Here is a 243,624-nt window from a genome sequence, read left to right as displayed (position 1 = left end):
GGCCCTTGCACCACGTCCAATGGGTTGGAGCTGGTATGGAGATGCCCAAAATCAAAGCAGGTGTATTCCTACTGGGGACAGTCAATTCATCCTGAGTTGCCCTACTCATTATCTTTGATTTCCCTTGTCCTGTCTTTAAAACCCACTCACTCTTCTTCCAGCCATGGCTGATGGCCATGTGCCTCCTTTTGCTCCGCACCAGCCTCTCCTTCACTTCTGGTCTTTGCATGGACTCTCTCATTGCTTCCTGGAGGAGGAACAGCATCTTCTGGTGACATCAGATGACCGCTCTGGGGCAAAGCTTCCAAATCATGCACTTCCACCAGGGACACATTTGCTCCCATGGAGGACAGCACCTTAATGGGCTCCATAGCCCCAAGCAACAAGGACCCCAGTTGCGAGTCTTGCATTTAAAAGAAAAAAAGTAGCTGTCTCTATGGCAGTAGCCATGTGAAGAGCTGTTTTTCCACCCCATCCCCTCCTTTCTGCCAAACACCCAGCCTCAAGGCAAGAGACACCAACCCCTGTGTCCCCAAGACAATGAAGACACACAGTTGAGCAGGGTGGTGGCTCTTTCAGCAACATAAACTGGATTTTATAATCTTTGTCAGCTGTTACAATGGAGACCAGTCATTAAGAAATGGGGACATGGTGCCTTGTGTGTGGGCTCCAGTGGTGCCATGTTGTTCATGCATGTGTTGAAATGCAGCAATCCCTGCTGGTACCTGCTTTCTGAAGATGAATAGGGACTGTTGGCCAACACCAACCCTTCCAACACACACACACATTGCCAAACCCTTTCTAAAAATCTGCAATTGTGCTGGTGATGCATCCCTTACAGTCCACTTCACCCTTTTTGGAGTGGCTTTCTCCAAACCCCTATAGCTTGCAAACCAGATGACCCCCGAGGAGATTTTGTTCTGGTGAAGGTGTGATGAGCCAGCTGGGCAGAGACTTTCTTACACAGCAGCTCAGGCTTGCGACTGTGCACCCCGCTGCCACACGGCCCCTCTCCTCCTCCTCCTCATCCTCACATCTTGTTCCACAGCCACAGGTTGTTGTGCAATGAGCTGGTGGCAGCCACAGCACTTAACTGCATGGAAAATAGCAGAAGGAAAGTATCGGGTGTATTTTTAGCTTATTTTCCTGCAATTTAGTAGTGGGAAGAGAAAAAAAAATAAAAATGAAGTTGTTCCATGAGACTTAATGAAGTCTGGTTTCCTACGGATTTGTGCACTACAGCCCCTAAATCCCCCCTCTTCCATGTCCTCCCAGGCATCCTGCCTGACTGCAGTAATTCCCATCTCTCTCCAGGTCTCCCACCCATCTGGCAGAACGGGTGGCAAAACACACCAGGCTTGGCCAAGGGGCCAGCCCCTGCAAGTGCTGATGGCCTGAGCACTAGACACAACACTGCACTGTAAGTGGCTTTTAAGGCATCCTTTGCAGCTCTCACCCCTGTTCAGGCACTGATTTTTGCATTGTTTGTAGGACATTAATATTTGTGATACTGCTAGTCCTGTCAAAAGTCTGCCAGATGGACCAGGAAGCTCTCAAGGGGTGGCTGACCAACAGACGGCACCATCCCATCCACCCTATACACTAAACCAAACAGGCTAAAAGGAGCTTTTTTGGACCCTGATTCTAAATTTTCAGTGTCTGTGGAGGTTTGCAAAGCAAGGACTGAGAGCCCCTTGCTGAGGATGTGTAAATGCAGTCTTTCCCCACAAAGCCAAAGGTGCCTGCAGGCATCTGCACCTTCCGGGGCCTGGCAGAGCAGGTAGGCAAGGCGAGGCGTAGGACATGGCTCCAGCTGCATGTACTGAGTGGTTCGGGACTTGGCTAACCCAGTGGGCAGACGGGCTAATGCTAAACGTGTGTGAAGACGTACCCAAGTTCAAAGGCTGGGAGTGTTTCATCCATTACCAAAAGATGACATCAACTGGACCAAAACTATAAACAAACACTCCACTTTGCCAGAGCCACGGATTACTAACAGCTCCGTTTAATAGTCAGTTAAATTATCATCTGGAGTTTTACATAGTGTTACAATGATTTTTTTTTGTTGCTGTTCTTTAAAACCTTTTTTTTTTTTAAGTAATCCAGAAGGGTTTTGTGTTTCTTGCCACATGGCTATCTCACCCTAAAGCACCCTACTTTCAATCTACAGTAGTAAAACGTCACATTAGAGTTTTAATAGAACATCAAGGAACATGAATTGTAGCCATCTTTGTAAAGAAAAGGACCAAACCATCTTTATATGTTAAATAACTCCACCACAAGTAAAAGGTAGTAATGCTATTACAGGGGTACGGGTGTAGCAAAGAAAAGATAACGACCCAGAGGTTCATCTCAGGTGAATGATCGCTCATTAATTCAGAAATAAAACAAGAAGAGAGGGCAGGGGGGAGAGGGAAGTTGCAGAAATGGACAGTGTCTTGTCCAGCTTTCGTGTGGTTGGCAGCATGGGAAGAACCAGGTGTCCAAGAGAGAAAATGCTGTGCAGACTCAACAGTAGGACCCTGCAGCAGATGTGGACGGTGTCAGCTCTGCAGGGAAGGGCACACCTTGGGGCTCACCCGTTGCTGTTTGGGGTGAGCAAACCCCATACAACACATCTCACTAAGGCCAGGTCTGCAGTTCAGGTGCAACCAGCCTCTCCGGTCTGGGCCCCCATGGCAGGCTGCTGGTGTTTGTCTGAGATGGGCTCAGGTGTTAATTGAGGGATTTTGGCAAGAAAATCCAAGTTTAGGCAAAATTCTGAGTAGCAAACCCTGAACAAGGAAACCAAGAAGGAAGCCTTCACAAAGCCAGGGCCATCGTGAAAATGGCCCTGCAGACATGCCACACCAGCAGGACCTGCCAGCACAGTGGGTGCAGCAATGCCGTGGCGGTCAACCAAGCGGAGCACAGCCCCACCAGCAGACTGCACGGTCCGTCAGGGGATGGGGATGCTGAGTCCATTCAACTGTGTAAGGGTGCTGCCAAAAGACCTTGGACGGGTAACATTCCCCTTGCCCTCCGGGTGGTCCATCCCCCAGCCCATGGGGAAGCTGGGGCCAAGAGAGTGAGTCCGGCTCAGCCAGCTGATGATGCTGCAGGGTTTTGACTGACCACACAAGGGCTTTGAAATGTGAGCACAGAAGCAGAAAAGAAATATTTGCAGAGCCCCAGTGCAAATCTTGAGGCCGGACAAAAAAGTAACCTAGGCAGGTGTGAACACATGGGGTGTCCGGGGTTTTCCTGGCAGCGTTGCAGCAAGTGGTTGGCAGACTGCACCGCTCCCGTCCCTGCTGGTGCACCTAGTAAGCAATAAAAGAGAGGAGTCTGCTACCCAAAGGAAAACAGTCTGCGTTTCATATAAAGGCCACGTAAGCGGTATTACTTGGCAAGCAACCAACTTGCGTCTGGGCCAGAGCAGCCTTCGTTCAAGCATCCCTCCGAGGCATTGAGCGGAGGTGCCCTTTGCCCATCCCTGGATGGCTGCCTGGCTGGAAGTTAGAAGTTTTCTCAACATCCTCTGGGAAAAGCAAGAGGATAAACCAAAGTGTCTTGGCCAGGACTGCCTGTGACTGAAAGGAAAAGGAGCCACGGCTCAGTACAGATCACTTGCCCACATCTACCTCCGCATGGAGACAGGGCTGGTCTTGCTCTGAGCCCCAAGCCCTTGGCAGCATCAGGCACATCAAAATATAAGGAGAAACATATGAGAAAAAGCCCAAAGGATCCAGTTAGACTTCCTTCTTGCAATGAGCAGGCGTTTGCCTGATGACCCCTGGTAGACACATTCATTACAGAAACAGCGTGGGGATGCCCAGGTAACACTGACTGCTGGCGGCTGCTCCCAGCAGCTCCCCGGTCCAGGCCAGCTGCCCCTGAAGGAGAGCTCTGCCCATGAGAAGGGAAGAGCAAAGCACTGTGTCATCCAGCAGGAAGATACTGAACTGCTGTTGAGCAAATACTGTATTGCAGCGCTGTCGGCTGTGACTGGCTGCAGACCACAGACCACGCTTCCTTCTCAGCCCCATGCAAATATTTGAGCCATGTCCTTGGCAGGTAGAAGGAGGAATGAGGCAGAAAATCGTAAAAGATGGGCTGAAGATTGCTCCTGCCAAGACTGAAAAATGAAAAGGAACTTTCTCTCTGAAGAGGTATCATAAAAATCCCACTGTAGGGCTCCTGGCTTGTCCAGATCAAAGGTGCACAGCTAACAAGTCCAGAGATGTCTCCTCTGAAAACCAGGCTGGAAGCTAAAATGAAGCTGTTTGCTGCCTCCAACACTGTCAGTGGTAACAGAGTTTTGGAGAACAGTTTGCTCTGAACCAAGCCCAGTGTCCCAGGACAACCCCAGTTCTCTGGTTTAAAAAAATAGTCACGGGTGAGAGCTGCAGATGTGAGTCTGAACATGGGCAAGAAACACCCCCAGAATCCTGCCCACCACACCATGCCACTGAGCCCTTCAGGACCATCCTGCACTGCCACGTCGGGTATGCTACACCCCACTTCCCTCGCCATGCCGAGCCTGGGCTATGCCATGGCTACAGGGTGGCCGGTGCAGAAGGCAGCCTTGTCTGTGCCATCTGGGTACTGCTCTCTTGGCTGGGGCTCTCCTGAGCAGTAGTCTGACATTGCTTCAAGTCTTTATTATGGTGGTTAAAAAAATAATAATGGAAGGGATTTTTAAGTTGACTTCCTAGGAATGTGGTTCCACAAGAAGAAAACTCATGATGTCCGGCTGACCACTGGCCCTGAGGCCAAGCTGCCTTTGCTCTGGAGGACTCTGCATCTTGGAGCAGACATGGGCTTTGACCATGACAGAAGAACCTGAGGAGATGGGCTCACCAATGCCCCTCTCTCCTCGCCCCAGCTGGTGACACCATGCCAGCCCTGCCCTGCAATGGCACAATCACTTGGCAAGGTCTCATCCAATTCTCATGATTTACAATTGCAAAAAAAAAAAAAAAATCCCAACCCTCTTGGCCATCCAGTGGCTGTTTTGTTCAGCCATAACCATTAGCATCTCAACCTGACCTGCATGCCCTGCCTCCATTTTCCCAACCCTGAATCACCTGTTCTCCTGTCCTGGCTGTGTCACTGTGTTTCTCTCATGACTGGTGTCCCCCACCCTTGGGGATGGCCCCCACAGCCAAGGCAGGGATGGGGCAGGAGGAGAGGGCTGTGCCCTCCCAACCTGCCCTATCCACTGATGCTGAGGAACCTCTTGGCAAAATGAATAAAACAAAACCAAGAAAACTGGGTCCCACAAGACTTCTAACTAGAAAGGCTTTTGGCCAAGTTGAAGAAGAAACTAATACTGAGTCAGTCCAGCACAGAGCAGCCGGTTTCACTCCCCGGTCCAAATTTTTGCCTCCAGAAACATCAGTGACACCCTCCCCCCACCATGGGTCCATGTATAAAACCCTCATAAACGCCTGTGGGAAGGCCAACATGAGAGTGGACACCTGCAACCCTCAGTAGTCCTTGTCACCATAGTCATTGTAAAGGACACTCAGCGTCTGCTCCTCGCACGTCTTCTTGAGGTCCTGGCTGAGCTCCGACCAGTTGAGCCCATAGGGCTTGATCTCACTGTAGCGGCAGGCGAGGTATTTGAGGGACGAGCGCTGGAGGCTGATCTTGGGCTCTTGCAGGAGGCCATTGCACCAGCTGCTGAGGTCTCCCAGCTGTGAGAGGATGAGGCCAGCCTTCCTGCAGTGAGTGAGGGCACGGAGAGATGCCGGGGAGGACGGACAGCAAGGGGGCAATGGGGGTGATTGAGACACCATGGAGGGGATGGCAGGAAGGGCAGGAGGAGCATATGAGGAGAGAAAAGCAAAGATGGTTAAGAACACCACAGGGAGCTCCTGAAGGGAGAAGAGATAATGCAAGAGTTGGGCAGCATGGAGAGCAGCTGAGTGGAGCCCTATGGTGCCAGGATGAGGGGCGTTGGCAGGGTTGGGGGGACACAGCAGCCTCATGGCAGCACTACAAGCCTAAATGCATGCAAGACCAGCGCCTACCTGGGACAGGGATGCCCATGCCACCACAGCAGTGCTGGACCTGCTGCACTGGTCTTGGGACTCAGCTTACACTTCCCTGCCCTGTCCCCCCTTCATCTTCCACCCCATATCGTCCCCACAACAAGGCCAGGTTTGCTGAGGGTTTAGTGAGGGGACAGCCACAGGTGTAGCTGTGAAACCCCCAGCACTCCTTGGGAGGGACATCATCAACAACTCAGATGGCATCACTACGCACTGCTGCAGCTACTGGACCCCAAATATAACAGGATGGAAAGTAGGAGCCAAAAGCACTGCAGGCACTGGGGAGAAATGCTAAAAAGCGTCAGGCATGGCACGTGTGGCCAGCCCAGGGCAGCGTCACCACATGTGTCCGCTCCATGAAGTGCATGTGTTGCATATTTGGGAACTGTGCTGGTCACATTCGGGAACTGTGCTTGGTGTACAGCTCCTCCAGTGACATGTCAGGAAGGACAGGGAAAAGGCAAGCATGCTGGGAGCATCAATCCCTTACCATCACGTAGCTGAGGGGAATGTGATGGAGAAGAAATGCACAGTATTGGGAGCCAGCATGCTGGGACACCACTGAGCATGAAGGAGATTCAGGGAAAAAAAACACTTAAAATATGCCTGGCTTGTGGGCGTTTGCATGGAAGGATGAAGGTGAGACAAAAATTACAATCCTCATAAGATGCAATATCACAAGATATAAGTACAATGAATGACACTCCTGGTACATGACTTGTAATGTTTAGTAACAGTGTAGGAAATGTGTCCCACAGGACAGCGTGCAAACTAGAAAGAATATACTGAGGCATGCAACACAGGTTTGATCCAAAGAGCTCTGAGAAAGCAGGGGATGTGGTGGAGCTCCCCAGTTCTTTGCATGTGCGTTTTGCACTTTCCCATTGCAGAGAGCAAAACAAGGAAGAGCAGGTCATGGCAGTAGCGCTTTGTAAAGAGCCGCAACCCAACCAAGCAAGCCAGGAGAGAAGGTTGGGTGACAGAGGGAGAGGAGGTCCAAGAGGAATCCATCTTCAGAAGAAGACGGACATGCAGCACCCCCAGGACAACATAGCCTTGGTGTGGGCTTGTTCTGGTAGTGAGAAAGTGCTAAATTACAAACTCCTCATGTTGGATGAGATATTGGAAGAGCGCAGAGGATCCTAGCCAAATATGACCAAATTGTGCTCTCTTCTTTTCATGTTTTTCCTCTTAAAATTGTACTCTTAATGCTTTTATCAAGAAAAACAGGTTGCTCAGACAAAACACATTACGTTCATTTTAAACTTGTCTAGCACTTTGGGTGATCTCCAGGGAATCTGGCAAATGTGGAGGTAATGGATTCAAATGAAGTGTCTTGAAGGTAAGTATCGCATGTGCTTGGAAACCCAACAAAAGTTTAAGTGCCTCAAGAGCTCAGATAAGTTCCCTATCCAGCTTCAAGGGCAGTTGGTGGGTTAGTATAGATAGGGAAGAGAAGATACATCCCCTTGGTAGCTTTAACTTGGCATCTGTTCAGCACAGAACAGGCAGCAGATGCACAAACTGTGATGCTAGGGGGAAAAAAAAAAACCCTCTCTTTGTCACATTCTTACTTGGATAAGCAGAGGTTGTGTGTGGAGCACAGGGCTGTGTTGTGGCTGGTTTGACAGCTCAAGGGTACATGTACCAACCATTGGAGGAACATCCACAACCCCTCCACACCTTCCTCCAGGCCAGGTAGACGATGGGAGGGCTGCTTAGAGAGGAATTCATTTACCCCAGGACTAGCCAGAGCCTTGACTTTCCTGCAGAGGAAACCCTCAAGAGCCATCACAAAGGTGGCTGCAGCTCCGGATTGATCACGTTCCAGAGGTCTGGACAGAACGCAGTCCATTAAATACAGTAAAATTACTGTGAACTGTATGTGTTTTGTGTGTGTGCTTCTTTTTTAATGACCAAATGTTTAAAGAAATTACTGGAAAATGTTTAAAGAAATCACTAGGGAAAATTGTATTTTGTCAGTTCTGTGGACAGTGCTTTCTTTAAAGGGGGGAGCTTTTAGGATGTACTTCTGAAGAGTTGGGCTTACAAAAGTGCAGTTTGTGCCACTCTGTGAAATGGAAAAACAAATTGGAGAAACAAACTTCTCACCCTAATTCCTTGCAACAAGTTCTTGTACCACAGGCTGTCCAAAGAAACCCAGGGCATGGGGGCAGGTCTGGACCCACTGAAAAGTTCAGCTCTGCAGCCACGTGACACCTGCAGCCCCAGGGCTCACATCCAGAGCACAGCAGAAAGGTGAAGGTGCTTAGCATGGTGCTGACTCTGGAGATAGCCATCCAATGCTGGCCAGGTCTTCCAGCTGTGAGAAGGCAGCCGACCTCTCACTTGTCATGGTCCCTACCTCTAGACATCCAGGCAAGGCGTTGTGACTGACTCTCTTCCTCCAGCATCACAGGTACCCTAACAGGAACGTTGAGTATGATCCCACAGATTTTGGCCCAAAGCCCACAGACACCATCAGACTTCACTAGGCCTTGCATCAAATTCTACTTTGACTTACTACTTGCTAGAAAATTACTCGCCTTTCCCTGCATTTCCTCTCCTCGTGCAAAGTCCAGGGCTCTCTGCGGCTCTTCTCGGATTGGGAGGGAGCGACTCGCTTTCGTAACCCCAGACAAGTTATCTGCACACACCCTCGCTTCCTTTGGTCCAGCAGCCAGCGTCACCAAGAAGGGAGGTGAGCACACCCCAAGCAAGCAGAGCCAGAAGGAAGCATGGCCACGTGGAGGAGGAGGGACATGGTAGAGTCAGTCGCGTGGGTCCACATCCAGGACTTCAAAGGAGCATCAGCAACAGTCAAACAAACACTCTGTCTGCTGGCTAAATAATGTCATCTGCAAGTGATTTGTCCTGTCACCACCAGTCTGGATGCTTCGCCCTCGCAGACGATCAAACAGGAGGTCTGCTTTCCAAGATTTGTCATCACCAGAACCCATTGCAGCTGCCTAAATGTCTCTTTCCAAGTAGCACAAGCTGCAAACACTTCATCAGCAACTTGCGTCATCCTATCCTAAGCGCTCCAGCATTTCCAGAGGGTGGAATTAACCCTCTGGCTCATAGATTCACACAGCAAATGGTAACATTTGGGCAATTCAGTGGCATGTCTGGCTGCTCCATGCCATTGCACCTCTGCCACGTGGGGCTCAAGGAGGCAGCTTCCACCCCATGTTCTGGCTGGTCCTTGGTCTCCTCACTGAGGCAGGAGCAGTGACGGCAATGCTCAGCCTCAGTGATGGCAGTGGCTGTGTGATGACTCCAGTCTGTCACATATGAAATTTTATGTACTCCTCATGCAACCCATCACAGCATGTCAGATGTTCTGTGCAAACCAGGGCTGGATTTCACATCTGGAGACAGAGAAGCATCACCACAGCTGGACTCGAGATGAAGGTGAGACATTAGTCCAAGCCTCCTGATCCCACTCAGTGTCATGGGAATGAAGCAACCCTGGGCAGAGGAGCTGGTGGGAGCCTCAGCCTTAACGAGACTCCACACGCCGGGATGTCACTACTGAACTTTGAGACTGTGCCTCAAAGTGCTCATATTTCTTAGAACATAAATGGGAAAAAAGGAAAGAGGAGAGACCCCAGCTTTGTCCCAGGGAGTAGGGGAACTCTTAGGAGTTTCCCACCAAAGCTGGACTAGGAGACGTGCCTAAGACTCTAAGTGCAAGACAATGACCATCTATTTGTTGAGTCTTTCTGACCACCTAACAGAGATTTGGAGGTCAGAGAAGGTATGCAGTGGATCTCCAGTCCTCTGCTAGAAATCCACAAGTGATAACCTGGAGAAGCAGGGCTGGAAGACAGCTAGAACTGTGAGAACAGCAGGAGGAGTTGTGTGACAGGGGGTAGGTGAAGGCCATGCATTTCATAGATAGAAGCTGGTGCTGACGTACATTTGAAGTAATCCTGATTTCCGGATGGGCTCAAGGTTCCAGTTCTTTGGAGGCCAGATGCTATGAAACGCCACTGCAGCCCACACAATATCCCATCCCAGCTTGCTAAACTGACTGGAAACATCCACGTTACTGGGAAACCACGCAGACAAAAGCAGATGTTGAGGACATGGGAAAAAGGGAACATCTGACTGCCTCTGCAAGCCCAGGGCACAAGGCACCCCATCCCCTGGCAGCTAGAGGGGCTGCAGTGACCTGGAGGAGCCCAGGGAGAGGACATAGTGCTCACTCAGGCACGAAGGGACTGTTTCATTCAGGAAGACCTCAGGGCAACCTCCTCCAAAACCTGCCATGGCAGCTTAGCACTGCCTGGGCACCAAAAACACTCGTGTCCCTGAAATCACCCTACATGACCGCAGTGATGGATCAAAAGGGAGGAAACACATGCAATTCTGACCCAATGTCAATCCACTGCCTGCTCTGGACCGCAAGTGACAGTGAGTTCAACACACAGAGATGCATTCAACTCAAGCCAAAGCCCGGGAAAAGGAGGAAAGCCAAGTCTGATCTTTGCATGGCCCAGCACATGTATGTGTGTTTGCACGAACACTTTATCCAGCAGCTTCCACAACTGAGCTCTTCTGTGTCACCTTCTCTAGCAGGCTTGAAGGTACGGCCACCTCCTTGCACCTTCTTCCCTCCATCAATGCATAGGGCCCTTCTCTAGAAACACACTCAGACCACACTCCCTCCCCTTCTCACCCACAACAACATCCATTCCTTAAAGGTGCATTATTTTTCCAAGACTTTTTGCCTTTTGGTTTGTGGAACCAGCTACTGAGGGAGAAAGAGAATTCCATCCCCTTCCCACACTGCATAGCATGAACGGACTAGGCAAAACTCCAGAGACAGTACAGGGCTTGTGAGATGGACAAGGATGATGTGTAGATAATGGTCTAACCATCTTCCACCTTATCCTATGTTTATGGTCCTTCAAGGGAGATGTCTGGACCCCAAACATATGCACAGCATCCAGCAAAACAGGAACCCCACTATGAGACTCTTAAGTCCTATCATCAAACAAATTCATGAAACTTGCCAGAGAGCCACCTTCCTGGTGACCAACAAGGGATAAGCCTGTTGGTGGGCAGGCCTGCCTGCCTAGCCAACCCAGATCCTGAGCCTACCTGGGCCCCAGTTCATCTTCACAGCGCCAGGTGAACTCCCCAAAGCTCTCATAGTGCTGGTTGTAGTGGTAAAGGACTCGGTGTAGGCTGGGGGAACCCAGGTCCAGCAGAGTGTTGTAGGCTGTTTGCTGCTCCTTGCCGCTGGTGTAGCCATTGAAGAGGTTGTAGATCTTATCTGCTATTTCTGGGCAGAAGGACAGGGTGTATTCAGTGGGGTGCAAGGAAAGGCATGAACAAAGCCCACCAGGCTAAAGTTCAACTCTAGGGAAAACAAGACCAAAGCCAAGATTTGTCCCCTGGGTTATGATTTACATCATATCAAGACAAAGTCCCAATGGAGAAGCAACAGAGTAGATGGCATTCCTTGGACTCAGTCCGGGTTAGGTTCCCCTGGTTTGGTCCAGGAAAAGAGACATGGTGTCATCAGGTACTGTTAGTGAAATACCATTTATTTATGAGAAGGTCCACAGTTGGGGTTTCCTGAGCACAGCCACCACCTAAACCACCAGTTGATTTCTGGGGAGGACAGGGAGGTCTTCTTGGTTATTTTGGTATGTCCTGAATGCCTGCCCCTCCACCCATCTTCCCACCCATCTTCCCACCCCTCCACCAGCACAGAGTGCCTCTGTGTTTGTTTGAGGAGAGGATGTGTGCCTCTTGCCACCCTCCACACCAGCCCTCAACACCACGTGGCAGTACCTGGGCCAGCATGGGTGAAGGAAATGCTACAGTCAGGTCACAAGATGTGTGTGGGGACGTGCTAGAATGGGGAACCCTGTTGCTTGTCCCAAGCATCACAGTCCAGCAGATCCCTCCATCTCACCTTGAGCTTTCACATCATCTACCACAGGACAGGGGGTCTTGACCGTCACATCACTGGACCTGGACCGTCTTCCTGTGTTATCAACTCCCCAGAGCGTGAACCTGGCCGAGAAGGAAAAAGGTGAAGCTCTAGACTCCCAAGACCTCATGCAAACACAGGCAGCATCAGAGAGGAGCACCACGGTCAGGGTGATAGCACTGCCATGGGCACGGCACAGGGGAGGCAACTCACATATAGGTGGTGTCAGGCTCCAGACAGCGAACGATGAGGGAAATGGTGGAGGAGAGTCTGTCGGGCACTTGGGCTGGCATGGCGCAGGGTGACTTGGCACCAGAGATGATGTCATCTACGAAGCTCAGCACCGTCTCTAGGGAGAGAGGGGAGGATGCGCCATGGGTGACGACAGGTGTCCCCAGGGCTGTGGAGAGCCGCTCAGGTCTGTGCCCACTACCACACTGCCTGGTGCCAAGGGGGACCAAGGCTCATGCATGAGGTTGGTGCAGAGATAGACCCATTTCTTTTCCAGCAAGGCTCATTACCATGGCATGGAGCTGCCACTTCTGCAGCATGGTGGGCAGAAGAGGGGCTGCTTTCTCTTCCACAGGATACTGGATGTGTTGCAGCACCCCCTTGCAAAGAGGGAGACAGAGGCTCTCCTCCAACATCTCCATCCCACCCTCCCCAGAGAGAACCAGTGGAGTCCCCACTCACCTGTCTCCACCTTGGAGTGGTCCATTCTATCAGTGACTTTCTCTTGACGGAGGAGGTAGTCGACGATCTGCACCCCGATGGGGGGCTCCGAATGCCCCCACTCCAGCACCACCAGTGTGCTGCTGGGCTCGTGAACGGTGGAGAGCCGCAGGCTGGGGGGCAATTCCGGCCGGTCAGCGTCTCAGGAGGGCAAGGTCTGCCCACCACCCACCCAGGCTCACCCTCACCCGTATCTATCACCATCTTTCTGCTCCTCTGTGCCTTAAAAAGACAGCAAAACCACCAAGCTGAGGCACATGATATGGGGGAGATGCTGAGGAAAACCTCTCTAGCCAGTCCCCATAGCTGGTGCAAAAGGCAGCATGAGTGTGTTTGCTAGTGCCACTCACTGCTGTGCAGACCACACGCAAATGCACCAGAAATTAGTTGGTTTCTGCAAGGTAGTTTGTAGGGACTGTTTTTGCATTACTCTATCACAGCAAAAGGGCTGCAAAGTCACCCATGGGAGAGAGCAACCTCAGGAGAGAAGCGACTACCCCTCTCCTACCCCTCCTGGCTCTAGGCATGCTGGTCCAAGGGGCTCCTTCCCTGGGGTTGCTCTACCAGGATGGATCCAACACCAGCTCCCCAGTCCTCAGCTGAATGTAGAAAAGACACTGCATCTCTGCTCTCTCTGCCTGGTTTCCAGGTCCCCCATCCACTTGCAAACCTGTCCCATAAAACCACCCCAGTCCCTCCACTTCCTGCCACGACACCATTGGTCATTGTCACCTCCTCCCAGACCCATCACACCAAGAGGCCAGGATGGGCATGCATGGAGACCTACATGGGGTGTGGGAGAGGTGCACAGGTGGGCAGCCCGTCAGCCCCAAAGGCACTCGAGTCGCAGCGGCACCAGTCCTCGATGACATCCCCACTACCTGAGCACCACAGTGAGCTCATGGTGGCCTCCTGCAAGAGCTGAGAGAGAGGAGAAGGGGTTGAACACTAGGCAGGTGAACTTCCATCCTGTCAGCACTCAAGTCAGTGTTCACCTTTGGTAGGTTCAGCATGGTCCATCCACCCTGGAGAGCAGGGCCAGCCAATGAGCAAGGGCTGCCATGGCTTGACATGATGTTACCAGGGCAAGCTGCCTGCGAAGACCACCCCAATGCTGTCCTTCCAGCCCCCATGCCCACCCCACCATCCCCAGCCAGTGGCTTCTCACCCGCTGGGTCTGGTTGTTGGTGACCAGCTCATAGATGGGGGCTGCTTTGGTGACCTCCAGCAGGATGGGCTCGGCTGGCACATCAGGACTGGAGGCGACATGGCAGAGCGGGCAGGAGGACGGGCAGCGTCCACGGCTCTGGCACTCCATCCGCACACCAGCTGCCATGCGCTTGGTGCCTGACTCGGAGAGGCTGGCGATGTACTCGGGGAAGGTGAGCACCTTGGGGTCCCGCTCACGCTCCTCTGACTCATCTGAGGGGGAGTTGCCTGGGGAAGGGAGAAAAGAGGGGCACCAGGATGGGCTTCAAGCCATCGATAAGAGGATGCAAGGGGCCTAGAGCCCTACCTTCCACCCAAGAGAGAGGCAGTGCTGCCCAGAGACCCTGCTCTGTACCCTCAAGAGCTCCCCATTTGTTCTGTAGGGATGAAGTGTTTACTGGTCTTCAGAGGAGAAATCAGGAATGAGAAGTCCACCCTGGTCTCTGGCATCACAGGTCCTTTTGTATCCCCATGCCTCAGCTTCCCCAGCCCCAGCCCTTCGCCTGGCACTGGGACAGCCTACCCTTGCAGCAGGTCCCCACGAGAGGGAGCCTCCTTCATGTGGCTGGAGACTCATGAAGGACCTGCCTAGGCACCTTCATCCTACACTGACACTCTGTCAAAACCCCCTGCCAAATCACTCCGCTGCATAAGCCCTCTTGGCCCAACAGCAGATTTCTTTGCTCGAGTCCCTTGGTTCCCAAGAGCCCCCATCAAAGCTGATGTGACAAAGCATGTTGGAGACCAGAGAGGATGAGTGTCAGACCAGGGTGCAACAGCAATGATTCTCACTCAGTGCACCACCACCATCACCACCACCCCACCCTGCAAAGGTCTGCAGCCAGCAGCACCAAAGAGCTCAGAATGAGCAGGGAAGACTTGCTGGTTCCTCACAATGCCCAGAAAGCTCCCAAGATGGCTACAAAGCCACCAAGCCCCTCTCCAGCCCCTCCACCCCTCCTGCACTCAGTCCCCACACAGGGGAAGGGACATGGGCAGTAGTTCCCTTTCAGGAGCTGGCTCAAACCTTGCTCTTCCTGTCTCAGGGCACAATGGAGGTGGGTAAAGTTGCAGTGGGGCAAGGAAATAGGGTCTCTTCCTCAGGACTTAGCTTACAAAGCAACATCACAAAGCAAAAGAAAATGGTGAGATGGAGGCAGATATGTTCATCAGGACTGCAGACCCCCAGCCAGACAGTGACGAGGCTGAAGGCTCATTTACCCTCTGCCCTGTGCACACAGGGAAATATCTGCAGGTCGTACCATGTCAACCCTGCAACCCAACAGGCTTGGAAAAAGATTTGCAGCAGGAAAGCATTGCCACGGGCTACCTTTTTCCCAGCTCTATGCAAAGAAACCTGATGCTGGGTGACACCATGTCCTCACCACCCAGGGCAGCGAGCCAGACCCTGCACTTGATGAGCTTTTCTCCAGCTGTCCCATAGCAGGAAGTATTTTGACACAAGGAGAAAAATCCTGGCGCAGCAGTCAAGAAGGTAGGATCTGGCTGTCACTGAGGTGCTCTGGCTAGCATCACCCCACTGCTGCAAGTCTTGCCATGCAGAGGAATGGTGCTTTTCACCCAAAAGCCCTACTGAAGGATGTCCCTGCCTCTGCACCAAAGAAAGAGGGTCCCAGAGGGACCACTGATGATGGTCAAGGTGGGGCTGGTGGGGTCGGAGGAAGCTGAAGAATGCTCAGGCAAAGCCTGGCCCCTGGGGCAGGCTCAGGGCATTGCCAGCAGTGGCTTAGTGCGGGCTGGTTGCTGCAGGGAACCGTTGGAGAGCACGTCCATGGCTCAACAGGAAGATTTTCCCATTACAAGGGTTTGCTGAGAAATGGGCCAGTGCTAGCCTATCCTCAAGACTCCTGCAAAGAAAACAAGGCTGTTAAACAAAACCCGGGATACAAGAGCATTGCTTCGCTCCCCCAGCGAGCTGGAAATGGATCGCTTTGGGCTGGCTGTGAATTGCAGCTTAGCAGGCGCTGAGGGAAAGCAGAGGAGCCAAGGAATGATTTGTCTCTTGCAATTTCTCAATCGATATCCAGCTCCTGACGTTTGCAAACAAAACGCAAAGGAGGGAAAGTGGCAGGTGCCAGAGCGAAACCGAAATGTGATATTGTGGGTGGAAAGAGACTGCCAGACCTGAAAAGCCTCCAAGCAGGAAAATCAAAGAGGAGGAAATTACAGCAGAAAAAAAAAAAAGTACTTGCAATCAAAAGATGCTACATCTGGAGACAGCCCACAGCAAAACAGCAACGGGTCTGTACTGTCGCAGGTGGGCTTGGGAAGAAGTCCAGGCTCCAGGAGGTCTGAGCCCGCAGGATCCAGACTCAGGCTCACAGAGAAGCCTTTCCCACACAAGAGTCCTGGAGAGAAAACAAATGTCTTCACAGCCGAAGCACAGCAAGAGCAGCACCGTAGGCTGGTGCCAACACTGAGAATTATGAAGCTTCATGATGGAAACGATGCGGCAGTGAGCTCCAAGCTCATGCTGCCCATGCCCAGGAGCTTCTGGGCAGGGGGCAGCAAACCAAGGTCACCTAAAAAGCAGCAGCTTCACTCGGCATCTCCCATGTCCAGGCTTGGGAGCTGGTTCTGGCTTGTCCCCCCAGCCTGGGCGGTGCAACCCAGTGTCCCCAGCACAGGCAGCAAAACGCCTGTGGGCAGCTTTGCAAAGGCCAGTACAAGAGATGCTGTGGTTCTGGTGACAGCTAGAAGCAGGCAGGCGTTAGGCTGCCTCTGCTTTTGGAAATCTTGCATCCAAACCATTGCCTCTCTGAAAAGCGCCTTTCACTAGGGATCTGTCACAACTCGCTGCAGTGAGAGCACTGGAGGGGATGCAGCAGTGCTGGATGCCCTCTGCACCATGGTGAACCTCCCAGTTCATAACTGGTTTGGAGATATTAAAACACAGCACTGACATCCCGGAAGAAGGAAACACATTAGAAGGAGAAAAGTCTGGCCGCGGGATGCAAGTGGAAGAGAGCAGATATGGCAGAGACAAAAGGAAGGAAGGAACAGGATTAAAGACAAATAACAGTTAAGTCCAGAATCAGGCAGGATGGCTTGGTGGGATTAGTGCATTCATCTTTCATCTCCCTGGGGATGTGGGTATTTATCTTTGTTTCTGGCCCGGACTAATGCCTGCTGCCATGCATGGGAGTCCTTCAGCTGGCTTCAAAGGGTGTGAGAGTGAGGTGTAAATAAGAGGATGAGATGGGATGCAGCCCTGACATGGGCTGTGCCCTTTCCCGGCTATGCAGAAAGCAAACTCAGCTTCCCGCTCCCATAGGGTGGCAGTGGGGACCCTTCCTAGGGACGAGCGGGGCTCCTACCTTTGCTGATGTCCTCATACTCCAGCCAGAGCTGCCGCTGGACCTGCCTGTTGGGATACCAGATGGAGCAGGACTCCTCAAAGCCGTACACTGCCTCCTGGATGTAGTGGTTGCCAAACTGGTCCAGCAGCGCCACAAAATCTCCACGGGAGGTGGCCCCATCCAGAGAGTGGAGTGCGTTGCTGAAGGCTGGGGAGGAGATGGGAGGAGACACTCGGATCCCAGAAGACCCCAAGCCCTTAGCACCTCCCTACATGCTTCCGATGGGCAACCAACCTCTGAGCCCATCACCTGCCAGAAGAAGGCGGTGTGTCCTCTCACCACCCCTTTTTTCCTTCCTCCCCCCTGTCCCACATACTTACACTGAGAGATGGTCAGCTGGTTGAGCCGGACGTGGTACATGACAGACTGCACCTTCCAGTGCTGCAAGAGGGGGTACCCGGACACCTCACTGAAGTTCACCATCCCTGCCAGAGAAAGGACAGGGGGGCTCAGTGCTGCTGCCCAGGGATGCCTCACCATGGGGGTGGCTGCAGCCCCTTGTGCCGTGCCTGGGGCAACACAGCCAGTGGGGTGGGAAGAAGCCGGGAGAAAGGACTGTGCACACACCATGTCCACCCAGGGAGACATCAAGGCGTTCAGAGCTGCAGGTCAGCTGCTCCCTAGCAATTAAAATCATGGCTTTGAAGGGAAACACATGGGCTCGTTTTATCCTGCCATCCGGGGCTCTGCGTCGGAAGATAATGAGCCTCCTGCATCCCCTCCTGCTTCCTTCCCGGCGTCCGCTCCCAAGACATACCCAGGTGTGCTAATTATCTCACTAATGAGAGTTGTGCTTTTTAATGAGCTGTTTGCAGGCCTGGGAACGGTCACCGTCATGCCACGTGTGCCCAAGTGTGGCCAGACAAGAGGCTTTGGGTCCCCTTTGGCCAGGACTGAGCAGAGCAGGACACATGTGTATGGGGGAAAATTGCACACCTGTCAATGCTCATGCTCCCTTGGGACATTATGGCAACGCTGGGGCTGAGCAGGACCTGAAGTTTCTCCTTCTCCAGGAAAACACATCCTGTTCTCCAGCCATTGAACTGCGTGTTATGGGAGACAGAAATTCATGGAGACCAGGGCTGGGCAGCCACTTCATCCTGCCCAAGGTACAAGCCATGGCACATGGCAGCTCAGCTTCCATGAGCAGAGGGACAGAGAGGCCACCGAGCCTTGGACAAAGCCCCAGAAAGGGAATTGAAGGGTGCTCATGTATTTGATTTTGGGGAGTGGAGCATCCCTCGGTTTGCCGCAGCAGGATGCTGGGACACAGCCACCTGCTCCCTCGCAGCACTGCTGCCGTACAGCCAACACGGCACGCCTCCGCTCGGCAGCGAAGCGACAAACGCTGCTGCTAAACAGCCACACAGCAGGAGTTCAGGAGGATAACAACGGGCATCCCCCCCGCCCCATAACAAGAAATGAAGGCAAGAGGATAAGGAGGATAAGATCCTTTGCCTTCCAGTGCCTCTCCCTTCAGTGCTGGCTGCTACCAACAGCTTCAAAGCCTTGCTCTTCCCTTCAAAGTGTTTATGCAAAAAACTGCCCTTCCTTACTCAGCAGCTCTGCCTCTCGTGTATTCACAGTAATATCCAGATCTGCTTACTGACAAGCAGAGAAGATTTTACTTCTTTTCCTTTTTTTTTTTTTTTTTTCTTAATCAGCCACAGAGAGCCAGTAGAGCAGTGGGAAATGAACAGGATAATTTACTGGCTTCTGCCTCCCTGGCATGATTGCCAGCAGAGTCTCAGCCCCACCGACCTCGTCATGATGCTGAGGCTGTGATGGTGCCACCTCCACTACATCCATGTAACTGTGTCAATGCAGCAGGGAGGACAGCAGAGCCCCCCTGGGAGGCAGGTGTCCTCCAACACCTCCAGGTAGGGTTGAGCATCCCCACAGTTGCAGGGGTGACCCACTGACATGGCTCCCCAAGGGGAGCTCACCCCTGCCAGCACCCTCTTCCCTGCCTGCATCTGCCTGCACACACACCTACATTGCCAGGCACCCCATCGGGGCAGCCAGCACCCATCGGACCCTGCGTGCAGTCCACAGGTGCTCCTCAAAACCCTCCTGGGACCTCTGGCAAACAGGGAGAATTCATAAGTCCTGTATGAGCCCACCCTGCAGAGACCTTCCAAAACACCTTATTATCCACATCCCTGATTTAGTAGCTGCCCAGTGTCCTCAGCCATTTCAGCCAACAGCAACAAGCACTGAGAAAACAAAGGCTATTTAGGGGTGCTGGCAACTTGGTGGAAGAAAGGTAAATCCTTGAAGGTTGTCTAGGAATCCATGATAACCCTGTCACTCATGGCCCACGATGATCTGGCAGGACAAACCAAAATATTTTGGTTTGGCTGCAGCAGGTTTTGAATGCTTCACTATGCCAGCAAAGGGTTTCTGATTTGGAAATCAAATGAAAGGTGTTTGGAACCCTTTTTTGCCTTGAATAAAAAAAAAAATCCTTTTTGCAAATATCTCAAATATCCAATGGATGCTTGAGGTTTTACACCACATAACTAATTTATAGCCTCTCCCTCTCCTTCATTTTTAATGCCTTCCTCTTACCGCTGCTGCTACTGCTGCAGGTGAGTACGGGATGCTAAAGCCAGATTAGACATATCCCATGGTAGCTATATCCTCTGGGAGGTGTAGGTGCTGAAGCCAGGTATGCTGGAAGCTGCCCCACTGGGAGAAGTGCCGTACAGCCAGACACACTCACCGGTGAGGAACTCCGGGTCAGGCGTGGGGTCAGAGAGCTCCTCTTGGCACTGGTTCTCCAGAGGCACCGTGGCCACCACCAGCCCATCCGGCAGCTGCTGCTCCAGTCCCCGGGCAAAGTTGTTCTGCCTGAAATTTAATTGCAGAGAGGAGAGCAGGGCTGGAGGACAGGGGAACTGCCTAGGATCATCCCCACCAGCTGGTGATCCATCCCAAAAAGCCACCCAGCACCAAGCCTTTCCTTTGGGCATGGGTTACAACAATGTCTACTCTCAATGGAAAGCTTCGGATGCACCCTCCCCACCAGCCTGCAAATCTTGGCCAGATATGGATGGATCAGGCAGTCTGCTAAGGTCCAGCCCCAGGCTGCTTCCAATGCCACCTTCTTGGAGAGGACAGCAAGGTCTCACCCTGCTGGGGTCACGTCCCCACATCCCCAACTCACCTGAATGTCCCTTTGAGCACCTGCCCTGTGGCGACCTCCTTGGAGTGGTTGTTGTAACCATAGAAGATCTCTCCAAAGAGCGTCTGGTTCATGGGCAGCTCACGGGGCTCGCCACAGTCCCCCGCCTCAGGGCACGACTCCGAGATGAGCTGGCATGACCGCCCGTCCGTGCCCAGCTTGTAGTCCTCGATGCACCTGGGAAGCCAGCACAGGGTCCACCATCAGCTGCAGTGCCCACTGCACCAGGGGCCAGCAGGCCACCTCAGAAGGGACACCAGGAATGGAGGAGACCTCCCTCTCAAGCCAGCCAACCCTACGAGCTGAGGGTGGCAGTGGCAAGGTACAGAAGTACCTCGGGAGCGTCCCTGTGGCCATGGCGCTGATGGGGCACTCACCCACAGAACATGAGGATGTTGTAGAGCAGGGGCTCCTCAGGCAGGGGGACCATCTGCTGCAGGCACAGCTGCTCACAGCCCCCATTGAAGCCATCTGAGCAGTCCACACCAACGTGACGGTCGTAGCAGCCCGTGCCATCCTTCATGGGGCTCAGTCCCGATGGGCACTGGTGGGGGGGAAAGAGGTGAAGACCCCAGGGTAGAAATCTGGCCCAGGGGCGTGAGCTAAAGGGGAGGGCTCCAGTGCTGCTTTCCATTGGAAATTACAGCCTGAGTGATGCTTGAAGGCTGCGGGACAGATGGTGGCAACACCACCCATGGCTGCAGATATTCCTCCTGCCTCCTCTGCCTCCAGGGAGTGCAGCCCCTGGGGTGCGAGCCCCCCAAGCCATCCCTCCCCCCCAAAGTAACGGGCTGGGCTCAACCCTGCTCTGGTAGGTGCAGGGTGGCACGCTGCTCCAGGGACCACCAAAGCAATACTGCCCTTTCTAAACCCACTGGCTGCCCCATGCTCACAGCCTCCCCACCCTGGTGGCAACACAGCAGGATGGCCCAGCGCCACAAACCCCTCTGTTTTAGGGCACACATTTTCTCTGCACAGCAAAGCAGCTGCTGTGGTGACAGGGTACATGTGTGAGTGATGTGGGACCTCCTGCAGAGCCAGCAAGCAGACAGGCTCTCACTCCCTCGTGTGTGTGTGCAGCAAGGGCAGGGATGGAGGAGATGCCAGCCCAAAAACATCTCTTCCGCTCCAAAACCAACCCCAAAATATCCATTCTGAAGGGATGGGAAGGGAGAAAGGGTGCAGTAGTTCCCCATGCACCCTCCCCTTCTTTGCTCAGACCGAAGGAGATTTGCAGGTCCCTGGAGGGCACACTCACCACGCAGCCTGTTGAGTCCAGCTTGCGGTCTGAGATGCAGCGGAAGTTCTTGCTGCAGCCCCCATTGTCCCGGGAACAGTCACGGACGGGGCCAAAGGAGTCAAGGAGGACTTCCAGGCTGTCGAAGGAGGAGGAGGTCATCAGCTCTTCCCTGCGAGGAGGAGGAGGAGATGTGTCACTGCTCCAATGAGACGTTGTAAATGCGTGCGTGACCACGGCTGCCGTGTGGGTTTTTCTGGAGCTCAGGTTTCCCTTGGGCTGTCAGTGAACTAAACGGCAGCCAAGCTTTTAGAGCGTTGCAGGAGCTACTGAGATGATGAGAGCTACCTCTGAAGGCTCAGCTTTGCAGGCACTAAAGAGAGGCAGGTTAATGGAGGTACTAATCTCCACCTGCAAAATGTGGGGTAGGGGTCCCAGCTCTCATCACCCCCACACACTCTGAGTTGGTCCTCTCGTTCCAGGGACGCACCACCAGTTTGTGTGATGAAATGCCTCCTAAGCACCCTTGCCCCACCATTGCACCTACCTGACCTCCACTGCGTCCTCCATCACCGTCATGTCGGTCTTGCACTTGGCTGAGGGGTTGATGGCCAGCTCAGCTGGTGGGATGACGAAGCTCTTGCTCAATGGCAGCCACATGCCTTCTCCCAGGGTGTAGGTGAACCTGTCAGGGAGAGCAGCAAAGGCTTGCATGGAGGGAAACGCTGAGTCCAGAGGGCTACCTCTACCCAAAACCAAGCCCTTGAACCTCCCCTGTGCCCTGCAGGGATGCCGGCCAAGCAAAGGCAGATGGGCAGGGTAAAGTGGGGTGGCTCCTCCGAATGCACCTGAATAAACCCAAAAAAGCACATGTAATTTAGGTAATTTTTTTTAAAAAAGGCACTTCCCTTTTCAGTAGAAAACCTCCTTCAGAGCCTAAACCTAACTCTCAACATAAATGAAGAGGAGGAACTGGCTGCTGGGCATCCAGCATCCCATACGGCAGCTGTAGTAGAACCTTCCTAGCCATGCTCACGTGTCCCCAGGAGGTGGCACAGGACAGCCATGCTCAGCCCTGCCAGCTGGGGTACCAGCCTGCCCATATGCCCTGAGGCATATTTTTAAGCCCCAAAATGTGCTGACCAGATTGCCTTTACCGCTTACCGAAAAATCTTGTCAGATGGCTGCTCGCCCAGCACCAAGTCAAAGCCGCGCTGGAAGATGGTGTATGGCCAAGGCCTGGAAGAGAAATCCAGGAACATCACACCGGCATTGTGCCCCCACTGCCACTCACAGCCCAAAATGCTTCACCTTCTTAGCCTCCAGCTCTCATGCAGAGGGGTCCTGGGTTGACACAGCTCAAACCAAGCCAGGACAAGGTGATGAAACAGCCCCACATCCAAGGTCCCAATTTTGGGGTTCCTACATCAGATCCTCCCCCTAGCCCCAACCTGCCAACGGGTCAGTGGTGTATCGCATCCATTATGTTGGGGTACAGTGCACTTTAGTCTCTCCTCCCGCATCTGTGAGCCTCATGCTTCTGCACGCTTGCGTACGTACCATCTGGCCGGCTTCTGTTTTAGGGATTTGTGTCACAGCCATCGAATTGCAAAACAAAACCCAAAACCCTCTCTCTCCAAGGCTTTTGTAAGGGAGCACGTCAGGTCTGGGGCTGCAGCTTCATGATCTGCCTTGGGATTCACTGTTTCAGGGGGCGAGCTGAGGAAGTCTCAGCCCCCATGGGACTTTGCAAAGGAGTCTGGAAGACAAGCTGGAAGCTTGGAGGCAAGCAGGAGGCTGGAGAGCTGATGCCCCCATCTCCTTCATCCCTGCTGCCCTGGATAGCACAGGGTGATGTGCAACCATGATTCAGTGGCCAGTGCCCTTCAGTGGGACACTCGCAACCACACCACTTTGGGACACACATCCCCAGCAGCACAGTACCACTGGCAGAGCATCACTTGCAGAGCGAGGCTGACAAGGCAGAGGAGGGGAGGCACGGAGACCCAACTGCAGTGGGTTTTGAATCAGGCAACGCGAATCCCACTCCCAAAACCTAAAGCTCCAAATCCCCCTTGCAAGAGCTGGGGAGAGAAAGAGATTTTCCATCCCATCGCATTGCTGCTGTTAAAATTCAGGGTGAGAGTATCAGGTGCCGCCAACAAGCCTGGGGATTTTCTCCAGAGGCAATTACAGCTCTCCTGCACAAGCAGTTTAATTTCTAATCTGAAGTTATTTCAGCAAGGACAAAAAAATAATAAATAAAAACCCTGATTGCAGGATTACAGCACGCTGTCTCATTTCCTTGCTGGGATACAATGCCATTTTCCCACCCGGTTGGCTGGGAGCAGGGGATTACATTCAGCCCGCAGATCGGATTGCCCTGAATGAGGTCAGCTTCGGCCGGAAGGCGATGTGCTCCTTGCATCTCGCCAAAGCCTTGAATGCTTCGCGCCTCCGCCTTCCAGTGCTCCCGCAGATGGGCTTTATTCTTGCTTCTCAGGAGCACGCCCGCAGGGAACAAAAGCAGAGGCAAGGTATTGTTCCCCATCGACTCAGGTGGAAAAGCGGTTATGAAGAGCCATTCTTGGCTTGCAGTGGAGCTCAGCGCCAGGGCAGAGACTGCAGAGGCGCGGTGGCTGCCGGACCTCTGCCAGACAGCACATCTGGCAGCCCGTGGATGCCAACATGTCCAGAACGTGCAGCCAGTGGGCTTGGACCTGCCTGGGAAATGGAAATCAGCACCCAGGCCATGTTGTGTCACCTAGGGTGCAATTTCCAACTGTGGCTAAAATTCATGTGATGATGGCTCTGTGCTGAGGAAGAGGCATCTCCCCAGCCTGTTCCACTTTGCCTCTACTTGGGGTCAAAAAAGGCCCATTGAAAGGAATGTTCAGCCTTTAGCTACATGTCTACATGGCAGGGGACAACCTGCCATGCACCAATGAGTCTGCAAGGACATGGTAAAGGTACCATGCAGATAAGCGCTGAGACAGTCCCCACACAAGACCTCCAGCTCAGCAAGAGACACACTTCCTTCTCCAAGGAAGCTCTCCAGGAGCTCAGTGCTGACATTTCCACCCATGCACCCTTGCTGACTCGTGCGTTCTGCTGCAGAGGATGGGGCAAGATCTCCTCCCCAGGCACAATCCACCTTCTTCATTGCTGCCTTTTGCCCCCTCTGCCTCTGCTATCGTTTCATCCCCTCCTCCTTCTCCCGTGCATGCAAGCATGTGCCCACGTAGCTGTCTCCCTCCCTGCTTTCTGTGATAACTGGAGACACCTCGCTGCTCTGGCTTTTGTTGCTCTTGGCAGGTATTTTGGTTGCATGGTCTTCAGAGCTCACAAAGGAAAGGGGAACTGATCAGAAGCAGCTCTGTGCCTGATCAGATTGGATTAAATGGGAGAGAAATGACAGCTCTCAGCTCCCTGCAAGCCTTGGCACCCAGGTAGGCATCTGAAACAACAAAACAGGATCACCAGGGCAGCTGAGAACCTGCAAACTCCCCACACTCAGTCAGCAAGTTCTCACAGTCAAAGCACTGCCAGTGCATCCCCGGGACAATCTTCAGGTCTCTTTGCTTTTTCCAGCTGGACCATCAGCTAAACTTTGCTCCAGAATTGGTCTTGAGTGGAAGTTCCTGAAATACCTGCTAAGCCCTCCAGACCTGGTGCTGGTGCTGATGCTCTGACCAACCTCAACAGGACCACAGCCATGCTTGAATTGCAGCCCCAAGGGGACGAGGTCAGACTGACTTCCAGCATTGAGAACTGCTCCTGCTGGTGTTCGCTCCCTGCAAAGCTCTCCTAGACAAGATGGGTGGGATGAATCAAAGCCCAGTGCCTGCGGAATGTGACCACAATGAGCTAACCTGGAGCAGCTGGTTTGAGGGGACCTGGCAGAGAGGTTGGAGGGTCTTTAGAGAAGGCACTGAGAAGTCGCTGCACATGCGCATGGCTGAAATGCCCCTGGAGGAGGTGGTCGGCTGTTATGCACTGAAATGGGTGACTTCACCTCTGGTTCCCTGACCCCTGTGCTCTTGGGGGTTTCCACCCAGCGAGTGGCATGAGGATAGCCATGCCGAACCCCATTATGGCACCAAAGCACCAGCTCCAAGTCTGCTGGGAGCAAGTGGTGAGGACAAAGGTGCTCACCATATCCCTTCACTGCCAGCTCAGGAATTCAAGCCCACGGTGAACAGCCTAGAAGCACCCCCACAGCACCTGCACCCCTCTGGCAGCCCCAGGACCCACTCCCCACGATGACCAAAATGGGGACCCATGATGACCCAACACCACCCTGATGGGGAGTGAGCAGAGACCAGATGTGACACGAGCACCAAGCTGCCAACTTCTCCCACCGGTGATGCCCATCCCGGCTCCTCCTCGACTTTGCTTTGCTTCGCAATGGCTTTGCTCAGGCTTCAGCTGCCGATGCTTCTCCTCTTCCCACCTCCCCACCCCCTGCCATCCCTTCCAAGCAGCTCTTTATTAAAAATGCTAATGCAGGCACTTTCTCCCTGGGCTGCCCGTAAATCTGCAAGGAGAATGGGGCGGGAGGAGGAGGCGGATGGGTGGTTTGGTGAAAGGATCTGAAAGAAAGAGGAGCTTTTTATCTGGCCGTCCTTCAAGCTCGCAAAGCCGAGGCACACAGCAGGGGATGGAGAGAGGCAGAGGGGGAAAAAAAAGATAGAGAAAGGGGTGGAAAAAAATGAGAAAAAGAGTAAAAAATACTTTAAGCAGGAAAAGTGTCACTTCAGCATGTCCCCAGCTCCTCTGTGGGGTGGGGAGTGGATGGTGCATGGGGATGGGATAAGAAGCACAGCCAGGGAGGGGGATAACTGTGTGCAGGAGAGAAGAGGCACCACAGGGAGGGGAGGTGGGTGCACAGGGCACAGGCTGTTGCTCTAATTTGGGTCCCGTGTTAGAAAAAACGGTTGCAAGGCTGTGGGGTGGAGAAAAGGGTAAATTGCCCTGCGTGGGAGGGGGGTTGAGGTGGCCCCTGCCTGCCAACTGCTAGAAGAGGATGAGAGTGCCCAGCCAGACGCATTCGCCAAATTGCCTTTAACTGGCCTAAAACCTCCCCATGCCGGGGTGAAGCCCATTACAAGTCAAAAGGGCACATTGATAAAGACCCTTTAAATGCAGACCATCTTAAATCTCATTGGGGTGTCCGAAAACGGTACCCAGGCAAGAACAGCATGTGGGGACGGGAAAGCCACAGGCCATTGCGTGGCTGAGATGAAGAGGTACAAATGCGAGCAGGTTACAGTTTATTAACTAAAGGCAGAATGAGCTTATCTGACTTTTGGTCGAGTCATACCACGAAGTACCCGCAGGAATGTGGTTTGATGAGCAACGATGAGGCAGGGTTGGTTGAATTGCTGGAAACTGCATCCTACCCAGGAAATGTTAGAGTAAGAGCCGAAAAGCAGCTAATTAGCAATCCATATCAAAGTGGGAAGACAGACTGTGAACACACAAACAGCACCAGCCAGATTTGTTTAAAACAGCTGAAGAGCAGCACAAAAAAAAGCAGCTGATCAAATGTATCTGCTACCCATGATCAAAAAGAATTTTCTTTTTTAAAAACTGATGAAGATTTAGGGACCGGATGCGTTGGTAAAAGATGTACCACAGAGGCACGGATCTCAGCATGGTACCCAAAATACACACAACACACAAAGCCTCACTGCCATCGCCAATAAAGTTCAAAGATGAGCTCGCCCTCCTGAGCAAAATTAGATGCTGCTGAATGAACAGACACCAAGTCAACCTGTAATCACTGTAAATAAAAACAAACCAATGCCAAGCCTATCTAAACCAAAGGGCTGAAATGAGTTTTCAGATAAAAACACCACCCTAGGAAAACAAAGGTCATAGCCAGGCCACGTTGATCCCAAGAGCATTGAGGCATTTGGCAGAGTCCCCAGGTCCTGCTTTGCTGACTTGCCCTGTGCTAAGAGATGATGCTGCCTTCTCCGGGGACTGACTTGCCGCCTGGTTTGTGCTACCCACAGCTGCAGCACATCGCTCCAATATTGGAGGAGTTAGGAGCATATTAGACAAACAATGGTCAGAAACAATTCAGGCACAGTTGATCTCGCCTTGGGATCAGGGGAGAGAGTAGAGGATTTGAAGACATCTCTTTCAGGTGAATCTGTGGGCAACCTTGTTAGGCTAGAGCTGGGAGCGAGCTGATGAGTTCAACCAAAAGACAACTTGGCCTGGCAGCAAAACCTCCACCCCAAAAAAATGTAAATACCAGGTTAAAGTTACGAGTTATTCAGTTAAACAGGCTCTGACAAGATGGTTCTGCTGGACCAAAGAGAGTTCATCACAGTCATGGCCACGTGGAGGCCAAGGGTTTGCAGGGGACACCTTGGACAGGAAGAAGAGACCTCCACCACCACAAGCCCTTGCAGGCAGAGCTGCACCAAGCAGCACCTGAACATCAGGAACAGATCACAGCACAGAAAAAAAAATCCTCATTAAATATCAAGCTGGCCTTGGCATCACAATCCTTAGTGTGGACACGCTTTCAAGAGCCCCTATAAATAGTGGAAGCCGCAGGCAGGGATGGTTAAGTGTGGTTAAGTGTGGTTTCAGCTGCTACGATTTTTTGAAACAAAAATCTGACAAGTTCAAGGAAGAAACACAAAATTACCCCGGTTTCAAACAGCTCAAGAGAGGAGTTCTTAAAGGGTGGTGCTGAAAAAGCCCCAACACTGCAATGTCGGAGCTTTCTCGAGAGCCCAGAGAAGGGCAGAAGGACTTTGATGGCCCCACCATGATCTAGGGCTATGTTGCACCTTGGGGAAAAAGAGATCTGCTGGGTTTCTCTGCCCCAAACAGAAAAGTATGTTGGAAATGCTGTGTATAATTTGTTATAGGCAACTTTGGTATATAAGAAGAGACCCGAGACAACATGTATCCTGGTCAGGTATGAACAGTGTTGCAGGAGGAAAGGCAAAGGCTCAAGCATGAGCTCCCATGGGGTCATCCGGATGGAGCTGGGTCTGAAAAGGGGCCCCAAGTCCCCTGGAGGAACGGAGTGGGTCCAGAGCACCTTTCAGTTTGGCATTGCTGACACAAAACTCGAGTCCGGAGCTGCAAACAGGTCCAGAGGGCTGCAGGAATGGATTTGTCCTTCTTGCCCTTGACTTCTCTCCTGGTTGTTACCTCCTATATTTTTTCCCAATTCACCTGAAAGTAGCTTTTTCTCCACTTTCCTTTTAGACAATGGAGCAGCTAGATCTGGAAAAAGTTAAAGAGTAATATTCATGGGAGGAAAAGTGTGAAGCTGCAGTCCCATGCCCAGGAGCAAAGGAAAAGTAGAGGGGAAGGAAACAAATGCTTCCCCACCTGTGCTTATCCATTTTTACCACCTGCCTCCATGGACAAAGCCTTCTTTTTGCAAGGTGGTGGGTCCAGCACACTGCTGGTAGCTCTGACCGAGGCACAGGCTGGAACCAAAGTCATGCATGGTCATGGGTGGCCATGGGCTCTTTCCAACCCCCTGTGAGACACTCCTAAACCCAACACATCCCAAAATGGGAAAGTCCCTGGCCGAGCGAATACTCCCTCCCATGCCCCAGTCCCCATCACTCAATGCTTCTTATTAGATGGGCACAGAGGAGCTGGGGACATCCCTGTCGGACACTTGTCCCCTGGGGAGAACAGGGCAGGGAGCTGTATTTCTGCCTGTATTTTCCCACCCCAGCAGTGGTACCCCACAGTGGTCTGGGGACCCGGACCACACCACTCAGCACATCCCCAGCATGAGGCCACCTGTCTCATGAGCATCGCCCTGTCCCCAGCCTGGCTCAAGGCACCCACAACAACGGCCGCCCTTGTCTCCCACAGCCAGTGCTCCGCACTGGATTTAACTGCTACATTGCTTTTAAAATGAGAAACCACAAAGAGCGGGTTGGAGACAAAGCAGCGGTGCTCTCCCCAGGCCCCAGTTCAAAGGGACACAGCCAGGGCTGGCCAGCACTGGCAGCCTCCTGCGGCTGCCATCCTCCAGCACAGCAGCACGGTGGGGGTGCCGCCAAGCCCAGCCTTTGATGATTTTCTCTTCCTGCTGTGAAGACTAATGACTTCAGAGAGAGCGTCCTGGCACGCACGGGGCTGCCTGCCGCAGATCCGGCTGTGGCACAGTGAGACGAGGGCAGGAAAAAAGAGATGCCAGTGCATGTGGGGCTTCTGGTTTTAGGGGTGTCTTGGCTTTCTGCACACTACCTCCAGCCATTCCTGGAAGTTCCCATCTGCACGTCAGAGACCCATGAGTGTTAAGGACCAGATGGAGTATCCCCCAAGGGTCACAGAGAGATGGGAACATTTGGGATACCCCACCAAATTGCTGCCAAAACATCAGAAAGATTTCCCTTTGCACTTCCAGGGGTGTAAAGCTGTGGAGCAGAGGGCAACTGATCTGTTCCCTCAGGCCATGGCATCAAAGCTTCTAATTTGCCCAATTTTCAACGGGGTGTCCCCATCCCGCAGATTCCCTCCTCCGCTGGGGACCACAGCCCAACCCTCTGATGTCTCACACACCCAAACCAAAAGCCCTATGAGGTGCAGGATGCCAAGGAGAGTGCCCGCAAGGGGAAGAGGAGCAGCCTCAATCTTCTCCAGGCTGTGTTTACTCTGAAACCTAGCAATGGTCTCTTCTACATCATCTCTGATTATTTCAAAGAATAGAAAACCTCACTTCCCACAGACCTGCTGCAGAGCCCAGCCATGTGCTGACCTTACAATTCACCAAGATGCCTCTAACTCTTTCACCCAAGAGGATTTGCCACATCCCTACTACGCTGCTGTTGAAGCCCAGCAGCTCGTGCAAGGACAGTCCAAGCTTGGGCATGGTGTGACAGGCACACTCACCCCTGGTTTGTTCCCCACTCATTCCGGATGCAGAGGTGCTTATGCACAGGGTCCTTCATGTAACCTTCGTAGCAGAGACACTCACCTATGGAGAGAGGAGGGGACATGAGGGACATGGAAGGGCAAGGCTTTCCAGGTACTTCCCTGCCGAACCCAGCCTGCAGCCACCCCGGGCACCCAGCAACTCCATTCTCACACGTGGATCAAGGCGAGAAAGCATCTTCCCACCAAACTTGGGTTGAGCAGGCAGAGGTGAGCTCCCAACCCACCCCAACTGCCTGACCACCTACCAGTCTCAGGGTCGCACTGATGCTCGCAGGGGTCAAGGAGGCGCCGGGCGCAGAGGTCCAGGGCCCAGGGCCCGCTGGAGTTTTGCTGGGAGAAGAGGACGACCTGCGCCGGGTTCAGCCAGTCACTGGCATCCAGCTGGCTCCCCTCCAGCAGGATGAACCGGCTCCCTGCCACCGAGAGGGCAGTCAGTGGTGATGACCTACTGCTGTCCCTTCCATCCCATGATGGTCCCCTGCATTCCATAATGGACTTCTACATCCTGTGATGGTCCCCTCCATCTTGTGATGATCCCGTCCATCCTCTCCATCCCAAGACAGTGGCCTTTGCCCCACAACAGCCCCCTCTGTTCCATAATGAATCCCTCTGTCCTGTGCTCATCCCATCTGCCCTATGATGGCCTCCTCCAACCCATGCCTGTCTCCTCTATCCCATGACAGCTCCCTCCATCCTGTGCCTGTCCCCTCCATCCCACAATGACCACCTCCATCCCATACCCATCCCCTCCAACCCATGCCTGTCCCCTCCATCCCACAATGGTCTTCTCGGTCCTGTGTCCATCCCCTCCATCCTGCACCCATCTCCTGTGTCCCGCACTGGCTGTGCATCTGTCCTCTCCATCATTCCCTCCTCCCCTCCATTACAGCTTACAGAATGGGGCAGTAGGGGGTGAGTAAAACTGTGAGGTGCTCACCGTCAGCGATGAGGTGCTCAGGGACATGGAGGGTGATCTTGACGACAAGGGGGCAGCTCATGTGGGATGAGCACACCAGGCTGATGACACAGCTCGTCACGCTGATGAGGGTCAGCGTGGTCTTGTTCACAGGACTCCGGGGGGACCCCACTGCAAAATGTGAAATCACAGTCAAACCTGAGACCTGGGAGACTCAGAAAGACCTTGGGGTGCAGCCAGGGGATCTTGGGGTGCAGAGACCCTGCCCAGCCCCCTGGAAATCCAGCATCAATCCAGTCAAGCAGAGTCACTTTGGATTTTCAAAAGCATAAAGCAGCCTTTGTCACAGGACACTCCCTCTCAGCTACTGCAGCTGGGGTCTCCCCAAGCCCCCGCAGCCTGGGCTCTCCCCCACCCCTGCACTGCATCATGCCAAGACCTTTGCAGCAGCAGGACTTTAAAGCAGAGCAGAGATATATTGAGGAGAAGAAAAGTAAATGCAATATCCCTTTTTTTCCCCTCCTCCTTCTTCTTGGCACTTCTCTCAGGTTAATTTTGTCATAACAACAGCCTCCTGGATGTCTTTGAAAAAGCACCAGAGAGCCCTAACTGCCCAGCACATGCAGGTCTTTGGCTTTTAATCTCTCAGCTGAAGAAGCTGAGCAGAAAAAGCTGGCTGGGGGCTGAGCTATCCCCTGCAGAGACAAAGCCTGAACCAGCCTCCCAGTACCCAGCACGGGCACTGGGAGTGAAGGACATGGCTCCCAGTTCCACCACTACCGAAAAAACAAGGCACCATCTAGCAAACAAGGCTCAGCAAGGGAAAACAGACACAAACTCTCCTCCATGGAGGAGAAAACCTCCCAAAGGGATGGTACAGGGCAGTGGAGTGAGGCTCCTGCCTGGGGACCAAGCCTGTCCCCATCCTCTGCTGCACATACAGCTCGTACGTGCACCAGAGCTCACGGGCCAGCCTTTGAAGCGTGTTACTCATTAATACACACCAGAGCCTGGCAGAAGCCTCCAGCAAAAAATCAGAATACATTTCATCCTCTGCTGAGAAACTCCACCGGAGAGCAGTGGCAGCCTGCTGCGAGAGCAGGGACCGGTGCCTGCCTACGGCAGCCCAGATCACCCCTGGGTTTCCATCTTTTGTAAATGGAAAGTCTCCGAACCCGGAGAGGCGACAGCAAACAAGGCAAGAGGGGTCACGGCTTGTCACCCACCTCTGCAGCCACACCCACCTCGGCTGCGCCTCCGGCTCCGTGACGGGTCCGTGTAGAAGGTCAGCTGGGGATCAGTGTCTGCCTCCGTCCCCGAGTCCCCCTCAGGGTTTAGAAACGCTGAGCCGGCTGCAGGGGACATCAAGTGTGGTCACAGCAGGGCTGGCACCATGCCACCCCAAGCTGCCACATCCTACATCACCCCTTCAGGGCAAGCCTTGCCTTGAAGACCAGGAGCCCTGTCTGCCGGGTGCAGCAGGGACAGCATCTTTTCCCCTTCCCATCACACAGATTCGTGCCCCTGCCATGGCTCCCATTACCTTGCAACTTTTCCCCATATCCGTGCCAGTATCATATAATATTTACTGTGGCTAACACCCTCTGCATCTTTGCAACCAACCAACCCAACATCATTTGCATCCTTGAAGACACCAATTTTTCTGCTTCCCCCCATCCAAACCCTCCTTTCCACGTTTCTTGCCCAATGTTGGCCCTGTTTCTCCATCCCAGAAGAGGGTGAGTTGCTGGATCATGGGTGGGTGAAAGCCCAGAGCACACCATCCACCCCAGGGACCCCCCTACCTCGCGCTTTGTTGTTGATGCGCTTGCGCTGGCTGCTGGAGGTGTGGGACAGCAGCGTGGCCTGCTGGTGGTTTGAGTCCACGGGGCTGGTGGCAATGATGTTGTCCTTGTACTTGTTCATCAGGGACAGCTTGGCGTTATCGCTCCCTGAGTGGGAAGAATTTAAGGCAAAATCTTTCAGGGATAAAGATTTAAAAAAAGGAGGGAGGTGAGAAAGAGAGAGATTTTTCCTTGGATCCATCTCCAGCATCTGCATGAGGCAACCAGGATGCCATGGCCAATGGGCCCAGCTGCCCTCAGTGCACTCTCATGAGCTCCTCAAAGCCTGATGGGGACCGGCACTTCCACCAAGCTAGCCAAAAGCTGAGATTTAACATTCAGCTTCTCAGGGTACTTCTGCATATCCACGTCTCTAAAGAAAACCCCTGGAGAGCTTTAGAAACCACACCATGGTCTTCCCAAACCATGTCTCAGTTGAGAATGCTCCAGTTGGATGGCTCAGCTGGTAATAAGGCCAACAAGCATGTGTGTTACAAGCCTCAGAGAATCCCTGCTGGTGATCAGAAGACAGTGTTAACTCTGAATCATACTGATGACAAGTATAATTTTGCTACTAAAAACCTCAGCTGAAGAAGACATGAGAAATCCTGTGATACAGAAGGGAATTTTGTGGGTCACCTTGGGGTAGCTTGAAGGGGACACCATTCTGGCTCTCCATCAGGCCACAGGAACCCTTCCCCTCAGAGCTCCACTCTGCATTGTCCTAGCCACGTTCCACTCAGCAGGGACTGCTCTCAACTGGATGCAAGGTCTCCCAGCAATGGAAGCACTTTCAGAGTGCCACCAACATCTCACATGCAACAAAAGCCCAGAGAAACAGGGAAAATGCTCAAGGGAAAACTTGTGTATGGAACAATGGAGAGAAGACGGGTTGGAAAGGACCCAGCTCAGCCCATGCCCCCTGTCCCATCCCCACCTGGCGTGAGGTCCATGCTGGCCTTCTCATTGCAGCCCTGCAGCGAGTCCAGGGTGCGGGTGACCTGGCTGGCGAAGTCTTCCCCACCGTTCATGCACTCGCGCTGGAGATGGTGCCGCAGGTCGGTGATGTCATACTCGTAGCCATCCAAGATGGGGGTCTCACGGATGCTGAGTGTCCCGCTGGAGTTGTGCCCCTGTACACGGGCATTGCGCAGGCTCTCCCGCCCGTGGCCCCCGATCAGCACCGAGGGGATGTAGTGGATCTCGTTGGCCGCCTCGGCGCTGGCACTCTTCTGGGGCTGCGGCACGCGGCGCCGCTTGCACCACCGCCGGCGGGTGTAGAGGATCATCACCAGGCAGAGGATGGAGAGCAACAGGGCGATCATCCCTCCCTGAAGGCACAAACACGAGCAGGGCTCAGCTGGGGACCAGGGCCAGCCACTCCCTGCCCAGGGATGCAGACACCCCAGGGATGCTCTGGAGTGGCCAAAGCAAAGGCAATGGTGAGAGGAGCCCGGTCACACCGACAAGAAGGTGCTGGCCCAGAGAGTGCCCAGCATTGGCCGAGCGCTCCCCCTGAAGCCTGCCTTGAGCTGGACCAGCTTTGAAGTCACTACCGAGGCATGAAAAAGCAGCATTTAAAGCAGAGCGTGTTTTGTTTCGCTCTCCTGTAACATGTCTTTGAAAGCAGAGATCAGATTTATTCCAGGCAAATGCTCCTACGGGCAACTATTTCTGACCCATTTCCAACCAGTTTCAGTGCTGTCACTCTCAATCTTGGGAGATTTTCCCAGGGCATCCTGCAGAAATTGCAGCACAGATTAAAGGAGATCAAGGCTCAAGACAGCCAGATGACTGAAGTGTTGTTTGAGGAATGCCTGGGGGGAAAAGACTGAATAAGCTCCTGTTCTGCAGGGATGGACCCCCGAAACTGCACCCAGCCCTGTCACCTCACCACCATCCCCAAGGCCAGCCTTCTGCAGAGACATCGTCACTGCACACAGATAGAGGCGGCAAGATGAAAGCCCAAGCTGGCCCTTTACACCCGGTCCGCCAATAATTTTTTTTAAATTATATTATTATTATTATTTTTATTTTTATTTTTAAAAAGCATGCAGAGCCAGCTAACAGCTTCATGTCCACCCACGGGTCTGGTCCTCCTCCTCTCTTCTACGTAATAGGTGATCTTGATAAAATAAAATAATAGTAATAATCTGCTCCATTAGGATAAAACATTAAGGGAATTATTAAATGAAAAGCGGGAGAGGCAGCTGGAAAAGGATCTTTAATGGTCATTACGGTTTAACACTCTTTCATTCCCAGGATAATGGAGCTGCAGTGCACCCTCCCAGTCTCCTTCCAAACTTTCTTTAAAAAAAAGAAAGAAAAAACAAAGAAACTTCAGTGATTAAGGACACAAGCAGTCCAGGATAGGAGGAGGGGCTGGCTGGCACACGGCATCTCTTTGGCCAGGAGCCTGCGTCTGGGAGGACGGGAAATCTCTCGCTGGGGCTGAAAATTGGCACTGGATTCATGCCTGGCCATGATCGTACTGAGTTTTTTAGTGGTAAAAATCAGGGCCCAGTTCTCTAACATGTTCAAATCCTTTTGAGATCCATAAATAAGTGGGGACTATCCCCATCCCCACCAGAGATGGGCTCCCATGTCATGGCTTTCCATCGCCCTGGGGAAGGGTCCATCTGCAGGTGAGGCAACAAGCAGGTGGGAGTAATAGCCGGGGCATTGCCGGCTTTCCTTTGCTGCCTTCCATACACACATTAAATCCCCCAAACACCAGGGAGCTCTGCCATACGCCTGTGCGGGTAAACAAGGGAGACCAAGTGGGAGCTCGAGTCAGGTGGACGCCTTTGTTTAGGACTGCAGCTATGGGTTCTCAAAAAAGACCTAATTGAAACTGAATTTCTTCTGCCCTGATAGTATGAGAGGTCAAACTATCCCTGGGGGAAAGTAGCCTGTGGCCACTTGAGATTTGAGGGGCTCCGAAGGGAGGATGAAAGCCAGCACTGGAGTCCCCTCCACTCACTGCTTGTTGGAGGGAGTCAGAGCACCACCTCAGACCCCCAGTTCCTCTTCACAGGAGCACAGAAACCCCGTTCTGCCTTCACCCCCCTGACCCGGCACTCGTACAATGGCTGCGAGAGGAGCCCTGTGCTGGACGGGCGCAGGAGGGCTTCTCACACGGTCCACGTGCGGACCGCTGTCACGATGGATACAGCCCCTCACTTACACTTCTTCTCTTGGCAACCACAGGGGAAAGAAAGAAATTCAGCCTTGAAAACTCCACGTGATCCCGACTCTTGGCACAAAAGCAAACGTCTATTTGTCAGGGTGTAAGGATGCCACTGGAGTGGAGCTGGGAGTGATGGGGAAGAAGGGGGGGAGGGAGGATTCAGTCTGTATTTACACATTTTGATATGAGAGCAATGAGTTGCAGACATCAGCTTGATAATAAGCCTTCTTTCAGGTACTCCTGTTTCGATCTTGGGATTCAGCGGTACCCAAAAAGACCAAGATCACAGTGGCAGAGCAGGGCCAGCCTCTCCCTCTCAGGAGCAGCTGGGAACAGACAATAAAAAAAAGATAACGGTGCAAAATGTTTGTGGGGGTGGCTTTGCCAGTGATTATTTTTTTTCCTCGAGACTAATCAAGCACAAATGATGGAGGAGAAACCTGGCCTGGGGCTGCAATCTGGAAGAACTATTGTCACTCTCATTAGGGTAGGCACCATTAAACAGCCTGTTTGCAGCCTCGGCAACACATTGTCTCTGGCTAATTATCTTCCAGGGGCACAAAAATTGTCGGATTCTTCAAATTTTTTCCAACGTAACAAAAAAACCCCTAACCAACAAATCACAGGTCCATGTCCAACACACAGATCTCTGTCTTGCCCTCCTCTCTCTGCCATCAAAACCTCATCCCTGCATACTGGGAGGGAGGAGGAGAGCTGTGCAGCCTCTGTGCATGGGATGCTCTTGCTTCCTGCACACTGTGAAACCGCGGCCACGGGGCTGCCACGCTGATAAAAGTGGCGGTGACAGTGCCCAGTGGCACCGTGACACCCACCACGCGCCAGAGCAGCGGGCGCCGGGCACCATCCATTGGGCAAAGGGCTCCTGACAAAGTTAATGTGAATTAGCCTCGGGTTAAGGGGGTTGAGAGCTTCAAAGCCCAGCAGCACCCCGGGGATAAAGGTACCCCTGCAAACATATTTGCAAAGCGATGCAAACTAAGGGAGAGGTTTAAAGCAGCCCGATGTTAAAGCATCCCGCATGCAGCATCGTTCGGAGAGGTGCCCGGAGCATCTTAACCAGCCCCTGAAGGTGGGCTCAGTTCCTCCTCTTAGGGCAGCTGAAGCCAGATGGGGAAAAACATGGCTTTTCAAAAGCCCCTATATATTCTACAGGCTTCTGGACACCTAAAGGGGGGACTGCCTTCCCATCACATACCATGACGGAGATATGAAGGATCCTCAGCTCCTCCTCTGCCGACTCGGTCTGGGGCTCGTCTGTGGGGTCAAAGCCGGGCAGATTGGGGGCCCCATCTTGGTGGTGGATGTGGAAGAGCAACGTGCCATTCTCCAGCCACTGCTGCCGCCAGCGCACCAGTGGGATGTCATCCGTGTTGCCTGAGATCTCTGCAAAAGCAAAGCCAGTCACATGGGAAGGTCACATGGAGGAGGGGAGTGATGGGTGACATTCGCCTCTTCCCAGAAAATGAGTGGAGGGACCAAGGGACACACACACCAGGCTCCCCGTGGTCACCTCCTGCCAGCACCAGAGCTGTCCCTACACAACCCACAGATCCTGTAGGCTGTCCCTACACAGCCTGAAAGGTTAAAGAGGAGTAAAATCATATTTCTGGGCAAAATACAGATGTGAGCCCCTCCAAAAATCCAGGTGTCATGCAGGGACAGACAGCATCTCCAGACCAGAGCCAGGGAGCCAGGCAGCATCCTTCCGGCCCTAATTTGGACGGGCTTCACCCACATGCTTCATGTTAAACACAGCTCCAGCCATGGGGAGCAGAGGACACAGGACAATGTCTCAGTGGCACTAATGAGGTCACTGGGACCACATCACAAATTATTGCAGATTTCCCATCCTTTCTGAATGGAGAAATGTGCGCATGACTGCGATCGCACCTGCGGCTTTGGCTCTGACTGAGGTGCATTCAGAGGTTTTCAGTCTTCAACCATTTTTTACAGCTCCCCACACAGGACTCAGCCCTGAGATCTGCAGACATACCTGCACCTTCTGCCCAAACACCCTGACTTTCCCTAAGTACCTTTAACCTCAGGGTTTGGGAGCAGGGGGACAGATGGACAGAGCTGGGCTGAGGAATGACAGCAGCAGAGGACACCCAAGAAGGAGGAGCAGCTGAGGATGGGGACACGACATGTGCTGCAATACACTAAATGCCAAATCAAACCAAATTCACCTGGCTGACTCCAAAATTTCAGGGACATAAAAGGGAGGGTGGCACCGGCACATCCCTAGGAGAGGTGGGCACTGTTTTAACCACCACCTCCATCTCAGACCAGATCACCTTGATCTCAGCCATCACCTAGAGCCTGCCATTCGCCTGTTAGTTATTTTTCCTGAAAACATAGGCTTTAATTGCATTTGTGAGAATGACCATTACAAACATGATGAGCTTCCCAGCGAGAGGCAGCTTTCCCTCCTGTCTCTGCCCCACGGGAAGGGTCCAGCCAGACCCGTCCACTTCATCCCATTTGTAGCCGTGCATTTTGATGGCAGTGGGAAAGAGCCCAGCTCGCTTTGCAAATTGTCATCTTTATTTTGCTTGTTTCATGCTGCCTTCAAATGAAAACTGGAATTCAATTACAGTGCCGAAAAACAACATTTTAAATTCACTGTTAATTAATTTCATTAGGCTGCCTTAAGTGAGCTAGCTACCGGGGGGGGGGGTGGGGGGGAATCTGCATCAGGAACTAGGTTCATCCTCCCAAACTGATTTGATTAATCAAAAGAAACATTAGCCGCAGTGAGCGAATTGGCAGATTGTTTCTGCTCAGCACGGGCCATATTTCTGGTAGTAATCAGTGCGCTTCGAGTGTCCCAAGCAGAGAGATGCTGAGATCTCCTCAATGCCACCGGGAAGCAAAACCTAAAGGAGTTAAAGCATCGAGGAAGCCAGAAGCACTTTTGAAATTCCCTCTAACTGCTGAGCTGCGTTTAGGAACACAGATCCCCTTTGAAAAGCCAGTCCTGGGAGCCGGGAGGGTTTGAAAAAGCAGATCTCCTCCTCTCCCACCTGGTCTTTATTCATGGGCTGAAAGGGGAAAACAGGCTTTCCTGCTTCCCCAACTCCCCACAGCTTCTCGACTTCAAATGAACAGGCTCAAATGGAAGAAAATATTCTCCCCGCACCTGCCTGCTAACGTGAAATTAGGAGTAATTAAGGCAAGAGCTTTTATGCACAACAGGAACTCAACGTACTGACATTTGGAAAAATGTAAATACCATCATTTGCTCCATTGTAAAGAGTGAAAATAATAGATACTAAGTATATGACATTGTGACATTTAGAAAGCTGGAGTTAAAGATGTTTTCCCCCTGATCTGACATATCATTGAAAAAGCAGCACCCTTCAGCTCATTAATATTTGAGGAGGACTCCTTGATGGAAGTTATTTAAATGATTAATAGATTATAGTAAATTTAAGCCTTGAAATAGGTTGTCATAATTTCAAATTTATTTAAACAGGCTTATTTTTAAAAAGAAAAATGTATTTCAATAAAAAATGGATTCTTGTTTTAAAAGAGCACAATCCAGCCACAGAGCCCGAGCACATTATCCTCTCCTACCAGGCATCACGAGACAACCCTGCGGCTGCATCACACACAAGTCAGAAGTGCTAGAAACAGAGGAAAACACCCCATAAATCAACTGCCATCACCCCAAACCATCAGGCTACAACCCCTCCATCACACCACAGGACAAGGCTGCTCCACCATCTCTGCTCCTGTCCTGGGCAGAGGTTCTTGAGGAAGCACCTGGATGAGTGAGCTTCAACTTTGGACCTCCTCCTCCTCTCCTCAAAGGTCTTAGCAACACACCAGCTGCCCCTGTCCCACTCCATTTCTACTTGAAAAAATTATACATATAAATGCTTTCCTGTGTCTGTGAAGTTCTCCTGGAGTTTGGTTCAAGCAAGACCAAGACAAAGACCAAGATCAAGACCAAGACCAAGCTCCCTCCCTAACACAGCATCTCTTTGCTCTCCTCTCCCAGTCCAATGCATTCCACTTTTATCTTTGTCTTGCTCTCCAAGCAGACATCTCGTCACCTGATGGGACATGCTACAGTGACCCACGGAGCCAACTGGGGCCATTTATCTGGATGCCATAGGGGCTCAGCTCTGCCATAGGGCTGGCAGGTGCCAACCCTGCAGGCCAGCTCATACCACAGGGCCAGGAAACCCTAGAGGAGTTGGCAAAGTGGGCAGAAAGCCAAAAAAAAAAAAAAAAGGTAGGGGGAAAGGATAATTTCAAGTTCAAAGTTTGAAAAATATTGATGATAGGCCTGGTCCCTGCATGGCTTTCATTAAGGACTTGGATATGAAGCCATTAGCACTAGTATTAACTTCTTGCACCTCTGTTAAAAAATAGCCTGCCTGAGTCAGGGGTTAATAACAGTAGGAGACCACTAATTAGGCTGTGCCGCGTTCACCTGGTATCAAATGTGGCACAGGTCCTTTATATCTACAGAAGCAGCAGCCTCCAAAGATCCCGGCTGATGCTTTCAACATAACGGCCGTGGCTGCTCCCCTCCCAGACCATCTGCGAGGGAAGGGAAGGAGGAAGGAAAGGTTGTAGAGAAGCACACTGAGGAGAGGACAAAAGTCTAGATGAAGTTGCTGGAGGTGGGTGGATTTATACCCGCGTCTTTATTGATCATCCCAAACAACCTCATCTCCTTAGGGACAGACATCCCATCCAAAGCAAACCCAGTCCTTCTGGAGGCAACACTTCTGCATCTCCCAATTCTGGGAGGCAACGCCCCCGTCGCAGACCACTTCTGCACCTGAGCTGGGGCAACCTCGAAACTGTGGCCCCCAAGCCCAATGCCAGCACAGACCCATTCCTGCACCCTCATCCTCCTGCCGAGACCTGGCACTGTGGCCCACAAAAAGAGCAACTCTCCTTAAAAACACACACCAGCATCTTGATGGAAAAAAAATACGGCAAAACAATTTTCCTTTCCATTTGGAAGCATTAATAGATTCCTCCGATTAGTCAAATGAACTCTGCCATAATGCCAGTCTCTGCAGACTCATTTCATTCAGCAGAGCGCAGGTTTTGACTTGGACTTATATTTCCTCGTTAACATTTAAACCTGGCTTATTTTCCATCCGGAATCTGACTGTGTTTTTATTTAAGTTTCCCATTAGCTAAGGCTTTTGCTCCGTGTGTAAACATCACACATCCTTTAAAGAGCTCTGATTCAGCTAAAGCGAGCCCTGGCCTTGCACTCCTCCGAGGGTCTCCAATGTCTGAAGTAACTCAGGAGACCTTCGCACCACGAGCCACTCACACTCTCTGTTGGGACCTCAGGCCTTGATTCCTATCAATTCAGATGTCAAAACGCATATCCTGACATTTAACTCGTTTTTACTTCCAAGATTTTAGTGACACATCTTTCATGGGATAATATTAATGTTTTAATGAGCCCGTTTTAAAAAATCACATTAATCACTGACTATCCATATTTTATTTGCATTTTTTCTCCTGCCTTCAATCTCAGGTAGGAAAATCAGCTCATTCTGTAGGTCATTCTGCCTTTTCAAGACAATCCAACTTTTCTATACCAGCAAACACAAACTTCATTTTATCTATTAGGAACCTGTTTCATGGGAGAGGGCACCTTGGGCAAAATTTCCAAAAGATCCGTAGACATGGGAGAAGCTAAAGGCTCAAGGAGAAGGCACCCGCTGTATCTGGAGCTACTCTCTGGCTAGGTCAGAAACATCACCCCATCACAACATCTGCACGTGGAGCTGGTACACGTGAAGCCATTAGCTGTCATAGTAAAGGTGCCTTTGTTTTTAGCAAGGTCATCAAGGACTTATATTTCAAAGCTGTAGCCATGCTTTACCCTTGAACTGGGATTTTTGTCCCGAATATGCCACAGCCCTAATTCATCCCTTTCTTTAACAACAAAACCCTCCATCACTCTGGGAATGACATTGTGCCGCACGGCCGTTTCCAGAGTGAAGGACACTGATTCATCATTAATGGGTCTGAGTCGACTGGGTTTGCTCTGCAGCTGCTGACCTTACAACGCGACGTGCCCCATTGCCTGGCTCTTCCCCGCAGACCCAAGGACGTGCCCAACTGCACCTGTGCGCCATCCCCTCTGAGGTTATTTTTCCACCGCGTTTGTCAATTTTGACCTAAAGCTGGGAAAAACAATGAGCAGACTGGGATATTCGCTGGTGTTTGATTTTCACTCCTGCTTTGTTAGTTTGGTCCCATCTGCTGTAACTGTGAACTACAGAGGAGATGTGGGAAGAGAGACAAATCCACCTCCTGGACCAACACTCGGGAGACATGGTCGTGTAAAAAAAACCCCAAAGCCCCACACCATGACAGTGAGCAAAAGCAAAATAAAGAGAATATGTGACTACAAGATGCAGGGTTGATATATAAACCCCAGAAAGGACTGCATCTGTAGTTGATATTCCAGCCTGAAATGCCATCACATCACCTCTTCCAGAGGGAAACCCAGGTCTCCACAGAAAGAGCCCAAATGATGGAGAAGCCCCCAGTCAGCCACGGAAAATTACTGCCCTGGCTAAATTGCCTCCCAGCAAATCGGTGAGATGGAAAGCACGAAACCCTCGGCGCAGATGGTACTCACCTACAAGCAGCGGAGGAGGACACCTGCTGAACCCCACCAACACAACAGCTATCGCTCAGAAAGGGTGAGCAACTGAAGAAGAAAAACTTGGCAGAGGAGACCCCAATCTCTTGAAAAAGTTCTTGTGCATCATGGAAATTACAGACCAGTAAATTCTACTTCTGCCCTGGACTGTTAGAGGAACCAGTAGGTGTGTGGGTAAATATGGGTCACCCAACACTGTAAGCCAGTAGATAAGGGTGATCCAGTTTGATGGACTCATTTCAAAGAGTTCTTGTCAAAATCCACCCTCAAAGTTTCCCAAAGTGCCAAAGTGGGGTTGGGATAAGAGGGAAAATCCTCTTGAAGCCCACCAGGCGTGGGAGGAGTAAGAGGTTAGTTTTCACAATGAAAGGAGGTTACCAAGAAGCCCCACAGAGATCATTGTCAGGACCTTGGCTGTTCATAAACGCTCTGGAAGAGGAGGCGAATGACAAAGTTGGTCACCAACGCTAAATTTAGTCTCCTCAAAGCTAAAGATGCGAAGTGCTGGAGGAAAGTGGGCAAGGAAGTGGGCAGGTGAAATTCAGCTTTGGTGAAAGCAAGCTGATCTTGAATCCTGCAAGCAGTATTCAGGTCAGCCATCTCGTAACGGAGGAGGCAAAGCTTGGAAGGTTCGGAGGAGGGGTACAAAGATGAGATGTTGCAAACGGCTTTGTGGAGAGAAGAAACCAACTGCGTTAGGACTCCTCAGCAAGGAAAACAAACAACAGAGCAGGGACATGATAAAAGCCTATAAAATCATGAAGCCAATGGAGCAGTGGGAAAGGCAATGATTATTCACTATTTCTCGCTTTGCAAGAATTAGGCTTGTAAAAACTAACAAAAGGCTCTCTTTCATCCACCATAAAGTATGAAAGCACTGAGAAAGGAACTGAATTCAGGGAAAATAGAGCCACCAGCAGCTATCGAGCCAGACAGCCCAGAGGCAAATCCCAACTCAAGAAATCCCTGCAGCACAGACCTCAGCAGTAGGGAAAGGACCACACTATATATGCTGCGTTTTTAACAATTTTTTCCCCAATTATCAGCTACTTGCCATGGCTGGAGATGCCAAGGGACCACAAACCCACTGCCCCCAATGCTGCATAGTTTCTTGGGGATGGAGGGTGGCTGCAAAGCCAGCTAGGTGCTATCCAGGCCACCCCTGAAGGATGCCACCCGCACCCACGTGTCCCTTCAGGAGCGTCTGAGAACCTCTGCTCCTCCAGACACTGCCTTGCTGGGGGAAGGAGACCCCAAGGCAGCTCCATCCCCTTGAGGTAGCCTCTCAATGCCCAGCCGGCAACTCCCCCTCTCCCCACTCCAACCCTCCATGCCGTCAGACCCTACAGACCCAAGACACCTGCCAAGATTACCTTCAGCTTTCCAAGCCAGCCAGCCATTTTCACAGGGAGGCAAAGGGCTATTTATATCCATCGTGGGCTGGCAGGGAAGGTAATGGCCGGCCACTGCAGCCCATCTGCCAGGCACTTAGTAAGACATTGGAGCATATCGTACAGGAGAGGTCAGGCAACGGCAGTGGTGGGACAGGTGGGGGAGGCGGGGGGATGCATTACAGCGATGACATGGACTTCACTTCAAGGGTAAACTTCAGCTCACTCCTGCAGACTAATTTGTTTAAGTGCTCGTTGCGCTGAGGCCAAGAGGTCGGGAAAATTAGATGTTATTTTGGTGTTCTCAAGCTCGGCACAGGAAACGAGCATGGCTGCTTGTTCCTCATCTCCTGGGGGGAGAGCCAGGATCTGCCAGTCTTCTGGGACATGGGAGGGATGAGGTGGTCCTCCCAGGGAGTGAAACAGGATCAAAATAACCCTGTCCACTCTCCTGCCAACAGCAGGGCCAAGACTTTTTCCAAGAGGTGGTCTTCCTCTTCCTCACACCTCCCCTGGAGGAACAGATGCTGGGTTTGGGGGCAGGACAAATCCTCACCAGTGGCCCCATACTGCAATGGAGAGGGCAGGCATAGGCTACTGCCGACTGCAGCCCAATGTCATAAACTCTTTGGTTCTTAGGAGTCCTCGCATGATTTCAAGCTCCATTTTCAAGTTTGTGGAGAGGCTTTGAAATAATGGGGAGAAGGAGAAAAAAAAGAAGGATGAAAGATGTAGAAGGGGAAAAAGTTAACTGTGCATCTTGAATTTATCACTTGTGGAAGAAGAGCTTGTCAAGAGGGCCAGAGACCAGCCAGTGCACGGTGATCAATGGGAGGACTTTTGGGTCTAGTCAAGCTTGTTTCAGATTTACAGGAACTGAATAGAGGCATAAATCTGTCGCCGCCTGACAAAAATGGAGGTAATTAAATCTGCAGGTGTATATAATTGTCATATTGATGATCTATATAAATCAGCGGAGCCAGCAGAGGCACAAAGCACCACGTTGAGCACGGAGCCTCCCTATGAGGAGCTGTTTGCCCACCTGCCTGGCCAGGGGACAGCGCTGGTGGGCACAGGACACAGCCCTGCAGACACCCCTCTCACCTGCACAGACTTGTCCATCACCGCAGCCACCACGACCCTCTCCTTCTCCAGATTGCACCCATGGGCAGCAAAAGCAGCAGGACCCCCCACCACTTTCAGTGGATGCAATTACCTGTGGCATCATCCTGGCTACTGCAAAATCTCCCGTGATATCAGGAGGATGAAGACGGGACCCCAGGTGTCGATATGCCTGACCAGGGATGCTGCGGGGGGCTCTTTGCAGCCACTTTGAAGCCCCAAGCCTGGGTGCAAGTGGGGCTCTGACTTGATCTTGTAGCAACTTTTTTTTTTTTTCATTTATTTTAACCTTTGTTATTTTGGGAACTTTGAAGACTAAGCTGCTCCAAGGCAGCTGCCTATGTAGGAAGGACATAAAGTGCAGAGCTGGGATTTGAAAGAGGGGGAGAAATAGGGAGGGAAAGAAACGGCGCTTCACAGCTGAGATCTACGACAGCTCCTTCACCATTTTGCCCAAATCCAAACAAACTCACCCTGGGAGGCACTCGGGGTTATTTTATCAGCAGCTACAGGAAATCTGGATGCAAAGCAAACACAGTGTCTTCCATTTATTTAACACCGCGACCCAGAGAAACCTCAAAGACCTTTGCAGACCTGCATCCCTTCTCCCACCGCTCAGTGGGACACCCCTCAGTCCCCAGGGTGGCTGCAGAGCATCCTTCCCAGCCACCGCAGCTCAGTCCCACTCCTGCTGCGTGTGTCAGCACCACAGGGACACATTTCTTTCCGCCATGCCGGGAGGGACAGGAACACAAAGGAAAGCTTACCCATCATCTTTGCCAGCCAAGCCCCCTCGCATGTGCCCACGGGCCAACCTCTCTTCCCAGGTCGAGTGTTACATACGTGCAGCAATTGGATAATTAAAAATTAAGCAAGAGCTTCTGCATTGCAGTCCAAATTATGTAACGCCGCTCTTCGGTTTCAGCACCCATCAGCTTTAATGCGATCACACGGCAGCACGGCCCTGCCTGTATTTACCTGCCTGGCTTTTCAGGCAGCGCTTGTACCATTGGTAGGGAAAAGGAAACTCCAATGTCATAACCACAAGCAGAAAGTTCCTGTGAGCTTTCATGGGAAAAAAAAAAAGGAGGAAAATCTGAATTTCTTAGTCCAGTGCTGAAATCTGAGATGGCCAGAAAAAAGGAGATGGAGCCAGGATGCTCCAGCCCAGCCAAGTGCCGAGGGTCCCCCCAGCCAGGACAGCACCCCTGTGATCATGACCGGGGGGTTTCCGAGTGAGGGGCTGCTGCTTCTTGCTCCTCCTGTGTCAAAGGGAAGCAGCATCCCGTTTTAGCAAATAAGCAGCATTTCTGTAAGCAAACAAAATTAAATCGAGGCAAGGAGTGAGCTGCATTCTTGGTATCTCAAAGAGCCCTGCCGGACTCTGAACACCAGGTAACTGCAAACTCCTGCATTTACAGCCACATCTTTGCTTTAACCCCACGGGCTCTGGCTGTTGCTGAGACCGGGGCTTGGTGAGCCAGCCTGACACCTTCTCCCTTCCTTGGCCAGAAACCCACGGAACACACAGCCATGGCCCCTGCAGTGCTATTCCCAGGACATGGATGCTGCCACCAGGTGTGAAATCAGCCATGAATTCCTGTGGCTATTAGCTCCAAAGGCCACTTCACTGGGCTCTGTGCATGGCGGCTTCAAGAAGCCACCAGGTATGGGGCGGCTCTCACCCATGGCGAGTGGCTCTGCCAGTACCCTCCATCACCACTCCTAACACCCCTTGGCTTTCATGTGGTCCCTCCAGTTATTTTCTACCACCTGCCATCGTGCCTCTCCTTGCCCCTCACGGTCCTTCCTTTCCTGTCCTCCCTCCATCACCCTGATGCTCTCCCGCTGCTGGCACGGCTGTGTTTCACACACATGCCGTCTTTCTTCCCACGGCACGTGAAAAGCTCTTTTTCCCCAGTGCTGAGCTTTAATTACAAGGAGGCCGGATCCAACCCAGGCTGACCACACCATCACCAACCCACAGGGAGATGTGCACCACATCCATCCCAGGAACCTCTGCATCCCTCACTCAGCCCTCAGCCCCAGCGCCTGTGGATACCCCTTCACCCCAATTTGTGCTGGCTGGCATGGGGGGACTGCAGGAGGATGCTTGGGGTGGGCAGGTTGAGGTTCAGTCCTCCAGCTGTTAGCCAGCCATGTGCCTTACTTGACAAGTAAGAAAAGGGGAAAACATGATAATAAAAAGCTGTGGAAGCCAGCCCAGGTCCAAGGTTGACTAAGCAGGCTCGAAGCATGCGATGTGCTCCCCTCCCCATCTCACAGGCGTTTCCACCACCCATGGAGGGGGCTGCGCTATTTCTCCTGCCCACCAGGTCTGAGCATGCCAGGAACGCCACGCACCCGGGAAGAGAGCAGCTCCTGCTGAAAAGCTAATAAAATTGGTTTGATTTTTCCCTGGAAGGATGTTTCAGGCACTGTCTTGCTTGCAGACGCTCAGACACGCATCCCAGCCTGGCTAAAGCTGAGCCTTAGCATGAGCTGGGATGAGACCCCTGCAGCTCTCATCTCACTGGTCTGCAGAGACGTTTCTAATGCCCCCCAAATTCCTGTGCCACATGTGTCATGTCTGCAAAGACAAACTCCCTGGTTTATCCCTTTAGCCAGCAGCTCCACAGCAGTGTGACAGCTCTCGAGTCCCATTGCTGCTCCTCTCCAGAGCTCTTCCTGAAGTGGCAAAAGCCAGAACCCAGCCGTTTCTGGCTGAGCAATACAGGAAATGTTGGGGAGATGCAGCTCTGGGATGGGAAAACAGCTCCGCACCAGCACGACCACCACCAGGAAAGCAGCACCAAGAGGAGCTTGGGGCCAGCCTGGGGCAGTGGCAGGCACAGCAGGCTCTCTGGTCCAAATCTGACATTTCCAGAAAATTTCCCAGCAGCTGTGGACACTGGGGACATCATTAGGGGAGAGGACAGGCTGAGAGCACCGCAGCAATTTAAAGTCTGTGCTGAGCCGGACTTAGCCCCCCTGGGACCCTGCAGCCATGGCTGCAAAGTAGACCCTGACAAGAAAATTCGGGAGCACGATGTCTCCTCTCCCAGGCATCTCCCCTCGCCCACCGAAGCCTATCTCTGCAGAAGCCTCCCTGCCACGACGCTGCCCTTCTCGGCAGGAGAAAGGGCACTACCTCCTGATGCCACACACGTAAAGACAAATCACCCCGACCTGCGCTGAGCTGCCCGTCCCCAGGCCAGAGCTGTGCCCTGTAGTTGTTTCTCATATCCTCACTCCTCTCTCAGTGCCCCTAACCCTTCGCTCGCACCAACTCCCCGCCCCCAAACCCTCCACCTAGGGAGCTAGGAAAGGGGATTTTTAAGCCTTAAACCACCTCTTCTAAAAAACCACCCTGATTCTTCCTCCATGGTGGAGAAAACCCATTACGGGAGGGCATTTGGTGGCTGCAGGGCAGCAGCACTGGGAAGTACTGGGAGCCCACGGGCCCAGGCAACTGGTTCCCAGCACCGTGCCCTCCCTCTCTTGCTCCCCTTGGGATGCTCAAATTAATTGCCATGTCTCCTGGAGCTTTTAGCTGGAACAAATAAAAGAAAAAGGGGGGGTGCCAAAACCCATAATAAGGTCTACAGTTCCTCTGAGCTACAAGGGCTGCTTTAAATTTCGGGTTTTTTTCTTTTTTTTTTTTTTTTATTTGAAGGAGGTTTCCATGGTAACTGTCTCCCATCACACAAGAGCCTGTCCCCAGGATATTTCGGGGTTGCTAATATCTGCTTTCCCAGGCAGCCACTCTGTTGTGACGGTGACATCGCGGCCGGGTTTTTTGGCAGGGGAGGAGGGTAGAGGTGCAGGAGAGAGGAACAGGAGGTGCTTCCTCAAAAACCAAGGTCAAGGTCCTGCCTGTACCCAGTTTCCCCTGCTCATCAGGCAGACCTCCATCCCAAGAGGCTCCAGCAGCCAGGCAATGGCTTTGCTTGGACCGCGGACCCAATTTGGGGAGCGCTCCCGGGTAAACACAGCCCTTGCTAGGACAAGCAGAAGTGCTGTGTCCCAGCAAGGGCATGGGCAAGGTCTCCTTAACATCTCCTGTCGCCGTCTCCAATCCTTCTCCAACTTCTTTCCTCCACCAGGTTAGTTTTCAGCTGGATCAGCTCCCCACGAAAGCAAAGCCAGATCTCTGCATCCTCCATAGCTGCTTGCTCTGCTATGCTCGTTAGTCATCCTAATTACTGAAATGCCTCAGAGCCAGCCAGGAAAGGGATGGTGCCTCCTCTTGCATCAGGGTTGCAGACCCCAAACTTCTGTGACCAATGTGCCACCACCAGCTAGAGGGTCCCTCAAGGATCCTTTACACCTCCTTCAATTATAAATGGTGAAAAAAGCCCCTTCCCAGCCCCTGCCCATTCCCCAGCAGATCTCAGGCTCTGCAGACAGGACACGGCAGAGGAGCCAGGCTCAGACCCCTGCCTGAGCCCATCACCAGCAAACGAGGCCCCGTAACAAAGCAAAGCATGGGGTCAGTTTAGACCATATCCCAGACCAGACCACAAAGAGCCCAGCACCAGTGCCGCGGGGTGAGCATCCATCCCGAGCATCCCCCAGCTGCAGGGCAGCAAAATGGGATCAGAAATACCAACACGGCACACGGGAGCAGAGGATGCTCTCCTCCAGGCACTTTCTCAGCGTTAAGCTGTAGCGGGGCAGCCAGAACCTGACAATCAAAAATCTTCCCTTATCTAGACAAATCCCCCAGCCTCCAGAGCACTGCTGCTTGGGGTGAGCCGCTGGCCACAGCCAGGCTAGCTGCAGAGAAGCCAGAGCTTGGCAATTTGCAAGTAAAAAGACAACCAGTCTTAAATGACAGAGCCATCACCATCCAGAAGCTGCCTTAATCCCACCAGGCAAAAATGCCTTCATTTGAAGGGCCGCTCTGCAGCAAGACTCCAAGAGAGATGATTTCAGAGCCTCCATTTAGCTGGCTAAGCAACCATTAAAAAAAAAATTTAAATAAATAAAATAAAATAAAAAAAATAAAATAAAATAAAATAAAATAAAATAAAATAAAATAAAATAAAATAAAATAAAATAAAATAAAATAAAATAAAATAAAATAAAATAAAATAAAATAAAATAAAATAAAAATAAAATAGTAGAAAATGGGATGTGGCCCAGGAGCAAATGGGCATGGGGAGAGAAGGGCAGAGGTGAGATAGCAGCATCAGGGAGGCATGCAGCTGCCTGAGGGTCCCCTCCACCGCTGGGACTAGAGCCAGTTGCAGGGGGTAAAACATGCGTGCAGAGCTTTGGGGGTCTCTGAGGAGTGTCCGTGCACTGGGACAGGTCTCAGGGTGGAAATGGGAGTGAGCCTGAGCATCTCTGCCAGGATGCGGTCTGAGAAATTAAGGCTGGGAGTGATTAAAAGGAGCTGGGAGCATCACTCGGTACGTCCAGCCAAAGCAGGGGGCCAGGTCCCCTGCAGCCCCCTCGGCTGAACGTCAGTCCCCTGCCTGCCCTGCCAGGCACTGCCAGACCCTGGTACCCACCACTGAAACGCCAAGCAGCCCCACGGCCTGCTCCCCCCGTCGCTTTCTGGGTCAGTGAGATCCCCTCCCAGCCCCGCTGCCGCTGGAGCCAGCTGGATGCGCAGTTGCTGTGGCAACGGGTTCCCAGAGACGAAATCCCTATTTCTTATTTTTTTTTTCCCTTGGTTAAGAAAAAATATACAGAGGCCCTCTACATCCGCCGTGGCATTGAAACCTCCGATCCCAGTAAGAGAGAGGATTGACAATGGGCACAGCATGGGGACAAGGTGTCCTGAGCTTCAGTCACGCCTGGTTTGGCCATGGGGAACCCTGTGCTCCTCTCAGGGATGCTGCCCACCTTCCTGCAGCATTTTCCACCCCAGCTGCTGGGTTTTAAGGACTGCCCCTGCTCGTAGCTGAGGCGGGTGCTGGGCTCCACCTCCCGGAGGAGGGTGTGTGACCAGGCATGGGGGTGCCCTCAGTGCTTCCCTGGCTCTGAGCAGGTCACCTTGTCCATTCTGGCCCCATCCTTCAGCTGGAAAAGGGTGTGGAGAGGTCAGGTTTACATTGCATGGCCAAGAGCAAGGGCAGGAGCAGGGTCCCACCAGCGGTTTGCACCCAAGCCCTGTTAGATGAGCCTGTCCTGTCCCACCAGTTGCTCCAGGACAGGTCCAGGGCAGGATATATCCCCTCGACAGGTCCCCCTCTGCTTTGCTGAAAGCTCTGCAAGCCCCCAGACCTTGGCGGCACCCTTTGGGGCATGCTGGCCTCTGCTGCCAGCACCCAAGAGGACACCTCCAGTGAGAAAAGCAACCACCAGAGCATCAGAGGGGGAAGGAGATGCAGCAGCACTGAGGTCTTAGCAATGGGCTGGGTTTGATGAAGAAAAAAGGGGGAGGCAAGTGATGAGGAGGGAAGCATCTCACAGCACAGACTGGGCAGCTGGCAGTGCTCTGGGTGCTACGGACAACGTCCCACCACCAGCACCAACCACTCCAGGAGAGCATAGGAAGAAGAAGGCACCCCTGGATTTGTGGGAAGTGTAAACCCCAAAGGATCCATCTCAAATTCACCCCACGGTGATGGGAAGTGGGGTTAGGATCCCGGCCAGGCGATCAGCTGCTGGCAGCAGAAGGGATTTAAGCGCAACCCACTGCCAGGGTGGGTTTTGCCAGCAGGCAGGAGGGCTGCCGAGATGGAGTGTTTTGGGGTCCCTTCCCCACCGCAGGTCGTGGCATGGGTGCGTTGGGACCCCCCTCGGCGAAGCACCTGGCTGCCCTCCAAGCCGCCCAGCGGGGAGATGTCGGCAGCCGCCCCCTCGGCCGGGCACGCGGGAGCATAGATCATACCACCAGGTTTCAGTGCATGCGACAGTGTCCAGGATCAAAGCCAAGTTCAATTAATGGCTCACAATCTTATTAGAGAAATTATTTCAGGATCTTGAGTAAAAGTCCGATATATCCACTCCATTCCATTAGTCAGGCTCATTTAGTAATTCAATCAATCTAAGCAAGGCAATTGAGCTCCTCTGGTATAATTTAACTCAGTTATTCTCTAGGTACTTAAGAATTTCTTAATATTTGCTCCATTATTTTGCCATTACACCTATTTCCAGGTGCAAGGTTCGCACTGGAACGATGCTGTGGGTCCCACGGTGGGACCAGCCCCACTGCAGCCCTCTGCCATGCCTCAGCTTCATGGGCTGGGGACACGTGACAGGGAAGGGGAGCTCCAGTAGTGATATGGGGTGCCCTTGACTCCCTTGGAAATGAAGTTGAGCTGGGGACTAGTATTGCCACACCCTGAGCCCCCCTTTCCCACCACAGACAGCTGGGACCAAAGACCTGTCCTTTGGGACCCACCACCAGCGCCCAGACCTGGGTGAGAGAAGCAGGGCCAAGCAACCCCCAACCAAAACCCAGTGGGATGCTCTTCCCATTTGACATGGAAGTGGGGAAAAAAAAGGTATAAGACAACCCTGCAGCCTCTTGGCTCCTGCTTCCCTCCTTCAGGGCCATTTAGGAGCCGGGAGTGAGGGTAGGTGGCAGGGGGACCACCTCTCGCAGTCTGCAGCGGCGGGCAGACATGCAGGACGTGGATGAGAGCCGACGGGTGTCACATCTCACCACTTTCCCACAGAGCCTGGAAGAAGAGCTGGGGTGGGCAGGTGTGCCGGCAGCCCGTCATCCCGATTAGTGGCAGCCTGCACCCCCACGGCAGTCTGTCTCACATCCCCATGACCCTCCATGCCATCCCGTTATTAACCCAGGGAAGTCATGGTCAGAGCATCCACCAGCACAGCCAAGAGCTTAGCTGAGATTTTAAAAAAAAAAAATTATTAGATATTTCGGGGAGATATTCAAGAGCAGTTAAATATGCCCAACTCATCGGTGCCTTTGAAAAATCTCACCCCTCTAAAAAATTAGAATTGATTTTGTATTTAAAAAGGAATCTATTTAATTTAAAAGTAAGATAATTTGAAATCATGACAGCTTGTATTAAGACCGGAGTTTATGATAATCTATTAAAGTCATTGAAGTTAAGAACCTTCTCCCATCCTCTGCTGCCAAGGCTCCCATGAGGACGATGGGGAGCGGGGGAAGTTGGGGGGTGAGAGGCTGTGCTGCCCCCGTTTTAAGGCACAGCAGCTGGGCTGGAAACCAGCGAGGCAGAAAAAACTCCTTCAGCTCCTCCACACTCAGAGCAAAAAAAAAAAAACAGGACATGACAATCCATCCAGTATTTTAAGATCTTGAATTATCCAGCGTCCCGAAAGCACGGGTTAGACCCATCAGCTCTGCTTTCTCATTCCCTGAGTCCATTTTATGCACAAAACTGCATTTCAAGACTTCACTTCTCAAATATCTAGTGCGTTACTTGGGCGAAGGAGTCAAAGATGCCATCTTTCGCGCGTTTTTTAATTGCATCTCAAATCTCCGCCAAGCCTGAGGGGCCGTGGGAAGCCAGGATGCTAATAAATACCCTGCTCACCGGTTTGTAACCTGTGAAGGATGGGGCCCAAAAAAATTAGCAACCCACAGGAGTGTGAATCCAGTTAATGACATATCAAATGCGGCTGGATGCTGCAAACCAAGCAGCGAGGAAGAAGGGGGTGTGAAGGTTAGCGGACAGGGAATATTGAGCTGCTAATTAGCATTTCTTAATGGACAGTGACCAGCAACACTCGGCCTCTCTTCAGGAAAAAATACAACTAATGCAACAAACACAAAATGAGATGAAAGGCGACCATCTCAAATGGAGGTTTCCTTGATTTAAAGCAGGATGAAACCGGGTGATTTTAAATGCAGGCAGCCTGGCGCGCACCAGCGAGCAGCCCCATCCCTGCTCCCACGCCCTGGCTGCTTCCCGAAAATTCAGGAGGTGGGAAAAAACCCTGCAGCAAAACGGGGGGATGGTGCCGGAGTCCCTTTGAGGACATGCATATAACACACAGTCGTGTGGGTTTTTATGGGTACGAGCACAAAAGGCGATGCACGTGGGGACTGCGTGCGCCGAGCTGCTCCTGAGCAAACACGGGCAGCGACGCAGCACATGCACGAGAAGGTGGCCGGCGCAATTAAAACATGCTCTGTTCGTTAGTGAAGGGAGCTACGAAGAAGCTGAAAGCCCTGTCCAAGTGCCTCCCCTCGCCATAAACCAGGGGTAATAATCCCAAAAACTACCCCTCTGCTTTCAGAGGAACGTGGGAGCAGCCTCGGGGTTCCCAGGTTTGGGAGGGCTGAGCACCGACACACTTGACTCATCCAGGTCTGGCACTGGGATGGCCACAAGGGGGGATGAGACCCAAAAAATGGTGTATGCAGAGCAGGCAACAAGCAATGCCTCACCCTCTCAGGTAAAGATAAATATAAAGCTAAAGCCATGGGGCAGCAGGTCAAGGCAAGCCAAAGCAAGTGTGTCCCCCAGCCCCCTGGCTGAGCCCCCTGCAGCTCACCACCACCCGCAGCGGGGAGAAGCAAACACATGAGGGGATGGATGCCAGTCCCCACACATGACTTTCCCACTGTCCCCTGCAGACCCTGAGGTCAGGCAGGCAGCCCCGGCCCCCATTGTCTCCCCTGGCACAGGCGAACCCAGCAAAGTTTGGTTTAGGGGGGTCCATCAACAACCCTGCCACACCACCCACCAGCAGCAAGGGGATGCCCACAGCCTCCGCACTCATCATGAAGTGGATTATGTTACCAGAGCATCTCGTCAGGGTTGGGGAGTGATAGCCGTTTTTGGGGTGCCCAGTTCAACACATACCCCTGGCACCCTATTTTTATCAACATACGTGGTGCTCCAAAGACCTCAGTGCATCTACAGCTGGGGGAGAAACCTTGACCCATGTGTCCATCGGTGGGTTGCCCGGCTCGGCCACCACGCAGGGAGGTGTCACCAAGGCAGGGGAAACTGCACACACCGCTTTCCACAAACGCTTGCCATGCTTGAAAAGCACTTGAGTTATTTAGGGGGGTTTTGAGGAGGACAGACAGGGCTGGAGGGGGATGACACCCAGATACCCTTCAGCTCCCCAATCCTGTCCCATTCCTGGCTGCTCCTCTCACCCCTTCCTCTGCCTCAGCCACCTCCCCGCATGCTCCCATCATCTTCATGGGGAAACTGAGGCATGGAGAACCTCGTGTGAGCTGCTTGAGAGCCCATGTGGCAGAGCCAAGGAGCCAGGAGCGCCCGTAGAGCACCGCCTGCCCTTCACAGTGCTCAAAGCCCACACCCAGGCTCTCCCCAGCCCACAGGCAGCACCCTGAGGTCCAGTCCAAGCCCCCACCAGCCAGTGGGGCAGCTCCCCTCCCCTCAGGAACCCCTTCCCTGGACACAAGCCCTGGATCCGAAAACCAGCAAGAAGAGAAGGAGCAGTCACCCAGCTCCAGCTCTCACCCCAGTAGCGATACCCTGAACCAGACCTGGCTCAGAGGCACAGAGGTGGGTGTGAGGATTATCCACTGCTCAAACACTTTATTGTCCATTCAAACGCAACAAGGTGGGTGCAATTAATGGGTCTGGGGTCTGCCAGGGATGGTGCAACCAGCACTGTGTGAAGCCAGGTTCCTAGAAGGATGCTCAAACACACCCTCCAGACCATGCACGAGGGCTTGTGGAATCACAAACAGCCGCTGACACCGGTTCCACACATTGACTCGACAAAGCCACATCCCCACCGAGTGAGCAGCGCCAGCAGTGACACTCTCTGCCCCACGCGTTTCTTGGGCTGGGGGCTCTCCAGCTCCAGAGGATGCAGCCACTGAGTTTTACCAAGTCAGGGTCTTGCAAGACCTCTATGCACTTTTGGCCTTCTGGCATGCAAAAGCAGTGCCCAGGCTCACAGTAGTCATCATACCACCACCCACACACAGCAGAGCAGCACAACAATAATAATACCCACACATGGCAAAGTGGCCGTGCCACCTTCAAAGCAAGCCCTTCTCTCCTGGGGGGGAGGGAGGGAGCTGTAACATGGCATTTCCCAGGGGTCACCAAGACAAAACCCTGGCAAATGGGGCCTGTGAGGTGCCCCCTCCTGCCAGCCCAGCCGCAGCATCCCAGGTGGGAAGACTTCTACTGGGACCACCTCTGTGTCTCCAAAGCCCAAACCCCTGCGTGCTGAGGGGCTGCACTGCCCTGTGCACCCACAGGTTCTCGTGGGACTGACGTCCTGGGCAGCGATGCTCAGGAGAGCCCAGTCACCACTGGGACATCGGGGTGCACCAACACGGGGCCAGCCATCCCTGTATCTGTGTGGTGGCGGTCAGCAGAAGGAGGTGAAAGCAAACCCCTCCTGGTATCACCAGTGCAAACCCTGGGTGCAGTGGGGCTGTCAGGGTGGGTGGCTGCTCTCCTGTATTGCACCTCGCGGATTTGAAAAATCCCTGGGGAAATCCCCGCAATACCAGCCGGGGCCATGCCTGGGGCCCCCTGCCTGAGCAGCACCACGCATCCCCACCCAGATCACCCAGATGCTCCCTGCTGGCAGCACCCCAGGCCCCTGGGCCCATCGGGGTCTGGTTCCCTGGGAACAGGCCCAAAGGGGGCAGGGGACAAGCTCCCGTGTCGCCTTTGGGGTGTCAAGGTGGCGCGGGGCTGGCGGCCATGCCTGCGCGTCCCCCTGCATCTGCCGCGCTGCCGCCCCGTTGCCACAGCAACGCTCTCCGGCCTCCGCCGCAGCATCCCGCAGCACAGGGCTTGGACCGGGGGACCCGGGGGCAGCACAGCCCGCTGCCCCCTCCCTGCGTGGTCCCCTGGCCTCGAGCAAACCATCCCTGGGTGTCCCCGCATACCCCCCCCCGCCTCCACCCCACCATGGCATCAACAGCCCCCGCCTGCCTCTGTCTTTCTCACGGGAGAAGGGGGATGCCCACGCAGCAGCGAGCGTTGCCCTGAGCCCACGCAGCACCTGGGACCGGGGGCTTTTTTGCACACAGAGAGGTCTGGGGGCCATGGAGGTGATGAAGCGCTGGGGAGAAAACCCAGGTTGAGGTCACCACTCTGCCCTTGCACAAGGGTGGCACAGAGGGGCAATGCCACGCAAAGCAATGCGCTGGTGCCTCATTTTTGGACCAACATCCAGACATGGGTGGCATTTTAAAAACTTCACAGGGTACCCAAGGTGCTGCGGGAGCAGCGATGGACGGGCAAGGCTTGCAGGAGGCGTGTGTGGCCACCATGGGGCAGTTAGGAAAGCGACGGTGGCCCCTGCCCAGGGCGGGGGGTTACGTGCAGGTCAGAAACTGGCATTCTGCACAAATACCACTAAAAATTAAAAATGTCAGCGACTTGCTCCAGGTGGCGCAGAGGGAAGTGTGTCCCTGTGCACAAGTGGTAAAGGCCTTGCTCTGATCCCAGCATGAACAAGGGAGAATATCATTGTCTTTTGGGGGGATGAAGACTGAAGAAGCCCATCAGATTTGGGCAGATGAGCCTCACGCAGTGGGGGAAGCACAGAGGCCTGTCTAGAGCAGGTAGGAACCACCTGGAGCAGGCCAAAGCCTAAAACCTGGGGGCAGGTGAACTGGAAACGGCACACACAGGTGCGATGGGAAACGCTGGGTGCTGAAGTATTTTTCCACCAGGCTGCGGGAAAGGTGACTCCGCTCGGGGTCAGACAAAGCAGAACCCCCCCACCTCCAGCCAGGCACGCTGGAAGCAGACTGCGGGCCTCCCGCCAGCGCAAACCGCCGGTGGCCGCGCACCGAGCTGGAGACAAGCCCCGCGATGCCAGCCCGGGGATGCACCGAGCGCCCCGGGCCTGCAGCATCTCCACGGACAGCCAGCCCGGCGCTGCGGCCGGGGCCGCGGTGCTGCAGCGGCGTCAACCGGCCCCGGGGGCAGAGAAGCCGCAGGGTCCCCGCACGCCGATGCCGCAGGGAGGAGCCCCGCAGCCGGGGATGCTCGGGGCCCGCCGCCGGGAGGGGAGAGGAGGGGAGGGGAGGAGACCCGCCGCGTCCCGGCGCTGCCCGCAGGCCCGCCCGGAGCCTCACCCAGCACGAAGTAAGGCAGCTCCGTGTTCTCCAGGTCATCCACCACCACCATCTCGCCGGGGAAATCGTTGCGCACGGAGAAGAGCAGCTTGGGCTCGGCGGCCGAGGGGCCGTGCATGATGCTGAGGTCGTTCTCCCGCAGGAAGGGCAGCGCCGACACCGTGATGCTCTTCAGCTTACACTCCAGCTCCTTGGCCGCCGCCTCCGCCGCCGCCGCCGCCGCCGCCGCCGCCTCGGCGGGGCCGCTGCCCGCTGCCAGGCAGCAACCGGCGAGCAGGGCGCACAGCCCGGCCAAAGCCATCTTGGAGCCCCGCGCCGCGCTCCCAGCGCCGGCCGGGCGGGCGGCGGCGGCGGCGGCGAGGGGCGGGGACCGGGGCCCGGCGCCTCCCCGTGCGGCGCGGAGCGGCTCGGCGCGGCTCGGCTCGGCACCGGGAGGATCGGCACGGCACGGCTCGGCACCGGGAGGATCGGTTTTCCCGGCCCCGCGCCCCCCCGCCCCGCCAATTTTTTCCCGCAACCCTGGAAAACCGGGAGGGCTGCGGAGCGGTGCCGGTGCTGCCTGGCCCGGCCCGGCTGCCTTTGCCTCCTTCCGCACTGAGAACAGCTTACAGGTACCCTCGCAGGAGAAGTCACGGACCTCCAAAATCCCAGGAGGAGTGATGGATCCTAAAATCCCAGAACTCACAGCCTTCCAGAATCCCAGACCTCCAAAATCCCAGAAGTCACAGACCCTGAAGCCCCAGGAGAAGTCACAGGCCCCCCCAAACCCCAGTAGAAATCAAGAACCTCCAAAATCGCAGATCTCCAAAAGCCCAGACCTCCAAAATCCCAGAAGTCACAGACCCCGAAGCCCCAGGAGAAGGCACAGGCCCCCCCCAAACCCCAGGAGAAATCAAGAACCTCCAAAATCGCAGATCTCCAAAATCCCAGGAGAAGTTACGAACCTCCAAAATCCCACACCTCCAAAATCCCAGCAGAAGTCATGAACTCCAAAGTACCAGAAGAAATCACAGACCTCCAAAATCCTAGGAGAAGTCATGGACCCCAGAGTCCCACGAGAAGTCACAGACCTCGAGTCCCAGACATCCAAAATCCCAGGAGAAGTCATGGACCCCAAAATGCCAGAAGTCACAGACCTCCAAAATCTCAGAAGACACAGACCTCCAAAGCCCCCCAAGCCTGGGTATTTGGAAAAAAAAAAAAAAAAAAAATATATATATATATATACTGGAAGCATAACGGCCAATCCCAAACCCGCTGGTTCATTTTGCAGCGGATGTTTTTTATTGTCACTCCCTTTAAGTGAGCTCGAAGCAGCACTGAGGGCCTGCCCGACTGCCAAACCTTCCTGCAGACACCTGCGGTCCTGCCGCCAGAACATCCCAGCGGTAGATGTTCTCCTCTCCCAGTGTGGGGTGAAAGGCCCAGGCCCACCCCAGCAGGGACACACGGCCACAGCCACGCCGGTTTGGTTTCCCCCTTGGAGGCTCCTGCCAGCTGACACCCGTGGAGCAGAGGGGTGCCCCGAAAGCGGAGCTCCCACCCCACCAGCTCCGCGCTGGCTCCTTGTGTGGGGCATGGCTCCATCCCGCCTGGCGCCTCCAAAGAAAACCACAAGCAGCAGATACCCATTACTTTAAAAAAATCTTGCAATTTTTTTTTTTTTTTTCAGAGCTTTTCTCCTCACCTTGCAGCAGCTGCGGGGATTTCCCCAAATTTCTCCTCCACTGGTGCCATCTGTGAAGCTTAACACGCCCCAGCGTGGGCATTGCGAGGGGGCGACGCCGTGCCCCAAACACACCGAGTGGAAGAGTCACAGCGGGTGCTTTTCCCCAGGCCTGTTTCTGATTTATAACCTCGCAGTAACCCGCTACATTTTGGGGAGGAAAAGCCATGCTCACCAGAAATTACCCATTTTCACCGCCAGTCTCATGAACAGTCAGAGCTGAGCAGTAAAAGTGTAGCGGCGAGAGGGTTTTCAGAAGTCAGCTAGCTGGGGAGGTGTTTCAGCAGCACCGTCCCCTGTTGGCACCGGTTGGCCAGCAGAAACTATTAAAAAATCAGGAAAAATAAGCAGCGGTGCTCTGTAGGATGGGGCGTGGCCCTCCTTTTGGGGGGCACAGGGAAACCCCTGTGGAGGGACCCCGCCAGACCCCTTCGCTGTTCTTCTTTCACCAGGGGACATAAATTCGTTAAAAAAAGGTTTTTTTTCCTGAAAAAAAAAGGTGCAACTGCATTATTCCAAAGGTGTCACCAAGAAGGTCCTCTCAAGCTCCTGTTTGGAAAACAGGGTGCATCCCCGAGAGGGATACCCCGCTAACGCCCAGCACCACACCGAGAGGGGCAAAAAGGGGCTTGGTAGGAGGCGTGAATAATACATACAGATAAATAAAATATTTAAGAAGAAAACAGTAGAAAATGGTAAATCCAGCGTCACTGGTGGCACCCTCCTGCCGGTAACGCCCCACCCGTGACACCCTGACCCTCGGTGAGGGTTTACTGGTGTTGGCGGTGTAATTGGGCACGACCCAGATTCCTTCACGGCCCGGAGGGAGCCGGTGCCGCCGCACCCCAGCGCGCCACGGGGGGCCTCGAGGCGGCGACCCCCCGCCCCAGGCGCCGTGGGGGGACCTACGTGTCCCTCCCGCGGGGATGGGCGGCTCTGGGGGCCAGGGAGGGGGGAGGCCGGCGGGGCTCGGAGGCCCCCGCGGCTGTGCGGGCCGGGCAGCGGGCGGAGCGCCCACGGGCCGCGACCCCCGCGCCGTCCACGCGTGTCCCCCGCCGCGCCGCGCCGCGCCGCCCCGCCCTCAGCGCGGCACCGCCAATGGGAAGGCGCGAGGAGGCCGGCGGCGCCTTTGATTGGCTGGCGCCCCTGCATATATTATCGCGCGGCGGCGGCGGCGCCCGCGGAGCGCGGCGGGTCCCGGCGCGGAGCCGGCGGCGGGGGGAGCCCGATCGCGATCCCGGTCGCGGCGGCGGGCGCGGGATGGTGGCGGGGCCGCCGGGGGCCGCCTGCCCGCCCGGCGATGGGGCGGGGCGGGGCGGCCCGGAGGCGGCGGCGGGGCCGGGCCCGGGGCCGCTGAGGCGGAGCGGAGCGGGACGGGACGGCACGGAGAGGCGGCCGGTGCCCCGCCGGCGCTGAGCGGGAGCCTGGGGTGAGTCTTGCTGCGGGATCGGGGATTGTGGGGGGGAGGTGAGCCGGCGTGGTGACCCCGCCGGTGGGTGGGATGGCGGGCGGGGAGGGGAAGGAGCGGCGCGGGGGGAGCCGCGGCCCCGCACGGCGCTGATCCCCGGTACCGCCGTGCGCGACGGGGGAGACGCGGCTCGGCCGCCGCCGGCTCGCTCGGTGACCTTGGCCAAGTTGCCTCCCCGCTCCGGGCTGGCTTCGGTGAGGACGGGGGTGGAGGAAGGCAACGGGCCGCTCCCGGGCGGGATCCCCCCCCGGTGCCTGGTGCGGGGGCCCGGCAGGTCCGGGGGGCTGCGAGCGGCCCGCTGGCACCGGGTGCTGGCAGGCTGTCGGGGCGAACAAGGTGCCCGGGAGGCGGGAAACCTGCTGCTGCTTGTGCAGGGTGCCCCGCTCCGAGGGAGATGCTGCGGGGAGCTGCCCCGGGACCGCGGGGACGGGGGGAGGGAGGTACCCCCCGAAATGCCGCGACACGGACTTGGGCACGTAGAAATCAGGAGGAGGGGGCCCCCGGTGCTACCGGCTCTCCCGTGGGAGCAGCGGCCCGAGGCGAGGAGCGGGTGACCTGTGGGATGGTGTTTGCCCACCCCCAGCGCTGCGTGGGGTGACAGCAGCCCCCGGCAGCTCCGGGAGAACGGGGCGGGGGGGGACTGTGTGTCCCCGGCTGCGAGGCTCAATTCCCTTCACCGAAGACACTTTTTTTTTTTTTTTTTCAGTAGGAAACCAAACTCTGGTTCTTTAAAGTACCGAGCTCGAGAGCATCAGCTCTCAGCACAGGGATGTCCACCCCGGCCTGCCCCTCCTCGGGGGGGGGCCCGCTCGCCGCCGCCCCCCAGGCTGCCTCGGGGCAGGGCTGGCGGGTCCCGGGGCCGGGGGTGGTGGGGGGGGCCGGGGCGCTGCGGGGCCGGGGGGACCCGCCGGCAGATGTCAGTGTCCCCCCTTCTGTCAGCAGCCAGGAGGGTCCCTACGAGCCCCAGGGATGTTGCGAGGAGGCCCCTGCACTTTTTTTCCCACGCGGAGCTGTTTTTGGTGGGGGGATTCTGTGACAGTTGAGAGACCTGGGGAGCAGCAGGGTGCTGGGAAGGGGGGTGGCCCCACTCTGACACCCCACATCTCCTCCCTCTCTCTGCCCAGCACCAGCCACCCACCGCCTTCTTTACCCTGTGCTGCTAACACCGAGCTGCCGCCGCGCATCGCTGCCCACCCGTGACACTTGTCACCTGTGCGAAGGCAAGGGGGGGGGTGGGAGGAGCGGTCCTCGCCTTGCACTGCCCCCAGCTCCTGCATGAGGCCGGTACTCGGCTTGCGGGGTCCATGGGGGGGGGGAAGGAGCCATCCTCTCCGGGGAGGGGGCTGCAGGATGCTCTTCCCCGGCCCCAGAGCCCCGTCTGCAGGGATGTTTCAGGCTGAGAGCTCAGCACAAAGCGGGGGGAGGCTGGTGGTGTTGCTGCTGCTGCCGTCGTCACCGCGGTGGGGGGAGTTGTATTTCACACATTGCTCTTTTAAGAGGCTTTCTGCCTGTGGGTGTGAAAGTCTCGGGTGGGCAAAGCCAGAGGGCAGAACACATGGTGCTGGTGCGACACGCTGCACGCAGCTGCTGTCTCCCCTGATGACAGCCCAGGCTTCATCTCATTTGATGTCTTATGCAAATCCTTAGCTCCCCGAGTCCTGGGATTTTCTGCTATTTTCTCTTACTCTCATCTTCAAGTGTCTTGCTCTTAAGGATGTGAAGAAAAGCTAATAAAAGGAGCCCGATTCATCAAGTCTTGCAGGTTTTTAAACCCGTCTCATGAGCTGGGGGGGGGGCGAAGGCAGTGACTTAAAGTCACCTAGAAATAGTGACTGAACAGCTACAGGGGGTGGTTTGCCAGAGCCTAGCGAGAATTGGTTCACAGCCACCACTGTGATCTTTAGCATCGCTGCTGGGACAGGGATGGCAGGCTCCGAGGTGACTGTCCCCACGCTCACTGCCTGGAGCCGCGTCTCCGCAGGCCGGGTGCCAGGCGGCTGACAGCACCCTGCCGTGCCCACTTTGCCAGCGATTACCGTGCTGCTGTCGCTCCGGCGGTGCCTGGCTCGCTCTCTTAATTACCCTGGCAAATCAATGAGGCCCTGGCGCTTCCTTGGGAGCGTGCGGATGCGAGCCCGGCGGCTGCAGCTCGTTGAAAGCCATGACAGGGCCGGGGGGGCAGAGGAGGCAGCGGCGCAGGCAGGGCTGGGCACGAGGGAGTTGGGTCCCACGGAGCCCCGAGCGAGGTTGGTGGCTCTGGAGCAAGGGGATGAGAATCCTGCAGGATTGAGTCCTTTGGGATTGTCTGTCCTGGGGGGTGCAAGCGGCAGAGCAAGAGGTGCCCTGGGTGCCTGCGTGAATTCACATAAGCAGGGCTCAGCTGAGTCAAGCCACTTCAGAAACTAAACTGCACTTAGCCTCTGCCCAGACTCTTTTAAGTGGCCTTAATTCAATATAGCTTTCCCGCGTTTAATGAGAAGGTGACTCAGTCACTAAGTTTGACGTTCATTCCCACTAAAAGGTATCTGCAGGGAGATTGAGACCCATCCCCATCGCTCCCTGCTCCTGCATGGATACACCTTTGCTCCTGCCATGCCCCAGGGACCAGCCCCCATGGCTGGGCATGTCCCACAGCTCTGCCACCAGCGGGTATCGCTCTGCCTGCTACAGACATCGGGTGCTGCTTTTGCTCCAGGCTTCGGCTCAGCCTTTACAGGGGGTAATGCCTGAGTTTCATGCTTCCCCACGGCACGAAGCAAATACCACCGCAGCCTCTCCCCAGCACATGCTTCCCAGTTTATGTATCTCTAGATCCGCTCCTCAGCATGAAAGGGCAGAAATCAATGTTAATGTCCCTGACAATTAGCTAACGTCTTAATTATCGAACTCGGCCTGATTAGTGGTGGAGCGCGTGGCTCTGGAGACGCCGTCGGCATGGAAGCAAGCAGGACCTCGGCATAACTTGGCAGGATGTTCCTGTTGTCACTGTCGGCTCCAAGGGCAGGAGAAAAAGGCTTTTGCAGCTCACCCAAGCTGCCTGCTGGGGACTCAAGCATCTCTGTCCACACCTTACACCATCCTGCCTCGGTCTCTTGAGCCATTTTGGATGAAGACACCCACCACAGAAGCACTCCTGTTGCCATCTCAAGGGTGGGAGGGCACCTCTAGAAATTGCAATAAGCTAATTTTAAGATGCGGCTTGTGACAAGTGACGGTCTGGGCAGTGCATCGGCCCTCACTGGAGGGACACCGGGGCTTTCTGCTGCAGGCAATGGGGACACAGAGGGCTGCAACAAGATCAGGAAAACTTGGCCAGAAAGGAGGTTGTGGTCCTAGGAAAGTTTGCCAAGAATATTTGCATTGGCACTCTTCTTCCTTCGCTTTAAGGTTTTTATAGAGAGAGGAGGGGAAAAAAAATTAACAAGCTGGAAGTTTTCCAACTTTTGTGATGCAAAACCCTAAATCAAAAAAAAAAAAAAAGAGTAGTCAGATGCTTCTCATCAAATCTTCATTCTTTTGGATCAAGGAAAAGTGATTAGAAAGTTATTTCCAGCTCTAGTAGTAAGGTCAAGGGGGTTACTCGTTTCCAAAGAATGCTGGTGTGAGCAGACAGAGGTGCACCCTGATAAGCATTGCCCCCAACCCTGCAGAGCAGCAGCAGCAGCCCCTCGGCAAGACCAGAGGCCCCCCCACGCATCTGTGGGACTGTACGGAGCTATAGCAATTTCTGCATGAACTTATTTTATATAACCCCGATCGATACGAGCAAATAAATTAGCCCAGCTAACGATGGTGCGGGAAAGCTGCTCCTCAGGGATAAGCTTGCTGTGTAGCTCAGCGCAGCCCCCGTTGCTGGCTCTCCTGCCCGCGGTGGCTTGCCTGCTCCTGCCTGACTTGGGGCTTCAAGTTTCTGTTGGCAAGGATGCTAGTGTGCGTCAGCGCCCGTCCCCAAGCAAGAGCCCGCCTTGGAGGTGCCAGCACTCACGGTGTAAATAAGAGGCAGGTGTGAATAAGAGCTCATTTAGCAAGGTTGGAAACTTTGCTGCTTTAAAGGATTCTGCATGCCAGGAGGGGACTTTTGCTGGATTTGCACCAGCCAAGCGCTGGAAATACCCAATTCTGACTATTTTTATTGTTCTGTAGTAAAACATGAGGTGACAAGGAAACGTCTCACGTTCAGCCATGAATCTTGGAATAAGCTCCCTGGAGAAGGCAGCAGAGCAAGCTGAAATGGTTTAGCTGATCTGGGGACTGCAGCCCTAGGGAAGAGGTGGCCCAAGGTGGCTCCATCCCCAATATCTGTCCCCACAAGGGTGGCCCAGAAGAAGTTTGCTGCCTTGAGCTGTGGTGCTGGGCGGGGAGGTGGGAGAGGAGGTTTGGAGGGGAAGGACAGCATGGGGAGCCCCTCTTGGGGAAGGCACGTGGGGGTGTCCCCTGTGGTGGTGGCAGCAAGGGGCTGGTCAGTGCTGGTGGAAAGCTGTTGGCACCCAGGATGGTTTGGTGGAAGAGACAGTGCTCTGCCTGATCCCCCCCCCCCCCAAAAATCCCCTCCTCTGAATCAAAGGAAGGATGCTTCCACATCCTCCTGATTTACACCAGGAAAGCCTCAGGGAGGGAAGCTCAGTGACTGGTGCAAGACCACCTGTACCAGTCTGTGGTGGTGTGAAGTGGCGATGGATGAGGCCAGTTTCCCAGAGCGCTCATAGAAAAGCATCCCCTTGGCTGTACAGACCCGGGTAGAGAAAGAGGGGAGAGGGGGCCAGCCAGGGAGCAACCCAGCCCCACTTCGGCTGGAGGTGGTCAGGAGCCACCTAAAAGCCACAGATGATGACAGGGGACAAGGAGATCGGCCGTGCCAAGCCTGTTTGTGGTGCAAGTGGCCGGCTACCTAGTGTGCCAGCTACTTAAGCAAGGTGTTTTTCTGGCACAGCCATATTTAATGCTACAAGCAGTGTGTTTCCATGAGCAGGGTTTAGAAAGATGCTGTTCAAGGATCTTTCACCTCAGCTTCTCAGCTGAGAGCCGGAGTGCTGCTTTCCTCCCTGCTATAGGGGAGAGGGACCCTCCTGGGCACAGCAGCTTGTCCCAGCTCCCTGGGTCACCCCATACAGGGCAGCAGCAGGACCCACAGCTGCAGGGCAGTGGCGGGCAGAGAGGGTTTAGTCCCTTTGGTCCCCAGGCCACCTCAATTTTAATTGCATCTGCAGGTATTCCTGGGGAGGAGAGCAAGGTACTTGCCTGTTTCAGGCAGCTGCTGCATCCTGGCTGCCTGCTTTCCCCTGGTCCAGCTTTGGTTGCAGGCAGGAAAGCAGGCAGGGAGGATTTCAGAGCAGCCAAAGTGCCTCAGCTGCTCAGCCATCACCCACACGTGGCAGTGCATGAGCAGCTCCGTGAGCAGCCGACATCGGGTCCTGCCACGTTTTGGCGGGGACAGATGTCCCCCCCAACACTCGAGGTGCAGAGTGAGGACACCAGCCTGACATTGGGGGCTCCCCTGCCCACCCCGATGTGGGGGCCTGTTCGTTTGGGCCAGGATTTGGCCACATCGTGGCCACGGGGGACTCCACATGCCAGGAACAGGAGGCAATGACCGGTGTGTTATGTGGCTGCCTGCAAGGTTGGGAGAAACCAGGGTAATACACGGAATGATAGTGCGAGGGGGGACAGAAAAAACCCTGCCTGCTGCTCCTGCCCGCCCCTGCCCGCCCTGCTGCCCCGGCACTCCCAATCTGGTGATGTGAAAATCTCAGCTTTTGTTTAAAATTAACAGGGCCCCAGCCTCACGGGCTGAGTGAGAAGCTGAGAAAGTGTAATCAAAGTGCACCCTTAAGGGTTTAAAAATAGAAGAGAGGGAGGAAAAAAAATTTGAAAAAATAATAATACATGTTACAGCACGATGATTCATCTGGCAAATCCCCGTTTGGGAGAACGTGGGGCTGGTGTGTGCTCAGCAGGGGCGAGCGTTTGGGCTCCAGGCCCCCACCAGCCACCCTCCTGGAATAAAAATCACCTCCCCTGGAAGCACTGCAGTGATGGGTTCCCTATTTTTAGGCAAACAGCAGGACACCTCACCTCACCCTGGCTCTGCCAGACCTTGCAGCTCCCCTTCACTTGCAAATTCAGGCTCTGGCCCCAGGACCGCTGCTCCCAGCAAAGCTCCATCTTCACTCCCCCAGGTACTGCCACACTGGGCTATGAGAGCAGAAAGGTCTTGGCTTGAGATAAACACCAATTGCATTCAAAACACCACCACAATCATCCCAGCCAGCCTTGGGGTGGACCTCCATCCATCCGTCCATCCATCTGTCCATCCATCATCTCAGCCACCGGCAGGATGCAATGTCAAGTCTAACATTAACCACACACAGCTCAACCCATACTTAGAGAAGCTATTTTTTTCCAGTTCCCTATGCTTATTAATTTTTAGCCCCCCTAAAATAAGCTGCACATGCTTATGATGGCATCCCCAAAGTGCAGGGTGCAGAGGCAGGCCACTGTCCCCACCGCACGGGCACCCCGTAGCAGCAAGCTTGGCTCACCGAGCTGATGCACTGCAGAGAAAAACATAAAGAAAAAGCCAGAAATTTCTCAAACAGGCACTAGCCAGGTTTTCATTTCAGCAGCAGCCAGCACCCCTGACCCTGTAAACTCTCCTGTGGCACAACCGGTCCATGCCCGATGCGTGGCTCTCCCCAGAGCACAGCTTTCCCTTCAGCAGCATCCCCAAAGCAAACCTGACCTTCCCTTAGCTCGTGGTTGCACCTGGTTCATATCCATGTCGACCTGACCCCCTCTGGCACCTCGCCCCGTGCCGCCAGCCTCACAGGCTCCCCGCTTCGCGCGGTGCCGTTGCAGGGCAGGACTGTCCCGGAGGATCGCCACGGGGTGAGAGAATGAAGAAGCCGGTCGGGCGGCAGCAGGATGGGGTGGCAGGACCTCCCGCGTGCTGACGGGCCCCCGCCGATGCTCCCATGGCCACTGGCCCTCCTGGCCCTGAGCGCGTGCTGCCGCTGGGGGGTGGCCGGCGCGGCGGGCAGCACGGTGCCCCAGCAGCATGCTGCCCCCGCAACCCCTTCGTCCTCCTCCTCATCCTCCTCTTCCTCTGGCCGGGCACCCCTCGACTGGCTCCTCACCGACCGCGGACCCTTTTACCGAGCCCAGGAGTACGTGGACTTCATGGAGCGCTACCGGCAGGGTTTCACCACCAGGTACAGGATCTACAGGTGAGAGGCTGTGGGCGCCCCGGGAGGGAGCTGTGGTGTGGGGGGCTGCGGGGGGCACGGCAGAGTGGAGAGGGACCCGCTTTAATCCGCATGAGTGGACCTCCGCCTGTGGGAGGAGGCTGCCCATCATGAGAGACAGTGAGCAGGGGTATGTGAGATGCTTCTTTCCCAGGGAGTATAACAGCAGTTCCCCAAGATGGGCTGGGATGGGCTCCAGGCAGGATTTGCCCCGAGCCAGGAGTGATTTTGTGTGCAGGTTGAGATGGGGTCAGCCCTGATGGTCAGAGGCGTGGAGGGATGCTTCTTTGAGGGATGCTCCTTTTATCCTTTTGCCACACACAGAGACATCTCCGTGCTGAATTACTGACCCTGCCTGGACTGCCAGCCATCTGGGGCTGGGATGCTGCTGGGGCTCGCAAAAAGCCACCCTGACTGACCCCTGGCATGTCCCTACTGCTGTCACCCCATAGATTGCAGCAGTGGGATGCTACATGTGTGGGGACCAATGCTGGAGGGGGCTTCTTGCCAGTAGAGAACCAGATTTGGCAGCAGTAGGGTCCAGTGACCCCAGCAAAGGGCCACCCCATGACAGCCAGTGTGGGAAACCCACTCCACAGCCTCCCAGCAATAATTGGGGCTGTCACCTCCTGCTAATGAGCCCTTTCCCCTTCCTTCCATCACTGGCGCCAAGCCCTGGGGGTTCCAGCAGCAGAGCAAAGCCCGGCCACTGCCTCCCTGGGGGAGGTGACGTAGGTGCCGGGATGGCAGCCTTGTTACGCAGCCTGGCACCCCCAGAGAGCTCCTCTCCCCCCTCGCCCCTTTCCTACGCACTGACGCTGCCATGCCAAGGGACTTGCATCCTCCAGGGATGCTGCTGGTGACGGTGGTGGGATGGGAAGGAGCAGCCGGAGGGACAGCGGTTGGCTCCGGGTTTGCTTTGCCTGTGGGATGGGATACGGGGGGAACGGGTGCAGGGGCTCCTGGCCCCCTGGCCCCACGTGCCCCAACACCCAGGGAGTGTGAGTGCAAGGGGAGAGGCAGCATCCTCCCCTCCCTCAGCCCCAGCTCTGCTCCTGGCCCCAACATCCCTCTTCCTGGGCCCAAAAATCATAATGAGAGGCCACCCGGCACCTGCTGAACCCCTCGGCTGCTTTACACCTATCCACCCCTCTCCCCTCTTCCCTCTCCCACCTTTCCCAGCCAGCCCCAATTAAACTGTCTGAAAGCCACCACCTGGTTTTAATTAGAGAAAAATGCCAAAGATTAGGCTGAAATGTGCCACTGGTTGTTTACTGGGCTACTGGTTGTTCCAAGCAGTGGCAGGCTAGCAGCCTCCCCACCAGGGCCAGGCGATGCTGGGGGGCTGGTGGGGCACATTCACAGCCTCCAGGGCTACAAGGGGACCCACCCCCAACTCCACCACACCCAATGCCTCCAGCTTCCTACAAAACGCTGCCGATACTTAAAACCATGAAGCTCCCACATGTTGGATTTTCACCCAGATCTGTAGGCATGGGGATGGAGGATGGATGAGGCCCATCCAGCCCAGCGGGCTGGAAAAGGCTCTGGCCCTGCCCTGGGCTGTGATTAATGCCTGCCGGAGGTGCCTGATTAATCAATATCAGGCATCTCCGCTGCTTGTAGCTTGTTATCATCATTGATGGCTTAGGGAGGGACGAGGCTTTCGTCCTGGCTGGATCTATAGCTGGTGAGTGCACACAGTGGGTCTTTCACCTCCGTCGCGGCGATGGGGAGGTCGGGATGGTCCCAATGGGAGTTTTTCCACCTACTGATCCCCTACCTCGAGGTGGAAACTGGGGACAGTGGAGGGGACTGCATGCGTCTGGCATGGCCGGACTGGCTTTGAACCCTCTCTCCACCGCCGCTCTCCTCCTGCAGAGAGTTTGCTCGTTGGAAGGTGAATAATTTGGCCTTGGAGAGGAAAGACTTCTTTGGCCTGCCACTTCCCTTGGCCCCTGAATTCATCCGCAACATCCGCCTGCTGGGACGCCGACCCAGTCCCCAGCAGATCACCGACAGCCTCATTAAAAAGTATGGGACCCACTTCTTGCTCGCCGCCACGCTGGGAGGTGAGTGCTGGTGGGTGCTCGCTCCCTGATCGCTTCCCTGGCACAAGGCAGCGTGCAGAGGAGGGAGGGTGGGAAAATAAGCACCGCAGGAGAAATATGGCCACGAAGGGGAATGGGGGGAGCCCCACAGCACCCCAAAAGCATCGTGTGTCCCTCCAGGAGAGGAGTCCCTGACCATATTTGTGGACAAGCGCAAGCTGAGCCGGAGGGCAGAACCCACCGGGGGGGCCGGGAACAGCTCTGGGGTCTCACTGGAGACCCTGCACCAGCTGGCAGCCTCCTACTTCATCGACCGGGAGAGCACACTGCGCCGGCTCCACCACATCCAGATCGCCACGGCTGCCATCAAGGTAGGCGAGGGTGCGAGGGAGAGGGCAGCGCGGGGAGACAGTGGCCCCAGGCCTCAGCAGTAGCCCCTCCAAGGTGGGCTATGACACCCTAAAGCAACATTGCACCCCGGGGAGGGGCGAGCAGGCAAAGTTAGGACATCTGCGTTATTTATGGGAAATTGGGCACGCTAATGAAGGCACATTTTTCAGCCAGGGCTGCTGCCTGTCAACAAGCCAATTAGCAGGCAATTAGTTCTCCTCCCCAAGCATCTCTTTGCTATGGAGAGTGGGGCACAGCAAGCGTGGCCAGGGGTTATCTGCAGCACTTCGGGTGGGGTGGCAGGCGCCCTGGGTCCCCTCCTGTGTCCCTGAGCACCTGCGGGTCCCCCCCCTTAGGTGACCGAAACACGGACGGGGCCACTCGGCTGCAGCAACTATGACAACCTGGACTCAGTGAGCTCCGTCCTGGTGCAGAGCCCCGAGAACAAAGTGCAGCTCCAAGGTAGGACTGGGCTGGTGGGGACATGGTGATGGACAAGTGCCACCATGGGATGCTTGCGGGTGCGCAGGGGGCCACAGGGGAGGATGCTGGCTCGAGATGCTGCTTTTAATTTAAGGGCTGGGGAGGAGGGGCTATGAAAATAATCAAAGCTGGGCAGGATGAGGTTGTTGCTTGTCTGCCAAGAGGAACCAAGATCGATGCAGAGCCCAGACAAGCGGCTCCACAGCAAATTGATATGAAAATCATGCGAGGGTGGGAGCCTGGGGAGGGGGAAGGCTTGCTCCCTCCTCATTCGGGTGATGTTTTTGAGGGGCTCTGCGTGTGCCCTGATGCTCTTGCGGCTGCCTCCCGCTCGCAGGGCTGCAGACGGTGCTCCCCTCCTACCTGCGGGAGAGGTTCGTGGCAGCTGCCCTCAGCTACATCGCCTGCAGCTCGGCCGGGGAGCTGGTGTGCCGCCGGAGCGACTGCCGCTGCCAGTGCCAGCCCACCTTCCCCCGCTGCAACTGCCCTGAGGCTGATGTCCAGGCGCTGGAGAACAGCCTGACCCAGCTCCAGCGAGCCTGGGAGAGCCACCACGGCCAGTTTGAGGAGTCAGGTGAGGCTGGGGAGACCCCACCAAGCACCTCCTTCCCTGCAACCCCTCCTTTGGGAGCAGCCCAGGCTGGGTGGTGCAGCTCCAGGGCAGGATCCAGGGTGGTCATCTCACCATGAAGATCTGAGAGCCCAGGTGGAGGGAGGTTGCCTCCAGCCCTACCTTCAGCACTTGCTCTCCTGAGTCTGCTGATGCCACCTCTCTCTCCCTACAGAGGAGTTTCAGGCCCTGGTGAAGAGGCTCCCCGGGGACCGTTTCCTGAACAGGACAGTCATCTCCCACTTCTGGGCCATGGACCTGGACGTCCAGCATCGCTACCAGCAGCTGGGCACCAGCTTGAAGCTGCTCTCCAGGAAAACCCACCGACTCATCCGGCGGCTCTTCAACCTCAGCAAACGCTGCCACCAGCAACCTCGCTTCAAACTGCCGAAGGAGAGGTAGGGTGCCAGGCATCCCCACCCCACACCAGGGACACTGCTCAGACCCCCGAGGGGGTTCAGACCCAAGGCCCACCTCCCCGTGGATGGAACTGGAGGAGCTCCCGCCTTGCTGGAGGGATGCCCAGGGGTGAGCAGGCAGGAGGGGAAGCTGTGCCACCCTGGGATGTGGCCCTGAGAGGTTGGGTCCAAGCCTGGAGGTAGCAGATGGGGCTCGATTCATGGGGGGCCACCAGCAGTGCAGGAAAGTGGGCACAAGGTGGGCAGCTCTTCCATCCCTAGGGAAGGTCAGTCACGCCCCAAAAGATACCATGTAAGCACCTCTTATCCCATGTCTCTTCTCCACCAGGTCCCTCCCTTACTGGTGGAGCCGCGCACAGTCGCTCCTGTACTGCAGTGAGACCACTGTGCCTGGGACCTTCCTGGAGGAAAGCCACAGCTGCACGTGTCCCCCCGACCAGCCCTCCTGCCAGGGCTCCATACCGTGTGCCTTGGGCGAGGGGCCAGCCTGCGCCAGCTGTGCCGAGGACAACAGCACCCGCTGCGGGACCTGCAACCACGGCTACGTGCTCGCCCAGGGCTTCTGCCGCCCCGAGGTGGCTGACTCACTGGAGCACTATCTGGGGCTGGAGACAGACCTGCAGGACTTGGAGCTCAAGTACCTCCTGCAGAAACGGGACAGCCGCATCGAGGTGCACTCCATCTTCATCAGCAACGACATGCGCCTGGGGAGCTGGTTTGACCCCTCCTGGAGGAAGCGCATGCTCTTGACCCTGAAGAGCAACAAGTACAAGCCTGGGCTGGTTCATGTGATGTTGGCCCTCTCCCTGCAGATCTGCCTCACCAAGAACAGCACGCTGGAACCTGTCATGGCCATTTACGTCAACCCCTTTGGGGGAAGCCACTCGGAGAGCTGGTTCATGCCCGTCAGTGAGGGCAGCTTCCCAGACTGGGAAAGGACTAACGTAGATGCCTCTGCCCAGTGTCAAAACTGGACGCTCACCTTGGGCAACAAGTGGAAGACCTTCTTTGAAACGGTCCACGTCTACTTGCGGAGCCGCATCAAGTCTCTGGATGACAGCTCCAATGAGACGATCTACTATGAACCCTTGGAGATGGCAGATCCCTCCAAGAACCTGGGGTACATGAAAATCAACAGCTTGCAAGTCTTTGGCTACAGCCTGCCCTTTGAACCGGATGCTATCCGTGACCTGATCCTTCAGCTGGACTACCCCTATACCCAGGGATCCCAGGACTCGGCCATGCTCCAGCTGTTGGAGATCAGGGACAGGGTGAACAGGTTGTCACCCCCTGGCAAAACCCGCCTCGACCTCTTCACGTGCTTGCTCCGCCACAGGCTCAAGTTGGCCAACAATGAGGTGGTGAGGATCCAGTCCTCCTTGAGGGCCTTCAACGCCAAGCTGCCCAACGCGGTAGAACAGGAGACAGGCAAGCTGTGCAGCTAACAGCCAGAGCCGCTCCGATCTCAGAGCGAGGGGGCCGGGAGAAAGGACTCCCCGAGGCAGGGGGAAAAAAAATAAAACAACCTAAAAAATTAAATCAAGGCCTTACCTTAGTGCCAACCGCGTGCTTCCATGGTACACCCAGCGACTGGCCAAAGAGATGCAGGGCTTGAGTGGATGGAGGACACTACGGAGGAGGGATGGCTCACACAGCGCAGATAGGCTCCGAGCATGGGGACGATGCCAGCACAGCTGTCCTGTTGGTGGCTGGGGGGATGTGGCCTGGTCAGAGGCAGCTGCTGGCCCTGATGGAGCAGATGCCCAACCCGCCACGAGGATCCTCCAGCGGCAGCCTCCTCGACATCCCAACTTTTATAGTCTTTTTAAGAGAGGTTTCTACCAGCGCCTTCATTTTGGCATCGCCTAAGACCCTTCCTGCATCCATGCCCTTGCACACGGCATTGGGGGGGACCACACCACAGGCCCCCGAGACCCAGCAGATCTCTCCTGGGGCCTCTCCACGAGCATCTCGCGCCTGCTGCGGTACCGAGGCATCATCACCCCTTGTGTGGGAAGGACCTGGCACCCACCCCATGGATGCTGCCATCACAGACATCGGCGGAGACCTCTGGGCCGCAATTCCTTACAAAAGAAAAAAAAAGATAAACCTAAAACAAAAGAAAGAAAGAAAAAAAAGTTTTATTTATGTATTTATTTATTTGTTTTGTTTGGGAAGGGTTTTTTTAAGCCTATTTATTTGGGGAGTGTAATTTCTTGTCAGTGGCTCCAGCCAAGAGACATCTTAGTAAAATGTATCTGTTTAATATATTTTTTAAAAAATGCCTTTTTTGAGCATAAGAGCAACCAAAACCAACTGAAATTAAAAAAAAAAAAAAAAACAAACCAGTTACTGTCATCTCTGGCCCTGGCTTTTCCCTTGCTGTGCAGCAGGAGGGGAGGGCGAGGAGGCTGCTGTGCGTGTCCGGCTGCTAAGTCCCCCCCGTGCCTCCGCACCGTCCTGCTCTCTGGATTTCAGCCAAGCCTCCCAAGGAGGGGAGATGCCACTGCATGGGCTGGCCATCTGTCTCCTGTCCACATCTTCATTAACTTGGAGGGACAGGGTTCTGAGGTGGCCCATTAAGACCATCGGATGTGCCTGGAGCCAGGGAAGGATCCTGCCTATACCTGGAGCCATCAGCTCCTATCTGCTCCCCCCAACTCTCACCTTTCCTCCCAGCAAGATGTCTGGAGCAGATGCTCCCCGAGCTGGTGGGAAGGACCTGTGTGGCACCAGCCACATCTCATGTCCAACCTCCTCCTGGTCCTATGTAAACATCCACCATACCGCAGCGTGAGCAGTGCTGCAGCTCAATTGCCCGCTGTGGCACATGCCAACTCTTTGGACCCTTGGGAGCTTCACTTGATAACCCTTAGCTCTGGTATGGGAAGAGATGGGGGATATCTGACCCCCAGCCACTCTTTCTGACCAGTTACAATTGTATAGGCAGGTATGACAGTTGTCTCTGTGTCCTAGCTCTATTGCTTGGTCTGTATACATAGGTTGCTCCATACTTTTGGTACCTTCATTGACCTCAAGGCCTTCTCATTCATCACCCTCTTAGAAAGGAGCCCAAACCAGGCACAACCCATCCTGGACACCTCCCTCTGCTACACCCAGTGCAGGCATCAAGAGGCAGGTTTTCCTGAGGCCAGCACCTCCAGCAGCCTCGCCGCTGGGGAGCCAATGGCATCTCCAGTGCCCACGCAGCTCAGCCCAGCGAGCCAGGGCGAAGAGACAGGCAGCGGGGGCAGACGAGCTGGCAGCTGATGGCTTGGTGGAGCCCGGCTCCCCTCCCTCCTTCCCGGGTGCTGCTGCTGCTGCTGTGCTCGGTGCCTGACCAGAATATCAAGCAGCGGCACTGCCCGGCTGTTGGATGGAAACGCTGGGTATCCAGACAAGTGGAGCTCACCGCTTTGGCAGCTGCTCTAATTTCTTGGCTGGGGACAGACTAGAGAGAGGAAGGAGACGACCCCCTGACCCACAGCAACCCCAAAGCAGGGGGTGAGAGCAGAAGGGATGGGCAGGGTGCAGGGAAAAGGAGAGATGGGGGAAAAATGTCTATCAGTGTGCAGATCTGAGTCTGCTTCCTAATCCTCCCCGGCTGGCAAAACTTGCCTGCTTGGATGCTGCAAAAGCTGTGGTAACCCAAACTCATCCATCCTGCTTCTGTCACCCCCCTGATTCCTCCCTCTCCTCCGTCCTCTGGTTGGACAGATAAAGAGATAAGCGAGAGGAAAATAACACCAGGAGAGATAAAGAGATAGGCGAGAGGAAAATAAAACGGGGGTAGATAAACCATGCTTGCTATTTATATTCCCTGTCTAATCTATCAATCCATCAGGGCGGCTATTGTGGTTATAGCATCCCTCAATCTGTCACCTGGACTTCTCTTCTCCATACATCTGTCTTCCTTTGCCCACGTCTCCTCCCTTGTCTCCCAGTCCTAAAGGGAAAATAAAAAAAAAAAAAATCAGGCAATTAAACACACCAGGAGGAAACGAGAAGTCAAAGCCATCATCTCAGCTCCCCAGGGGAAACCGGCAGACATCTGCCTGGGGATGAGTACAGGCAGGAGGGCCAGCAGTGCTGCCTGCTCCTGAGCAGGAAGGGCTGCTGGGAGGCTTCCCAGCTAGAAAGACCATTTTGGCTTCTGCTACACATCTTTCTGGGCCGTCACATCGGCCATGAGTCAGGCTAATGTTCCTCGGCTCCATTCTCTGTCTCCTCCGGACAGAGCATTTCCTACCATGCTTTTTAGCACCCTTAACCAGTCACACACCCTAAAGCCACCTGAACATGAATGCAAGAGCCGTCGGGATATCTGTCAGCATCTTGAGGAGCCTCTGGCCAAGACATGCTAGAGCAGCTTCTACCTAGCGGAGGACTGACCCCAGGCTTCTCCACCTTGGTGCTGGCTCCAGAGGCAGGCAGGTGATGCCCTGAGAGTTACAGACCCATGTACAGGGATGGAGGCAGATGAAAGCTATTTACTTTCAATGTGATGCAAAAAAAAAAAAAAAAAGGCAAAAAGGGACAGGCAGCTGAAGGGATGTGCCATCAACTGCATCCTCAGCGGTTGCCCCCCAGGCTGGCAGGCAGAATGATGCTTCAGCCCCACCTCCCCACAGCCTCCCAGCAAGATATCATCATGTATTACCCAAAAGCACCCCAAGTCTTGGCCCAAACAGCTGATTCCCAGCAGGAATGAGGCCATGTGTGGCTTTCCCAGCCCAGCACGGCACCTCCTCAGCTGAACACCCCATCAGGCACTGCAGGGCCAGCGGACGAGAAGCAACAGTGATGCTGAACACATCCCTGGCCACTGACGCCATGGGGCTGCACCACCTCTTTCACCAAGTGGAGGAAAAGATGGGGGTGGGTTCCTGAATTTTGATGATAAATTGCTGTATTTTGGGAGAGAACAACTTCTACCTTTTTGGGGGGTAAGTGGGTGAGCTAAAGGAAGAGCAGCATTCCCCTCCCAGGAGGGGACTGCCAGGCTGCACATTAATCTTGGGTGGAAGCAGCCAGGTCCTCCCAGCCCTGTCCAGCAATTAAGGTGCTCAGTGGAGGTGATTAAGAAGAAGAGGTTAATAACTGGAGGTCAGCTTTTGATTACCTTGCAGCACCTTCCCCTGCAAAGAACAACGCCAGCACCAGTGGGGCTGGCTGGAGAGCTGCTGCTGTGCAGCACTGGCAGGATCTGGCCTCTGGATGCAAAAAGCTGGTGTCAAACCCATTAGGTTTTAAAAACTGCTATGTTTGGCATTCTTACCTGGGCTCTGGTTTGCAAGGCCCTGCATTTATACAATATTCTCTGCAGCAAGAAAGCCAGAAAGCTACCTCTAATAACAAGCTGAGCTCCTCACTTGCTTGATTGCGGACACTCCAGTTCCCTCTGGACACATTTATTTAGCAGCTCTGCTAGGGAAAAGGAGGCCAGGGAAAGGCCAAGCTGTTTTGCCCCCAGCCCCAGCAGCAGGACAGGATTATCCGCAGTGCTCTCCCCCAGCATCCCTGCTCACAGCTCCCAGGTGTGGGCCAGTCCCATCTCCATCTCCCGGCCCTAAGACAGCCAGTGATGGGCTGTGATCAGCTACACCTGAGCTCAATAGCTAGCAGCTCCAGCTATCTAACCTACACTGTTTTTCCCCTCCCGTGTTTCCACCCCTTTTCCACAGCACCAGCTGAGCCTCCAGTCCTGCACGGAGAAGAGCATGACATGCACTGGGGGTAGATACTCTTTTTCTTTACATGCAAACAGCACACAGGTGCAGATTTCACTTGAAATTCACCCTGTGGTCTCTGCCCTCTTGGTTCAGACTGCAGGACAGGCAAGAAGTAGAAATCAGACGTTTCGCTTGGTGGGAGGCTTCACGCTGAGCATTTCGCTCAGGGCTCCTCCAGCTTCGTTAGATGCACAGAACCACCAGACAGCTGCCAACAGAGCTGTTTTGCTGTTTGACAGCATTTCTGGGGGAAGCAGACGATGGCAAGCTGCCTGCGGACCTCTCTGCCCTGGCACGGGGCTGCTCCGGCTTCTTCCTTACAGCACAGTTTCACTGCAGGTACCAGAGATGCTCCTGGGCACGCGTGGGATTGCCATTTGCTCTCCCAACTAATCAAGCAAACTCTGGGATGTGATTCCTGGGAAACCAGGATCCCCAGGTCGGGTAGGGCCGTGGTCTGGAGCTGCTCTGTCAATGTAAGCCCACGGAAACTTGTCATTATCCTCTTCCCACTCCAGGCTTGGGGTGGGTGGGGGGTTTGCCACCTAGCCCCCTTGCTTCCCCCCTGCCTCTCCAAAGCCCACTGACATCTGTGTAGCAAAGAGGCAAGCTGAAACCTCACCGACTCTTTTTTAGCCTCACTTTCCCTTCCCCCCCTTCTCCTGACAAGCTCAGAATTGCAGTCAAGGTGGCAAATTAGCGCCAGAGCCTCGTTAATTGGCAGGCAGGAGCCTTCTCCCGCTGTTTGGGTTGTCATCAGCTGCTTCAGCACATTTTCAGTTTCTCTCTGTTTCAGTCTATTTTCTCCCTTCACCAACGGTAGGCTGGGTTTTTCCTCTCTGCTCCATCTCTCTGCTGTCTCTTTCAAAGCCACTGAGGGCTCTCATCCTCCCACACCGTGCTCCCTGGTGTTCCCTCTCCAGAGAGGATTTACAGGGCCTGTGGTAAATGGCCACTTCTCAGGGAGCATGGGGGGGGACAATTAACAGGCTCTTGAAATGATGATGACCTTGGCTTCTTCCTCCCTGCTCAGCCTCCTGCTGCAGCCTCTGAAGAAGGCAGGGGAGGCTGCAAGAGGCAGGCAGTGGGACGTTGCTGCCAGCCCAGGCATGTGGGAGAGGTCCCAGCCACTCTCCTGTGCCTCCCCCCAGGAGCTTAGTGAGGTTCTGGGATGACTTAAACTGGTGGGGACCTCAGGAGGCTCCAGTCCCAGTTCCTCAGCTCCCTTCTTCCCTCCCCACCGATTGCTCCTTAAGCAAAGATAACCTTAAGAAAAGCATAACCTCACCCACCCAACCTCACCGCCTGCACCAGCCCTTGACCTCGAGTTCTCTCCAGCTGCTCCCAGCTCTCAAGGAGAATCTGAAGACCTCTTTAGACACCATCAAATAACATATCTTCACAGCATCCCATTCTGCAAGTGGAGAAACCCGCAGGGGACCAGGCACACTGACAACATATTGCTTTCTCCTCCCCACACTCAGGGCTGGGAGCCGCTGCTGCCAGCAGCAGCACCCCATCCATTAAATACAGGTGCCCTGCCCCAGGGTGCCACCACAGCCAGTGTAAATCAGCAGTGCCGGGGCCAGGGGCATCGCTGATTCACAGCCAGGAGCCCGGCTGGAGGACTTACCTCATCGGGCCGGAGCCAGCCCAGCTGCCCCTGGGACAGTGTTCTCAGGGGACCTCTTGGCTCTGCTCCTGGACTGGGGCTTGAGATGGTTGGTGAATTTTGGAGGGATCTCTCTGGAGGGCAAAGTTCTGTGAAAAAAAAACACAGACAAAGCTGCGAGACAGACCTTTTGCTCCTGCTACACGTGCCGGGAGCGGAGCCCGACTGGATAGAAAAAAGAAAGGAGAGAGATCAGTCAAATTATTTTTAAAAGCGCTCTCCCAGCCTACAGGCAGCCTCTTCTCCATGTGAGGATACACAAACCCTCCCAGCCAATCTGCCTCAAAATCAGCGGTGGTTACTGCCTTCCAGCTTTTCCTCTAATATGATTCCCTGCGATGGTTCCTTGCCCTATCCTTGCCCCCAGCATTATCGATTTGCGCTGGGAGACGGGAATTGAAGGAGAAAAGGGTCTCAGGGATCTATTTCTCCACCTGTAGCTCATTTCATTGCTGGAAGAACCACCAAGGATTTATCTCCTACGTTGTTTTCCCAAACTAGTTTCTATGGTTGTTTCACCGACACAACAGTAAAAAAATAAAACCACCCGAAATAGTGTCCAGGAAAGAGAAATTCTATAAATCCCGGGAGGCTGCTAGGAGAAGAGCGATGTTCAGATTGTGCCCGCTCCATCCAAGCCATCTCCTCATCGGCCATAAATCAGGGAGCTCCCCCGAAGCCCATGAAACTCAGTTAAAAAGAGATTTCCTTCTCTCCTGAGCCTCGGCAGTGGTGTTGGGAGCAGTGCTCTCAGAAAGGCTCCTGGGGGAACAGAATCAGTGATTACCCAAATTAGTTTCTAATAGCTTTTATCTCCTAATTTCTACTTTGTCAAGTACTAAAATCCATTAATAATCAAGAGACCATGTGGAAAAACATTTAACATCCCAGCTGCCAAGAGCTCCCACCCTGTCACACTCCAGCAAAGTTAAAGGAGACAGGGGAAAAAAAAAAAAAGAATTATTATTATTTTTTAATCTTAAACTCAGCTCTCCACCTAAACCATCACCTGTGATTGCGGATTAGCAGGATGATGGGACAAATCCATGCATGAAGCTGTAGATGCTGCACTTTCCACCTTGCTCCTCTCCAGCCTTTGCTGGATAAAGGTTCCCCACGCAGCCCCGTCCCCATGTCGGCTCTTTTCTAGAAGGGACCAAAGACTGGTGACCAAGGCTTGTGGCACCCTCAGTCCTGCCTGTGCCTGGTGCCTCCTGTCCAAATGAAGGCAGGATGCTGCCCCCCATGAGATGGGCACAAGCAACAGGTCTTCTATGGGCTGAGGTTGGGTTGGACTATTTCCACCCCAGGGCTGGTCCCTTCCACTCTCCAATAGCTCTGCCAAAATACTGCAGCCCTTCACACCCACCTGCTTCAGCCTCTTAGCTTTATTTATTCCTCATCTTGGTCTTGCAGAGCAGGCCTTGGCCCTCTGGCCATGCCAGGCCATGGCTCTCCCTGCTCAGGTGGGAAATCCACCCACACATTGCTTCGATTTGCATCAGCTGCCGCCCCACGCTGCAACATCACTCCCCTCTTAATCAACTGTTTGAACAGTTTAATAGGCTTCTAATAAAATATTGCATTTCTAAAGCCCCCCATGATAGAATAAATCCCCCCAGCATCCCTGGCAGCAGCCAGAGGGATCCACACAACTGCTGTATGGCATCACCTGTGGCTTTCCCTCCGTGCCTGGGCTGCTTCCCCAGCAGCAGCCTCCTGGAGAGAGGAGGGAAATAAAACCCGCATCCAAACCCAGAGGTTGTTGCCTGAGCAACGGCGGAGGTGGGCACAGGGATCCATGTGGTGCAGCCAGAGGTGAGCTTCAGACAGGATTGCCGGAGGGTTCAGGGCACCCTCTGGGGAAAAAGGGAGAGCGAGGAAGGAATCGGGATGTTGCAGCTTAAATTGATGGCTGTGGTACTCTCTGGGAGCTGGGGGGAGGACGGGGGAGGCAGGGGCAGGTGGAGTCAGTGGCTGCAGCATCCTGCATCCCAGCTGGGCTGCTGTGGGGGTGGTGTTGGGTGGGCACATTCCCAGTATCAGGGTGGATGGGGGACAACTTTGTTGAAAGAGCGCAGGAGTGTTGAACAAGAATTCAACGTGCCCTGGCCTCACCGCCCTTTTCTCCCTTCCTCTCTTGCCGAGAGGATGGTGACCTGAAGAAGGGGACTGAGATTTTTTTCTTTGCAGTTTAACCATTGCCCAGAGGCAGGATCGAGAGCTAATGATCCAGCATAGCAAACGCAGTATCCCCACAGAACCAGTAAGTCCACATCCCCACATGACTGGGAGTCCGTCAGTCTGTCCAAGGCTAGCTGGTCACATGCAAAGCCTGTCCTGGGCTCAGACCGGCTCTGGTTAAGCTGTTGGCCTTGCAGAGATGAGCAAGTTGCTGTGCAATGGCACCGTACTGTGGTGACCACCTTGGGGCCGGAATGTTGCTAGGCAGGATCTGGTCTTCATTACGACACCAGTCCCTTAGTGACCATGCTGGTAGCAGCTTGGGACATCACCACCACCATGCACTTTTTATTCCACCCCTTCTCCTGTTCTCAGCGAGGCCCAAAGTCTGGTTATGGGTTTATTTGCATTTTGCTGTTGGCTCAAACATCGCTAAAAAGCCGCTGTGATGTTGGCTCAGAAGCCGCGGGCTTCAGACGCTCGCAAGCCATAAATTGACAGCCGCGCTGTGCGCAAATCCGTACACGGGGTTAATGGACACGGCTCCTGCCGGAGGCTGGGCACCATGGCAATCCCTGCTCCGGGGGGTGTGACAGGCGGGTGTCCCTAGGGATGCTCAGCATCCTCCCGGAGCAAACCCCAGCACCAGGGGCACAGGCTTTCTGCAGCCACTTACAAAGCAGCTGGTGCCCAATGAGTGACAGGGGCTGCTACCGCGTCCACGTCACCTCCTAATCGCAGGGAGATGGGATGCTGGGATGGGATCCAGTGCTGCGGATGCTTTCCAGGGGTTTGCTCCTAACCAAGAGAGATGTAGTTGCTGGGGGGGGGTAAGTAAGGTCACAAACCCAAATATATCCAGACACATACACTACATAAAACTACAGTCTGTTTCCTGTCTAATTGGTAATAAATGTAAATGTTTAGTTATGCCTGGCTTGGGAGCTATGAAAAACACATCTGGCTGGCTGGTTTTTCTGCCTGCCATCTGTAGCCAAAACGAAAGGCGAGAGTGAGTGCGTGTGTGCGCACCTGAGGAAGGCGACAGTGGGAGAGGAGGGAGTGGGAGCAGGAATGGAGGAGGAGGACTGTGGAGCGGGGAAGGTTGGTGCTGGAGGGCGATTTCTGGTCAGAGCTTTCCCCTGCCTATGGGGACCTCCAGGTTGTGCATCTCTGCTCGGTCCTTTGCTCCACTCCCAGGTAACACAACCTGCAGAGGATGGGCCTGTGGCCCACTGGACTGCTGGCGCAGTATTCCTGCATGCACTGGTGGGGGAAATAATGCCAGCAAGCCACTGGAGGTCTCCTCCTGGCTATTAATTACCATTAACAGCTCTGATCTGATCAAACCTAGAGCAGTGTCTATGCATCCCTCCATCCAACACAAAGAGCTTGAGGCTGAAACGGTCAGGCCACAGCTGCCAAGGAGGGGATGCGGTTTCCCCCTCTGCTCCTGTTCCAGAGCTGTCCTCAGGTTCATAACACCTGACCTACAGCACCATCCCCACCAGTTAAAGACTGGGAGGAAACCACTGACCCAAGGAAGCAAATACAGCCCCTTCTCAGCTCAGAAAACTTTCTCGGTCCCAGGGGCCCAGTGCTGGGGAAGGTGGGAGAGCCAAAAAAACTAACGCACAGAGAAAATCAGGTTTGCAACAGAATTAAACGTAGGGGGGAGGCATGGGTTCCCCCTCCCCACCGTACCTCCCAAGCGATGGTTTCCTGACCTCATCCAGCAGCAGCTCCAGCCCCACGGCAATGCCACCATCACCATCCCTGCTGGACCCACAACCGGCCCAGCCCAGCTGGGACCCTGGGAACCCAGCAGCCTTCCTCCTCCTCCTCTGCCCACCTGCTTCACTCTTATTCTGACAGCACCGCCTCTTACTTTGAAGCAGGTTTTTCTTGGAGAATGAGCTTCATTTTCTAGACCGTCCCCAAAGAGCCTGTGAGTACTCGCTCTCGTCTCGTCCCTCCCCCTGCCTTGATCAAGGCTGAAGGCTGAAATCCAAGTGCATTGATCAAAGCGGCTTCTTTGCGTGAGATTTACTGGTGAGGAAAAGCAACAGTTGTTGAGGAGCTGGTCCAAGGGGCCGGCGGTTCCTTGCCGGGAACAAGATGGTAGCTGTGGGTAGGAGGTGTGAAGGACTTCATGGCGCCCAGGGCAGCAAAGCAAAGGGATTCTCACCAACTGGTGAGGTTGTAGGCTGTCACAGGCGAGAGGGATGCTGCCTGCTCCTGAAATGCTTGGGATTGAGCAGCAGCCGGGTGTCCTACTTCTGAGCTCTCCTAGGGAAAGATGCAGCTTTACATACAACTGGGACAGAGATCAATGATGCATGGGCACGGTGTTCTGTGTCCAAGGTCTTTTGCTTTGAGACAAAAGCCTCCCATTCCTAGAGGGCAGCTTTAAACCAGCCCAGGCTCCACAAAACCCCCTGAAGAGCTGCAGGCTGGCAAACCCAGACAGCAGCCCCCTGGCTCGGTTCTGAGCGGTGGGGCTGGGTGCCAGCTACTCATGCCAAGGTGAAAGCAGAGAGATCAGGCAGCCAGATGGCATCCTCCCACAGAAATAACCACCAGGACTCAAACCAGCTCATCTGTAATTGAGGGCTAAAGCTGGGCCCAATGCGACCCTGAGGGGGGACATGGTGCTGCCCAGGCAGGGAGTGGGCAGCAGGAGAAGGGGTAAAGCCATCTGCAGGGATAGGCAGTCAGGGAGCCGGTGCCACCACTGGTGTTTCTCAAGAGCATTCAGAGTCTGGCTCCATGTTTAAGTGTAAGCCATGCCCTCACAGCCAGCTTGTGATTGCCCAGCACACGCTGCCCGAGAAAGGGAGCGATAAAAAGGGGTGAAGGTGGGGAAGGGGCAGTGGCAGGAGGAGAAAGCTTTTACTTGGGTGGCAGACAAAGGATAGGTCTGGTTAAGACAATCAGACAGCCCAACAGCAAGAGGCAGCCCCTCTAGACAGGCTGAGAACTGGTAAGCCCCAGGCAGCTCCTGCATCCATTTTGTGACAGAGGTGATGAACCCCCCCACCCCATGCCACGTGCTGTCTCTGCCCTGAGATGGGCACAGGCAAAGCCAGCTCGCTGCTGCCTGCACTGTGATGTGCTTCATGCCCAAGTCTCTGCTGCCCTCCCTGTGCTACCTGCCTGCTCCTTGCCTGTGCCAGCAGCACAGCTCCCCAGGCACCCTGGGCAAGCTCACAGGCCCTGCAGGGTCCTTTAAGCCAAGCTTAAAGGGTAACTCAGCCAAGCCCAGTTGCAGCCCCCCAGCAGGACATACAGCTGTTGAAATACTGGGGCAGGCCCCCTCAGTGGTCACACCAGCCCCCAGTTACTGGGGACGCTCACCTTGATCACTGCTCCCAAACTGGCAGAGATCAGGCCTGGGGCCACGCTACCTTATTTCCAGGTGGAGTTAATCCCTGCTAAGATCCAGCTCTCAGAGCTGGTGAATTCAGATCTCCAAGGTTGGTCCATCATCTGGTGCAACTCCCCAGCTACCTCCAGGAGATTTATACCAGCCACGAGGTCCATCCATCCTATGGAAAGGGTCAGATGTGGTCGGTGTGGGAGGAAAGGCCAGCAGTGACATTTGCACGCTGTTCCTGGCAGCCTTCAAGCAGCCGCAGCAGCTGCCTTTGAGCGCTTTTCATCTAATTCAATGAAAATGAGATGTTCAAGTGAATGAAGATAATTTAATAATGAATAGCTCCAACTTATCGGAGAAGCTCTCCATCCCTGCCTGACAGTCACTGCCTCTAAGTGCAGTTTAATAAGGGAATCACCATCACTCAGCCCTGTGGTAGGAAATCAACACTTTGCTGCCCAGGGAAAAGGCTCTGCACCTTCCTAAAAGCTGAACCTATTTCTCAAGGAGCCTAAACTCTATTGGTCCTTAAAAGGGAAAAGAAAAAAAGAGCAGGGGAAAAAACCAAACCAGCAAAGCAGCCCATCTTCAGAAGCAAAATGTAATTAAAAATAAAAGCCAGCTTGAAGAAGGCTGTAAGTCATCACAAGCAGCAGCTAAAGCTGCAAGCGAAAGCGATGCTGGCTGAGCCTGGGAGTGGGAACACAGGGGGGTCCCAAGACTGCAGTAAGCCAGGAGGACATCTCAGCAAGACATTTCAATGCATCAAGGTGCTGCTTTCTACCAGCCAGGGCTGGGACGGCTCCACTGCATGCCATCGTCCCTGGCTGGGGGACGCGCTGCCTGGGGACAGAGCCTGGGGCATCATCGCTCAGCCACCTGCAGCCCTGCCACCCTGGTCAGCCCAGTCTTCAACACGGCAGACAAGCGCTGCCGAGCTGTTTGCACCCGAAGTCACTCTGTCTGTACGGTGAGAACGGAAAATGCCCACAGAACATGCTTGGCGGGGACTGACTGAGCTGGGAAGTGCCACTGCAATGCTAACTGGGGACTAGGCACGGGTCCTGACAGCTGGGCAGGCAGCATTCGGCCCCTGTCCTGCTGCCCACAGCGCCAGCAGCAGGCAGCCATCGTCCATGCTGTGGAAATACCACCAGCAAGTTATTTCTTCAAGGCATGAATCTGCATCTCACCAAGTATTGATCTAGTCAGCAAAGGACTGCATCCTGCCTGGCACTGCCTGCTCCCATGCAGGCAGAGGGAGGTGGTGATGCGGGGGATGCCGGGCCCCGCGGATTCCTGCTGACACCTGCCAGCGCCGGGTGCTTAATTATTAATTGCATTTCCAGTAGCAATTGTTGCTTGTGCCGATGGAGTTGGACTAGACATCACAAGCAATTAGCAGAACCCTCCACTGGTGTTCGGTTGGTACCTACTTAACGCTCTGCTCACGTCCTCCCCAGGTTGCTGCAGAGGGAAGGAGGATCCCATTTACATCTCCTCTGCTTGTAGCCTGCTGCTCATGGGGAATCCTGTATGTCCAGCCTCTGCGTGGCAGCCACCGGCCACGGGCCAGCCCTGCCACGGTGCTGGCACTGTCCCTCCTGCAGCCATGTGGCAGATGTGGAGCAGAACGCGTCAGGGGGCATCAGCTGCTGTGCATCCACGTGCCACCGATGGCCAGCCCTTGGAGGCACCGGGGTCTCAGCCAGGTCTCCGGGGCAAGCGAAGCCCAGAGCAGGAGTGGTGGGAGCTGTGGTGGAGGAGGCAGCCCCAAGCCTGGCCCTGAGCAGAGCTCTCTCAGGGCCAAGCATCTACTCTGCCACAGCTCAGGTGTTCGACCAAATTAATTTTTATCATAACCAAAGTGACTGGTCAGTGGAATCCAAACGGGCTTTTCCTAGTCATTGAGACCGTTTCATAGCGAGAGCAATTTTGGGAGCTTATTTTCCACTTCATTGAGTGCCATGTTACTGCAAATGAATGTATTCCTTGGTTGGTGTGATGGAAAATACAGCTGTAAATGCTTTCTGCTTCATTTGGGTAAAGACCTCCAGATAGGACTAAATATAAAGAGAATTTAAATGCTCTACTTCATTAAAAAAGTTGTTTCCCATTCTCTTTCTTCCTGAAAATACAGGGCTGGTAGCGGAGAGAGCAAAAGAAGGATTTAAATTTACATCAGTGCCATGCTAACCCGGCTGATCACTCCCCACCCATGACTGATGGGAGATGTCTGCCAGCAGCTTGCTCTCTGGAGGTTCAGAGAGGTGGGAAGCTGAAGGTAGAGGACGGGATGCCCAACACCAGAGCTGGGGACCATGGCATGTCCATCTGTTTACCTCTGCGTCAGCGTCCATAATCACCATCAGATGGTGGTCCAGCCTTGGAGGCAGCAGGACACGTTAGCAAAGGCATGAAGCCCAAAACCTGAATTCTTTTGGCTGAGCTGGAGCCCACCTAGATGTTCCCAGAGGCAAGTGCCACCATTTCCACCTGGCCTTGATGATGGGGTTAGAGATCCTTATCTGCTGCACAGCCACCAGCACTGGAGAGGTTTGAGGACCTGGAAGGTGGTGTGACTGTCCTCTAAATGATCTCAGCAGCCATCCAGCCGGCTGCAGCCATCCAACCGGCTGCATCCAGGAATCAATTACTAGCTCATTTTCTTCTGCCACGGGCTAGAGAGACTCATACCAGCTAACGGGCATGCAGCATTTCACACTGACTTCTGGAATTAAGTGCTACCTCATTCCACAGCTGTAAGGAACTCTCCTGGCTTGTTGTCACTCCTGGTTTACCTTCTCCAGGAGGTCAATAAACCCCCCGGCCAGTGTCTTATTTCCTGACCTAGTTCCCAGCAAGGAGATGACGAACCTTATTGCCCTCATAGTGGTTGGGATCCTGTCCACACTCTGACATCAGCTCCAAGACAGCACAAGCCTTGGTGGAGTACTGCTCCTATCAAGCTCATCATGGCTTCTGGGAGAAGACTAAAATCCCATCTGTGAAAGGAGGGGTACAGCCAGGTTGGGTTACCATGTCCTCCTGGGGCTCCTTCTTAACATTCAAGAGTCCCAACCTCCTCTGCGTAGCACCACGTTGCTACCACACAGGTTCCTCCCCTACACACGTATTCAAGAGAGGTGGGACCCCTCTCCAAGCTACCCAGCAGCCTAGCAGGCTCCCTGGTATCTCACTGAGGCCAAAGCAGAAGGAGGATGCCTCTTGCTCTGGCTGGGGCTGGCAACCAAAGTCACTCAGAGCAATCCCATTTCATGCAAAATCTGAACTGATTTCTTTGCTAGAAGGGCCACTGCAGTCCAGGGAGACACCTCAACAAGTCTTCAGAATCTTTAGCCTTAAAAATCCCATTGGACCAGGATGTCAGGTTGTGCTCTGCTCTTACTCGATACCAACAAAATGGGGGGAAGCTTTCATCTTTGCTAAATCCAATTATAACCCAGGAAGCAAAACGTTCAAGGCTCACGGGGCTTACAGATAAACAGATCATCTGAGTAGGGTTGGGGCAGAGTGGGGTAGGATGAGTGATAGGCACTGGGTGGGCATCTGACTGAAGGATAGAGTTCATTAAATAACCACCTATTGCAATTTTGCTAAATTTTAAATTGCAACTTCCTCCCCCACCCCCTCCACCGCCACCCAGATTTAAGTGGAATTGATAGGACTGAGTTCCATATAACATATAAGCTTCATAGAAATATCTGAAGTTAATTCAGCCTTCCATTTGAGTGGAGGAGCCAGGAGCAATGTGACATCCATGGCTCTGTCCCTTACCTCCAGCCCAGAGGTTTGGCCAATGAGCTGCTTTTCACAGACCAGGCAAACCAGAGGGACCCAAATCCAACAATACCATGGATATAAAGAATGAGCCACAGCAGTCTCATTTCAAAGAGTTCCCTTCCCTTTCTCCTCCTCTGAGCGTGAAGTTTCCATCACTCTGTCTGCCAGCAGATCTCAGGGCACTTTATGATATTAAACAGCACCATCTCTGTCTCCAAGGCACTGGGACATCCCAGATGTGTGAGGGCAGGACAGGGAACCTCCCACACATCATCCAACCCCAGAGAGAGGCACTAGTTCCCATGCGGCCAGCGGGGTCCTCCACCAGAGAGCAGGTGCCAGAGCGGTGTCCCAGGTCCCACCTCCACTCAGCCCTATGCCCTCTCCCCTTTTTACAGACCATCCTAGTGGAGAAGCTGGAGGAGCTCTGGGGTGGCCTGGGAACAGTGCTGTGACCAGGACTAGCACAATGGCAAAGAGTGGTGACAAAACCTCCCCGAGGAGCCAGCACAGGTCTCCCAAAACCCAGCATGTTACCCAGCTGAGGTCACACCACCCACTGTACCACAACCCTTCCATTGCATGTACTATCACTTAAGTAGCTGGCAGCAGGTGTGAACAATTATCACCCAAAGTCTAGGTCAAGGACAACGTGATATAATTATTACCTTAATGGTATTTCAAGACTATCACCACCAGCTGGAAGTAAAACTTCTGTTGGGTGAGTTTAATAAGCATATCATCTAATATAATAATCGCATGGAAGGGCAGGGTGGCTTTAGGAAGGATTACAGTAGCTTTGCAGCTTTGTGTGGCTTTACATAGGATATTTCACATGCAACAGATAAAGCAAGATGAGCCTGTGATATCTGAAAACCCAGATAGCAGCAGCAGCCTGAAATGTACCTCCCATCTTTTGTTAAGTAGGAGATTACAAGCCTACCTCGCACACAGAGACCGGGTGGCACTGGATCGATGCTCAGGTTGTCTCCGTGATGGCCTCCACGATGGTGGCAATCAGCAGGGTCCCCACCATCGTGGTCACTGCCAGCTACTAGCTGGCCATTTCCCAGGTGGCCAGCTGAGACCTGACGAAGGCATCACACCAGTGCATCATTCTCCACCAGTCCACAGTCAGCTCCAGACCTGCCTGGGTAAAGCCCCATGGGGAGCAGATCCAACCTCCTTGCCACACTCTACGGAAGCAGGAAAGAAGCGGGTCCCAGAGTGACCTGGAATTGGTTTAACTGGGCTCAGGGGACCCCAGCTCTATGTGCATTAGCTCTGCGCAGCATGGTGAGTCCATATTCCCCCTCCTGATGCCTTCCCCAGCCCAGGAGCCTTCTCAGGCTCTGACCAAATGGCTTGCACCCCCGGAAGCAACCAGGCACCTCAAGGCTTGTGCTCCCCTCCAGCGTGAATTACTGCCAAGGGAGCTGCAGGTAAGGAGTCACTGGGGATTTTCAGTTAGCCCTGCTGGTTAATGCACCCACGGGGATGTAAATCAAAGCAAAGGGAAGGCGGGTGATTGCACAACAGCTCAAGGGATACACTGCACATGCCTAACCCCTGAAACTCCCTGCCAAGGCACCAGGAATGTTAAGTGAGTTGTTTTTTCATGTTTAGAGACCTTCCTAAGCCTAACAGCTATCCAAAATTATTCTTTAAGGAGGACTAAAAAACAGACAAGAGCTTTGCAAAAGAAAGAGGTATGTCAAATCCCAGTACTGTTATCCAGTGCAGAAGGTGCCCATCTAGGCAACCGAGAACCCAGACCACCCTCCGCTCCGGCCAGCCAGACCTTAGGTAATGTCCTATATAAAGCACTTGCATCTGCACACTGCCCCGGTGAGCAGCTCAGAAATACTGCCTCACTGCCTAATATATGCATTGGGTTTTGATCAGCTTTTGAACCATCAGGTCGCCTTTTCGTTAATTAATGCATTGCTAAAATTATGTTTGGGGGCTACTAAGGTTTATTGGGTAGAAAATTATTTCAAATACAGAGAGCAGGCAGTAAAGATTGGAAATATGTTTTCAAGTATAAAGCTAATTGCTTCAGGGAATCCCTCTGGGATCCATTTGGAGCCCTTGCTTTTTTATTTCCTTCCTCCGTTAATGACCCAGCCAAGGTTTGTAAAACAGCAAATGCACAACTGCGTGCTGATGGCGTGACACTCTGCACGCTGGCAGCTGGCACGGGGTGGGACCCGCTATGTCCCCACGGTGGTGGCGGTGGCCAGAGCAGTCCCTAGCCATGTGCCCTGTCACAGCAGACCGGGGCAGCCTGGCAATGGTGGGGACCGTGTTGGGTCCAGCTCTGGTCTCAGCCGTGCGGCTGCTCACCATCCTTCTGCTCGCTGTAGGAGTCCACTGAGCCAGAGGAGCAGCCCATCCCACCCCCACCCTCCTGCTCACATGGGTGTTTCTGGAGAGGAACACCAAGAGAGGCTTCTGCCACTCCCAGGAGAGCCTCGTGCAGGTCCCACAGTCACACCAGTGTTGGCAGCTGGGCTTGGGGCTCCATGGGTCCAGAAGCAAGACTGCATAGATGCAACCTTGAAAGTGAGACTGGCCTAAAGCCAGTCCTGTGACCAAAGGACTTTGCTTTTACATCCTGGTGATCCCAATGTATTCATTTGTCTGAGAAAAGATGTCCTGCCTCAGGGTAACATCCTACAGGTCTCCAGTCACCCCAGTAGGAAGGAATAAGTCCTCATGTCCAGGAACATTTCTCACAGGCAGGGCCACTTAGTTTAAGGAACAAAAATAAAAAGACAGTAACTTCCCAGCCCAGGCTCGGCTGCGATCAAATCAGGAATTGCCGAGAGGTGCTACCTTGCAGAGCATCTCATTAAGATGCTGCAAAGACAGGGGTCAAGAGCAAGGTTCTCCCTGACTCTTGACATCGACAGCAAAGCCCCTGCTGACCTGCTCTGGGCAGGGATGCCACACACTGCCGCCCGGGCAGGCATTGGTGCACGCTTAAGTGCTTTTCTGGACCACAGCCCAAGTGAACTGAGGTGTTTTGAGTGGCACAGATGGGATTTTTCTTCTTTCTTTTTGTTTTTTTTGCCCTGACGATGCCCTCTGTGATGTAAATAACTGCACACCGGTGACCTGGACAGGTGACTGACCTGGACAAACATAGAACAGTTTTCTTCATAAAAACCATCCTTGCTCCCCACTCAATTTGGTGGTGGGGGGGGACACATTAAGCTGTCTTATTTGCTATGTCCAGCCACTGCTTTGCTGTATTGTATTTTGCTTCCTAGAGGAAGCATCTCCCCCTACAACCGCCCCTCCTTCCAGCCCCTTTGAGGCACACAAGGTTTCAACACATGCCAAGCATCAGGATCCTGCTCTCGGTCTCGGCTCCAAGGGTCTGGATGTCAGCAGGACTGCCAAGGAACGCAGAGGTCTGCTTGTCCATCAGCCAGGGACATCTACAAACCAAGCCTGTCACAACCACACGCCAGGCAGGGCAGACTGGAGTCACTCGGAAGTTGGGGTTTGCTGATGCTCCCCTTTTTCCCAGCAAAACAGTTGCCCTGGGAGCGTGACGACAGCCAGCAGCGCTGCGAAGGAGATGCTCCATCTCCCACCGAGTTGGCCAACACAGAGAAAGGAAAAGTGTGCCATGCTGTCTGAAACCACCCACCACCCTCTAGAATTTCTCCTTCCAGAAAATACCAGCAAAAAAAAAATTCACAGCCAAAACCAGCCCCATTTTTTTTAAAGCAGCATATGCAGTGGAAAGGGGCTACCTTGTCCAGCGACCGTGGCCAGGATGGAGCTCTGGCCATCTCCAGTCATTCCTGACTCAATCCCTGCTATAACTGGAAGACAAACCCAAATAATTTCATCACCACTGGATTTTTTTCCACCTCCTACTCCCATGGCTGCCTCTCCTGCTTGGACCACAGGCTTTTTGAAGTAGGACCTGGCTCTCCCTAAGAGGATCGCCTAGTGCTGGCATGGCCAGCCTCAATTCAGCTGCAGGGACATTGCTGTCATTAGTAGCCACGTGAGGGACCATGTACACTTGAAAGCAAAGCCTGGTTTCCAGACTCCTTCATCTGATGCAGACCGTGTTAGGCAGAGCTGTGCCCAGCAGGTATCACCTCCTAAGCTCAGCACCGTGCAATTAGTGCAGGGTTATAAAGTTTTCCTTTAACCATGCCCTGAACGTGGAGCTGGTGGTTATGGGCTCCCAGAGACCGTAGTTCAAACAGCTTCATCTCTCCACCTTGGCAGCAGGCAGGCACGTCTGCTCCCTGTGCAGTTACAGAAACAACGCTCTTTGAAATGCAGATCCTGCCCCGCTTTGTTCCCCGCATCTTTGTAGGTGCTGGATTTGTAACGCCCTCGCATCTTGATCACTGGCCTTACACCAAGGCCCGCTGTACTGTCCATGTACACCGAGCTCTCGTTAGTGTTCGGGACCGCGCAAACCCCGGGAGCCTTTTACCTCCCTCAGCTTCTCTTGACTGATGCTCGGGCAGGGAGACATGGCGGTGCAGAGCCCAGGGTCAGCAACAGCCGGCCAGATCACAGGATGCTTTTCAAGATCAAGTCCTTGGTTCAGAAAGCTGCTCGGAGGAACAGTAATTCACATGTCTGTCCTGGTGCCAGCAAGGGGGAGATCACGAATGACAGCAAATTACTGCTCGTGCAACAGCAGCTGGAGACACCAGTCCCCCTGTGGGCACAGGCAAGCCCTGCGCAACGGGGAGCCGCATCCAGAGAGCTTCAGATGGAGATGGATTTGGGATCCCCATGATGCTGAGGCTCATCTCCCCCCAACGCAGGTGTCTGCCCCAGCCTGTCTCCCCTGTCCTCCACCAACAAGCTCAAGCTGCCAAGGAGAACGTGGCTCGCAGTCTGCTGGCAGACACCCCATCCTTTTCAATTATGTGCGGTCCAATTCCCATCACAAGGAGGCGAGCCAGGAGGAAATGCCACCAAAGTCAGCGGAGTCGTGCTGCATAGTCTGGAGCGAGCGGGAGGAGATGCTAAGCCTGGCCTACACACATCATCTGGGCTTCTTACGCCTGCTCCGTGCTGGCTCAGTCCTCATTTAAATTTATGGCATCCGTTCCCAAACTGGCAGGACGTGTTTACAATTAATGAGAGACGTGGGGAGATGTGTCCTTTTTTCTTTAAAGCCGAACATCAGGCACTGTACCAGCCTCTGCTCCTCACAATGGAAAGTGTGCTCTGAGACCCTGTGCCCAGCTGCCAGCCTGAAGTCAAATGACACAGCCTTGACCCCAGCAAACACCATGCATTAAAACACACAGCTCTAGTTTAAACCTTTCCCAGGCTAGAGTCTTAATGATTCACGGGCTTTGAGCCCACAGTCCGGCTTAGCCCACTCACTGGGGATGCACCGCAGAAGTGGGCACCAGCACTGATATCCTCTGGGGTGCAGCCAACACACCCCAGAACTTTGGCAGCCACCAGCCAAGGGAATGGATGCTATGGGGCTGTTCCTGCTGGCCCAGCTCCCAGATTAGGGGAGTGACCCCCCCATTTTACTGCCTGCCCTCTCCCCAGGCTTAGACAGCTCAGAAGGGCAGCTTCTGTTAGACCAAAGGGGCTGGAGACATGGACATGCCCCAGGCTGTAGGACCAGCCCAAGGAAAGTCCCAAAACCACCACTATAACGTGGCAGGGGAAGCAAATGAGGAGGATTAGCAACTCCGTGAATTTCCTAGGGCCTTATAACAGCAGAGGAATTATTTCAGAAAATTGTAAGATCTGAGGAAGCCTCCAGGCACCAGAAGGAAGCCAAATAAAGCCCTGTGCATCCTGTTGGCTGACCAGGGAAAATTGCTCCATGTCCCCAGATGTATTTTCAGCTGTAGCTACTCCCCACCACCTCAGAGGATCGCCACCAGACCCAGGAGCCAAATTAGGCATCAATGGAGATTAGGATTCCTCCCTGGACCCCACAGAGGACATCAGACACCCTGAGGCGTGGGATTAATATAAGCTAAAAACAGCACGAACAAAGATCAATCCAGTCTCACTTCAACACATCAGATACCCAAGGACTCTCCCCTCTGGAAAGGCTCTGAATGAATAATCCTTCCCATGAATATTGAGAGCTATCTTGAAGCAGTGGCTGTCCCTTCCCACCCACTATCCCTTTTGAAGGCCACTCCAGAATGATCTCTTTCAAGCCTCAGAAATTGCTTCTAAAATCCCATCTAAATTTATTTATCACCATCTTACCACACAGGGATTCATCTTTCTTGGCCAGAGTCCTTACAAACGCCACCGCATTAACAACTGGATGTCTTTTAAACCCTACCAGGGGTTAAATCTAATCCCACTTACTATAGAAAGTCTGGGATGCAGCCAAAGTATCTGCCCTGTCCTGAGGCAGGGACCATTGGTAGGACCCCCAGCCCTCTCCTTCCTCCATCCTCTTGGGAGGAGCAGGGAGAGAGAGTGACTGAACTTCTTAAAGCCTGGTCCAATGCCCCAAAAGATGTATTTATAGACTCTGTGGCTGGAAAGCCATAAATTTTTATTTCACCTCCGCAAAGGCTATTTTGGGCTTGTCTGCCATGGAGACCAGGCCAGCAGCGAGCAGAACCTGGCCCTTCCCTTGCACGGCGGTTGATACCAAGCAAGGAGAAATGTAACCATCCAGACATCTGGGGTGGGAGGAGGTCCCTGCTATCTGCAGGACAACGTGGCAGCCCTTCCAGCCTCTACTGCAGGGGCTAAGGCCGTTCTTCAAACTCCCTGCCGCCTTCCAAGTGATTTCTACTTCACATTTCACACCAGAAAGGACCATTATGCTTCCGAGACCTTTTGGAAACTTAAATAAAGAGTCAGAGACTATCAAGAAATTTGCAGCCACGAGAGCCAGCGGTGGAGGGAAATGCTATCCATCTCCAGGAGTAGATGTTGAGGGGCTGAAAACCCAGTGTCAAGCCTCTGGGACCTCCTGGAGATATGCCGAGTGCCAGGGCTGGCTGGGGATCTGGCCTCCAGAAGAACGCCGTAGACAAACAGCACACCTGGACCATCTTTTATAAGGCCATGGGAATTCAGAGGGTCCTTCCACCCCAGTAAAAGTTTGGGATTTAGATGCTCAGTGATATGGCTGGAACAATTTCCTTGATCTTTTATTACCCTGGTAAATAATTTATTGGGACAGCCATTTTAAAAAATCCCATAAAAGACCTATAAAACATATTTATCACACAAAAAATCCCCGCTCCTTGGCTCCAACCAACAAGCTGAAAACTTGTTTGTATACTTCACTGCACATAAACTAACCAATGCCTTGTGACAGCTTTAAGCTTTTTAACAGCTCTCTCCCTGCTGCTTTTTATTTCCATTTTTCTCTTCTGTGACTTCAGAAGGGGAAAAAAAAAGAACAACTCACCACAACAGGAGAGGTTTTTGCTTTTGGACAGATACTGACAATTGGGAACTGCCCCCCAGTTTTCCTGACACCTGGTATCTTTAGCAAATGATGCTTCTTTTGGCTGAAAAACACAACTCAAAGCTGTGGTTATTCATTGCATGTCAGGACACTGAGGTTGGCAGCTGTACACAAAGGGATGGACGGTGTGTCTGACCGAGGTGCTTGTGGTACAAGCATCAAGCCATCCCTTTGTGCCTCAGTTTCCCTCCTGAGATCAGAGGCATCCATAAGGCACTTCTGTTTTCTTCTGCTGGCAGAGGGCAGGGTCCTTTTTTTGTCCAAAACTTGAATAAATGGAGAATCCAAAGAGAGGGCTGAGGAACGCATTTTCCCACCCAAAACATGCACGAGCCACATGCAGCAAAGCTTTTTGTCACTCCCTTGGACACCAGAGGATCCAGTCAGATGAAGCCTGGCCAGCAGGACAAGACCTCAGCCTGCTGCCAAAGTACAAAACCGGAACCCAAACCACATTTATTGCTGCAAGCGGGATGTCTGGTGCCAGGCAGTCGCACAGCCTCCAAAAGCAGAGCAACCCACATCCCCCTGCACTGTGCCTGCAAACCCAAGACCTCATCAGGGACAGCTCTGCCCAGGAAAATGCCAACAAACACAGATGACCTGCCATGGGGCAACCAACCTTTACACCTGGGGATGGGCTGAGGTGTGCTCCTCCTCTTCCCAGGAGCACGGGGAGATGTGGGAGCAGCAGCGAGGCCGGATAGAGCCTGGAGCGCCTCTGCCGTGATGCAGGGCTGATCTTCCAGCCATGCAGAGAAGCACTCTGAGGGAGAGCCCAGTCCTCCCACGCTGGGCCAGTGGACCTGGCCATCAGAGGGCTGCCAAAGCCCACAGACACCCAGGCAAGCACAAAGCCTGATCCAGATGGCATCTATCAGAGGGAGCCAGAAGCTGTCTGGGTCAGAGCACTCCCTGTGCATGATTTGGCTCTTCCCCATCCCCAGACATCTCCAAAAATGCTTATTTTGGTCCTGGTTCCAACACAGGAACAATGTAATCCAGTAAAATGCCTTTTCAGGACACGGTCAACACTCCCACTGCGCTCCCTGCTTCACTCAGCTTCCCCTCTGCCTTCCCAAAGCCCACACCAGGCACTTGAGCTACAGCTGCTTTCACACCCATGTGAGCCAAAAGGCTTTTGTCCACACTGGCTGGTTCTCCATAACGGCTGCTCTCTGCCTCCACCACTTGCTCTACAGAGATCAGAAGTTCAGAGCAAACTCGAGCAGTCAGCACAGCCATATGATGAAGAACAAGCTATGAAAAGAAGGTCAGTGGTCAAAGTAAGCTGAGGCTGGGGTCTCTGCACACTGGGCATCTCTTCCACCCAGCTTCAGTGCCACCCTGGCTATGGGTACACTTACAGGGCACGTGAGAGCTCACCTGAAGTAGTCCAGCTCCATTGTAAGCCAGTCTCCCAAGCAGGTTAAGCCCAGCAGAGCATCAGGTCTTCTGTGCTCCTGGAGGCCGGGATGGAGAGGGTGGATGCAGGGGGAAGGGAGAGCCTTTTTCTACCAGATCCCCAGTGTTGTCACTTTTCTCTTTCACTTCACCCCCTTCTCTTTCAGCTGCTCCCTTGTTATGTTTTCCTACTGTCTCCCCCACAAGTCCTGCGAGCACTTCCCCCTGATGCCAGCAAGACCACGGAGGGACCCAGCTGGACTGGAGAGCCCCCATTGCCCACCACCCCATGCAGCTCAGCACAGGTCCCAGCAGGGATGCATCACCCACAGCAGGGCCATCAGGCTTCCTTCCTTCCTCCTCAGGGAAGCTTCACCATTACCCTCAACAGAAGGAAGCAAAACGGACAACGTGACCTGCAATGTGGATTAGATGGCTCTGAGTTTTCCTGGGGTGGAGATAGAGCCTGGTGCTGCAGACCTGAACAGATCCTTTTGGCCAGGGAACAGACTGTGGCCAGCCCAGGAGAGGCTGGGACTCCAGGCTCAACTTTGGGGCCTCTCCCACCTCCACCGAGTCCCTCAGCTCCTTTGGTTGCCGCTTCCAAACTGAGGAGCACTTCAGCAGTTAACTCCGTTTGCAGATTTAAAAGTCAAACCCTGCCACAGGAAATTAAAAGATAATGCAAGGAATTATTTAAAAAATTAATCTTTATTACTCTCCACTCCCAAGCTGCTAATAAAAAAATGTGTTCCTTATGCAGTCTCTATAAAAACAGGTTATAAAGCAGGGGAAGAGAGGAAAGCAGAGACTTTAAAAAAACATCTTTCCTACCTTCACCCTGCCTGCCTGCCATAGCCATTCATCTGTACCTACGTGTCAGCTCCCAGCAGTTTCCAACCCAGTCAGCCCCTTTTACCCTGCTAGGTAATTATTCCCCTTTTCAATCTAGTCCCCCTTGTCTTCCCTGTTTTACATCTCCAGGAGATCAGCAACCCCAGTCCAGAGAGCAGCCTAGAAGGTGGTTTAATTGCACACCTTCCTTGCTCCAGGTATCTCTGAGCACTGTATAAACCAGGATGAGTTATAGCTCATTACAGAAAGGGCAGGCATCTGGGAAGTAAACAAAGCAGCTATTACAGAAGCCAGCAACAGCTCCACAACACTGGGGCAGGGTTGATACATGCAGGAAATCATGCCTGAAAGAGAGGTCAAGGATCCTTGGCAGCTCTCAGAAGCCAGTGTAAGAGGCTGAGAGGCAGGTGGCAATTACATAGGTTTATTCAGAAGATGCTTCTGTCCAGGGCTGTGCTCAAGAAAGCATGGTCCTTGGTTCTAGCTGGTGCTTGAGCCCCTGGAGCCAGAATTGGGACTGTGAACCACTTTTGTGTCACGACAGCTGGCATCAGTTAGCCAGGTTTTGGTCGGTCCAAGAGCCACCACAATTGAGCAACACCCAATCTAGCACATGAGAAAGAGGAAGAAGCAAGAGCCAGCAAACCCATCAACTGTGTCCATGCTCCAGTAGAAGAAACAGCCATGAGCACAGATCCATGTCCCACCAGCCTTCTGGCCAGCTTAGGAGTGTGTCTGGCCTGGGCCTGCTCAGGAGGACAGCCACCACCAGTGCTCCTGCCAAAGAGGTGCCCCTAGGTCTGGTGGAAACGTGGCCAGGCCTGAAAGGAGCGGGGAACTTCACAAAGGGAGAAACCAAGAGACCAAGAGCTGCTGCATTGCACCACCAGTCCAGCATGAAAGATGCCTCCCTTAGCTGCTCCACACCCAGAGCTGGGGCTGGGGTGAAGGCGCCAGCCCAGGCATCAGCCATCCCCAGGACATGCCCCGATGGCCACTACTGCAGGAGCAATGTCAGGGTTGCTGTAAATTCCAACTCCCAATCCCCAGATGAGCACTACAGGCACTGAAACCAGCCCCATCCCTCCTCCAGGCAGCACGCAGGGGTTTTATCCCAGGACAGGCAGCCCTACACCTTCTCCTTACTGGGGACAAAAAGACTATTTGGCCTTTGCTGACTCCAGGAAGGGGAGACGCAGTCTGGAAATGAAGCACTAGCGAGGAACAGGTGCTGGGGGTGGAGGAGGGAGAAAGGCAGAAACGCAAGCAGGCTCAAACGCAATGAAGAAGAAACCCCCTGGGAGAGAACGTGCCTGCGGGCACTGCTGGCTGGGCCACTTGTGGTCCCCAGTCGGGGGCAGAAGCGGAGGGGGGACGCCACAGCACGGCAAGGCAGGAGGTGGCTTTCTGCAGGGAGGTTGACTATGATTGATGGCGCTGCGCTGTGTTCTTACTGATGTAGAAAATTAGAGAGAGATCGCTTCAGATATCGGCCCATCCGAGACACTTGTTGTGTCCATCTCCTGTACACAGGCGCCTCTCCCGGGAGCTGTCCCTCCGGCTTGTAGGCTCATTATTCAGAGTGCTGAACTGGGAAAAGCAACGCTATTTTATTTTATGTTTTTTTTCCCCCCAACTACTTGATTGTGTTATTCTTGGGAATACACAAAGTGCTGATTTCCTCGCTCAGCTACTTGAGGGAAAGTTCGTTTGATTCTCCTCAGCTAGGAAAAAGTAGCCCTTCACTTTTTTCTTTCTCTCCTCGCCCAAGGCGGAGAAGAAGCTCTTAGAAAATATAGGAGACATTTTTTCAGATGGAAATAGCTCCCTAAAAAATAACGAGTCATGCTCCATGCCAGGGCGGATCCTATAGTTGATAACCACAGTGAGCAATGCTGCTCATCTAACATAGCCTTGTGCTAGTGTCCTCCTGGCAGGATGGTCCCCTTCCAGCTTCCCATCCCTTTGCCATTTAACCAGCTGCTGGTTTTCCTTCCCTTTATCATGGCTGCTTTTGTCCCTCCATTGCCTCTCTGCTAGATGCCAAAACAGTTTAAAAATGGTCTTTAGGTGGTTTTAAAAAAATCCATATGAAATAAGGAAGCCAATGGTCTAGATCAGCACAGGCTGCTGGGTCTTCAGGAGATGTGTCACACCACAGACCAAGAGACTACTGGGCCCTTGCCTTAAACCAATGCTGTCCCTCAGTGGTAGGCAACCAGTTTCTTCCCAGTCAGGCACGGCATCTGAGTTCACCTCCCTTTGGTCCCAAGGTTTCCAAGCAGGTCTAGAAGTTGTAGAACCACCTCTCTGACTATGGCCAACATAATCCCAAACAGGCTCTACACTCCTACTACAACCACTCACCACTCTTTAAACTCCCCAGGAGCTCCCAGGCAGCTACACCACCCTGGGGAGCAGCACAGGCTGGTAAGCATGGCTAGAGGAGACCGACCAAGAGGCTGGATGTGGGAACTCCCACCTCTGGAAAAGGCAGGGAAATGGTTCAGTTTCCTTCACAACTCCAAACTCAGCCACTGGTTTCTCCTGTCAGCTTTTCAGCTTGGGGCAACTGAGCTTGTTCCCATGGCAAAAGGGCAAGTTTCTTTTTTTTTGCTCTTGGGTATCTCAAGAACAGCTTCAAAATTTCCCTGCTTTGAACCCAACATGGATGTCCAGGCTCCTGAACTGGGGAGCTCCTCACAAAAAGACAGTAGCTAAACCCAACCCTGCTTGGCTCCTTTGTTAAAAGGACAACCATGCCACCAGCCGCAGCCCTGCCAGCGCTCTGAGCAACCCCTGTGTCACAACGCACTGAAGGCTGGCTGGCAGCAAGCAGGAAACATGAAATTCAAGCCAAAGCCTGAAGCACTTGAGAAATCCCTACAGGAAGACGACTTGGAACAAAGCGTCCCTCTTCTTCCCTCCCACGTCCACCAGAGACTGACCCCAGTGCCTACTACCAGTTTTCCCCGTAGTGGTTAATCATCTGCCCTCTGGAATTTCCTTCTCGGGGTACAGAACAGTCCTCACACATCCCCCCCTTCTCCATCTGCTAATGGCTTTCCTCCACCCAGGCTGAGCCTCCTCCAGCCTGAGTTCACACTAGGAAATTAGCATTAAAATGATAGCTTGCTATTAGTGGTGCCTCGGCTCCCTATCACGCTCCAGGAACAGCAAATGACAGGCTGTGATTTCCCTGCCGTGATGCAGGGGAGAGGGAGCAACGTCAGCCAGAAGCGCCGAAGTCACCCAAGGAAAGTTTTCAGCTCGTCTCTCCCACCCCGGCAGCCCTTCCCTTTGCCATCCCCGTCGTGCTCATCCACCACAGAGGCAATCCTACAAACAGATGGCACCTGGGCAGGAAAGCAGACAAATTGGCTCCCACCTGCAGGAGCACTAAGAGCTTTCAAAGTAGACGAGTGCTCACTCGCCAAGAGCCCCGCGGTGTGGAGACGCCAGAGGAATCTGCCATCGCTCACCCTCCTCCCTCCTCACTGCTCAATGGCTCCTGGTGCATCCTTGCCTGGTTGCAAGCATGCAGCTGGCTCCTCCTGGGAGCTAGTGGCAGGAGGGAACGGTTGCTGCGTCCTGAATCAGGCGCCTGGAAGAGGTAATTCAGGCTGAGCATCAATGGAGCGATGCTTTTTTTGCGTCAGCACAACGTTTTAGTTTGGAGGGCTCGCAGCTAGCCTGAAGCAAGAGGGTTTTCTTGGGCCCCCGCTGAACATCCATCTGCTTGTCAAAAAACCAGTTCAGCTCAAGCTGCCTGCTCTCTCCTCCTGCCAAAGTGGGGGTCTGCCCTCCCAGAAACTTCTCTTCCTTTTGACCAGAGAGGTGTGGCAAGACCACAGAGATACTCATTTCTTTTTCTGCCTGCCTGCTCCTCTGAGCCCACCTGCCTGAAAGCTTCTCGGTACATCAAGGCCAGGGGTGCAGCTCGTGTGCCAGACTGCAGGAAACCGAGAGGCAGGAGGAAGTGAGCAGGTCTGTGGGTGTCAAGGCAGGTTGTCATCTCCCTTTGGGTACCTGGGTGACCCTGCAGAGTTACGGCATCTGAGAGTCTCCCAGCTGGTGCATTTCTCCTTGCAGAACCCCGAGGCTCTGGTCACCTACAGCAGGGAAAGGGGATGCAGCAAGGCTGAGATGTGTAGGAGGGCTTAGGTGCTTTCAGCACTTTGTACATGGAGTCCTGCACAACACTGCTGAAAACTTCCATTCAAAATTACATCTTTAGGCCACTCAGGTAAGGGCAGACAATCCCCTCCCCTCTACCTCATCCTTACCTCTCTCAACAAGTACCTGGACCAGCAAGCGAAGGCACGTGTCCTCAAGCCCTAGTCTGGCCCTCTACAACTACCTGAAAGGAGGTTGCAGAGAGGTGGGGATGAGTCTCTTTAACCAAGGAACAAGTAATAGGACAAGAGGGAATGACCTCAAGTTGCACCAGGGAAGGTTTAGACTGGATATTAGGAAGTATTTCTTTGCAGAAGGGGTTGTTGGGCATTGGAATGGGCTGCCCAGGGCAGGGGGGGAGTCCCCATCCCTGGAGGGGTTGAAGAGTCGGGTTGACCCAGCGCTGAGGGATCTGGTGGAGTTGGGAACGGTCAGGGTGAGGTTCATGGTTGGACCAGATGATCTTCAAGGGCTTTTCCAAATGAGATGATTCTGTGATTCTGTGTGATTCTGGCAATTGGCTTGTAATGAGATACAAAAGGGAGAAGGAAAAGGATTTTAGGAAAAAGCGGGGTAAAACTGTTACCTCTTCTCCAGCATTCCCATCAGCAGCTGAGGTGTGGGAGCGGGGAGAGGACTTGTCTGATGATGGATGGCAGAGAACTGATCCTTGGCAAGGCAGAACGGGAGCAGAAGGAAGCACTGCTCCCAAAGGCGATTCTCACACCTCCTTGGGATAAGAAAAACAACCATCAGAGGCAGCAGCAGCAGAGGAAGAGAACGTACTCTTCTCCCTGCACGTTTGGTATTCATCTCTGGCCTGTCAGAGGGGGCCACGATCCAACCGCACATTTGTATATTCACTGAGCCGTACACCCGACTCGGTGGACTCCTGACAGACACAGATGGCAAAGCCATTTTTCATAAGGTGAGGGAAAAAGGAAAAAAAATCCAAAAAACAAAGACAGGCTCAGGCATCAGCTGGAAAAGATGCAAGACAGGATCAGGGCTAATAGAGAACCAGAATCAGATTAAACTCTTGGATCTTTAAGTGCACGAAGAGGCCTGTCCCCTGCCTCTGTTTTCTAGCATGGCCTGGCAGCAGCAGTTACCTTCATTCTCTCTTTTGTAAGCAGCTGGAAAGCGCAAGCTGGACCCAGAACAGCACTAAGGCTTTGCTGAACTGGCCCTGGAGGACAGAAGGCTGGCAGAGGGGCTGCTGGAGCGGTGTGGGCACAGGCACTCTTCTATGAGATTAGCTCCCATTTAGAGGAGGTGAGAGACAGCCTGCAGAGAACATTAACCATTAACACGTTTATCTGCCCCTCAGATCCTGACTTAGTTGGGGCTTGGCCCCTGAAGAACACAGATGGTCTTTGGGGCTCTGAAGGGACACCTTCAGGGTGCCAGCACGGCAAAGGACCACTCCACACAACACTCCCCATGATGGCAAACACAGCAGCTCCCAATGGCCCTGATTTGTCTCAGACAGTGACAAGGGTTCGCCCTCTGTCCCAGGTCACCACGCAGCAAAGAGGCATCAGTGACACAGAGCTGCTTACCAAAAAGCAAGGCAAAGCGATGCTCAGCACAGCATACATCATCCCTTGGGCAGCACGTATGCATGCCCTGCTTGGCACTGGGAGCTAGCGGTTCCTGATGTAAGCCAAGGGGAAGGGAAAGGAAGACATACCCTCACGGAGGGAAAGATTTCACCTCTGCCAGTGGCATTCTGTTTTTGTCACCGCCAGCCATAACATCACCCTCTAGAAGTGAAATCTAAGTTGACAGTGATACAGAAAAGGAACAGAGAGGGCAGCAAACTCTGCCCAGCCCTCTTTGTAACCTGAAATCTCCCCTGGCTTCCAGCCTCTGCACGAAGCAGAGCCAGTACCTCATCACCAGGTTACTAAGCAAGTAGAACTTCCTTTTCTAGAGCCATGGAGTAATCTTTCCTTGCAGTTATCCATCCTAGGCAACTCCGAGGAGAACTTCATTTTGATCTCTTTTGTATCCTCTTCATTTCTGAAATGAGAAACACATGCAGAAGCCAGCACCTCCCTTGCAAAACAACACAGGCATCTGTAAGCTGAAGTCACCAAAGCCTGAAGGGTTTCTGGTGCCTAAGTCCAAGTGTTTTCAAACTCATCGGAGGTGCATCAAGCACCATTGAGCCCTGCTGCCTGTGGCATTTCCAGCTGACACTCGCTCCCCTTGCCCCAGGAACAAGTGAGCGCAGGGTTGGGCAGCAAGGCTTGGCAAAGGTTACTGCTGAGACCTGGTAGAAATGTCATCCAGCAACATATGCTTCAAGAAAGATTCATTCCCAAGCAGCCTGGCTCCATAATAAAAGTGTCAGAGCAGCTGACTTGCCTTCCCCCAATCTCATTGCTTCCAGATTTATCCTGTCTCAGGTCTCTCTCCCTCTGTAAGCCAGCACGTGCCTTTCCTTTCAATAGGCTGGCACTGAAACTCAGCCAGCTGAGATTGTAGGAGAAAAAGGAAAACAAGCCAGGTGAAGGGATCGGGGGAAAGGTGCTCAGGAGACAGGTTTTCCTCTAATTTTGGCTGCTCTCAGTTCTGAAAGGGAGGAGGAGGAAGTGAGAGGTGCCTTAATGTGAGAATGCTCCAAAACCAGAAGATTTTGTGTCCTAAACCAATGCCCTAGCTGCCAGGCTGTGTTGCCTTCCTCTCAGGAAGCTCAAATCCCATTCCTGACAAAACCCATCCCAGAAGACATGAACACCTCTGAGCCTGTCACCCTCCCAGCCAGGGAGCCTCTTCTCAGAGGGCTGTGCACGTGGTGAGCACCTGGGGAACAAGGAGAGAAGAAGAGTCTTGGGGATAGCTGAGCACCAGCTTACCTTCACCACAGAGATGTGAAGTGAATGCAGTTTTGCAGGCAGGCCCAAAGAGAGAATAGTCTTCAGGGAGTTAAATAAAAGGGAAAAAAAAAAAAAAAAAGAGAGAGAGATGTTAATGGTCTTTTGCAAAGAGTTAAAAATACCCAGAATGACCAGTTTCTGTTGTTTTTTTTTCTTTTCTCTGCCTCCCTGCTCCAATGTGCCACACAAATTAAAACAATTTCCCTCCAACCTGTGAGATAGGACCAGGCACGGCATCCTTCAGCTGTGAGTGAGAGAGACAGAGCCTGCATTTGTCAGGAGCACGCCAGCCCCAGGGAGGCGAAGTGGAGGACGGCAGACGCTGACTGCAGGGATCCTGCTGGCTAATCCCCAGTAACCAGGACAGACAGGTCTGTGCCAGGCGCCCAGCTGGGGTGCAGGGTGTGTTTCTCCAAGACAAGGGAGAATTCAATAGCAGAAGTGAATCCTGAGCGTCTCGACTGGCCAGGGGGGATGCAGACTAAGAGCAGATGCCTGCAACAGTGGGCTGTGGAATAGCTTTATGTGGAGCAGAGAAAGCCTCCACTACCACACAGACAGCCCTGTTAAATTTGCAGGAGTGTTGCAGGAGAGAGAGCCCGTGATACCTCCTGGACCTATGGACCTTATCACCCAAGAACATCTTTTTCTGGCCCATGCTAGGGTACCCATTTGGGTACATAGCTCGCAACCTAGTACCCATTTCCTCCATTCAACTGACAGCATGGAGAGAGCCAGTTTGCTTCCAGCACTGAGTGCTCGTTGATAAGCAGGAGAAAAACCAAACCCACCCCCACCAGGCTATAAAAGTGCTGCTTCACTGTTTCACAGCTGTTTCTTACATCTGGATGCAGACAGCACTTAAAGTGTTGCAGCTGGCACCAGCTCCTCAGTTAGCATCTCCTTGTCCTGTTAACGCCAGGCAGGGGAGAGGTCCGGCAGTCGAGGTGAAGGGGCACTTCATCTCTGTCAGGTTCTCCTCTGCTAATGAAAATGTTTCTCCAATGTGTCCTCAGGAAGGTTTCCTTCAGCTCCAGCCCCCGTGTGATTGAAGGCTAATCTCTGTTACTCTCGGCTGAATGGCAGCCCATGAGGAAGGTGATGTATTATGTTTCCTTTCAACTCGACATTTAACAGTGCTGGCAAAAGAAGAAAAAGCGCCAGATGTTTCCAGATTGTAAGTGAATTCCTCCCATAACACAAAGAGATCAGAGGAGGAACACAGGCCTCACGGACCGGGACCAGAGCACACGCCTATAAATTCAACCCCGCTTTGAAGGGCCATTTCACATGGCAGCGTGCCTCCCTCCCAGAAGCAGTCCAGCTGATCACAGTGACCATGTGAGGCAACATGTCCTGCAGCCACCCTGTGGGACATGACTGGCCTCCAATGAGCTCCCCATCATCAGTCTGGTCAGCACGGGGGCCTGGGAGAAAGGCCAAGGTCTGGAGTGCAGACTATTTGGGGCCAGGGAGGAGAGCATGTGACAGGGCTCAGCGCTCGCAGGCAGTGGCCTTGGCTCCTCTGCCTGGCATTGAACTAGTCTCTGAGGCCTCAAGATGTGAAGTTTTCCAATCTGCAGTGGTAGCTTCCTTTTAAAATGCTTGGAAACCTACTGATAAAGAATGGACAGAAAAAAATTAGGTTTACAGTCCTCTTGTTGGTGTGCTGCTCACACTCAAGGAGACGCCTGGCTCCATGACACACCAATCCTCCTGCTCCGCTCCAGAACCACAGCTCTGTTCCGGACCATCCCTACCTACTGTTGCTCTCCTGCTCTGCCCTCACTAGAACAACCCAATTACCCATCACGGTGCTCTCTGCACCCTCCACCTTCAAGGCTTTGCAGCTTTTCTCCTTTTTTGCTCCTACAAAACCACCCATTGTTGAGGACACCCAAACACAATGCAATGTCTCCTGTTTGCTTTCGCTTCTCCTCCTCCCCACCTCCTTATCTTCTCCCAGCCCTGCCTGCCCCTGGCACTGCACGTGGGGTGCTTACCGTGGACCACAGAAAACGCATCCTCCAACAGCTAAACCTGGAGGAGAAGAAAAAGGAGAAATTAAGAAAACAGACAGGAGGAAAAAGAAAAAGCTTCCAATTACTGGCAATTAGCTCTACTTAACGCTCACCCGCTGTGCACCAAGTCCCAGACACAATCACTCTGGTAGGTGAGCACGGGGCGGGGGGGTGGCACGCCACATAGCTGCATGCACTGTGCACAGGTGAGCACCCGAGGTGCTTGCTGAAGGTATTCCAACCTATTTGGTCATCTATGTGGGCACAAGTGGCCACAGCCCTTTTGGGGCCTCCTGTAGCCCAGTCAAATCAGGGATGGTGCTCTTCTCTGCTCCCACAAGTTGTGGCCCAAGGCCTGGGGCAGAGGTGCTTGCTCAGAGCTGAAGCCCAGCACAGGGAATTGCCCGAGGGATATCCATCCTCAATCCCAGACCCACCTGCCCGGGTTATCTGTCTGTTTTTTCTTCCCAGGAGGGATGCCAGCAACAGACAGCACCGCGGGCTGCCTGTTGACGCAGTCGCAGACGGCGCAGCTCTTGCTAACAGAGATGCCTTCCTCTCCACAGGAGGACATGCTTTGCTCCCAGCCAGGGGGAAGGCGGAGGCACCCAGCATGCTGCCGCAGAGGAGGAGGCACTCAGCCAGCTGCTAATGCTTCCTACTGTCTTGGAGCAAAGGGATGAATTAGCTTTTATTAGCTCTTACGAAGAACACATCAGTCCTGCCCTCTCCTCCTCGCACAAGACTCACACACAGGCTCAGCTGTGCTGTAAGTGAAGCAGAACCAACTTACCTCTGCGCCAGCGGCCCCAGACTCCTGTTGGGTCTTGTATAAATCTTATAAATCTTAAATCTTAGACACGCTGGGAGTTAGGATAAAACAATCCTCCTAAGGGTGCTGCAGGGCCCTTGCTGCCCAGAAGTACTTAAAAAAAGATGGATGCTTGGCTTTTACGTCCAGATCTCTCAGGTGGCACCACACCAGGCCCAAAGGAGGGCATGGTTTCCATGCCAGCAAAGCCAGAGCCACTGCACAGTCCCTACTGCTGACACCCAAACTCGGGGCTGTTATTTTGGGGGGGCGGTCTGCGGTTTCCCACTGAGCACTCCTGCCACACGATGTATTCCTGACCCCCAGCACCCAGCCATCAGCACGGCTGAGGAATGGTGCTGCTCCAGAGAAGTCTCTCTGAAGTCGCTCTGGGGCTTGTTAGCGGGGTGATAAAGGGGATGAATGGCCTCAGAGAAATGCTCTGTCTCCTGCTGTGGCATTTATTATCCTTTAGCCAGGCAATTCTTCACACCAGCCAGGAGCTCTGGGCTTGCTCGTTTATTGTCCTCAGGGGCTGTTTTCCACAAGAGGCCATGCTCTGCACTTGCGCTCATCACCCCAGGCAGCTCGAACTGAAGAGCCCACAGCATGGCAGCCCGTACAAGGGCTGGGGGCAGAGCAGTTTTCCTGGGCAGTCTCTGAGCTCATCGCCTTCCTCCCACACAACCAGCTTGCTTTCCCAAACTCCCAATTTGGTGATCTGAGCCACAGCTGTCCCCCACCCCAGATCTGCAGGAAACAGAGTTGGGCACATTTTCAGCCTAATTTCCTAAGAAGTGTAAAGCATATGCAATCCTGCTGCATCAGTCTGTCCTCTGCCCACTCCCCAGCAACTTCTGACACTGCGAACAGATTTCAACCCGATCTGACAGAGAGACAGAGGTCTCTGAGACAGTCAGAATCTATAAATTTCATGGGAACAGACTGTCAAACAGAGGAGAGACATTATTAGCACCTTCCAAACTGTAGTGTATCATCTCTTATTACACATCAGACAATCTGCGTGGGAGAAAGAGAGATGCTATAAATATCCCAGTAAGGGGAGATGCTCCATTCAGCACAAGCAGCTTACTAGACACCAGAGAACCCAAACCCAAGCTATATAGCTACAGGAGATGAGACTGATGGGAGAGCCAGCCAGCTAAGATGGCACGTTAGCTTTTGGAAAACCTCTGGAAACAGGCTGTGTGCTCTTCCCTTGTCATTCTTCCAGTGACAGAGCTGAGGTCCTGCTGCACTTCCAGCTTGAATTGCCATCCCAGCCATGTGGATGGGTTCAGATGCTCCCTGAAATGGAAGGGAGATGCCTAGCTCCAAGGGGGAACACTGAAGGGCAGAGCAGATCCCTCACCCCCACAACCCTCCCAGAGCCTCTCCATCACACGGACAGAGATTTCACCTTCCAGCAAGATGTTTCATCCCCAGGCCACTGCCAGCAAATGCCAGGGAGGCAGCCTGGAGTCCGAGCAGCCTGCTGGGAAGCTCACAGCTCACTGACACATCAAGCTACCCATTAGCGGGTTGACTGATTAGTGGTACTTGTTACTGTGAGCGAGAGGGAACCTGTTCCTCTACACACAGGTCCTTGCTGCGGACCAGACCCACTCACCAGCCTCAGCACAGACCTGCAAGCCGGTGCCAGCATGGAGCTGGCAGGCAGCAGCGTGGGCACAAAGCACAGCCTACCCACAGCGGGACAGAGGGAGCCCCAGGGACCCTTCCTCTTCCTCCTGAAGGCTGAAGGGGACACAACAGCCTCTTGGTTCTCCTTTGAAGTCAATTACACAGTTTGCACGTCACGCAGTGCAATACAGTCGGAGAGCAACACCAAGAAGACATTTAGTAGAGCTGCTGGCTGGCCTTCCTTGCTCACCTCCTTTCAGTGACCCAATTAGGAGACTCTCATTAGGCTGTTTCAGGGTGGAACCTGCAGTTGCTCTTGCCGGGAACTCCCATCACTCATCACCGCTCTCCGGTACGGGAACGATTAGCGGCAAGCGTATGGCTACACGGCAAGGCAGTGAAGGTGACCGGAGCTTGCTAAGGCTGAGCCCAGCATTTCAGTCTTGTCTGACCCCCCTGCAAAAAAAGGCAAACCCTATATGCAATTGGGGGACAGAGCAGGGTAATCCCTGTGCTCATTTAGGATCTGCACTGACCCAGTCGTTATTTGTTCACAGTGTCATTTCCAGCCTCAGGCATCCCAGAGCCCTGGAAGTAATTGAGAAGTGGGAAATAGCCTTTTTCCCACTAGCTCGTATGTGAAGCCAGCCCAGCTGGCCAGACACATTTTGGGACGTCTCTGATTCACCCGGTAAAGGTTAAGTCTCAGGAGGTACCATCAGCCTGGTGGATCACGTATCACTTGTACCTGTGGGGCTTCAGCTCCACGAAAAGAGAATTTAAACATGCACTACAGCACATCTTTTATTCCAAAAAAAGGATTTACACTTCAGGGGTGCTTGACTCCCTGTTCTGCCCAACAAAAGGAGTGATGGGTATTGAATCCATGCTTGTGTTCGTTTAAATAAAAAAAAAGAGAAAAAAAAAGAAAATCCAGAAATCCAGTCACTCTATCCTAATTGTTCTGATCCAACCTTTCACAGCATTGCATTGAGCTAAAGGGCCGCACCTGAAAGTATGCCAAGAGCGGCATGAAATGTTAATGTTGCAATTAAAACAATATGAATATTGCAGCACCGCTCTGCTGCTCCCCATCCACTGAACAATTCTCATTCAATGGAAGTCAAGTTACATTTGAGGAAATAATGAGGTCTGCTAATTAAGTCTGGCCTAGGAAGGCAGCAGTCTTAAAAGGAAAAAAAAAAAATTCAGATCTCCCCAAAATGTGTACATTTGCTGCTTATTACCTGCAAAGGGAAATCATTAATGCTGCGCAATGCCAGGATCACAGGTCAGTGCCATTGTCTTATTGCACACATCTAGAGGAAATTATCTTTTTAATGATAAAACGCGTAAGTCATGACCTGCTTTGTCCCTAGGAGCTGAACGGGAAATGTCGGGCTGACACTTTCCATACTCTGAATGCAGAAAGCAGGTACCTGACAGTGAATGCCAAATCCAGGCTGGGCTAGAGAGAGGCAGGCAGGGGCTCCGAGGGGCTCAAGGCAGCAGATTGCATTCAGCTGACACAAGACGGATCCCAGCTTGTACACAGGGAAGGGATTTTTCCTCCTCAGCCACCAAGACAACCAAGTGACAGTGACACCGGCTGGAGCTGGGGGAAGCCACAGGGAAAGAGACCACTGAGTCAGTCCTGGGGGGACAAAGACTGGTCAGGATCATCATGTGTTTTAACTCTAACAAGAGCCAACAGAAGACTCCCTTCCCTGCCCCTTGCATAAGCGTGTGTTGCAATAACATGAGGACACAGCAACAGCCTAGAAACCAGAAACATCAGGCCCGGGGGTCCCAAAGGAAATCTATATCAGCACACCACACCCATAGCTTCCCCACCTTCCTGTCTTTCATCATCTTCCCAAATGTATTTATCTGTGATGGTGGTTGGGGCTGCCATCATGTCTCCTGTGTGCTCCCCACCCCAGATAACTGCAGAGGGAGGTTGGGGCAGGGAGGGTCTGGCACTGTCTGTATTTTGTGGGAAGAGCAGAAGGCTGGGAACAGGCCCACCATGTCTTCCTGCTGGTTTGGCTGCCTTTTCTCTTTGTCAGAGCTTCAGGAGCATACAAGACCTACTTGTCCTCCAGGCCTACACTTTGCCATTAGACCCAGTCTGACTGACCAGTGTGGAGTTGTCCAGGGGCCACAGAGCAGCTTGTTGTGTAAAGAGCAGGCTATGGCAGTCCAAACCTCTCCTACCACTGCAGCAACACCCTTCCCTAACCCACTTCCCAATTCTCCAGAAGAAAATTCACCCAGGGGAGGGGTGAGGGAGGGCACTGGAGTCCTGGTGACACTCTGAACTTTAGCCTGTCTTTAACACAGACTACCTTCCTGGGAAGATCCGGACAGAGACTGAGCCCCACTGACCAGACCTGGAAACACAAGGATCCAAATGAGGGTGAGCTCAAACCATCAGGAAGGAAACACTTCATCCGAAAGAGGAGAAAATTCCAGATGAAAAGATCAGAAAGGACCTTCCAGGCCCTAGATTGTCCTAAGGGACTCAGATACCATTTCTATACATCTCTGGCCTCCTGGAGATGGAAGAGAAATAAACCTATTTGGTCACCAAGGCCCACCCAGGAGGGTTACCCCACCCTGCCCCCACCACCAGCAACTCACTGTTTTGTGGATGAGTAGGTGGTCTCCTCCCTCCAGCCCACCTCTCGCTGTATTTCCAGATGCACCAGCACTTGCTGCTACCAAGTGTCTGTTCTGCAATAAAGAGCAATAAACATGCCAGAGTAATTAATGTCTTAACAACTTATTACAATCCTCAGATAATTAATCACAAAAGCTAAACATGCTGTCTCACCCTCCTAATGTGTTAATGCTCTAATTATTATGCCTCAATTAAGGGGAAGTCAGCGCTCCTTGCTTAGAAGTGCATGTTTAATAAGGGTGCTTGAACGCAGGCAAGTTGAAGTGGGAAGGGAGGGGGTGATGGGGGTTAAGGAAGAGGACACCATTTTTAATGAGGTTTCACGGGTGGCTCGAGGCAAGGAATTGACAGCCCCTATCTGGGATCTCACACATGACTGCATGTGGAACTGGGGGCCATCTGCGGTGGCTCTGTGCTCTGCTTCCCACCGGGCTATTTATAGGAAAAGCAGCATGTGGGCCACAGAGAAGGCAGGGACTGGAGATGAGCAGTTACACTGTGGATCTGGCCAGCGCTAGACAGCAGAGCTGGCAGCTCGTAGAGCAGTCAGCAACAGGAGTAGGTGGTCTCCTCTATCCAGCCCACTTCTTGCTGGTTTTCCAGACACACGGGTGCTTGCCACCACTCCTGTCCCACATGAAGCATCTGCACTGCCCAAGCCTCTTCAGTACAGTCCTGTTTCCATGATGCACCTCACCTCCAATCAATCCTCCAATCGCCTCTGGCACATCCCATGGAGGTGATAAGAACAGCCCCTGAAACCCTAAGTTACTCTTGGAATGTGACAGATCAGCTCATCTGATTTCAGCCATTGCCTGGTAGTTTTCCACAACTCCTTGTTGTAGGAGGGAACAGAGTGCCGTGTCTCAAAGAGCACACCATTAAAACATGCTGCTTTTACAGGTGCGGAAACAGAAGGCCAAAGAGAGATATTCTGCATGGGACTTTGTGGTGGTTACTATCACTGAATCTGCCTTTCTGGCTCTGAACCTCTCTGGATATTGGGAAACCTCAGAAAGAGTGTCTTGGTGGTGAGGAGCTTGAGCAGACTATAATGATGAATGTAGGACCTGGACCCCTCTCTGTGCAATAGAAGGAGGTCCCTGCTGCACTCAGGACAGAGCTCTGCACCCATACGGTCCTCGTTCTTGGGTAAGACTTTGGGTACAAAGTATAGTCTAGACAAAGATGGGATCACGTCCATCCCACCCTGCAGAAGTGGTGCCCCTAGAGAGCAAAGGGCTCAAGATGTAGGACTCGGTGAGAGGTGGCACAGCTCTGCAATGAAGCAGCACGGCAAGCTGGGACCAGGATGGCTCCAGATCTTGGTACCATACAAGAAACTGCAACAGAAGAATGGCTGAAGCTCAAGTCTCCCAAACAAAGCCTATAAAAATTTTATTTTTCCAATAAAAAGCTTTTGAAACAACTCCTCCGCTCAAGTGGATCTTCAAACACAAGAAAGCTCTCCCTGAATCAGCCTGGTTTCTGTTCCATCCAAGTTTTTTAAATTTCTCAGACAAATGAATCACCAGAAGCATTTCCAGTCTAGGTTCGACTGGAAAACGATTGCATTTCCTCAAGAAATAACACACTGTGTAGGTTTGGATGGTTCCCTCTGAGGAATAAGGAAGAGGGAATAAGAAACAAAACAAAACAAAGCAACCCGGAGGGGACATGAATTTTAAAACCCATGAACAGTTTTGGTTTTCAAATAATCAAAATGAAAAAATTTTTCACATAGTCACTTTCACAAAAATAATTCTGTCACCCTGATTCTTCAGTGATGTCTCATGAAAAAAGAAAGCAAGCTCTCCACCTCTGCCCACCTCACCTACAGCACCTCCAAGACAGCAACCTGCCAGCAGCTTGATGGGAGAAAAGGGGCTGATGTCTCCACACAGAGGCAGCCTGTGGATTCCCCCAGGGATGAGGGCTTCAGACTTGTGTGTTGGGCCTCTCTCCACAGTGATTTCCATTCCAGCATCAGCCTTGACCTTCACCTCTTTGATGAGGATGACTTCAGCCATCCAGCTCTAGTTCCCTGCACTCAGCTGGATACATCGCAGCACTTTATCTCAGCAGCTTCAGTTCACTCTGTGACTTGCTCCTTGGAGACTCCACCAGAACTCAACCTGTCCTGCAAAACCCGACCATCCAGGACAGGACATCAAAAACATTGAAATCTGAGCAAACACAGCCTCACTAGGGAGATACAAGGCATATGATGCCTCTTGAGGAACCAAAGGATCTTCCTGCAGCTATTTGCACTGACTGGTGGGCTGTGAGTTTTCTATGGCTGTTGGCATCTATGTTGTTCATCCATGCTCAGAGGTCAGGCTGTAGCCTTCTTTCTTTTCAAACATACTATCCAAGTCTCTCAGGCACTGCAAGAAAGTGGGTAACTGCTTTTGTACCTCTCCCTTGTCACCACTACCATCAAATCAGTGGTCACTTGAAAATACAAGCCATTATTTCCATTCTGGGGCTAGAAATTTTGGCTTGGTTATACTAGATTTGACCTATTCCATAGCATCAAGTCAGTTGAATATCTGATGCCAGGAGTTTTGGAGAAGTTGACTGGCTTATGTTAGTATGCTGTGGGGTTGGAAAAAGACATTTACCTGGAAGAATGCACAGCTCCTGATCCAGGGTATTTTCTCTGGGATGCTCTGGCCCTGTTTAGCCTGTACCCACCACCAATATGAGACAAGATACCAAAGCTGAGCCTTCCTCCCAGCACAGTAGACCCACATCCCCCGTAATCCTCACTCTGCCCAGCCTGCGCATGCTCCCACTCACATTGGAGCAGGTGAAACGGAGAGGGGAATCGCCGTGCCCCTTTGCACCTTTCCCAGCTGAACTCAGGATCAGCTTCTTGAAGCAAGTCACTGCCCCAACAGCCCGAGATCTGCCCCCCAATATGCTCACACAGAACACCTGCAGCCAGCAGCCACATGTGGGCACCTTCCCAGAGCCCTAGAGCAGGGCTTGGATTTTGAGGGCAGCCTCTGGAGGAGAGCAGATAACCATTACATGGATAGATACAAGGTGTAATGACCATCAGACAAAACGGCATCACTGCTTCCCAGAAAAAGAGTGGATTAAAGTGCTGGACCATGAAGCCGCTGCCACTGGAGCCCAGATGTCCCCAACCCCAACCTCACAGCCCCCTCCACAAAAGCTTTCTGAGCTCAGCTCACAACCCTCCCTCGGCCTGCTGCCTTTAAGACAGCGTGCAGCATGACAGCTGGGAAACCCAATCTGGTCCAAATTTTGTTACAACCCTGCTGGTTTTTATCCTTGTTTACCAGCATTAATTTTAATGGCTTTCCCTACATTAACTTTGTCCTGAATCGGTCAGAGGAAAATTCCTGCTCACTTGCCTTCTGGAGAACAGCCTGGGTAATTTTCCCTTGTCACATAACAGCCCGCCTGGGCTCCTCAGGAATGACAGCCACACTGTGTACTTTGTTGAGGGCAATAAACTTCCCAAGGCTGGGGGAGGAGGATTTACATATCCCTGAATACACCGTCCGTTCTTTGTTCAGTTTGGGTCTTGGCTTGTGCTGGTCCAGCAGGTGAAAATTTCTTCCTCCTGTTCAGCATGGAAGGGAACTACTGAGCCTGCAGAAAGGAAATGTAACGCTTCGAGGCAAAGCGGCCACCTCCCCAAGTCTGGGCAGCTTTGGGTTGAGTTCGTCACTGGCCATCTGAGTCTCATTTTCCCCTGGAATCATTAAAAATGCCTGTAAAACAGATCTTGACAGAGATAATGGTGCTAGAATATGTGTGGAGAATGTTTCAGAGAGGTAGGGAGCAGGAAGAGAGGACGCCTTGTCCACAGCAGCAGTCCTCTGCTCTGCGATGCCCCTATTTGTGCTGTCTGTGTCCCACACGCCTTTATTCACAGCAGAGAGCAGAGGTGAGGATGATGCAATGCCTGAGCTTTCTCTCTCTCGTCCATTCTTCTTCTTCTCATCTCCGGCTCCTTCCAGCCACCATCCTGGCTTCCTGAAGGAGACATCACAGCTCCATCCAGGCTGCTCTGCAGGATTGAAAAAGATTGTTCTTCCCTTTGTTCACCAGATGCTGTCAGCTGTGGTCCCTTTTCTTTCTCCAGTTCACAGAAAGGTGTGATGTCTCAGGCTATGGGAAGGAAGAGAAACACTCAGGACTCTTTCAGCACTTTCTCTCCCCATTAAAAAAAACCAGGGAAACAGCTTTTTCCACCAAAGAAATGCAAGAGTTCAATTCAGGCATATTTCCAAAGTTTTCTGTCTCTGGCAGCATAAAAAAGGAATATGGTTACACCAAGGGAAGCTATTTGATGTATCACATGATACCCATACTTTAAAAGTACAGATGTTCCCTCCATGCTCCAAGGGACAATTTGGAAGACAGAGGGCTCAAAAAATCCCACTATATCCAACCACAAGCACCTGGGCTGCTGTAGAGAGAGTGTTGCCATGGAAAGATGAGGGAAGCAGCAGTGAGATGGCTGGAGTATTCCTACCAATTAACATGAAGAATTTTGACTCCTCTGCTATGTTTTCTGCAAGAGCCTAGCAACCACCTCAAAAGTGTTATTCACACACCTGAGAAGTGTTTAGCAAGGTCACATGCCTAGGAAGCTGTGTGAGTAGGGAGAGAGTGCTCTCCAGGCGAGGCTCCTTGAGCACAGGCACACTGCATGTCTGCAGCTTGGACACCTCCACTCCCGCTCCAGGAGGCGCAGGCAGTCATCCGATCACACAGGACACCAGAGCGAGACCGCAGGGCGAGGGAGGGGGTGACACGCAGGAGACAGAGCCACAGCTGCAGGCAAGAGAAAACCTGAAGAAGGAGCTAGATGTCCTACCTTCATGAGGTAAAACAGGGCAGCTTGTCATTGCTCAGTTGAGAGGTCCTGGTTGGGGAATCCCCATCACCAGCAATCTCTTCTACAAACAAGCAAACATGTCAGCCTGCTGCATGGGTTCACTTCAAATGTACTGTTTTCACCAAGACTCCTGCTACTCTGCCCTAATACAGAAGAAACAAATCCTCCAAGATAACCTTGCAACATCTCTATGAGGCACTAAAGAGTGTGACCCACAGTCAGAGGCCACAGCATCCTACCTTCTTCCAGAACCTGAAGAAAAGACAGATATTCCACATGTGTCAGTCTAGCCTCTTCCACAAAAGGGGCACTACAAACTGACAAAGAACAGCTTCTGCCCATTCATTAAGTTCTTGGCATTAATTGATTTCTCTCCAACCAAGCCATAAAACCCAAAGCTGCATGCAAGCAGCATCCTAAAATATCCTTGTAAATCTCAGCCACCACATTCATTAATTACAACCCAGTGATAGTTCAGGCCATTAGTTCTGGCTGGTAACTTCATTTATTCCCATGTTAATGCTCGATGTCAGTGGTTATCTCATTACCACTCTATTACTTACCTACTTAATCCATCATTGCAACCCAGGCCAGAAGGGAGGAGCAGAGTTTGCCCTGCATCTGTAGAAAGACAATGCATCAAGTGTAGAGCACCTAGGAATCACAAACAAAACACTTCTCTAAGCTGCCGCTGAGGTTATATCTATTAAGAGGAGGAAATGACAGATGAGTGTTGTTAGGAACACAAACACATTCCAACATTGAAAAACTGTGGAAATTGAGGATTAAGGTTCCTATTAAATCAGAACCAAAAGCTTTGGCAAGAATGGAAATGCATATTAGCAGTCATACAAAAAAAATGGCCTTAACGCTGCCCTCCTCCTCCTCTTTGGACTCTCCTTCTTCCAAACCCCAGATTAGATTCAAACAGTTTCTGCCTTTTGCATGCTAAACACTTTGAAAAGGCAGGTCAGAGTATGGGCGCTGGGAGCTGTGACCTGCTGAATACCCCAGAAACCTTGCAGGCAGCACCGCAGAGACCACTAGCGCTGAGGGCTAGTGAAAATACACCCTGTAAAGATACAATAGTTAATGGCATTTCAACACACACCAGCTAGAGTTCCTCTTGTCTGATGAGCAGGCGCTTCCAAAAACGTGCTTTATCACCCCTGCCGCACTCCTGCCTGTCCCAGGACTTACTCCACTCGCTGACCCAGCCCCATGGGTCTGATCAGGGTGTTTCAGCACAGTGAGACCAGCAGCCTTCCCTGTCTCATTCCATCCTTTTTCCCGCTGTCTTGCTGGAGACAGCTTTTCAATCTTCCCCTGCTCAACTGAGAAAAAGGAAAGCCCTTCTTATGTCGACGGGCTGTGAAACCAAGATGTGGGCTGGGGAAAGGGTTCAAAGGGAGATTTCTCTTGCATCGAGGCAGGTTCTCTTAAGAGCAAGCAAAGTACCTCTGCTCTGCCCAGATATGATGCCCACACAATAGGGCAGGTGACTGTTTTTTATGGGTTCTGAGTGACATGATATGGAAGGACTGGAATTCTCTAATGTGGAAGAAGCTCATGCCACAAAAGCAAGGTAGAGAAAGAAGACACAGACCCAAGATGTCAGGAGTGAAATATCAGTATTTTCCTCTGTGATCAGTAAACCCCCAGCTAACATGCCTGTGCTGGCAAAAGTGGCTCTAAATGGCGCTGTGCCAGAACAACTGACAGGGCCAGCCTTCGAGATGCCACGAGCGGATGTAATTAAAATACCTTTGTTGCCCTACTGTCCAGCCCCTCAGCAATGAAACCCATTACAGAGTGTGGAAAGAAAATTATTTAAAATGTCCCTGAAGCTAAGTTTTTGACACCAGCATAGACAGATGGATTTTGATATACCCTTGATTAAATAGCTTTCTGCAGAAGGCAAAAGGGGCAGGAAGGGAGCTGGGTGATGAGTCAGAGGAAACATCCTAGAAACAGTGGCTATTGCCCAGGGAAAGCGAGTGCTGCTGCAGGCGAAAGCTGCCCTGTCAACCAGCCAGAGGCTAAAACAGCCTCATCCCCCCAGGAAGCAGGCTGCATCCCTCTGCTCCAGTGCCAGGCTCCGCTCTCTGCTCCAAGTCAGGCCAGCAACACCGCACACACTGCTGCTTCCAGCCTCTGATGAAAGGCTGCGAGGAAAGCAAGCAACAGAAAGCCCCACACAGCGCTCAGCCTGTAGCAGGGCCAGCAATACTTCCATTTTCCATGGAGTTACAGAACACGGGGGGATTCTCCAGGATGCAGTAGGATATCGGATCCAAGCGCAGTTTTCCCCGTGGGCATTCATAACATCTCTCTCTTTCTCACACACAGATGCTCTTGGACTGATAAGGATTGAACTCCCTTGGCAAAGAGTGGCAAAGATAAAGTCTTCTCCTTGGCCATCTATTTATAGCGAGCTGGTAGGAACTCGTTATCTTTAAGATCTCCGGCACACACAGCTGCAATCAGCCACGAGGCTGGAAAGTTATTAGGGGTGGGCAAAAAGGAGCCAAAACCACATTAACCCTGTTTTCTCAGGGAAGCAAATGAAAGACAAGAAGGAAGGGTGTTACAACTGAGTGTGGGCAGCTGACCTGTCCAACACAGAGACCTCAGAAAGAGGAAACCCAGGTAGGACAGAGGGTCATGCATAGCCCAGGAGCTCAGAGCATGGCCTGAAGATACCTACTGCACCCAGAGCTGAGGTTGAACACCTTGAGTGAGCACACAGGCTCTGCAGCCCAGGGTGCTGCTGGCACAGGTGCAGGTCATGAAGCTACACAAACTAGTGACCACTGCTTACCAGTCCTGTGCCTGTGTAATTCTGGCCCACTCTGGTGGCCAAGAGCTCTGCAGTTGCTCTTACCTGATAGAGAAGGCTCGCAGGCAGGTCCCCCACAAGAAAAGGGGCTTTCCCACCAAATATTCCTCAGGCTTTGTGTACAAAGATATTTGATAGAAGACTCCAGATCAGGAAGGAATTATAAATCTGAAAGTATAAGATACTCAGTATCAGCAGCTCCTGCAGTAGTAAAGCCCCTGGTTTTGCACAATATTCATCTCTCATTCCTAATCTACTTCAGATGGTTCAAACAGAGGCTTTAAATTTTTAATCCTCCCTGCTCCCTCCCATGGCCTGAAAGAAACTGAGGCAAACAGCAAGAATCCCATACTGAGCATCCACCTTATTATTTTTCTGGGACTTGCCTGCGAGTGCCCTGTGAAAACCTGACGCTTGGGAACCCTCAGCTTCTTGTTTTTATACGCACTGTGAGACTGAGGTGGCCTTTGGTCCCAACTCTGCTCAATGCAATGCTCAGAACCCTGGTTCACAACCACAGTACCACTGATGTTCAGATCTGCAAATAGCTGAGGGGCAGCCGAGCTCCCTTTTGAGTCATCAGAAATTCAAGCCCATGCTAAGAAATGAATGGCCCAGCCAGCCGCAGAGAGCACTGCGTCTCCACCTTCCCTGCAGCGGTTTAGTCTGGGTAAGTATAACCATGTCTCCGATAAGAAAGCAGGTGCTTTAAAAATGTGTTCACCAATGCATTTCAATTAACAATGCTTTTAAACACCATTTCACACCCAGCCCAAGTGAAAATACACTTGTGTCTCAGACAGAGGGGTGCCCTTCCATGGGGTATCACAGCCACATGTAGCTCTCGTTTTTGCACCTGGGAAAGAATTGGAGGAGGAAGCACCTTTATCCTAAGGTTGCCTTAAGCAAAGCTTCACATCTTTTAAAATAGGGCACAAAGGTCACATTTACTGCTTAGCAAGTTTTCTCTCTCTAGAAGTCATCGCCCAAAACTTACCACGGCTACGTGTTTGTGGGCATCCGTGCACAGAGACGAAGGAGCAGTTGGTCTTCGCCTTGGTTTCTGGTAGTCCGTTCAGAAGCTGACATTTGAGCATTTTATTCCCCCTACAAACAAAACACATCAGTTGAGCACTCCCAGGGAAGTAGCAGGACCAGAGCAAATTCCCAGAAAAAGCCTTGGCAACGTTCCCTCCGCTCTGCGGCTCTGAGCGAGACAGAGTAACAGAGCACGACACATGGAGCAACAGAAGCTGAACGATGCACATGTTACTGCAAGGAAAATTAACAATATTAGGGGGGAGGAAAAGCACTTGCTAAGAAATACTTATTAAAACACAATCTTATCCTCATCTGACCCCAACTGCGATTAAAGAAAACTGGACAGACTGGCATAGTTGCTGGGGCATTCAGGCGATATTGCTGGCCATCCATGTATATAATTGCCCAGGAGGTCCCACAATGACCCTCTCGCCTTTTCTCTGGCAATCTTAGATGCGTTGATTTAAGTCATCAGTATTTTTAAGGCCACTCAGCCCCACTTTCCAGGCTCACAGAGTCCTCTGATGTAGTCAAAGCATCTCCCAGTCACCCCAGACGGACTCCCAGACCAGCTAGCTCACCTTGCATCTTGTTCACCGTTGTCTCTTGGCTACAAAAGGACACTCTAGTCACAAGTCCTGTAACCCCTGTAGAAGATCTCCTTCCACACATCTTCAACGGAGATCAGCAAGGGCTGTGCCTCCCATCCAAGCAAGCCCATTGAGCTGGTGCACTCCGTGAAGAGGAGGGATAAATCTGCTGCCCCCAATAGGGTTTGGGGGGCTCCAAAAGCCATCTAGCTTAGGACCCAAGTATGTCTGTCCTACAAGTAGCTACACCACTAATTTCACAGAGGCACAGGGAAGACCAGATTTTATTGAGTTTAGGGGCCATACGCATAAGAAATCTTGGCAAAGCTAGACACGTGCTGAGCAGTTTGACAGACTCATGAAAAAGGCCACTGCTGCTGACCATCCAGCAAGCAAAGGGCTTGGTGCAGCGTCCCTTATCAGTCACTGTCCATCAAGCCTAATCACTTGGCATAGTAATATTCCCTAAATAAGTTTTACATCTAAAAAGGAATGAAAAACCAGGGGAAAAAAAAAAAACAAAACGCTGCGATGGAAGGGGAGAGGTGAAGTCAAACTACTGTAAGAAACCCTGAGGACAAACACACATTTCACATTTTGAAATCTGTAAGAGTTGATTTTCTGTTCCTCAGCTTCGATCACCTCTTTGCTAGTGAGATTTGGCACTAGCCCAGGTCTCCTGAGGAAGCAGAGACAAGGATTTTCCAAAGGATTTGTCACCCACAACTCCTCCTGCAACACTCCCTTGGGGATTTGCTGAGAAATGAGAAACATTGACAAAAATCTGCCTTGAAGAGAAGAGGCCATAGCCATGAGAAACCCAGAAGCAGTATTTCTACCTCAGACCTAGCTCCAAGCCTAGTGTTCACCTGCAAGCCCTGCTGCCCTCCACCTGTTTACGGAGGATGTTTTCATTATTGTTAAATTTGCAATGAGTTTAGTCTCACGTCCTTCATTGGATTATTTTTACATTTAATGTCCTCTCCTCTCCTACTCTTCTTTTTATAGACTGGTAATCCAAGTCCCTTGGTAAGGCTGAGTAATCTTGATCAGATTTTAATCAAAGTAAACCAGATCCTCAGCTGCCAGTATTGATGCATCTGCCTTTAAATATTTGAACGATGCCGATTTGCCCCGGCGAGGCACGGGCCCCATCCGTTCAGGAAATTTAAATTCCTTCCTATGCATCAACCTAAAACAACAAGACAGAACAAGCAACCTGCTGCGAAGGGGTTTTAGTTTATAAAACCAATACCCAGGATTTCAGAAATAAATGAAAATCTGAGATAATCCCTCCCCAAATCCAGCCTGGGAAAAGCACTCCGGACAGATCAGTATCAAGTAACTTCTTAAAACACACTTTTTTCCTCTTGTGAAAGCTACCATCAAGTCGGAGAAAAGGGAGATTACCCACAATGCCTCACTCCTTGACATGACCCAGAGAATTCACATTTTTCTCCCATAGAAAATGCGTATTTTACCCATGCAGTCTTCTCCAGGATGGACCTGCTTCTGCTTTGTTCAGCAATGACCCTTGTGTCACTGCCAAACCCCAGCATCCAAAATCAGCATATTAGTTGGAAAATAATGAGATTTCTGGAATACAAAATGTTGGCTCCATTTTCCTTACCTTTAAAGATGATATCTGCCAGCTTCTCTCCACTGATCAGAAAGATAAAAAAAGCACTTAGATGAAAGAGAGTCTCATCTAATTGCCTGACTCCAGGAGACAAGTTTAAGGTGATGGGGGCTGTCCCACAGAATTTGTCAGTATTGGGACTGCAAACTGTATCCAAGTGAAGTCAGAAATAGATGACTGCCTAAAACACTCTGGTAAAGGCAAGACAAGGCAGTTACACTGATTTACTTACACATTCAGGGATAAACTCCTGAGAAACACTAGGGATTTTGCAGGTTCTCTTTGGTCATTTCCACTGAGACAGAGGTTAAATCAAAGGCAGCACGTCTGGTACTTACACAAGCATCCCCTGAGGAGTCATGCCAGTGCATCACAATAAATCTGCATTTCCATCCTTACTGCTAGGATGTCATAAGGTCTTCAGGGTTCGTCAGAACTGTGCTCTAGTTTAGGGCCAGTCCTGAACAGGAGAAGGAGGACAACTTGAGGATCTCAGTCCCTCCTTCCCTCAGGAGGCTGAGGTTTCCTGCTCACCTTTTCCAGCTGTTGGCTGGAGCTGCCCTCCCTTCTTCCTCCAGCTGGGTTAGCTTACAAGCAGGCAGGCTGGGATCAAACCCTCTCCTGCTCATGACTGTCATTGCCATCCTGCTTCACAACTAATTGTCTCAGTTGTGCTCTCCACATCCCAAAGTCAAGCTGGAGGAAATCACTCTCTTGCAAGAGCCCAAGACATTGCCCAACCCCTGAACCGTGCTTGGATCCATACCATGTCCTTCATTCAAGTCCAGTAAAACCAGTGACCCATTCAACTGAGGAAATGCTACAGGATTAGATGCTGCCCTGCTAGGGACAAAGCCACAGGACAGTGCCATTAAGATGTTATTACTCATTAAGGGGACCAAAACCAATCTGGGCATTAAAAAAATGGGTCAGCTGATGGTTGTAAAGAGAAATTACGAAAAGGCAGAGCTAGGGATGAGGAAAGAGCAAGGACACTGTTTCTTTCCCCATGGCTCCTCCACAGCTTTGTGAGTAGAAGAGTGCTCTGGTGGACACAACCCCACCAATTTCTTCCCACACGGAAGGAACACCAAACAGGCAGCAAAGCCCCTGGGATCATACCCAGGGACTGACCCCAAACCCTGCAAGGGGTTTAAATTCAAGTCACTGGTGGCTCCTCCCATCTCTAGACTTGCCAGACAAGCAACCCACATGGCATCGATCTGGCTGCAAGCAGACACTTGGGGAAGCTACGGCAAATCAGCTAAGGTGGGACTCAACACAGGTTGCATATTAATAGGCATATTAAACCACCCTGTAAATAGTCTCATGAAGGAGTCTATATGGAGGAGCATCTGCAGGGGGGTTAACAAGCTTCAGTTCCTGCAAGCAGACCGCATCTTTTGTCCTTTCATATTAGCTCACCCAAGCATCCCTGATTCGAGACACAGGTTCCTACAACAGATGGTCTTATTAGTGTCTGTGTGTAGTGACAAGGAGACAACAACAGGTGGCCTAGACAGTAACTGAAACACTTCACCCCACTTGCCCCAAAACAGGTTCAAGATCATGCCAAGGGCAACCAGAATCAAACCACAAAAGAGACATCATGCGTAAGCGGTCCAAATTATCCTCACATGCCTTCTGCACTGTTAAGATCTCAGCTGGAACATGTTGTCCAGTTTGGGATGCTGATCTCCAAGATGGTATGAACAATTGGAGACAGTCCAAAGGAGACAGACAGCAGTGACTGGAAATCTATAGGAGATGGTTGGCAAGGAGAGGTAGAAAGCATTCATGATGCTCAGTCAAGAGAGGATGGAGACATGGTTACAGTCTTCAGACAAGCAAAAAGGAAAGGGGAAAAAAACCCCACCTTTCCCCACCTGTGGAAAGGACAAGAAATCCTAAGCTTAATTTAAAACAAGGAACCTTTCAGTCAAACATTAAGAAAAACTTTCCAAGTGTACAGACAGCAAAAGCACTAGACAGTTGTCAGATCTCCCACTGCTTTCTTCAAAACATCCACAGTTAAATTAAACACTTTGGGCTAAACTACAGAAGACCCCATAACTCAGCCATGAGGCAGTCAAGAGAGTTACGAGCTCATTCTGCACTGTGACGTGGGGAATGGATAGTCCAACACCAGTGAAAAAGAAATTAATTTCCAGCTCATCATAAAAAACACCAAAAAAACAAAAAGCCACACAGCAGCTGCTGCTTAGAGGGACCTTTAAAAACCCTTTCAGTGTGAAAAGGCCAGCAGGGGAGGGAGCGAGTGCGTGCTTTGAGGGCTGGCAGGAGCAGGGGGAATGGAGAGGAAAAAGCCACAGCAAAGCTGGCCCTGCTAGGGGTGAGGCAAACACATCGAGAAGAGCAGAGCAGCCATGCCCACCTCTCAAAGCAATGCCCTGCTGAAGGCAAGAGGATGCTCCAAGAGCGTTCAAAGCTGTACTCTGCTAAGTGACTCACCCACCACACACTGCTCAGCTGTGCCATCGGCAAGACGGGCCTCATGTCCTCGCAGGACCTCCCAGAGAGTCTCAGGTGCTCTCTCCTCTGGCAACATCTTAGCTGATGGCTCCATCGTTCACCTGTGCTGAGGCAGTCCTGTCTCCAGGTCAGGCCATTTCCATGCTGTAACTCAGGACTGAGCCCCCAGGCTGACTCCAGAACTTCATGGGTGCCAACGCAAGGCAGGAGCATGAGGTTGGGTGCTCTCAGCAGCCAGAGGCGAAAGAGTTTTGGGATGTCCATGTTTTTGTCTATGTCCAACCAAATAAAACAATACACGTATTTATATGTATCCAACCAAATTAAATACATATTTTTATATATCCAACCAAATAAATCACAAGTACAGAAGCTCTTCAAGTCTGATGCAAACCTGGGTGCCCCCAAAATCTCCCGAACTTTACTTTCCTTGGAACATGGGTAGGAGCCCATGACTTCCACTATCTTCCTTGGATTTTTGTCCTGGCTGCCTGCTGACCTCTTGTGAGAGTAAAAAATACAGCCTTTTTGTTGGCTGCCTCAGCATGGGCCTGCCCTATTCCAGATACATTGGCTGGAACTAATTCCTGCATTGTATCTTCAAATTTGTCCAAGCCAAACCAACTTCTTGTGGTCCGTAGCCCAAAGCTCCCTGGATTTGAGCTTTTCATATATTTTTGGCTGGATCTGGAGTTCAGGGAGCTAAGAGATGCTTGGAGAAACCAAACTCTGCCTATTTGCCTCAGGACTCATTGGAAAACACAGCTTGATACAGATCCATGATAAAGCCTAACCATCCGATGGAGAGTCCCCTAATGACGCAGACAAGGTTTGCAACAGGTTTCACTCCAGATCTAGCCATTCCTGCATGCCAGACCTAAATTTTAAGCCCAGAAATAATCCTCCTGAGTTTCTCCTTCCACGTTGACTTGTGTTTGTGTGAGGCTTGGCTCAGACCGTCACACACACCGTATTTGCAAGACTAAGTGCAGTCAAAGTCAGCTCACTTGAGAAGAAACTTCTTGATCTCTTCCACCACTCTCTTCCCCACATGCATCACAGAGAGGCCGCAAGACACATCTGCAGTGAACTATTATCCTCTGTGCTCTGCCTCCTGCTTTGTTTATAGAGAGTTTGGGGAGATTTGTGGGCCTGGTGATGAATTATAGGGAGGAAGACAAACATATTTTACTGTTCTGGGCAAGGAGTGCTGGAATCCCGTGGACATCTGGAGGAATTATTTGCAGAAAATTAACATTGTTTGTCATTTGCATGATGAACTTCTGGATCTCAAATGAATGATGGGAAGAAACCGGTGGGGGATGTTCATTATCCCTGATGGAGTGAAGCCCCTTGACATGATGCTAAGGTCACCATGATCTATGGACCTGCTGACTGACAACTCCAAGTGCTCTGGAATTGAACACACAATATAACTGGGGGCGTAAGCGACCTGCCACATTAAATGCCGAGGCGTTAATAATTGTTGCTTGCCTCTGATTGCTGGAGTTTCGGATGCACTTGTTCTGGCTGTCTCATAGGGCATGCACGTTAACTCCTTCCCGACTAATATCAGAGGACACAGAATTCAGTCAGAGGCACCTGCAGGTATCCAGGCAGCCTCACGGATTAAAACTTCCAGGCTTTCTTGTTTATCTCTTGATGTGCCTTTTGGGAACATGCTCTCAGCAGCTCCCTGACACAGATTCCCCACCTCTGCCTCAGTAGCAGTTACAAATCCCAGGTGGCAGCAGATGACGTGCCTTCACCAGCCCTGCAAGGGAGACACTCAAATTCACAATGTGGCAGAGAAGCCCTTAAAGGTTTCCCAGTGCCACAGTGCAGCACACCTCGTTCCTCTGTATGTTAATGTCTGCCACTTGGGAGCTAACTTCAGGTTTTTCTCCTTGCGGCTCTAACGTGTACCGATGCCAGGGAGCAGCTTTTCTTGAGAGCTGGGAGCACTGCTAACTGCAAGGCAAAGTGACAGGCACCCAGAAGAATTGCATCTGAGAAACATCGCCTCACTTAGGACATGACTCTTGGTTCCTTAGCATCTCAGTTTCTTCCTTTGAAAAGCTGAAATATTCTTTGATCTGCTTCTGAATTGTTGCTCCTAAGTCCCCTGAGTCGGTGTTTCCCAAACTGGGGGGTGAGGTCCCCTCTGCCTCCTGAGGAAAGAGGGACAGTTGGGGTGTAGAAGGGATGTGAGGTCTCTCCAGAGGAGCAGTGCGGGTGCATCAGCCATGGCAGCCTTATTAGAGAGGGAGGCAAGAAAAGCAGAGAGCACCTGGGCCCAGATCGAATTCACTCACCGCAGCACTGCCTCAAGTGCTTTTGTAAGCTCCTCTAAATTCATTTCCCAGTGCTTTCACTCCCCTACCTCTAAGCAGAGCAAGCAGCACTCCCCTTCCTCCCAGGGCTGCTGGGAAGACAAATTCACAAACATTTCTGAGGCAAGAAAGCAAGAGAATGTATACTTGCTGAAAGATGTAACGAAAAACCCAAATGTTTCGAGCACCAGGACCACCCCAGCATCACCACATGATGAGGAAAGCAAAGGAAGTTCTCTGCTGTGGACCGGAGCCTCCCCAGGAGCACGAGGGGGTAGGGATCTGAGGAGAGATAATTACACTGACAGTATTCTCTGTGCAAAGGTACTGCAAAAATATGCTGACACCTTTTCGTATATCAAACGAAGCGCCGCACTGATTAACACAGGCAGAAAAATTCAGTCCCTGCCTTTCTGAAACATCTCGAGGCCATGATGTGATGAACAAGCGGATGGGGCGATGCAGTTTGATTTTGCCTGGGAGATGGGGAATGAGAGCACCCTATAGATTTGGGAGAGGCGTGGGAGAGCCAGCACCATACCCAGAGTGTTCTGTGAATGACTGCAGCTCAGGGGATGGCTCCACTCCAAGCTGTCCCCCTCCCTTATTGGGACCGGAGCTGAGACAGGGAAGAAAAATGAGCATCTGGAAGTCCATATGAATAAGCTAATGCCGCAGGGCTGTCAGTCATGTGCTAATACCCTTAGCTAAAGAAACATATTGATCCTGATTGCCTGGAATTGCACTTGAAAAGGGCTGGGTGACATTTCCAAGGAGACACGAGCTACTTTCAAGTCAATTAGCGGCATTGGAGGATTCATGCCGAGGGGACGCACTCACCTCCGAGGAATGCCAGGAGAGAATGAGAATTGAATTAAGCCTTTTCATACACCAAGAAACAAATCCTTTAATGGCCTGTAACAGCTGACGGGACACCCAGGGTCGCCAAAAGCATGCTGGCAGCAGCTAGGTGAAGAAGTTTCCCTGTGATGAAACTGGGGACTGCAGAGCAGCTGAATCCTTGCTAAGGGCCGAGGAGGGCATGCAGAACTGCATGGGGTAATCCTCTAGATAAGGAAGCAGAAGGAAGCAAAGTTTGAGGTCCAGGTCATGTAAAGCTCTTAATTTCTCTCCAGGTACCTGACCTCCCCAGGCAGTAGCATGTCACACACAACCGAGCAGCATGTGACCCTTGTGGAATAGGCATTTAGATAAGATCTTTTGCCTGCTGCCTTCCCCAGAAAATTCCTTCCTCATCTGGGCCCCAAAGACTCCTTCAGAGCCAAGGATCCCAGGCAGGTTTGAAACCAGCAGAGCAAATCCGAAGGCAGAGAAATCAGGGTAACTCTGCAATCCCTCCGATTTTTCTACTTGCGGGTGCTCTGATCCATATTTAGTTTCCATGGTTCCTTTTATGTTCCTATAAACATGAGGCTTGTACCTGAATTCAAGGCTTTCTGGACAGCTTTACAGAGATGATTTCCTGCTCTCTCCCAGCACCTGCAGTCATTCTGTCTCACAACTCAAGGAGCACAACCCTTCGATCCCTGTGCAGGAGGGTGAGGAGCTCCAGCGGAAAAGCCTTTCAATCCATTCTGCAAGGTGAAAGTGACCCCACCAGGTATGGAGTGACCAAGAAGCCTCAGACCTGAACAGGTCTCAGGAACACTTGAATATTCCTAAGTATGCCATAGGAAAAAAAAATGGAGAGAGAAGCCAGCCCACCTGTTTTCTCGAGCCGCAGTTCTGCAACGAGCTCTGCAAACTCTCAGGCACAGTGGGTTTCCTTGTGATAACATCACTCAGTCGCAAGCCCAAAGGCATCTTCAACATGCTGGTGAGATTCAGAGGCCTCAGAAATGCCAGCGTTCTTCTGAGTTGCACCAGCCCAGGTAAAGCTGGCCCGTGCCCCCACCTTCCAAAGCCAAGTAGATCAGCCTAAGTCTAAGAGCCAAATCATGTCCTCGGTCCCTTCCTCATCCACCCACCTACACCAGGGATGCTGCAGCAAGAGCTCTAATGGGGCTAATCCTTCTGGCAGGAAACCCCCACTGCAGCAGCACGAGCTTTACTGGGTATGTAATTACAAGATTTGCTGCCCATCCTTGCCACAGTGCAGGTTTTCCTAGTCCAGCACAAACCAAGACCCTCTTGGTGGTCTCCTGGCTTTCCCCCCTTCCCTCTTCTCCCCGCTGCTACACTCCTGAACTGAGGAATAGAGACAGCCAAGTCCCAAAGGAAATCAAATAGAAGTTGTTCCTTTCATCTCAGGTGAAGAAAAGAGCCCACGTTTATAAACCTGCAGGCTTCGAGCAGCATAAATGAATCTCCTAATAGCCCCTGCAGACAGGAGGAGACTTGGGAAAAGGATTCTCCCATGGGTTCACCATGGAGTGTCCCTCCAAGTTTTTAACCAAGCATTTTCTCATCAGAGATCCTTGCATGGCCGGTGATTTTCCAGAGCAAAAAATGAAAGCAGAATCCCGACACACATCCGACAAGTCCCGCAGAGCCAGAGAACCCATTCTTTTGGTGACAGAGATTATGCACACCTCAGACCACAAATGCCTATCCAAAGCACAGCCACAAAGCTTAAGAAACACATTTTCACTAGAACAACACAGTGCAGGGTGTCAGGCTCATTTTGCAAGGACTGGTTCTCAATTAAAGCTACCAGGGCTCAAAATAGCCTTTTGGAGTATTTCCAGCCTGTAACATAAAGCATGGGTCGTATTACTGAAAGCACCTGAGAAACACAAACATCTGAGGTTCAGCTTCAAAGTGACCCTTGTTTCAACACCCGCATATTTTCCTCCGTGGATGGAATATGGTTAAAAGTGACACATGACTACCACTTAATACTAAAGAAGTCGACCAGACCACATTGATTCAGACAGCGGCTACGCTTACAGGTAGAGAGCAGATGCACAGAAGTGACTTTTCCAAGGCTATACAGTAAATCCAAAGCACAAGAGAGACTTAACCCCAGATCTTCCAAATTCCCCCCTCTCTCCCAAACCATTGCACTTTACTTTCTGCTTGCTATTAAAAGCCAGTTGAAGGGATATAGTATGGCTGCATGGACATGCTCAGCAACAGTCATCCAGTGAGGGGCACAACCGAGAGAGAATCCACTCCCTTTGTGAGATGGGAAGAAAGCGGAGGGGAACAGCAGGGTGCTCCTGACGAGATGGGAAGGAAAGCAAAAGGGTTTTATTTTTTGCCTTTACTGTGAAGAGATGTGTGCATTTCCCTTATTAACAGCATGGCTCAGCCCTAGCTAGAGAACAGCAGGAGAGGCTAAAAAATGGGGTCTTTTCAAAGCACCATTCCTCTATAAATATCAAGCATGAGCTGCTGCCCATGAGAGCAGCCCGTTACATTTCTGGGGCTCTCTCACTTACTCGTGCAGGAAGCCAAACTGGCTGGATAACCCTTTCTGGGTTTCAAACAAAGCAACATCATTCCCCTAACCACCAGAAGGACCCACTAAGGTACCAAGCCAGTGTAAAACATGGGGCCAAGTCAACTTTAATTGTCCCAGGGCCTGTGAGGGCACAGGGGAGGGTTCAGCTCACTTCCAGGCCTGAGGGACCCTCAACTCATCTGTATGGAGATGCTACCATGTGTGCTGGTGTATTTTATCACTCTTTAATAAAAAGAGAAGTAGTTCCCTCTGCTACAGAGCACCACATGCAGGAGGAGCTGACCCAACTGCCCTTAGCTCCAAAAAGGAGTCTGCCACGATGCCTACAGTGTCACAGATGGTGTAGGAAGGGTACGGGGACAGACAGCGACACCAGAGGTGGGTGTGCTTAACTGACCAGGTGATGAGCCGCTGGTTTAATGGTGCGCTGGGTGGGTGGAAGGGGAGCAAGCAGGTGTCTAGGAAAGCTGGAGGGATGGGAGAGGGGGAGGACCTGCATGGAGTTTTAAAGCTGCCTGCTCTGGCCCTAGTTGCCATTATGAATTTCCTCTTCCCTTGGCAAAGAAGATGCAAAACCCAACCTAGTATGAAGTTGGAGGACAACTCAGGTAATTTTTTTTTTTTCACAGCCAACTTCAATTGTCTTCAAACCCCAGTTCACCCCAGCAATCTCCATTGCAGCAGCCTCAGCGAATCCAGCAACCCCAGGAGTCCACATTCCCGCACCAGGAAAGCGCTTAAACACACACACACACACCTTGGGGGGAGATCTTCCTTCTACCTTCTTATATCTAGACCTGAGGGCTCAGCTGTGTCATCTTACATAGATATTTTTATGGAGGCAGGGGAATTAAGTTTTATTAAAATAAGAGCTGTGATTCTCTCTGTCACATGCTCCCACGACACGGGAGTTCAACATGACATGTATCACCAGGAGGGCTACCAGTAAAATTGCAGGAACTAGCAACCGAAAGACCTAGGTTCAGGCCAGAGGCAAAGAAAAGACACAACATGACAAGAGGCTGAACATCTTGTATTGCTCTCACGTGTGTCCTCAGGTCAGGTGTGGAGCAGAGACAGTGAGGCAAGGCAGCCAGGAAACAATGCTGAGCATGTTTTCTTTGCCCTGTGCCATTCATACTCTAAGGCTGTTAGAGCTGCAGCCACGTGTTCCCCACACAGCTACAGACAGCAAGGATTTTATTTTCTCTCTAAAGCTAAATCTCTAATCTGAAAACCTATGGATAAAAAACAGGGTTGGGAAAGGAAGTCATGACCAGCTTTCACCACCCAAGAACTAGCTGTGCAACCACCTGGGTGCCAACAGGACAGAGATAACAATACAGAACTGGATAAAATCAATTGTTCTGTAAGAGCTTTCTGAGACCATTAATTAAGCTGCCAACAGATAAAGGTCTATATAAAAAGCTCTGATCACCTTCAGCGCCCAAGATTAAAGAAGAGGAGTGGGGTTTGGTAACCACCCCTCCCTACCTGCAAAATGCAAACCTATTCTTTCTCTGCACGCTCTCTACTTTCACAGAGCAGTAAGAGTTAAAAACAAATCCACGCTCCTTCAGCAAAAGCAAAGACACTGCCAAGCACATGAACACCAGGGAGAAGATGAGCACAAGCCCATGGCTTCCAAGCTGCCCAGCTTTACTATTTCTTGAAACAAAGACATCATTTAGCGCAAAGATTTTTCAAGAGGTGCAGGGGATGCAATACCTGTGATGAGCCCGTTCGGGACCCATCGTCCTCCTGGGAGCATCATTTGGAAGATGTCAAGCAGCTTTTTTGCTTTGCCCATCTTCAGCCCACCAGTAGCCACATGCCAGATTTCCCCATAGATGCTGAAGTGGCCTCATTCTCACCCAAGGAACAGTGGACCTACTCCATCCATGCTGTACTCCAGTGGCCTCAGCAGAGTTAAACCTAGGCAGGGTTTTTCTAGAGAGCGCCCCCCTCCACAGGGTGAACTGAAAAGGAAAAAGGGATTTGGAAGCCCAAGAAGGGATGGGAGCAAAGAGGGAGTGTTCTCAAAAGACCTTCAGTAACAGGGCATTCTCATGAAAACCACAAAGCATCTTGAGGTCTCAGCAAACAGGAAAGTCAAGGACTGCGATTACCTTTCTGAACACCCTTGAAGACGCTACAGGACTAAGCAGTGCTCTCCTCAAACCTTGCCTTTCCAAAAGTGATGGCTTCCCAGTGTACCTTTACCCTGCTGGTGACCCACAGAGTCTGTGTAACCACATTCCCATCCTTATGTTTAAATCTCACTCAGGAGCTGAAGCCAGAAGTTAAGTGGTTTACACACTTCCGCCGAGATGAGTAACATCATTTTCTCCTGGCTCCCCACGTGAATTACAGTCCCCTCTGGGCAGTGCAGAATTGCTTTTGAAGAGCAGCTGGAAACACTTCAGCACTTTCTGAGTAGATAAAAGGAGAGCTATTGAATCCAGTACATTCTGGGGAAGAGAGAGATTTTGCTTCCCAACGGCTGTTTACAGCGCTAGCACAGCCCTGGCTGGGATAGCATTAACCACCGTCGTGCTCCGGCAAAGTTACCATCACCACGCCACACTCGTATTTGTCACCGGACAGAGGAGGACGTTACTCCAGCAGCCTCTGGTTAACATGCAAATCCCAGCAAACTCGTACACCTCCTGTTGCCATCCAGCTTTTCCAAGGTTCTGACTCCCAATGCGCTAGAGTCAGAGACGGTCCCCATTTTCACAACTAGGAAAAGCTGGAAAGGCTGTAAAGAAGAGCTCCAGGGAGGAAGATGTGGGCACATCGCAGCAATTCTCTGAAACGGAGCAGTGTGATGTGCTCCTGGTATGTCACAACAGCACGTCATGGACACAGAGCACCTGTGGCAGCATGACCCCCATAGGGCTAGCAGCACCCCAAAACCAGCAATGAAACCACAGGACTGAGCAGTAGCTTTTCACCCCTCCTCCCTCTGCATCTCGCTTATCCCCATCTCACAAGGCCTTCCAGCAACATCTTTCATGACTCTGTTTAAATGCTTTCCAAACCCATCTAATCTTTAGTATCCACAGTATCCTGTAGCGATGAGTTCCGCAGTTTGCCTACACGTTGCGGCAAGCAATTTCTCCTTTTGAAGCATCCACAAAGTCATTTCACTGCAGATGCAGAATGAGATGAAAAAAGCAGGAGGCAGTCTGGAGGAGGAGAAATAAAACAGTCACAGCTTTACGAAGAAGAACTGGCAGTGAAAGGTTAAATGAACTAGGTTCATTCAGCTTAGGAAAAAACAAAGAGGAGACTGAGGCACAGAGGCATAACAATCTTCCAATAGCTAGCAGGTTATTAAGACAGCAGTCGATTGTTCTCTGTGTTCACAGTGGCAGGAGAAGAAGAAATAATTTAACTTGAAGCAAAGAAAGCTTAAGTTTCGACATTAAAAAAAAAAAAAACCAACCAAAACCCCGAACTTCTTCACTAGAACAGATACCAGGGAAGCTGCAGAATTTTTCACCGGAGACATCTACAGAAAGGTTAAACAAACACCTGTGCAGAGGGAAAAGTTATAATTGATCTTGACTCAATACCAACGTACGGAGTAGATTATCTGCAGAGGCTCGTTCCAGCCCTCTGCTCTGTGATACCAACAACAAACTTTCAGAATGCTTTCTTCATGCATTTTTAATTGCATTTTAATTTTTGTCCTCATATAGCTTGAGACAAGTGTAAAAAAGAAGCCATGTCTAATAAATCAGAAATTACATGTTTTCCATTTCTCCAATGTAATAACAAGATGTAAAAGTTCCAAATCAGAATAGATATATGTTAAGCTATACAGCCCAATAAATATGTATGGGTGTCACGTCCCCTTTTGCTTTGCCAAAAATAGTACCAAATTATGCCAACCAATGAGAAACTATGTTTCATTAGGAAATGAACTTTAAAATACAAGATTAAAATGTGGTTTTTAAATCAAGATTTCCTGCTTGTTGATTTAAATCATGATTAAAATGGGTGATTTAAATCAACCATCCTGAACAAAACATGCATCTTTCTCAAGTCTTCAGGGTGAAGACAACAGTGGTACCCTGAAGATCAGCCAGATAATCCTAGTTTCTACTGCTCTGCTCTTTTTTCAGCTAAGCAGTCCTACCACATTCATCTACTCCGAAGAAAAAGCAATTTCTGTACCCAAGCCTGACACCCCCTTCCCTTTCATTACCCTTTTCTGGACCTTGTGCCTGCATAGTTCTCCTGCCCAAGGAGCATCATCAAGAAATTTCAAGCTGACATAGAATCTGTCTCAAACAAACTTCCCTGCGACAATTATAATCAGATCCTCCCTGGATGCAAATAGTGTTTCTGAGCGTGGGCTCCAATCACAGCTCGTGAATAATTACGACAGGATTTCAAAAGCCGCCCTCGAGAACAAGTGGAATGTGGAATCAACACGCCTTCTTGCGGAGCTGGAAGTACACAGACAAGAAGGGAACTGCCTGCCAGCAAGATGCGGAGCAGAGAGCCCCAAAGACTTCATTACAAACGGATATTGGATATTTCACCCCAGAGTTGGACCTGTGGCTCATGTCAGGGATGCACTGCACTTTTGCCAGGCCCCAGCCACTTCCAGTATGATCTCAGACATTTCAGCGAGGGGTGGCTGAGAGTCTTGTCTAAGCCCTCTGTCTTCTTGTTCTCCTCCCAGCAGGTGTCCTCTTTGCTGCGCAATGGGCAGGGCAGCTTGACACTCACTAGATGCAGAGTGGAGTTGGTCTAAGTGAGCTTCAGCCTGTGCCTAAAGGAGCCACAAGGTTTATGGGCTGAGGTAGCTCTGGAAGCCCCACTGGGAGTTCCAGCCATACCTCACGCATTCGAGTGGCACTGCCAAAGCCAATCTCTGGCTCCAGGAACAGACACAGCCAGTTACTTTCATCTATGGCTCAGACTCACAAAGCAAAAGAAAAGTCACGATCAAACACAGCGAAAGAGCACCACCAGGCATCACATTCCTCAGCCACGGTCTAGAGCATCAGCATGCCACAGAAGGTGGTGGCTCCACATTTCTGCAGACTGTTCTGGTCCAGGGAAGGGCAGGCCATGTCTCCAAGGTCATGTCACAGGCTTCACATAGAAGAAGCTCCCCCAGAGCTCTGAAGAGAGCTCCAGACTCCAGACACCCTTTGATTTTCAGACTACTCTGCCAAGAGGTAGAGTACAACGCTGGTGTTCCAGCATGTGCCTGTCTATCAGAACTAGGCTGAACACCAGTTCTTCTTCCTGGGCCCATGGATGTGGAAGGGACTGAGATAGAAAGCAAAGCCCAAAGTGTACACCCCTGGCCAGGACACTTCCCAGCTTTCTCTTCCCTTTCCTCCAAACCAAAGATTGATCTCTGGTTCCAAAGATTCCCCAAACAGCTTCCAACATTTTTATTTATTCACTTATTTAACTGATCTGAGCTACAGAGGAACAGAAAGGTAGCAAGGAAGCTGAACTTCAATTATTGCAAAGCCAGAATGACTCTCCAGTCACCACAGGTAGAGATGCAGCCTACCTGACCGACCTCCATGGGCCACATGGAATATCCCAGTGCCAGAATCCGCCTTTCCATATATCAGAATTGGAGGAAGGTACCTTGAGCCGAACGATGAAAAATTTCCAGCAACAATGTGCAAAACAGAGGCAACTCGATCAGCCCGAGACAATAGCTCTGGGGCTATCAACCCCAACTAGTCCCTGCAGGAAGGAAATGCCTCATGGCCATTTTAACTGTCTTGGTGGTGGCAATTTTACTGGAACAGGATTAGGAGTGGAAAAAGGCATCAGCAAGGATGGAGGTGGAAAGGAGAAACAAGGACAAATCAAAAGAAATAACCAGAGCTCTAAGAGGGAGTGAACAGCCCAGAATGAACTCGAAATTTTCTCACAGCATACTGAGATTTCATCAGAAACAAAACAATTCCACCAAATGACATTTCAGCTGGAATCCACCCAAATGAAAAATCAGGATTTCACCACCACCACCTAAAATTCTAATTTTCTCCAGTTTGGCTTTTTAGAGTCAAAACTCAAAGAACTGTCAAGATTTTTACTGCTTTTTTTTCTTTTCTTTTTCTTTGCTTTCTCCTTTCTTCTTACTCCTGCCATTAAATGAAATGGAAAGAATGGCACCCAGGCAGGATTCACCTGCCTTTCCATTCCCACCTATTCCAACCCACCAAGACTTCTTTTCTTAAACAAGATATAAAGAGCCTGTGAAAGGAAAAGCTAACTTATGTTAAAAACTGCATTTGCAAAAAGCCAAGGAATCTTTGAATGCAAGCACAGAATAGAAACGAAAGACAACAAAAATATTACTAAAATTTATTTTTAAGCTTCCCATTAAGAGAAGTCCTTCTCCTGTTTGGTACAACGGAATCCTTGGCATTTTTTTGTTTAAATTAATTGCTGTGTTGTTTTGTTTGGGGCTTTTTACGGGTTTAATATTTTTCCTCTGGATTAAGTTGGACAGCACAACAGGGCACTGGGCAAGTCAGGTTCAGGATTTCCAGCTTTGGCTCAAAAGCCAAAATCTTCTGTTGATCTCTTGGGTAGAGCAGCAGAGAGAGGTCAGAGTGAGTTTTAAAAACAAATTCAACACCTTCCACAGGCTGAAAGGCATCTCTTTCTGTCTGTCAACTCAAGCAATTCTCCTTGCAGCATGAAAAGCAGGCCAACACCTGAGCATATCTTGCAGATACTCCTATGATTTTGCAAATTCGCCTCACAACAAGAGAAAGCAGCAATGAGCTATGGTCTAGTCTGCCTCCCCTTCTCTCAGCAAGCAAACTGACTGCCTGGCCCCTGATTCTGTCATTAGAGACAGGAGTTGTTAAGAATTCATGCCCACTGCCAATGCTGCATTTTTTGGAGAGGTCCTGCACTCAGGCAGAACTAATGAGCAGGCAAAGCAAGAGAACGGCAGCTAAAGCAGAAAACACGCACACAAATATAGCCAAAATGAGAATGCAGACTTATCTGTAGGTCTTCTCCCCTCTGAGGTACTTCAGCAGCATCGCATAATGAAATGTTTACCCGGGGGAAAGGATGATTGTCATACCTGTTACACGGATGGGGAGGCTGAGGTAGGAAGGATCTAACTGTACCCAGACGTACTGGAGGGCTGTGTTCGAACTGGGGCTGGATTTGAAAGGACCGATCCTGACATATTCATTCAGCCGAGGAGATCACAAGGTGAGGACAGCGCCATCGCCTAGATGGCTCTGAAGGCTGCAAATTCTCAGCTGTAAAAATAGGCCAGATAATACCTGTCTGAAGGGGATCTACCCTGCCGTACTTGCAAAATACTATGCAGTCATTGGACAAAGGGTTTTATCAAAATACAGCCAGAGGCTAGACAAGATATTAAACCCCCCCCTCTTCCACATATTGCAAAAAAATCCTGCCGGTTTCTGGGAGCAGAAGGCAGTGCTTCTTCCTGCATTTCTGTGTGTAACAGCCATCCCGTGGAGCACGTGCTTACCACTAATAAAGAACCCTAACTGCAATGGAAGAGCAGTGAACTTAATCATGTATAGAAATAGGACATGCAGAGAAAGGATTCACAGAGGGATGGGCTCCCTTTGCACCCACAGAGCAGTTTACATACTGAAGGATGCTCCTTCAATGTATACACGTCCATGGACAGCTTTACTGAATTGTGGCTGCTGGAGAATCGTAACTAAAGCATTTCTCACTCGCATCTGTTTACATTGTAAGCCAGAATGTTACAGCAGCATTTATTCTACCTTCCCTTTCTCTTCCCATGCCTGCTTTTTCCCCAAGCATCCAATTTTTTAGGCCTATAACCCTGAAAATGATTAAAGCCTCCCATTGATTTCAATTGGCTTTTGTTTAAGGGCTTGATAGCAGAGAGAAAAATTGAATGATCATTCATTGAATGAGACAGATTTGGCCCAGTTCCCCACCTGGTGTAAATCAGCATGAGCCCACGGAGCTCAGAGGCTCCCTGCCCTCTGCTGATGACTTAGCCCACTTTTGTGCACACAAGGAATTTTAATGATGCTGCCCTGTGTGGACAGCACGTGGACCCAGTGTGCAGCTTTTAATGCTGCTCAACAGCTCCAGCTCGGGACTGCGCCCGCTCTGCCTCACTCGCCTTCCCAACAGCCCTAGAAGATAGCACTGAAGCTGCCAGGGTCCTTCCCTGGGGCACAAGCCCTTCCACTGCCTCGAGGTATCCCAGTCTACTGGATCTTCACTTCTAGCAAAAGGTAGACCACCCTGCTAATCCCAGTATTCAAATCAGGATGTTTTCGATATCTTAGACCAATACTCTGGACTGTGGCATAGGAAGGGTGAGGAACAGGCACCTATTTATGTATTTATTTTGCCTCCCTACCTCTCCCTACTCACCAGAGGGAATTAGCCTACCTGGGACAAGAAGAGGCAGCCTGCACCAGCAGCAAGGTAAAAGGCACAGGGAGGCTTTGCAGCAGCATGTGCCTGAGGCAAGACAAGAGGCATACCAAGCACAACTCCTAAGCCACACTGCTGTTGGAAATCTCCTGGAATTAGCTTCCCTTCATGATGCATAGCTCACCTGTAGGCCCATCCAACCTGAGCAAGGTGCTCCTGAGAGAGGCAGGAGGGGACCAGGAGAGGATATGGTACACCACACCACAGCAGTGCCATCTCAGGGCTAGCAGTAGGTTTGGGGTCTGAATAGGAGTGAGGAGACAGGGCCAAATGTAGTCAAATCTCTGCCAAAATGCGTTTCTCCGTGAGTTTTCGATTACCTGATTAAAGACATACTACAAGAGACAGTCTGGAGGAGCAAGAACCATTTGTCTACAAGCCTCTATCACTGATCAGATGGATCTTTCTTCCCCCACAGAGAAGATTGCAATAGTAGTCCAGGAAAGCATGGGAAAAGCCAAAGCAAAGAAACGATCAAGCTAACAAGAGGAAAATCTCCTCTGGCTGGCATGTCTCTTGCTCACCTTGATTAGTCGAGCAGAATATAGACATAAAATTACAATTGCTTCCTCCATTCCCCCTTGCCCCCCCTTTGTGTGGGGAAGATGTTAAAAACGTCAGGCTTGATTTACCCTGACACTCTGACTGACTCACGACAGCTATAAATCCTCCCCACCAAAGGCAATCTCCTCTACCTGCTGCACGGCTGCGGATGGCAGGAGGAGGAGGTGGGGAAACGCAGTCTCCCCCTCTCGCTGCGCACATCAAGCCCAATAACTTCGTCTTTCACCCACCTCAAAAGAGGAGACAGGCAGCTTTTGTTCAGGTTGCTCACGCTTTTGCGCGAGTGTGTTTTAAACAAGGCCATGCGATATCTCTTTCGCTTTGCGGCTGTCTGTGTTCATTTTTATTGATGCAAGAATCTGGGTATGTGCTGGAGCACACACGTTCAGCTCAATCTGACCACTGCCAACTGCATTACAGCTCAATTTCACCAAGGTGATTAGCTCCAAAAGCAGAAAGGAGAAAAAAAAAAAAATGCCAAGCTATCCTTATGCAAACTTCCAGGAAAGAGAAGCACAGAAGGCAATAGCTAAAGTGTGTTTTGGATAGAATAGCAATAGAAAGCTCTAGCCAGGAGGGAAGGAAAAGGGGTGGATAAAAGGAGAGAGGGAAAGATCTAATAGGAGAAGCGGATGCAGTGCAGTCTGGGATACAGTGCTGGCATGTCTCCAGAGGCCGAAGCAGTTCCTACAGGATGGAGGTTTTCTTTTAAAAATACTAATGGGCTGATTTGCAGAGCTGCCTGGCTCCCAGGTCTCCCACAGAAACTACTCCTCAAACATCATTAACATGTGTGCACTGCTGAGAAAGCCTTCCAAATATGACCCCGCAGCCACGCTGCCTGACTGCGGCAGCCGACTCAAACAGTACCTAAACGAGAGATGAAAAGGATCCGCCTTCCCTTGCCCAGCCATCACATGCCATCCTCACACGCCAGTGTTTGCTGCAGCGCTGTCATGTCTCACAGCTGGGATGAGATTCACATGTTTGGCTCTTACCTCTTGAGGCCACTGCCAGGTCTCAGCCTCATGGGCTTGTGGCATCCTCCACCTCTCCAAGCGCAGATGTTTCTGGTGAGAACCATGATGTAGCCCAGCATCATCACCTTTCCTTCATTACCTGCCCTGTGCTTTCTCATCCAGTACACAAGGTCTCATGTGGTGGGAGAAGACTCTGGGGAGATCCATCACTGAGGAAAGAAAGTGCTGTCAGTCAAACCACAGCAGCTACATTCTCCAGCGCTCAGCCCCTGAGCCCCTGTTTCAAGAGAAGAGGACATAGCGGGCGTAAGAACATGGCCACAGCCTTACCAAGGGGAGGAGGGAGGAAGAAAAGGAGTGATGGGATATCTATGGCCCTCTTCATGCTGCAAACCCTTTGGTTACGTTCAGGATCCCCAGGGATCTGCCTTCTGTGACGATCTAGTCCCACTTCACATTTGTTCTCCTCTTTTGGACTCCACAGCAGCACGTGGTGATGAAATACATATGTAATTACACACTTCGGACAAATGGTCTTCCCTTCCTTTTCTTTAAACCTTCTGCTTAATGAGTTCACCAGATATCCCTCAGAACTTGAATCACAAGCCACTGCAAACAATCACCTGTGCAACCTCTTCTACCCCACTCTGGACTGTACGTGCCTTGACTACAGCCCTTTCCCAGCTGCCGCTTTACTCAACCAACATCTCAATCTGCTTAACCTCTCCTTGTATGGAAGCTCCCCTACACCTTTGATCATGGCCTGTATCTTTTTGAGTTTTCCGATATCCTTCCCAAGAGAAGGTGGTCACAACTCCACTGGTGGCAATTTTAGAGAGAGAACATAATTCTCACCCTCCTGGTCACACGTCTCTTCCTGTTTTGACCACCACTGAACACGGGTGAGACACCTAAAACCCACGCCAACGGTGGCAGAGACCTGGCTGCCCTGCAGAGTTATTGACAGAGCCCAGCATCCCTTTGCCACAACTATTCCAGATACTGAAGGATCAACAAGATTGTTCATGTTGTAATTTCAGGAGGTTGCTGGAAAGATATTTTGTCAAATTACTGGAGGGACCAACAAGACATATTCTGGAGCTTGGGGCTACTTGTATTTACTAGCAGAACCACTACTGAGTTTATATCTTATCTAGAAAAACAAACCCAGAAACCTCTCCATCCCAAGAGGGAGAAAACACCATTGCACAGTACAATACAACACAACAATTCTCGGTGACATTGGCACACTGAGCTCCCTTTTGCAATCTCCTGGTTAAGAAAAGTTCCAAAAAAATGCGTGTTGTGCGATAAACAAAAGCTGAACAGCTGGAACTCCTGTAATATGGAGGCCCGTTTCTCTGTAGTTATTTATAAACTCTTCCTTCCAATAGTCGGTAGCTTCATAAACTAGAGCAGATCAATACACCTGAAAAGTTAGAGGCAGATCACAGGGAATTAGATGACATTGTTGTATGCATCTTTAGAAATTGCAAGAGAAGAACTGATCAAAATGTGCAGGTCAAAAAGGCCTTTTTTTTTTTTCTCAATCAGGTATTTTCTCCCTTTCCAAATAAATTTTTCTAGGTGTTTGACATGAAAAAAAAAAATCTCTATCTTATATTTTTTTCTCATCCACAAACCCAAGTAATTTCTGAACTTTCCCATTGAAAAATGCCAGAAATTGAATTTATCATGGTTCTGGGAGGGGGAGCGCGGAGAACTCTGACATGGGTTATTTTATCTTGAGTCTTATTTTCGCTAACTTTTCACTCAAATCCAGTCACTGCTTTTTTTAAGCTGTTCAGAAAAAGAAAAGAAAAAGCATTCTTTTCTCAGCAGAAGCACTGCAGTTTCTGGACAGAAGTGGTTATTCTTCATGTGCAAAAAACTTACAGGCTGTTGAGACAGACCGGAGATCACTCCCAGTCATGGGAATGCGAACACAGCATCAGGGTTTCTCTTCTGTGAGGCCAGAAACCGAGTCCAACTCTGCAAGTTGCCTCCGAGCCACTTCCCGGGGCTGTCTGCAATCCAAATCAGATCACATCTGACTTCAAGCCAAGTTCAGGAAACTTGATTATCTTTCTCCCCCTATCCGATGGGAGATGGCAGGTTGAGGAGAAAGAGAAGGGAGGAGTGAAAAATTAACACAAGCACTTAAGATGTTATGAAACTGCAATATGCATCTCTAGCCTGCCCCCTGGCCCTCAAGCCCATACATTATTTAACAGAAAAGAAAGCATAAATGAGCCAGAACAATAGCTAGAGGGAGGGAGAGGAATGTATATATATTTTTAATTCCTTAAACCATGCCCATTAGTTTTGTTTCTTATTTAGGATACTGCATTAATCATGCTAATATTTTACAGCCGGGCTGTACACTTTAGCCATTACTTTAATCAAACCCATCAGCGTACCCAAGAACACGCTACCAGGTGGGAATAGCTGCTACCGCTTGCTGTTAATTACTTTGCATTTTACAGCAATCAGCAGCAGGGGCTGAGATCATAATAAATTCATGACTTATGGGTCCATAAAATCATTACCGTAGGAAAGTATGTTTTATCAAGCATTCGTCGGGCTGCTGCTCAGAGAGAGATTTCTTGAAGGAAATGACACCCATGAAATTAAACCAATCCTTGCAGTCAGCAGAAATGCTAATGTGGGCACAAACAGAGCCGAGGCTCGTGTGAAACGGAGGGGTGGGGGGAGCAGAGGGAGGGGAAGATGGAGGAGGACTTCACCAGCCTGGAAGGAGGGGAGGCACTGGGGGGAAGCCAGCTCCCCCCAGGACAGGCGGGACGGCGGGAGGACAGGGCACTGGAGGGAAAGGGAAGAACCGAGAGCAGAACGCAGGGCTGCTAAGGGGTCTCAGTGCCATTGCTGTCACAGCCTGAACCTGTGGGAACGTTGCTCCGTGGGGCATCTAAGCATGGGGACATAGAGGGAAAAAGTTACTCTCACCCTTCTAACAGGAGGGATCCTTCAGCAAAAGACTCACTGATGAGTTGACGTGCAGCAGCTTCAAAAGTCCAGGTTATATTCCCTCTCCAATGGCAGTTTTCCAGAAGGGAACACAACACATTCATGACTAATCACAAAATCTCTTCACTTAGACGATGCTCCTGCGGCTTAGCACAGATAACGTCAGCTTGGCCTGAACTTCCTATCCCCAAATAGGGTCACCCGAATCCAGAAGCTTTAATTCAATCACCTAAAAGCCCACGCAGGTTACATGGGATGTTAGAGATATGATCAGTGTGGGACCCGCTCCGCATCGAGCACAGCAATACCATCGCAGTAAAATCGAGAGCGACGGTGAAATCAAGCAGTGTCAAATTGACATAAAGCAGCAATAAAGCCGCCTCAGGATTTGAGAAGCATGAAAGGAGCCTAAATGAACTTGCTGAATATTTTCTAAGTCTTTTCTCCACTCGCATAAAATCCCATGGCACTTCCAGAGTCATTAGCCCTGCCAGTTCCTAAAAAACAAACAATAAGTTCACTTTTAATTTTTTTTCTTTCTTTTTTTTTCCAGTCTAAGACCAACTGAGTATTCTTTGGCAAGAAGCCACTGGCTCTTTAAAGCTCTTGTGTTTCTTGGCCTGTGAAAATGAAAAAGTGGAATGCAAACTAGAAAATACCCCCAAAGTGTTAAATTGGCCAAGCCCTTGTTTTTTACTGTTTGTTTCAGTTCGAAAATACTAAGGAAGCTCAGTCATAGCTGGTTTGTTTGGTTTATTCGCCTCTTCCAATTACACTGTGCAAACAGGGAACATTATTTAGTGTTATTTAAGCATGAAATTATAACAGATCATTTTAAATATCAAGGTCCTAAAAATAAATCTTTCTATCAAGGCACAGCAGGTCTAGATCTACTAGCTTGTTAACATCCACCGGGGTGGGCAGATGGCAGGAAAACCATGATGGAGAGCTCACCACGTACAAGATTTGTTGTTTTCCTTTCTGGGGATCATGAAAACTCGGGCAGCTCAGGTCTAGGGGCACTGCTGGGGCTGGTATTGGAAAGGACATGGGAGCAGAGCCAGCAGTGCAGCCAGAGCAAGCCTGATGTGCTCCACAACATCATCCTGCACAGAGTCCTGTGCTCTTCCACTTCTACACAGCCCAGAGGAGCAACATCAGCCATCTCCAGGGAAGATCTCTCTGGGTCTCACCTCCATGAGATGTGGTCTGTAAGAGCGTTTTTGTAACTCCTTACCTCACGAGGTTTTCCTCCATGAAGTGTGCCTGCAGCACCCCACACAGCTCTGTGTGGTGCCTACACCCCCATTCCACAGAGAATGGGTCCCCACACCCTTACGGTTAAACCAGGACTCTTGGCCAGACCACATCATGGCTCCCTCTCCAGGCACCACACCTGGATTTCCTTCCCTTAAAATCTAGGAAGACATGGGAAAACACAGAAAGAGATCGGCCCACGTCGGCCAAAAGGAGAAGGCATGGACCTGTGCCATGGGAGATGCTCCCAGGTCTAGTTTAAGCTCATCAGAGGTTTCCACACTATAGTCCAGTGAGCCAACACCGCACAGAAATAACAGCCCCAGGACTACAGGAGCCTGATGCCAACCTTCATTCAGCTTCCAGCTACCTTGTGCTACATCAGAATGCCCTCAGTGTCATATCCGGGGCCTCAGAGCAAGCCCCAGAGCTCAGGCTGCAGAAATGCTTATGCCAAAACCTCCTATGCAGCCTCATCAGCCACCCAAGGCAAGCACAACCCCACTCCCCTGCCCCAGCCCCACACGGTGAGCTCCCCACAGGCTGCAGCAGAGCCACCCAGCCCCTTCCCCTCCTTCTGGACCAGTGGTGGATCAGAGGTGATGTGCAAACAAAAACTCTTTGTGTAGAACAAGTCGTGGGTAAGATCAGGTTGTGGCAGAGCTCTGCTGTCCCCAGACACACTTCTTTTCCTTTACAAGCTGCCTTTACCTTAAGAAACCCCAATCACTCTAATCCCTGGGAGTAAACTGCTCCAACCACAGCCCAGACAGCTGCTCACTGCTCAGCATCGCTGGCCTGGTTTCAGCCCTGGCTGAGAGGGAGCAAGGAGGAACCAAGACCTGCAGCCAGATGCCCCATCAGCCCCTCCGGAGCTCCTAACCACCCAGGGCAGGCAAGCCACAGGCTCTGGTGTGATGAGCTATTTTTCTTTGGGTTTGGCATTTGTAGTTAACCCCTTCCTTATCTCCTCAAGGGACAGGAATGATCCAGACCACACTTCAAGATCTTTCTGTATCAGCACTCCCCAAGATTCAGAAGGGCAACAAAGCACAGCGAGCCATAAGGGAAACATTTGCCAAGAAAATACCATGCTCCAGCCAAGCCTACCTTCACCCTCAAGGAATGAGGCCAAATTACCTGGGCTAGATCCCCCTGTGTGGCCCAGGGCTGGACCCTCACCTTTTTGCATTCCTGCAATGTGTTCCAGGTTGGCTGTTACTATTGGGGCCATCAGTAACCTCACCTGACAGGTACTGCAGCCTGGAGATTTCTCTGTTATGGTCCTACCTGGCTATAAATATCCTTTTCTTCTTCAGGGAAAGGACGTCTGACCCGAAGTGTATGAAGCTTCCTGACAGGCTGGGAAAAGAGAAGAGAAGAGGTTTAAATGTCAGCTAAAACAATCTTCATTTTCTTTTCTAAATTTGCAAAGCTCCCCGAGTCACTGGAGTGAGGCATTTGCCTGTTTGAAGTTCAGCCTGAAAATCCTTTTGCAAAATATTTGCTGAAACACAATAATGTTGGAATTGGAGGGGATTAAAACGGCTTCTGTTGTTGCCCCATCCCCCCTGTAGCCCCTCTTTAAGAGGGTTTCTGTAGAGGCAGGGACTTTGGTCCCTATGTCTTGAAGGCACAATACAAAAGAGAGGGAAAGAAATAAAAACGTAAAGCTCCTGACATCACTATTATTGAAATGCCTCATTTGACATTTTGACTGTTTCAATTAGCTAACAAGGAACGCTCCACTTAATCCACCCTCAGATGCTGAAAGAAACTAAGTCTTGCCCTTCCCCCATCCCAGATCCGGCCTGGCAGCTACTTCCCAGCCTCCGGAGAAATCCCAGCCCGGGTGGCAGCTCCTGCCCCGGGGGAGCTGTCAAGCCAGAGCCCACCCAGCCCAGCGCCGGCTGACATTAGTGAGGATCTGCGCCTTCAGACACAGCATCAGAAAGTCTGGGGAGGAAGCAAAAGGACACCCCATAAAGAACAGTCGGTGCCTTTTCTTACCATTTCAGGAAACTCAAGAGTACTGTTAGACCATCAAAGAGCTGGCCTCTCTCCCTCATTAGGATTAATCAACAAGGACCCCGTGCTGGTTTGAACTGCGGCAAGCTGAAAAATTATCCACAGTGATTTGGTACCCGCAAGAGAGGATGAAAAACCACGAAAACATTCCCCACCTCCTGCACATGGTCCTGGGCTAATTCGATTGGGTTCGTTTTATTTCTCCAGGATTTACCCGCCGCTGTGATTTTATGCCAAGGAAGCTGAAGTGCTGGGAGCGTTCCTGTTGGCACGTGTAATGGCCGGAGCTTTCTTCCACAAAGCGTTTTACTACCTTTAAACACAGGCACATACGCTCTCCATCCCACGGGTGAGCTGCAGTGTTCTGCTGGCTGGGAGGGGGACTCACAGCCATTACAGGGGAGACACTACACACTCCATAAAGTCAGGGCGATCACCCTCAGCTGGGGGAGCTCTCGGGGAAATTCATTACCCTGCCGGGAGCACTTTCCTCGCCTTGGGCAGAAAAGCAATTCACCAGCTCTTCCATGGTCTTACTTTCACAAACAGCTCTCCAGGCACCACCAAGAGTATTTTCTCCCACGTTTGAAGGTGGAGGAGGGCACAAGGAAGGAATGACGCATGTAAAGCCATGCAGATATTTGATGTCCACGGGACAACACCTCACCCAAAAAAATGGGGTCTTGGAGACAAGTAGGCTCTTACAGACCTCGGTCAGGCAATGTCATCCACCCTTTGTACCTGAGTGGATTGAGAGACTGAGAACAAGAGGTGGATTTAGGTGCGGAGAGCTACCAGGGACTCTGCCTGCTTTAACTACAAGGACTTTCAGGTCCAATCTGGAAAGTCTGGAATCTGGCAGAGAAGAGTAGGAGCCGCCTGACAGACAGAAGAGCAAGGTAGAGGCAAGGTATCAAGAGTCAGTAAAAGCTCTTTTTTTTGGTCTAAGACCCAGGCTTCTCCCCTCCTGTCCACAAAGAAGGTCTGGCACAAGTGATGGGACAAATCTTGCCCCATTTTATGCCAACCATGACCTCAACCTGATTGTCCTGTCCCAACCAAGGGCAATACTCCCCTTGGGAGGAGAGCAAAATCATACTAATTTGGAATAGCCTTTTCCATTGCTACTTTAATAACCCCCATAACCTCTGCTTGCCACAGGTATGTTAGCAAGAGATGTAATTTCCTCTACACATGAGGAAATATCAAAACAAAAACAAGTGTTTCTAGGACCACCTTTCCTAGAACAGCCTGCTGTCCTTTTGCACGGAAACCAGCTGGCTTTGTAAGAGCCGTGCCAGATACCCCCAGCTCCTAAATACAAAGTTAACTTCCATCACGTGGCTCTTCTCACCAAAAGGCTTCTGCTCTAGTTCAGGAAAACATTTGCGTGCCAGGCAGCACTTAACCGAGTCTGTGTGCTGAGCGAACAAATAGCTTATAGAGGTGCAGGAAGGCTTTGTGGGAAACTAACTCTAAAGCTGCTTCTTGAAATATCTTAGCTATTTTTGAGCTCCTAGCCCCAACAAAAGGCACACAGACCATCATAAATAAGACTAGCAAGAAACCCCACGTCCCTGCATCCAGCCTCTGAGCAATGCCAAGTTACATCAAATAATCACTCCTGATCAGCTTTGCTTTAAACCAGTCCCAGTGCTTCCTTGCTCTGACCACTGGAAGGGATCAGCACCTTTCTGCTCTAACATGCAGGAGCCTTCTGCTTGTCACCAGGCTCCCAAGTTCATGGCCAGCCCATAACTAGCTGGTTTTGTGCCAACATCTGCTTACTCTAAATAGTTCTCCCTACCAAGTATTTCTGCTCCAGCATACACACAGCACATCACCTCTCAGCCTTGATTTTGCAAAGCCAAACTCTAAGTGTGATGGGAATTTTGCGCCTCTGAATTTCTCTGTGGGCTCCTTCAAACCTGCTCCCATTTGACTTCATTGGTCTTCAGAAAGAGTGGCCAGAGCATCCCCATTATTCCTGATGTGGTCTCACCAAACCAGCTGACCGCAGTGCTAACGCATCCCCCAGCCCACCAGGAACATCTCACTGGGGCTTCCTACAATCCCTGTTACTCCAACCTCGGCTGCATCTTGTCATCCTGCTGCCTCATACTCTTTGGAGAAAACACTGACCAGAAAGTTATGCAAGTCCCAGGATACGCTCTCCTGGAAGGAAAATGAAAAAATTTTTAAAAAATCCTAGAGACTGGGACTGAAGTCCCAGCCCTTCCTCACAACAGCTTTGAGACACACGTGATTTACTCTGTTCTCCAGCTCTGTAGGCCAGGGAAAGAAAAGAACTGCATGCTGGAGAGCTGGGCAGGATAACCAAATCTCTCCAGGGTTTGGAGGAGAGTGGCCCTGCAAAGAAAATAGACTAAACTTCCCATATCCCCCCTGCAACAGATTATCCCTCCAGGGCAGTTGTTCTCATTCCCTCAGGCACTCAGGCACTCTCACTTGCATGCTGAGAAAGCCCCAGGCATCTGGAACATGAATTTCCTTCAGCTCTTCCCCAGCGTGGGCAATATCAAGTTTGTTTAGACAGGGTTGCCTCATCCTAGCTTTGCTCCTCTGCATTCCCACCACAGAAAGGCAGTGGGGCGAGCTGGAAAGGTCCTTAATTCCTGGGAAGGGCAGCTTAAGTCCCACCAGCTCAGCCCAGCACCCAGGAGCTACCTTACATGCAAATAGAGCTGTCCCTTCATGAAAAAAGCATCGCCGTGCCTGCAGAAGGGACCTGGCAATGACTTCTCCCTCCCAGGCAATTGCCCAGATGATCCACAGGCACAAAATACCTCGTGCATCCCAACCAGCGGCACCTCTATTAATCACAGCCCTCTGCAGTTAAAGTTATTTAATTCAGAGGTGAGAGAAGCTGCTCAGCTGTTTATGTCCAAGGGTTAAACTTGCCCCAGCCGCACACTAAACACATTTTTTACAATCTGGCAGTGATCCTTGCCTATTAAGCATCTCTAGCTTCAGAGAAGAGGTATTGATTTATTTCACTTTTATGGCTGGAGGTATTTATTCTTATTTGCTTTCTCGTTTCTTCACCCCAGCTGGGGTGGGGAGATGAGGAGGAGAAAAAAAAATTACAAGGCTGGTGGAGCCAAGAGGTGATGATTCATGGTTTTCTGATGGAGGGCACAAAGACTGGGACAAGGGAGGTGGGGACCAGCTCCCGGGATACACCAGGCTTTGTCACAGCTTTTGTTTTTGTGATGAAGAGAGGCAAATATGTGGCTGGAAGAAAAGGAAATAATATCAAACTTCAGAGGGAAGGTTCCTATCGAAGTTGTGTCCCCATAGGGTGCTTTGTGAGTTAGAGCCTGATTGATTTGTACTGGCTAAGGACCTCAGCAAATCTCTCCTGTGGGAAGAAGATCAACGTTTCCCCATATCTTAAAGCCAATCTGGAAAGGAAGATAAAACCATACTGCTGCAAGAGACAAGCGTGGACTAACATCCCTGATTTTAGCCCATTCCCCATACTGCCACAGACACCCATTTCCAGGCAAGACTCCTGGGCAGGGCCCCCACTCCAGTTTCTAACACGGTATTTCAATCTCCTCCTGCTATAACTGATGTTGGAAGGTGGCTGGCTTTGTTCTGCAGGGCCAATACAAACGCAGATTTGCTATTGCACCCTTCCAGATGTTTCTTTGCACACAGGTGACATCACATCCCCACGAGATGCCTGGGGATGTGATGAAAGCAACAAGAGGATGGTTCAGACCTCTCCAAGACAGCAGATGCTCTGGTTCATTGCACGACCCTCATCTCATATGCCCAGCTTGTTCTGTCTCCTGTTTAGGAGTCTGCTTCTCAGAAATGCCCAAAAGTCACTCACTATAAAAGAAACAAAACCACGTCCATTTTCAGCAGCATCCAATGTCAATGCATCAGCCCTAAGCTCTGCCACAGAAACTTCTCGTGACACAGGACCAGACATAAAGCATCCTGCTCTCCTGGACTATTTTGGTAGCAGGAGAGTTTGGGGAGAGGATGCCTTCCACTCCTGTGCGCATGTAACAAGGATGCCACACAAGCCTGTGGACTGTAGGCACCATTTCACGCTTTCTGGAAACACAGTTCGTATCTTGGCTTCTAAAATCCCACATCAGAGAGTATGGGGACAGAAAGTGAGCAAGGGCCTGGTTGAAGCACTGAAAGTTGGGAGAAGAAAGGGAGGTAAGTGCCAGGGGGGGAAAGAGCAGGGGTAACTGGACAAGGAGAGATGAAGCAGGTCTTGCTCCAGCAGGGAGAGCTGGAGCGAGTTTGAGGGAGGTGGGAGGTGAGTTTTGGAAGCTCTGGGGTGAGAAGGATTGGGGGCTCAGGATCCTGTAGAGAGCAGCAGCAGCCCTGGAGCACAGCGCACCCCAGGTCAGAGCCTGTGGTCAAGGACTGGAAAAAAAAAAACAGTAAGGATTTCTGGGCAATTAGGAGCCAGTCAAAGACCCCTTCTTTGCACCCCACTGGACCTGCAAAACCCAGGGTCTCCAATCAGCCCCAAGGTCCCAAAGACTGTAAATCCCCCCCAGAGGCCTTGTGCATCCTCTGACAATTTATCCTAGCCCCAGGGAAAGGAAAATTTGAGCTCCCATCCTATCTGCTTGTTTTCCATCCCTCCTGCTTCAAAGAGAAGCCCACATTTCCATTTGTCAAACACAACACGCAAATACAGAAAGAATGAAAGGAAGAAGTGGGCAGGCAGGCAGGCTGGTGGCAGATAGCACGGGAGCCGCCACTGAGCACAGCCGGTTCACGCTTCATTAGCATCCTCTCTCACCAAGCTGCGAGCACAGCCTTTCAGTCTGGCTACACACAGACAGAGAGGGAGGGAAGGAGGCACATTTTCCATTTGGAGCCCATCTCTCTGCTTCTAAAACCTGGTTAACCCCCACCGAGGCTTCCTTGGGCTCAAAGGTGCACACTTCTGCTCCAGCATCTCCCGCACTAGTTAAATATACCTTCAGGCAAACGTCAAGAGTGAGCCCAGTTTGAAACTTATTGTGTTGTCAAGATGACAAGTGCTCTGCCAGGCTGTTAGTCTCTGCTGCCCTTCCTGTGTCTGTTCCCCCTCCCCTTCTGCTCATTAGAAGCTCCCTTGATAAACCAAGGCTTTTTTTTTTTTTAATCATTTAAATGTTTTCTTAGCTTCAAAACATCAACAGCTGCAGGACTGAAAGAAGAAGAATGCTTTCCCTCTGATACAGATGAAGATTCAGCCCTCTGCAGTGTGGCACGGTGGGCTGGTGGACAGAGAAGAGCCCCAGCACGTTGTACTCATGTGGCAGTAAGGAGGAGCTCAGCCTGGAGGTCTCAGTCCCGCATGTGGACTGGCTGTTATCAGCTCATGGCAGCCTGGCAATCCTGCCAAGGGAGTCAGGGAGCCAGGCAGCATGTCCTGCTGCAGCCTCGCCTACCCCAGCTTTCTCCCTTCTCCCATCCAGTATGATCTTCAAAGCCCCCTGCTTCTGTCCCCCCCATGACAGCCCTCACAGGCAACCCAAACCCGTGTTTACACGAGGCTAGAGCCAAGGATGGATCCGGTGTCCGGATGATGTTCATGAGCGCCAACAGTACAGAGCAAAAAGTCCTGACAAAGGAGCCCAGGAGCCAGGCAAGAGGGCAAGCTGGAAGTCAGACATCTGGAAGTCCAAAACACAGGCTAGGGACAGAGCCCAGCAGCCTGTTGGCTGTCATGACTGATCCCAGCATAGGACTGCAGTGACCTACAGGACAATTGTCCTCGCTGTCCTCAACGCTTCCCCTTTACCTTCAGTAAAGCCTGCTCATGGCACATTCCTCCCCACACGACCCTGCCAAACCCCAGGGCAAGGGGGGTCAGACCCTCCCCCTTCCTCCAGCGATGGTGTGGGGTCTCCTCTTGCAGGGGGAGGCACTGAGGGTTGACTCTGGTCTTGGGTCTCTGCATGACAGACGGGAGGGGAAGATCAGCAATAGGGCACACAGCTTTCTCCTCCCCAGCCAGCTTCTCAGTCCCTGTGCCTCCATGTCCTTGGATTTCTGCTCCTGGTTGCTGGGTCCTTTAAGCTTATCAGTTAAGGATGGAGTAAACTGGTTTTGAGAAGCACAAACCAAACTCCCCTTGAAAACAAGCTGGTGCACTGAACCTTCCTACGGGCCTTTTCTATTGCATCCTCCTGCTCAGGTTCCTCACAGCAATAAAATAATAATTCTTCTGCCCCGTTAGATGTGCTGGAAAGCATCTTGACCAGCAGGCCAAGCCCCTGGAAAAAGCCTGCTTTAGGTCTTGGCCAAGCCACTGAATCAAAACAGCTTGAGAGGGGAGATGAATTAAACATTATCTTCTTTGCCTACAAACAAAGGCCTGGGGGTGAGAAATAGAATCTATCTGAAACAGAAGGGACCCATGGGACTGTCAGATACTCCTCTACTCCTCTTGCCACAGTTCACCCTCCCCATCAAGCTGTAGTCCAGAGTTAAAGCTTTCAGTTTTCACTTATACCCTGGCTTCCTCAGGAAAAGGGCTTTATACAGCCGTGCAATGTGCCTGCCCACCTGTCTCCCCAACACATGCTCCCCAGCAATTCTGGGACCAGCTGATGAAGACAGAGGTATTGCAACAAGGAGGAGAAGTGGTCAGAGGAGAGATTCTGCTACTGCTCAGAGCAATCTTCCCTGAGCAGCACAGTGGAAATAGATCTTCACCGCCTTCAGTGGTTCTCACAGTGTCTCCCAAGTGCTGCTTGCAAGTCCTGCAGCTGAATGGCCACGGGAGCCTGCCTACCTCGCCTGGGTTCTTCCCGCGTGGGCAATCTGTTCTCCAGGGCTGGCTCCCACCATTCCTTCCACGAGTACACACAGCATCTGGCACAACGGGTCCGTAGCCTGAGCAGGGGCTTCTTGGTACCACTGACAAATAAATAACCATGATTAGCTCCTCCAAATGAACATTCCCATCTTCTAATAAACATCGTAAAAAAAGGAGAAATGAGACTTAATTCACTTTTATTGTCACAACTGACATGTTGCAAAATCTTAATTGGACTGAAAAGAGTTTCCAGTAAGGAGATGCTGTTTAACTAACTCATTAGCAGCAGCCTGACAGAGACGGATGCTCCAGTTTTAGGAGGCGGCAAAAAGGAAAAACAGATTCCACCCCATACCCTGGACACAGTGCATCCCCCAGAGAGCCCCAGGAAGGGACTCACGTTGAAGAGTCTCCTCTAACTCAGGCACACAGCAGCAGTGTAGCACACACCCATTCAAACATCCGCCCTGCGTTCCCTTCCACCAATCTGCATCAGTCAATAACAACCCCAAAAAGGCAGCTGGGGGCAGCTACACTCAAATTGAAAATATTTGAGTCCTTTAAAATTGCCCTTCCTATTCACTGCCTACAGGATATTGAAAAGGCCCTGAGCAACAAGGGTTCTTTGCAAGCTGTGCTTCAACATCTTCTCCAGCACCGTTTCCACTGGCATCCTCACAATGTGTTGGGAAGGCAGGCAAGGAGTGTAGCATCTCACCCTTCTCCCAGAAAGCAGAGGGACCGCTTTGCCTCACATATAAAAAAAAAAAAATCAACCCAGGGACCAACTCAGATAAAACATCACCCCAACAAGGCAAACTTTCCAGTAAATTCTAAAACCCAGGGGCTGGAATGAAAAACACTGTGTAGTTGTCAGTGCCACCCCAGCACCTCAGACTCAGACAGAAAGACAGCTCTGTGCCAGTTGTTCTACCCAGCAGATCTGGAGCAGTGCCTGGCTGGTTTACTCCAGCTCTCTCTGTCCCAATGCAGATAAATTTAGTTTTCTGCTCTCGCTGCCTGGGGAAGAGTAGGGAGGGGGAGCTGACATCTTTCAAATGAGACCTTAAAAATAAGCTGTCTGCATGTCTGGACGTTGAAGAATCCCAGGCAGAGCTTTGTCTGGATAAAAGAGCTTGCTCCAGCACCCTAAGCAGGTTGTACCCTAACCAGACTGCCACCCACCCAGAAACAGCAGCACTTCAGTAGCATAACAATCCTTGCTCGTAGCGCAATTGTCATGACCAGCATTTCTTGCTGTGCCCGGGATGCTCTGGGGGTGCCACCATGTCATATGCTGCATACACATGCAGCAACAGTCTCTGCTCTTCATTTCTTAAGGTCTTCACAGAGATCTGGAGGACAAGGGGCTAGAGCAGAGCCAGGAATAAAAGTCTAGATCGCTCCTCTTCCACAACTGTGACCCACTCCAGTCACTAGCCCAGCTTCCCTTCCAACAAGACGCTTGCTTTCCCTGGGGCTGAAAGCTGCTCTGTAAAGGCAAGTAAGTATTTGATAAAGAAAGTAACAGGATGAATAAAACCATGTGTTTGTACAAGAAAGCTTTTGCTCTGATCTTTAGTGCTGCAGTATGTTTTGACCTACTATTGCAAGACTCAGCTACATCTTCCCTCCCTCCAGAATGTGACAGAAGGCAAAAAGGAAGACGCGGCTGATGCCGCAGAGCCCTGTGCTGGGATTCCAGCTGACAAACAGCATGAGCAGAGCTGCCCCCACACACACACGGATTAAAACCCACACCCTCTGCTCTCCTGTCACCTGCAGGAGGAAGTGCACGCATACATACATACATATATACACACATATGGGCCTGATTCTCCACTCAGATGCTTGGTGAAATACCAGCAGCCTCCAACAGGTTTGTACGCGAGGAGAAACACACCCACGAGATATATTTCCTAATGAGGGCTGACATTTACCAGTTACCACAGATCCTACGTTACCAAGAATAAAACTTACAGGCAGAACCATCTCTGCTTGGACAGGGCTGTTTTCTGGCAGCGAGCCAGCAGGGTGGAGGTGGGCGCAGGCTCCAAACAGTCCCAGCAGCGACGGTGTGCAGAAAACGTAGGGACGGCACAGCCACCCAGCACGTACAAGGAGCTGAAGCTGGGTTTGCAAGTGGTATCTGCTCTTGTGCGGCATCCAAGGGCAAGATCAGTGACTCTTAAGTGGCCTTCTTTGTACAGCTTCTCCAGACTGTCTGGCTACTATATAACCCTGTTGGCTTATCAACTCTGTTAATACAGAGGGAAGAGGGCCACTCAGTACTGCTATCAGAGGCTTGCAGAGAAGATCCCAAAAACAACTAACAGACTGCTGGGATCCCAACCAGGACAGGATTTCAGCTCAGAGGTTTACTCCAGAGAGCTTTAGCACCAGCTCCTCTTCAGCATGGGCAAGTTCTGAACCACACATGAACTAACTGCATTTTGCAATGGCCTCCAAACCCTTGCTGGACATGCCTCATCTGATTTACTACTGCTGCCAAGGAAGGTGGATTTATTCCCAAATTTAGCAGCCGCCAAATCAATGCGAGAGTGTTCACATGGGGATTTGCCACAAGCTTTTGTTAAGCCAGGGCAGGACTTGCACACTGAACAGCCCTTCCCTCAAGAGGCATCAAGCCCACAGCAAGCAGTGGCCTTTCTCCATCACAGCGCGGGTTGCTCATGAGGCGTCTCACTCCTGCCTAAATCCAGTGGTGATCCTGTTTGGAGCTGGTCACCCACCTTTCACAGATGACACAGTGACAGAAGACAAGGAGCTGACAAGGAAAAGAGGTCAGTGCTCTGAATTGTTCTTTTAAACTTCAACCCTAGCTTGGCATGCAGGGCATGTGGCAGTGGGTTTATTTTTCAGCAAACAAGTTTCCTTTCTTCCAATCAACTCTGAGGCAATGAGAGGTGGGTTTCAACACGGTATAAATCTGCCAGCGGCGTATCAAGGCTTCTGAATAGCAAGGGCACAGACAATTGTCCGGTGAAAAAGAAAAAAAAGGTCAGAGCAGTAACTCTTGCAGTATTTGTTCCACAAACAGAGAAGGTTTACACAGCTTTTCTGGGCAATTATTGGGCAGGAAATAAATCTCAACAGAAACTCATCTTCTTCTCCCGCTTTGCAGCTGAATCTCTTTGCCTCACGCCCCTAGCAATGTCCCCAAAATGCTTTGCAACAAGATGTCAGCTACACAACCCAAGGCTGCACCCCAAGAGCCAATGGAGAACTGTATTAAATTTAATAGCATTGCTCCAGGTAATCTACGACCGCTTATAATCAATTGTCCATGCCCGCTGCAGCATGACTATAGCTGTCTTCCCAGGGCTGCAGGTGCAGGACTGGCAGAGAAAGCTTCTGCACAGGCTAGAGATGAGAGCGAGCTCTCGCACGGCCTTGAGCACGTGGAGAGGCTGGGAGGCAGCCAGCCCACCCCGGCTGCCACGCTCCTGTTAAACCAGGGTTCAAGGTCTCTCGAAGGATTGGAGAGCCCAGGCATGAGCACACCAACTCCAAAGAGACTCTTATCCACAGCGGGGGGGAGAAACACCACGAAGGAGCCAGTCTCTCCCCTTTGGCATCAATTCAACGAAGCAAGAAAAGGATGACTGTCTCTGTTGTACGCAGAGGGAAAACAATGCACAGGGAGACAGGAATTTCTCCTCTGCTGTGGCATCTCCTGCAGCCTCTGACACCCCATATCTCGTCCACGCTCTGCAACACCAGCCTGGGACCGGCTCCAGGCTCCTCTGCAGCACTGGTGAAGCAGAGCATGAGCAGCCCCAGGTGAGGGGCCAGGGCTGGCAGAGCCAGGCCAGGCAAAGCAGGCAGAGGGGACAGAGAAGGCAGGGAGAGCAAGGGGAGAGCTTCAGGAGTGGGGCTTGCTGCTCCCACTCTCGCCACACTGTCACACACTTCAATGCTTCCCTTGGTGGTACCAGCAGAAGTTATCTCCTCAAACCAACACCAAAAACTGAAGAGGTGGCGGTGGCCCCAGATCCCAAGTCTGCTGTTATCACCACGCCAGACAAATTCAAGCAAAATCTGGGTCTAGCCTTTATTACTGGTCTGCAGAACAGATCTAGTCCTCCCAAGATGGGTATACTTGGACTCATAAAACTCCAAGAGCCAAAACATGTACAAACTGGTTGCCTGATCTCTTGCTCAGACCTTTACCGAACATGGTGCTTGCTTTCCACCCTGCTCAGCTCTTCGGGGGACCTTGGCAAGGGGCTGTATTTTCTTGCCAGCTCCCAGAAGGATGTAAGAGGGAAGAGTTACAGGACCTCCGTCTCCACGTGCTGCATTTCACAGTGGCCAGAGGCAGGAAGACATCCCCAGCTATGTGAATCTTCCTCTCCTCCTCTTGACCACAAGCAGGTTGAGCCCATGATAAAACATGGTCAGGAGGAGCCAAGCGAGCTCAGTCCCCCCGGGAGCTGCACGGACTTCAGGGAGAGGCCAGAGAGGCCAAAGGCACGCAGCAGCTGGCTCCTCAGGCAGCCCATCAACCCAGACTGCTTTTGGAGGGTCCTGCAGTGTGAGCCAAAAAGATTTTGCTTGAACTAATGCTGTCTGTGAAAGACAGGAGCCTGCTGGTAGGCCTCCAAGCCTCCCTCCATCCTGTCTGCCTTGGCAGTGATGGACAATGAAAGCACCTGTTGCATCAGCATCCAGGAAAGATGATAAACACAGGCATGGACCCTAAGATGTGGTCTCCATCCAGGTCACATCAGAAGCCCTGAGAAAGGCAGAGGGTACTTAGCCCAGCATCCCCATCACTCAGGCACTGAGCAGAGCCAGATGCAGGGACGAGGTAGCAAGTAATGGCTCTAAGCATGCAGGAGCAACTACAGCCCTCTCTCCGGCAACATTTGCCTTCCCTAACCTCCCAGCTCTTCTCCAGCCAAATGGCAAGGCTGTATTTCCAGACATGCACCCTCCACATATATTGACTGCATCAGAGGGAGCACAGTCCTCTGTCTGCATCCTCAAGCACATGTGGGAAATGAGCTGAGCATTATCAACGCGGAGCCCTTTACCAGCAGCTCCCAGTCACAGCAAGGGACTCCCATCAGCTTCAAAAACCCCAGTACCTCCCCAATTGACCAGCAGTTGTCTGAGCAATGAAGCCTGAGCCAATGTCATCACACAGAGGGAAGGACAGCCAGAAAACTACTGTCCAGCCTGCTAAAACCCCTGGTCCCCTGAGGTCACAAAATCCAAGTCACTTGCACTGAGGAAGCGATAAGAGGCAGCGGGGTGCTAAGCTGTCCACTTCAGCCCGGTGTAAATCTCTGAGCTCCTCCAAAGCTCAGCACGAAAAGGAATGGTACAGTTTGCCTGAAAAGCAGTCACTGGCCTCCTGAACAGAAACATTGCCATCTAGAGGCCCCTTGCCTCATTTGTGGAAGGGCTTGGGAAAACTTGGGAGGGATGTCCACCCTCCACAAGCCCTCGTACAGAAGATGAGACCTGTTGGCAGGGACAGGGGACCTGAGGTTTAGGAGTGCGTGGGCCAGACTCCAAGGGATCTTAATCAACACTGGCTAGAGAGCTTTAAAGGATGTTGCAACACTTGGGTTTTTCTTTTCTCCTTGGAAGAACTTGGCCAGAGCTGAGGCGAATGTTCCTCCTGCTGTGGTGTGTCTGAAGGCTTGCCTTTCCCTCAGCAATCCACCTGGGGAGACATGAGCTGGGGAATCTTCCCTACACCGTGGCCAGACCATCCTGAGGTGACTGAGCTGTCCTGTGGGGCAACACCAGTGGAGCCTTACTGGAGAGTCTGTGAAATGGAGATAGGTGTGACAGCACCTGGCTCAGCCATGGATCTCAAGCCCTTTCTGCACACAAGGAAGTGCAAAGTCTGCTGTAAAGGTGGGCTCAGTTCCCAGCAGACCCCACTTTGGACCAGGTGCCTGGTCCACAGCAGAGACGTTCTGCAGAAGCTTTTTTGCCCCACACTCTTCTCCAAGTTAACAGCCCCTCACAGGCTGCTCTGTCTCCATCACACAAGACCAGAGGCATGTCAGGCCATGTAGTAGCACATCAACTAGCACCTCCTGGTCAGCAGAGAGAGGCACGTCCTCCAGAGAGGAGTATGGTTCAGGCAGCAAACAAGTGTCCCCTGCAGGGTTGCCCACAGTGTCCTCCCCTGGCACGTTCAGTGCTGTGGAGATCACACCTACACCAAAGGCCCTGGGAATCCCAGCCCCAGGAAACCTGAGGGACAGCAGGGGAGGCTGGAGGGGGCTGAGCAAGGTCTGCAGGTAGTCATGCAGGCTGTGAGAGCAAAGAGCACGCAAGCACAGAAGATGATGCTCCCTCTCGAGCCCTGAAGGGAGCTGAAACAAGCACGAGGAAGAGGGAGAGCATGGCTGAGATCATGGCCCTGACAGCAGGGGCAAGCTGGACATGAAGCTGGGGGTCAGCAAGACAAGGAAAGCAGGGGCTTGGACAGAGCACAGGGAGAGGATGTGCCAGGGACTTCAGTCAAGGTCAAAGGCAACATTTTCATTTGGGGTAAACAGAGGCTGGCCCATTGAAGTCTGCAGTTGTAGACTGGCTTGCACCAGTGAAGAACAGGAGCCGGAGCATGTAGCCTCTGAGCTGAAGAAACCACTCAGCCCTACAGAGCAGCCCGCAAGTGAGATGCAGATCTCTGCAGGCTGGCACTTTAGCTTCTGGTCTCACCCTCCAACATCCCCAGCAATAGCAAGGGCTGTGCCACTACGTGGTCATTGTCACACCCAGAAAGTGGCCTGGACACCCTTAACTCTGCCCCGCAGCAAGTACACACCCCATTGCAATCCACCGCCGCAGTGGTGGGACACATCCTGGTGCTACCTCCACCTTTTCAAGCCCACCTGAGAGTGCCCTTCTCACACACGGTCTGCAACTTCAAGCACGTCCTCAAATCCAGACCAGTGCTTAGTTGGGAAGCTTTTGTCAGCAAAGATTAATTTCTGCGGTTTGCAGCTTTCTACCTGAGCTACCTCAGAGCTTGAGCTGTCTGGGGAGGAAGAGAAAAGATAATAAAATCCCCTGAATGTGTTGATCAGAAAGAACGTCTGGTCAGGTGTCCCGCAGTCCTCTCATTTTTAAACTGGTAAATCACCGGGTCTACTAAAGAGTAGAAAAAAACCCACCCACTCTGAGCTCTGGAAATCTCATCTGGGAAGGTGAGAGACTAGAAAAACACATTTGAACAAGGGTTTTGAAAAGAAACCCCTCTTCAGTCTTAATTAGGGCTGGTCTGGGCCAGGCAGCCATTAAGGTGCTTGTGCAAGGAGCCGCGGTTAGTACCCACTAATGGATGAGTAAGGAGACACCCCAGGATTAAAGCTACCGGCGCCTCCGAGGACCAACGGAGGGGAAGCTTCCTGGCAGCTTTTTCTTCCTCTCCTCCGCGGTCAGCAGGTTGATGATGGATGTCTGAGTCCCAACCCTCCTCTCCCGCAGCACATCATTTGATTTGCCGCAGACACGGGGCTGGAGGTCCCCGGCAGCGCTCTGTGCGCCAGGAGAGGTCACCGTCTCTTTGAATAACATCCTCCTGGAGTGCCAAGAAGTGACATCAAGCTTTGCCCCTTGCCACCCCCTTAGTATCACAAGGACGCTAGTCAGAGTCGGGGTTAGAGGAGGCGCGTTCCCTGCCGTCTCTGGCTGCCCAGACACGATTTATACCTGCTGTGTCAGACAGACATTTCTATATGTTGGCATGATTGCACATGCTGCCTCCCAGCAGCGCAGCACAGCTTATGGAGATGGGTGGGGAGACTGGGCTGGGCTGTGCCGGCTCATGACCTCCTCCAGCCCCCCTCCGCGGAGGAGAGCTAATCCCCCTTCCCCTGCCAGCGATGCTAGGCTGGCCCAGGGTACATCACTGTTTGCACACAGGAGACGTTTGTAAAAGGAGACTATATCCTGGGATGCCACTCTGCAAGGGACCATGTTGGACAACCCAAATTGCTCGAAAGAGTCGCTGCTGGAATCCCAAGACAACGTGAGAGCCAGCAACACGTCGGCACAAGAGGCACAGCCAGGATGCAGATCACATGGAAGGCACTTGCATCCCCATATCCTTTTCCCAAACTTCCCTCCCCGCTCCAGCACAGGCTTGCAAGCCTGCCTTCTGCTCTCTGACCCTGCTTTGACAGGCACAGCTGGTCCACAGATCAGCAGATCAGACAAACAAGCAATGGCACGTGGCTCACAGAGCCAGGGAGGAACAGCCGACACAAATAAGAGACAGACCCAGCCGCAGGGAGAGCGCAGAGGGAGTCAGTCGCGTGAAAAGGGGCAGCTCTGCAGAGCAAGGACCCCCGGCCATCCCGCGTCGTGGCTGGGAAGCTGCCCTTCTCCCAGCATTTGCAGTTTCAAGTTACTAAATGGCCTTACTTTCAAACAACCCTGAACATCTCGTAACAGGACAGGGTCTATGGTTGTGCTTTCTCCTTCTTCACCTCCAAACTCCACCTTCGTGGCTGCTCACCAGCCCAGACATGAACACATGTGAGCAGCCACCTGCAAACATCACCAACCGCTCTGGAGCCAGTTAATATTTATGGTGGCATCTCTGCTGTCCTCTCTAGCTGGCAGGACCCAGGATGACGGGGGAGGTGAGGGCATCACTGCGAGGCACTCAGCCTGAAATTACCAACACTGTCCCACCACTGGGTCACTCACCACAAGATCTTCTATCACCACGGCCAGCTGGGACCCTCGGTAATTTTCAGCTGCAAAGTCAGCATTCAGACAGGGCTGGTGCTGCTCTCCCAGCCACAAACTGTATATTTAAAAACCAAAGTGCAGATAGGTTAGCACTGGTGGGGGGGTGGCAAAGAGGGAGATGTTCATTTGTCCTTGGCAGAACAGCACCGCAGCACCAGCAAACACTCGGCTTTGAGGGCAGAGGAAAGCACTGGCAGCTACAAATTACTAATCAATGTCGGGTAATAACAACAGCAGCTAATAATGAAGGGCTGATCAGCTTACTATGGCAGTAATTATTCCTGACACCAGCCCTCAGAAGGAGCATCCAGGCTTAGCATGCTGTCTACCATGATGATAACCCAGGATAACTAGAGAAATTTTGTGCTGGAGAAAAGGAGGGGGGAAGAGAAAAAACCCTCAGCAATTAGCAAGACTTGTGGTGCTAATTACACTGTGAATGGTGTGCAGGCTTTGTCAGAGCTAACTTGAGCCTTCCCCATGACGCCAGGGAGGGATGCGAAGTGCCAGCACACCTTTCACAAAGCGGCAGTGACAAACGGTTTTGGCACCTGGTTATTTTTGAGAACAACACAACTCGCTGCTGTCGACACGGAACTTGATCTCGGCACCAACTCCTTGCCATCATGATTGCCTGGGGACAAGCCTCTCACCTCCATAGTGTAGAAACGGTTGGGCTTCTCTTCACATCACTAGGTGGTCCTGAGCCCACCTAATCTGGGTACAGGACCAATTCAGGATGCAAGCCTTTTGGTATGAGACACAGCCAGTGCAAGACTAGAAATCTTAATTTACCAACGTGTCTGAGGTGCGGATGTTCAAAACACGCTGTATTTACCCACAGCCGCTCGGGATCCTACGGCGATGATGCTCTGCAGCACTGCAGCAGCCTGGAATCAAAAATCTCCATCACTTCCAGCACAACTACTGGTCCTCCTGATGAAGAAAAGTTCCCGTCAGCAGCCGTTCACCAGCAGAGGAAGAATTATTGCACCCGGCAGGGGTAGCAGCATGAATGTGTGAACACAGGCGTGCTTCCCCCATGTGCTTCTTACTGCTAGAACAGGTGAGAAAAAATATAACAGCCCCAAAGGCTTGCGATCGCACATGCCTCCTCACCCACTTCTCTCCCAAGCACGCGTAATTAAGTGCACCGTTTTCTTGCACCTTCATTCAAGGAGGCTGCCAAATTGCTCTCTCAGCAGTGGTATGTATTTTATAGACGTGAGCTTCGCAGGAAGGCAGCTGCTTCAGGGTGTGGGTCACTGCGGTAGCTGGCGCCTAGAATCTAAGTTCTGCAAGTCCAGAGACGAACGAAGAGGTTGCAGCACTTCTCCACACAGATCAATGTGGTTACAGCAGCAGCAGGAGCACCCTGTAGCCAGTTCAGACCCCATCCTCCCCGGCTCTTCCCTCTCCTCCAAGGCTCACAGGCTTTGGCACCTTACAGGGAACGGGGGCTTTACCTCAGCCATGGTGTCTTTGCAGAGAGCCCTGCAACCCACCAGGAATACAACCAGACATTTCACCAGCCTGGCAAGATCCATCAATTTGAGACACGTCGGAGCTGCCTGTCAGCTCCATGTTCACGGCCTGCAAAACTTTCTAACACATCTCAAATTTGAGTCCTACCCCTCTCCCTCCCTGCAAGGGTGCCCTGTGCTGGCCCGGCCCCCCAGCCCGCTTGCAGTGCTGTGATACAGCCCACAATCCTATTACAGGGCAGCGTCAGGGGGACGCGGCTACCAGCCCTTGCACAAACAAAATCCTATTACAACGGAGATCCTGATTCCAGCCTTTATTTACAGAAATTATTATTACAAGGGACCCTGAGGGAAATCATGGTTCCAGGCTTTATACACTGAATTCATCATTGCTAGGGAAGAAGCCTCGTAACGTTTTGAGACACACTGAGATGCAAACTACTTCTGAGTTGTATGTCACGGAGTAGGGAGAGGAAGGGAAAAAAAAAAAAAAAAAACAACCCACAGCCTAAGCTGTCGCAGGAGGAGAGAAAGGGAACGGCATGCATATTTCTTTTGTCCGGCCCAAGGCAATTTCCATCTGCAAGGTGCACTAAATCCTTTGTACCACTCGATTAAATTATGGCTGACCTAAGCACAGATTGTTGTTCTGCCAAAAAAAGAGCAGTTCAGCCTCAGCATCCTCCGCAGGGCAAACAGCCACGGCCCTGCACGGGCACGTGGGCAGCCCGAGGGGGGCTAGGAAGGGAAGGAGGGGGGAGATGCTGCAGGGCTGAAGTGGTTTCGAGCCACTGCCACGTGCGATATCGCAAGCAGTGTCAGCACCGACACCGAATGCTGGGTTGGAGTCTGCTTTTGGGTGAGAGAATACAGATGAGGAAGGGGAGCAAAGTCCTTTTGGGTCCTCCTGAGATGCCACATTTGGATGTGCAGGGAAAGTCAAGGCATCCAGCACCCTGGGGCACTCTCGTGCCTCTAACACATAGCCCAGCTCGAGCACCAGCACGGTCTGGTGGCCAGGGCGTTCCCCTGTCACATACCCTGAGTGGTTGATACAAGCAAAGAGGGAAGGATTTTAATGTCCAATAGTGAACAGACAGGAGCAGATCAACCTGTCAGATGCACGCTGTTCAGGCACGCTGCAAGTGAGGAGGAGGAAGAAGAGGAGACAGCTGATCTTACACAGATCTACAGGATGGCTCTTAGAATTTCTCAGTGCAAAGCAAGCGAGGCATCAGAGAAGGGGAGGTGGTCTGTCCAGTGAAGTCCCATGACAATGCAGCATGTGCACTGTAGCGCCATCAGGGTTATAAATCAGAGAGCTGGCACCAGCCTAATCATATGGACCGCACCAGGCACCAGCAGAGTGACATACACCCACTACAGAGAGACCTCCTCCAGCAGAAAGGTCTCCCTCACCCTGCAGGTGCTTGGAATAAACAACCTATCATCACTTTGCTGGTACAGAGCCAGAAATTTTGACCTTAATGCCAGTTACACAGGCCAAGGATGCTCTGATAGTGCCTGACCTGCTTGCATTTTCAACCAGATGTTTCTTCAACCATTCCCACCCACCTGTATGGAGATTAGGCACTCCACTTGGAAGTATCTCCCCATGGTGAAGGGCCCAGAGACATGTCCAACATGTCACAACATCATCAGAGAAAGCCAAATCCTGACAGACAACAGGAAGGTCCCACAAACTGACACCAGTGGGTGACCATGACAGCTCTCCAGGAGAGAACCTGGAGAAATGGTGTTGCTCAGGGACAGCCCAGGTATGACTGGCATGTCACAGAGGGGACATCAGCACAGGGTACAATCTCAAATGCTGAACCAGGCTTCCAGAAATTGAGGCTGGAACCAAACTGTTCCTCCTTTGCGTCCTCAGTCAATTCTTATCTCCTGCTACTATCCCACCAGGAAGGGAGGCCGTAGTCTTCCTCACCTCTGCACCTCTTCCTCACCACTGCAACCAATGCAGCAGCCCTGACAAGGCAGGGTAACACGGGTGCTGGCCTCTGCAAAGCTGTTTGCCAGCGTTTCAAGGTGAATGACGACGCGGCTGCTTTCCTAAGTGTTAAGAACATGTTTCACTCCGGCTTTTCATCTCAAGCAACACACAGTGCCAAGGGCAGCTTGCCAAAAGCAAAATCACATGCAGGACGAAAAGCAACACCCCTGGGAAATCTGCATCCAATGAAGGCTGAAAAACTCCCCCCCAAAACTGACAGAAGCACAAGGTTATTCAAATCCCTCCCCTGCTGAGACAGTCTCTTTCAATTTGTTCAGTGGACAAATTTCACACCTCACCTGTGAAGTGACTACTTCCTGAAGAAGGAGGGACCATGGAGAAGTTTGAGCACAGCACAAAGCCAAGCCTGGATCATGCCTCTTGGTTTTTACCACTTCTCCCCCACCAAGACACGTTAGGAGTGAGATTTCAGAGAGACCAGCAATGTTGTTAGTGTCTGAGCCACAAAACAGCAAACCTAAGCTGGAAGGAACAATAGAGCCCTCTTCATGAACCCGTCCTGCTTATTCTCTTTTCACAGCAAAACTGGAGACTAAACTCACTCCTGTAACAGCACTGGGGATGAGTCATCTTGGCTGCTGTCAGCTGGAATGATAAGGATGAAACTGCACTGCTTATCAGCAATAACCCAGCAGGGAGGAGGCTGCAGGACCCACGAGAGGGGCTGAGGTTTGCATTAGGAAACTGAGCCCAAAACGGGGACATTCTCAAAAGCCCCAACCTTTTGCCCAATTCCTACACGAGCTCAGCATTGCTTCAAAGCCTAAAACCAAGTTAAACATCTGCTTGCAAAGACAGCAACTGCCTCTTGCAGCTGTCTATGGGGGAGAAAACTTTTGGGGGGCTTGATGACAATTTTAGAGTCAAACTGTGGCAAGTTCTTAATGTTTTCAAGCTGGGAGTCCTGCAGGGTCAATGGAGGTGGACTCACAGATCATAATGGCTCTGACTAATCACACCCAGCTCTTGGCTGGCTGCCTGGTTAAAGATCTGGATTATTCCAATGGGAAGCTGACCCTGATTTAAAGTGAAGCCCACATTTTACAGCTTCACATTGCAGCTGCTAGACTTTACCTTATGGACCTTTTTTTTTTTTTTTTTTTTTTGACATAGCTGTTTCCTCTCCCTCTTTCAGCCTACCACCAAGAAGCAGGACACTGGCAGCATCTCATAATTGACAGGTCTAAGAAAGCAACTTCCTGCCAGCAAACCAGTCTGATCCATTAAACAGCCGAGCAACTAAAACCACTGGTTAAAATTACTTGCAGCAGGACATCAGCCCTGGTTTCCTTAGGCCATGCCATGTTAGTATTTATTAATACCTAATAATACTAATACCTTTCCGCATGCATACTTTGCCCTCAAGATTCAAGAATAGGAAGCCTGTCGCAGAGAAAGAGTCACCCAAAATATTAGAGAAGACATTTCAAGAGCACCTCCCCAGCTCCAAAAGCAGCCCCTGATGTAGCTCTTGGCTCTCAAGACAGGTGCCCATGTTTCCGTGGCATGTTTAACCCTGAGAAGTCACGACTCACCGGCATTTTCCTCCTATAATTTCAAACGTAACAGGCCGTGTAATGCCAGCTCAGGCTCAGTGATTGACGATGGAGTGGGTATGCAAGAGATCATTTCCTACCCAAACATATATAATTTTGGCTGACAGCTATAATGGACATCAGAGCCTTCTCTCCGTGGGACATTCAGCCAGAGATCACCTCCGCGGGATCAGCTGTCTGACCGGAATACAAAGGCAGCCGTTGGCACTGAGACTGGTGCTTCAGGGACTGAGAGCTGAACAAGGCAGTTGCCTTCCCAAATGGCTTAGTAAAGCAGATAAAGGAGCAGTAGGTTTATTTGATGATTTAATCAATAAGATAATTATATTAATTCAATAGTTTGATACAAAGCCACTTCCTTTCTGTTTGATTTAACCGCGTTTCAGAATTTCATGGCTTAGCTGATCAAATATATAAAATCGCAAATTTGTGCTAATTAATTAAACAGCTGTATTTTCCTTAACTATGAATTGTGAGAGGCCCGGAGGCAGAGAGCGCTATCGCCCAGTGACCACGTAACAATGGCCCATAGATTTGCATCTAGTCATCACCCAACCAACGGTGGTAGAATGCACCTAAAAGGCCGGACAGTTGGTAGCACGAGGGGACCTGGCAGAGACCAGGAGATGCTGGTGCATCCACATTCTTTAAGTGTGTGCATCTACGCTTAATACAGAGGGGTCCAACCGCTGCTGGTAATGGAGTGAAGAAGGACTAGTATCAGGTATATAGTTGTTTTCCATTTACAGGGAAGAGGAGTAAACTGTCTTCCTTCAGGAGGGTGGAAGAGCCTAGGGGTGCATTTTATAGTCTTGTACCCTAAGGAAACTCCAGCTAGAGAAGCCAGTCAGCACCACCACCCCCCCTGCCCAAAGGCACTGTTAGATGGTGAGCCCCAACCCTAGTACTAACTCCCCAGAGAACCACTGTAAGAGGCTGAAAAGCCGTGGTAGGAACCTCTACCTTGTTAGACTGCAGGGAATCCCTCCCCAAGGCAGGGAGCAGGTATCTGTCGCTCTCCTCATAAAGGTACTCCTCACATTGCTGGGCAGCCCTGTTTGAAAAAGCAGAGTGGAGCAGAGCATCCTGCCAAGCTAGGGAGACTGGTGCTGTCTGTAATGATCCTTGGGGTTTTTGCCTTTCGGAAAAAAAAAAAAAAAATACACACTCAGGCCCCTGCCTGCAACTGTTGCCATACAGTAATTCCCAGTATTACCACAACCTGCTTTCAGTCTAATTCTCTCTTTTTCCCTCTCTCCTTTCTTCACTTGAAAATTAGCCAGCCCCTGACACTGCCAGAAGAGATGCAGTAAAGGTGATCGCAGGTCAGCCTCCTTCAAACAATTCCAGGGTCTTCTTGCCAGGTTCCTCTCTGGGTAATACCATCCCTCCAGCAAGAAAGAAAAGCCTCTAAATTAAAAAGACCTGGACAGCAACCCACCAGCTCCCACTCCTGCCCTGATCAATGAAGCTTGCTAATTAAAAGCAGTTGACCTGAGCAAAGAATGGCTTGGAGGAGATTAGCCCAAGGGAGACAAGATTTAAGAATTAAATTACTTGACTGGTCTGTTTCATTTTATTTTACAACTCCGGTTTTCCCTCCTCCCACACGCAGGTTAATGGTGGTTTTGAGGACTCAGTCACAATTTGTAAGAGCAAAGGAGCAGAGAACATGGTCCTGCTATCTAATTCACTGTCAAACACCACTGTCTGAGTGCTTGGGGCTGTCGGAGCAGCTGCTCCATCTGATCACCAGGTGACAACTGAAAAACAGGCGGGTGGCACTTAATTTCTTCAGTTTGATTAACTAGTCCTTTGCACCCTGCCACATCAGCAGGACTGTGAACAAACACACAAGCAATGCCTCAGACACTCGCTCTGACTCCACAGCCAGGGTCTCACTGATGTATTTATGTCTGCCTGCAACCCCTTGGCGATTTATGCCCAGCAATCAAAGGGAGATGACCACCACCCAAAAGCAACAGTGCTCAGGTCAGGTCCCCATCATCTGGCCTGATCAGCAACTTGCTGGTTTGAGTATCCCACCGCACAGAGTTATACAGCAGACAGGAGGTCCTAAGGCAAGCCAGCACAGAGCAAACACACCGGGTCTCACATCTGGGGTCTTGCAGGATGCACTGGAATAGCAAGGAAGCAAACAGAGGGCTGGGCTCTTTGGAGAGCTCTTGCATCTAATTTTCAAGGTCACTTTGCCCTGCTCACATCAGTGGGAACCGCAGGAGCTGAGCACCTCTAGAAACCCTATTAATAGGAGGCAAAGGAGAGGAATATAATGCTTCCTTGCTTCAGGAGAAGTGAATGGAAAGATGGGGTTTTTTTCCCCCCCATACAAGCAGAAATTCCGGTGCAGACATAAAATATGTTCCCCTCTGAACACCAGTATTCGAGGGCCTTCACGACAAAATAACTTTAAGGGGATTTGACCAGAGCATACGCATTTGCTCAGAGACACAGAATATTCTTGGGATAAAAGAGCAGCTTCCTAACAAAACACTTGAGATTTTGTATATGTTCCACATACAATCTTGGCATTCATTTTCTTTTAAAAAAAATCACTGCCTTGGAGTTGAGGGGGATAAGACCAAGAACAGGAGCCATGGCAATCCGATTTGTATAACTTATTAATCCACTGTCTTTTTTCCTCCTGCATCCCATTTCTTTCCTCATTCAAGATCCTTCTTTGCTTGCTTGGTGCAGACTCAGCCTGGCTGGTTCGGGAGCTCTTGCGCTCCCAGACCAGGTGCAACAGAACAGGTACTGCAGGTCGCTTCCACTGGGTGCTGCTCCCTCCAGTCCCAGGCAGCCAAAGCAGGCAGCAGGCTATGCGGGAGCGGGGAGCCCCAGGTGGTTCACTCACCGTATCTCCCAGACTAGCACCCTTCCTTCATAGCTGGCACTCCTCCTCTGGTCACCGTGCCTTGTTCTTACTCTTCATAGAGAACAGCTCACGCAAACAGCCATGCTTCTGTGAGAAGAGCTTTGCTCACACACAAGGAAAGAGAGTGGCCCTCTACAATCTCAGTCCCAGACAAAACACACACCTGGAAAAGAGCTGATGCAGGCCCGGCTGTTCCTTGCACCAGCCCCTCAGCAGGGTACCAGGTCTATTCTGTGCCTATGCTTCAGTGGCTGCTCCGGTGGTTCGGAGACTGGGCCCTCCGCTGCAATCCAAAGACTTTCTGTGTCCAGCAAGATCTGCAGAGAGAATTAAATGGTGCAGCAGCCCCATGGCACAGTCAGCTGCCAGCCCGGGCAGCACAGCCAGCTGCAGGCACGTATCCCCAGCCCCTCATTGCATTTGCAGTCACCAGGCACAGGCGCTTGCCGAGAGCTGGCAGATGGGGCTGCTCTGGTCCTCGGTCTGCTGCCACAGCAAACCTGCTCTCCTCCAGCTTCCACCCGCTCGAGGGACTCCAGCCGAGAGCCAGCGGGGTGACAAGCTTCCTCCTCTGTGCATGAAGAGATTGCTTCTGGATAAACTGCTATGGGGATCCCTGGTGACAAAGCAAGTGGTGGTGATGCATCTGGTCCTGTTCTCGCCCACTTCAGCCCCCCAAAGGGGGCCTGCATACTCCCCCCATACTCCTGGCTGTTGATACCAGATCTTCAGAGACATCTCAGCTTTTGCTCCCCCATGATTATGTTCTCTTCTTTTCACCTTCATGCAGCCTGCAGCAACTTGCTTACCATTTTCCAACCAGCATAGCTTGGACACGTCTGATACTGGACTGACCATCAGAGCAAGGCACTTTATTTCAGATGCAGTTCCCAAACTAAAAGAATACTCTATTGCTTCCCTCCAGTTCTCTTAAAAAAACCTGATTGTAGGGTGAGGAAGAAGTGACTGCATAGCACCCAGCAAGAGGAGCTGGTCATGAATTGGAACCCTAAGGCACCACCAGCAGAAAAAAAAACAATGCCTCCTTGCAAATACCAGCCAAAGAAAAAATAATTCAGCACCTGAAATCTAAGCATAGCTAAGCTGCATCTCAGCAAGGCAGTAATCCCTATTCCTCTTCACCGAGGAAAGCAGCACATAAGCATGTAGCAATAGACAGAGTTAAACACACTCTGCAAAACCGGGGATACATCTCAGAGGTGCCCTAGACAACCGTACAGCTTGTAGGGCTCATCAAGCCTACGGGGACATTGTGGCTCATGTATTGTTTAAGCTGCATAAAGAAAGATGCCTGAGATGTTACAATGCACTGTTACTCAGCCTCAATTCCCCAGCCGCTGTCCCTGAAGTAACCCCATCATTTTTATTACCCGGAGGGAGCCAACTGCAAACCCAACCGCATTTCCTTCTGAAGGGAAGAAATTTCATCAGAGATGCAGCAAGACATCTTCATCTGACTTGTGAAGCAAGAGTTTTCTTTAAAGAAAGTTCCTCTCTCCAGCAACACCTCCCTCCCGCCCAAAGGCGAGAGAAGTATAGGAAGGTGTGAAGAGAAGCAGTGCTGGATAGTCCATCAGAGGAGGGTGCTGAGATACAGCCCCTTCCAGCTACCTGGCTGAAATTCAAATGCTGGATTAGTGTCTCTGGCACATTTTTAATAGGAGGCAAAGGAGAGAAATGTAATGCTTCCTTCCAGCCTTTCAGGTCTACAAACCTCTCCCAGGTAGCAGGCAGTCTAGTCCATCAAAGAGAGACTAGAATCAGAAATTAGACCCATTTGTCATATAAAGTTTCCAGGTATGAGGAATCAAGCTGAATTTCTATCAGGCAGAGATGCTGTAGTAACACAGTAGCAGCTGGGAACTCCAGTCAGGTGAAGGTCAGGGCTGCTTGGCATCCGTTACAGTCACGGGCCTCTCAGAAAACCAAAAAGAGCAAAGGACGAACACTTCCCCTTGGCAAGCTCACTCCTGTCCAGCTGGATACGATGGGCTTTGAAGGTTGGAAACTCAGAGGGTTTGGCTGCAGTGAAACAGGGAGGAAAATGGAGATATAGAAGAAGAAAGAAGTTAATCTTCAAAAACAAAGTGGTTTTGTTCATCTTCTCTTTGGTCACCAAGGTAGCTCCAGCTGTGACTTGCATTCTGGGACCAAAATGAAAACTCTAGCTGGAGCTCTCGGGAATTGGAGTCAGTTATGCATCTTCTTTGTACTGAGTTCTGGCTCACATAAAAATGAGGGTGGCCAGCCCTGAAGGTGCCCTTTAGCCACATCAAGGGAAAAGTGCTGCAAAAGACAGACCTTGATAAAACATGATCCAGATGGGGACACATTCAGCATCCCTTGGGGTACGTGTCAGCTGTGCAGACAATCAGCCCGACAGCTCCGGGCAGGGTTTGGGCACTGGCTTCTGCCCAGATCCATTCAGTGGGAAGAACATGAGCAAGCAGAGGGACTGGCGTTACACTCACATTTGGATATGTCCTATTTCTCCTATCAAATCTCTGCAAAAGCAGTGCTTTTCCACCTCCCTCCTTGGACACCTACTGGATCAGCAGCTGGAAGCCCCTTACCACTGCCAATCCCAGCACCCAAGGACCTGCCATCTGCGTTGCAGCCTGCCTTTTGTACTGATTTGTTAAGTTTTTGCCCTGATTGCACGCCTCAGGCAGGCGACAGTTGCTTTGTGCAGGACTTGGAGGAGGGAAGTTTTACAGCTTGGCTGCTGCCAACACACAGATGTTACAGCCTGGGTCACGGCAAGGTGCTAAAGGCCTTCAGAAATGTTGCAAAGCATTAATTATGTTCCCGCAGCTGTTCTTTAACCCTCGTGCATGTCTCCTTTCTTCCAGGGGCTGCCAGAACCGCAACTGTGAATGGGAAATCAAAGCAGGAGGCTTTGAAAGGAAGCAAAGCAGAGACTTTAAAGGTTAAAAGAAACAGCACTCTGCAAACACAGGGTTTTTTAAAGCTGCTTGTCCCTGCCATTTGCTTGAACGCCTCCTCTTCTCCCACTTGGTGCAGCGCTGAACTCCAACGGCACTCAAGGAGAGATGGAAGAGGTCACCCAAATCCTGACATATCACGGAGCATCTCAGCTGGGAGGTTGATCCATGGGCTTGGAAATGCTTTCTCTTGCAAGACTGGAGGAGGGAACGGCTTGCGGGGTGGGGTTAACCAACCCTCCCTGTCTGTGCAGATTCAGAGATGAGATCAGAAAGGGATTTCCCTGGTCAGAAATGCACCATTATGCCCCAGTTGGACCAGAGTTTTACTGAGCTGGAGAGCAAACCTCTCAGACACACCACTGACCAAAGTGATCTGCTGAACCCAAGCTCATAGCTTCTCCCATCCCCGCTACGGAGGCTGGGGAATGCCAAGCATCAAGACCAGCTTACCTGGAACAGCGCTGGGAGATGTAGGGACCCAACAGTCTCCTGAACTCACCTCATGTGCTTCAGCCCCCCGACAGCCACCGCGTGTGCCTGGGCTGGCAACAGGCCTCCCGGGGCCCCTGCAGAGGCAGTCTCAAGAGGACCTACGCACGCTTCTCTAGGCAACAGGAGCATTGGAAAACCTGAAGCTACTGCTGAGAAAGCAGGCCCATCCCTACAGCATGGTGCCATTCAGAGCTGTCACTGTGGGAAAACAGAGCTGCTTCGTTAAGGAGGTCTGCATCCAGATTTCTGAGCCCTGCTGAACATCAGGAATAATGAGTGCCGACACAACACCAGGGCAGCTGTTCCAGTGCTAAAGTTGCAGCCTACCTGGGGAGGCATCTCCATGCCCCACAAACCAAGACTTCCTGTGGGGAAAGTCTGCCCATCGCTAAGCTACAGACCAGCTGCAAATTGAAGCCCCAGCTCAAACACAGGCATCCACTAACATATCTGCACAGGCTGGGCTGCAGCTGTGCCACAGGACCATGAGTGGTCTGATAAAACCCACCAAGCTCCTGGATGGCTTCTTCCTCCCCATTCCCTGTGCTTTAAGCTGCAGTCAAACAGAGCATAACTCCTTTTAAGACTCGCAGATGTCGTGTTTCTGAATCATCTGGCCAGGCGGCTTGCGCTGGTGAGAGGAAACAAGATTGTCTCTGGAATCCTTTGTGCCGTGGCTCTCCATGCACAATAGGCTCCCGCACACTCACAGGCTACATAACTTTTAATGGCAGAAATGAAGTAGGGAGGGGGGAGGGAAAAAAAAAAATACAGGCACAACAACTGCAAACAAACAGAGACTGGGGTGATGGAAAATCAGGCAGAAAAAGCTACGCTGTTGTGCCTGGACACACATCCCACACAACAGCAGCTTCCAGCAGCTTCCACATTTAAAAAGGCAGAAAACAATAAAGCCTAAGTTTTGCCTGACATCTCCTGGACATGCCTTCAGCCAGGGATCGTTATGACACAGCACGCTGGCCGGGACTTGAACTTCTGCATAATGGCCCCAGACAGCTACCAATATCCTCAGCTCCCGCTGGCACAAATGTTAGCTCCATTGCAGCCTTAGGAGCTGTGAGAACTAAAAAAAGACCAAAGTGCAGACCTTGGAAGGGGATCCACAATAGCATTAAGCACTCTGAGCCCCAGGGCTATGGAACACCAGACTGAGCTCCCTTGACAGCCGGAGGTGAAGAAGCTGCCTCCAGGCAGCTCAGCACACCCATCCCAGGTGCCTAAAGAAGATGAGAGTCCTTCCACACCAAAGCAGCTGGTGACAGCGTTCTTCCCCTACAGGGACACCCCACGGGGCACCATGGGGAAGGCTGGCCCTGGGCACACAGCCATTTCAAGAGGGAATTGGGGATGAGCAATGTCACCCTAACTCCCCCAGTCCTTATGCACTGGTCTTGGGCTTGCCTTCCTCGAGCAGCTGTCCTAGGGCAGCCAGAGGTGGACAGACACCAGATTCCCACCTGGATGGACCAACAACCAAACAAAGACTCTGCACAAGCAGCGTTTGTGTTAGACATTTCTGGAAACCCCTATTATGCTTAAATATAAAGCAAGGAGACAATGTTTTCATCTGGTTAATAGAGCTCTTCACACACAACCACCTGGCCTAGGATGGCCATTTTAAAACAACATTCAGCTGAGACTTTTGTTTCCAACAGAGTAATTTAATATCCTGATCTAGCAGAGTACTTTCACCCCCAGATATCAGAGCAGTTCAGAAAGGCTATGCTGATTTTACAAACCAGGGTGGGGAAAAATGCAGCAGCATAACTCACATCACCTGCAGTCCCAGGAGCAGAAACTCCTACCTGCCCAAAACAACCCCCAGCAGGGACAGGCAGAGAGGCAGCTCCTTCAGCAGCCTCTCCCAAACAGCAGCTTTCCTCTTTCTGCTTTTTTTCCAGCATTTCCCCCCACCCCCCCCAACTCCAAGTTCAAGTTACTTAAATTTCACAGAGGGGCTGCCATCTTCTGATGAAGATGATCCCACCGGTGTTATTGTCTGGCTGCCAGCTCCTGGGAAACAGGCGAGGCACGAGGGCGGTTGCTGTTTTTAACCAGAGGCCGCGTCTGACTTCAGCGTTAGGGGAGTTAATGAGCACTGTGCAGTGGGAGGGAGGACTGGGAGAAAGCAAACAGGGAAAGCTTTATTTTTATAATTCATTATTTTTATACGAAAAATAAGCCAAGGACCTTAAGGGGCATAAAGGAGATTTTTTTGTTTGTTTAATAGCAGAATTACAGGTTTGCAGCTGGAAGAGCCTGCTGGGACATCCTGTGCCCAAAAGGTGAACAGAAGGGAGGTACCCGAGTCTCCATGCAGGACGTTACAGGTCACCTTGCTCTTTTAGGTCTCCAGAGGATCTGGGAGGGAGACATCCCTCATATTGTATTAGTGGGTCCTGTTGGGGATGCAGCTGCAGTCACAATCAGACAGAGAAAGCTTTGACCATCCACAGCAAGGGCCAGACATGTTCTCCCCTGCTGCTTAAGGACCACCTCGCCTTCTAGAAATCAAGACCTGCGCCAATTTGCAGGGTAGGAGGAGCAGATCACATCAGCCATTCCTGCCAACGTGAAGCCCAAGGTATTCATACACACCCTACCGTCCTAGAGGGGAGTCCTCTGTAGCTCACCCCATCCTCCCAACCCCATCCCAGACACAGGATGGGTTCTGCACGATAGACCCTCTCTTGGGGGGTAACAGAGTCCAGGCACTCTGGGAGCTCCCTTTCCAGCTCTGAAGGGGGTTCAGGCCACTTAGTGGGTGCTCAACACCAGGCAAATTGAAGCCAAATCCAGTAGTCTCTAGAAAAGATGGACAGGGTCAGCAAACCTGACACTATTCCCCCTTAAAGCAGCAGGAAAAAGGTTAAAAGAGAAGATTTATGGGCATATATCTCTGCCAGAACCACCAGGTGATCATGTGTACACATTTCTCTACTCTAAGACCTAATTTTCCACCATTTCCCTTGACTTGCTGTTCCTTTTCTCCCATTTCCTTGATTTAGGGCCCAATTATTTCTTGTCCTCTTGCCAGTGAAACAAAATATTTCATAAGCACTCCTGCCGCCTCTCCCCACTCCCTCCCTCCTTTGGATGCTGGTTTCAATGCCTGACTCATGCCTCATGTTCTGCAAAATTTAGAGTATTTTAGTGAACACCTAACGATGATTTTACCATTTTTCACAGTGATGCAAATGGGATTTGGCACCAACGAGCTCACTGTTGGAACTTAAGGGAGTCTGTGGCCCCCACAGCTCTGGCACGTCTTTGCAAAGCTGAGGCTTCACCTGGGCACGGTTTCCTTCTGACTGTGTCCTTCACTAGGGGTGAGCCACATGCCCTGGGCTGGACTGGTGGTGATGCTTTGTGATGGGGACAACTAACTCAATAGCTCATCTGGTTCCTGACCAATACGGAGACATATGCAGTGCCCTGCAAGAGTTGTGGAGGCAAGAGCAGCAGGACTGTGCCAACACAAGGCAACTTTCTGGCTGGACCACATCACCCCCACCATGTAGCTGCATGTCCAGGCCAGCTCCAGCCCTCCAGGGAAGAGTTGCTATCCATACTCAAGTAAATCTAGTATCTGGTTCTTCTCCTTAATGATACAGACAACAAATTCTGCCCTTGTTAAATGGAAACATAAAGAGTAAGAAAAAAAAAAAAGAGGACAACACCTGTCTCTGGTGGGTCCCCAGTCTAAACTTCTAAGCATAATTAAATCTTTCAAGCGGTTCATCACAGCTGGACCCCTGGGACCCACCCCAAAACCGCAGCAAAGGACAGACTGACTTCTGTCAGCACGCGGAGCACCAGCCCTTTAAACAGTCCCAGGCAAACGCTCTCCTCCCCCCGCGGAGCAATAGTTTTACAATAGCTTTCCATCCTTCTTCCTCCTCCCTGTCCAGGCTTGCACGATCACAGCATATAGCATTTCTATAGCATCCTCCTACTAGTTCCCAAAATCACATCCAAACCTGTCACAATACAACACAACCATGAAAAAGACAGTTAAAAGTGCTATTTCAATATTGCCAACCTTTTTCAGGAAGATGTATCTGTAAAGCGAGGTGAGGCAGATTAGGGGACTAACAGCACAGATCAAATCAGAGGTTCCCTAGGCCGCGAGCGGGGATAAAAAGCTAAAGTTTACTCTGAATCAAGTGGAACAAGGACTCAAAATTGGGTGGCCGGTATTCCGAACTCAAGTCTCAGACCCCAGTGACCTCTAACTTCCATGACCATCAGCTGCTTACCTCTACCTGCAAAGCACAATTCCTTTAGCCTTTTTTTTGCCCCCACCCCCCAAAAAAAGAGAATAACTCACTAGACATGAGGCCTGTCCAACCAAATGCCATCTGAAAAACTTCAGACCCCTGAAAGTTGTAGCAAAACAGGGTCATGCTCACCAGCTGGCTCTAACTTGGGTCTCTTTCCAGAAGAGAATGTCTGTTTGTGTCAGCAAGCTCATTCTCCTGTATCACCTTGCTTGTCAGAATGGCAGACGTGAAATACCGCCTCTCTGGTTTACACCGTGGCTGTACATAGATTACAGAGGGCAGCTGAATCAGCTAGGGCAGGTGAATTCCACAGCTTCTCCTAAAGACAGTGCCTCTTCTACATGCACACATCCAGCAAGGGGCATCTCCAGTGATTTGAGTCCTTCCAGTGGCTGGCAGTAACAAGGAGGAAAGATCTTGAGAAGAGGATCAGGAAGGAGGGATAAGGAGAGGGACTCCCTCCTAGTTATTCTGAGCTATGCCCGTTCTCTTCACCCAAACAGACGATTGCCACAGCACATGGAGAACTCTCCAAACCTGACTCCATGCTCAGTCGTCACTGATGGGGTCAAGCGGGCAAGAGAGCTGGATGCCAGCTGGGAGATGCAGAGCTCTGTCAGAAAGAAGGCCCTAAAGCAATGCCATGGGAAGCCCTAAGAAGGTTAAAGCAACATTCACGCTTTGGGCAGCAGGATCTGGCCTTCACACCCACCACCACAGCTCTTGGCAGCTTGTTCGCAATTTCACAGAGCCTGGAGGACAAGTCGAGTTCTGCTATGCTATTTAGCTGCGCTAGACTTCTTGATGTTCTATTGTAGGATTGGGCAACTTCTCCCCAAAAAGCTTTCCAAAATAATTGGCCATCAAGTGCCACAAGAGCAAGACCCCTTTGGTCTTTGGTAATACAAGGAGTGATGTTTGTTGGGGAGGGGGTGCGCCTCTACCTGAACTTAAGAAGCAGAAAACTAGCCCTAGTTAGAAACAGCAAAGAGGAAGGGAAAAACAAATGAGGGTGAAACCTGAGAAAGGTTCTGCAGACTGCCTGGTGCAAAGGCATCTCCTCTTCACCACCTATGGGGGCTATGTAAGGCAAGACCCCTCTACTTTGAGTGGGCCCTGGGAAAGGCTTCTGGGACTCTGCCTGCCACTCTGTGGGGCACCAGACCTGTTCTGGGCTCCCTCTGAGGATCAGCCCAGCTGAAATCCACCTGCAGCTCAGGAAGGTTTGGGGATTAGTAACCCCCAGATCTGTAAGATCCAGAGCCCTTAGAGGATGGTAACCAGCGTAGCTTCATTCCTCTTCATAACTTGGTACAATCAGCTCTGCTAACTGTGTTGGCCTGGGGTTTGCTAGATTAATGTCACTTTTAATTTATCACGTGGCTGTGGCTGGCTGGAAGCATCACCTCCAGGGGAAGCTGACTCACCCTAGGCACGCTGTTTTCCATAGGGCCAGCTAGGTCCTGTCCCATAGATCAGCTTCCCTTCAAGCTACCTGTCAACCTAGCAAAGGCTGGACAGTCCCCTAAAGCTAACATACCACAGTTCATATTCCTGGCAAGTACCATCACAGGGCATAACTCCCCTAAAAAGTATTGGAAATAGTAAAAGCTGGCTATTAGGGCAGTTTTATACTGGATAGAGATATTCTATGCTGTAAAGTGCGTTTGGAGGGACCATTAGACTCCCTCCCTTGTCCTTTCTCAGAGGAAAAAAGATAAATGTCTAGCCGGTTGTTCATAGCCCAGGGCAAGGGAAATACAGCATCCTCTGTAACAGCTAGCAGAAGTACTGAGGAGCAGAGACACACAGGGACTCTGCTCAGAGACAGCATGACTGGCTTGCCCAGCACTGCCCCAGCGCCAGGACACTATCAAACCCAAACCACCTCTGGCAAGCCTGCTCCAGAGCCTTTGTACCATGCTCCCAGCAGCCCGGGTGCTGAGATGTTAGGGAAAGAGCTGCTTGTTAGAGAGTCTAGCCCTGACCCTGAATAAAACAGCAGTGCCTGGGACTGCTCTCAAGATAACAAGACTACAGCGTGCAAGCAGCGCAGTGCCTCTGTGTGGTTAACTCTGCTGCCAAAAGAAACCTCTCCCATTTGATTTGACCATTACACAAGCACAGGGAGGAGCTGTGTTTGATCCTCTGGGAGCTTGCTAAGCCAATATTTCTGTAGGAAACGGGTGCCTGTGCACCAGAATCTAAATATAGCTTTAAAAAATAAAATCAGCCTCTACTCCATCTGATCAAGCAGGAAGTCTTTGGAGGGTAAACCAAGACAGGAGTGTTTGCTCAGATTTATGGAGAGGCTGAATAACAAAAGTTGGAGAGGTCTGAACTGAATCTATCCCTTGAGTGGAAGTGTAACCACATAACCCTGAAGTCCAGCTATAGTTTTCTTTGCTGCCTGGCAAAATCCCCAAAGAAAGAGAGGAGGAAAGGGCCCTTAATGACCTTCATCAGTGACTTACATGACATAACACAGCACACTCTCAGCAAGTTTGCAGATGATCCCAAATGGTTGCCATGAAGATGATTAAGAGCCTGGAGCATCCAACACACAAGGAGAGGCTGAGAGAGCTGGGACTGTTTAGTCCTGAGAAGAGAAGGCTCAGGAGGATCTTATCCATGTGCATAAATACCTCACAGGACGGAGTAAAGACAACTGAGACAGGTTCTTCTCAGTGGTAACAGGCACAAATTGAAATATAAGAAATTCTATTTAAACACGACACCTTTTTTTATGGTAAGGGCAACCTAACACCGTAACAGGTTGCCCAGAGAGCCATCCATCCTTGGAGGTATTCAAACGCTGACTGGATGTGGTCCTGGGCAGCCTGTTTCAGCTGACCCTGCTTTGAGCAGGCAGGCTGGACTAGATGATCTCCAGAGGTCCCTCCAACCTCAGCTATTTCATTGTTGTGTTGGATGCAGGATTCATGGTATCCTATTTTGATGCTGGGAATAGTAGGAATATGGTTAGGGCCACAGCAGATCATCTATCCTTTTTCTCACCTCATCTGATTTGTAACAAAAGTTGGGATTCGAAGAGCTCCAGCACTTTCCCCAGAAGAAGTTGTTAAAAAACATTTACAGGCTTCAGCCTTGGAAGATCAGATGTCCACCAGAGATGATTTTTTCTGTTCATCCATGGGATGGATCAGATCAAAAGAGCAGGGGCAACACAAACCCTGAAACATGCAAGTCCTCAAACGCTAAATATTTCCCAGCCCTTTCTTTGCTAGATTGGGGCAAAAAAAAAAAAAAAAAAAAAAAAAGACAGCATGGAAGAAAGATGAAACTTGGTTTACTGGACCCTCCTAATTGAGCTCTAGTGCCTAGGATCAAAGATTAGTTGATTAAAATCCAATTTCAAAGCTTATTAACTTTTGAATGAGAAATGCCGCTATGGTGAGCTTATTCCAGCAGGCTATTTCGGGCTTGGCAGAAGTGGCTGGCAGGGAAAAACAGCTCTTTGCTTATCAGCACCCAGCTTAGACCCAGATGAGACAGAAGAATTTCACCTCCCCAGACCACTTTAAACAAAGACTAAACGAACAAAGGGACTTCCCTTAAGCTAGCTATTAAAAGCAGCTGGGCATTTCCCCTTCATGCCACCACAGCTCATTTGAAAGCCAGGCAGAGCCACTGTGTTGCATTTCTAAGCCACCCAACATTCGCTTCCTTGCAAGATATTTTGGTCTGGCTGACAACTGCCAGCTCTGTTGTGAGCTCCCTGGGTATCTTCAGCCCATGTCCTCCTTGCCCAAGTGCAGCAAAGAATGGGGCTAACTCAGAAAAACAAAGGCCTCTGTCCTTACAGCAGCTGTACCACCACAACCAGCTCTGCCCCCCTGCCGGCCGAGGGAGATGGTGAGCCAAGCTGAGATCTCCTGTTTGCCACAGGGTTTTATCCTGAGGGATGTAAATCCCACTCCTAACCTGAGATCCCCAAGTATGCTTTAAAGCATGCAAGATACAGGGTGGAGCTGTGTCCTGAAGCTTCAGGGTTGAGCACACTCCTTATGCTAAGGACAAATGGGGGTTAAGCGCTGCCCTTTGGGGAGCCAGTTCCCCATCCCCTCCTGTTTGAGCTATAACTCACAGTAGTGCCTGCACAGAATTTTCCAGCTTCTCCCCTCTTTCCCAGGCACAGCCACCATAAAGATGAGAACTTCAACAAACAATTCCAGACGCTAAGGGCCCATTTTTCTCTCAGGTACACAGTTTTTCAGAACATCTCTCCTCTGGGGAAACAGTATTTAAGGCTGTCTGTGCCCAACAATGGGCTTCACCTCTTCTGCTGAAGGACTGGGTTTATCTGCTGAGTGCAGCAGTTGTCCAGATCAGCTATTGACAGGGACTCATACGTGTGTGGCAAAGGTGGCAACTGTGAAGCACCAAGGTCTGCGTCTGAGTCTGACTCTTGTCCCACTCACAGTGAAACACATGACACATCCTCCAAAAGCATCAGAATAAGCAATTTAGGGTCGAAAGGCAATTCATGCTATTGCACATTGAAGAGAGAAGGCAGCATGTAGCCTGGGAGACCAAGTTTGCTTTGAAGAGTGGCTGATGACAGCTATGTGACAAATACTTTGTCTCTCTGGGAGGCACCCCGGTAGCTTCTTTCCTCTCTCCTGCTCCTCTCCAGGAATGGCAGATACACACTGCCCAGAGCAGTGTGGCTGAAGGAGCTCCACTTTACCACGGGCCTTTCAGGCCCAACTCCAGGCAGCCCCAAGACCATTAAATGACACAACAAAGAGAAACTTGTCAATTAAAGTCCTTCTTCATTAACCAAGGAAAAAGGAAAAGCAGTCTTATACAATCTGCCTCTAGTATACAGGTGGGCATGGAGTATGCAGGTGACCTTCAGAAGGATTCCTGCTCTAGCAGATCAGGCCCAGGCTTTCAGACAAGGGAAATCAGTTATTTCCATGCATCTCTTTGCAGTGATCGACCCAAGGGCTGGTTTCTGCTATGCACAGTGCCTCTAGGGAAGGCAGCAGTCTGGACAGCACAACCCAAAGGCCTTCCCCATCCCTGTCAAACCAGACAAAACACACAACGATGGGGAGATAAAAGGGTATAGCAGCATACTTCACCTACATACAGGCACCCAGCAGCACGCAGCTGGGATCCAGTCTCTGAGACCAAGCCCACAGAAAACTCTGAATATACAGAAAAACAGTGGTACAAAAATGTGGTAGTATTATACAATACCTCCCTGTTGGTGGCAAGGCAGCTACTGCATTGGGGAAAGCGGTGTTTCACCCCCTAAGAGAGGCTGTGCAGAGGTTGGGACAGAAAGGCAGGAAGTTTTTTCTATAAATGAGAGCTTTTCACTTAAACTACCTCTATCAGCAGTCTCACTCTCCTATTACGCAGCCTATGCCATCACATTTTCTAAAAGGGGTAAGGGTCCCCACATCCCCACATAGCCTGGGACAGGGCCAGAAAGCACCGGTTTTGCAAGTGCCACCCTTGAGCTTTAGCCACACACTCCCAAGACCAGCAACCCTGCTCTCTCTTGCAAGCTACACTGTGTTGCAAACTCCAGCAGCAAGCTACAACTGAGCTGTGAAACAACACTCAGAAGCAAAAACAACACCAGATCACCCAGGCAAACACTGAGGAGAGGTGACAGTAACAAGGAGGGTTATGTTTAGCCTCACATCTGTGCTGTTTGGAGGCTTTCTTCGGGGACACACACACACACACACACACACACTCACACATTTTAAGAATAAATCTTTTACTTGGAAAACATCCAGCCTGGGAATAAGAAAAAAAACAACAAAGAAAACAGTCTAAGAGAATAGGTAATTCAGTGGAGAGAGGTTGTTGAACAGAAAAGGTCAGGGGATGCAGGGAGCACACATGCAGGACCACCAGCACAGGGAGGATTTGGGGAAAGCAGCCATCTTTGGGGCACACAGGCATGCTCCTGCTCCCCATGCCTGGCTGTCTCACCAGCATCATTTTGCAGGGGAAGGAACAAAGCCCTGTGCCACCTCCACTTCTCACAGCCTCTGCTCCTATTGCAGGGGGAAACTAGCTCCATTCTTCCCTGAGTTCCTCCATCCATGCCAGGCAGGAACTGGGAGCTACTGGTGAAGGTAGCCCAGTGTGGAGGACCTGCAAAGTCACTGAATCTGGGCCTCAGTCTGGAACTAGCCACTTCATACAGCAGCCTACCACCACAGAGCCCTTCTGCACCTCCTCCAAAAAGCACCAGTACTTCTTTCCTTCGCCTCATTCAGCCCCACCACGCACATCCTGGACCACATCCTACTGCAACAGCACGCGCCAGCGGAGGAGTAGAAAGGCACACGCTGCGTGCTCAGGGCCAGCTCAAGCAGAGCTGATGGCAAGCACATTCCCACCTAGTCCTCCAGCGTCCCAGGATCCACCAGGAGCTGGCTCACCATGGTAGCAATAGCTTGTTCCCTCCCTGCCCACTGCACTCCTCTGGTCCCAAGAAAGCAGCACCATGCTCTGTTGGACCGGTTACAACTTCACACAACCACCTACCTGGGCCACATGACCCAAATCCAGTTAGACTCACGTGGGACATTTCCCCGTTACTGCTTCAGCAGCGGGTGACAGATCTGAGCCTCGCTGCGTTATAGCAGGCTGCAAATCTGATTTCCTCCCCCAAAAACTAGGTGTGTTTCCATCTGCCTTGACCCCCCTGCACCCTGCCTAAGGATGGAGCAACTGGCAGTTCAAACTCCACTGAGCATTAATCCATGTTTAAATCAGAAACCCAAATCTCTAATTTGCTTCATCCTGAAGTCACTTAAATGTAAGCAACGCTCCTGGTCCTACTTCTGCATTTATTTTTATGGCCGCAGGTATTATAATTGTTGTACTAACAGTGCTTTAGTTGCCATTATAAATGTACAAACTCACATGCCTATGTATGTGCAGGCACGCATCTGCACACACTCACTCTTCTACCTCTTGAGAAATGGGTCCGTTCCGCTTTCTTCTGCTACTGATAAAATATTGATTAGGGAATTTGAAAATCTGAAATGATTTAGGAGTCCCTGGATGGGAAACGTAATGTACTGTGCTGGTTGCATTATGAGCCATCCATCACCTGTCAGCAAGCAGCAAGAAAGTGACAGAATCAATACAAACGTGTCTGAAGATGGGTTTAACTCATTTCCCTTCCCCCTCGGGCCACGGCTGGAGCATCCCGGCTGGAGGAGAAGGGAGGCTTGGTAGCTAACACCAGGCCAACCTCAATCCACCCAAAGTGCAAGGGGGTTAACTCCTTCCTCGGCAGTCCACCCACACCAGGGCCAAGAGCTGAGGTGAGCGACCTCAGCCAAGGTTCCCGGGGAGCACAGCCAGGCCAGCCAGCCAGGAGTTGCTAATTCGGACCCCGAGGGCTGTGTTCAGCTGCCCCCGTGTCAGCACACAGAGCTGCTTGAGACCATCCAGGGTACCCAAGACCTCCATGTGCACTTGCATGGCTCCTACTGAGACTGCTTCCACTGACTTGAGCAGGTTACTTGACCCTAAAGCCTCTCACAGCTGGTAAATATTTTCAGCTCCTGCCTCCTCCAGCATACTTTGCCCTGTAGATCATTCCCAGGGACTCACACAACATTATACTGCTTTTGGAGGGACCAGGCTGAGCAGTGCCATGAATTCCTGCCTTGCTTCCCTATCCACTGCTGCCCGGTTCCTCCCATGTACATCCTCAGCATCGTCTTCCCTTCTGCATCACCTGCCTTCAGTCAGTAGGGCCTGATCCAGCTCCTCATTACACCACAGAGCTTGTTCCTTAAGTATCTGTTGTTCATACTAGGTCCAAGAGTCTTTTAAAATAAAAGAAGTGGCAGGGGGGCGGAATCCATCCGTAGGGTGATATATGGTCCTCCCGCACTTTGCAGATGGATTCAATTGGCCTGTGATCCTATTTTGCAGATTCCCTTAGAGCGCTGTAATTCATCCTGCAGGGCATTTCAAATGAGACCGGACAGAGCACCGGAGAAATGACAGGAGCCGAGCACCCTGCCTCGCTCCCCGGGAGCGGGCAAGGTGACCAGACAGGCTATCGCTCATGTGTTATTAGAGTTAATTATTCCGAGGGCACACCACAGGAGTGATGGCAGCACAAGGGCAGCTCAAACAAGGCCAACAGAGCAGCCTGGGCCCAGAGAGGCTGTTCCTAAAAGCTGCTCCTCAACTCAAGCCTACCCACCATGAACCACGTATGGCAGCAGCATTAATACTGACTGCAGAGCACACGGCATGGGATGAGGGATGGAGCAGGGGAAAAGGAACGCTCCACAGCACCAGATACCTTTTGACCTGTCAACCAAGGGGTGCAAGACCAAAACCCACTGGATGGGAGAAACAAGGATCTCCAAAGCCTGCCCAGGTCTCACCCCCTGACTGATTCTTCTCTGTCATGACAGGGGGCTGATAGACAACCCCTCTTGCCACCTTTCAAGGCTTCAGAGGCATCAGTGGCCAATGGATATGGCTGTGAACGCTCGTCTTCTACACAGGTCTTTTCTGCTCTGTTCTTCCTGCAAGGGTGAAGCTTCAGCCTTCAGGCAGAGACAAGCCACCACCTTGGCTTTAGGAGGTTCAGCCCTTCCACAGGCAGCAGAAGCAGCCAGAAGAGTGCCACAGCCCAGCTCTGCCATGTCAGCTGATGATGTGGCTGCAGGTAAAGCTTCTTGGAACCTTCTCATTTATTTTGCTTTTAATTCCATCCTTTAATAGACTGCAAAACCCTTAATGTGGGAGTCTCAACTACCACGTCTGTGCAATTCACTCCGGATACGTCCCTTCTACCTTACCATCCCTAATAGACTCTATAAATGGTTTCCAAATCCAGCAGAAGTGGTCTATTTGCTGCCTAGTATACCATGTAATCTTTTGCAGAGGTGGTATTGATCTTATTAAACCTGCAACCATTGAGTCCTCAGATGTGTCTCAGCTTTTGCTTTCCTACAGCAAAGAAAAGCACCTCTTCTGGCCCCAAAGCAACTTGCAGGGGACAGCACGAGCCTACCCTGATCTGGAGACAAGACAATCACTGCATTTCTGAGAACAATTTAATAGTCAGTTAGAGCCACAGCTGCAGGGTACTTAGTCAGAAGCAATACCCCGTCTCAAAAAGAAATGCCTGAGTCATTTTAACTGTAAGGGACAGAAATTAGGGACTAATTCAGCACATAACAATGCTGAGCCCAGAAGCGGCTCTGCTCATGGCTAATGGATTTTGCACAGTGAGATTGGCTCAGGGCTCTCAGCTCACCACTCCAGGACGCTCACAAGACTCATTCGGAGCCACCTTGCCAAATTTTTCTCACCCACCCACAAAGGAGAAACTCATGTGATTATTTGCACAGTCCTCTCCAAACAGCTAACCCTTCCCACAACACACAGGCTGGCTCTGGGTGGGAGAGGAGAGGTGCACAGTGCTGAGGCTGCAGGAGGAGGCTGGGCAATGGAAAAGGCATTAAGGCACAAAGCACGAAGTTGGAGCTCTCTAAAAAGTATACATATACACATCTATATATGCAGGTACATGAAGCTCACCTTTTTGGAAGGAAGGCAGCACCACGGTGTGCTGGGAAGGTAGAGGTGTAGAGCACAGTCTAACCAGATGCTTATCTGACAGAGCATCAGTGCTGGGTTACTTTTCCGGGCTGCCGTGGCAGCAGCATCTGAGGAGAGGACAGATGGCAGCTCCACAGAGCAGCGTTAGGACTATGACTAGTGTCTTCTAGACGAGGCTCTCGTGCTGCCAGCTCACAGCAGTCACTGGAGGAGGTGGTGATAAGTGGCCACTGTCTGGCCCAGAGGCGCTGGGGTGCCAAGCAGAGGGGAGACAGAGACGTGGCTTCCGCCCCTTCGACATTCGGGCTGCCCCAGTTGTGTCAGCCCCGCTCGTCAGCCCATCTGTCACGGGGCTGGTTCCTGCTGGGGCCTCAGGACCTGCAAAGGTGGCTGCACATGTTGGACTATTTATCTTCTCAGGTTGTTGGGACAAGGTGTCTGACAGACCTATTAGTTAGCCCACAAAGCAGAGCCCAAACACATCCTCAGAGAGGGGGACAGGGAATAACCCCAGGGAACAGGGCAACCCCATAAGTCACATGGCTCCCAGCACCCCAGGCCTCAGGGAAAGGTAACATAGCCTGAGCACTGAAATCCCTGCAAGAGGTACTTGGGGAAGAGTCCGGGAAGCTGAAGCTTTTGCTCATCATCTGCCATCTTTCCTTAGTCAAGAGTAAGTTGCCACTGTTAATGGTCAAGGATCACCCCCACTTTTTGGGCTGACCTTTCAAGCCTTGTCCTGGGATGTGCCCAGGCTGGGAGGTGGGACAGCAACATTTTAAAAACACACACTGCAGTCCCAGAGCTCTTCCAGGAAGAAGCACAGGCCCAACACTCACTTGTGCTAGAACCAAGACAATGCTGTGCCTTCGCTGGACTGGTAACGTGGAGATCTACACTATTCCTGCACCACCCCCAACTAATCATACAGTCTTCAAGGCAGCACATCATTGCTCTGGGAACCAGCCACCCACACACACACTGCTGTCTGTGAAGAGGAAGAAATATTGCTCCGACAGCCCGAAGAAAGAAGTCATCCATACCTACGTGATGTCTGTATGTCCTGGAAGCAGCAGTTTGGGACCTGCATCTCTCTCAACACCAGAGAAGAACCAGGATATATACAACAGTTCACCAAGGCGCTGAAGGAACGAGGGACAGGAATTAGCGGTTGGGTGACTAAGAAAAACAGTGTGCCACAAGTCCTCAGGACTCATCAGTGGGAAGTGTTGCCTCAGCAAGATAGCAAAAGAAGTGTCCTGCTCCCAAATCTGCCAAACCAAGAGCTCCTCCAACGGGTACAAAGTGTTCCCAAGCAATACACATACACCCAGGTCGTGCATCAGGGCAGCTCCTGACTCCCCATCTGTGCCAGCTTTTGGGTAGGGATCTCCACGTGAGTGATTACGAGACCATTACTCATCGTCACCCAAGACTGCCCACCTGCCCTGCCAACTCCTCCAGCAGACCAGGAACCCCGCCAGCACCAGGTCCAGGATCCACCCCAGCCGCTCAGGACACAGCCAGGAGCCAGACACTGAGCAAAGGCTTAGTAAAATGGAGCATGTCGTAGGTGGGGAGGAGGGGAGGCAGCTCTTTAAGCAAGTCATTCCAATTGGCTTGAGAAAACAGGTTGTTAAAATGATGGAAATAAATGGGTTGTTTGAGCAGCCTCAGAAATGCTTTCAGAGAAAGCTTCCAGGTAGGAACGTTGGTTGCAAATACTTATTAACTGCTCCTTCATTATCAAAGAGATGTGATACATATGTTTACATATTTTGATATGTTTTCATTAATCCTGCTTACTGTTTAATTCCCTAAACCTGCCCAGAACTGTCACCAAGTAACCCCCTAAACACAGCCTCAACTTCTGCACAGGCAGGCGTGGGCATTGGAGGAGTCACTCAAGCATACTGTACTGAGGAACACGCGTCGCCAGCGTTCAACCCAAAACGGCTCTTTTGATCACAGCCTCCCAAAAAAGGAGGGTCTCGCTTCAGATGGAGCGTGGTAGGGTCATTTACTCACCTTTGTCCACTCACGCCAGCCGCCAGCCAAGAGACCGTCAGTCCCTCCAATTCAACCTCCTGTCTCCAACAGCAACTGAGCTTGATGCTAATGGAAAGAGCTGAACAGAAGGTGGAACGCGGAGGTGTTTTCCCAGGACATTTCTTCAGCTCATAGCAGCCCGGCACTCACAAACTCCCAAGCTGTAAATCGCTCCAGGGCTGTGTTTGGGCCCATCATCAAGAGTTATCTGCCGTGAAATTGCCAAATTCCTTTTTAAAGGTTCACGATACTTTTTGGACTCCACAGCATCCCAGGACAACAAGTTTCCAGGGCTGAATTACTTCCCACACACATGCAGCATGTAATGCTGTTTGGTTTAAACATGCAGCCTGCTGTTTTCAGTAGCAAGCCCTGGCTTCTTGCCCTGCAGGAAACACCAAACGATTCCCTCCTAATCACCTTCTTGGGTGATTTTACAGGTGTCTTTCAAGTCTTCCTTGCTCCTGTTTCTGCTAAGTTGGTGAATCCTGATCTCGGCCATCCTCAGATGGAAGCTGCACCACCACTGAGTTAGATAAAGTATAAAGCACAGGTCCCTGCTCTGGCCATCTCCAGCAGCAACCTCAGCATGAGCAATGCACTCTGCTGGGACACGGGTTCTCCTCTGGGGCTCCTCACTTCCAGTGGAGGACCTGAAGGTCTGTTTATTTTAAGCAGGGCTTGAGAGACGCAGAGGCAGAGGATGGGTGAGAAGGATCCCTGCCCCTACACAACTGCACAGCCTGCCACAGGCCACTGCTTCAACAAGAGACAAGATCTCCCCCTGAGGAGGCCCATGCCAGAGGGATGCAGAGATTGTCACCTCCTGGCTGCTCGGGCAGGGGTTTCTGTCCAAAGCAGAGGCATCATGCTGACAGCCAGATCCCTGCAGGTTTCCACAGCCTCCATCACCCCGCTGGAAGCAGAGGGCCCCGCCAGCCCTCCTTCCAGCAATCCTGCCCAGGGACTGCAACGTTCCAGCTAGAAACTGCCCTCTGAGTATGCAAGAAGCACAACGACGTCAGTGTGATCTGCAAACTCCACCTGCCACAGAGATCACAGTCAGCCCACAAACACATTTCATTTTCAAAAGGAGCAAAGCACTGCCAAAAACCCCGGTGTGCCGCCAAGTTATGGCTTCTTCATCATTAGCACCTTCGCCTTAAGACTGAACACAGCACGGCTGGTGTTTGCAAGAGAAAATGGGAAATATCCTTTCTCCACACACGGCTGTTACAAAACACTTCATTGGAAGGGTAAACCCAGCAGGGCCCAAAGCAGATAGGCTCACAGGTACAAATTGGCAGGCATGGCGTATCTGATGGGCTTCATTCCCTGGCAAATATCTCCTATCAGCTCAAGCACTGAAAAAAAAAAAAAAAAAAAAAGCAGTTGCAGCTTTCTGTATACAGCGAGGACATTGCCTTGGTGTTGCAATTTTCATACCATTAGAGCAAAGACTCTGGGTCACAACAACCAGATGTGTTTCGGCATCCAAATGTGACGGCTCTAGGCCCTCAGCATCTCTGCAGAGTCCCAAAACAGAACCAAACTCTTTGGCACAGAAGCCAGTCCCTAAATCACCTGGGGGCAAAACCCAAATTCACCTCCCAGCCACACACCTTCCATAGACACCTCCGCCAGGATGGGCCAACACATTAGTCCCAGAACACCATACCCTGTTTAGTTCAGTCCTAACCCAGTGCCTACAAAGCCCACTGAGGAGTACATCAAAGCATGTCTTTTATCAGCATCCAAGTAGAGCCCACACACCGAAAGCTTTGGGCCTGTCTATATAGCCCATGCAGTATCTCCACCGCAGAGAGAAAGCAGCAGCAGGACTTTCCATGCGCACAGACCTTATCCCTCCCTCACTGCAACTGTGTGGTCCCGGGGGCCTTAATTAACCAGCACGCCTTCTCGCAGGGAGCTGCTCTGTGGGAACATTTACATGTTCAACTCCTTTGGACAAGTTCACAAGCAGGCGGCTAATCCTCTCCTAGGTCTCAATGTCATATCAATTTCTTGTTTGAAGCTGAGCTCTCTCCATCGGGTTTTTAAACTAATGAGATGCACCGAGGCCTTCAACTCTGGGAATATCAAATGCAGTGGGATTCAATTTCACTTGATTTTCATGTGGTTTTCCCTTTGTAATTAACACCAGACAGTATGCAAGGTCTCTTTATCCTACCACTAGATACAATCTCCACTCAAGACAAACATGTCAAGAAAGGTGACACTTTTACCCTATGCTGCCAAAGGTTTCTAACAATTTTTTTTCACCTCCATGAATATAATCCACATCCTCGAGGTAATACTCAGAACTTTAAATCTCCAGGAGCACTGCCATAGGTCCCTCAGGGCTTGCAGGTACAGCAGCCCCTCCTGCTTCTTACTCACGTGGATTATGCTCCAGAAACACTGGTGCATGGGCACAGGCTCAGAGAGGATTTTGTAGGTCAGCCTTTCCTGCTGTCATTAGGGGGCTAAGGATCTCCACTGTGTGTGAGCAAAGATGAGGAGGTATGAAACCATCCTGCACCCTTCCTAAAGGCAGCCCATTAGTCTTCCTACCATGGCAAATGTCCCTTTTCCTCTTACTTCTGCCACAACTCTCCCAGGTCATAGAACTGATTGCCAGCTCCCCACACACACGATGCTCCTGCACCAGCCAAGCTCTTCCACAAGTTTTTGGGGAGCAGAAGGGAAGGATCAGCCTTCTGATCTGTTCATGCCTCACTGTAAAAGGAAGCCAGTTTGAATAAGGTTGCCGGACACTGTGACAACAACACACAGCCATCGACTCCCACCTTTGCGCTTCATTCTTGGGTGTTAAATGAGGCAGATCAGCAAGGTCACAGAACACAAGCAGACTTTCTACACTGCAAAGACATGACAGCCTGCAATGGCCATAGCTTGGAGACAACACAGACAACACCCACCACTTTTTTTAAACTTAAATGAGCTTAGCTGTGCCATACCTAGCAGGATCTGCAGGAAATGTAATGCTCCTTTTGATCAGAGGAGTCGGAACAGTCCTGCTGTGTAGGAAAAGGCTGCAGAGCATGGTGCAAAAACCTGGTCAGCAATGGGGCAATTCCTACAGGGACTGGTACACAAAAGTATTGAGGGAGGATGTCCATTATTATAACCAGACACTGCCAAAATCCTAACACCCTAATCCAGCAGAAATCCCTCCAGGAGGGCCGCTGCGATCACTATGGCCAGGGAACACCCCAGGTTGGAGGGGAAGAAGATACTGCTCTAAGAGAAAGCAAAGCAGACCCGGCTTGCCCTACCCCAGGAGTGAAGCAGATTCTTCTCCACAGGTAAGAAAACAAGAGTCACCAACCATCTACCCCACATAGCTTGACCCTGAGCTCTCATTTCAGGAGACACAGAATCACAGAATCATCTAGGTTGGGAAAGACCTTGAAGATCATCCAGTCCAACCATTAACCCAAGAGACCTAAACCTGGGGTGCTCTCTCCAAGACAATCTTTTGGAGAGCAATTTTCCTGCCATTCAAGCACAGATACTAAACACGCTCTGTTAAAAGGCACAGTGCACTGCCTGTGTAATGTATTCCAGAACATATGTAAAAAGCCTCATTTTTCCAAAGACAACTGTTTTATTTACAAGGCCTCAGTTGTTATCCTGACTTTTCTACACAGGGTAGCAGAAGCTGGAAGGGAGTTGCCTGGATTAATGCAGCAAAAGCCCGCTTCCTGCAGACTCAAAATTATGCTCTTCCCTTGTACATATATACCAGCCACCATCCCATCCTTATGGTGATTCCCACCTGGTACCAGCAGCCCAGAGAGGCCACAGATGTTGCATTGCATCTGCCCTTGCCCCAATCCCAGCTCAGGGCCTCAGAGAACATTAGGTTCCATTAACCAGACCATTCGCCACAGGAAGTTGCAACCAACAAACTCTCCTGTACCTGCAGCACCCAAAATGTCCCCGTGAGTCCCTCCCCTGCTGATGCTCACACTGCTGTCCAAGAGCCTGCTTTAGAAAACGCCAAGCCACTCTCACGCTGCTGTGCCAGGAGCCCGCGAGTTCAAAAGTCCCGAGCAGCACCTCGGAGCAGAGTTCACGAACACTTTATTATCGCTCCATCACCGACTTCCCTGCACTGCCCAGCAGCTCTAAATGAGCCCTCCACTGCCGTGACAGCACCACAAGACCACCGAGGTTTCATTAATATTCATGTCCCATTGACACTCAAGCAAGCAATGAAAGCTTGCTTTCTACAGCAGATCATTAAGCGGGGGGAAATGAGTGACCTCTTAAGGTCAGCTGCATCACAGATGTCACCAGGAGCTGAAGGGACAGAGACAGGGTCATCACCCAGCATTTCTTTTAATAAATAACAGTTCTAAATGAGCGTGGCCTTGCCATGCCCAGCGGGACCCACTGAGACTGAAAGCATCTGGGAAGCAGATGCCCAAACTGCAAAGCCGGGCACGGCAGTGCCTCCTCTCAGCAACCCTGCCCGAGAGCGGCTGGGCAGCGGGATGCTGCTGGGCGGCAGGGAAGAAACATCTCACCAGCATCTCCAGGTGTTTAAGTCTGAAATAAATCACGGTGGTTTGTTCACAGTTAGCCCAGCTCAGTGGTAACACACTCACCTTCCTCTACAAGCTGGTAGCGTTTAAGAGCATCCCAGTGCTTCCTCAGTGCTACCGCTCAGGGTATTTAGCAGAGAGCTCCCTCCAGGCAGCAGTTACAACAATCCACGTAGCAGAGACTCGATCTCAGATTACAGGCCCTAATTGCTGCTATCAGTCAGAGTAACAATTAGCATCACCTTAATGTATTTCCAGTGCTCTCAGGAGAGGATGGGGAAGGAAAAGGGAGTCTTAGTCCCAGTTCACCTTGAGTTCACTGGGAAGCCACAAAAAAGCAACTCACCGGCAAACTTCCCAGGCACCTAATTTCCCCAGGATATTCACCAACTCTGAAACACCCAAAGCAGCACGTGGAAAAAAAAAAAACTCCTCCACCAACCCTCCTAAGCCAAGCAGACAGCTGCCCTACCTCTGCATTTTCACAGAGAGAGGCTAATGGAAGATCACATCTCACTGAAAACAAGACGCCCTCCCTGCTGTGAGAAGCCACCAACATCACCCACAGCCTCTGTTTTATTTTTAGCTCCTTCCTTGAAGCCTGACACCCAGCTCCTGTGCATCGGGTGTGCACCAGACAAGGTTGATTATGCCTCTTAACTCTTTTACAACTCGTGATCTCCACATCCTCATGGTACCAAGACTAAAAAGTGCAACAGGCCACATGCAAGCAAGAGAACTCCTGTACCCCCACACTCCTGGCTGCACACTGAGCTGCTTCTCCCAAGGGGATTTGCAGCACACTACCTCAGAAAAACTTTGCCACCTGACTCCTTACAACCTCAGGGGGCTCAAGAGTGGAGTCAGAAACTAAAGATGTGAGGAGCAATCCCCAAACCACAAGATTTATCTCCAAAAGTATTTGCCAGATCTGCAAATTTATACAAGCAAGAAGTCCCCTACATTTACCGTTTTCCTCCAAAAAGGAGTTTGCCTGATGAACAGGGCAGACCATGTTCAATCTCAGAAAAGCAGGATGTTTAAGGCCCAAGGTGAGAGCTTTGAGTACTGCTCAGGCCCTTAAAACCAATTCAAAAGACTGGAGGACAGCAAAAAGCCCTTACAAAGCCAAGGTGGCAACATACTGACTCCCACAAAGGGTTGCCCACCTAGCGCTACTGCCCACAGCGTCCTGTAGCTGGCACTGAGGGATGGGAAGGTGTATGGGCACAGGGCTACGGGACGCAGAGCTGTGAGGCCACCCAGCAGGGCCACAGCCCCAGCGCAGCCCGGGGGTGCCTCTCCCCATGCTGAGAGAGACAGAAGCATCCCAGGACCAGGAGCCCCATTCCCAGAAAATCTACTGGAATCATGTGCTGCAATCAGCCAAGACTCACCCCAGCGCAGCATCCCGGGCTCGGCCAGTCACTTCCACTTGCACAGCCCTGGGAACCAAACCCGGAGGCATCTGGCCCTAGAAGAAGGGAGAGCCAAGTGAGTTGCACTCCAAGTGCTCGTTTGCAGTGACTGCCCAGCCAGGCGCCTCCAGTTTTCAGCAGCCTCAATAGTCTTAAAGAAAAGCAAAGAGCCCCAGCGCTATGGAGGATCACCTTTTTGGAGGTGTTTTAAACAAAGTCACCCGCACGCTTGCCCACCTCCCCCAGCCCTCAGCCCTCGCAGCACCTCCCCAGGCCTGCTGAAGGCAGCCTGGACCTGTCACAAGCAGGTCATGGCCCCACAGCCACAAGTGGGCCCCAGCCCTGCAGCCTGCTGCAAACAGGCCTTGGCCCCCCCGACCATCACGATGGGGTGCAAGTCACACAGCCTGCTGCAAGCAGGGTTTGGCCCCAGAGCTGGTCACGAGTGGGCCCCAGCCCCACAGCCTGTCACAGGCAGATCATGGCCCCACAGTCCATCACTAGTGGGTCCCAACCCCAGGTTTCAGCCCCACAGCCTGTCACGAGTGGGCCCCAACCCCACAGCCTGCCACGGGCAGGTCATAGCCCCACAGTCCATCACCCAGGTTTTGGCCCCACAGCCTGTCACAGGCAGGTCATAGCCCCACAGTGCATCACTAGTGGGCCTCAACCCCAGGTTTCAGCCCCGCAGCTTGTCACAAGTAGGCCTCAACCCCACAGCCTGTCACAGGCAGGTCATAGCCCCACAGTCCGTCCCTAGTGGGCCCCAACCCCAGGTTTCAGCCTCACAGCTTGTCACGAGTGGTCCCCAACCCCACAGCCTGTCACAGGCAGGTTGTAGCCCCACAGTCTATCACTAGTGGGCCCCAACCCCAGGTTTCAGCCCCACAGCCCATCACCCAGGTTTCAGCCCCGCAGCTTGTCACAAGTAGGCCTCAACCCCACAGCCTGTCACAGGCAGGTCATGGCCCCACCTGTGTGACAAAAGGGTGCCCAGCCCCACAGCCTGTCACGAGCGGGTCCGGGCCCCGCAGCCCTACCAGCCCCAGCGCAGTCGTGGCCGGGCTGGAGGCGCTGCCGAGCCCTCAGCCCGCGCTTTACCTCCCCTCACCAGGCGGCCGCGAGCGTCGCACCGGGCCCCGCCTCCGGCAAAGGGGCGTGTTTAAATTAGCATGTGGCGCAGTGCACGCCGGGTAGCGCCGGCGCCTCACCCTGACCGATGAGGCGGCGGCGCAGTGAGTACATATATAGGAGGGCGGGTGGAGGGGAGGAGGTCCGGGGGAAGCTCACCGCCGAGGCCACGCACGGGGTGCGCGTCACCCACGCCCCGCCTCGGGGAAGGTCTGAGAGAAGGGCCGGCAGCGGCTCCAGCAGAGCCCCGCCCGCGAGGGGCGGGTGAGCCACCAGAAAGGGGGTGGCGCCGCGGAATCAGGCCCAGCCTGGGCAGGAGAAGCCGGCGCCGGCTGCGGGGGGGATCTCGCTCCCCCTCCCGCCCAGCTCGGCGGATGCTCGTGGCCCCGCGGTGCTTTGAGACAGACTCACGGCCGGCGTCAGTTGAGTCCAATGGGTGAGGTGGGGCATCGCCCTACAACCCAATTCAGACTACTCTCCCCCGGACACCCTTTTCCTGTCCCTCACCCCCATTCTACATAATTTAACCCCCCAAAACCCCCCATTCTATATCATTTAACCCCTCAACCCAGTGGCAGAGGCTGGGCCCGAGGCCCCGGACGACGCGATGCGTCGTCCGGGGCCTCGGGCCCAGCCTCTGCCACCCCAGGTGAGAATAATCACAAACACCATTTTGTTTAAAAAACAGCGTTGATTTCTGCCATCCTCTCCCCAGACTTCTCCAGTCACAGAGCGGGGGGGTAGCGCCGCTGGGAAAGCAGCCTGGGCTGGTTGGGTCGAGAGGCAGCGGCGAGCTGGGAAGTAGAAGGAGATGATGTAAGGGAGGGTTGTACCCCAAAACATGGAGCTGCAACCCCCCAGCCATTCCCTCCCCTATCACACCCTCCCCATCGCTGTCTTCCCCCAATTTATTTCCTTATAAACACCAAACCCTTAATACCCCAGCTGGGCATCCCCTATATCCCCCCACCCGTAGCAGGTTGCCTGCAATCTGGCATCACCCCCAAAACAGGGAGTCACACCCCCCCACCCCCAAAAAGCCAGGAGCCACCCCCAGCCTGACCCAGCAACACCCCAAGATGATGCTCTCACCTGAGAGACCTGGACAGGGTTGAAGAGAGGGACTGTCCCAACCGGTGGGGGAGAGTTGCGGGAGCCGGTCTGGAAGGGGTGCAAGGAGAGAAACTTAACAGCTACCCCCCAATTTCAGAGCCACGCCAAGCAGAGAGGTGTCCTGGACCACCCCCATCACACAGGAATACACCCCCCTCCTCTCCTCACCTGCTCTCCTGCTGACTCCCCACCATCTGCATCCCACGAGCCTTTCATCTCAATGGACACTGGTGTAACAGGAAAGGTGTTTTCACCTTGCAGTCCTCCTGGGGTATCCAACCAAAGAAAAAAAAAAACCCTTAAAATTAAGAGGAGCAGCTTCTAAAAGGCTGACGGGGAGAGGGGACCCACGCAGCATTTACCAGGGTTTCTGGAGGGAGGTTGAGCCAAAGGGCTTGTCCCAGCCATGAGAGGGGCATCGGGTGGGGATGGCGACGTCCGATCCTGAAACGACATCCACCCATTTAGAGCAGAAGCTCCTTGCATGGCAAGAAGACCTCTGCACACGATATCACACCGTGCTTTTGGGGTACCACTATGCACCCATCCTGCTGGAGAGGTACCCCAAGAGCTACATGCACCCAAGCTAAGGGGGAGCTACAGGGTGAGGGCAAGCAACCCCTGTCACAAAGCTAAACAACTTGGAGAGCTTAAAATTAGGCAGGAGGCTGGGCACCAAGCCTGTGTACAGGGTAAGGGGCCACCAGGGTCCATAGGTCCCCCTCTGTACCTCAGATCGACAGCTAGCTTTGGAAGAATTTCTCAAAATTTCCTGCTCTGGGACTGTAGGTCTTTCTCAACCAGGAGGAAACTTCCAGCAGAGGATCTCGCTCTAACATCTGCCTCCAGGCCCACCATCCAGCTGCAGCTGGGGATGTGACACCCCAAGGACTCAGCCAGGACTGGGGTAACCACACATGGCTGCTTCCCTGTCTCTGCTGCACTTCCAATTAAAGAGGTTTTTCCTTCCCTTCATCTCCTACAACCTGCCTGAGCAGTGCTGCTCGCAGCTGCTGCTTTCCGCTCCAGCGGAGGGCAAACGATCCCCACAGAGTTTGCCAAGCGCTCGGAGGACCTCCAAGATCAAAGAGGCTTTATAAATTTACAATTATTACTAATCAAGGATTCACTTCCACGCTAAAAGGGCTCCCGGTCCTGCCCTATCCCTACACAGAACGGTTATGGCCATGCATAGTGGGTGAAGGGGGACATGTGTCACCTGTCCCCATGGCTGTAGCCCTGGGTGTCACCTGGGGACAGGACAGCCTTTCATCTCTTACCTGTAGTCCCGGTGTGGGGGAGTCCGGGGCTGTCTCAGACACAGCTTTAGGAGATGTTTCCTTGGTGGGCTTCGACCGAAACCAGCCAAACCACCTGAATCCAGAGCTCTGGGAAATGGAGGTTGTCACAGTCAATGGAAATGGGTGAGAAGGGGAGGATGTCAGGGCCACCCAGATGCCCCCTGCACCAGCTGGGAGCAGGCACTGTTTTGCCCAGGTCAGGGACAGGCAAGCTCAGAACACAAGGCTTCATGTCAGCTCTGGCATGCTCACCTTATCCTCACCCGGTTTCACTGCCTCTGCTGGTGCCGGCTCTTCAGCAGTGTCTTCAGCTGCACTCTCTGAGGAAGGCCGGCTGTCATCTTCCAAGGAGATGGTGGAGCTCTCCGAGATGGTCCGAGCCCTTGCCTTTAACTCCTCCTGGCATCAGAGATTGGAGCTGCCACTTGGTGTTCCCAGAGGAGCCGCCTCAAGCATGATCAGAACATCCCCGGGACTCCTCCATGCCAGGCTTGACGGATAGAGTCCCCAGGGACCCCCCGCATCCCTTACACAGCAGGCGGGGAGGGATAGCACCCACAGCAGGGTGCAGCAGGAAGCCCATGGTGCCAGAGGTAGGAGGCTGGAGAGGGCTACCCCAACCTGTCAGGTCCCCGAGGGGACGGCCGGCACCATGATGGGGGGGTTCCGTGCAAGTTAAGTGCGCAGAAGGACGAGCTAGTGAGTCCCAAGTGCCCCTGGGACCCCCAACGGGATGGTGTCCCTAACCCCTCTGACTCACCTGCTCTGCTGGGAGGGATGGCTGCACCCCCCCTGGGAACAGAGGGGTGCCCCAGGGCTCCCCGGCTTCTCCTGTGGAGCAGAGGGAAGGATGCAGTCAGGGTTTGGCCCAAGGAGCTCCTGCCATGTCTCAGAGGGCTTTTCAGTGCTTCTATCACCCCACTCCAGAGTGAGGCCACGTGGCCAAGATGTCCCCTCAAGAGATGCAATAAGGCCATTCTGGTCCCTGTCCCTGCCAGCACCAGGGACACGAGGTGCTGTACTGGTGCATCTCAGAAACCTGCCTCGCACTGCTGGATGTGAAGCTGGTTTTCCCACCTGGCAGGGAAGCAACAGCACTGCCGCCGACCTGTGGCTGCCCTCCCTTGCTGCTTGGGGCGAGGTCTGCCAAAAATGAAGCCCCACCTGCCCAGGGCAGCCAGCGCTGGCGGACGCAGTTTGCACACACAGTGCCGGGACATGCGTGGCTCCACATCTGGGCAAGGTTGGAGGGAAACAAGGCGCTGGGTGAAGGCAGTGCTGGCAGGGAGCAGTGTCTGAAGTGGCACACGTGCCATAGGGGACCACACTTCCCCAAGGGACACGCCATCCCACTGCTACTAACTGGGGACAGGCATTTTTGCATAGAAACAAGGCTGGAGCACTTACCTGTGCGTGGCACCACCTGCGGAGGGGCCTCAGCAAAATCCCCTCCCGGAGGGGTGTCCATCCCTGGGCCGAGCACAGGGGGCTGCAGCTCTTGCCCAACACTGAGCAGCGGCGATGCTGCGACCTGAGCAGGTACTGGGGGCTGGAGAGACACGTCCTGGTGGGAGCTGGGTCCCTGGGGTGGCACAGGCTGGTACCACTGGTCATACTGGTGGCCTTCACTTGGGGGAAGCTCAAGGCCAGGTTCTCCATCTGCAAAAAAACCCCAAACAACCACAAAACCCCACACCTCAGGAGTTTACTCCAGTGTTTATAATTTCATCGAGCTGTTACACAGAATTCTCGCCTTTTCCATTATACATCAGTGGGAGCCGGGAGGTGAGGAGGGACCCCAGGGACCACGCGCGGGTGAGGGAGGAGGCAGGGCACTGCGTGGCAGCGGGGACCTTTCAGAGGCTTCGAGGAAGGTGGGCTGTGAAAGACCAGAGAGAAACCTCCTGGGAACATGCCTGAGGTTGCAAACAAATTCAGAAGAGGAATGCTATAGAAGCAAAGAGACCAAGCACAAGCAGCACACACCAGCAGTTCAAAGGAGCCCAGTGCCTCCAGCCTTTGCTTCCACTCCTGCTGCACACCCTGAGCACTGCAAAGCTGCAGCCTTCCACAGCAGCGCCCACAGATGAGTTTCTTGCTTTAGGCAGATTTATTCAGGGTTGTGGTTTGTTTTGTTTGAAAGGCGGGTTGAGCAAGTGGGGCTTGTTTTATTTAACACACACATTGCTCTGTCTGATGTTAGACGTGGTGCAGGCAGCACGCTGCCTTTGGTCCCAGGTGCCTGTTCCAGCTCTGCAGTCTCCGGCCAGAAACATGCCGGGCACTGGGAAGTTTCTCTCCCATCACTGTGAGTCATGGCCAGGCAGGACCCAGACTCTATGGATCTGAGCCTGGGGACAGAGTATGGCACCTCTTGGATGCAGTGTTACAAAACCCTTTGCTTTGCTGCCAGCATCACTTCCAGCCTGCCTTGGGTTGGCTTCACACCCATGAGCTGCTCCTGCACAGCCTGGAGATGCTCGAGATCCACAGGGAGGAGGATGGATGCTGCCCGGCAGGCTCAGCCAGAAAAAGTCAGTGAGAACAGCCCAGACTGTAAGGATGGAGAGGGAGATTGCTGTGACCACATGAATCCCAGCTTGGCACCTTCATTCGGGCTTTGTTTTTCCAAGGTGGGTGAATTCAGCACCAAGCCAGCTTTCTCTGCGTGCAGGCCCCTCAGATGGCGACTCAGGATGGCCTTCTCAATGAACAAAAGGGCCAAGCATCAGGAAAGAGTTGCAGAGACCACATGGAGCAGACCTGGCCACTAGGAGAAGCCATCCTGTCATACCTGTGACTTTTTTTCCAGGGAGGGATGATCATAGTCTCAGCCCTGATAGCAGCAGAAGGCAATCAGGATTGATGATCCTTTTTACTGCCTGGGAGAGCTCTTTGAAGAGGCATTTGGCAGCAGCAGGGAAAGCTGATAGGAAGAAATGGCTTGGAGGAATTTGTCATGTTTTAAACTGTCTGCACCAGCCTTTATTCTCCACCCATCGGTGCCGGTGTTCCCAGCAGAAAGCTAGATCGGGGCAGCAGCAAGGAGCTGTGGCGGGGCATCCTGCTGATGGCTGTGAAGCAACGCCGATGGGCCAACAGCCTCTGCCTTGTCCATGGAGCATCCCGATGGACCAGCTAGGAAAGGAAAGCTCTCCAGCCCTTCCCTTGACAGCCACCCACGGGAGGGTCATGTCCTCATCTCAATGTCTCTTGACCCTCTGGGTGGACTGTCACTGGAGGGGGGATTCTTGGAGTCATCAAGAGGCAAAGCAAAGGGATGAAAGAGGCAGTGGGGAAGGGGAAACGCTGAGGCTTCACCAACAGGCATGCTGCATGCAGCCTGGCATGCAGAGGGATGAGCTCCTGCCCGAATCTTTGCAAGTGTGAAATCCCTTTCGTTCAGCTCCAATTTGCATCCTCAGAGGACTGCCTGGGAACCGGGCTGTCTACCCCAAGGCTCAGCCAGGAGGCACGTGCTTCATCCAGCCACCCACCGCCAGCCCCCCTTCTTCTCCTCCCGCAGCGCCCACAGGGACTCCCGAAGCTGCGGTAATTAGGCCAAATTACTCAGACTTGGTACGGAGGGCACGAGCATCAACCCCTCGGTTTGCAGCTCATCCCTGGCATCCCCGCACTAGAGGGATGCGTCCAGGCAGAAGCAAAATTTTGAGCTCTGGGGGGATGTAAGGAGCAAGGAGCAGCTGCTGAGAAATGCTCCAGGGAGCAGGGAGCTGCCTCCCAGCCCGCGGCAGCACAGCTCCACATGTGGAGAAGCCTGCTGTAATGATTGCAACCTGCTGCTTCATTTTCTTTACCTGCCATCGATGCGGCAGCCCAGGAGAGCCCTGGCTGAGTGGGTGTCACCTCTGGACGAGGGTCATCTTCCACCTGCAAGGAGTCAGAGGGAAAACATGATAAAACAGATGGAAAAAGGGGTGGTACAGGGCAAAGACTAAGGCAGCCACAAAAAAAGCGCATGGTGCTGCATGGAAAAGCATGGAAAGCATGGTGCTGGTGGGTCTGGGGCTCACAACCCACCCTGAGCTGTGGGTGCCCAGGTTATAGATGACACCCGTACCAGCACCGTCACAGCTCTTCTCCTGCAAGTGAAGGGAGCTGCAGCGTCACCGCCCTGCTGAGAGCAGGCAGGAGGGGAAACGGGAGGCAGAAAAGGGCACAAAACCAAAAGCAGGCATGAAACCTGAATGAAGAGCATTAATCCAAGAACCAGAACACAGTTAAGGGACTCAAGAGCACACATCTGCAAGGTGATGCCTCACCAGTATCCTCTGCAACATCCTTACTGCAAGAGGAGATCGTCATTTACCCACCATCCCTGACTGCCCTCCTTGAGCCAAGACAAGGAGTATTTTGCCCCGCACAAAGCTCTTTAGCCCTCACTGCTCACACCCTCGGGATCTGCAACCCTCCTGCTGAAGCTGCAGGTCCCACAGCAGAGACCGCACCTCTGAGCTCACGAGCCAAGGGAAAAGGCACCTGAGTAACAACGGCCTTGGAACCTCCATACCCATCCACTCGGATTCAGGGCAGAGGAAGAGGATGCTCCTGCAGACAAACCACCACACAGACCAGCTGCCCCACAGCACCCCCTGTCCTCCTTACCTCCCACTCCCGGCAGCAGGCTCGGAGCTGTACCAGCCAGTCAGGCTCCAGCATCTGGTCCTGCTCCGGCATCTCCAGGAGCAGAGGGTCAGAGAGCTTCAGCCGCTCGGCTAGCTGTGGAGCCAGGAGGGCAACAGAGCTTGTCACACATCTCATCTCCGCAGGGAAGAGACCAGCCCTTGCAGCAATTGCACAGGGCCAGGCACACAGGCCCGGGGGAAAATAGCGCCAGAGCTGCACTTCTTCATAATACAGGGGTAAAAGTAATACCAGCCTCTTGTGCAAGACTTATTCCCTCTCCTGCATTGCCACAGAGAGGTGCTGGCCCATCCTGTGCCCTGCAGAGTGCCTCTCAGTAGAGCCACCTCAGTTACCTCCAGAGATGTCAAAGTACCAATGTCAAAGAGGCTCTTCCCATCAGAGAGGCAGGTAACCACTACCATCCTTTTCTCCTCTGAGGGAAACGAACACCTTTAATCCCACTTAACAGCCAGCCCGGAGCACCAGCAGGTTTGCAGGACACCCCACCAGGAGCCCTGGAAACAGCCCAGCTCCCAGGGCTGTGCATCAACCCCTCACCTACCCTACAAGGACGGATGGGAGCTGGTAGGGTTTGAGCCGAGGACTCACCCAGCCGTTTCCTCACCTGGCTTTGCAACAAACGTTACCATCACTAATAACCACCCAGAAAACAACAAAAATGCAGGGTTGGGAGGGACTTTCTGAGGTTACCTAATCCATCTGCCAATGCTCAAGAAAATCCTGTGTGCCCACACCAGCCCATGTTTGTCTGATTTGCACTTACAAATCTCCAAGGAGAAGATTTCACAGCCTCCCCAGCCTGTCCTGATGTTTAATGTCCTTAGAGCTAAAGAGTTTTTTCTTAATATCTAAGTGAAATCTTCCCTACTGCAAATTAAGCCTCTTGATTCCTGCTCCCACAGAAGCTGCGGGGACAGTCAGGCACCATCCCCTGAAAAGCAGCCTCCTGCATGCCAGAGGGCTGTTATCACATCCCCCATACCCCTTCCTCCCCCAGCATATCTTGCCTGGAAAAAATAACCCCGAGGCCTTCTTCAGAGGTCATTTCCCCTCAATCTCTTATCACCCCTGCTCTTCTCTTCTGCGTTTGCTCCAATTTGTCCCTGTCTCCGAGCGCAGCGTCCCAAACACAGCACGGTGCCCCAGCCAAGACCCCCGAGACCCAAGCATGGGGGGATTATCACCTCCTTGTCTCACACATGCCGTTCTTGCTCTCACAGCCCAGAATAACATTATAACATTGGATCTTTTTTTTTCTTTTTTGCAAGAGCATCCTGTTATCATGCTGCTGCTCGGTATTTTTTCCATGCTCCACTATCTCCCCCAGGTCCCTCTCGGCAGTATTGCTGCTCTGTGTTTAATTTCTCCTGCAAGAGCAGGGTCTGTGCTGCCCTGGCTGCCGCCATCATAACAACATGCGGCTCCAGCTACCATCAGCAAAGCAACAGGCTCTTCTGGGGCGACCCATCCCACCAGCCCAGGGTGAGACGGAGGGCTCCCTGCAGAGCTAAATCCCAGTCTGGAGAAATTGCTTAGACAAGGATCCAGTTTTAAGACAGCTGGATGAGGGGAGATGACGCTCAAAGCACCACTTCTTATCCGAGTCTTTACTGAATTTTCTCTTACTGGTATCGACCCATTTCTCAGGCATTTATAAAGCTCCCTCCCCGCTCCTTCGCACCCATTTATCTTCTATGTTTTGCTATGAGGCTGCCACATCAAGGGCCACCACAAGCCGTCTAGAGGTGACGTTGCAGCTCAGCCACACAAGTCTTGGCTATCCCTCCCACACCAGTCCCCATCAGCCAGTTCTTCCTGTTCCCAAAGTTTTTTAAGACAACGTCCAAACCAGCACAAAACACACTTCCTAACTCCAGGAGGTTACACCTAGAGATCACCCACGCAGCTGCACTGGCCACAGAGACTGGCCATGGAGAGTGGAGTAACCCAACACCCAGCCAGGAGCTTGCAGTACCTACAGACCCACTGTCCCATCACTTTGCAAACACACATGTGTTCCTCCTAAATCAATTGCAGGAAAGAGGAAATTATAAGCATGATTACTCCTAAACGGGGGGAATGTTTAATCCAAAAGCTAATGTGCACTTTGATTCAATATTAATGAACCAGCACCTGGTTGTATATCGTCCCCAGCTTCAAAAGAGGGGAAGTCTTAATCAAACACTAATGTGTATCATAATTTGTAACACAGCCTAAAACATCAAAGACAAGAGCGTCTACAAATGCACTAGTTTTTCAGATGAAAGTGTGTTCTCCCAGGAGAAGCATTATCCCCAGCAGAACAGCAGATCTGAGAGGCTGTTAGACAGTAAATAGGTTTTGACGACGGGGTGGGGGGGCTGCGCAAGCCAAATTTTGGACTATTTCTGCAGCACCCGCTTCAGACAGGCATCCTCGCTGCCTCTCATCTCACAGCACTGTGGCTTTTGCCGTCCTCCTGACAGAGGAAGGCTTTGAGCGGCCTCAGCACTGCCCTGGTGATGTGCATGGAGTGGGCAGATCCACTCTCCCAAGAGCCTGACCTATCCAGGGGACTTGGGACACTTTGCTTCACCCCACCCCACCCCAGCTCATGAAGCAGAGGAGCTGGGCTCAGTGCTACAAGCTGGGACATGCTCCGATTCACTGTCACCCCAAAAGAGCCCCTGTCAGGTAAATGAAATTACGGTATGATGTGCCGGAGGGGAAATGTCAAGCACTCACACTTGAGCTTCTTAAGTTGGTGCCATTTAGAAGTTCAAAAAGCCTCTCCAGAATAAAAAACATCCTTTGCTTCCAAATAACTCTGCTCCTACTTGGCAGTCAATGCAATTCCTTTGTTTTCTACCCTAAATCCATGGGTATTAGAGACCTCATGGAGGTGCTGGCTTTGCTGTACTTGGCACACACCAGACAGCAAACCCTGGGGGGCTGCTCAGAGATGCCAAGCACCCCCAGTCACGGGAAACCCCAAGAATGTTTCCCACCACACCAGGTCCTGAATGGGTACCACACCCTGCCGAGGACAAGACTCACCTTCATCACTTGCTGGGCCAGGACGGGGTGGCTGGCCAGATCCTGGCTCAGGAGCGCAGTGGCGATCTGCTCACAGTATTGCAGGGCCTGGGCTGGGAGCCCGTAGTCGGCCAAGCGAGAGGCATAGAGGAGCTTGTACGCCTCGGGAGAGGGAAGCAGAGCAGACATAATAGGTGAGCAAGGAGATATGCCATGACAGAGGGAACCCACAGGCAAGGGCATCATCCCAGCATGACTCAGAGCACCCTGGATCATGGGTTTCATCACCCAGAGGTCACCTGCGACTTAGGGACACCCCCACCCATCCCCATGGGGCCATCCAGCCTTGCTCCCCAAACCACAGCGCTGTCACAAGGCCAGACTAGACCAGAGCCAGCAGACGGGCAGCAGGGAGAGGACGCCAGCCCACCACCTTCATTTATCCACCCGATCTGTGCAGCGCCCGAGGCAGCGGCAGCTGGGTGCTTATTTGTAATGTGAAAAGCCTACCTATTATAATCGCAGAGAGTAGGAAGGCAACCAGACCTGAGCAAGCACTGATCAAACACACCATGCCCCAAGCCCTGCCCAAAGCCCTGCCCTGGAGGAGCCCCTCAGCCGGGACAGCCTCCCCATCGCTCCCAAAGCTCAGTGAGGGGACAAGCCTTGGAGAGCAGTCCGAATGGCTGGCTTCAGGGGGATGGATGCATGTTTAGGGGCAGGTCTGAGCTGCTGCACCAGATGTGTTTGTGCATGTCGGCTACCTGGAAGGGAAGCAGGAAGGATTCACGCTGTCGTAGCTGCTGGCAGTACTCGAAGATTTCCATCCGCTGGATGGCCTCTGTCCTGGCAAACTGGGCAAACGCCTGACTGCAGAGGACAGGGGTAGATTCAGCAAACAGCAGCAGAGCTCTCTCCCCAGACAGCCCCACACACAGATTCACAGCTCCACCACTGTGCCAGTGTGCAGCTGGAGAGGCCCAGAGCAAAGCTCACAATAAGAGCACTAAAACCCCACAAACAGGGATTGCTTTTGCATAACAGTGAGATCCCTAGGATGGGGAGAAGGTAGGACACTTTGCTCTGGCAAGAGCACCGCCTCCTGGGCTCGCTCACCGGTGGTTGCTGCCCAGCAGAGCCATGCGGTCTGCCTTCGCCCCAAAGTAACCGAAAGGAATATCTGCCATCAGGTAGCAAAAATGAGCTGCTTCAACTGCTCCCCTGCCAGCTGGATGGGAGGTAAAAAAGACAAACATTTAGTCCAGAGACAAACATTTAGTCCAGAGAAAGAGGTCACTGTGTGCTCAGCATTGCTTTGGAGGCCTCCCAGCTCACATGAAAACCCAAATCCAACTGCCCCACTTTTCTTCCCTGTCCATGCAGACCCTGATACCTCCTTTCTCCCTGTTTTTCATCTGTTTACCCCAATTGCTGTTTTCTGTACCTCGGAGAGGGTTTAGGTTTAGTGGTAGGACCAGGGGAGCCTGAGCAGGGTCCAGCTCCAGCTTCAACTCTGCAGGGTGCCATTATTGGCATGAAATCCCCAGGAGTCCCTGCCACCAGGAAAAAGCCTCAGTTCCCACAGTTACAGATGCGCTCCCCGGGTCCAGCTGCTCCAGGTGTCTCCATGAGAGCAGCTATGGCTGTGCCTGAGCCCGACTTATCTGTCAGCACGAAGGGCAGCGAGATCTATCAACGCCTCATCCCTGCCACCACACAGGCACTGCAGCTCTGGGGGTACAGACACGCATCCCCCATCTCAGCACCGACGCACATCCACGCCAGCATGTCCACCCACCATTACAAGGCAGTGGGAACAGAACTGCTCACAATGGCCTCAGCTCACCCAGAGTGTCTCCCATGGTGATGATGGCTCGGCGATTCAGCTCCATGTCTCCCACCTTGTTGGACAACATTACGGCCAGGTGAGGCCTCCAGTCTCCCCACGTGGCATCCCCACAGTACTGGAGGGAGACAAGAGGAGAGCGAAAGTGAGCAGAGATGGTCATTACAAGGTGGGTGTCACAGGCAGGTGACAGCACAGGGGTACACGTGTCGGGGCCAGCCTCTTGCTCACAGACCAGCGCTGACTGAGGGATCCTTCCTGACATAAGCTGGAAGAGGGTCTGCAGGGGGTCATTGGTGGCCAGTGTGCTGGTGAACCTGTGAGGAGACAGCAGAGATAGGGCTGCCATGCCAGGACCCCAAACACTCATTCACCTCCAAGGGCATATCCCAAACACCCCAGGAAATCCTGAGGGACTTCCAACAGATGACAGAAAAGAACATCAGCCCACCAGGCTGATGATCTGCATTACCTCCAGAGCAGGCAAGTCTCCAGGACAACGCTGGATAAAACCTCCTTAAAAGGATTTTGTTTGCACAAGACAGAAAATTTCTGTTTAATTCTCCCCGAAGGGATCAACCTGATCCAGACTAAGTACGTTAATCCCACCAGAAAACGATCATACAAGTGGGATGAACAACTCAGACCAGGCTGGATCACGGTGAGGATGGCTTAGCTCGCCCTACCCCGATGGCTGCCTTTGCTAGGGCAGCAGGGGCAAAGCCAAAGGCTCAATAAATCCGCCCCACATCTCCAGGGAATGGCTTTCCTTCTGCTTTCCAGCCCCCACTTGGTTTCTTCTTTCCTCGGGATGTCCAAAGAACTCAGGCCCATCTGGATGGATGCCCCCTCTTCCCTTTGCCCTCTCTCAGAGGGTCCATCTGAAATCAATGCTCTTTTTTCAGTGCTGAAAGCTGAGGACACCCAAAGGGATAACACACTTGGCAAAGCCAGTCACAGAGAATCAGACCTTGCTTCTCCAACTTACCCGGTGAGCACCCAGCTGTAGGTTCGAGGGTCCATCTTGCTGGAGAGGAAGAGGGCATGGCCCCACAGCTGGTTTCTCATGGCCCAGACCAGAGCATCCTGCAGCCACAGTGGAGAAGAAAAAGAGTTTCCACTAACTCCCCCACCTTCCTCAGCTGCCAGGGGACCCTCTGCTCATCCAGCTCAGAGACGAGCTCTGATGACTGCTCTGATTTTAACTAAAACCCTCCAAAAAAAACTCTTCCACATTCACAAAGGCCCCTCTATTTTTCTACCTTGCCATGATGGCAAGAACTGGGACCTTCATAGTAATATTGTCTTTCCTGGAGTACCAGGTCTGTGCTGCCTGTTAGCTCTCAAGGCCCCCACTGTGGGATCCCAGGCTGAGCACCCAAGCTTCTCTGCATCGAACCTGTGCCTTTGGTATCCCTTGAGATGACAGAATCATCTAGGTTGGAAAAGACCTTGAAGATCATCTGGTCCAACCATGAACCTCACACTGACCGTTCTCAACTCCACCAGATCCCTCAGCGCTGGGTCAACCCGACTCTTCAACCCCTCCAGGGATGGGGACTCCCCCCCTGCCCTGGGCAGCCCATTCCAATGCCCAACAACCCCTTCTGGACAGAAATACATCCTAATATCCAGTCTAAACCTTCCCTGGCGCAGCTTGAGGCCATTCCCTCTTGTCCTATCACTTGTTACTTGGTTAAAGAGACTCGTCCCCCCCTCTCTGCACCCTCCTTTCAGGGAGTTGCAGAGAGCGATGAGGTCTCCCCTCAGCCTCCTCTTCTCCAGACTAAACCCCCCCAGTTCCCTCAGCCGCTCCTCAGAAGACCTGTGCTCCAGACTCTTCACCAGCTTCATTGCCCTTCTCTGGACACACTCACATAGCTGCAATTAAACCTGCGGTGCTGGTAAAAGCCTCTGCATCTTGTCTTCATTCAAGGCCCCATCCCAGCTCCCAGTGGTGGGAAATCACTGCCATTAAGCCCTGTTGTACAAGCAGCTTGCAGGGTTGATACCACAAAAGTCATCCCTGTGTCCTGGATCTGACCCGCCGCTTACTTTCTTCCTGCCATAGTAGAGGAGTTTGGTGAACTTCTCCACTATCTGTGCCTGTGTCTCCACAACAGGAGGGACTTCCCCCGTGATGAGGTCCAGCGTCCCTGGCTGACGCGCCATCCACTCATCATCTGTCAGGCCGATCAGGTTTGCTGTGGGGTTTTGCCTCTTGTACTTCTCCTGGCGCCTGCAGTCTTTCATCAGCAGCTCGGCCGTGTCTGAGCCCACCATGGACTGCAAAAGGGAAAGTGAAGAGCGAAGTCCATGGAGGCTGCCCCATAAGTGAAGGCTGACGGTGCTTCCAGTCCAATAGCCTATCCTTGTCCCAGCACACCTCCCCAACAAGACCAGCCTTGGCCACCAGTTCACAGTCTTGGAGGGCAAAGGGTTCAGCAGAACTAACAAGACCTTTCACAGCACTCACTCTGAAGATCGCATTCATCTGCTTCCAACAAGGAGCCACAGATTAGATTGGGAGGATTTCATTGGGTTAAGGGAATAATCCCCTTTTAAGCATAAATGCTGGCTCCTTGGCGAAGGTGGCAACAGTCCCTTTCACAGCTGCTGTAGCATTGAGCTCTTGGTAGTTCACAAGAATGAAAAGCAATCCAGTAGAAGAGTTTGCTCCAAATATCCAGGCAATACTAAACTGATTGATGCTACTGTGAGAATGGGATGCTTTTAAGGTACACCCCCCTGAAAACAGCAACTGGTTCAAGAGGCACACAAGGGGCATATAAATTGTTTCACTTCTAAGAACAAGAGAGTCAGCTCCTTCCCATGGGACACCTACCCCATTCTGCTGGCAGAGGAGGACCAGGAGTTTCCAGAGAAGAGCTGAATCTCTGCCTCTCTGTGTTGAGAGATCACAGCTTGTGGCCATCTTCCACTGGCAGAATGTCATCACATTTGCCTTGTGCTGATCTTCCCTACAGCAGCAAAGAAAGGCATCAAAAGAAAGCCAAGGCAATCTAGGACATCATTCAGACTCAGAACATCCCCAGGTTCACTGATGAGCATGCCAAAGACACAAAGTGAGAGACAGAGAAGATCCTGTGTCAACAACCACATACCGCCCTAGTGACACCAAGCTCAAAAATGCTTAAATTTCATCATCATTATGACTCTTCGCAGATTTCTGTGTTTCAGGCGTGCAAACTCTCTTTGCCCTCCTGATAATACTTTCATCCATCCATCTGAGAAGAGGCTCAGTTTTGCTTAGCTGCACTGCTGTTACAGCCATGGATATCCAAGGCTGTAGGGGCAGGCACAATACAGGCAGTATCTTTGACTAACTGGCACAGTGCAGGGAGAAAGACATGCTTGTGACCACACAAACCCTTTGGGTCTGAAACAGAAGCAGAAGCCTTTAAGCTATGTGTGAACCAGGCAGAACTGCTGTCATACAATAAAAAAAAAATAAATCAAAGAGTTGGAAAGAGAAGGTGGCTGACAGACAAGATCAGCCAGGGGAGAGGGATCAGTGAGGGAGATGCTGATCCTCACTCCATTACACCAACATATCATATGGATATTCCCAATATCCCCTTCAGCACAGGTGGTAACCTCTAGGTCTTCTACACAGCTTCTGGGCATACGCAGCTCTTTTTCTCTGGTTTTCCTCCTTCTGCACGCTCCTTTTCTCTCCCCACTTTGGTTACAAGTGGCCAGAAGACATGCTGGTGTAACCAGCACAATAGAAAGACAGCCTGATGCAATACACCATGATTCATCCCCAGGCTCACACTGGATGAAGGTGCACACTGAGTGTGACATTGCCATCTCAACAGTCTCAGGGGACAAAAGCCTTAGGAAAAGCCAAACCGCAGGTTGATCCAGGGCTTTAGACATCCAAAGAGATCTCCCAAAAATCTGTCTTCTGGGACATGAGTACAAAATAAGGTCAGACATACAAACCACACTAAACCCACACCCTATGAATATTCAAAAAAGCCATCTCCCACAATCCAAACCAACCTACACCACAGCAGATGGGCTGGACTCCCAATCTAAACCTAGACTTGGCCTTTGCAGATATCTCAAAACCATGGGGACCCTAAAGCCTGCCTTGAGTTCATGTCTCCTCCCAAAGGAGAGGTGCTCCCAGGCCAGCCATGCCAGCACAGCCAGGAGGACACAGGTCCTGGACCTGCTGGTGCGGCATACCTGGCCAGGGGCCCCGGGAAGGCCTGTAGCTCCTCCAGCTCTTTCGTGTCATGAAGGATTACCTAAAAAACAAGAGCAAGTTCAGCAGCTGGACTCCAGCAATCAGGACAGCCCCAGCTGGTCTAGCTGAAAGTCAGTGCCTTGGCCAAGGGTTCAGCACTGTTGGTGAACCCATTCTCTGTGCTGTCTTAAGGTAACCCCAGAGCATAGACCCTAAACCATCACACGGACCCCAAGGTCTAGGAAAGAAATGTCTGTTGAGATGGCATCTGCTTCCTTTAGAAGGCAAAAGAGGAGACTGAAATGCTGTGGTAGGCTCAGGGGATGGATATGGCCTCTATATTGGAGCACCTCAGAAAGGTTAGCAGAATTATCCTTCAGAGAGGTATGGACCACATCTCTCCCTATCAGACTGAACAGGTCACAGATGACAAAGGTTACGGAGCTGAAGGAGCAGGATGCAAGGCCTGGAAGCAATGTCCAGGCACAGGTTGGCATGATGCAGACTCAAGGGTCTGAGGGGGCTGGAGATAGACCAGGCTTTAAGGAGGCTGTTTGGGTGATGAGTCCTCTCCTCAGGGCAAAAGGAGCCACTCCAGCAAGGGGACCGAGGGCAGTCTGGGGTGCTGGGCTGTGTCATACCTCCAGGCTGTGTAGTTCAACATGGGCTAGCTGCCCCTCTGCAGGGCTGTGGGGACACACCAGCACCAGCTGGCCTCCAGCTCCAAGGCACACTGCGACGTGCGGCAGTGAGAACTTGAAGGGTACCACCGGAGCTGGGGTGGACACCAAGGGCTCCTCTGCAACGACACACAGGCCACCATGAGTCTCCTCAACTTGACCCCACACCACCTCCAGTATGGAGGACACAACCATGTCCCAACCCGGCCCTCTCACCAACCCCCCTATGCAAGAACTGTCCCCTAAAACAGAAGGCATGCATGGCAGCTCCTGCACCTACCAGGGCAGAGCCACCGGACCATTCACCCACCCCATAGTACCCCAGTCATGCCTTGTGCCTGCACAACCTCTTCCAGGAAAGGTCCAGACTGCAAGACAGCAAATCTCCTAACTCCAGCCATTTATTTCCTTGTTCCTGCCTTATCAGAGCGGGCCAGGACCCCATCACACCTCACCTGCTTGTGCCAGGCTCCAGGACCCCGAAATTGTGGGGTCGTAGTGGTCGGCACCATCACGGATGTACTGGCTGAGCTCATAGCCGCTGGAGCTGAGCCCTGACTCACGGTACTGCAGGAGCAGGCTGGGCTGGCCTGAGGGCTGCAAGGAAGGGAGAAAACACAAACCTGACTGAGGAACTAGGGACACCGCTGCTTTTCTGCTCCCAGGGCAGTGGGACAGGCTCTGCTGCTCAGTGAAAGTGCCCAGTGGGAGAAGCACAGCACAGATGATTCCCAAGCAGCTCATTCTCTTCATCACCGTAGGTTCATCATGGCACGTACCCTGGTAATACCCAATGGCTTTTAAAATAATTTAAATCCGCCATTGGTCTAGCTCAACAGCCTTCCTAGCCCTAACATGGACTCCTCAACACAGCCAGCAGACAGGGCTTGGGAGCCCGAAAAAACATTGCCCAGGAGCAGATCAAAGCTCCTGTGGTGGTTTTGATCTTTTCATTTTCTCTTGGCAAAACACAGTGATTGGGGCGAGTGTGATGGAGCAGACCTTGGTGGACAGAGCTGAAAATGACACACAGCTTTGGCTACCTAGGGAAGATGCAAGAGAGCAGCCCACCAAGCCTGGATTTCTGTCCTGCTCTCAGTCCTGTGCAGGAGTGGTGCAGAGCCCTATGCCTGGAGGAAAAACAGCCCAGCAGATGGAGAGTTCATAAATACTAATAACCCACTATAATAATCCCCAGAGACTGTTAAGCACCGAGTACAGCATAGCAAAGCAGCCCTTTTCTCTTCAGCCTTCTTCCCAGCTGGAGGAGGGACACACAGATTTCTGACAAGATCTCTGGGACATCCCCAAGCCTTTTGTCCTCCACCCCTGCCCATCTTGAGGTTACCTCTCGAAGCTGGCCACTGGCCTCTCCCAAATGGCTGCCAAGGGTTTCTCCCCCTGCACACTCGGGCCGGGCAGTCGAGTCGTATCTCTCCTCGTAGGAGCCGTAGGTCTGCGTCCTGCAGAAGGGAGCAAAAGGCAGCACCATGAAGGTCAGAGATTTTGGTCACCAGTCACAAACCTGCTAATTTTGCAGCAGGTGGTTGCACCAGGTGATGCCCAGACTCCCCACCCCTACCTGTCCTGTCCCAGGGTGGTCACGGCCAGGTTGGGGTGGTAACCCCTGTAGTAGTGCTGGTCCCGGTAATTGGTACTCTTGCTGTAAGGCTCTCCCTGTCTCAGGTCTAGGGAGAGAATCAAGATTTAGCATTGCCCCTCCAGAGCAACAGGCCATAATGAAGTTGCAAAAGAAAAGCAATGAGTCAAGCAATTTTCCATGCACACCCCATTTGCTTCCAAATTAGTCCGACATATTGGAGGGATGATAAAGGCCTGTGCACATTTGCCAACACAGCTCTGATGTCCTTTCCTCTTTCCTCCCTCCCTTTTTCTTCAGCCCAAGAACTCCACAAACAGCAAAAACAAGGCCCCGGCCACCAAGATCACACAGCACCATCAGCATCGAGTTCACCTTGGAACCGGGAATGACACAGGTTTTTAGCCATGGAGATCAAGATCAAACATTCCCTTGGGTGCGCCTAATTCCTGCTCACATTTCCCGAGTGCAAACTGAGGGCAGTGCTGCATGGGGAGAACAGCACCGACAGACCAGGAGCGTGAGGAGGAGAAAGCCCTGGGGATGTGCAAGCCCTGGGGGAAGAACCCATCCTGGAGAAAGGTCTCTTCTCCTGCAAGCAAGTTCCCTCCATCCCCAGACCCAAAGGATAAGCCCATACCTCTGTCATTCTGCCAGGCCACCGGCTGCCGCTGGTGGCTTTGGTAGGTGTAGTCATCCCCGTAGCTGGCTGCTGGATACTGCCAGTGAGGGTCTTCATATCCTTGCCTGAAATGCAACCCAACATACTTAATCTGAGAAAGAAAGGGCACCGCTGCAGGTTCTGGACCACATCTAGGGTTAGACTCATGTCCCAGATGGGACCTTCAGAGGCAGAAAGGGTGATGGAAATAAAGGCACACCCCCGCTCAGGTGCTCTGCTCATCGGCAGGGCCAGAAACTGGTCCTGCATCATGCCTGGAAGGAGCAGCAGGAAGTTTGGATACTTTCCCACTCCCATCTATGAGAAAGTTGTGCCCTGCAGTTTCAGGTGATGCCCAATTTCAGCTCGATGGTGTGGACTTGTCCCGAGGATCAAATTTCACCCACGTTTTAGGAGAAGTCCCCCAAAAGCATCGTCTCCACCAGACTCTGGAGCTGCTGTGTCCACCACACAGCTCAGCAGGTCCCCCCGACACCAGAACCCAGCCCCAACCTAAACCACCCACCCAAACGCTTGCGTACCTAAACCCTTCACAATTTACACAGTGGTTTGGTCAGCCCCGTGTAACACCCCCCTTCCCGGTGCGAGCGTCATACAACCTCAGCACAAAACCCTGCATATCCGCACCAGAACTCGCAGAGGGCAATAACTTGGGCAAATCAACCCAAATTTGCTGGAGCACTCGAAGCTTGCTCTCGGCACTGAGAGCATTCTCTAGCCCACGTTTTATCTTTCCGTCCTCCACTGTTGCAGCAGCTGAGCTTGCAAGCTCCTATATTACCATTTGTATTTTTATTGTTCACCTTGCACTTCGTAAAAAAGAACTGCATTTCATCAAACTTGCAGGAAAAAATGCACCTTGGGACCAAGACGAAGCCTGTAAAACGGCAACCGCAGAAGTCACAGCTGTAAGAAGAAATGGGAGCTGCAACTGCTACACAGCCTTAAATATAGAAGTCACTGGCTGCATTAATAGCCGGACATCACCTAATCATGCACTGCCTCCTCGAGGCTGCTCGCTGCTTCCCCTGTGCAGTTACAAGGGCAGGACCCGTGTCGCAAGCCCAGGAGAGTAGTGAAATGGTCAAATCTGATTTTAAGAAGGTTTACAAGGAGGTGGCTCAGTGCCAGCATCGCAAAGTTGGGCAGCTCTCACCTGGAGTACGGCCTGTTGGGGTAGCTGCTTTCATAGTGCTCAGCCCGAGATGCCGGTCTGCGGGCAGCGTCCCTCCGGGGGTGTTGGCCCTCATCCCAGGGGTGGCTGGGGGGGTGGGTCCCATCCCAGGAGCCGGGCCGAGGTGGGGGTCCCACGCGGAGGAGCTGCCGCCCAGGCTGCGGCGGGGGGCCACGGCGTGCCTCTCCCCACGGCCCCCAGGCTGCCTGCCTCTCCCAGGGCTGGGGCGGCCGGGCAGGGGCCCAGGGGTCCATCACAAGCTTGCCAGCAAGATCCTCTCTGGTTCTGGGGTGGGAGGGGAAGTTAAGTCCCAAATGGCTTTAGTGGCCTGCAAGCAATGAGATGAGTCACAGTGTGTTTGATCACCCCTGCAAAGCCCCTTGTGAAGCCTGTTGCTACCTACTCTCTGCTTTCAGGAGCCTGCTGGAAACCCAGCATCCTTTCCAAAATGCCCAGAGGCAAAGAAAAACCATCTCTACATCTGTCTAAACTTGAAGCTCCTCTTAAAACACCAGGATGAAATGATCCATTTTTGAAAGCAACAGGCACCCAGCTCTTCGTGTAGCAAGAGGTATCACCCAGGTAGCATCCTCCCGCCATGCCAGCCAGCCTTGCAAAGCACCACCACTCACAGCCTCCCCAAGCAGGTGAGAAATCAGCTTTACCTCCGTGACAAGGTGGTGAAACCTCATTTTATGCATGGTAGGAGAAGGAATATTGGCAAAGCTATGAGCAGGACCAGGAGAATTATTCTGGAAGAAATGAGTAGGGATGGAGGCAGGGAGAAATGGAGCTTTGCTCATGTGAGCCATGAGATGGGGTGGAAACAGGGATTTCCTCCTGCCTTTCAGCTCCAGCAAGAGCGTAGCAGTTCAAGCAGACACCAGTTTTACTTTACTTTACTTTACGGTCCCACACAGAAAAGAAAACCCTAAGGAGAGCCCAGGACAACACGTGGGTGAAGTCCCAGCTGCTGGCAGGGGGGATGCCACCCTCAAGCCCCCCATGTCTCCTCTTGCATCATCAGTACCCAAGCTGCCTCCACCACAAAGGCTCACGAACCTCCCCAAGGCGGGCAGATAGCCAGATGCTGTCTGAACCACTTGTCACCCCCTCACACTCAAAGTTTAAGGCATTTTGGGGTCGTTTCAGGGCTGGGAGGGGCACACACACAGGTCTGAACAAAGGTGGCTCAGTTTGTGCCTCTTCTAGGTGAAACCAGGGTTAAATAGCCCCCAGGCACAAGCATCCAGGCACCCATCATTTTGGTCCCACCAAGGGCCCCCCTAATTGTCAGCCAGGGGTTCCCACCACCATCCACCCCCCGCGGCAGCCGCACACACCTGCTCGGAGGCCACCAGGGCCCTTCTTCCGCTCCCCAGGCGCCGCTGCCAAAGTCCACTGCCACATGGGCCGCCGGCCGCCACAGCGGGCAAAGGGCAGCCCCCCCCCTCCGCCCCAGACTGACTCCCTCGTCTGCTCTGGGGGGGGTGTGTGCTGCTCTTTGCAACCCCGAGGGTCACCTTCCCCATCTCTTGTGCCTTCTCTCACCCAAGAGATAGAGTACGCAGCCCTCTGAGATCAAAAAAGCCAGATATTTCTCTTGTGGTGGTTTGTTTTTTTTTTTTTAATGCCATAAGTATCCTCCTTTATACATCCTCACACTTCCTAAATAATAATAAATAAAACCTGCTGGCTGAGCTGTTGGTTTATTCCAGACTCAGCCACGGATCAAGTAAATAACATCTGTCCCACTGACTGCTGTCTGGAGCAGAATTTGGGTGGGATGGAGCTGGGGTCCAGCTCAGCATTGCCTCATCTAAGTCCCCAGTCATAGAAGCATTTAGGTTGGAAAAGACCTTTAAGATCATCAAGTCCAACTGTTAAGCTAACACTGCCAAGTCCACCACTAAACCGTGTCCCTAAGGGCCACATCTACACATCTTTTAAATACCTCCAGGAATGGTGACTCCACCATTTCCCTAGGCAATCTGTTCCAATGATTGACAACCCTTTTGGTGAAGAAAGTTTTCCTAATATCCAATCCTCCCCTGGCACAACTTGAAGCCATTTCCTGTTGTCCCATCGCTTGTTACTTGGTTAAAGAGACTCATCCCCACCTCTCTGCACCCTCCTTTCAGGGAGTTGCAGAGAGCGATGAGGTCTCCCCTCAGCCTCCTCTTCTCCAGACTAAACCCCCCCAGTTCCCTCAGCCGCTCCCCATCAGACTTGTGCTCTAGGCCCCCCACCAGCTTCATTGCTTTTCTTTGGATGTGCTCCAGCACCTCAATGTCTTTCTTGTAGTGAGGGTCTCAAAACTGAACACAGTAATTGAGGTGTGGCCTCACCACCGCCAAGAACAGGGGCACAATCACTTCCCTAGTCCTGCTGGCCACACTATTTCTGATACAAGCCAGGATGCCATTGGCCTTCTTGCCCACCTGGGCACACTGCTGGCTCATGTTCAGCTGGCTGTTGATCAACAGCCCCAAGTCTTTTTCTGCTGGGCAGCTCTCCAGCTACTCCTCCCCAAGCCTGCAGTGTTGCAGGAGGTCGTTATGCCCCGAGTGCAGGACCCAGCACTGAGCCTTGTTGAGCCTCATCCAGTTGGCCTTGGCCCATTCCTCCAGCCTGGACAGATCCCTCTGCAGACCCTCCCTACCCCTGAGCAGATCAACACTTCCACCCAGCTTGGTGTCCTCTGTGAATTTACTGAGGGTGCACTCGATCCCCTTGCCCAGATCATTGATAAAGGTATTAAATGGAACTGGTCCCAGTACTGAGCACTGGGGGACACCACTCGTGACCAGCTGCCAACTGGATTTAACTCCATTCACCATCCCTCTTTGGGCCCAGCCATCCAGCCCAGCGAAGAGCAGACCCATCCAAGCCACGAGCAGCCAGTTTCTCCAGGAGAATGCTGTGGGAAACTGTCAAAGGCTTCACTAATGTCCAGGTAAACAACATCCACAGCCTTTATCTCATTCTCTAAACAGGACACATTGTCCTAAGAGATCAGGTTTGTCAAGCTGGAGCTGCCTTTCACAAACCCACACTGGCTGAGCCTGGTCACCTGGTTGTCCTGTACATGCCATGAGATGTCACTCAGGATGATCTGCTCCACAACCTTCCCTGGCACTGAGGTCAGACTGATAGTCCTGTAATTCCCCAGATCCTCCTTCTGGCCTTTCTTGTAGATGGGCATCATATTTGCTAACCTCCAGTCAACAGGGACCTCCCCAGTTAGCCAGGACTGCTGACAAATGATGGAGAGGGGCTTGGTGAGCACTTCTGCCGGCTCCCTCAGTCCCCTTGGGTGGATCCCATCCAGCCCCATACACTTGTGCATGTCTAAGTGCTGTAGCAGGTCACTAACCATTTCCCTTCGGATTATGGGGGCTTCATTCTGCTTCTCATCCCTGTCTTCCAGCTCGGGGGGCTGGGTACCCAGAGAACTGATCTTACTATTAAAGACTGAGGCAAAGAAGTCATTAAGTACCTCAGCCTTTCCCTCATCCTTCCACTTGACTAATGGCTAGTAATTTTAGGTTTCTAGCCAAGAGGTGACTGCTAGATGTTTCCAAACTGTTTTCTGGCAACCAAATAAATTTATATTGGGAACCTGCAAGGGTTCAGCCAGCACCACATGAAGAGGCTGAGAGCAGCCCCAGCTTCTCAGGCTTCTGTTGCCAGCCAAACCTGCGGGATTTGGGTCATGAGGAAGACTTGGGAGCTTGACTTGCATAAAAGCAGCTGCAACTTGTGATGCTTGTGTTTGAGATGAGTGGAAATGCTGTACTGCTCCATGCTAGGGAAGGAGATGCAAGAAACTACCAGGAACATCAAGCTTCAAGCAAAAGTAGCTTAAAATGGACAGCTGGGGAACACCAATTTAAAAGAAAAGGCAGAAGAGTGTGTTGGAAGAGAGTGCTAGGGGAAGGAGCTGGGAAATGAAAAGCGAAGGAAATAAAAACAGAGATAAAAGGACCAGATGGGCTAGAAAGACAGGGGAAAAAAAAGGGTAACCCTTTAACTACATTGCTTCTAGTCAAGAAATTTCTATTTTAAAAAGATTCATAGCTTTCTTGGAAATCCAAGCTCCCTGCCACAGTACTGCCATCAAGCTTGCAGGACTATTTCGAAGCAGGCACACACTACAGATAGCATTTGTCAGACAGAGCTGAAGGGACAGCAATATCTCTTTAAAAAATTGTATTTTTCCGCTTTAAAAGGTTTCACTGCTGTTGTCACAGTAACAAGATTAGGTGGAAAACATTTTTCTTCATGCCCTCCGGGTGTTTGCACAGCTCATTGGGGCTCCCATAGCAGGCCAGTCCCCTCCACACTAAATACAACAGGTGAGAATAATTAGCCAAGCCTCATCAGAAATCTTTGTAACCTAAGAGGAGAAATCCAGGTGGCTTCAGTACCTGAAGCTGGTTTTAGGTGATTTATGTTGTTTCTAATTGTTTCTGAGATGAGGTTATTTTTTTTTTTAATGGCATCAATAGGAAGCTTTGTTCATCTCTGAGCTTTAGCCCCCTAAAAATGTGATATATATACACACATACTTTTTTTGTGGAGATGTCTTAAGCATCATGTCACAGCACAGGGGAGTTTGAAAGGGCTCGCTCCAGTCAAGAGAAAAAATTTAAACCATCTCATCTCTCATCACATCTGCATGGCAGAAATGCAAGTAATAAATGAGCTACATAAAACATGAAAACTCATCTTAAATATTCTTCAGAGCGAAAACATGAGCCCTGAACACACTGTCAGCATTCGAGACATTTGACAGCATATTATGTGTCACACACAGACCAAGAAAACTAAAACCACCTAGGAACCCCGAGAGCTCAGGTTCCCAGGTAGGCTGGGCACCTGCACAGGGAGAGCCCTCATCCTCAATCAGTCTCAATGGCAGCTAATTAACTAATTAGCTTGATCATTCCTGCCAGGCTTAGAGGGAAGGACTGGTAAGAGCCCCTGCTCCAGCTGAGAGTGGCATTTGGGGCCTTCCCAAGCCAGGGACACCCCAGTGGGAGGAAGGTGGTGGCTCCTAAAGCAGCTGAAATATCTGCTCCTATCTGCAGCCACCGCATTAGCACCATCGTGTGGATTTGATCCAGCCAGTGTGGCACCGCTTCGCATTTTACTGTAGCCACTTTGCAGGCTTAAATTTTCACCAAAGGTTTTGCACCTTTCTTCCCCGCATTAGGTTGTTTCCAGCTTCAAGGGACTGAGACATCCCTCCCACCACCACCCCACACATACAGTCACATTTAGCAGCTTCCAGACATGTCTATTAATTTTTTGAGACTTAGGCGAGAATATTAAGTGCATTCCAGAGGCATTCAGCATACAGCAAATTAAGAAAAAGCATTTTACACCCTGCATTGTATCCAGTGAAGAAACAGAGCTGCAAAAAGCTAGTATTTGTGAAAATCAAAGCACGTCTGTACAGAGTGCTGTACAGGTCCCCAGTCTGGCTGCAACAAAAAGGTAACTGCAGCTTTATGCGTGAGCTCCTATTACAAAGCAAGCCCTAAAAAACTTTGAAGTCTTCGCCTTACTTGATTCCCACTTCAGCAAAATCTTTTAACTCTGGGCTGTGAATACTAAGTCCTTGCTACTTGTATCCCCCACCACTAATGGAAAGGCTGAGCCACTCCCGCATCCCATCGTGGCAGGCCCTGCCATGGCATGTCACCTGACTCTACCCACCATGGGAAAGGATTGGGATGTACAAGGGCCACGGGAAATGGAAGAGCTAAACCCAACCACATTGAGGAGGTCAGAGAGCTTTCAGTATTCAGGTCTTTTCCTTTTTCTGTGCAACACCCCTTATGTTTTCCCAGCCATAAAATTGATGTTTATCTCGCCGTTAACTGCCTTACAGAGATCATTACACATTGCAAATTCAACCATTTGCAGATAAAACGAGCACGAGCAGCCTGGAAACTGTCACACCGCCCCTGTTGCCTTGCCACATTGCAATGCATTACAACCTTTAAGCTGAAAATTAACATATAAAACCAAGAGTCCTGGAAATACTTGCCAGGCAAATGCTGAAAACCAAGCAGAGGTAATTCTTCCACCCGCCCCACACCACCCCCTGCTCAACCAGGGAAAATTAATTTTTGAGTGAGATGAATTCTGAGGTTATTCTTGTGCCATTAAGGAAAAAAAAACAAGAGGAGGTTATCCTTCCTTGTCTAAAGTCTCCTTGCTATATGAAATGTCCCTCTGAATCTGTGTCTGTTGGAAGATATGGAGGGGACAGAAGGCAAAGAGGAGGATGCAGATGTCAAAACAAGCCCCAGAAGAAACACCAGCAGCTACAACTGCTGCACCTCACAGTGTACGTGCTGTGAATGAGCAGGGGACGGATGCTGAATTTGTCTGGATTGGGAACACACAGCCAGGACTACCAGCCCTGCTTCTGCTGATGCCCTGACAGATTTCCATCTCACCCCCACACACTTCCAGGCTCCTTTACTGGCGGCCACAGAGGGAGTAAGCTGGACACACCCTTTCCCAGGGTCTACACAGCAAGTGCCGGAGCAAGGAAAGCTGATAGCTTGGAAATCTTTAGCCCCGAGATATTCCAGGGTGTCCTTTTGAAAAGATTGCCATCTTGTGTCTTTTCAGACACTTGAATGTTGGTTGCTTTCGTATTTGAGAGCACAGGTCTCAATCAGAAGCTTTATTACACACAATCAGTGACAATAAAGACCATTGACAGTTACAGATGGCTTCACTGTGTCCTGTTCTCAGTGCTACCTTGTAAAGTTGGACAGTAATGTTTCCCTCATTTTTTTTATCTCAATTTATGACTCCTCTACCATGAAAAGCCACTTATGCCTTCCACAGTTACATATACTATATCCTTTAAGGCCAGTAAATCACACTCTCAAGTCATGTCAAATTTTGTGAAATAAAACTAAATTGCAGTTGTCCTCTAAGGCACGAAGCTGCAAAATTGAGAGAGAACAAGCTCTGTTTAAAGCCAGAAACCTGGCCGGAAGCCTTCTATAATGTGTGGGGACAAGGATCACCAAAAAACCTCTAAGTGAAAGAGAAAAGCCTGATATCAGGGAGCCCAGGGGACCCCCTGTGCCACCCCAACAAGCTGCCTCCATAGGACTTCTGTGATCTGATGTCAAGAGTTAGAATATTCCAAACTTGCAGGATTTCTCTATAAAAGTTGAGCCTCCAGTCCCCTGCAGCCAGGATGCAGAGGGCTGGGAGCAGGACAGAGCCAGGCTCCAGTAGTGTTTGTTCATTGAGGCTCAGTCCCTGGGCTGGATTTGTGCTTGGAAAAAAGACTGGGGAGTTGATGGGATCATAGTTTCTTGCTTCAAGGGGGTTTTGTGCAGACAAAAGTTAGAGAAGTACTAACAGAGCAGGGTTTTGCTCAACTGAGCCCATCTGGATTCACTCAAAGTGCTGGGCACTGCTCCAAGAACTGGGGAAACTGAGGACAAAGAGCACAAAAAAAACCCACATTGACCCCAAACCCACCCTTTACATTTTTCAGGGGCATGGTGACTTATCTTCTCCCTTCTGCAGCAGAGTTAAACTTTCATGACAGCTGAATTAACTTGGAGAAGAGCCAGCTCCAGGGACAGACAGCAGCATGCTAGAATAAGAGCAGGGAAGACCCATTACTGTTTCTGTTCTTGCTAATTCCCCTCCCTGCATCCCACACAGCTAATTTGCAGGGGACTCAAATTGCTCCATGCATTGCAGATTCACCATCACTCCATGGCACGGCATCCAGCCTGGCACAGACACCAGGGCAGCTCTTGCATCATGTATGATCATCTCTCAGCAAAACCCTTGCAATAAGCACTGCTATTTTGGAAAATCCTATTTACAAGTTTGTTCCATGGTCTAAGCTCAGGATGCTTCTTTGCTTCACAAAGTGACCTCACACCACATCACATGGGCCCAGAGCACAAGGTGCAAGTTCTTCATGTGGGAAGAATGTCTCCCTAGAAGCAGGAAAGACTGAATCCACAAAAAAAGAGGAAAACTACAAGCAGCCATGATAAAGACAAGAAAAAATGCAAAACATCTTGTGCCAGATTCTTAGCTGATAAAAACCCAACGTGCATAACATACAGCTTCGGGCTGGGATACACTTACCCATCTCTGAATGTTTAATGGGAGCGTATGCATCAGTTAATCAGCAGCGCAAGACACAAAGCATTTTGTACCTCCTCTCCACGTGTTGTGCAATTAAAAGGCTCCTCATTCAGGCACAGAGAGAAAAGGCAAGGGACTTCGGCTGTGAAACATCCATTATTCAAAAGTGTATCCATTATTCAAAGTTTTTCTTAAAATCCTATTGTCAGCTTGAAAGGAAAAAGAAAATTAGTTTTTGAAAGCTGTGCTCCGTTGATATTCCACTCCAATTTTTGCTGATTGTAAGTACTAAAACTCTAGACATTTTGAAGAGCTAAAGAAATCCTTCACAGTTCCTGAGAAAGGCAACACCCTGTGGGTAGTCACAATTTTCTCCCCCTCACTTTACCTAGCAGGATGTGATACACCCAGGCCAACAGCATGCTCCTTTCCCAAATTGCTCAGCTACCCCAGCGTGAGGCTGACGAGCATCTATTCAGGAGAAGGCAGTAACAAATTACTCAACAAGCAGTAGCAGGTACCCACCATTGCACCTGGCCAGCTTATTGACACTCATAAGCTCAGCTGAATGAAGTCTGGGTGGGCTGCACAACCTTCTGACAGCACCTGGGAGCTTCAGTGTAGGGTGTCAGGACCAGGCTGCAGGAGGCTATGTGGGGAACAAGTCCCAAGGGTGCCTCCCACCACCTAGACAGGGGGTGCAGAGGGGCAGCAGACCCCACAGAGCCAAGGCAAGGGAAAGCCCAGCACTACCACAGCCCCTGCTGCGAAGGGAAGACACCGTGACGACCAAATAGCACTGCTCTAGGAAAACTGTCATGCAGGACCCACCTGGATGGTGGAAGATCTTCAGCAAGAACAACAAACAACTAACTGGGTGTGAGCCAGCACAGGAACAACCACAAAACCATGGATGAAATGCAAAGAGTAAATTTATTCTTGTTACCTCGCAACCCAGGGGATCTCTGCAACAACACCCGGACAGAGGCATGCAAGCAGGGGCGCAGGCACTGCAGAGCTCAGTCCTTGCTAGCCAGAGAGGCAAAGAAGGAAAAAGATCTCAAATCTGCTGCTTTCGCCTGTATATCAGGGATTTTTGCAGGTGTGCTTTTCCACTGTGCTTTGATCTTTCCCACAGCAGGGCAGGAATCTCAAGGATGTTCGGTGGGGTGTCTCTGAGTCTCTCACAGGCCTATGTTATCTAATTGCAGACATTCTACCCATCAAGCATGCAGAGCTAGGCAACAATTAGTGTGATATGTGTGGGTTTTGGCACCCCAGCTGCAAGTCACTTGAGCATGTTTACAATCCTTCTTGACAATCTTCTGTTGTATTCCCACAAACTGCTAAGACTAGAATATAAAAACAAGCAGCAAAGGAGATTTTACCTCCTCTAGGAGCTGGAGGGCTTAGAGGAAAGAGTGTTGAAAGCCATCAGGTGTCTCTGTAGGGATGAGGAGGGTCTAAAGTCCAGCTGGCAAGTCAGTCTACAGGTCAGAACCAGGTCCAGAGAAAGTACTCAGGTCAAACACACTTAGCTATGACCAGCACAGCAGGCTCTAAGACTAACTAGGCTTAGTTAGAGGCTAGTGTTTCTACAACATAGTTTAGGAAAAAAATAAAGCTCCCAGGCTGAGTTTATATAGGTCCCCAGGCCCATGGGTGGGGATGCTCAGGGGAGGCCAGTCAGGGTCACTGAAGCTTATTAAGGCACTCAGAGGCCCAGCAAGAGCTTATGGAAAGGTGGAACAGGAAAAGGTGGGTCTCTACTGCAGGGCTGGCTGCTGAAGAAGATGGAACTATAATGAAATTATTTTTGAAGCTGTGTATCAGATCAAGAATTAGAGGCTAAAACATGAAAAGCAATCAAGAACTTTGCAATAATAAAGATGCTTATTATTTTATCTAAAATAAATACTTGTGAGAAAGGAACAGAAGCCTTTGAAAGGTTTCCTTGTCCTTGAAGAGATAAAGCTGTAAGGTATGGGGGTCCCTAAAGGCCTAAGGACTCTTCTACTTGGGCAAAGGAAGATCAAGAGAAGATGTGACAGATGGAAGCAGCACTCAGGGGTGAGGCACTTGTTGTAAGTGTAATAATATATTAAAAAAATAATGTTAGGTAGACTTAAAATCTGTTTACTTAGGCATTTTGTATGCATAGTATATAACTAAATTGTGGAACCTCCTGTGGCATGACCTGAAGTCACCAAACATGCTATTTCAACAAAGCAAATGGATGGAAGCATGATGATCAAAGATTAATAAATTCAGTAATCTAGGTTTAACATGTTAAAGTCCTTAAACACTGCTGGAAGCTCAGTGGGTACAACAGGGTAAGGGCCCTGCTCTTCCACCATTGCCCTACTTTACTACCATCAGACTACCAACTTTAAGTGTTGTCAATAACTTAGGGGGCAGCTTGAATATATAAAATGAAACCATTGTTCAGTGGTCTATGCTGACTGTTACCTTTAAGCAGCACATTTACCTAAAATACAATGATTCTTCAATTGTGGATGCTTGTAGAGTGCTTCCAAGACGCTAAAATGAGCTGGATGTTATCTACAGGACAGCTACGGCTCACAGCTTATTTGGACAAATTCTTTGCTGCAATAGGCCATTTGCTGCTATTACCAGCGAAATAAGCTAAAGAACTACTTCTTTTCTTCTGCAATAAGAAGCTGTGCATAACATGATGAATTTGCAAAGCTTTTAAAGGATGGATGAGAGTTAAATAACTTCCTGCAGGGTCTAAGGCACTGCAAAGCAGGACTGGCATTCCTGCCATAATAAAGGCATTCTAAGAAAGCCAGGAGGGCTATTGCGGCAGAGGAAGCACTTTGTAATCAGAAGCAATGCCAAAGTGGCTTGTGTAGCCAGAGTCTAAGCAATGCTGGAACAGCAGGGCACAGCACAGACAAATTTAAGTACTGTCACGTGAAATGGTTTGACTATTGTGTCTCTGCAGTTCATTGTCGTTCAAGTCTCTCTCGTTAAGCTTCAAAGACTACAGCCAGCTTATTACCAGAGTTTTAGATTCCCTTTGCTTGCAGTGAGGCTTATGAAGGTAACAGTATCTGTAATTGCCCCTCCTGGGACCAAGCTGAACTGATGCAGGGTCAAGAGCACACTCCTCCTCCCCAGGCAGAAATGCCTGGGGACATGGGTGAGCAAGGTGGAAGGAAGGCAGTAGAGCAGTCTCCCTTCCTTGCTGGTCACTGCTGGAGGCAGGATGGGCCAGTGACTTCATTCCTTATGCAAACCTTTATCTATCCACTCATGTCTTTCTCATTTTGGTCCTCGTTTCAGATCAGACCTTTCTGTCAAGCTGGATGCCTGGGGGGCACTGCTCCAATGTCCTACAGCAGTGGCTCCCAAATGGGTATCACTGGGACCCTGATTAGGCTCAGTTGCTCTCTGCACAGCTCAAACTGCAAAAAGAAGCTGAAAGTGAGCTACTTTTCTCTGCTTCTATAATCAATAAGCACAGCCAACACATTGCATTAGGCTGTTGTCAATAAAGGAAAAGTGGTCAGTAGCCTACTGATGAAGTTGGACAAGCTGTGCAAGAAGTCAGCTTACGCCAGGACTATACACATGACACTCTGCCACAGAGAAATGTTGTGGGGTCAGATTTTGAGTGCTGTGTAAAGTTATTCAAGATTTGGGAGGGCAGGCAACCTGGTCAAAATTACTGCTCCTGTAGCCGAGGTGATACAGAACACTCACGAGGTATGCTTGATGCTGAGGGATCCTCTGATTTATCATAGAGAAAGAAATGCCCGACAGTACTACTGGGTCCCCTGGGCTGTGTGAAGGCATGAAGCAAAGCATCGGCCACACAACTTGGTGGTGGCTACAAAAGTTTCCCCCTCTGACTTGGGCTGTAGAGCTCTGAGCCTTGGCAGGAGCCTTCCCAGCTGGTGCTTAAGCCCAGAAAGGGGACAGGCTAAAAGCACACAGTCATCAACAGCTACCCCTGTCCAGCTGACAGTCAGCAACTTCTTAAGCTGCCATAACCGAGTTGTGTCCCTGACTCATTTGGCTTGTCCGCTTTTGGGGTGGGAGCTTGGAGAGTCTCCTCTTCAGGGCAGGGAAAGAGTGAGAGGCTGAGTCCTGGAGAAACAGCATATTTACTTCACGGAGGTGATGACCTTTCCTGTGGATTCCACTGGAGCACAGGGTTGAAGGCTTTGTTCATCTGCAAACACAAAGCCCTGGGTGTCTACAGTGATGGCCATCAGGGCAGGGTTTTGCAGGGAAGGATGCACGGGGCAAGTCTGCATCTGAGTCTGGGCTTTCCATCCCTGGGATCCACTGCTGGGATTGAAATAACTCAGGATTAGACCAGCTTCTGGGTGTTCCTCTGCCTTACATCCCTAAATGTGCTGGATGTTGGCTATGTAAATATTTCTGAGGAGTTGAGCCGTTACTTAAGGATTAAAATATCATCAAATGAGAAAAAAATTGTTTTGAACACCTTCAGCAGTGCTTGGGGGGAAATGCAAATGAAGGCACATCAGGATCCATTAATCTACTCCTTTAGAATATTACCCAGCACACTGTTCTTTAAGAACACAATCTCTGTGGGATGGGAGTGAACGGGTTTTTATGTGACTTTGCCATTGAGCATTGTCGTAGTTCTGGTCCTGCAGTACCGAACCAGGAGTTAACAACTCCCTGGCTCAAACCCAATGAAAGAAGATTAAAAAGGGTGAGGGGAAAATGGGATTTCTTGATTTAATATTTTTGTTTCTTAGAGAAGCACGACTCTGGAGGCTTCCATGCCAGAGGCCTAACTGCACACAAGAACTTGTTTCTACCTACAAAAAAGAGCTTTGCTAAAATAATCCTGAGGAATCTGTTCCACACTTACCTCTTCTAGTATGAAGAGTGTTCCAACATGGGGTTGATATTTCTTTCCTGGCATTGCTGGGGAATGGAGGAGATAGTAGAGAAAAAAATGGGGAAGTCAACTTCCTGGTATAGACACAGTATGCTCCCATGGCACACATGTTTTTTTGGAAACAGCAGATTAGTGAGAACTGAGGGAATTTTTCCTCTGGCAAAATCCACATCCATCCCCACAATCCTGCCCTCCCATGCAACCTGCAAGGAGAGGGAGGAAACCAAGCAGATCTAGTAGAGGTCTCACACCTTGTCTTGAGGCAGTACTTGCACACTGAGGAGGGCTGAAGAGCAGCAGATGCTGGGTTTTCAGGTATGAAAAGCTCTGGGCTGGGCTGTTGTACTTTAGTGACAGTTTTCAGAGAACATACTTAAAAACAAAGAAAAATACAAGCCAAGGTCCCGTCCTACCCACAGCCCTTCTGTGCTCACAGGGGGCTTTGGCACAGGCATTGCCCCAGGGAGGTGGTCAGCTGCAACTGAACCCTAAAACCACCTCCCCTTGCCTCCATCTCTGCCAACAGAGCCCAACAGGTTTGTTTAACTTCCCCCAAGGGCAGCAAAGCCTTCAAACAGGTCAACAGCATCACCTGTGCTCGCACAGGTTTGTCATAAGGCAGAGCAAGGCAGGGCTTTTACTTCAGTGGATCTTTGAAGAGCTGCCTTGAGGATGTCCCTGCTGATGGCCTTGATGGTCACAATGACCCCTCTGCTGCTTGTGAGCTTCTTCACCTCCTCTCTGTCTGCTCCAGCTGTAGCTCATGCCATGGCTTGTGCCACTCTTCAAAACCAGCTCATATTTGGGGTCACTTCCAGCTGCTGCTATCACCTGAGACCAAAGGAAAACCCACCACCCAGTGCGAAAGCTGCTCTGCTCAGAAAAGCACAGAGCATCACAGGCTGGAGGTACATTTCTTTTTTATTTTATTTACGGCAAATGGAAAGTTGGAGTCAGTGACGCAGCTCTTTCTCTGTATATGTTTAAAATGTGTATATGTATATAGCACAGCAGAAAAACATGTCATTGTTTTCCGAAGGGGACAATATGTTTCCAGGCCACAAGAATCCCCCCTGCCATCAGGGATGTGCTGGGTACCGCAGCTGTTCAAGGGGTACCTCTGCCAAGGAGGTCTGTCCCCTCCCCAGCTTCCGCCGAACCCAAGGCGCTGGGTCTGCCCTGGCACAAAGCTTTGATGTTGCAAACTGAAATGATCTGCTAAGCAAGGATCTGCGTTTGCCCGCTGACTTTACAAGCAGAAGTACATTAACTCCAGGCTGTAGAGAAAATGTCACTCATGTACCGTTCAGACAGACCGTGTAATTGCCTCCGCTGCGGGGCTGGGGGAGGAGGATTGCACAAATCAAGGTGTAGATGTGATTTCTGCAGGCTGTCCCCACCTCCGCTCTTGTCTCTCCGTATGAACATCAGGAAGTTGCTTAATCTCTATGGCTTTGTCTAGTGACATTTCTGTATTTCAGAGGAGCAGAGAACTCGGCTTTTCAGCTGCTACTGAAAATCCAGTGAGTTATAGACATCCGGAGTTACAGCCACGGCGGAGCGGTACGATCCTGCTCCTCCCAACCAGAGCTGCTGCCTGAGAGATGCACATGGACAGCAAGCTCAGCTTGCAACATCGCTCGGGACACTTCCCAGAGAGGGGAATGGGGAATTAATTCAGTGCTGCATGTGGCCTGTGGTTTATAAAGTCTGTCGGCTCTGAACAGGTTCACCAGGAACATCAAATTCTTTGCAGAAAGTTCATGTTGAACAGTTTTAAAGTTCGTGCTGTATCTGTGTGGGTTTAGTTGATAAGAGTTGCCTTTCCTGCAGGCCCTGACAATTTAATACTGTGGAAATTCAACAGGTCAGGGCTGCTGAGCACATCTCCCGCTGGCTACATCCCACCTGGATGTTGTGCAATCCTCACCTCCATGGCATCTGCACACTTTCCCCCCACTTGGAGGGAAAATCAAGACCCAAACCTCAAATAATCTGCCCCAGCTTACACAAGTGTGTGCAGCAGAGACAAGATGCCACAATATTTCTGATGGCTGAGATGCCCAGGGTTGGAGTTATACTTCATGTGCTGCCCTCTGGGCTGCTGCTGCTGCCACCTACCCCAGCTGAAGCTGTGCGCTATGGTCGAGAACCAACGAGGTTGTGCCACAGGTGGTTGGCAATGCCACCGCATCCTCATGCAACGCTTTCAGGGATCGGCCACGGCATCTGCCTACAAAGACCTGCAACACAGATCATCCCAAGGAGGGACGGGGCTGAGGCTCTGCTAAAATGAACCCATGGCGAGGCATCGTGGAGGCGTGGTATGTGGAAAGGTTTGTTTCAAAAGTTTTTAACAGCCCGCTGATTGGAAAAACTCCCCCCAAGCATCCCACTCTGCCAGTGGTGCCAGGGGAAGGGAAAAAGTAATTGGAGGGTTGTGAGGCAGCGGTTCTGGCAGAACTAAAGCCCTGAACACAGAGACAAAAGTCTTTTGCCGTTTTGGAAAGCAAATGCTCTGTATCCTTACCTTGTGATCAGTGACACACTCTGCTGCCATAGCTTTAGTGCCAGTTACACCAATTACTCTGTATCTCTGCCAAAAAAAATCTTATTTGATGGGTATCAGGAGAGAAATCACGCAGTCCTGCTGTTCTCTCTGAATTAAACATCTGATTTTCCAGCGTTTTCAGGAAGAACCGTGAACAGCTCAAGCTGTGTCTAATAACAGTCCACTTAGCAATTGCATTAACTGCATGTATTTAGCTGCTTCATCTTTTGAGTGTGATTCCTCACGCAGCGCCTACTCCTTCCCCATCCGGCAGAGCTCAGCACCCTGAGCTCGCATCCGCAACCACGATGCAAAGGCTTGAAGAGGACAACCTCCAGGACACACATCTAGATCTCCACCCACAGTGACCGGTGTGGGACTATGAGGCCGTTCCTAAATTCTTACAGTCCTGTAATTTCCTTATCCCCTTTACCTTGCACATGGGCGGGTCCCTGGGCCGAGGGCTGGGGAAGTTTTCGGCAGCAAAGCACCGGGTGGGCAGAAGATGGCAGCATCAGCCCAGCAGACAAGCAACCACTTGCTTCACTAGGTCGGGATTTCTTTTAATGGGGAATACGAGTATGTTTGTGCAGGAGAAAGGAGGTGAAGGGAAAGGGGAAGGTGAGGCCACACCTGGAGTGTTGTGTCCAGTTTTGGGCACCTCAATACGAGAGAGATCTCGAGGTGCTGGAGCGAGTGCAGAGGAGGGCACCGAAGCTGGTGAAGGACCTGGAGAATAAATCCTAAGAGGAGAGATTGAGGGAGCTGGGACTGTTTAGTGTGAGGAGGAGAAGGCTGAGGGGAGACCTCATCACTCTCTACAGCGCCCTGAAAGGACGTTGTAGAGAGGTTGGTGCTGGTCTCTTCTCACAGGGAATTAGTGACAGAACAAGGGGGAATGGCTTTAAACTGCAACAGGGGAGGTTTAGACTGGACATTAGGAAAAAATTTTTCACAGAAAGAGTGGTCAGAGAGTGGAATAGGCTGCCCAGGGAGGGGGTGGAGTCACCATCCCTGGGTGTGTTTAAGGGTCATTTGAATGAGATGTTGGGGGATATGGTGTAGGGGAGAACTTTGTAGAGTCGGGCTGATGGTTGGACTCGATGATCCCAAGGGTCTTTTCCAACCTGAATGATTCTGTGATTCTGTGTATTTTCACGCCTTTGGACTTCAGAATTGTGATCGAGGCACAAAACACAACGCTCCTGGACTGGAAAGCCAAAGAAGATGGCTCGGCCTGAAGGGGTTAGTGTGAGAAGGACCACGTAAGCACCGCCCGTGAATTGAAAAATGCAGGGCTAGAGGGCCAGAGGGTTTTTCTGCAAGGGGTGAGGATATGCCTTCAGCAGGGGAACAGTCCCTGTGTCCACGCCAGGCTGAAGGGTGCCTGGGTGGCATGTCTGCCTAGGGACAGGCTGGCAGCCCTACCCACGATGCTAGGCTCTCTCATGTGCTTATGTGAGTTATTGCAGCACTGAGGAACTCTAGGCTTAGGGCAGAAAAAACCAGCCCTGCCCAAAACCTCTCTATGCTTTGGCTTTCTTAGTTTTCAGGCAAGCTTAATATTTACTGTAGCTCTTCCCAGACTAGCATGAATGCTCTTTGCAGGCTTCCTTGAAAATGCAAAATAATTTACATTGCATATTTTCAGAGAGAATGTTAAAATGTGGTGGTTTTGTCGGCTCTAAGAAGATGCCTTAAGTGAGCCTCTGGTTTACCTGCAGTGGCCTTCATTTCCCAGCTCTTAACCCAATGCAAATTTAATACTTGAGTTCATTTTGGTCACTCTACACTTTCTGCACACACCAGTCACCTTCTCACTAGGAGTGAAGGGAAGAGCATGGTTTTCCTGATACAATCCCTGCCAGGCCAAGATACCAGCAAAATTTAAGCCACAGTAATGCGCACCCACTGGCACCTGCAAGAGAGAAGGGGACAAACATTAACTCCCTCCCATCCCACAGCAGCAGAAGAGTTTTAGAGACACTGCCCTGAGTCTGCAGCAAACCAAATCCTGATCTCTCTAGTTGCCACACTGACCACTGGTCTGTCCTGTCTCTCAAAAAACCCTCTAAGTCATGGGGTCACAGTCTCAAGCAGATGAAACTGGGGACAGCAACTGGTTTTGCTATGGCTGTGTGGATTCTCCATTGGGATGTTGTCCCATGGGGCCTGGTGGAAAATGGACAGCATGCACTGAGGAGCAGTTATTGTGCTGGAACAGTTTTGTGCTACACTTCAATTTGGGATGTTTATTCTTTCAATCTATGTTGATCATTACAGGATACTTCTGTGGATTGTATCTCCTTGCTGCAGGTAGATGAGGCTCTGTTGATGAGCTTGTCACCCCCTTTCCCCAGTGCAAATAACTGGGAAAAAACCTCACTTTTGCAGAGCTCTTCTCTTTCAAGGACATGGCAAACACGTATTGAACTCTCCAACGTCACAATGGGGGTGTACGTTGGGATGGGCTGACAGATACTGGAAGTGACATGTGGAAGGAGGGTGAGATCTGAACATCACGCTGCTTCGCATCCTGAATTGAACTTCCTCTTTCCTTCTGTCTTCTATACCTTTTGCAACCTGCACATAACCTTTGTCTGTTTGCATGTCCTCTTCTTAGCCAACTCAACTGGGATGGGACTTTGGAGATCTTCTGGCTCCACTGCTGCTTCTCTGCCTGGGGATCTTGGTCAAGTCACTTGTGTAAGTTCAGTGTCCACACTTGTAAGACGGAGGCAAAGACCATCTTCTCCTCTGTGAAGAGCCTGGAGATGTATTGGTGAGGAGAGGTGACTCTATTGTTCTTGCTAATGTAGCACTTAAGGGCTGAGTTGAAAGCAGGGCCTACGCTGTTGTAAGGTGTTGCCCAAATACTACATAAAAAGGCAGCCCCTTGTGTTGTGGAGAGTTTTGGGGCAAATGAACAGGCCAGAGCAAGCAGGGAGGGGGCTGGAGGTACTGTCAGATTCCCAGAGCAGGGCTTTCTCCAGCACATGAAGCTGGTGGCCCCTGCACTGGCAATTGTGTTTGCAGAGGAGACAAGGACAGCAGGAGAGAATCAAAGAGAAGAGGGTGCTGAGGCAGAAGATGATTGGAGCTGAAAGTGGGGAGCAGAAGAACAAAAGATCCTAGAGATGAGAGCAGACCAGGCAGGGCAGGCACAAGCTCGCCCAAGGAACATGACTTGATTTACTTCCCCAGATTAGGGGCATTAGGTGATTCTTGGGGATCCATCAAATGCCACAAGCCTTTGCAGAGATCACTGTACCTGGTGGGGCTGCAGAGGAGGGGATAGGACATCCTGCATGACCAGGGGCTTTGCCAGCTGGGTGCACAGTGTGGTTTGGTAGCCCTGAGCACCTCCTCTCCAGGAGGCTTCTCCCAGAATGCCCATCCTGAAAGACAAGAGCCTGCAGGAGGTAAAACTGTACCATCCTCTCACTAGGGCAGCATTTCATAAAGCCAAGGAGGATCTCAGGAATACTCTGGCAAGGTGGTGTGGGAGGAAAGATCTTCAGTGCTGGGTTTGGGGGGAAGCGAAGGAAGCTCTGCCCTGGGGCTGAGCTGCAGGCAGGCCTGGGTGAGACAGTGGGTGCTGAAGGGGAGAGAGGAATGGATAGGGGAAAGGGGATGGGGGAAAAGAAAGGGTGCCTCAGGAGCTTCCAGGCCCCCCCACACCCCATCTCACCTCGGGGCAGCTGGTGAGGCAGCGGGGTCCCTGTACCCCTGGCAGGGACGGCTGCCCACGTGGCTCTGCATCCCCACGTGACTGGGCATTGAGCACGGGCTGACGCTTTCAGCATTGGGTAAACATTTAAATCCTGGGTAAATATTTAAATATCGAAGTAGATCTTTGCAGCTCTGGTGAACCATAATGGTGGAAATTTTGCAGAGGAGCATTTTGCATCCCGAAGGCTTGATTTTTGTGGTGAGAGAGTGCGCCTTTGCAGGAGCACATGGTGGTTCCCAGCAGCTATAAATGGCTGCGTGCTGCCATCGCAGCGTGTCATCGCAGTGGTTTTCCAGATGGGGAAACTGAACATGCATATGAACCACTCAGGGGCCACAGGGTGAGTCAAAGCTCACAGAGCCAAGGGATGAGAAACCCTGATCTGCTGACTCTCCATCCCATGGTTTAACCGCAAGCTCATCCTTTCCCCTCAGGGGATCGCCCGTTCCGAAGCTGCGCTGTTGTTTGCGCATGATTTTCAGAGAAAAGTATTTTCCAAAAAAATAATGTGCTTCTTGGGCTGAAACATCTTATAATAACCCTCTGTCTGGAAAGCGGATGGGAATGCATGTGGGGGAGGGAGTATGAGACAACAAATTTGGGTTTAGAGAAATCAGCGTGCCTGTTTGTTGCTGCAGTGACCTGAAGAAGGTCACGGTACGTCCAGCAGTTACAGGTCCACGTAGCAGTTACCCTGCGAAGGCACAGGGCTGTGCCACATGTACAACATGGCTGTCCAGCCCATGCGCATCCCTCAGCATGGGGGAAATTTTGCTGGCTAATCGTACCGGAGGCAGCTCCCACTTGGCACCGGCGATCCCACCACCTGCACGTCCTTGTCTTTATCTTCAAGTGAAGCAACACGCCTGCATGTGACCACTCATTTGTTTGGCACTCGGGATGAGGAACAGAGGTGGTTTCTTCTAACAAAATCCTGCAAGAGCTCTAAAGACCAAAACATTGGTGACAGGACAGACAGACAGGATCTGTGCAGGATGCTGTGCCCTGATCGGAGGTCCAGCTGCTCAGAGTGCTGGCCATCTGAATTGACATGAGATTTTCTCTTCTATTCCCTTTTTTCCTCTAGGATTAGCTCCAATAATGGTATCTTAATATCCTAAGGAGAGAATGCCTTTCTTACCAGGGTCACGACCACTAGCCCTGGTGCGTTATGGTGATAGGAAGGAGAAGGCAGCAGGCTCAAACTGAACACTGGTACCATTTTCAGATACGCCAGGGCATGTTATTACAAGATGTCATCCTGCAAAAGGATCATGTACTGGCTCTTCTCCGGGACAAGTGGATTTTAATATATCAGCTGTGGTCACAGAAGATACAGTGCTAAGACTACACACTTCCGTGGAAGATACAGAGGAGGGAGGAAAAATATCCTATGTATCTCCCACACGCTCAGTATTTCTCAGGCAAAAATCTGCGCTCCTGCACAGGGACCCCTAAACATTCTGGACTGTACCTGCAGAGAAGACTGGGCATTGCACGTCTGGAGAGCATTAGCTGTGGTTTGGGAGTTCAGGCTCCTGAAATTAAAGCTGTATATCTGCAGGGCAGTCATGGTGTTGGGCTCTCTCCGTATATGCTGTCCTTCACATCTGCCCTTCTCAGGCATCAGACCCTACCTGTGAGATGAAGTGGACAACCTGAAAAGCCTTTTGCTGCAATTTGCCACAGGGAGTCTCTCAGCTCATTTCATCCATCAAATCAGCATACATCCAGTAGTAAACACCTCTTGCCTCTGCTGTACTGGGCTGGTTAAAAAACAGGGGCACAGCCATGAAGTGTTATTGTTGTATTATTATCCAGCCAGAAAAACAATTCACTGCTTCCCAACAGCTTCAAGCTTACCTTCCATAAGCAATGGAAGGTCTCATCTTAATGTAGTTGCTGTAAAGGCAGATCAAATGAAATGTATGTGAATGACTGTGCCCCAGCCCAGGGTGACTGTCTGGGGAACAGACCGGTGTTTCTTGGCTAGCAGTGTAGGAAACAAGATGGTCAGCACTGCCTTTTCCTCCTTGAAGCAATTCAGATGCAATTCAAATGAATCCCTCGTGGAACCCTTCTGGCTTCTGCTGAACTATGACACAAATGGGTCTGGCTCATTGCATGCAGCAAAAGCCGCTTAATTAGAGCAGCAGCTCAATTTATTTGTTTTGGATCATCTTTATTAGCCATCACTTAAGCTTGTAATTAAAGGCAGAATAGGGACTGTAAAAATGGTATGATCCCACGCTGCTTGCCTTCTCCCTGTGCTGCAGCCGCTGGGCGTTGCTCCTGTCTGCTCAATGCCTTCAGGAGTCTCTCCCCTCCTGTTCGGATGGCACCGCTGTCATCTGCACTCCAAATGTAAGCTTTATTCTTGAAAAAGCAGAAAGCAAATGGCAGTATTTTTATCCTGGGACACTTTTAATTGACTGAGGTAGAACATCTGATGCCCCAAATGCCAGGCAGGCATGGCATAAGCAGCAGGTATGACTGCTGGAGGGATGTTGTTGCCCATCTCTTAGAATAAATACCCAAGTACTAACACCCAATGGAAGAGAACACCAAAGTCCTTGCAGAGACTCTGGCACACAAAACAAAGGCAGAGGGATTGAGACCTGAGGCTCAGATGGTATCCAAGGAAGCCTAGACCTTCTCCATGGGAGAGAGTGCTGCTCAGAAACGCAAAGCTACATCACTGCTCTGGTTGTGGCTGTTATTATTGTCATGTGGTTATAACCTTGTGTTCAGTGGAGGTATTTCTCTATGGGCATTTCTTCTGAAGTGCCTGAGATGTTTTTATGGTTTTCAGCCTGTCTCTGTACCACTCCAACGTCCTGAACCTCCTCCTTGCAACCCTAAATTCTGGTTGGACTCTTTGGGCTGAAGGGCTGCTGAGACCAGCATCACAAAACCATTTTTCACCACAAGGCAATTCTTGGTCTCAGACTCGGTTTTATTTTGTATGACCCAGCTCTGGGATTCCTACATTTTATTTTAAAAGCAGCCTGAACCTGGACAAGCAGGGGCATGCAGCTTTAATGATCTCCACATTTTTAGCAGGGACTGAGTCTACAAGAGATACACTGGTATCTTAATCATGTTACCATGATGCCTAGTCCTGGATCAGGACCCACCATGGCCATCAGCCCTACAAGCAGGCTCTGCTCCCGGGAGATTCACAGGTGACAGCCAGGGATGTGTCTCCATCCCAGCATCTTTGCAGGTGCCCTCCCTCTGGGAGGCAGGGCTGGACTTGGCTTTGAGAGCTGGCAGCTACAGTCACTGCTTCCACGTGGTCCGTGAGGAAATTCCCCAAACTGGCATCCAGCCCCTGTAAAACCACGAGCAGCTACTCTTTTTGTGGTGCAGGGTAATGTGTATCAACCGTCTGGGTCTGCTCATGGGACTGGGCAGAAAGCTGGACGTTGTATTTGCGTGCATGTGAGCTGTTATGAAACGGCTGCCTTGTGCTCCAGAGCAGTGTCTTTTCCTTTATTTATTCAAACATCTAAAGGAACAATAGCTTAGAGAATTGGGAGGGGAGAGGAGGAGAGCATATACATTTTGCTCCTCCTTTCTTCTGAAATGTCAGCATCTTACAGCACTTTTGATCAGTTCTGCTTTGGTGAGTGCTGCCACTGCCGCCGCACTCAGCTCCAATGATAAACATTGAAAGGCAGCGTGGGGAACCCTACGGCAGTATTTTTAATGAAGTGCATCTCCAGGCTACACCAAAGGAGGCTATTTGTGTCCCAGTACAGCCTTTGTTTGCAGACAACAGCCTCTCTAGGTAACCACACAACAGAGCACAAGTGCCTATTTATTTGCATCTGTCTCCACTCACAATAGCAAAGGAAGGGAACCCATCTGTTTGGGCAACACAGAACAAAAATATAGCAGCAAGAAGATGGGTAAATTAATAATATAGGCAGGCCAGAAAAAGAAGTCCATGTTCCTAGAGATGTAGATAAATCTAGTGATTATTCTTTTCCCAAAGTTCAAGCCAAGTCATCCAACCTGGAGTCTGACAAGAAAAATAGGGACAAATAAATCATTCCTTCCTTGCTGGCCTCATTTCTTGCCCAAAGATAAAACCCAAACCTTTTTGGCTGAGCACCATCCAGCAACTGTACCCTTTCACTGACCCCACGTCCATCCCACAGCCGCCTCTGCACTGACTCATCACAGCATCTGCTGTCATCACCCCTCCAATGTCCCGGGGACCAGCTTTTTCACAAAAAAAAAGGAGCAGTTCAAAGGCTACATTTTTAAATGCCAGTCCTGCATTCCCTGAAGATGATCCAATCCACGAAGAGAAAGCCAGCAGGTTTGTCACAGTCTTGCCTTTGCTTGTTAGAGTCAGTTGGAGAGTTTTACAGATCTGTTCTGAAGGTTGCTGGAGGCTGGTTATTTTGTTTTAAAGTATGGGCAGCAGCAGACAGGCAGCCACTATTAAAAAGAGAAATTAAGGGAGGA

General features: G+C 51.6%; 5 protein-coding genes across 24 annotated transcripts; 1 reads left to right on the top strand and 4 right to left on the bottom strand.

Moving 5' to 3' along the window:
* Nucleotides 1-1,989: 1,989 nt before the first annotated feature.
* Nucleotides 1,990-59,131, bottom strand: ASTN1 (astrotactin 1). Of its 2 annotated transcripts, none has more exons than XM_074833028.1 (23): nucleotides 58,801-59,131; nucleotides 37,834-38,021; nucleotides 34,365-34,758; nucleotides 33,389-33,535; nucleotides 32,828-32,935; nucleotides 31,605-31,754; nucleotides 30,913-31,080; nucleotides 30,623-30,707; nucleotides 22,898-22,972; nucleotides 22,281-22,418; nucleotides 21,755-21,905; nucleotides 20,874-21,040; nucleotides 20,479-20,673; nucleotides 20,035-20,162; nucleotides 17,630-17,734; nucleotides 17,268-17,456; nucleotides 13,889-14,157; nucleotides 13,508-13,641; nucleotides 12,682-12,833; nucleotides 12,202-12,337; nucleotides 11,971-12,071; nucleotides 11,148-11,331; nucleotides 1,990-5,706 (listed from the first exon to the last, which is right to left on the bottom strand). In XM_074833028.1, the coding sequence occupies exons 1-23, from the start codon at nucleotides 59,099-59,101 to the stop codon at nucleotides 5,472-5,474; spliced, it is 3,900 nt and encodes a 1,299-aa protein (XP_074689129.1). In that variant the 5' UTR covers nucleotides 59,102-59,131; the 3' UTR covers nucleotides 1,990-5,471. The 2 variants fall into 2 exon arrangements, with proteins under 2 accessions (XP_074689129.1, XP_074689130.1); XM_074833029.1 differs by having other exon boundaries at nucleotides 1,990-5,702.
* Nucleotides 59,132-61,848: 2,717 nt separating this feature from the next.
* On the top strand, nucleotides 61,849-76,223 carry BRINP2 (BMP/retinoic acid inducible neural specific 2). 3 transcript variants are annotated; one of them, XM_074833006.1, is made up of 8 exons: nucleotides 61,849-61,955; nucleotides 68,850-69,217; nucleotides 71,117-71,307; nucleotides 71,467-71,657; nucleotides 72,033-72,138; nucleotides 72,497-72,733; nucleotides 72,945-73,167; nucleotides 73,517-76,223. In XM_074833006.1, the coding sequence occupies exons 2-8, from the start codon at nucleotides 68,916-68,918 to the stop codon at nucleotides 74,631-74,633; spliced, it is 2,367 nt and encodes a 788-aa protein (XP_074689107.1). In that variant the 5' UTR covers nucleotides 61,849-61,955; nucleotides 68,850-68,915; the 3' UTR covers nucleotides 74,634-76,223. The 3 variants fall into 3 exon arrangements, with proteins under 3 accessions (XP_074689107.1, XP_074689109.1, XP_074689108.1); XM_074833007.1 differs by lacking the exon at nucleotides 61,849-61,955 and adding an exon at nucleotides 63,173-63,206; XM_074833008.1 differs by lacking the exon at nucleotides 72,497-72,733.
* Nucleotides 76,224-99,524: 23,301 nt separating this feature from the next.
* LOC141926717 (uncharacterized) lies at nucleotides 99,525-199,565 on the bottom strand. Of its 17 annotated transcripts, none has more exons than XM_074833014.1 (26): nucleotides 199,487-199,565; nucleotides 198,355-198,431; nucleotides 156,224-156,348; nucleotides 148,699-148,770; nucleotides 145,060-146,648; nucleotides 143,182-143,372; nucleotides 141,744-141,861; nucleotides 140,241-140,424; nucleotides 127,367-127,659; nucleotides 122,622-122,731; nucleotides 121,670-121,792; nucleotides 119,349-119,406; nucleotides 118,765-118,846; nucleotides 117,290-118,052; nucleotides 113,864-113,956; nucleotides 113,569-113,775; nucleotides 112,660-112,874; nucleotides 111,471-111,676; nucleotides 109,559-110,884; nucleotides 109,203-109,430; nucleotides 108,748-108,784; nucleotides 107,587-108,360; nucleotides 106,724-106,783; nucleotides 104,446-105,884; nucleotides 103,970-104,043; nucleotides 99,525-103,795 (listed from the first exon to the last, which is right to left on the bottom strand). In XM_074833014.1, the coding sequence occupies exons 2-5, from the start codon at nucleotides 198,365-198,367 to the stop codon at nucleotides 146,373-146,375; spliced, it is 486 nt and encodes a 161-aa protein (XP_074689115.1). In that variant the 5' UTR covers nucleotides 198,368-198,431; nucleotides 199,487-199,565; the 3' UTR covers nucleotides 99,525-103,795; nucleotides 103,970-104,043; nucleotides 104,446-105,884; nucleotides 106,724-106,783; nucleotides 107,587-108,360; nucleotides 108,748-108,784; nucleotides 109,203-109,430; nucleotides 109,559-110,884; nucleotides 111,471-111,676; nucleotides 112,660-112,874; nucleotides 113,569-113,775; nucleotides 113,864-113,956; nucleotides 117,290-118,052; nucleotides 118,765-118,846; nucleotides 119,349-119,406; nucleotides 121,670-121,792; nucleotides 122,622-122,731; nucleotides 127,367-127,659; nucleotides 140,241-140,424; nucleotides 141,744-141,861; nucleotides 143,182-143,372; nucleotides 145,060-146,372. The 17 variants fall into 17 exon arrangements, with proteins under 17 accessions (XP_074689115.1, XP_074689116.1, XP_074689127.1 ...); XM_074833015.1 differs by having other exon boundaries at nucleotides 199,477-199,508; XM_074833026.1 differs by adding an exon at nucleotides 115,738-116,043 and having other exon boundaries at nucleotides 145,060-148,770; nucleotides 199,350-199,506.
* Nucleotides 199,566-200,177: 612 nt separating this feature from the next.
* Nucleotides 200,178-220,058, bottom strand: SEC16B (SEC16 homolog B, endoplasmic reticulum export factor). The gene is made up of 25 exons (XM_074831689.1): nucleotides 219,787-220,058; nucleotides 218,589-218,695; nucleotides 217,931-218,036; nucleotides 217,697-217,811; nucleotides 216,804-216,945; nucleotides 216,310-216,467; nucleotides 215,668-215,729; nucleotides 214,295-214,430; nucleotides 213,505-213,735; nucleotides 212,438-212,535; nucleotides 211,685-211,766; nucleotides 211,450-211,567; nucleotides 210,720-210,831; nucleotides 210,368-210,473; nucleotides 209,625-209,765; nucleotides 206,547-206,660; nucleotides 205,739-205,811; nucleotides 203,328-203,579; nucleotides 202,681-202,751; nucleotides 202,173-202,319; nucleotides 201,900-202,007; nucleotides 200,982-201,063; nucleotides 200,788-200,885; nucleotides 200,599-200,667; nucleotides 200,178-200,300 (listed from the first exon to the last, which is right to left on the bottom strand). Exons 1-25 carry the CDS (start codon nucleotides 220,056-220,058, stop codon nucleotides 200,232-200,234), a joined length of 3,069 nt encoding a protein of 1,022 aa, XP_074687790.1. The 3' UTR covers nucleotides 200,178-200,231.
* A 12,030-nt stretch (nucleotides 220,059-232,088) lies between these two features.
* Nucleotides 232,089-238,809, bottom strand: LOC141926806 (quinone oxidoreductase-like protein 2). Its single transcript, XM_074833206.1, is given in 9 exon segments — nucleotides 232,089-232,126; nucleotides 232,129-232,156; nucleotides 232,832-232,875; nucleotides 232,878-233,064; nucleotides 233,503-233,605; nucleotides 233,607-233,692; nucleotides 235,392-235,457; nucleotides 237,226-237,330; nucleotides 238,684-238,809. Coding segments are annotated over 9 exon segments (783 nt in total).
* Nucleotides 238,810-243,624: the final 4,815 nt, after the last annotated feature.

Source organism: Strix aluco, chromosome 8 (assembly GCF_031877795.1).
Source record: "Strix aluco isolate bStrAlu1 chromosome 8, bStrAlu1.hap1, whole genome shotgun sequence".
Lineage (NCBI taxonomy): Eukaryota > Metazoa > Chordata > Aves > Strigiformes > Strigidae > Strix > Strix aluco.
Note: the sequence above shows the minus strand (reverse complement) of the source record. Positions and strands in the feature narration are given on the sequence as shown.

Excerpts from the sequence above, each read along its gene's own strand:
- ASTN1 (XM_074833028.1), bottom strand. The coding sequence starts at position 59,101 with ATGGCTTTGGCCGGGCTGTGCGCCCTGCTCGCCGGTTGCTGCCTGGCA. Across the intron at positions 21,041-21,754 it reads TGGACTCAACAGGCTGCGTG|TGCCCATCGGGACTGAGCCC; the intron begins GTGAGTGTGCCC and ends CCCCCCCACCAG. Across the intron at positions 11,332-11,970 it reads AGATGATGTGAAAGCTCAAG|AAATAGCAGATAAGATCTAC; the intron begins GTGAGATGGAGG and ends CCTTCTGCCCAG.
- BRINP2 (XM_074833006.1), top strand. The coding sequence starts at position 68,916 with ATGGGGTGGCAGGACCTCCCGCGTGCTGACGGGCCCCCGCCGATGCTC. Across the intron at positions 72,734-72,944 it reads CGGCCAGTTTGAGGAGTCAG|AGGAGTTTCAGGCCCTGGTG; the intron begins GTGAGGCTGGGG and ends CTCTCCCTACAG. Across the intron at positions 73,168-73,516 it reads TTCAAACTGCCGAAGGAGAG|GTCCCTCCCTTACTGGTGGA; the intron begins GTAGGGTGCCAG and ends CTTCTCCACCAG.
- LOC141926717 (XM_074833014.1), bottom strand. Across the intron at positions 148,771-156,223 it reads GCGGGAAGAACCCAGGCGAG|CCTGTCAGGAAGCTTCATAC; the intron begins GTAGGCAGGCTC and ends CTCTTTTCCCAG. Across the intron at positions 146,649-148,698 it reads AAAAGGATATTTATAGCCAG|GAACTGGCAGGGCTAATGAC; the intron begins GTAGGACCATAA and ends TTTGTTTTTTAG.
- SEC16B (XM_074831689.1), bottom strand. The coding sequence starts at position 220,058 with ATGGACCCCTGGGCCCCTGCCCGGCCGCCCCAGCCCTGGGAGAGGCAG. Across the intron at positions 218,696-219,786 it reads CCCAACAGGCCGTACTCCAG|GCAAGGATATGAAGACCCTC; the intron begins GTGAGAGCTGCC and ends GTTGCATTTCAG. Across the intron at positions 200,301-200,598 it reads ACCCTGTCCAGGTCTCTCAG|CTCGCCGCTGCCTCTCGACC; the intron begins GTGAGAGCATCA and ends TCTACTTCCCAG.